This window comes from Gouania willdenowi, chromosome 10 (genome assembly GCF_900634775.1).
Source record: "Gouania willdenowi chromosome 10, fGouWil2.1, whole genome shotgun sequence".
NCBI lineage: Eukaryota > Metazoa > Chordata > Actinopteri > Blenniiformes > Gobiesocidae > Gouania > Gouania willdenowi.
The window spans coordinates 8,167,407-8,397,264 of NC_041053.1; the positions used below are offsets into that span (position 1 = coordinate 8,167,407).

The following is a 229,858-nucleotide window of genomic DNA, read 5'->3' on the forward strand; positions in this document are numbered from 1 at the left end:
AACATGCAAACACCACACAGAAGGATTGCAGCAAGAATATTTAACCATCAGGTCCAAAATCAAAATCATTATTACTGGCCATCAGAGAAAAAGGGCAGTAGTCCATCCAACATGACTCAACAGGACTTCTAATGCAAACCTAAAGATGTATATTCATAGTTCACATTGTATTCTGATGCAAATTAGTTTGATGCTGCCCAGTTTTGTTCTACTGGTTCAGTGAAGAAAAACCCAAAACAAAATGCTTTTGGTCTCAGTGCCCCATGTCCACACAAGGTAAAAAATAAATAAAACAAACTATTGTCACTGAGACAACTGTGAAACATGAAAAATAGTGTCTAAATTAGCCTAGAAATCTGTATTTCAGTTAGCTCTCATTCCTTTGTATAGGGTCTGAGTCTGATATTGTTCCAGGCTATAAATTAGCTAGGTTTTATTGCTATTTTTAAATTACTGAGTTGAATTGTCAAAAAGTTGTTTAAATGAAACTTCAAGGGGACTGAAGAATAAAAGGTTAATTTATAACGCAGGTTAAGCTTTTTCTTCTCATGATAAAAGTAGGTATTTTAGAGTTGTGTTGTAACTATAGTTATTATACATTTATTAGGCCACAACATTTATTGAAAAAGATTTTTTGAATTTAGAATTACTATGTATAATGCATTACACTATGAACAAATTATGAATAAAATAAATTATACCAATTAAAAAAAATAATAATAATTTTCATTCATCTAATTTGCAAATTTGTTCAACTCTACCAAGAAAAGCAAGGAACTTTTCATTAAAAACCTATTTAAAAAAAAAAAAAAAAAAAAAAAACCTGGGGTTTTGTAGTCATAGAACTACTTTCGCGGGGTTTTCAGTTGCTGTCAATCAAACTTGGTGTGACGTCACCAGCAGCGACCGAAAGTAAACTCAAACATGGAGTGGTTTGTGTCTAAGGTGAACTGTAAGTAATAGTCCTTTTCACTTGTCCTCGTCACAATATGTTTGAATAAATATGTGTGTAAACGCACGTTTTGTTTCACAATATTAAACGAGAAAACGAAGAGAGTCACAGCAGCTACTACGACTCTAAGCTAATCCTTGTTGCTAGGCTAAAGAAATGGTGATATGATTTATGCTAACTAGACACTTAGCTTATCCAAATACGATTTTTTTTTTTTTTCAAAATGCCAAGCCACGCTCAAATAAAATGCGTTTTTGTTTTGTTTTTGTTTTTTAAACTACTTTCAGCAGTCCCATGAACATTTCTTACTGTTTTATCTCCATGGCGGATTACAGCATTAGGTTTGAACCAGTGACTGTAAAACGGTTTGAACCAGTGAATATTCCTACACACATCCAATAATATATACACCTTTTGATGTTAATAAATGAAAATGAATTATATCTTGTGAAAATACAGTTTATACAAAAAAATTATAAACTGTTTAATTAGACCCACACATACTTATCAACATACATACATACATACATATCTCTGATTAGCATGCCTGAAAAGGGGTAGGTAGAAGTAAACTCAACTCAAATCCTACCCCTTTTCCAATATTTAATAGTTATTTATTATAATTGTCTTTCTGTATTAGAAATAGTATTATATATATAAACAAAAACAAAAAAACTCTTCCTCACCCTCCACGGGCGGTCTCTTTTTTTTCCTCCAAGCTTGGGTCCTCTACCAGAGGCCTGGGAGCTTGAGGGTTCTGCGCAGTATCTGTGCTGTTCCTAGAACTGCACTTTTCTGGACCGAGATGTCTGATGTATTTCCTTGGATCTGCTGGAGCCGCTCCTCCAGTTTGGGGGTCACTGCCCCGAGTGCCCCAATGACCACGGGCACCACTGATGCCTTCACCCTCCAGGTTTTCTCCAACTCTTCTCTGAGCCCCTGGTATTTCTCTAGTTTCTCGTGTTCCTTTTTCCAGATGTTGAAGTCGCTTGGTTTTGCTATGTCGACCACAACGGCTTTCCTCTGCTCTTTGTCCACCACCACAATGTCTGGTTGGTTCGCCATTACCATTCTGTCCGTCTGTATCTGGAAGTCCCACAGGATCTTGGCTCGGTCATTCTCTACCACCTTTGGAGGTGTTTCCCACTTTTACCTTGGGGTTTCCAGCCCATACTCTGCACAGATGTTCCTGTACACTATACCAGTCACTTGGTTATGGCGTTCCATGTAAGCTTTCCCTGCCAGCATCTTACACCGTGCAGTTATGTGCTGGATTGTCTCATTGGCCTCTTTGCACAGTCTACACCTGGGGTCTTGTCTGGTGTGATAGATCTGGGCCTCTATTGCTCTGGTGCTCAAGGCCTGCTCCTGTGCAGCCATGATGAGTGCCTCTGTGCTGTCCTTTAGTTCGGCTATATATATATATATATATATATATGTACATGTACAATATTCACACAATATACATGAATATTTGCACTTTCGTTTGTAATGGACGAGAAGGGAGTCGCAAAAATAAATAAATAAATCAAAGAAAAAATGTGTCTGGCATAATCTATGGTTGGCTGAATGTGTTAATAAAATTGATTAATATAAACTACATACTATATTGTTTAATATTACAAATAAACATATATCAATGGTAGTGGTACTGTGATGGTGAAATTACACACAGAAGAACAGAGTATACTGTATCACCTATTTCTAATCACTTGAATCTGACCATTATTTTGGCCTTTTATCATGTTTAGTTTTGTACATCATACCAGTGCAATATACCTAGAAAACCTTATGGAGCCTAAGCAGTGTAGCCAGGACCAAAACAACCTCCATTTATAGTTTAGTATACTCTGTAAACTTCATGGGATTTATTAATTGGTCGTTTCTTTAACTCCACGAGAACATTTTCAGTTTATCACTGATTTATGAAGTTATGATTTATGAAGTTCCGTAACGCCATAACTAACTTTCCATAACTACATAGCCACTTTTAATTAATTCATTTACAAATTTGAAGGAAGTGCACAAGATGGACAGGTCATTTTATTTGCACATAACCAGAGTGTGTTTCATGGACCTAACCATGCAGAAATAGCTGGGGGGTGCATTGTCAGGCAGACTGCGATTCAGCTTTGCTGTCAAAAGCAGCCCATTACAATTTTCTTTTGGTTTATCCCAGAATTAAAAAAAAAGAATAAATGAATAAATCATTTTTTCCTATATTTTGTGTGTGGAGGTATCATATATGGTTGAAATGTTTTGTCTATGATTTGTCACATTTCTCATTAAGGTCTTACTGCGAATCTGCTCCAGAGAAATGCGACAGATTATGAAGATGTGATAGAGAAACTGTTCTCTGAAGTCCCGAAACCTGAAGATGTCCCTAAAATACCAGATCCACAGGTAGCAAAATGTGTCATAGCAAGTTGAGTAATGGAGTTATTCTTCACCAGGATACACTTTAAAAGCCCTAATTTGATACTTTAACTACATTCTTCAACCCTCTTTTAAAAAGGAAGAGAACTGTGCTTTTGACTGCTTCACACAGTTCAGAAAAACATAGATGGCCACATATTAGTCCACCGCACATACAAATTAATTACCCAATCACAAACAAAGAAAAAAAGCAATTCTTTAGTACCATAGTATTAATGAGCCACAGGTTGAAAATCCCTGCTTTTCATGATTGTATTGTTGTTATGGCCGAGGAAATTTTTTTTTGCAGTTTTTGTACTTTGTCTTTCTTTTATCTTTGCTTTTATCTTTCTACTTTGATATAAAGTGTAGGCAACATCTAACTAAAAATTATGTCAGCGTGGTGAATTCATGTTGACCATGTTTTTTATCTTTCAGCTTGAAAAATGTGCTGTTCACTTGTGGAACTGGACTGCCACCAAGAGTGTGGATACCAGCATAAGTAACAAGGAGAAAGCTAAAGGTGCTAATTTTTACACTAAACAATAAAAAAACTACATTTGCTACATACAGTACAGTTGAGGTCAAAATTAAAAGCCCCCTTATGAAATGAGACAAAACTCTTGATTTCTCCATGGAAATGGCCATTGACAAGTGTTTGTCGTGTATTTGTTTCCAGAATAACACATACAAAATATTCACTAAGTTTGATTCAGATATTTTATTGATACAATGAGTTAAAACAAGAAAGGGCTAAAATGTGACATCCAAAATGATTAGCATCTTGGCCATTAATAGCCAATAGTGTACTCTTTCTGAACCACAACTGACACCAACCTCTTAGAGTAGTTCTTTACTAGGTTGGCACAGGTCTCCTGAGGGATTTTGGCCCATTCTTCCATCGCAAATTGTTCCATAAGGTGCAAATTGCGTGGTTTCCGGGCATGGACATTTACTTTGAGTACCCGCCATAGATTCTCAATTGGATTGAGGTCAGGGCTCTCTGTGTGCCACTCCAGGACCTTGGTTTTTGTATCCTTTTGATGTGTGCTTTGGATCATTGTCTTGTAGAAAGACCCAGCGACGACCTAAGGCTAGACTACGAGCAGGTTTGTGCATATTATTCCTCAAAATTTTAACAAAACTTTCTTTTTTCATGATTCCATGGACCCGATCAGGGCTCCCTTTGCCTGAGGCTGCAAAACAGCCCCACAGCATGATGCTCCCACCACCATGGTTGAAGGCCTCTCCTTTTTATTGCCTAATATAAGCACATCCATGTGCCCAAACACCTCCAATTTATTCTCATCAGACCAAAGCAAAGACTACCAAAACTCATCTTTACCATTCAAATGATCACGGGCAAACCTCCGTTTGGCTTTGATGGGCTGCTCTTTGAGTAATGGGGTTCTTCTGGAACGATGGCCCTGAAACCCACCACGATGGAGAGCCCTGACAAACATCAACTCCAGAAGAGGCCAGGTCAGCAACTATCTTCTCAGCAGATGTGCAGGGATTCTTGCTGACATCCCTGACTATTTTCCTCTCTAGAGTTCTTGAAATCTTGCGCTTATGACCTCTCCCTGGTCTGTTTCTTACAGAATTTGTCTTCTTCTACTTGGTAACAGTGTAACATACAGCAGTTGTAGACACTGTGAAATGCTTGGAAATGCAGTTTAGTCTTCTTTATCATGAGCCTCCACCATCTTCTTTCTGAGCTCAATACTGATTCCCTTTGTTTTTGGCAAAGTGAGTAAAAGTAGTCCCTCTCAAAAATGCTTTGAAGTGCCCTTTTATGACGATTGTATGTTCAGGTGTTGTTAGAAAGCCAATTGATTTGTGGTTTGTGATTAGTGTGTGTTTGGTTAATTAGGTGTGTTTTGAAATCAAGAATTCACATGGGAGCTAATATTTTTCACCACCCCATTTTTTCCTATGATTGATATAAAGCCAATTGATTTGTGGTGTGTGATTAGTGTGTGTTTGGTTAATTAGGTGTGTTTTGAAATCAAGAATTCACATGGGAGCTAATATTTTTGACCACCCCATTTTTTCCTATGATTGATATAAAGCAAGCCCAAAATTGTAATTTATAATATTATATATTATTCTACTAAATAGCAGTGGTGAATGTTTTATTGTATCAATTTTTATTAATGCTGCAATCATTGGGAAGAATTTTAGGAAAATGTTCCATAATTCCTGGGGGGCTAATAATTTTGGCCTTAACTGTATTCTATGAGGTGTTAATTTATATCGCTATCACACTGTAAATAGAATAAAGTTACAGTCAAAAGTTCTCTCCAAACATAGTGAGATCGGTGGCGTGCAGTCTGCTGTACTGCTGTGAGCCGGCTAATCCAGCAGAGGGTGTTATCCGCAAGCAGATTCTGGTGAGCAATACTCTCCGAGCTCATCATTGCTTAAAAGCATAAGGAATTGCATTTTTGAGGGTTTCTTATGCTGATAGATGGCCAGCAAAACTGGGAGAACTTGGATGGAGTCCAAAAATCCTCAGATGGCTCATCATTTCTTTCAGATTGCTGTCAAGGTGGAGAAAACAAAACAAAACTTTAAGACAGAGAAAAAGCATGAAGATGCCATTTTCAGCATAAACAGTATGTCTTTGTCATGAAATAACAATAGAGCCTGGAGACCCTTTACAACATGCTAACGTCCAGAGGTGATGGAGCAGCTGATGTCAATTCTGCCAAAGGGGATGTGGAAAAAGAGCTACTTCGAATTCTCTCATGCCAGGCAGAGTCGGTGAGCTGGTGCACAACGTGACATTCAACACTTTCAAAGTGAATCTTTGTTCGTGTGATATTTGGCAGCCTCGAAACTAAGTGCTAATGTGCAGTGTGAAGTGTGAGACATCTAAAATGTGAACTGAGAAATAATGGCAGGGGAAATCTCAAAAATACTTGAAAGAATTTTCTTTTTTGCAGGCCATGAGTCAAGGGAACCACCAAGAAGCTGTGGTCTGCATACAGCGTTGTAAAGACATGTTGTTCAGACTACCCAAAGATGTACTGAATCCCTGTTATCCCATCATTACCTGTTATTAAAACTGTAGAGAATAAAACTATTGATGTCGTCTCCTTCACAGACAGCTTACCTGTCCCTCTTGTGCTACAATTTTGGAGTAGAGACTTACAAGATGAAAATGTTTGAAGACAGTTCATTTTGGTTGAGGTATTTCAAATTGAAATTTTCAATTGTGAAAGAAAAGATTAACTGTGCCATGAGAAAATGTTTTTTTTGTCTAGCCAGAGCTATGAGATTGGTAAAATGAATGGGAGGTGCGGTCCTGGATCAGAAGCTTTGGTAAAGCCATGCAAAAGAAAAAAATATTCAGTCAAAAGCTCTTTTTAGTTTCAAATGACAATAATGTTTGAAATATTTTTAATTTCTCCTCCAAAAGGCAAGGTCCCTACGGCTCCTCGCTAATGTTTATTCAGAGTGGGACGTTGAGATGTTTCAAGACAAGGCTCTCAGTACTGTCAGTTTAGCCAATAAGGTGGGAGATCCATTCAACACAGGTCAGCGTTTGATGGAATCATTTGGTTCACTGGTTTTATATCATGTGTATGTTGTACAGGAATGTGCAAGTGCATCTGGACTGCTCCTCTATGTCAGAATTCTCCTGAGATGTGGGGCCTCAGACAGTCATATTAAAGCAGGTCAGTAAACTTAAGGCTCTGAGTGCATTCTTTATACATAACAGAAAGACAATAAAGTCCTCACAACAGCCAGGAAGTGTAAGAATCAGTGTTTTAACAAACTACAGAGTTTAAAACCTTAAAGAAGCTTTGAACATGGCGCTTTTTTTCCTCACATCTGATATGAAATTGAAAACATCTCTCTGAAAGGAAAGCAATCAGCACTTGCATTTTTTTTAGTTTTTTTGTTAACATCTTTTTATTGTTTCTTTTTCGATTATACATACAAACAAAAATATGAACATCAATTAAGTTTGAATTAAGAACTGAAACATCCACCTCTCCCACCCCTTAGCTTCAGCTGAGCTATTCTCTCAATGTTTTATAAACAATAACAGAAGTTCATACATGCTGTGAAAGGACAAATTATAGTAGGTATATTTGATATACAAAATAAATGTATGCATATGTACTCATGCATAAACACCTATACAATAGATACTTGCTTATATGTATGTATTCATACAAATTAAAAAAAAACCCTGAGTATCCAATGAAAAAAAAGAAGCTCTAATTTACAGTATCCTTAGCTTACATTATTCTATATAAGTTACAAAAGGTTGCCAGATGAAATAACATATCCGGGCACTGCCTCTTGTGGTGTATCATATTTTGTCATATTTTAAGAAAATGAACAATATAATCTACCATGATTTAAAAGTGCGGGGATGTTTGTCCTTCTATTTAAACAATATCAGTCGACGTGTCAAGAGATTGCCGAAAGCGACCATAGCACTTGCATTTTTAACTCCCTAATCCCCCCCCCCTCCAGATAATCAGTAATAAAATACTAACCACAATAGTGTTTAAATTTCTCAAAGAAAGACATAATCCAAGTCAGCCAGTCTGTTTGCTTTGAATAGTTGTTTAAAACATTGTTTAAACATTTTTTTAAGGCCTCAACAAGATGCTGGAGTTCAAAGTGTCTCTTGAAGAGAGTTTAAGCACAGTGAAACTTCTCATGTCTAAGGACAGGTAATCCTCCACACAGATCTGCTGTAGCTCACTTGGTAAAATCCATGTCACTGTTTGTCTTTATATGAGTGGATGAACATGCACAATCGTTCTTTTTTAGAGAAACCCTGGCATTTGAGCATCTGAAACACGTGTGTCAACACTTTGTGTCCTCCCCTGACCTGGGATCTGCTCTCGTCTTGCACATTGAGTTGCTTTTGCAAAGAGGCAAAGAGCTGTTGGGAAAACAGAAGATTGAAGATATTATTAGTGGTATTTCCTCTTCTGTCATTTTAACAATAGGAATATATTGAGGTGTTGAAACTGTTGTTACTGTATTGGTCTAATCCCATTCACACCTTCTCAGGACACCATACGGGTAAACCGCTGACTCAGCAGGTCATCACAAGCTTGCATGCTATGTTGTGGGATAAAGCATCCAAACACTTTGAGGTATTTATCAACACCATTGTTACACCTTCAATTACCACAGATTGTGTTGTTCATGTTTACAACAGAGAACTTGTTGTGGTTTGTTTATAGTGCTGTAGCTTCTTTATAACACATTAACATGATGAATAATCCTACAATATGAACTAAGATAAATTTGCTTTTGGTATGGTGTATTTAGTGTAGATCAGTGTTTTTCAAATAGGGGTACGCAATGGCACTACAGGGGGTACTTGAGACAGAGAGAGAGGAAAATTAGCAAATGAAAGCATTCGAAATATGGGGTTTTGTAATGTTTATTGTTCGTTAAAAATGATAGTCACACTACATATTACCAGCAACTCACAAAACAACAACAAAAACACAAAATAAGAGAAAATTATAATGAATAATAAAAAAAACAGACAAACAACAACAAAAAGACACCAACAACACACACACTAAGAGAGAAAAATACTTACCATTACCAGCAACACACAAAATGAAAGATAAATACACAAGATCACTACAAAATACACAAAAATAACAGAGAAACAAACAAAACGACATAAACGACGCCAAAAACACACACACACTGAGATAGAATAATTTAAATATTACCAACAAAACACAAACACACAAAATAAGAGAAAAATATGCTGAATAATCAAAAGAACAGACAAACAACAACAACAAATGACACAAAACGATGATAGAAATGATCTTGATTAGAACATGAACTGAAAATACAAGGATCAGACTTGGGCCCACACCAGGCGGGAGATGAATGATTAAAAACTGTAGTAATAAATCTATTCAGGAGGCACTAAATACTGTTTTAATCATACATTTAAAATGTGTTTTATCACTCTTTCATTCCATCATTATGCTCTAGAGTTGTTTTTTCACAGAATTCTGAGCAAAATGTAATAGTTGTTCATAAAGGGTGTACAGTGATTCAGAAATAAGAGAAAGGGGTTACTTGATCCCAGAAAAGTTTGAGAATGTAGATATATACCTTTACTTTCCTCAGTCTGCAATTGATGCATTTACTTTCAGGAGAAAAGATTCCAGGAGGCTCTGCAGTGGTACAACTATTCCCTGAGTTTCTTTAAGACTGGTCAGATGGAGCCAGTATTAGCCAAGCTGCAGCGTAACAGAGCTTCCTGTTTTCTGCACCTCAAACAACTGGAAAAGGCAAAAGAACTTTTGCAATATAAGCAAAATCAGTGAAGAAATGTTTATCCCAGATAGTTTATATGTGTCATGTTTACATTAAACTTTGAAATTGTAGTGCTTCTGTTACATGAGGCTGCATTGACTTTGAAACATTTTGATTCAGGCCAAAGAAGCAATAAAAGAAGCTGAGAGGTGCGAGGTAGACAGTATTTTCACTCAGTTCAGTGTCTACAAAATGGCAGTGCAGGAGAACAACGCCAAAAGAGGTACCTTGAGGATGAATCGTGTATGTAAATGGTACTGCTACTTTAAAGTCTGATGGTCTGCATGTTGTCTGTGTCTTTTATTCAGCGGTAGAGGCTGTCAATGAGATAGCACGTCTCTCCAAGAGTCCAGTTGGCTGTGAACACAATCTACTGGTGTCCCAGGCTGCTGCTTTCAATCTCCTCAGTCTAGCTGCTCAAATCGCCTTAGAGGTACAAGTACAAGTTACAGCAATCATAAAAGTTGAGAGTAACATTATACTGTGTACATTATGCGTTTCCATTACATATTTTTGCGAAATAAAAGGGATATTTCTAAATATTGACAAAGTATAATTGTGCTTTGAACGTGTTTCCATTGAACGTTTTGGGCAGAGGCCTTGTAAGTCCCTTGAAATCTCATCCCGCGAGACTTCACTGCAGACAGACGAACGCTCTAAACCTCCTTATAAAAGTCGTATTCCTTTGTTGTTTCTTGTCTAATGTGGCAGTAATAATCTTTAAGTATATTGCTTGGAAATGTCTGTTTCCTCTTTTGTTCATACGTAGAGAGCAGTGGTCATGTGACCATGTACGTCACGTTCTTTGACGTGTGTTTGCGTAAAAAGTGTTTCCATGGCGCTTTAGCGACACATTTCAATATCGAGATGCCTTAAATACCTCCTCATGATTATGTGAAAACCTTTTAGCGAAATATCTGAGTACTTTTTCGAAAGTCAGTTGTTTCCATTTTACGCATTTCAAGGGTAATGGAAACACAGCTTTTGTCATTATATCGATATAGCTCTGGTATTATAATTTAAATCAGCAGTACCTGCACTTTAGAAAGAAATTAAACAAATGGTGGATTTTATGAGGGATTGTGTCTTGTCACTACCCCTGTACTGATGTTTTTGGCTCTTATGTATAGAATGATACCGGATAAAAGCTTTACAATATCAATCCTCTTCTTTCTTCTCACCAGCTACAGGCCAAGAAAACAAACACATTAAGTCATGCAATTACTTTAGTAAACTTGGAAGCTTTCTGTATAGACTCAATGGCATTGTTAATTTTGTTGATTAAAGGTTTTTGTCATAGTTTTTGCTGACTATATGTTTTTCGCATAACAATAACTAAACTATGGCTAAGATAAAAAAATTACATCTGATATGAACGAAAATGTAATCAAAATATATTGTTGTTTTCATTGACTAAAAAACTAAACTACTGTATAATGTTCACATAGGACGAAATACAAATGCAACCAAGTTGGAAGGTGGGGCAAGCCTTATCACGGTACTCTCCTATATCAGGTTGATAACTGATGGCACATCACTGATGATGTGTCCAGAGGCATCAGTAGATGTATGTACACAGTTAACAGTTATCAGTGACAGCCAGGAAAGACTGGATGACAACCATGAATAGTGTGGTGACTACTGGAGAGTCAGTGACAGCTCGGAGAGACGGCAACCGGGGCAGAACGGGCTGGCAACCCAATCTGTATTCTCTGAGAGGAGGACTCCCAACATAGCTACGATGAACTTTATGGAAAAATACCCCCAGGGGTGCCCGAGAGAGGGGGAGGATGAGCATCCCATCCGGATAGATACAATGGCAACAGTCCTAAGCATTGGACAATCGATTACGAGCAAGCAGTGTACATGCGGAAAAATCTGCAAGAACATCCACGGCCTAAAGATCCACCGAGCAAGGATGAAGTGCTCATTGGGAGCAGAAGCAACACAACGCACAGGTTCTCAACCTGGTGAGACGCAGGAGGGGCCAGGCCCGGAGTCACCCCATAGTGCCCGGAACCTCCAAGTGTTTGAAGCTAATCCCTTGAGCATCAAGTCTGACAGGAGGTGGATCAAATGGCCGGCAGCTAGTATGTCCTCAGTATGGAAGCAGTTTGATGATGACGTAGACCAAATTCTGGAGGCAACGGTAAAGGGGGAGGCTGACAGGAAGCTACAAGGCTTGACAACAATCATTTCAGTCAGTATCGCAGCTGAGCGGTTCGGCGAGGAGGAGAAGTAAAGATCCGGAACAACTTACTCTAAAAATGAAAGAGCTGTGAGGATTCACAACATCAGAATCAGCTGGGAAAGCTTGTCCTAAAGGAGAGCTGGGATTATAGTGTTGAAAGCAGAGCTGAAGTCCACAAACAGGATCCTGGCATAGGAGCCTCGGGAGTCCAGGTGCTGGAGGATGAAGTGGAGAGCCAGGTTTACAGCATTGTCTACAGACCTGTTGGATCTATAGGCAAACTGCAGGGGGTCCAGGTGGGGGTCGGTGATGTCCTTGATGTGGGAGAGCATGAGGCGTTCAAAGGACTTCATGACCACAGATGTCAGAGCGACGGTCTTGGGGGGGGGGGGGGGGGGATAGAGGAGAGAGCCTCTGTAGGCAGCTGTGGTGAGACTGTAGCTTTGATGTGGGGAGTGAAGGTGTTGGAGTGAGGCTGGTCAGAGGTGTGAGGGGGGTTGGAGTCAGGTCTGTCCCATTGTCTTTCAAATCTACAATAGAAGTTATTCAGACTGTTGGACAGGCAGAGGTCATTAGCAGCAACAGAGGCTCTGGGCTTGTAGTTTGTAATTTGCCTGAGCCCTCTCCAAACATCAGGAAGGAGATGAAGGTACTGAAGTCCCAATACAAGGAGGCCGTAGACAAAGATCGCTTTGGCCTGGCCCAGCTAATGTGCATCCTACGGGAAAAGATCAGGGTGCTCCGCCAGGCTGAGTGGCATTGGAGGCGGCGCCGTGAGAGAGCCCGCAAGCGCGCAACCTTTATCTCCAACCCCTTTCACCAAGGATCTGTTGGGGCAGAAGCGCAGTGGTAAACTTGCGTCCTTGCAGGAAGAAATAGACCAACATCTGAAGCAGATGTACAGCAACCCTGCAAGGGAACAGGAGAATGTAACATCCTAATAGACCCCCCTGAACCTGAGGTGCAGTTTGACACATCTGAGCTGCAGCTAAAGGAAGTCAGGGAGGTTGTTCACAATGCAAGGGCAGGCTCGGCTCCAGGACCAAGTGGCACTTTATACAAAGTGTATAAGAACTGTCCCAAACTCCTGCTGCGTCTGTGGAAAGTCCTCCGAGTTTTCTGGAGAAGAGGGAGGATCCCAGATCAATGGAAAGTAGCTGAAGGAGTGTGGATCCCAAAGGAGGAAAACTCCACCCAACTTGACCAGTTCCGCATCACCAGTGTTGAGGCTAAAATCTTCTTCAGCACTGTTTCCAGACGGCTGAGTACCTACCTGGAACAGAACACCTACATCAATACATCTGTCCAGAAGGGCGGTCTCTCAGGAATGCCAGGCTGTCTGGAACACACTGGTGTGGTGACACAGCTGATTAGGGAGGTAAGAAAGAACAAAGGCAACCTGTCAGTGCTGTGGCTTGACTGGTATTGGTATTCTAAGGTGAATGGTATTATCACAGGTTTCACTATCTCTGTGACACTATTTTTCCTAGCCATGAACATGCTCACCAAGTCTGCTGAGCCAGAGTGCAGAAAACCCCTATCAAAATCCAGACAGCGGCAACCCCCCATCAGGGCGTTCATGGATGACCTCACAGTCATGACGGAATCAGTCTCAGGCTGCCGGTGGGTTCTGAAGGGACTCGAAAAGGTGATGGATTGGGCCCGGATGTGATTCAAACCAGCCAAGTCAGGGTCCATGGTGCTGAGAAAAGGGAAGGTAGAGGACAAGTTTCGTTTTAACATCACAGGCACAGCCATCCCAACCATCACAGAGAAGCCAGTCAAGAGCTTGGGCAAGGTTTTTGACAGCTCCCTGAGAGACACAACTTCTATCCAGTTGACCTGCACTGCATTGGACAAGTTAGGCCTCCCGGGAAAGTTCAAAGCCTGGGTATACCAGCACGGCATTCTACCCAGGATCCTGTGGCCCCTCCTTGTCTATGCAGTCCCCATCTCAACAGCGGAGAGCTTAGAGAGAAGGGTAAGCAGCCACTTCAGGAGAGGGCTTGGATTACCAAAGAGCCTGAGAAGCCTTGCATTTTATGGGCACACAAATAAACTGCAGCTCCCCTTCAAATCCTTGGAGGAGGAGTTTAAGGTTACAAGAGCCAGAGAAGTGGTTCAGTACAGGGACTCATGTGATCCGAAGGTGGCTAAAGCAGGGACCAAAGTGAGGACTGGAAGGAAATGGAGGGCAGAGATCGCAGTTCAAGAGGCAGAGGCAAGGCTGCATCAGAGGAGCCTGGTGGGAGTGGTCACACGAGGTAGAGCTGGGCTAGGCTCCTTTCCAACTCCCCGAACAAACACCAGCAGGAAGGAAGGGCGCCGCCTTGTCCAGGAGGAGGTGAGAGCTGCAGTGGAAGAATCAAGAATCATCAAGGCAGTGGGAATGAAGCAACAGGGAGCTTGGACAAGATGGGAGAACGCGGGCGAGAGGAAAGTGACTTGGGCTGAGCTGTGGAAAGCCGAACCTCACCGCATCAAATTCCTCATCCAGGCAGTGTATGACGTACTCCCAAGTCCATCAAACCTGCACACATGGGGCATAGCAGAGACATCAGCATGCCCACTGTGTTCCAAGCGAGGAACTCTGGAACACATTCTCAGCTGTTGCACCAGGGCACTTGGAGATGGGCGGTACCGCTGGAGGCATGACCAGGTTCTTAAGACCATTGCTGAAGTTATCAGCAAAGGACTTGTGTGTGCGAAGCGTGCCCAACCCTCCAAGGAAACCATCGCCTTTGTCAGAGCTGGGGAGCAGCCAACCTCTGCAGGAATCCTAACCTCTGCAAAAGACTGGCAGCTGTTGGTGGATCTTGAACATCAGCTGAAGTTTCCCGGCCACATTGCAGTTACCACCCTGCGACCAGACATTGTCCTTGTGTCTGAGGCCAGTGAGCAAATAATGCTACTGGAGCTGACCATCCGGTGGGAAGATCGCCTGGAAGAAGCCTTTGAGAGGAAGCTCTCCAAGTATGCGGGACTGGTCAGTAACTGCCAGCTGGCTGGTTGGAGAGCAAGGTGTAGGGGTTTTGCAGCCTGTTCCCTAACCAGAGCACTCAGCTGTTTTGGCATCGAGGGAGAGAGAAGGAGGAGAGCCATCCGCAGTACCACCGACGCGGCAGAAAAGACCTCAAGATGGCTGTGGCTCAAAAGAGGAGAGCCATGGAGTCATGGTAGCTAGCTAGCCATCTGGACATGAGCCGGGGCCTGATCAGCCATGGCTGGGTCACCTAGAGGAGGGTGTATTATGCTGAAAGACCCGAAACGCTCAATGAGACCAGGCACATAACTGATGATGTGTCCAGAGGCATCAAGTAGATGTATGTATACAGATAAATGGTAATTGAAGCTTTATAAAAATGCATAAACTCTAGCTTTATATTTTAGATGACTATATCTGCAACAGGTTTAGTCGACTTAAATCTTAATGGTTTTTAGTTGACTAAAACGAGACTATAACTGAAATAGTCCTGATGACTCAATTTTGACTAAAACTAAGTTTCATTTTAGTCAAAAAATTATGACTAAATCTAAATCAAAATTTGCTGTCAAAACTAACACTGCTTTAGGGGCTTTTCCTGTGACTCTGTAAGCAGTCAGAGTAACGGGAGACAACCCAAAGTAAACATCCACACTGAGCTTTAATTTCATTGTACACCATTACCCAATATGAAATACTTGTATTTACTACAGATTTGTGCCATTCCTAAGGAGTACGGGCACTTAGGCATACGCGTGGTGACGTAACGGTTAAGGATGCGGGCTTGTCAGCGGAGGGTCACTGGTCCAAATTCAATCTGGGTCATTACTGTGGGATGTTGAACAAGTCCCTTAAAGCTGCAGTTTGTAGAATCCTCCCTCCGCTCCGTTTTGAAACTGAAACCAATACTTAACCTTCCTTACCGGTGTTTTTGTGATTGCTCTTAGCAACTTTTTTCTCAATAGAGACTAGTGACAAATGTATGGACTTTATCTTGTGTGGAGAGTTTTCTGGTGTTTTAGAGACTCTGACATGAATTACTGAGTAGTGGCTGCTGCCGTCAGCTCCTCCCCTCCACAAGCTCTCACAGGTGGCAGTCACAGGGACGCAAAGCGCTCTATTCCTCCCGAACATGTTTGTGCCTTTATTCTGTTGCTTCTCCACTTCGGTCTGCCTTTTTCCTCTTGATTTGCCACATAACTGTTGTTGCTAACGCCGTGATGGAGACTTCTGCAGGAACATCCGTCATTGCACTTTTCTTATCCATGGTACGTAAACATGCACGACTTCAGTCGAGCAGTCAATAGAAACGCCCAAAACTGCTCATGAAGCACACGTGTTTGTGTGAAGATCTCTGATTAGCTGACATCCAGCGTCATGCTCCTGAATTTATAAACTTCATTTACAGCCAGGAGAAGGAGATGAGATTCACTGTCCACTCAGAACACTTTGGATGACAATATGTTCAAAGATGATTATGGATTTTTGATAAAATTATGCCAAAAAAAAACTTACATACTGCAGCTTTAACCCTAACTGCTTGTGTTTTACGTCGCTTTTGATAAAAGCTTCTGCTAAATGAAATTGTTATTGCAATTTAAAAATACAGGGAAATTATTACAGATATACTTACCATCAATGTGATTTATTTTGTTTTTAATAATTTTCAGGGGATAAAAGGCCTTGCTTGACAATGTAGATGAAACCAGCATTCACTTTGCATACTTTTGTTGCAATTTGTGTGTTTATCGTTTATCAACATAGTGCATATAGAATGCAGAGGTGGAAATGAGACACTTTCATTGGTTAAGTCAAAACCAACCTGCTGACGAAACATGACAAGTGATTTTTATTCACATTCTGCAAATGATATTATTCATCAGTGATGCAACTTACATTTACAAAAAAATCTGCTATATCAGTAATTATATTGTCCTAGATTATTGAAAGTAAGAGTGATCTAAATTAGGAGTGTGTTTTTCCATTACATAAGAATACTTGTTTTTCAACCTGTTATTCCAGATTTGATAGAAAACACAGATTTTGTTTTAGTTAGAGTGATCACTGTCTGGGGTTTCCATGTATACATTTCATACTTAAAAATGAACTACATTTATCTTTGACTATATTTGCTCCTTTGGAACAGAATGAACAGCAGGGAATTGCCATAAAGGCTTTGATGAGTTTGTGTGAAAACAACAATGAAGATCAGGTCCTGACTTCTTTGAGGTTTGTAGAACACACACTAAATACCAGTATTTAGTGGTCATGTGATTTTCACACTAAAAGTGATCCCGTTTACTTGTGTAGTCGTACTGACTATGTGATGAATCTTGTTTAACTCTCTGATCCACTAACCCAGGGGTCTGCAACCTTTACTCTGAAAGGAGCCATTTTGTCTAATCTCACCTGGATTAAAATCCTTCTGGAGCCGAAAAAATACCTTCTCAATGAAGAAAATATAGTGTTTAAAATTCTAAACACTTAAAATAGTATAGAATAATGTTGTGAGTTAATGGATTGAAAGGGTTACAAAAAATAACACATGATCATGTGATGTCACATCCTAATTGCTCATTTCTTGCAACATATCAAGCATGCATATTAAGCCGACATGTTGGCAATTTAATAAATGTTTCCCCAAACAAATAAAATTTCTATTTTCTTCCAGAATAGTGTTTTTGTTAGTTCAGTTATCTTAAAATTTATGGTTAGCCACAGGTGCAGGAAAGTTGTTGGTTGATGAAGTAGGAAGGTGGCAGAGTCATTGCACAATGTGATTTATTTTTTAGCTTAACAAATTGTTTTATCATAATTGTATTTGAAGTTAATGTCATCAATCATCTATACCCTCTGTAAGAAAAATAACAATTCATTATTTTTTATTCTTTTAAAGCTATAGGGAGCCATTGCAAAAGAGTCAAAGAGCCACATGAGGCTCCAGAGCCGCAGGTTGCAGACCCCTGCACTAACCCATATTCCATTTTCTTCACTCAAAGTGTGTCTAACTCAGTTAGTAGGTGGCTACAATTGCTCCATTCATATTTCTACAGGTGTTTGGTTCGGCTTTTGTACTCCACCATGGAAAACTCTTCTGAGGAGAAGCGGTGAGAAAAAGAGAAAAGTACTAAACATTTGTATTGTCACTTTTAATACAATTACAAGCTTTACATTTGCTGTAAACCTCATGTAGGGACATCACAGTAGAAGAGCTGCTGCCATATTTAAAAATGGGTATGTACGTATACTTACACACAGAGTGCTTAAATTCCTGTTTGAGCATTGCTTCTTAAATCTTTCTTTGTCTCTCTGTAGCCCTGCAGACTATTTCACGCCAATCTGTTTTGACTGTTGAGCAACGCACACATGCAGCTAACTGGTTTAGAAAAACTGGTACCAATGCTCTCCTCTTGTCACCCACTACTAACATCTAACAACTCTAAGTTGTATGTTTGACAAACGCATTCATGTTGCAGCTTGGAACTCTGCTTTGCTGTGCGAGCGCAGTCCTGGCATAATGAGGGAGTTCTTTGTACTGTCCTACCAGGTATGTGATAGTAGTTTTTACTGTTGTAGTAGTCGAGACCGGTCTTGGTCTCGAGACCAAATTTTAAAGGTCGGACTCGGAAGCACTTTGACTCGGTCTTGTCTCGGACTTGGGCTGCCCGGACTCGGGATTTTCCCTCAAGACCGTTTGAGACCAGCACTAATTCCTGCTATTTTTAAACTTTTTTATAATGTGGTAATAACACGGAGAAGAACGGGATAAAACAATCCTTTTTTCTTTCTTTAATCCACCCCGTATAATGACCGCAACCTTCCTTAATGTGACAGAGTGAGTGTGTGTGACACACTCACACACACAAGTAGGAGAGAGAGGCGGGAGCTAAACATGTCCGCTAACTTGTTGGTTGTGAAATTTGGTTTCACGAACCACAAAGAATACATTTGTAAAAGCACAGCAAATAAGAAACACTCTGCGGTGTGTAGGTGACCAGCCATGTTATTTTCTGGCAGAAATACTTTTAAACAATTGCTGTACATTCAGCTGACATTGAAATCTTGTTTTCAAATATGTAGAATAATTGTGAATTTATCAGTAGCAGTAGTAGTTTTAATATTTTAGTTCATTTTTTGCAGGCACCTTTTTTGTCCATCAAATGTATTTAAAAGAAACTAAAACTAAAGAGAGATGTTATTTAACTGTTGAACCTTGTCATAATTTTATTTTATTTTAAATTTATACATTTTTTTTCAATTTTTTTCAAGTCTTGGTCTTGTCTTGGTCTCGGTGCATTCTGGTCTCGGGCAAGTCTTGGTCTCGGATAGTGTGGTCTTGAACACAACACTAGTAGTATTACTGGATATCATTATCCTTTCAACACAGATGTGGATTAAACAGACAATACCGTTAAACTAATAGTTCCCTCACTCTTCTTCAAGTTGCCTTAATTGAATTGTTAGCTTGTGTGTTCCTGATCTGTTTTCAATGGTAGTGCAGTGGTGTGTCTAATAGCTTGAAAACATTGGGACTGTTTTTTTTCCAAGTTGTGAGGAGTTTGCATCTTTGATTCAAAAACAACTTCTTTCAACAGTCCAAAAAAAATGATAACTGTTGCCAGGGTCGATTATAATTGTAATCACGTAATTGATAATTGATTTTACAATTATGACACAATTCTAACAGTAATCCATCCATTTCCAGACCCACTTATTCCTGTTTGACAGGGTCGCGGGGGTCTGCCAGTGCCAATCTCCGGCTCTCATTGGACGCTGGGCATGGGTACACCCTGGACAGGGCAGACAACCACTTAACAGTAATCGCAATAGGCAAAATTTGTTGCTGTTGTAATCATGATTTAAGTTAAGATAATTGACTTTTTAATTGTAATTGGCATGAAAATTCCATAAAGTGTAATTTTTAAATAAATATATTATAAATAAGATGATAGTTTTACCATTTAAAAATCAGTTCAAATCAAGGGATATACTGACAGAAAAAAGGCTCAGACACACAAAAAAACATATTAATACCAATATTTTCATTGATTAGGAAGCCTAACTAGGTCAACAATAGATGAGAAACAAATTAAATGATGTTCATATTTTTTAGTGTGATTTACAGCTGATTTAAGACATGAGTCAAAACAGATGCATTATCATAAGAGATGCTAAAAGAAAACTAACACAAGTTAAGATTTATGGGGTTATTTATTGAATGATTTATTATACACAGTTTACACACTGGTCAGACCGAGGGAAAAGGGGCAGAAGCCTTAGCTTATGTTTGGCTCTACATGTGAAAAACTGATGTTTAAAAATTGCATTCTTGCATTGACTCCAATTGTTATTATGAGAGCAAAATTTAAAAATGCTGTAAAAAAAAAAAAAAAAAAATTAGTTTTTCATCATGGCCACCACTTAAACACTTCCGAGGGTTAAAGAACAGTGGATTGGAAAGGAGCTAGGAGGGGCTATTCGAACGCAGCCTCCAAATAGTCTCTCCTATCTCCTTTCCAATCCACTTTTCTATAACCTTTACAAATTTCTGAAAATTGACTACTAAAAGCACATTTATAACACTTTCCGCTGATATAATCTCAAAACTCTCAAGTTTTGAAAGTAAATCAAAGGAAAAGATGCTAGCGGCTACTGATCCCTTTTTCTTAAATGATAAAGTGTCTGTTTTTTGTCAATTATAATCTGATAATATGTTTTACATATCATAAGATATGAGTTTTAGATTATTTTTTAAAAGTTGTTCATGGCATATTATTGCACTGGTAACTTACATGATCTCCGTCCCTTGTCAGTCATTGTGAGTTTTCATAAGCACTCAGTGTGCGCGTCCCTTCAGATGTTGTCGCCGCAAGGAATTGTGGGTCAGCATTATATGATCTCCTTTGGCAAAGGATGCATCAGTGTTTCCTAGGCTAAAGGAGGTTATAAAGGAAGCATTGAGCCTCCTTTCCTTAGCATAAAGAGAATTGGAATGCTCGTTCTCATGGGGGTCAAGGAACAGTGGATAGCAAAGGAGATAGGAGGGACTATTCGGACGCACCAAATTGTGCACAATTTTATCATTGTTGGCGCATGGGAAGTATGATTTCCTCTGAAGAAGAAGAACCTGCAGAATAACAATATATTCCTGGCAGCTTAGGTTACCTGGCCCCTAATGATTAATGTCTAAATTAGCATCACTAACTGCATGTGTGAATGTGTTACTTGACTGGAAACCCGATATTGTGCTCAGTAATGTATTTGTGCTCAATAAGTTCATGTACAGGTAGTTTTGTTAACATTAGTACATTTGGAAAGGTGTAACCATCTTGAAAATTGCCCCTATTTTGACACCTTTTTTATTTTTGCAAAGCCAAAATGTATTTGTGGATAATTTGCATCTAGCTCTCCCAACTGTGCCCTCCTGATCGCACACTGTTAATGGGCCAGAAGACATGTCTGCTGATGGCTGTGGCTGCCTCTCTGGAGCTCTACAGGAGTTGTCCTTGCTCAGCCCAGGTGTGCCACACACTCCCATTCATTCCATCCATCCTATCCATCTATGTCGATCTCATCGTACACATTCATGGGAAATCAGATGTATTAAAACTGGTGTAGAGGGAAGTCGACAAACAGCTGATGTCAGAGATGTATTAAATCCAGTCCACTAGATGGCAGTAATGTTTATAGAATGTCTATTTTTGTTCAACAGACTGAGGAACTCACTATGGCTTTGGAGTACATTCAGATCTGCAGAGATATCTGGAAAACCCTCTCAGCATCAGGTACAGAGGTGTTGGAGTAACAACTAAGATTTCATGTGTATAAAGATAGATGTGGAAATATCAAGTATGCAAATTAATTTGATTCATTTCTATGAGGAGCATTTCTCCTAGTGTGTGACATGGAATAGTCTGTCAGTAACAATGTGTATTATATTCAAATTACAGCCCCTTCCTCAAAGTTACTCGTGAAATAAAAATCAGCGTTTATTGTTTTACTGTTATAGTTATCTGCTTTTAAGCATCCACTAGTGCAGGGGTCTGCAACCTGGGGCTCTGGAGTCTCTTGTGGCTCTTTGACGCTTTTGCAATGGCTCTCAATACCTTTAAAAAATATTGAAATAACAAAATTGTTCTTTTCTTACGGAGGCTATTATTGACACCAAATAATATCACTATATAGCAATTTTTTAACCTAAAAATAAATCACTGTGCAATGACTCAGCACATTCCGATTTCACCTCCTGCAACATCTACAGACCATCATCTTTCCTGCACCTGTGGTTAACCTTAAGTTTTAAATCACTGGTTACATAACTAAACCAACAAAAACACTATTCTGGAAGAAAATAAAGATTTTAATTGTGTGGGAACAGATTAATTTAATTGCCAACATGCAGGCTAAATATGAATACTTGATATGTGGCAAGAAATTAGCAATTAGTGTGTGTTGACACATGATCATGTGTTTTTTGTAGCCCTTCCTGGTGTAGTGCCTGGGGAGCAGTTAGGGTTAAGGGACTGGCTCAACATCTCATAGTTTTGCACCAATGACCCTCTGATTATAAGCCCCCTTCCCTAAACACCACTGCTAGTAGACCTAAATGCTGTGTTGGCAAAGATGAGGTTGGCAACACTGCCTGTCATTTTTTTCCTTCAAGAATAGTGTACAAGGTTGTTCGGTGTCACAGTATTACGCTATTTTTCACCCATCTCCATTTGTTCTAAGAACCCCAACAACATAGTATTTAAGGTTTATTTTTCCAAACTCGCCTGTTTATGGACTTTTAGCCTCTGAAAAGTCACTTTAATAACGCTTCCTTATCACAACAGCAGCGGAGTAAACTGTCAGCTGAGTCAGCTGTTTCAAACACTCACCTGAGCTGCTACGTCACTTTCTTGTCATCCTCACCACTTCTGATCACAGGACTGTTTTGTCCTACAACTACCTTGCATTGGGTCACAAACACATCAGATCATGTCAAAGGCAATACGAGGTGATACAACAACTAAAAATGGAACTGATTGTGAGCACTCATACTGTGCTTTGGATCTTTATATTGGATTAACTATATACTGAATGTAAAGATGTTATCTGTGGATAAAGGGACTAATGGTTAAGGGAACAGGCTTGTAATTATAGGCTCACTGGTTCTAATCAGTACCTCATATCAGTGTTTCCCAAACTTTTTGCAGTCGCGTACCCCTTCAGACCTTTAACCTGAAGGCATGTATCCCCTACTCTTGAACACTCAAAAAACATGATAATGTCATATACAATGTAGCTGGCCCTACAATGAAATGTGTCCCTGAAATGTATCCTGTTGAGGAATAATATATAATAAAAATAAAAATAATCTGTAAATACACAAGAAAATAACTTATTCGGAATTTGAACTTTTCAATTTATTAAATTTTTTATCCAACTGGCATTGAAACAATTTTCTCTTTTTAGAAAAGAAATCTCCATATGTTTTTTTATTTATTTAACATATAACAGTAATGCAAAATATCTATCATCATGAAATTGTAAAATGCAACTTTAGTGGGAGGGATTTGGTTGAGGGGACACAAACAACTTAGTTCCTACTGCACGGGAACCCTTGTAAATCAGTTGTATATTTATTATTTATTTATTTATTTATTAATTATTATTATTTAAAAGGTTACCGGTATCTCATTCAGATGTAGCCTACATAGATGTTGAAAACAGGAACTATGCACAATAATAAAATAATGTTTATAAACTTGTAAATATGCAGTAGGAACTACTCGCCGGTAAATAAAGCCCTATTAAACTCTGGAAACCAATAACCAGGAATAAATATTATCTCCCTGGTAAAGACAGTAGCTCTAACAACTGGTACAATGATAAACTTGGTGATATTACAGCCTGTGAATGCAGTATGGGGACGCATTTACTCCGCCTCTGAAATGTTTCGGAATGTTTCCGGGTTTTAGAATCTCCAAACTTTTGCGCATACAACACACTGTGGTCACGTATCTCCACCCGTACAAATATATATGAACCCCATAGCAATGTAGCTCTCATCATATTTGTACTTTTTTGCTGAATGAAGGGGGCGGGGCCATGGCAATGCTAGCTGGGCTATCCACAGACGATATGTTCACTGCACACTGTCAATATTTGTTCTTGCTATCGCTGTCAGGTGATGCTTATCTGTCGGTCGACTAGTTGAAGTAGTGACAGTGAACGTGGAAGGACAATTTACAGTATGTCTTTTAACCACTTGTTCATTTTCAATGGTTTGCCGCGCACGGTGAAATGAGCACCTGTCACTCACGGGTGTAAATCAATCAATTAGATTAACTTAAAGTCTGCGAGAGCAGGACGACTGGCAATGTAATGAATTAGCTCACCACTAAACAGCAGTCTTACAAAGGCATGGAGGCTCCTATCTGCTGATCTATTTATTAAAGATTAAGATTAAATTGGGGCTTTCGCCTTTAATTTAATCTTAATCTTTAATAAGTAATTTATATTCTAGTTTCCAATGTTGTGACGCTGTATTTAATTTTTTATCCACGTACCTCCTGTGACAATTTGCCTACCCCACTTTGGGAACCTATGCCTTATTTTAACGCTAACTGCTCCTCAGGGAGGGGTTAGATGCAGAGAACACATTTTGTGTATGTAGCTTTACATATATGACATATATGACAATAAAGTATATTAAACCACAGTGTTTGTTTTACCTGTGTGTTGAGAAGGTGGAGCTCACATGCTTTAGGGTAGGAGGAACCAGTATTGTCAGGAGGAGGAGTTTCCACCGTATGACGTTATCTTGGGGGGGGGAAATCCAACTCGCCCGTTTGGAGCAGAATTTTCACAAAATGTTGAATAACAAGGGAGGGAGGAAACAGAACTTTTTCAAATGTGACCCTCTAATTGAGGATAAAGGGATGTATATCACTGCAGAAAAGAAATCATAAAGTGATTTTTTCATAATACTACCCCTTTAAGTGAGTGTTTGTGTGCTTTTAATATTTATTTTTTTTCTATCCTCAGAGTCTCCCTCTGACCCCTCAGGAAGCTCCCTGATGGATCCTACAGAAAAAATCCTGCTGCTGTATGAATTTGAAGCCCGTATCAAACTGAACGACCCAATGGTGGAGACAGTCCTGGAATCTGTCCTGGAGCTGGAAAACCTTGAAGCTAAAGTGCTCGAGACCATGGCAGGTTAGTAAGATACAGTTTCTGCCAAAACAGGGAAATATAATGTATTCTCTTATCTCTTTCCCTTTGTGTAGCATTAGCTATGGAACCTCCAGCACACTTCCCTCTGTTGTGTAAGAAGGCCCTCAGGGCTGCTCTCTCTCTGCACAAGAAACAACCCCAGGCTGAGGTGGCTCAATGCAGGTACGTCCTTTTCAACAAGTGGAATATTCCACATCTGTCGAGGATGAAAACATCTGTGATCACGGTCTTCTTTCATTCTACAGCAGGTGCATCCACAGCTTGATCGACCTGTCCCTCCCCAGTGGTGTGACTGAGGTGGAGGCTCATGTGCTGGAGGAGGTGTGGGATTACTATGAGGAGGCCCTGTCAATCATCACAGCCGCAGTGAGTCACCTCCAATCAATGTGCAACATCCCTGGCTTCCTCCTATTTCCTCTAACTATGTAATTAAGCTGCTCTGCTCCATGCATGCCTGCTGCTCTGGGAGCCTCTTTTTTATCAATGGGCTTTCAGCTGCACTTCAATTAGCTGATGCTTCCATTCACCAGGCCTTCCTGCCAATTTGAATAGTAATACTCTACACAAGTCCTCACACTGCTGCTAGCTGAAGCTTTGAAAGAGACATGAAATTACTGAGACATTACGCTTCTTCACAGTCCATGAGGCATATTTTCCTTTTCATTTTCACTTATTACTCAAACATCTTTGGATCAAAGGGAGGAACAAGTGTTGTAAAATGGTCTGTTTCTTACACATCTGTGAACATTTACAGTTTACTTTCCATCTTTATTCTTCAAATGTGTCAAATAAATGAAACAGATGTTCTCTGTTAGATTCACTAATAAATTGACCTTGTTTGGGCAACTTTCTGACTTTGTCCACAGCTGGATGATTTCCCAGAGATGGAGACGCTGTGGCTGCTGACTCGTGCCTGGAACACAGGGATACTGCTGTACAGCCTGGCTCAGTACTCCGAGGCTGAAAAGTGGTGTGGGCTTGCCATGAGCTTTGTGCACCACCTCGGACCGCTGCAGGAAAGCTTTGAGACACAGGTAGAGGATGAAGTGAGCAGAACATTAATGTGGAATGATGCTTTCTCTGTAATAAACTGAAAAACGAGGGAAAATGCCCAGAATCTTTAGGGATCAAGAATAAAATCATCCATTACGAAGGAAAAAAATGTAACAGCATTAGTTGTGTGTGTTGCATTGCCTCGAACAAAAACATAGTAAAACATTCCCAAGCAACACTTTCTGAAATCGCAAAAAAATAATCTCAGTTGAAATGGAAAACTAACTTGTTTACTGTTTTAATTTTGTATTGTAGCCACATCAAACTGATTTTTAGACATCAACCCCATATTTCAACAAGCGCTCACCAAAATCCTCCATCTGCACAATAAATGTCTATATTTCCCTGGTCCAGAAGGTCCCACCAGATTTTCTGCAGAGAATGTTATTTTTTGGAGTCATGTGGTCACTAAGAGGTAATGGTGGGTTCTGAAGTATGATGCATTGCATTACCTTGTGGTTTTCTCCTTAACATCCATGTGATTTATTACAAGTAGTTTAGTCAAACCAGATCAATATCCTCCCATATTGTCCTCAGGAATGTATTAAGCTTATATCAGAAAAGCCATAGTCACTCTGTCAATTGAACCAAAAATGTTCTGATTGTTACAGTAGATCAAAGGTTTTCAACTTTGGGGTTGGTCGTGAGACACTGGGAGGGGGGCGCCACATGCCTTCAAGAAACTGAAGAATATTTAATTATGTTTTTAACAATTTGAGCCCATTTTTCTGCAATTACACCAAACGTGCCATATTTTAACCCATTTTCTTGTCATATTTTTGATTCTTTAAATGCATGTTTGCTACATGACTTCTATTTCTGCCATTTCTCCATCACAGTTCAATGTCTTTTCTGCACATTTTTCCCCACTTTAAAGACTTTTGGCACATATAAACTCTTTCCACCACTTGTCTCACTTGTTGACACATTATTGTCAGTTTTAAACTCTTCACAATATGTCATGCTTATTTTTTGCCAATTTAACCACATTCACTATTTGTCACCCTCATTATTTGCCTATTTAAACCAATTGTTCCCATGTTGACACTTTGAACCCTTTTTACCAATTTTTCTCTCAGTTTTTGGCCACTCAAATTTGCAACATTTAATCAATTTCTATGGTTTGTAAAACCCTATTTCACAACCTTTTCGGTCACTTTTAACCTATTTTATTTCTGATTAAAACAAGGATTTAGATCTTATAAATAACTATATACTCTGGCCCTAATAATAAACTTCCTGGATAACAGTGGATATTATTCAGATGAATAAATAAATGTGTTATCAGAGATTCATAGAACAATGGACCATCATTTTGCTGACTTTGTGGATGGACCCCAGAAAGCTCTCCCCCTTATACAGTAGATGGCTCTGTCTCCACATGACTGTTGTTCTTCAATGTTCATGTCTTTGTTCAACCATCTTCTGGTACAGTGGGGGCCCTTTATTTTGGGTGTCGCAGGCTGAAAAGGTTGAGAACCGCTGTGGTAGATTGATGTACTGGAAGTAATTCCACCATTGTGTACTTACTGAAAAAAGTACACATTTAAAAGCTTCCTTAAGTTGTCTCACTTTGTCATTGATCATCATACTTGGCAAGACCAATGTAGAAAACAAAACAAAATAGTCAATGAGACAGATTCATATTTTACTTGTAAACTCTGCACAATAATCACTGACTTAGCATTTACTTCACCTGACCTGAAGAGTTAAAGAACACAAAGTGATACTGGTGAATACTGTGTCCCTGCAGATGTCCAGTCTCTACACTGAAATCCTGGACCAGTTGGACAAAGCCAAGAGGAACCTCAACATGGAGGAGGAGGAATAGACAAACTGGGTCATGTCAGCTGATCTTCATGTTCTTGTTCTGAAAGTTCTGCTGCAGCTAACCACAAATTAAAATGTTAACTTCATAAAACACAAAGTTCTTGATTAAAAATAATTATTACAAATAGCCTCAGCCCTTTTCAAAAAGAATCAATACATCAAATTTATAACAGAGTCACATATTTTATTTTCAAACAAATAAACTCTCGTCAAGTCCCAAAATAAAACCCAAATAAAATGAGCAGGACCGTTTCCTCATGGCTAGGACAGGGAAGACCATGAGGCCAAGTGTCCTGATAGGCTGTACCACCTTCAGTGACAGGAAGAAAACTACTGTACAATCAAAGGGTTCATGTTTGCAAGCACTTACTGCACAGATGTGCTGGAACAGAAATCATTAGCCAAAATTCAAAACAAGAACCCTGCCCCCACCACCGTCCAACCCTAAAAATAAAAGCATTTACATTCCCCCCCCCCCCAAAAAAAAAAAAAAAAAACCCAAAGACCCTCAGCAGTGATACACACAGGTGCATTCAGGTTCCAATCTCATTACTACAACCTCACTGGAAAGAGTAAAATTAAATTAAGTTCTTTGGGCTTTGACATGGCTGACTGAGGTATGAATACCACACACATTTTAACAGTCAGCTGTGTTTCAACCTAAAACCAGAGGACCCATTATAAACCTTTAATTAATAATGCATTGATCAATGCTCCTTGTTCCTGTCATATCATGTAGGTTTCTGCCTGTGTCACTTTGTTACAATATACTTTTAAAATCTATACACCCAGACACTTTCCACAAGAAATCACATGTAGACAGTCCCTACTGGAGGGAAGTGAATTCCCAACTGACTAAAGTGTTTCAATAGGCATTTTGAAGAGAAATACCAACAATACAGCACATTTGTATGGAAATTATATTTCAAGAGTAGCTCAAACTTTACTTACCTGACATTTGTGGTCTATAAAACATGTTTGTCCCAGTTTGAGTCACACATGCATGAAGCACAGGTGAGGAGGATCTGCTGGGGGCCTATTTACATTGTACAGCTACCACACCCTTTGAAACAGTCTGCAAGCAGTATATAAATGGCTCTGTTCCCTTCGGTTATTCCCTGAACTCTGGTATAGACACAGGAAATGACAGCTGGTTTAGCAGTGGTGCCTTGCAGGTGGCCACACCTGTTCAGAAAATGCCTGCAGGTACAGGTACTCTATGAGTGGGAGAGAGTAACAGGACCCAGAGGTCTAGGATTACTCTTAAGTCTGGCTCTCAAAGTACAGCAAGAAAAAAACAAAAAACACAAGAGGTTGAAAACAGTGTTGCTTAATCCAGGGACCACAGCCATGCTTCTTCATCTTCCTTTTCACATCTGTCTTGTCCATTTTATGTTTTACCGGTAAGCTCTGGGCCTCAGGAAAACAGAGATACACATTACCACCCAGTTAATGCCATAAAAAGCCTCCAGTTAGAAACTGTAAACTTGGTCATATCTGCTGGATAAGATTCCTGAGCTCGTCTAGCTCACCTCACCACAGTGGTTCACGCTTAGCAAGGATTCATACGTGTACAAATACGCAAAGCATACAAGTTTAATCAAACCCGACTTTAGTGTTGCTTTTTTTTTTGGGGGGGGGGGGGGGGGGTAATTCAAAACAGGTTTAATCATGAGGACATCCAATACAATTATTGTCTTGTTCTACCCGTTTTAAGACCACAACAGTACCATGTGACCAATCAGAAGAGAATCCTCTGGGAAGGCAGAGAGTGTAATCGGGTGGTCTGCTGCTCAACAGAAGTCAGGGTTCTTCTATCCAATTTTCATGTGTAATTATAGGGGAAAACAAGACAGAGGAGCACAGGTGCCAACAGAGGCAATACTCATTTCTTTTTCCTAGTAGCACTCATTAAAGATCTCCTGATGAGGACACAAAGACAAAGACAGACAAGCAAGTCCTTGTCTGTTGAGTGTAGCCGTCCCTCAGACAACATCCAGTTACTAAACAGAATTAGATTTGATGTAAGGCAGTTTGGTGTTTTGCAGAGAGCCCAGTTACACTTCTCTACCTCCAACCTTTACAGAGTGGATAAAAACCTCAGGTGGGGGGGGGGGAATAACAACCCCCCCCAAAAAAACAGACATCAAAATTAAAATCTAAAAAGAAAATTACGTTGAACAGCCTTTCAAACAGATAATTGTTGTATTTAAAATGTGTCATACGTAGTAAAATCTTAGGATTTCATCATTTATCTGGTGTTCTCATATTAGACATGTGGAGACTCACAACCTAATTCCTCCACTCTTCACATAAGCAGCTGCAGCAGACAAAGCTGGCAAGTGATCACAAATCAAGCTAGTTAGTGATAAATAGATCACTAGTTAATAATAGGCTTTTTTACTCATTTCCTCAGTCACAATAAACAGGAGAGTTATGAAACAGTACCATCAGCAGGGCTCAATTTTATCCAGTCTCTCAGGGGAAGAAAGTAGTCTTGAGTCTCTAATGTGTGTCTTAAAATGTGATTTGACAAACATTTACAAAGCGTTCCAACTTGTTATAACTTCTTAATGACAACTTAACTCTTCTTTGCATTTCTGTCAGTCCCAGCTCACAAAAAGGATTTATTCCTCCTCTCGTTTTGTTTTGTTTGACCAATTCCTTCAGAATGGCATTTCCAGTCTTGAATGGATTTGTTGAGAAACTCATGCAGGGGTGTGCACAGTCACAGTAATGGTGATAAGACTTCTTTTTCATTAAGAGAGTAACATAATGATGACACTTAAACTTGATATGAAACATATCTGCAAAAAGGAGGTGAGGAGGGGGTTATTAGGCCATGGGCGGGGTCTCTGGGAGGAAGGGGTGGTCTGCGGGGGAAATAGAGGACGGAAAGGAGCTCAGAGCTTCTCTGAGGATGGGATCCATATGTAGGGCCCCGATTGCTCCTCTATGATTAGCTTGATTTTGTTGTAGATCTCCTCTAGTGAGTCACCCTGTACAATAGCTGCAGGAAACAGACACACATCACAAAGTTTGCAGGGTAAACCTTGTTCACCATAGGTTAAAATGAGGCTGACGGGTATATGTGTACAAATGACACAGGAAACACTAAGTCCTAAATATATACATATATGTAGAAAATAATTATGTTTAAAGTCACACTGTTGTAACAATAGAATGTGTTAAGTCTGTGATTAACTGGTGACCTGTTCAGGTGGACTTTGACTAGTGACCTTAGGTCATCACAACAGCAGGTTTTGGCCTAAAGCAGACTGTACTTGTTATTTGTTGCTGTGCTGTGATGAAGAGTTATGCTTACTTCCTATTTACAAAAATAATTAATCAAGTCCAAAATGTTTGCTGGTGTTAACCAGCAATCCAAATTATCATCCAGTGGGATGAACATGCCAACAGTGATTGGAAAATAGAAACATGTGCCCCGAGGAGAACAAATAAGATCATATTTTTGAATTAGATTTAAGAAATAAAAAAAATGATACTTAAGTCTGTGCTATAGCAGGTTTTGTCTGAAGCTGGGTTTCCATTACAGACTTTCGCAAAATAAAAGCGATATTTCTAAATGTCGACAAAATATAATTGTGCTTTGAACATTGTTTTGGGCACGAGCCTCATAACTCCCATTAAATCTCAATCAACCCCTTCACTGTAGAAAGACAAACACTCATAACCTCCTTATAACGCTCTGTATTATTTTGTTGTTTCACATCTAAGTAAACAATAATTTTAAAGTATAATGCTAAAAAATGTCCCGTCTCCACTTCTGCCGACAGCAGAGCCGTTTAGAGAGAGAAAAAGTAGCGACAACTCCATTCACTCCAATGGCTTGTTTTTTCTTTTTTTTTTTCCACAGCAATGGCGGCTCATGGAGCCTCACAATCCATCGGGAAATGAGCTGTTGACTATTGTAGCACAATGAAAATGGAACAGATTAGACAGTTTGTGGTGCACTTTTGAACGGTAAGATGTTTAAATAATCATACTGGATATTATTATTATTATTATTATCAGCGCATCTAAACTCATTAATGTGTGCATTAAAGCATGATAGTGGATTATCCCCCACTAAACTAGTAGATTAAGGCAGTGTTTTTCAACCTTTTTGAGCCAAGGTTCATCTTTTCATAGAAAAAAAATCCCAAAGCACATCAACAACCAAAAATGTAAAAAAAAACAAACAAGTTTTTTTATGTTTCATATTTCTACTTTCTAATAATAAAAAAAAGTGCAACTAACAATCTGCACAAGAGTTTTAATAGGAATAAAATTAACTTCAGCAACATAAACAATCTATTATATTTTATATTTATTTTGCCAGCAGAAGGATAGATGGATATACCAGTATTTAGTTTTTCAAATAAAAAATGTAATTAATGATATGCAGTGATTCTTATCAAACAGTCTTGAATAGAAATATAAAACATAACATTTAATATGATTAGAACTACAATTAAACTAGGTTCTGTTAAATATTGTTTTGTGTTATACAATGTATTTTTTCTACATTATATTATGTAGTTTTATATTATATAATTTATTATTAAACATATTTTTATCATTCAATGTTGTTCTTTGCTAAACATTAAGAGTGTTAGTTTTCATTGTAAATATGTATAGTGTTATGAAGGGCAGGGTTGTATACAAATTGTAAACAGAAACCTTTCATGGATCAATGGATTTAATGTTGGCCTTAACAACGTCAAAAAGCAGGTAAACTACCTGTTATCGAAGTTATGTTAGGAAAAAAAAACTTTATGGAACTACATAAATATATATTGTCTATACACATATATGAAGATGTACTGTATAAATATTGTACATCAATGCAGTTATTGACAACAAATTAACAAAAATCCCAGTTATATCAATGGATTTGAATTGCCCATCTATAACTTCCGGAACAAATTGAGTTTACATGAATCATGTGACGGTCAAGCATTTTGGACTTCTGTTGTCGCTACTGTGTCTCTATACGGCTCTGGTCCACAAGTAGCCCGCCATGCTTTCTCGGAGACCAGTGGTCATGTGACCAGGTACGTCACGTTCTGTGATGTGTCTTTGTGGGAAAAGTGTTTCCGTAGCGCTTTTGAAACATTTCAATATCGAAACGTCTGAAAAACCTTATGAATGCATCAAAACTATTTAGCGACATTTGAGTGTTGTTTCGAAATTCAGGTGTTTCCATTACCAATTTTTATTGCAGTAATTAGATTTTGCGCAAATCCAAGGGTAATGGAAACGCAGCTTCAGTCTCATATTTAACTTAACTTTACCATAATTATAGAATGGTTGACAAAATTGCTTATAATTTCCAAGGCCAAAAAACGTCTAATGATTTTGGCAACTGTGTACTGGCAGTGACACTCACCTGTGAAAAACTCTCCAAAGTCTTGCTCCAGTTTCACAGCCTTGTCAAAAACTTTATTGGCCTGCTCGTATGTCTGCCTCTTATTCATCTCCCTGCAAACAAACAGCAGTAGGAATTACAAACACTTGCCTGCTGTTATCCAGAGTCCACAGGGTGAAGATTCTTGCTTACATTAGGGCTTCGATGGATTTTGGTTTGATAAAGATGGCAATTGGGTAAAGTTGTGCTTGCTGCAGTCGTTTTATGGCGTTCCCAGACACATCCAGGATGCAGTGCTTTCCCTGTAGGACAGAAAAGCTTTGTTACACACTGTTCAGGATTGAACAGAATTGAATTGTTTGTTAAATGACTCGTACCCTCTCAGCCACAGTTCTGACAGACAGGATGCTCGTCCCGTACAGGTTCTCGTTAAACTGTCCAGCTTCGATAAACTTATTATCCTGAATGTCTTTCTCCATCTGCTCTCTTGAGGCCACAAAGTGGTAGTCCTGGCCGTCCATCTCATTTTCTCGCCTTGGACGAGTTGTATCTGCCGGGGGTATAAGAATGTAGGCAACCATTTGTCTTTGCTTGTTGTTAGGTGGTTCGTGCAAAGCCGTTGCCTCTGGTCTACTCACGTGGTACACACGAGCCAAACTTGTGAGGAAACTCTGAGATGAGGTCATCGTTGACTCTGTCTTTCATTGGGCCCAGAATGATCACAGGCCTTGTGTAGTGGACTGGATTGGAGATAAAAAAATTTCAAGCATGGGACAGCAAACAAAGTAAGGATGTTTACGTTTAAACAGTTCATTGTGTACACATCGACAGCCAGAGCAAGTCTATTTATTTTTATTTTGCTGGCTTTTCAGTGATGTAATAAAACTAACTGGAGAATGAGTTTTTAAATAAATGTGAGAGCAACATATTGTCAATATGCAATGAATATAAAGCATTATATAAAAACCACAAAAACTGTGCCACTAATGGTGCGTTTCCATTGGCTGTATTGACTCTACACGGCTTAGCACTCCTCGCTTTAAGGTCCTGATAATGTTTTTCTGGCGCATTTCCATTTAGCACCAACCTGACACGTGAAACTGCCAGACTCCACGGATCGCACTTTTTTGCTGCCATCCTCACAAGATCGCCAACAAAAATCAATGGCAGTCAAATGCTTCCTCTGTGTCTCTGTGTGTGAGTTAACGACTCTACGCTGTGATGATTCTCTGAACCAATCAGTGACTGCTTTGTGCCTACGTCACACTACGTCAAGGAGCCATAACTCAACTCTCATCCTACAGTCCAACTGGGTCCAAGTGGAACCTCATTAAAAAAAATAAGCCTTTGTGCTACCTTTGATGTTGGCAAATGTGCCAAAGACTTCAGCATGTCATTGTTCTTTGGGAAAGATGTAAATGATCTCAGGGCAGAGAAGATAACTCAGCTAATAGAGGGGATGACTGTGCATCAGAGTGGGCGTGAGAGCAAGTGATATAATGAGGGTGTTTTTGAAATCCAACATGATCGTATCTGTAGTTGACAAGGAAAATTGTTTGTTAGGAACATCCCAAATAAAAACTACAGTTTCCAAAAGCTTTAGTCTATAAGTCGTTTAAAAGTTAGCCTTTCAAACTCATTTGAGGTCAAATTACTTTATTTGTATATTTGAAAAAAAGAATGAAGATATCAACACAATACTGGGTCTAGACCATTTAGTGCAAAACTATTTTTTAAGTCTAGCTACAGTGTTACCATGGAGATGGGAAAGGAAAATACATTTCTCAGTTTTTACTTTAAAGGTGCATCCACATTTTCATTAATAAATATTTTCACAGCAGTAAAATAAATACTAGCTGGTATGCCTAAAGTCTGAGTAAAGGAAAAGTAAGATATAAATCCAAATGTTCTAATTCTGCCACTTTGATACCAAACATTTAGGTTGATTGTTTACCGAATATTATTTGTCCATTTATTACAGTACAAGGTTGGGCAGTGAATATTTCCCACTCTGAATTCAAATCAACCCAAAATTAATTGTAACTAGCGACAGGATAAACCTTCTCCTTTAGTTATATTGCCACCTGGTGGTTATAGGATAACGTGATGAGTATCTTCTTAGGAAAAAATAGGAATTTCTGAATAATGCTTTTTGCTTTGTTTTTTTTGTTTTTTTTAAATAATCTATCCAGAAATGTATTAGCACAAGTGATGCACTGATATAATGCTGGGCAGTATGAACAAAAATCTTATATCACACTATTTCTCAAAATTATAATGTCGTGCCACCAATTTCCACTGGATGTGTAACAGCAACAGAGCTGATATGTTTCCATCTAAGTCAATGGCCACATTTACATGGGAGCTTTAATTCCTCTTTAAAGCAGAATAAAAGTTAATTCCTCTTTAACCTAACCTTGTAAACACTTAATTTCTAATGCCAATTTAATTCCAAATTAAACTTAAATCCAAATTAGGTGGCTGGTTTATTCAGAAATAGATAATTCCTCTTTCTTGTAAACACTTAACTTGCTCAATTGCTCAATCCAAAATGGCGGCCCAGACTCCAGCCAAGACTATTTAATATGAGCCTTAAAAGACATGGATATAATAAAAAGAGTGGATGAGCGGAAGCATACTTTCACACAGACACACACGGCCTTATTAAACACACACGGACCTCGGTAAACGCGACAAACAGAACAGGCTTCACCGGACGGCCCGGAGTCGGAGTAAAGTGTCCCCGTACTGCATGTACAGGCTGTAATATCACCAAGTTTATCATTTTACCTGTTGTTAGAGCTACTATCTTTACCAGGGAGCAACTATTTATTCCTGGTGATTGTTTTCTAAAGTTTTACTGGGCTTTTTACTGGTGATTAGTTCCTATCTCTCTTCCGCTCTGCAGTCCAAACTGAAACCGTGTGTTGTTGCCGAGCTGCTGCTTCAAAACTACGATCAAAATAAAAGTGAAAACAGTTCTTGTGTGTGGTCTTCTGTGCTATAGCAGACAATAAAAGGTTTGTTGTGTTTGTCACGTTCTACCCTTATCTAATCAGAACCTTCCCAACCCTCAAACATAAAGCGGAATTGAATAAAGCTGAATAAACTGGTTTTCCATGTAAACCTAAATTTGAAATTACTATTTCCATGTAAACATGAAGCAGAACACTTTAATTCTGAAATAAAAAAACATCACGTAACCGTGGCCAATGTGTCAATTTCACCACGAGTACTTGCGGTCCGTAACAGCTGCGTAACTACTCCGTCATGCTGGACCTGCTTGCTCCTTTTCAGGGTGGTGGGGATCTGCTGGTGCTTATCTCCAGCTTTCATAGGGGGGGTACACCCTAGACAGGGCAGTAGTGGATCGTATTTCACATATAAACATTGACCTTATCCATGGTTGAATCACAATAATCTCCACAAATGTGGAAGATCTACAGGGCAGGACCGAGTCGATTTCCTCCTGCTCCCCTCGAAGGACACAATGAACTTGTCTGCACTACTGTTGTATGTTCAGCAAAAAAGAAAATCAAGCTTGATATGATTTGATAAATAGAGAACATTGTAAAAACTAGTGGTGGGCCTCAAAAAATGTAATTAATTAGAGACTATGTAATTAATGAATCTAGATTATTCATATAACAATATTTGACACGAGAAGTAACATTTTTCAATTTAAATAGATTTAGTATATGACTGAATCAATGAAAACAATAAATGAGCTTAAACAACAAAATTGCGTTTATGTTAGCACTCAGTGATAATGTGAAATATGAATAAAGATGACCATGATAGCATTCTTCACAAAGCACAAACTTAAAATTTAAGTAAACTATATTCATGTTTTTCCAGATATTCTGTAAATTTTCTAAAACAAATTTGTTTTGGTGTATGTAAATAAAAAATAGCACTTAGGACAAAACATTCCAGGAAAGTGGAAACTGAACCTTGCAAAACAGGTGGCATGAAATAAACAGACCAACTAATGAATTATGATTGAAATAGTCTTTTTACATATCAGTTCATAACTTAGGTCAGACGACGCTGTTTGTTGCACTGCTTCTAGCCCCGCCCACATCCACTACCATCGAGAGTGGTCGACTGTCCACGACAACATTTATCCACTGACTTTATTTGTCACTAATGGACATTTATTTTGGCTTTGAACTCTGTCATGTTGTCGGGTGTAGATGGGAGATGGTCGGAGCGTCGAGGTGGTAGCTGCTACATGTTTAGCCAATAGCTGATAATTACAGTGCATTCTTAAATAGGACTCCTTGACTTTTCTTTGACTAGAAGAGTAAACCCCTGCTACTCATTACTCAATATACCTCTCTAATCACTCTTCTCTCAATCCAACCTACTCACCACAGATTGTAGAGCCCACAGGTGCAAGTTTTTATAAAAGGGGTGGGGCTAACAGTGCTCATTTGTGATGCAAGAGTGTCCCCCAAAAATGTCACACGATCTTGTCCTCAGCCAATAGCAAAAATTAAATGTAATAGTGGGTTTCAACCCATAGAGGGCAGTCACTCTGACAAAGGGTAAATGGACTTGATTTATGTAGAGCTTTAACCCTACACTGAAGTAGTCTCAAAGCGCTTTACAATATCAGATCATTCACCCATTCACACACCAATGGGACTGAGCTGCCATGCAAGGCGCTAATCCACCACTGGGAGCAATTTAGGGTTCAGTGTATTGCCCAAGGTCACTTCAACACAGGGTGGTCGTCTCGTATAGACTGGGATCGAACTCCCTACCTCTCCATCAGAGTACCTCCACCTGAGCCATGGTCGCCTTTACAACAAAAATACTTAACAAAATATTCCTAATATGCCAAATAGAAATACTTTGATTCAAATGTTGAGAGGTGGACCAGGATCAATCAACAGCACTACTTCTTACCCAAATACATTTGTATTCAGCAGAAAAAAAGGGGTTTAGTTATTCTTTCATATTTGCTATAAGCTAACCCAACAGACACAGGTTTTTGTCACTCACTTTCCTGTCGAATGACGGGCTCATAGGAGAGTATTGTGTCCTCTTGTCCTTCTGTAAAAAAACAACATACATTATAAGACACATTGAAACTTGCTCAAAGTTTCTTAAATGTTTCCATAGCAGAAAAAAACAAGCAATAAAGTACAGATGTCACCAAACAAGTAGATTTCTAAACATTAACTACCAGTACATTATTAATCTATGAGGGCAGTGTAAACAGAAAAACCAAGAGAAATGACTCACTTGAACTACTTTCACTGTCACTTGTGTTGGATGTCAGGCATTCTGTGAAAGGAAAAGAAATAGAGGTTGAGATTTAGACCATGCTTATATTTTAAAAAGTCCTTAAAATATTTTTCATTTTACTGGCAAAAATCAATTAATCTGCCATCACAGCTTCAAGGAAGGTAGGAAAGAAAGCAGAAAATTTGAAGCCATGCTATCAAAATATTAGGGAAGTGGTTTGCGGTGCAAGCGATAGGAAATCAAGTGTTTCTCGTCACATCTTAAATATCTCTCAATTTTCAGTTAATTATTCTTTGTTTGTGTGTGTGTGTGTTGCGTGTGTATTTATTGAAAGTAAGCACTGAAAGGGCGCAAGGCAGGAAGCACACCCGGGACAGGGCACCATTTAATCACAGAAACTACCTCATATCAATAATGCTTGTTGTCCCCATGCAGCAAACTTTAGGGGTGTCCTGATCACAATTCGAATATCTGCTGATTCAATTCGATATTACCAATGTATAAACCTTAAATCTGTATTTACAGAAGGTTCAGAAACAATATATTACACTTCCCTCTAATATGACTTCTCTCTAAGATTAAATCAACAGTTAAATGCAGGAGCATCAACAGACCATTAGACATGACCTAACAGATCTATAGACTCTATAAAGGTGTGTATTTGTCATTGGAAGGGAGAGCTCCCTAAGGTTACAGGTTTGACGTTGAGTGTGGTGTTGTGGGTGAGTGTGGACTTCTGCTTTATAAATGAAATTACGCATGGAGAGCAGACTGGAAAGGCACACACCAGTAAAAGTGTCTGGCTGCATTTGTTTTCTGACAAGTCAAAACCAGCTGCATGTGAGGAAAAAATAAGTGCTTCACTTTGTTTTCCTGTCTGCATCAGCAATGACAAAGCTTTTCTCTATGAGCTAGGCAACATCTGTTTGACATAGTGCAACCACACACTTACTCAAACTCTTTGATCCATAAAAGTCATCGCTTAACCCTGGGAAGTCCTAGGTGTCCCCACAGGTGAGAGCAGAAACCAGAGAAGAAGAGCAGACAGGAAGAAGAATAGGTTAGTGAGAGCTTGGGCAGAGAGGAAGGGGAGAGCAGTGTAGTGCTGTCCATGGTTACAGTAAAGCACAACTTTTTAGTTACAGAAATCCACTACACTGGTATGTTGTTTGGTGTTCAGTCTAATAAGTCAGTAACAACTGGAAGACAAAAACTTGATATGAAGTGTGGCATCACGTTATTAGAAGGCCTGTGTAATGAAGACAAATATATGCATAGCAAGACACTCCTCTGGAGCCCACAGATAGAGGCAGACACACCAGTGAGAGTCCCACACACGCACACACAAGCTGGTGCCTTGTGTTGGGTCTCTCTCTGGGAGAGAAAGGGGTGACTGATCCCAGGAGGTGAGTGGAAGGATGAGAGCAGAAAAACAGAACGGAAGCATCAAGGGGGAAACGGAAGGAAAACTCTGCCCTGCACACAGCTGGTACTTACGTTCAGACTCCCCCAGCTCGTGAACAATATTCTCCTTGCTCTTGTAAAACGGGAACTTGCGTGAGAGGTTGAAGCTTTTTTTTGCGCTTTACTTTGACTGGCTGAGTTTGGTGTGGGTGGGGGCAATGAAGGGTGAAAACAAAAGCAGAATGGGTTTCAATGAAGGTACTCAACATCCATGCAAATAAAAACAAAATCAAATGACGTCTAAATAAAACATTGCACCTAAAAAAAAACATGACAATGAAAAGCAGGTAATGGGTGGAAATGAATGGAAACCAATGTGGCAGGAAAAGGTGACTGTTGACCAGCCAATCATGTCCCATGTTCGATATAAATGATCTGCTCAAATAATCAGATTAAACAAAAGAGAAATTTGAATTTCAAATTTATAGAATTTGAAAATATGAAAGATATTGACAGGATCAGCCTCTGACAAAGACTGACGTGCCATGAGAAAACCAGGAACAAGTCAGCATGAGAATCAGAGAAAGCTCTAAAGCCTTTTTTCTCTGAAGAAATAGTGATTTCTATTTTTCGCAAAATAAGGTAGTTGAAGTAATAAAGAAAGCATTAATATACCTGCTTTCTTTGGCTAACCTCTCACTTTTGTTACTGTTACTGCCAACAAACTGCAAATTGAAGTAAAACAGAAGACTGCTTAAGCATGCATCCTGATTGAGTCTGATGAACGCTGTTTCAGGTAGTGTATGGTTGTTTTAATCGCAGCAGCAGAGTAATACATAACTACACTCGCTGGAGTCACGCAATCACTTTCTTCTGGTGCCTCACTTCTTTGACCAAAGAAGTACTTCATTGACAATGGTAATACATTGTTTTTTCAGCTGACAAAGGCAATATGAGCGGAGTTCAGCTGCTAAAAATGAAAATGTGGTTCTAAATGAACACTGCGCTACGATTCAACACTACACTGAAAGTAAAGATATTAATTGTGGTTGTGAATTGCATTAAAATGGTTAAACCAGCTATGACAACCATTACTGGGCAGTTGGGTTAATGCAAAGTTATGCAAATACACTGTTTATTATTCCCCTTAAGGCTGGCATACACTGTGCAATTTTTGGCCCATTTAGAGCCGATTTTCGACTCGTGCGTCTATTTTTGGGATTGTGCGAGTCTCTGCTAGATCGTGTGTCGTGCATCGTGTAGTATACATGGGGTCACGAGACGCGATTAACACCCGACGACCAGCTCCCGATCAGCAATTGTATGGTCATAAAAATTTCAAACATGTTAGAAATCCAGTCGCTTCTCGTGAGGGTATATCACTGTTGAAGCAGTGCCACAGACCGGCTTACCTTAAACTTTCACATTGCGCATGCGCGAACACTGTAGGACCACTGTAAAATTGATGGACTATACTGCCCACGTCTGTCCAGCAAGCTCCTGGTCCATCACATCACCGTCTTTTCTTTTCTATAGCTGTTTTTGTGGAGATTTGAGAGCGTCTCTCCACTTCCGGGTTCTTCTTCTTCGTTTGTTTTAATGGCGACGCTTCAAAGTAGTTGTTCTCCTAATTTGTACATTGCATTTCCGGAAACAAGACCCGACATGTCGTGAATGAACGTACAGTGTGAGCAGTCATATCGTGTGTCGGTCCATATAGTGGAGAACATGCATCGTGAGCTGCGCACATTCGGGCTCTGCACATGAGTTGCACAGTTTGAGCTGGAGCTGAGTACAACGATTGAAAAAAATCGCACAGTGTATCCCAGCCTTTAACTGCTGCTCAAGAGTTAAGGAAAGATTCAGAATCTTTGGAGCCTGATTTCTCCGTTATGTAGTTTGGAGATTCACATGGCCATACATTCTTAAAGTTTTCTGTAATTTCCATGTGTGTGATGCCATTGGAAAGCTTAGAAATCGCAAAATCAAAATCTGTAAATACTTCAAAATGCGCCATGGCCAACTTGTTCCTATTGTTCTCATGGTGCGTTACAAATGTACAGAGTTCTCATCTCAATTAAGCTCCTGCTTAATCTTTGCAATAACGTGTGCCTTCTGTTCTTGGTTGGTGTGAGCAAATGCGGTAGTCTGCAAACTCTGCAAGGGGAGTAAGCCGTCTCCAAAGGAGTACAGCAGCAACAAAGGGGTAGGGAGCAGATACCCACTTCACTTACCCTGTTAGACTCAATCATGCCTGTTCTGGCATGAAACTTCACCGTTTTTAACCTGGCCCGCTCCTTTTTCTCCACTCTGAAAGAGAGGAAATAGTCCTTATGTTTAATCTCAACACAAATGGACAATCAGGACTAATATGATCTAGTATTAGCACACTGCAATTATTACAGAGGGTTACGCCACCTTTTCTTGCTTGGAATGACCCCAATCTGCTCACTCTCTCCATGAGGTGTGACGAGCCTTGCCTGCCACCACTCGTCATCAGAGGCATTAATGACATGAAGAATATCCCCATAAGAGAAGCTAAGGCCTTGGCTAGGCAGGCAACTGTCCCTCGTTCGGTCATAGTCAAACAAAGCTCTGTGAAACAGAAAAAAAAGCTCTGAATGCACATTTCAGCTGCATAATCAATATAAATCAAATCAAACATTCTATATAATTTTAACTGCATAGAATTTAATTAACTGTATTGTCTTCATTGAGAAGGTATTTTTTTTGGTGCTGGGAGGACTTCAATCCAGGTGAGATGAGGCAAAATGATTCCTTTTAGATAGGGCCAGGACAACGCATCGACGTAATAGATAACGTCAATGCAAAATGTGCGCGCCGATGCGTCGCCTGACCAAAACAAAGATGGTGGCGCCAGAGAATAACTAACGTAACGTGAAGACACGCACTCGTTTGTCAAAGGTATCTGTTCTCCGTAACTCTCGTCCTTTATCCCGGGTGTGACCAGACAGCAGCGCGTCGACACAAGGAGGAAACACCCGCCGTGACATCAGCAGCGCGCGCGATGAAAGAAAACATTTACATACCACTGTGATACCCTCGTAGTCAAAACAGCATACAGCTTATAATCGATCTGCTACGGACGCGGGTACGCACACAACTACCTTAAATTAAAAGGAAAGTTTATTTTAATGCTACCTTTGCATTATTTTGTACTTAGAATTCCAAAATAAAGTTGAAGTAAGAATATATGAGTTGAAGAGCAATAAACATATATTGCAATGTTAAGGAATTTATGTTTTTTTTTTTTCATTTTAGATATGTAAATCAACATGTATAAATTACTTTGTCAATTTAATGGGGAGATAATTGATAATAGAATCGAGTCGAATCGAATTGGAAAAATGAATCATTAGATTAATTGATGCATCGAAAAAATTATCGCTTGATTGAAAAAATTATCGTTTATCCCAGCCCTACTTGTAAAGGTTGCAGACCCCTGACCAGGGGAAGAAGGTTAGGAGACCCCACTATAAGAGCTGAACCCTCTGAATTGAATTCCATGGGGTGAAGCAATGCAAATGCTAAGTTCTTTATTCAACTGTTAATTCAAGTACAGCATTTCTGCAAAATAAAAAAAATCAGAATACATGAAACCTGTTGTTATGCTTTGCGGTTATTTAAAACATTTTTGTTACATCTTTTAAAATCATATAAAAGAAATAATCTGTAATTTCAGCCACTGCTAGAAAAGTTAATAGTGACACAAAAATATTTTGCAAATATCATATCTCGAGTCACTGTCAATCTTTACTTCAACTACAGCACGCCAGTTAAGTCAACTATTCATCAGCATGCATAGCTTAAAAAAAAAAAAATAGGGTGCGACCAAAGTTAGTCGCACCAGTGCCACCACTGGAAAAGTTAGTGTAGAGCCCTGTACATGGCACCCACTACATTTGACAAAAACTACATTTCTCTAAATAGGCATTAGGCAAGTGGCAAAATGTGTCCTCAGAAAAGAAATTATTGAATAATACACTAAAAAATGTAATACATAAAGCAGGGGTGGGCAACTCCGGTCCTCCAGGGGCCGGATTCCGGAGACATTTAGATGTGTCCCTGCTTCAACACACCCGGTTGAAACCAATGTGTTGTCAGCAAGCTCTGCAGAAGCATGATAACGAGCCATTCATTTAATTCAGTTGTGTTGGAGCAGGGACATATAAAAGTCTCAGGAATCTGGCCCTTGAGGACTAGAGTTGCCTACCCCTGACATAAAGAAACATTTCAGTAGTTTGTGACATGATACATTATTTGCATAGCATTTGTACCAATCTGTACTCTCTCAATGTACCATGAGATCCTAGGCATTTCATTTTTATGAAAATTATGAATGATATTTGATCCAAGTGATTTTCAACTCATAAGTTAGACTTCAGATTCAGTTTGAGTTACTCTAAATAAATGACAAACCACAACAATTTCCAATGCAATGATTCCTGGGTGGTAATTCATCCACTAGTGTGCTTAAAAAAAAAGGCCTCCAGGTAAAACAAGCATCTTTCCCTTTTTGTCAAACTCCTCCCAGCTTGAAGTTTACCAACTCAGCAAAGACAGCTGACAACGTTTAGCTTTAAGGTACGTCTACAGAAAACCCATGAGGAAGATAACAGATTTACTGATCAGAGACATGAGGATGCATGCGTTGCAGCTTTTATGCTGAGTGAACAGCCAATAGAAACCAAAGCTAAGACCAACAGGACGTGACATGAACTGTCACTGAACAGTGAGTGAGAAGAGAGAAAAGAGAAGGGAAAAAAGAGGGACAAGTTTTTGAAGTTTCTTGTGGTTTCAACATTTTTAAAAATGTAAACGATGGATCTTGAATGAATGGAAAAAGGATGGTTTAAACCACATAGGAGAGGATCATCTCATTAAAAAGTATGGTACACATTAAACATGTGATGAGACTGATTCTATAGTCATTTGCGTCCATTTAAAATCATAATTACGCATTTACTATGATATTCTGTTTCATTTCTTTTTAAAATACCACATTAAAGCCATAGAAAATGTGTAACATCAAAGTCTTTTTTGACTTTTTTTTCCCGTTCATAGATCTTTGTTGAGTGTTTAAAGCACCACCAAATTACATCTTTCAAAACAATGACGGGTTTAACTACTTTAATAGGGAAACAAGCCTGCTGCCTAGACCTGGTTGGGAACAAGTTTACGCCACAGATTGTTTCCATGGCAACTAAGGCATTTTCTTTTTGATGAAACGGCCATTTAGATTGCGGTTTACCTGAGCTGGACTCAGGTTAAACCCCCTGGCACCCCCTGCTTCATAGGTTTCAAAACTCCTCAACAGAAAAACAATTATTTAAAGTTTACAGTTTTACATTTTGACTGTTAATCAACAATCATTGATAAACTCTGATTAAGAAACATTTGCCATAATAAATTCCCTAATAAGATCACATCATCAGCAGCACACCCACAAGCTCTATGCCTCCACATTCCTGAGGCTGCAGGACAACATGGCAGCTCCCACATTACCTGGCCAACTCAACAGCTTTTCCTACATAACTGTGGGCTTAGTCATCCACAGGAGCCAGCTCGGCTGTATGCCTCAAGAATTTAGTCTATAACATGAGCATTAGGGACATTGCCAACCAACTATTTTCCTAGTTGACTACACTGATATTTCTTTATCAGCTAGTCTACAACACAGGGCTTTTCTAGAACAGTTCAATTTAAGCACAAAATAATCTACAAGGGTACAAATGGCGTTTAAAAAAATGTGTGCTTTTGATAACTACCTGAAGGTCTCTGATCAATGAGGTAAATAAAGTAAAAGCAAAGCAGGAATTTTTCACAGAGTAGGGGGATTGCGTGGCACGAGAACGAGTGCTGCTGGTGCGAGTGTTGTGGCGAATTAGAAATGTATAACTCTCTGAGGGTCAAATTTAGTGAAGTAAAGCTAAAGTTGTTTTTTTGTTTTGTTTTTGTTACTACATTACTTTAAAGCCAAAAGTTATTTGTTGAATTGGTGAAGGGTCATAATGAATGTCATTAGAGAGTTACTCATGCTTGGTATATGTCCTCCACTAATACATTCTAAGAGATTCTGTATATAAACAAGAAATAACATTTTATTCAAAAGACTGATTAGGACTGTAATGGACACACACATGAATGGAGACACGCACACAGACGGGGACACGCACACAGACGGGGACATGGACCCCAGACGTAAGCACTGGAGAAGACATGACTCGAACCTGTCCAACCTGAATGAAGCTGCTGTCTTTTTAACGTACATCAGGCCCATTTCAGCATGACGGTATACACATCCATGCGCACGCATGTAGAATTATCCGTTGCGTGTTATAAATATGACGTGCAGCTTCATGTGCCGCTACATGATATGTCTGATTGAAGCTCTATTTATATTGGACGTTAATTACCATTACCACGCGGAGAATGCATACAGGCAACATCGGGGGCAGCTAAGTGGCTTCAGGGGTCTTCGGGGTCCTTATTTGAAGATAGGAGCATCCAAGCAAATCGTCATTATTAAATAGGGGTGGGGTCAAAATTATCACAAGAATGGTGAGCAAAAATCCCACAATCACACTGGCGAACCTAGTGAATGACCTGCAGAGAGCTGGGACCAAAGTAACAAAGGCTACCATCAGTAACCAGAATTATTGCTCAGCTCAGACAAGGTTTTCCACTGATGCCACTTTTGACCGATCCAAGCACTTTTAAAAACCGATGGGAGCAGCTCAGCAGCAGTGTGGAAGCAAGGGCAGTCCCCTTGTTTCCACACTGGTGACCCCTGGTAAACAAAAACACCGACTACCTGGGTCTCCAGCGGGCGGAATTCGGACTTTGATGATGCACATATCTGAGCACTTTTGAAAACCGATGGAGAAACCGTATCAAAGAGACAGATTAGACCTCCTCAGCTTCAACAGTCTTTCTCCCAAGCTTTAACTTGTGATTGTTATGTTTTTACCTTTATTGCTGTAAGTTTCTATTTTTGATTTGTGTAGTTGTTTTAACAAATGGAATGTGTAATTAAGTTTTTGAAAAGCGCTTTAAACATTTAAATAAAATCTATTAATGAAATTTCCAAGTGTGAAAGAGACCGTATGAGTTCTCACTTTGAAAAGGTAAATTCACTAACCAGGTCCATGCTTATTTTTTATTAACCTATTATTTTTAATTCAATTTACAAATATGAAAGAAGTGCACAAGGTAGACAGGCCGATAAGTCAAATAGCACTAATCAGCTGAATGGTCACTGTTGAAAAGTTCGGAAAAACCTATATTTTCAGCTTGTGTACAGCATTAGCTTTAGCAGCTAACTCGGCACTTCTGCCTTAGTGACCGACACCATGTTTCCACAAAAAAAATCTTTCAAGAAATCAATGCTCTAATGGGAAAAACAATCAAAACCTCTGTCAGACTCTCTACCTACACCATCAGCCATGGCGTGTTCAGATCTTGCGCCTGAGGTCAAAGGTCAACTTTGACCTCAGGCGCAAGATCTGAACGAGAGCGAAATTTACAAGAGTGTGAAAACGCTTATTAAAACTGCAAGCAATAAACTTGGTGACACAAGGGACATACAGTAGGGCAAAAAAGTATTTAGTCATCCACTAATTGTGCAAGTAATCCCACTTAAAAATTTGAGAGGCCTGTAATTTTCATCATACAGTAGGTATACCGCAACTATGAGAGACAAAATGAGAAAAAAATCCAGAAAATCACATTGTAGGATTTTTTAATGAATTAATTGGCAAATCCCTCGGTAAAAAGTATTTGGTCACCTACAAACAAGCAAGATTTCTGGCTCTCACAGAGCTGTAACTTCTTCTTTAAGAGGCTCCTCTGTCCTCCACTCATTACCTGTATTAATGGCACCTGTTTGAACTTATCAGTTTAAAAGACACCTGTCCACAACCTCAAACAGTCACACTCCAAACTCCACTATGGCCCAGACCAAAGAGCTGTCAAAGGACACCAGAAACAAAATTGTAGACCTGCACCAGGCTGGGAAGACTGAATCTGCAATAGGTAAGCAGCTCTGTGTGAAGAAATCAACTGTGGGAGCAATTATTAGAAAATGGAAGACATACAAGACATGATCTCCCTTGATCTGGGGGCTCCACACAAGGTCTCAGCCTGTGGGGTCAAAATGATCACAAGAAAGGTGAGCAAAATTCCCAGAACCACACGGGGGGACCTAGTGAATGACCTGCAGAGAGCTGGGACCAAAGTAACAAATTCTACAATCAGTAACACACTACGCCGCCAGGGACTCAAATCCTGCAATGCCAGACGTGTCCTCCTGCTTAAGCCAGTACATGTCCAGGCCCGTCTGAAGTTTGCTAGAGAGCATTTGGATGATCCAGAAGAGGATTGGGCAAATGTCATATGGTCAGATGAAACCAAAATAGAACATCATGCTTTGGGGCTGTTTCTCTGCAAAGGGACCAGGACATCTGATTCATGTAAATGAAAGAATGAATGGGGCCATGTATCGTGAAATTTTGAGTGAAAACCTCCTTCCATCAGCAAGGGCATTAAAGATGAAACGTGGCTGGGTCTTTCAGCACGACAATGATCTCAAACACACCGCCTGGGCAACGAAGGAGTGGCTTTGTAAGAAGCATTTCAAGGTCCTGGAGTCTCTAGATCTCAAACCCATAGAAAATCTTTGGAGGGAGTTGAAAGTTTGTGTTCCCCAGCGACAGCCCCAAAACATCACTGCTCTAGAGGAGATCTGCATAGAGGAATGGGCCACAATACCAGCAACACTGTGTGAAGACTTACAGAAAAAGTTTGATTTCTATCAATGCCAACGAAGGGTACATTACAAAGTATTGAGATTAACTTTCGTTTGTTGACCAAATACATATTTTCCACTGTAATTTGCAAATAAATTAATAAACAAATACTTTGTGATTTTCTGGATTTTTTTTTCTTCTCATTTTGTCTCTCATAGTTGAGGTTTACCTACGATGAAAATGACAGGCCTCTGTCATCTTTTTAAGTGGGAGATTTTGCACAATTGGTGGCCCCACTGTAGGTGACACTAGGAACAACAATAATTTTTAGACAGGTAGAGGACTTTTAGTCAGGCTTGTTGCAGTGACTTTCAATATAATCACCAAGTTGAACGGGACTAGCTTCTAATCTACAGCATTATTATACACTGAGTAAAACTTACATGAAAACATTTTGCAATTCAGTTCTTGGTGTTTGGGACTGAAATCTTTGCTACAGAGTGGATATTATATGTACCAAGATATACAGTATTTTAACCTGTAAATGATAACGTAAGATACACTATTGTTACAATTGAACTAATGTCTTATTACTAAATGTTTATATTTATTCTGGTCAGGCCAATTTAAAATCAAACTGGGCCGATTATGGACACTAAACTAGAAGCAGTCTGGCATGCCTGTGCTACCCCATCACTAGAAAAGAAATGCTGAGAAGTACTTGGACTATACAGTTACATCAATCTATCCTTTGACTTTGACCCATGTCAGTCATTTATGACTTTAAGCATTCATGTGGGACAAAGGATGCCACCTGTTAAAATCCCCTAACCCGTCCTCCATTCCAGTTTGGCATCTTGCCAAAAGGGTCAACACAGGTCAGAACAATAAGCTCTGCTCTCATCTCACATTACAAAGATTAGGATCAATGTCAGGCCATCCCAAAACATAAAAAAATGTCTGTCCATCACAGTCCAGACACTGAGGAAAAGTTTGAAATACAATGATCCCAATAAATGTATTGTTTTCAGGTTTAACCTCAGAATACAAGTTGTTTTTATCACACTGTTAATGACTTAATAATTCTCACACAGACAAGTCCAAGTGTGTTATACAACAATGCAGCAGATTTTAAAATGTGATGTAGCGTGAGCGGTGAATGTGTGTAATTTACCTGACATAAAGGGAACGTTTCTCACTGGTGCGCAGGGAGCCTGATCCTGAGCTCATGCTGCTGTTCATCATCTGCTCTCTCAGGTCGTGGATCTTCGACTCAAAACGACTGTATTCTGTGTTGTTGGAGAAAGGAAAGAGTGCACATTGGAAAAAAAAAGCCTGCAAAGCATTTGAACTTCTTAGTTCAGCATTATTTTTGGAATGAAATAAGACAGAATTAGAAATTAAGTCATGCAACAAACATCACATTGATGTGTTTTCACCTTAGAACTTTTAACCGGCACACTTTGCTTTCAAACTTCCCCACATACGTCAGAAAACATTCAGGAAGTCACAGTTGGGAACATAATTTCTAATCAGTGCATCTGCTATGGCAACATCATTCCTGTGACAGGAAGGTAAAGTAAAGCATGGCCAGCATGTGCGAGCACAGCTCAACTACATTTAGTTTCCCCGGCAAGCTGCAGCATTGAAGCTACGTGAACCAGGGTTATTATAGTTGTAAAAAATGAAAACTTAAAGTAAAAAAACTTCTGTCAACTGAAATAACAAATAAAAAAAAAATAAAAAAAAAAAAAATCATAACTAGCTGAAGCTGTATTGAGTGTTTACAAAACTAACTAAAACAAACAACAAAATAATAGTCGGGTAACAATGAATCTATTAAAATTGATGATTAAAAACATTGGCAACTAATTCCATCATCTTTTTATTACGTCATCCGATTATGCGTCCCTGAAGGGGATGCAGAGCCATTTGCTTCACCTGCAGAGCTTTGTCAATAAAGTTTTTGCTTAAAAAAACAAAAACAAAAAACAGCTGTGCTGGTTGACGGCACGTATCTGTACGGATGTGACGTCACGTTCTGCCCGTGCCAGCTCATGTAATGACGACAACAAAAGTTGGGAGAAAGCGCCAGAGTATTTATTGGGATTTCTTTGAATAGGACTGAGTCATGTGTCATAGACTTGCACCCTGTGCAGGGTGTACCCCCGTCAACGACAGCTGAAGATAGGCCCCAGTCGATCCCGCCACCCTGAAAAGGAGCAAGCAGGTTGGAGGATGGATGGATATTTAGCATTTACAAAAAATGAAAACTAGCAAATCTGCTTTAAAAACTAACAACAATAAGTAACTAAAGCAAGAACTAAATAAGAACGCTGCCAGAAGGGCCTGGTGGTCGACAGTAGACACAGCAAGTGACTCAGAGTCCTATAGAATATCTCTGTCTGTGCAAAAGCCAAACAAAGTGTTTCTACACACTGAAACCAAAGGTGGATTGATCAATTTCTCATTTGCGGGATTCAAAAAGATTCATCATATTTTAAAACGATTTCATGTCAATTTTGCATCATCCGGAAGGCCAACTTGCAGAGCACAGATTGATGTAGTTGATCGTAGGAATATAAAACGATTAATCGATCTAATGGATTAATCTTTACACCCTTATTTGTTGATGACGTCATCGTATCTGCCTCTGCAAGATAACGGCTTCAAGCATAGAGACCACGAAGCTGGAGGAGCTGGTTAACAAAAACGGTGCCATGCCACTGATTTGGACTTGGGTTGGATTTAAAGTTTAGAGTTGGACAGTGAGCAGAAAAATGTGATTGAAAGCTAAGTCGTGTGACTGCCTGCAAGTAAAGGTAACATGAGCAGTTTGTTCTACAGTCTAAAAACAAAACTTTACATGAGGAGAGCCAGAGGATGCTTTCAGTCCGACCACAGAAAAGAAGAAACACATCTGCCCTACAACTCAACCACAGACCTCTATTGTGCAAGCTTTTTGAAGAGTACTCCCATTAAGAATAAGCATTGGACTGACATTACAACTAGAGGTGGGAACCTCTGGGTACCTTGCGATACAAAGCTCACGATAACGATTATCTCACGATATGATGATACTGCGATTATCAATATATTGGTCAGAAATCAATCTATGACATGACATAAAAAAAAAGATTAAGTGAAAAAATAAAATTTTTATTTTATATCTCTGAAAGACAAAAAATTGAAAAAGTGTCCTATGAACAGTGACACTATTTAGTGCAACATTTCTGTAAAAAAGTGTCGACATACCAATATAAACAAATAAGTATCTCCAATAGTGTTTTCCGTAAACAACAAATAGGGTCTTTTTTTTTTCTTACCAGTGACACCATTATAGTGCAATATTCCAGTAAACAATATATTGGTTCCTTCAACAAACAGTGACAACATTTCTGTGAAAACCATCCTACACATTTTAATGAAAAAGCAGAAAAGGTTTTGAAAAAAAAAAAATAAAAAAAATTGATAGCACGAGCATATCGATAATCGATCGTGTGAAAAAAAAATATTGTGATATATCACCATATCGTCACACTCCTAATTACAACAGCTATTACAATACACTTGTGCAAAGATGTGGTCCGTTTCCAATCAGTGGAACGCAGCAGGTTCATGGCATGATTAAACCCGATACGTAGTGAGCCACACGTACTTTAATGAGACAGAAATACCCAAACACTGTGGGCAACTCCGAAAGAGTTAGAGCATTTCTTAACCGTTTTCTAATGTTTTTTGCTTCTGAAAAAGACAAGACAATCTGCAGCAACACCCACTGGTAAAGCCAAAGATGATGGCCAAAAATACACCAAAGTGCACGTGCTGCCTCCAGGTGGACACACCCTGGAAGTGTCAGACTTGTGATGTGTCCCTCTGTATTGTAGTGATGCAATGAAAAATTAGCCACCTAAATACTAAGGACGCACCGATCAATCAATGACGATTTCCATGATTTTGGGAGATTGACGATCAGCCGATCTTTGCATATGAAACCGATCTTTTCTACATCCACAAAGGTATTAAAGTCAGCCACTGTCCAGTTATGCTGTGAGTTGACTGGCAGACCCGCCCACCAGCTCGTGTGTGATGCGCATGCCTCTATTAACACAGAACAACAACAACAGCTGGAGCAGCCGTTAGCTTAGCATGTCGGCAGTTTCACACAAAAAAAAGAGGGCAAAGGATCGCTGTTTGTACTTCCTGTAATGCAGAAATAAGCCTTGGTGGAGCTGCACACAAAACGCTAACTCATTTACCATTTAATAAACCACCACACCACTCAGTATGCAGCATTTGAAGCTCGTAATCAAGCTAATGCTAAAGCTACAGTTAGCGATATACAGAGCTAGGGGTCCGCTGAGAGCACTTATCAGTAAAAAGAGCAAAGCTACTACGTGGAAAATGATGGCATTCACAGCTTTGGATATGAATAAAAACCTTCCACTAATGTATAAGTGACTGTAATAAGTGTGAGAACAACTAACCTGTGCCATGTTCAATCATTGTCATTACCCTTTGACCTACAAAAATGTTACATATGATGCACTTTATTATTTATTTATTTAGCCTTTGTCCTGTCAGCTGTAATATTTTTACATTAAAATATCCACAGAGCTGATGCATTTGGACATTTTTTTAATTTATTTTTGCTCTACGTGGAAATTTAAAACTCAGGATACTTCATTAATAGTTCAAGATGTTTTGTTTGTTTGTCCTCTAGATTTTTTATTTTATCATATACCCCAAACCCTGTGATTTTCTCTCTTTGTAAAACTAAATACTGCTGTGCACTTAATTATCAAAGAGCTCCAAACAGGTCAGCAGTGTAACCTGTTGGACACGTTTATTTAGTTTTTAAAAAGTGAAAAATGAAAGACTAAAGAAACTGATATAATTTAGTATTCAAAACTTTTAATTTATATTTGAGATAACTACCTCATGTGTAGTTAAAACAACATGTTTGTATTGTTTCACAGGTATTGTTCAATGTTTTACAATAAAATAAGTTTGAAACATTCAAGGTGTATGATGTCAGTTGTGAAAAAAAATCGGGATCGGCCCAAAATCGGGATTGGTCGGTCAGGCTTTAAAAAAAAATAAATAAATTAAAAAAAAAAATCGGTGATCGGCCAAAATTGCAATCGGTGCACCCCTAGTAAATACTTTTATTCACCAAAACAATCCGACCGAGACAAGATATTGTGATGGCGCGAGCAAACACTGCGGCTAGTGTAACCTTGTCTGGAAACGGGCCAACGGGTCCGCAAAGCGATTGTAATTCAATACATCTGGGCACTAAAGCGTCTTCTAAGTTGATGTTGAAACAGACCAAAGAATGGAAACAATGAAAAGTACAGTGTGATTTATGTTTTTGTGTCATATCGATGCTGAAGCTACGCAGAGTCCTCTGTATCGACACACAGACCCCTACACTACAGCCTGGCGCAGTACTGCAGCAGCATAAATTTGTTAATGGTAGGTTGTGTCTTTTGGGGATCTAATTTCTTCCTGACTGATTTTATGACATTGATTATGAATTATCCTACATTTAAATTGTAATTTATTGAATAATGACTGAAATGTTTATGGCTAATATGTCTAACTTGAAGACAAGTAACGTGAAATTAACAGTAAATATGCAATGCGTTGACTCATAAATAGCACATCCATTGGAGATCTGGCCATGTTGTCGGGTCATTTTTCCATGAACCTTGAGGTGCTCTGTATGGACATGATTCCAAACCAACAAGATGTAACTTCCCTTCATATCGGCTCTTGGCCTTTGGCTCTAATCTGCTGAAATATTTGTACAACATTGAGTAAAACCTTTGTGTTGTCCGCGGTAAATAGCGGTTGTCAGGCAAATGTAAACCCGTCTTAAGATGGCTAATGTCCCGGATGATGATGTCACCACAAAAAGGTGTATAGAAGCCTAGGGAGGGAACAGGTTACTTATTTTGGTGTCATGACAACTCTAGTTATAAAGATCATTACTTGGATGGGATTAAAGCAGCACGCACAAGAAATGACACAAGCCTCAATGGATATGGAGAACCTGCTTGGAGACAAAGAAATGCACAGAGCAGGAAAACAAAGCATTGCTGATAGAGTCAGAAACAGACTTCACTGTGATAAAACAGAAAAACTGCTCTTCATTGAGATCTTCAATGCACTTTGTGTTTTCATGAGAGAACATATATTATTTGACTCTCTTTCAGCAGCCCAGTCAGTTATAGGCCTGTACATTATTATTTATTGTATGCATAAGAGGAGTCAAGTTAAACATTTTATTTTTTATTTCATAATGTGCGTTGTTGGAATGTCAATAATAAATACATATTTACATACATATACAAATATCAATTTATAAAATTGCAATACTTTGATTTTAGGAAGGTTAGTACACGACACACTAGTAATTGGCATAATTTCTTTAAGTGTTCATGTTTCATTTCGGTGCATTCCTAGTTAAAACCCTGAAAATCCACCCTAAAAATCCCATATCTATCTCTTAACACTTTTTGTGTTAAAATCAAGGTTCAAATTCTGTCAAACAAACCAAGGAAGGGCCCTGAAAAACAAACACTTGTGCTTTCAAAAAGATTCTGGTAAAGCAAATGGTATGAAAACAAGCACCCCCACCAACCCCAACTGCTTTCTGCATAGTATTCAAAGCAAACATAGTCCGCCTGAGGCACGGCGACAGATCTCCACCCTGGTATTGGCATAAAGGGTTAACAATACACCCAAGTGACGCTGCAAGGTGAGGCAATAAGACACCGCCCCAATGCCTGTAACTAAGAGCAACACAGAAGCACTTCAACAGGGACCGCACCAGCAAAGGCAGCAATTCAGACTAGTCTACTTGGCTTTCAGTCACAGGGGAGACAAGAAAAAGCAGCGCCACAAACTTCAGAAAAGGAGAGGAGGGACCCAGGGAAGACAACAACAAAAAAGAAGCGACAGGAGAAAAACCAATAAAACCAGCTTCACAACAACAGCCAACCTGAAAAGCTGCCAGAGTGCTCTGCATCAAAACATTTCAATAAAACTTAGAAAGTAATCCTTTGTAGGATTTTGTACATAATGCTGAAATCATATTCAAGGAACCATTCAAAACCGACTGCAAGGCTTTTTGCAATTTTTGGAAATAAGAGTTTATATAAACGCTATTCACAACAGTGTTTCTCAAACCAAGTGGTGTAAAGTATACTATGGGTGTAAATATACTATGGGAGGAGCAGACTGAGTATTCATAAAATAATCGAAGAGCAAATCTAAGTGAATTATAATCCAAATTAATCATTTTTGGGGAGATTGACATAACTCACTGCAGGTACACAAAACAAATGTTCTAAGTTAAACCTGTACAGAGTGAGTGAGTGAATACATTCCAAGCTTATCAGTGACCATTTGATGTACCTTATGTAATCGTTGTAAGAAACAATAAAACAAGAACATCCTTTACACACCCAGCTCGCAAGAAATGTGGTGAAACCAAAGCCTGGTGAACCTAACCTAAAACAACAATTATTTGCTAGGCCACCCAAGAAACAACTTGCTGAAGCTAGCATTGGCTACGTTAATGATTAGCATTTGATTAATGATTACAACCCCAGAAGGACAGAGCTGTGGGAAGCCTCAAGGTGAAGCACTGAAGCTGCAAAACAATGTTAATAGTTTATTTCATGAACCTAGAAAAAAAAAAAAAAATTTAAGACATACATTTTAATGTAACTTTTATATTACACCAACACTTAAAATGGTTATAGTCAAGGGGTAAAAAGTCACTGAAAATTAGTTGCATCATTACAAGTGCGCCAATACATCGATTATTAGATTATTCGTGATTTGTCACGTGTTGAACTTCAAATTCAAAAAACTTTTTGTCCCTAGGGGGCAAATCAAAGGCACACAGAGCAGTAAATGAATGACATTGCATGTTGTTATATTTATTTATTTTGTAATATGATTACTGTTTGATTTGGTGATTTGTCATAATAAAGATAATGGTGATACATATTTTTTGTTACTGACACATTTAAGTTGTTCAAAAGTATGAAAGAGCCACAAAGTGATTGATTAATCGGATCGTAGAACCCAGAATTGTAATCAAATCGAATTGTGAGGTTCCTTAGATATAACATCCACATGTATCGTTCAACAGCAAATGTAAAACAGAAACAGGCTACAATGCCCCAATTACAAAACAATATATTATTCATTTAGGAGTTGGACTTTGTAATTTGGATAAAAACAGACTATGCACACAATATTATTATCATTTCAAGTCTCTTCAGTTATGATCTACCCTACAAAAATTATTTATCAATCAGACCCTCACAGCGACATCTTTGCAGCACTGGAAACATCTATGATTATGATTGTGAAAGTAAGGCGATGAGTCCTTATATCTTTTTATGATTGACCCTCAGGAAGAAAAAACAGCTAATAGGAACTGGGACCATTCTGTAACTCTCACTGCCTTTGTGTGTCCTCATTAGTTGTGCTGCTTTGTCTTCTATTTAGGGGTGAAGGGGGTGGGTTTGCTTCTCTTTTGATCCAGTTATGCAACACACTAGACATGTAATGCGAGTGTAAATCAAGCTCTAGCAATAGATCGAGCAGTTAAAATTCACGACAGGTACCCTTATCCTAACTCATTGATACAGCTGCGCCTCAGTCTCTGTGTTTTAGAGAAGTTATTGAATATTTGAGGCTTGTGTTAAATAGGAAGAGACATAGACTAAGAAAAGTGCATGCTACAACCTAACGCCCCTTTACATTCTTGTCATAGTCCAACTTGAGAACACGGTCAGCATAGAAAGCCATCAATATCCTTTCCAGTGTTGTTGCAGCATTACTGCAGCATGCACAAGTACAGCTAAGACAGGCAATACAAAAAATTTTTTTTGGATCTGGTACAGACCTCACACATAAAATCAGGCATAGAGCAGTGTTGATTGTAGTGTGTGTAGTGTGCTGATAATCTCATGGTGTGCTATGTTGAGATTATTGGAGCATACAGAAGACACACAGAACCATTCTGTCCCATCACTGATCTTTCTCAAAGCAAAAATCTCACATGATCAAACGCTGCATTTCAAGCAACTCAGAACCTGGGATTTTCCAGGCTTGGGCTTCTGCTTGAAAAAGTGACATGGTTGAAACGCCACCTGAAGACAGAGGTCCTACTTGGTAAAGTCAGGAAAAACATCCAATATTATAGCGATCAGCAATGTTGCATTTTCTTATATCTATTTAGTTAAGATTGGGTTATAAAATCAATCATTACTTTTCCACAAATCAGATTCTAGATTGAATGCAGAACAAGTACCACAGTCGACTTACAAATGAGCATCAGTAGCTGGGTTTCCGTTACAGATTTTTGCAAAATAAAAGCAAAATTTCTAAATTGTTAAAATGTATAATTGCACTTTGAACGCGTTTCCATTGCACATTGTTTTTGGTAAGAGCCTCGTAACTCCGGTGAATTCTAATGCCGCGAGACTTTGCCGCAGAAAGACAGATGACCACAACCTCCTTAAAACAATTTGTATTCCTTTGTTGTTTCACATCTAAGTAAGTAATAATTTTAAAGTAAAATGCTAAAAAATGTCCCGGTCTCTTCTTCTGTTTACACAAATAACTTTAAAGTATAATACTTAGAAATGGTTGGATCTCCTCTTCTGTCTACACGTATTGCGTCATGTTTTCTCTGAGAACAGTGGCCATGTGACCAGGTACAACAAGTGTTTCCATGGTGCTTTTGCATTTCGATATCAAAACGTCTGAAATACCTCCTCATGAAAGTGTAAAAACTTTATTGATACGAGTGTTTTTTTTTATTCAGGTGTTTCCATTACCAGTTTTTATTGCGCTATTTAGATTTTGCGCATTGTTTATCATACAACAACTTCAAATCTTGATATGTTTTAAAGGACATTTAGGCTGTGTTCAAAATGGCACACTCCGTACTATACACTACAAATTCAATGAGTATATACTGTCTCCTATATAAGTAGTATATTAGGATAATGACCGATGATGATCGTTCCCACTACGGAGGTAACGATTAATCGTAAGGCAGTTAAAAATCGATTCATAGGTATCAAGGAAAATAGTACAGTATTTTCGAGTTTTTCAATCATTTGTCTACAGTCCCATTTTGTTAAAAAAAAAAAAAAAAAAAAAATCATGAGAGAATCGTATCGTGAACCCAGCATCGTGAATCGAATCGGGAGTTGAGTGAATTGTTACATCCCTTGCTCCCACTGAAGTATACAGTATAAGTTTCCCAAGATGCATTTCGACCCTACAAAAACCTGAAGCACACTGAAGCTAAATATCTCCGTTGATTCTCCACCTTTGAAAGTTCTGAAAAAGTTTTAAGCGAGAAAGTGACAAGTAGAATATCAACATGTGCTCATTTGATCCATAAAACTCATGTATACACATCTTATTTCGACATTTCGGAGATTTTCAGAGACCCGCCATTGTGCTACTGACAAAACTTCTGCTTAACTTCAAAACCAGAGTCCTATTTACAAAAGCAATAAAAAAACGAATGGAAGACAGGAAATGCTTTTGTTTTGAAAAGAGATGTTTGATTTTTAGCTTGAAGCCGTTGCCAGAATGATTTTACATTCCTTTCGAATTGCATCATGGGGCGGTTGAGTATGAAGAGTGTGCCCACCGTGCATATTTAAAAAAATGTCCCGATATAGTACACACCAGGGTATTTCTCGGGTACTCAGTCTTATCATACCATCTCATGTGAACGCACTACCTACTCATTTTAACGTCAGACTTAGTATGAGTAGTACGTTAGTATGCATTGATATTTCGAACAGCCTTAGATTCATTTTAGCGCATTCATTTTTGAAATCATGAGAACAGCAATTAAATTTTTCTGTCTTTCTTGTGGACAGATATGTCAATTAAGTAGAAAACAGTTCCTTAACCCCTTTCTTATTATCCTTGTTTTGCAGAGATATTGTTTTATATATATATTTATTTGAATTCATGTAAAAAATTAAATAGCTTTTTATTTTATTATTTCTGTTTTGAATGAAAATGATTTATTTTTTAAATATAAAATTATGACTTGTGACTTGATTGATAACAAATAGACCTATGACATGTTTTCCATAGACAAAGCACTTCACATTGTTGTGCACTATTCTTTCACTCCACACACAGAGGTGGTGGTAAGCTACTATTGTAGCCACAGCTGCCATGGGGCAGACTGACAGAGGCGAGGCTGTCATAGTGTGCTGACCACCACCACCAACACACAGTGGGTGAAATGTCTTGCTCAAAGACACAATGACAGATATCACTGGGGCGACTGTCCCCCCACTGTGACAGCTAGAAATCTCATTGGTGTCCCATCCAACTCCTAACCAGGCCCAGACCTGCTTAGCTTCTGAGATCGAGCAAGGCAGGCAGGTAAGATTTGTATTTCGGTACCACATCATAAAATAATCTTATAAAACACAAGATAATGGGTGTTACCCCCAATTTCCACTGGATGCGGCTCCGCTGCGTTACGTCACCGCCGCGTCACCGGAGCTGATAGGTCTCCAATTTATTCTATGTGTTAATTTCCACCGGGTCCGCTGTGGTGCGTGTCAGCTCCTTCCCAGATGCGGTAGTCCGGTGCCCTCCGCCAGATTTACGCAGGACTTCTATTTCTGACGGATACCGGAGCACGACGCATCAATCAGAACAGAGCAAATGAAGCTAAACAGGAAATTAAGCACATACTCCGCAATAAAATATCGGGTTACTTTTCAAAATAAAACACTTCAGATTATATTTCAAGTAACTACATCACCAAAACGACATAATGTGTAAAAACAAATTCACATCCACTATATTGATTCCTCTCATACTGTAACTACACTGTAAACTGCAGCAACTTTTATTTAGTTCATGTTTTACTGGTGCAGTTTTATCTCTTCTCTGTTGGCTGTAGCTAAAAAATATGGCTATGATAAATCCAGAGTGTCCAACCTTCTTATTCTCCTTCATTAGGAACACTGACCTGTTTATAGTTGCGTTTATAACACATACATTTAACTGCGTTAACGATTATATAGATATCGTGAGAACTGCTCTGTCTCGTGGCGTCACAGTCGTTCAAACGGAGAGCACCGCGGCACACTGAAAACCCAACCGGTGTAGGAATTACAGGACGGCGGACAGCGGTGAAATACCGGATCGGTGCCGTGGTGCAGCGAAGACGTATCCAGTGGAAACCCCGGGTTAACCTAACATTGTTCAGGAAGGGAAAATTTGGAACAAAAACAGTCCAATTATCTTTAGGCTTCAACAACGAATTGATAAAAATCCACTATTAAAAGTGTTGGCAACAAATTTCATTGTTGATTCATTGCATCGTGCTATTTTATGCCACTGACTGTGATGCAGAGCCGTTTGATTCACATGGTCTCCATAATAAGACAGTCTATGACAGGCATAATGCTCAGTAAAACACTGTGCGCGCACTGTAGAGATCCGGAGGTGTTGTCTACGAGTCAATAACGTAAACAGGGGATGCTCAAACACTGCTTATATGTTGTTTAAGACAGGACGGAACAGAAAAGTAACAAAACTCTGTCAATGCGCTCAGTAAAATCAGGAATAAGGCAGGTCTGACTGAACTCTGAAGTTACCATGGCCCTTAAAGGGACAGTCCTCAGAAGGCCATCATTACAGTGCGTGTGTGTGCGAATGCATGCTAGTAGTGGCAACTGTTTATATATTATGTATCTGATGAATTCACAATTGTCAGTAATAAATAAATAGTTGAATATAATTTAAAAAAAAAAAAAAAAAAAAAAAAAAAAAAAAACCTGTCCAGCATTGTCAGCTGAAGTTGGTTTAAAATGTGCACAAATGCACATCATTTGTTTTATCAATGTTGATAGTGTTCTCTACTGTTAATAAAGGTCCCTGTGTGACATTTGGCATGGGGCTTTAAGTGATTTAAGCATCATCTCAAGGCAAGGGCAAAATATATATATATCTCATGATATAGCTTGAAAATAGAGATATTTTAAAAAAGCCCTATCACCCAGCCCTAATTAGAACATGTGCTAACACACTCAAAACCAGTCATGTGGATTACCAACGTAATTGTGATGTTTATATCAAATAAAGGGAACCCATCTATGAGTGTGCGCACAAGTGTTAGTGTTTTAAGTTTAATCATCTTAAGCAGGTTTGAAATTGGCTTTATATATAAACTTAAATTGTAAACAATGGTGTGAATATTTTAAAGATAAAGCCTCAAGTTTTAATGTTTCGACCTGAGGTGAAAGTGAGGACTCAGGTCTGTAATGGAGTGAGGTTGGATTTATTGCATTTAGACAGGGGTTAAAGTAACTTATCACTTAATATCTACTCAAATATTTTTTCAAGGTATTTTTGCTTTACTCCAGTGATCCTCACCTTTAATCAAGGTCACACGCTGCCCTCAACAACACATTTTACAAAGCTCATGGAGAGAAAATATTTAGAGACTTTCAAGGAAGTAAAAACTGAAATGAACGCCAACAACAAACTGTCTCTCACTGCTGATATATGGACATGTGTAGCCAATGAAGCCTAGCTTAGGGTTACCTGCCAATACATTCACAGTGGGATGAATAAAGAGCCTGAAATTAAAAATGTGTTTTTTTTTTTTTCCCTTCATCTGATTCATTGATTAATTTTATGACCGATTAATCAAATATGAAAATAATCATTATTTGCAGCTCTAGCTTACCACATTGTTGCTAACTTTCTGACAACCATTAGCAAAGGTGTATGTTGTGCTGATGAATTATTCAGTCATCATAGCCAAAGGATGACCAATGGTCATAGTGTAATAGTAGTGTGTTGAGACAGATGCCAACATGGAGTCCACAGGTGAGGTCACTGTTTAGACAGGGCTAGAGCTGACACACACCTGTTTCACCACATCTCTGTCCCCACCTTGAGTTTTAGGTTACATAATAGCAGCAAAGCAACTGTTGCTTGGGTGCCATTAAAAATACAACACAACTACTTCTCAGCCTCCATGAAAATACTTAATTTCCAAGAAAGCAACACATCAAGTGATAAAAACCAAAATATAGCCAAGTAATGATAAAAGCTGAATATGTTCAGCATGTTTTGTTTTTTTTTATACTACAATTCAGGAAAGACTACTACTCTGTAATTTAAGTTGGTATGAAACTGCTAATTTTTTTATTTTTTCAAATCCCAGAGAATGTTAATTATAGCTTTTGAATTGCTCAGACTTAACGAGTGAGCGCCTTCATTTTAAACACTGCTGTGGTGAAACTACAGGTTAGCTACAACAAAACACCAGACAGTTCGAATTAAAACGTAAAGTCTAAAGTAACTCGTACAATAGACACCTGTTTTATCTCGTCTGTGATTCCCGACTATTCTCACCTCAGTAAAACCGTGTATGTGTAGCGTGGCTGTCCCGGAGCTTCTTCATCCAGCCATTAGGCAGCTAGTGCGGCTTCTGCTGGGTTGCTGCCGCCGTTGTATCCGAGCCCATCCCCCATCTCAGCACTCACCAAACTTTGTCCCTCTCCGTCACCCTCAACGCGTTTAAAACTTAACTCACAGCTATATGAAGCTTACATCCCGCTAAGAGCCACCCTCGGGCTCCCCAGCTCGGGTTGTGTGTCTAACTAAAGGCTGCCGCTGTCGGGGCTGTGAGCAGGGAAGGGACGGAGCCTGTGAGTCGGTTGGTTTACCCGCCTTGTTCGGCTTCACTCGGACAGCCTGTCTGAAAGGGGCCGCCCTCAACCTGAGCCCTGCTGGGGCTCGGCCTATCCTAAGCGCTGTCCTCTCCTCTCCGCTCCGCGTTCACAGTCCGGTCCGGGGCCCGCACCAGCTAAACCTGTATGCAACACCTGTAAAGGTGTTTCCTGCTACACCGCGTTGCGCTTCTGTGTCACAAAGACACGTAATTAAAGAAACAGCACGTCAGCACCTCGTTTATTATCACTGGAGCCATAGTCGATCCTACAGTTCCCATGATGCAACAGACCAGAACATGCTTTTCTTCTTGGCACAATGAGTAAAAACAAACTTAGGGTGACAAAAGAAACTATTTGCATATGCTTTTATTTTGTAATAAAAAAAATGGTCACATCAATTGCATTTCTTTTTTCTTCCTTTTGGATGAACTGTATTATTGCAAAGGCTGAACCAAATTTAATGTGGCCATCAGTAAAAAATAAAATAAAATAAAAAGCAACATTTTATGTTAACATCAAATTGATTTGAATAATTAAAAACTTGTTTTTCTTTTTGGCATGTTGAAGGAGAAAGCAAGAGAGGAAGGGATCGGGTAATATTGGCAATGCCATCAATCAGCATCGAGTTGCAAACGCATGGAAGACTTTTGAGCTTTTTAATTGGTTTATATTGCAAGTGTTTTTCCGTCAGCGGCAACAGACCAGAGGTCCATTTAAAACCAGGACAAATAAATGGTTTGGGGTAAATCGACAGGGACACAGGATGTAACTCTGAAAGCTGGGATTGTCCCGGGACGTCTGGTCACCCTACACAAACTATGTCTAGCAACATTCATGAATCCATTTTTTTTTTTTTTTTAAATTAACTGTGAACATGTTTAAATCTAACAAGAAAACACAGTCATCAACATCCCCCGCCAGATTGGTTGTCATAACTCACAACCTTTTCCTAAATGTCTTAAATCTAAGAACTTACACATGAGAAAATATTATCACATCAGAATATCAAATTACTAACTATCTTAAACGGTTTCTAAGAAAAGCTGTCCCTTTTGAAGATACCTTGAACAGAGTAAAAAAACAGAAAAAGAGCAATAACTCTGAAAACAATAATTGTGCGCTTCTCATTTTCAAACTCCATCAAGGTATTGTTACCCTGAAGCCAAACACCGAATTTGGTTATCATATCTTTAACAGTTTCTGAGAAAAGCTGTCCCCTTTAACTCGGACAGACGGACGGAGCTCAAACCTATATCTTCTTCCACACTTTTTGGCAGACCAGGGGTTCCCAAACTTTTTTGGGTCATGACCCCATTTTGATATCACAAATGTCCGGCGAACTCAAAGACATTTTTTTTTTCTAGAATTAGTTTTTGATCATGTTTAACTAAAATGTGTTACAAATACAGAGTAGCCATCTTTGTGCCTGCTTGAATATATAAATATTTCTATCATGTACAATGTCTTAGCAGCCTGTCTAACAGTAAAATCAGTAAACACACAAACTTTGAATAACTTTTAAACTATGGATACAAGAAAAGTTCTGTGCATTATACATAAGCAACAGTAAATTGAAATTCAATCCATGCACTTTCTGACACACTTGCTCCTTTTCCAACTGCCTTTTCAGGGTCACAGCTGTCATTGGGCACTAGGCAGGGGGCGCACCCTGGACAGGGCACCAGTCCATCGCTAGGCAACATTCACACAGAGAGAGAACCACTCACATTCCCTCCTACAAGCAATTCAGAGAGTCCAGTCAAACTTACAGTCATGTTTTTGGATGGTGGGAGAAAAACCGGAGTACCCACAGAACACCCACGCAAAAACTGGGATAACTTTCAAACTCCACACAGAAAAGACCCAGGTGCCCCCCTCCTTCTTGCTGTGAGGCTGATGTGCTAACCACTATGTCACCGTGCTGCCGCAATACTAAATTGACCACACACCAAAAAATAAAACAGTCAAACTAGAATGGAAAGGTTAACACAACTTTGCTTAGTTTAATGCTGAATTAGCTGTGCTTTTGTCTCTTACATGAGAATACTTGGCATCTCTGATATCACTCTGTGAATGCATAGGGAAATTGCATGATATAATTAAAGTAGTGCATTTGGTTGAATGTATTTTATCTTCTTTGTCACGTAAGTTAGATCCTATTAATTTTCCCAGATGATCCACAGCTTTGACTGATGAGTGGCAAGCAATAAATGTGGCTATCTTTAGCTTATTCATTTTACACTTACAATTAAATTCATTTAAATTGTCTTGTTTTGTTTTGAAGTAGTAAAACCCATGTCCGTAAGCATCATGGATAAGAAAGGCTCAGAGCTTTTTATTCTGCTTTTTGGTGCCTGCGTGCTATAATACATCTCCACGGTGCGCACATATCTCACAGAAATCAAATGAACAGAACATGTTTTTGTTTTTTGTTTTTTGTTGTCAAAGGTTAATACCATAAGAGATGCAATGTTTTTGCAAAAACTGTGCATGTTTTGTTCTTAAAAAAAAAGTGATATGTTTTAAGGATGCACGAAGATCGGCCGATCCTTGCATATGAAACCGATCTTTACCTCCGCAAAGGTCTTAAAGTCAGCCACTGTCCTCTCCTGCTGTGACAGACAGACAGACAGACTTGCCCACCAGATCATGTGTACATGTGTGTGCTGTGCATGCTTCTGCTACACAGAATAACAAGAACAGTCACCCGGAGTACGGTTAGCTTAGCATGTCAGCAGCATTACACAAAATCGAGAGAGCAAAAGATAACAATTTTTTATTCCTGTTGGTACACCTGCAAACAAAACATTACCTCATTCATCATTTAAGATACCACCACACCACTGAGTGTGCAGCATTTGAAGCTAGCAATCAAGCTAATGTTAAAGCTAAAGCGAGAGCCAGTGGTCCGCTGAGAGCCCTTATATGTGAAAAGAGCAAAGCGACGAAGAGGAAAATGATGGAGTTCACGGCTTTGAAAAAAAAAAACCCACTAATGTACGAGTGACTGTAATAGGAAAACAACTAACCTGTGCCATGTTCAGTCTGTCATTACCCGTTGACTTATGAAAATGTTACACATGATGTACTTTATTATTTCTGTAGAAAACGAGTCACCAACCTTTTTGAATCTGCCAGATACTTCAAAGGTACTGAATAATCCGTAGGGCTACCAGTTTGATTAACACTTCTTAAATAATACATTTTCACAGTTTCACTTTAATTAAAGGGTAAGATAATGAAGACAACTAACAGTAACTTAAAAAGGTAGGAAATGTTTTTTTTCCTTAATTAATGCAATTTGATCTATGCGTGCTATAGGTTTCACAGGTGTTGTTTAATGTTTTACAATAAAACAATACAGTTATATATATATATAAATATATAATGGAATCAGCCAAAATTGGTATCAGCAGGTCAGGCTTTTAAAACCCCTAATATGTCTGACTTTATTAGAAGGAAACACGTGTAAAAATGGAGGGCAGTGTTTCACTAAAGTGAGGGGGTAAATACAAGGGGAAAAGAGTTTGGGTCTGATGTTACTTTTATGTATACAAAGGTTCACCCAAAACAACAGGTGTTGTCAAAGGAATAAAACACAACCAGTGGTGTGCAGTCCACTAAATAATTTACTAATACATATATGATCTACATTCATTAATACTTATCTCATGCATGGCAGGGTTCCTCTGTAGCCTAGGGTTGAATATACATTTCCCACTCCAAAAACTGGAGTGAAAATCCTGAATGGAAGGTAAAGTCATATTTTGTCTTGTTCAGACAGGTTGGTTTTACCTTACTGATAAAGAATTGTTGACATAGTAATGCCTAATTGTGTGGACCCCAGGAAGAGTAGATATTACCATTTGGTAGTTTGACTAATGGAGATCCAATTAAATAAAAAAAAAGTAATTAAATAAAGTAGTGCAGTGCCTGTAGGAAGTATGTATAGCTATAGAAAAGTGGGAGGATAAGTAGCTTTTTCATGGTTGACCAAATGAGGTTGTGTTTGAAAGTGGGACGTCAAGGACATTTAGGTTTGTTGTGAAATGTGTAGAGTGATAACTATTGTGTTTTCATATACTTAAATGAATACATTGGGAAAAGCAACACAACAGCATGAAGTTTATGCCTGGAGAAACACTTCGAGATGCTGGGAGCTTTAATTCGTCTTTAATTACAAATAAAAGTTAAATTCTCTTTAAACTGACCTTGCAAACACTTGATTCTTAATGCAAATTTTATTCTGAATTAAACACACACGCACAGGCACACGCACGTGCACACACACACACGTCTCAGAAAGAGCGAGAACAGACGTGAGTAAACCTAGATAAGCTTATTCAAGGTGAATTAACTCTATAACCTGGAAGCAGAGTGATGGTTGTCAGTAGGGCTGAAACGAGTTGCTCGATTAACTCGATTACAAAAATTCCGATAATCAATAAATACATAAATTAACTGGACGATAAATGAAAATGAACAAGGAAGTTTTCCAGCCTTGATATATTGACATATGTATGTGTATTTGGCTGTGCGGTGCAGAGGTTAGCGCTAGCAACTGATATAAAACAGCAGATAACTCTAATAATTTCTCAGTGAACCTGCAGCGTAATTATTCTAAAATAGTCTACGACCGCCAGGCAATCTTAGATTTAGGTAAATCAAACAGTTATAGTCTGGTAGATGTGGCAACGGTCTTTAAATCCTTAAAAAGGTAAGGTATTAAATTTAATGTAGCCAAATTTAAGGTCTTAAAAGCTTTACATTTGAGAAAAAGGGCATTGAATTTGAGAAATTGTAGCATTAAATATTGTGGTACGTCTCAGTGCCTGTGCTCTGAAGTGTTGTGGATTTTAAACACTGTTTCTGATCATCACTATGACAATTCTAATAATGTCAGCAGCACAATATTTTGATATAGACAGAAATACTTTATTAATCCAGAGACAAAGTTATTTCCTCAGCTGCTAAAAACATCATTCCAGTGTCTGTCAAACACATACACACAGGTTTCTAGGTTACCATAGCAAATAGGCTCACCCCGGAAATTATATATTATTTGTAAGTAGTTAGTTGATTCAACTGTATTGTTATTTAATTGTTGGCACTGGCACTTATTAACACTACATGGTTAAATTGCAATAAATGGGTTAGTTTATGAGCCAAATTTAGCTTTTTTGAGAAATAAAAGCCAAATGCTTGATCGTTTAACAGCCATGTCATTTTCGTTATGCATTATTTGTTTTGGTTGCTTAAAAACGCAAACATTTTTTATCCGATTAATCGATCGATGAAGAGCTAGATTAATCGATTCCAAAAATAATCGATAGCTGCATCTCCAGTTGTCAGTCAGCAGGGATGACAGCCCCCTCTGTGTGTGCTTGTGGCGGGGAGGAGCTGACGGCAGCAACCACTGATCGGGATATATTATATTAGAGAGACGCTCCAGTGCCCACCATGGCATCACATGTGTATGTTCGCGACTGACACACCACTACTCCTTTGATTCCTCCGTGTGGCTGATACAAGTGTACACACACACACACACACACACACACACACACACACACACCGTGTACTGAGGCCAGGAGGTGGACTTTCCAGCGACTGGCTCTGGCGTGTGGTGTGCACATGGATAATATGTGCTGCGATTGAATTTTGAAGCACTTGACTGTGGTGCCTTTGGCGGACAATGGACAACTGCATTTATGAAGTCATTTTTCAACAGTATCATTGCCGTACAAACAAATCTGATGTTGCACACCTTTGAACCAAAAGGCAGCCATGTTGAAAGTTTGAGCTCTGTCTGTCCCTGAACCGCAGAGATATTTGAGCCACACACACGCACGCACGCACACACACAGACAGACAGACAGACAGACAGACAGATATTCCTTGCTCTATAGATAGATAAATAGATTGTTGCCTCACAATTACATGGGATCTCCCCTCTTTTCTTTGAGTAACATCTAACCTACCTTGTCATGACCTGTTGAAAAACAGGAAAATAGGTGCTCCAATATAACATGAATAATAAATGTCAAAGAGTAGTGTGGGAGGACATTGTGCCTTTGAACAGCCAAGAAGCAGTTTTAGGTTTCAGTCTGTTTTTACCACACAAGCAATATCACTAAATGAGAAACAAGAATGATACAAATGTATGTACTCTGAAAGAATTCTCCTTTTGTGGCTTTCCAATTTTGTCACTGTTATAGCGATCCACACCTATACTGATAATACAAAAATAAAGTGAGTGTAGGGTAAGTATTTATGAAGATGTCTTGGAAGTGTTTAATTTTTCAAGAAAGTTTTTGGAAATTAATGTGAATAATTTGTAGGTATCGTCCTTAAACTTCCTTAAAATCTGTAAATATGTTTTAGAAACAGAAAGATTCAATGAATGTTGGCAACTGCTTATTAATAGCTGCTACACCACATAATTAACCCCAGTGTTTTAAAACAGTAAGCCCCTCACCTTCTGGCCTGTATTGAGCAATAATGGTGACCGTTTGTCCAGCTCTTTTCAGAGCTGCCGCTGCCTGTTCATGCGTAGCATTTCTTAGGTTCACGCCATTCACCTGCAGGAAATCACAGAAATATTTGGTAAGAAAATGACTGCATTGCATTGCAAGACGGCTTTACAGACACCTGGTTTTATTTTACAGATAAGATTTTAACTGTCTGAGGGACACTCTTTGGTAAGCCATAGTTCTGTACATTATTGTATACATCAGTGTTTCTCAAATGACGGTACGTGTACCCCTACGGGAGAGAGAGAGAGAGAGAGAGTGGAAAAGTATCACCCCAGGCAAGATATGGCCAGAAATTATAAAAATGATATAGGGATGCACCGAATTGAAAATTTGAAGCCGAATAAAATATAAAGTTTTTCACTATTCTTTTTTATAGTGCATAAATAGCCCAGAATAAATTTTTAGACATGTTTTTTAAAGAAAGTAAATGTTTATTGAATATTATGACATTTTTAAAATATTCCAGTAGCCTTTGCTTTTCATAAAAAGCACAACAAAGTTTTTCATATATATTAGGCCTTCAAATAAACCAAAACATGAATTCCAAAAAAAATCTAAAGTGCAATAAAGCGGAGTTATTATGAAAAGAAATCACTTAATATTGGTTTTGCTACAGTGATATACATCTCTTTAGCCTCATTCAGAGGGACAAAGTTTAAAAAATTGTTTCCTCCCTCCCTTGTTATTTCACATTTTGTAAAAAGTCAGCTCCAAACGGGACAGTTGGATTTTGCCCACGTTGGCAGGTGACGTCACCTAACACGCCTCCTAGAATGTGAGCTCCTCCCTCTCCAACTATCTAACAGCTAAAACAACACTGCGTAGTAATATAGAATATATATTATACTTTATTGCCATATATGTAAATGCAAACTGCACTACTGGACACCCAAACTGCACTACTTTTTCTGCTGCTGATTGTGTTGGGAGTCACTGCTTGGAGCCACGGACCCATTGTTTACTCACATCAGCTGTTAGCACTCTGTGCTAATGCTACACCAGTCTATGCAGTGAGACCCGACACCGCTTGTGAACTGACAAGAAAACGGTGAGGATGTTTACGAATTTGTGGCTCACAGCGCTAACAACGGACTCAGTTGTGGAATTGGACGGCTCCCAACTTTTATGCGGTGACAGACGAAGGACAGCAGTAAGCAGAAAGGAGAGAGTCTGGCTGTGTTTGTGTGCGGAAAGGAGGAGCTGTTGCTGCTGCTGCTCCAGCTGCTCTGCTCCTGCAACAACGCGTGCACACTTTTCCGATTCAAAATCACTGCGCGTTGTTTGATTGCGTAATTGCGTCACACGCTACTATTTGGCCTTGCTTTTAACTCACTAAACCGAAGGCTGAATGTGACTTATTTTGCAATATTCGGCGGAATATATTCGGCCACCGAATATTCGGTGCATCCCTAAAACTATATAAATAAATCTATTCAGGAGCCACTAAATCAATGTTTTTCAAACTTGGAGTCAGGACCCCATGTGGGGTTGCCTGAAATTTCTGAAAAACAAAAATACATGAACTTCTTCCCCACCCTTTCCATTTCCTACCCTGACTCCCTCTTCCTTGTTCCCCTCCCCCTCACCTAGGTGTAACACTGCCCTATCTTTTCATATCCTCCCTATAATAAAATGTTTCTTGCCCTTCCTTAGCGAGGGCTGCTGATGGTCACAATTATGAAATCAAATAAATTCATTTATTTTATTGCAATAAAAAAACATGCATTGCTGTCTTATTGTAGTGTTGACCTTCGACAGCATGTGCAAGCAAAAGAAAAAAAAAATGGGGAAAAAAAAAAATACATTTTTGAAATGTATTAAATATTATTCTTTAAAAAATAAAATAAAAATAAAACAACAGACAAGTTGTTAATCTAGTTCAACTAAAATGCAGTAAAAAAAAAAATATTTAAAAATCTAAGCTCAAACATCAAAAACTAATTCAAGAAAAAAATGGCTTTGTGGTCGCCAAAAATTCTTGATATCAAAATGGGTTCACGATCCAAAAAAGATTGGGAACTAAATACTGTTTATTTAAACTTATTTACAAAATGAGATTCTTTAAAATGTGTGTTATCACTCGTTCATTCCATCATTATGCTCTATATATGTTTTTAAATAGTTTAGCCAAAAGGATTTGAGAACCACTGGTATACATCATACTAATGTAAGACCATTTCATTGTTAGATTTCAGATTTAATATCTGTAGTGCCAGGTTTAGAAACAATATATTGTATCACTGCAATCCTGGCTCCAAGTTGTTACAGATTTCTTAAGATTGTTTTTGCCAATTTATGGCTTATGGTCTTTCAGAAGTAATAATAACTGAAAATCCAAACTCTACAAAGAGATCAAATGCAAACTGTAAGATTGAATTACTGACCGAGAGTATCCGGTCACCCCTCCTCAGCTCGCCGCTCAGGTCAGCCGGTCCCCCAGCCAGGATGAAAGAAACAAAGATCCCCTCTCCGTCTTCGCCACCGACGATGTTGAAACCCAGACCAGTGGAGCCCTTGTGCAGCAACACCTTCCTTGGCTCCCTGTCATACAGAGCAACAACATTGTGAAGGGGAGGACAAGAATCACATAACGAGAAATGAAAAGAGATATAACCAAAACGCAACAGCCTTCGTTGTTAGATTTGTCAGGTTAGTATGATCTCAAAAGGTCATATTGTGTCCAATTTACTGAGCTACACCCACCGTTTTTATAAAAAGTCACAATGTATTGGTAAGTTACTACTGGATAAACAGCTTTTCTATCATTTCTTCTCATGACACAACATACCAGTTGAAAACATTGATTATACATGTAAGGAACAAGCACGGATACTAACGCTAATGAAGAGATTTGCTAATAACCACAAGGATATTGCTTAATGGCACAAGCAGCAAAATGATCAAAGTTCAAAACCCTATCGTCTGCTAGTACTTTCTGCAAACCTCACGGAAACGTGCACACGTGTACACATTTACCTACCCACTCACAACACCCAGCCGCCTCCTGCACAACAGAGCAGCTGAGCTGATGTAGCTTCAGCCGCAGTGACTCATCCTCCAATAGGATACTCACATTGCCTGAAATTTAATACACTAAAATGGCTAAACTACTGCTACTGATGGACAACCATGCCAGAGTAACACACATACATACACATTTGAACTTAACAAAGGGCAGGGCTTTCCACACCAATCAATACATATACATACATGCTCATCAGTCAATCGCTATTATCCTGACTGTGTCCATAAAGGCTGAATTCAAACTTGGTGTTTGACAATTTTCATATGACTTGAAGCCCAGGCAACATCCCAGGTTCATGACAGTGTTATGAGTTAATGGAAAATGTGTATACTGCAAAAGTAAATGAAAACTCCAGAATAGTTTTTCTTTTTAAATGGTCAAGCTACTTCTTTTAGCAACAAGTAAAGCTCAAAGTTTAATTGAAAAAAAAAAAAAAAATCCACACAAATGTGGTTTTAGGATTTGGAAGGTATAATGTTTCTTCATGGGTCAATAGATATGTCTGTACTAATAAGTCTTCTCTTGCATTCTTTGGGCTTGCCTAGCGTAGTGACCTAATCAACTATCAAACGGGTAAAGTCTGTAGCTAAATCTATCAACTTCCATAACGTTCCGGCTTAAAATAACTGCTTTCCACCTCAAGCTTATCTCCTCATTCAAACACAGCTCATTTAATCTCTATGGTTACCTGAGAATCCTTCTGAAAGAGCATTTCCTAACAGTAAATGCAGACTCATCACCAACATGGAAGATGAGATGTTGACTGAGAACATGCTGCATATGGCACATTGCACAACTCTGCAATGCTTCTTGAATGCTTTGCCCCAATCCTGCCAGCCACAGTTTAGAAACCACATCCCTCCCTATCGTATCCCTGTGTGCTGTGATGGGAACCAGGTCCTCTACATGTTGTGTCACTTCTGAAAGACAGTGGTGGCCTAGTGGTTAAAGAAGCAGGCTTGTAATCGGAGGATCACTGGTTTAAATCTCAGCTGGGCCTTCACTGTGGGATGTTGAGCAAGTCCCTTAACCCTAACTACTCCCTGGGCGCTACGCTGTAGCTTCCCACTGCTCCTCAGGGATGGGTTAAGTGCAGAGCACAAATAATCACTTGGGATTAATAAAGTATCTATCTGAACTTCAGAGTATCTGTATTAATCCAAACTGCATGATTTGATGCACTTGTCTCAGTAATACGATAGGGGATTCCGTCCCCTTTAGTAGTGGACAGCAACATTTCTAACTGTAAGCCTGGTGTTATGGAAACTATGCAGATAGATGTCCAGAATTCCCTTTCTTATTTGTCGTGCTGTAAACAAACTTCAGAGCTTGATGCTCTTTGGTTTTATGAAATATTACTTTACAATCTACCTACATCATGGACAGGCTATGCTGTAGGTATTCTTTCTGAAAAAAAGTAATACTAAGAACTTTGCCTGAGACATGAGGTCACTATTTTTTTTCTTTTGTTCATTCAAGTAGCTGTCTTTATTTATACCATTTATCCTGTGGACTGCCTGATCATTTTCCAGGAAAATGGGAGTAAATACCTACCTGTTTATATACAGAGACATAGTCCTCTTTCCCCAGCACAAGGCCTGCCTCCTCTCCTTTCTCCCTCTTTTCCTTTTCATCCATGCCAGGATGAAACTTCATATTCACCTGTTCACAACAATTGGCACGTTGGCCCGTGTCCTGACGCTCGCCCTAAGCCCGTCATCCTTCGTGACGTACTTCCATGGGCTCCGCGAAACCTGGAGGCTGAGTCGCGTGGGAAGGCTTGGCCCCCTTTCATAACTGCTAGCAGTTCTAGTTATTATTGTAATTGTACTTTTAAAACATCTGTTGCTGTTTATAATTGTATTTGACAATAAAATTTAGTAAAAACTGTCATTTTCAATTAAATTAAACGCAAACCTGTGGAATCTTGTTACAGTTCTATCACCGCTGTGTCATCAACTCACTAGAGACAATGTTCAAGCGTTCAAGGTTCGGTCTAAACGCACCTTAAAGGGGTAGTATTATAAAAAAATTCACTCTATAATGGTTTTGCTACAGTGATATACATCCCTTTAGCCTCATTCAGAGGGCCAAAGTTGAAAAAGTTCTGTTTCCTCACTCCCTTGTTATTCCACATTTTGTAAAAAGCCAGCTCTAAAGAGAGTGTGTGGATAGCAAAAGAAAATCACTATAGTAATAAAGCTGTTGTGTGGAATCAGTGTTCACAGACACCCGCTCATGTATATGCATGAAGGCCCCAAATCAGCCCGTTTCTAGAAGCGTCATTAGTGACTTTTCAGAGGGCTAAAACTCTGGAAAACAGGCAAGTTTGGGAAAATAAACCTCAAATATTATGTTTCTGGGGTTTTTGGAACAAATGGAGATGAGTGAAAAATAGCATGTGATGTCAAGCGACATGACTCAGGATGCAGGACAAAGTTGCTCAAAGTTGAAATTTCTTTAAGCGACAACTACCCCGCCCTTCACTGACAGTAGAGTCAGAGGCTGCAGCTGGCTCAGATTTAAAAATATACTAAAAAAAGTACAAGTACCTATGAAAGCAACTCAATTACAGTAATATGAATACTTGTAATCCATGACATTCACCTTTGCAGGTGGACAGATTTTAACATTGCAATTACCAGAAAGAATCAGACATTGCAGCATTCAGATGTCACCATCACACATCTCAGTACAGATCCACACAGCCTTCCAGCGGAACAAGGAGGACATCTTAAAAAGAGTAAGTTTACCTACAACCACAAAGATCAAAGATTTAAAATCATTAGACCAGTTCAGAGTATGTGAATGGAGCACTTCCGTGACTAATCAGTATGTCACATTTTGTCAGACACATCAACCTCCACAAGTATGCATTTAAAGTGCTTTATATTCTAAATGCAGCTTCCAAATCATTTATAAGTAGCAAAGAAGTATTCAGTCCTCACATTTGAAAGCTGGGACGTGACACCTGAGAGAGATAGGGTATTGCTTTGACACCAATTTAGTTCATTTTCCTGCTTTTTCCAATTTTTTTTTTTAGTTCAGAAAAGATTAAGACTAAATTAGAGCCAAAACAATGGTCTCATGACAAAATCTAAGGAACCGCAGAACATCAAGACAAGAACGTCAGCATAGCGAGGGTGCTTCTGATGTTCACTGTTGATTGTAAGGTGAACTGAATGCAGCTGCAAAAGTTTTGTATATCACTGGGTCACCTAAAGTGTATATGACACCAAAATTCATGTTTATGCCAATCTATCCATCCAGCCATCCATTTTTAAACTCGCTTTCTCCTTTTCAGGGTCCCAGGGGTCGGCTGGTAGCTATCTCCAACTGTCATCAAACACTAGGTGGGGGTACACCCTGGGCAGGCCACCAGTCCATTACAGGGCAACAGACACACAGACAACCACTGACAATCCTATTCACTACTGCGACTAATTTAGAGAATCCAATCAACCTGACAGGCCTGTTTTTGGATGGTGGGAGGAACCTAGAGTAACCAAGAAAACCCAGGACCTTCCTGTTGTAAGGCAGACGCTAACCACTACACCACCGTCTAGTCTTTAGTTTTAGTCACCGTCAGTGAGGTCTTTTATTATAAGACCTCACTGTCCTTCCATTGTCTACTTGCACAGATTTACTCGCATCTGAGCATGAAAGGTAACCATTGTAGAAACGTACTTTTCCAGAAATCAAACTCTAATGTGCCATAGCCTATGAGGTCATATCAAACAGACAAGAATTTGTTATGTAAATTGCTGAAGAATTAGTTAAAAAATGTATTTGTATATTTTGCTTAAGTGCTTGAATTAATATCCTACTTTTTTCTTCTATTAAAAAAAACAAAACATTTATGGTGTTTTTATTTTACTTTTCCTGACTGACAGATCGTATCTTCTCTCATCTGTTCCATCTCATCTAAATCTAATATTGTGTTTCTTTTTAGCGGCCTGCTTGTTCAGTGGTCATTACCGCAGGCTTTCAAATGTTGTGTTTATTGTGCATGCACATTAAACACTGAGGCGTCGTTTTAGTTTGAGTCAAGTATAAATAGAGACAGATTCAAAGACGCTAGTGATTATTGTACACACGTATCTAGAGTAGAAATGTCAAATGTAAAAGTGAAGGAAAGGCGAATTAAAGGGCGACACTGTGGGCAGAGGGTGATACAAGCTTAACTCATTCCCCACAACCAGGTTCTGCCACTTTTATAGGAACCAGCGTTAACTGCGAGATTTATCATGCTCCTTTCTGGTAAGCGCCAAGGGGGCTTTTTGGAGTCTACTGGAGCCAGATCCACATCTGATATAATCTGGATTGGAACAGCTAGTAGTGTAGTTCTACTTGTGTCATGACACAAACACACTAGGGACAATCATGTACACAGAAACTGTCATACGCAGGACATTATGCTTATCTGTATGTCTGCGCTTGAGCTTATGTGTATGTAAGCTCACAATGAGCAAACAGTCTGTGTAGATGCATGGTTGCTGATGAGAGGGTGAGGACCTGCATGCAGCCTGTGGATAAATCATGACAGCTACAGGGATGTCTACTGCTGCTCTGTTGACCTGTTCTTAATCAGCATTTTTGTCCTCACTGCATTATGATCACGGAAAATATCTGTAATTGTTTTTAACGTCAAAGGAGCAGCGGAAAATAAAATCAAAGACAGCAAACCAGGATTTTTGAGTAGGTCAGTAAGCAAGTCGCACTATTTTCTCTCTAATCTGTTAAAAAGACGAATTATTCATTTATTGACATCTGAACCTCAGTGTACAGGCAGGTTTAATTGCAGTGTGTTTAGACATATCAGGTTTTATTTAAAAGACTTCTAAATCTGGCCTAATCTGTTTTGGTAGCTCATTTGTTAGGCTTTGGGACTCCAAACTGGGAAAAGGTGAAGACCAAAAACCTTTTACCAGCGTCTTTATGCACCTTTGAAACATACTTGGTTACTGTTTTTGCTTGTCTGTGGAATGCACCAAACAATGTAAATGGCTGCTCAAATCAAATTAAATGAATGCAGTGGGATCGAATGTTTTATCCAGTTTTTAAATCTTTTTTTTTTCTTAGAAAAATAGTAGTTAAATATGCATTGTAAACATTGAATTATCTAGCCAGGTTAGATAAAGAGTTTGTTAAAAAAAAAATATGGTGCTGCCATCTAGTACTAGAAGAAGTGATTTTTATTGATATATTTATTTTTATTGTCATATATGTATTAAACACATGGAATTTGTTCTCTGCTTTTAACCCATCCTGAAGAGCAGTGGGCAGCCACAGTAAAGTGCTCAGGGAGCAGTTGGGCAAGGGTCTTGCTCAAAGTCCCAGCGTGATGTCCCACAATGGACTTAAACTGGCAACCCTCCAGTTACAAGCCACCTTCCTTAAACACTGAATGGTTGTTGATGAACTGGCGCCCTGTCCAGGATGTACCCCCGACCAGCACCCAATGAGAGACGGAGATTGGCACCGGCAGACCCCCGTGTCCCTGACAAACAGGAATAAGTGGGTCTGAAAATGAATGATGGATGGGCAGAGTATTGTGCTTAGAATTTCACAAACTGTTGATCAACTGAAATTTTGACAAACAACTATCTTCTTAAAAGGTATTTTGAGCTCGTTCTCCAGATGAATTACAAATTCCTTTAATTTGACTATCTTTTAGTCTTTTTTTATATTGTGCATTGCTTAATTTTAATTTATTTATGGTTTGAAGCATTAATATTAATGTATGTAATTGCTGTGAGGTAGAGGTTTGGAGTTGGACCCTGATGCAGGTGGAGACAGAAGATGGTAGGTTTCTAGATTTATTTTGGCCATGGTCATACACTGATAGGCAGTGCAAAACACAGGCAAAAGTATCAAAAATCAGCGTTGGTGTAGCAGAGGTCGTCAAGCATAGCCAAACAGTCAGGAACAAACAGGTAATAATCCTGGAGCAGGCACAAGGAAAAACAGAGCCCAAGAACAGCCTAGAAACTGAAAGAAAACTTCCAGAATGAACACATAAAGACACTGTGTGGTTACACGAGAAAGCTGACTGAAAGGAGTAAAGCAACAGCAGCATTCAGGAGGCCTGCAATGAGGCAGACTGAAGAGGAGATGAAGAATAGAGTTCCGGGAGCCTGTCGGACGAGGTGACATTGTACAGAGGCATGGACTAGGCAACATCGTGCAGAGATGGCAATGAGGAGACGTTGTGCTGAGGCAAGGAGACCTCGGGTAAGGCAGAAGAAGAGACCCCTGAAAGGGCAGACAAGGAGACGTTGTGCAGATTTCACAACGAGGAAGAACCAAACACAACCAGCGATTAGGCGGAAGTGTCAGGCAGAACCGGTAATGACATGGTGATGACGACAAAGAGCCAGGTAGAACCAGCGATGACGTAGAGTCATCTGGTAAAACTGGTAAAGAGGACACTGGCGGAGGCAAGAACACCTTCGTGCGGGGAGCTGGCACTGGGGAAGTCTGAAGCACTTTTGTGTGGGGGATCGGCGCTGGTAGAGTCTGGGGAACTTTAGTGAGGAGAGCCGGCACTGGCAGAGTCAAAAGGACGCTGACAGAAGCCGGCTGTGACAGCGGAACACTGACTGAAGCTGACGTGACATAAGGACAGATTAAGGATGTGACAAAGGGACACTGACTGAGGAAGACTGTGGCATAACGTTGGTTGACACGAGTGAGCTGGCCCGGGACCGGACCAGATACCAAGATGCACAAGAGGGCTAGACTGAGGACCTAGAGACACGAGTGAAGTAGATTGGAAACCAGGAGACACAAGTAAATAGGACAGGGAAACTGGAGATACAAATAGACTGAACTGGGAACCAGGATCCACAAGTAGACTGGGCTGAGGACCAGGAGTCATAGGACTTACAAAGTAGATGTCATGCATACAGGTTTCTTGCCTTGGCTAATTTGGAACCCCAGTCCCTGGTTAGACAACAGGTAAATTAGTTAAAATCTACAACCAATAAAAAACACAAATTTTGTATACAGTACAATGCATGATCACAAACTATTACGCTAGTGTTCACACACTTGCTTCACTCTCAGCCACTATAAACATCTCTCCAAACCAACGCTTCTCCTTCCGAGAATGGTGAATGAGGAACACCACTGGTTTTTATTTCCAACTCTCCTCTCAGGTACATTTATCTGACTGAGTCACAGGTTTGAATAATGAGGGAGTTTTATCCAGCTCAATGAGGTGGGTGCAATCCTGAGCCCAAACGTACCACACCTTCTGTCCAAACCTTGAATAATAACTCGACTCAACCTCTAGGTGTGCTGTGCGGCCTTTCTTGAAGGGGGTAAGAAAAGGGCTCAACTCATTGACAAGGTGTACTTAAAAAAGTCACCACTGAGGCTACATAAACTTTACAAATATAAAATCTACAGTTTACACATAGATCCCACAGTAGCGTTCAGCCATTAGTCTTTCTGTGTTACAGTAATGTAACACAGACAGGATCTGTGGCCAGAAGTTGTATCATTACTATATTATATTGTATATTTACCATATAATACCTTACATATGAAAATAGCTTGTCTCAATATTGTCGCTATGCTCCTAACAGATGGAGTCGAGCAGCTTGTGGCAGTGTGAGGTCCTTGTGGCTGCACTCCTGTGGTGTTTGTACGAGCAGGTATGACTATTTCAAACTGCAGCAGGCCAGATATTTGTGTCAAAGTGTCTTTGATGTGAGCAGATGACGTAAACTGATCTTTCATTGATTGGAAACCTTTAATGCATTGTTTAAACTTGAGCATATTTTGTAACGATGAACATGATAAACATTAAATACTGAAAAGACAACACAAAAATCCATTAAAATGTATTTTCCTTTCACTAGTAGGGCAATTCAACCAGGAGCTTATGCTCCTTTTTAGTGGTTTAGAAAAAGTTACCCATTTTTATGAAAAATATGAATTAATGTAGCAACAAATGAAAACAGAAAGCACCAACATGCACACATTAATACAGTCAGATGTCTTGTACGTGAGATGACCAAAACATGCAAACTGAAGGAAACCAAAGGAAGAAGTCACTATAACCCTGCAAATCCCTGCTCATCCCTCGTCATTCTTTCTTTCCATCTACTCCTGTTTTTTCAAATATGTGCACAGTTGCACATGACGCTGAGGCAGGTGTCCTTAAACATTTGGCCACACTCCTTTTTGCCTGAGGCCTGATTCAGACTCGTAGCTACAGAGAGGAGAGTTAGCTAAGCAAAGTATGATGGACTAGGTTAGTACCTGCCAGAGAAGGGGGGTGGAGCTTGGCACAAGGGAGCAGGGGAAGGACAGAAGCTTCTGTAGAGAGCCTGGGGCACCTTGCTGTCCCCAGGTTTGTGGATGACACTGTAAATAGGCTCAGCCCGGCTGTGGGGTACAGGAATCACAGTGAACTGGACAGGTGATGACAGAAATACAAGCACACATACAAGCGACAAATGCACATACAAGTCACGTAGAAAGCTTGTACAAAGACGTTATAGAAAAGCACAAACACACATGCACACATACATGCACAAAAAAGATACAGCCTTTTCCTAGAGTCACGGGTGAAGCTGACTCAAAACCGAGTCGTGGGACACTAGAATCAAGCAGTGAAGAATGCCACTTCTGATACAGTACTTGTATGAAAGGTCAAAGGCTAAAACATCATCATAACAACTGAAAGGAGGCCTCTCTTCTTAACACACAACCACCACAAACTGACCAGCTATGCTCCAGTATGCAATACCAATGCCTCGATGAGCTAATATCATCCACAAAAGCTTTAACCTAAGGCTAGCATCACCAAGACACAGTGATAGGTACCCTGAAACAGCAACCAGATGCAGACAACAGCAAATGTAACTATGAGACTAAACACAGTTTAGTCTCACTCATGTATGACTAAACTAGAGGAAAACAACAGTTTAAAATCAACAAAAAACGAGCAACATTTCAGTCATCGCTGTGTGCACAGATCCATACGGTATGTATATGTCATGAATAGGATCTTTTAGCGGACATCACAGACTTTCCAAAATGATCAGAATGCCACCATGTCTGAGGGCCCACCAAGCAGGATTAGGGCAAGATAACCACATTGAAAAGATGAGGGCAAAAATTGAGTGTGTAGGTTTTATGAAAAAACATACTTTTGGTTCATATTGAGTAGTTTACAGGCCATAAAGTAAACATTAGTACAGATAGCTTACTGTATATCCAAAGTAACTAAGCGGTTACGGACTTGCTCAACATCCCAAAGTGATGGCCCAAGTTGGATTAAAAGTAGTAACCCTCTGATTACAAGCCCACTTCTTGAACCACTACGCCACGACTGCCCCTTTTAGCGACTCATTGTTATTTTCTCAGGAAATGTACTTTTTTCATGTGCTGGTTTTCCTGTTTTGAGACACTTTTTGACACATTTACATATATATATATATGTGTGTGTGTGTGTGTGTGTGTGTGTGTGTGTGTGTGTGTGTGTGTGTGTGTGTGTGTGAAGTGTGTTATATTTCAACCTCTTGCCAACATATAATTTGGGCCTATCGTTAAAAACAAAAGGCATTTAATAATATTTTATTTAGACAAAAGACTTGAAAAAAATTTCAATTGTGAACCATCTTAGGCCAGTACGGTTATGAATGGTTTAGCAGGTGGTGGGACAATTTGCGTAAATCTATCATAGAGAAGACACATGTAAATGAATATATTGATAAATAAACAACACCGGATGATAATTGTTTTTGTATTAAGTTTATACATTTATAGCAACAGAGATTTAATGCTCTCCTCTTTCCCTGTTAGATGTATTGCTCTAATCCCTCAAATACTTCCAACCAAGTCCTGATTGCCCTGATGATGCTTTTGTTTTGTGTCGCCCCCCAACATAGCGGCTTTAGCAAACAATTCCATGACACCATGGTTAAAAGCCCTATTAGAAAGTCATTCATGGAGCAAGTGGTGAGGGGCTTACCTTGTGAAGTCTTCCTCCCCCAGCATGTGGCGGGGAACAGGTGAGTATCTGGACGGGGTGACCTGGGGAGGTGGATACACTGGCTTCGGCTCCATTGCACCCATGTAGTTGTGGCTGACGTGGTTGTCTACCATGGTGGGGAAAGCTGGAGGGAGGGCCAGGCCAGTAGGGGGAAAAAAGAATGATCACAACACAGGCAAAACATGGACACAATGAAAAAAAAACTGCACGGAATACCAGCACTGAGCTCCATTTCAATGTTATTGTATCAGTTCTATTCACATCACTACAGTGTAGTTCCACACTATTAAAACTCATGAATTATTTTGTGTGAATCAAAGCACATCAGACATGTAATCAGAATGGCAGGGTCCTGATACAAAATCTCATTTGTGAAGAATAGCATTACAGCAGTATGACTCACTGGTCCTTCCTTCATTTCCTGTAAAGCACGGATTATTTAGCTCTGAACTTTTCCCATAATCCTGTGCTCTTTGTGACTTCTATGAACCAGCTACTTTAGCAAACATCTAAAAAGATGATCATGTACTTTTACTTAAGTAGTTTGAACACTAACACTCTTACTTGTGATTGAGTACATTTTAAGCGTACTTAAGTATACATTTTCAGTACTCTTGTTAGCTCTGTCCACACAGCCTTTTCCAGTAGGCTGATAAAATGTAAAGCTTTGTAGGGACATGCTCAAAAAATTACATTTTTTTTCAAGGAATAAATAACAAAATAGTGTTGTGATGCTAAATGCTAATTTAACTAATGCTGTATATATCAACTATAATTTATAGTAAAATTGTAACCTAATCAAAGCATACTATATAGTCAAGGGGTAATTACTGCAGTAAATATACTTAAAATAACCTATTTTACCAACATGAAGAGTAAAAGAAAATATTATTAAAGGAGCATAGAGCAGGATCAAGAAATCAGACTCCATAGTGGTACGATGGCCATTACACTAGATTTCCACTGGATGCGTATCTGCTCAGAAACTGTTTCGCTCTGTAACTGCAGCGCAATCTGCAGTCCGGCAATACCCACCACCTCCGGTTTTGCTGCATATTTGTTGCAGTAAGGACTCAGAAGATCCCGCTAATTCACTCGTAATATGACATACAATTTTAAAAGTGCTCGGATCGAGCCATCAATGGAAAGGTCTCCTGTACTCGATTCACGGATAGACTCCAAAATGGGCCCGCTGGAGGTCCTGGAAGGTCTGCAATTTTCTCTGCCAGGGGTAACCTTGGTCAATGGATAGAATTCACCATTCACCTTAATTTCTTTTGAAAAAAGTCTGGATATTTTATTCTGTGTCGATGCACTACTTCCTTTCCCGCACTGGCTTATTTTTGTTAAATTGCTGTAGCACAGCTCCAGCGTCCGACAAATATAGGAGGGTTGCATATCTGCTGCAGAGGGTTCCAGCATGCTGCAGCAGTTACACAGCTGTGTTGGAGCAGATTCACATGCGGTGAAAATTGACACCTATACTTTAATGGAAACCTATCAGCTGCGTTGCGGTTTCAGATGCGGTGGAAATTGGGGGTAAGTGTAACTGCAGTCATCAGCCAAGCTGGCGTGGAGGCGTGCATGAACTCTTTAGAAGCGCAGCTGCACAGGGAGCCAGGGATGCACAGGGAGCCAGGGATGCACAGGGAGCCACATCCCGGCAAGGCAGTCTGGCTTGGCCCTTGGAGGGGGCCCTGGCTTTTAAAAAAAAAATAAATAAATAAATAAAAAAACTAAAGCCCGTGGCGCGGGCGACATCAACAATAGGTGATTTGGGGCGCCGTGGGGGGCTAGGTTGGGGTGCCTGGGGGCCGGCGGGGAGACTCCCGGCGGCCCCCTGGTGCCTTATGCGGCTTGGGGTGTGGTCGTCCTCCCTGGGCGGGCTGCTCCTGGTGCTGCGTCCGTTCCGGGTCCCTCTGGCCTGGGGTCGGGTCCCTGCTGGCTCTGGGCCCGGCGGCGGGTGCCCGCCGGCTGCCCGTTCGGCGTGGCTCTGGTCGTCTGCTGGGCGTGGGCTTCGGCTCCTCCGCTGGGGTCTCGGGCGGGGAGCTCTCTGGGCCCTCCCCTCGGGGGGTTGGGCGCGGGGGTGTGGGGGGTGTGGGGGGGGATGGGGTGGGGGGTCTGGGGGTTGGGGGTTGGATTGGTGGCGTGGTGCGCTGGGTCCTTGGCTCCTTGGGGCTTTCTCGGGTGTGTATGGGGGGGGCGATGGTTGCCTCTCGGTTTGGGATCTTGGGGGCGTTCGGGGGGCTGCTTGGCCGTGTGGTGGTCGCCGGGGGCCCCCGGATTGCCAGCTCTTGCTGCTGGCCTGGCTGCTTCCGGGGCCCAGGGGCGGCTCGTGGGTTTTGCAGTGGCGGTTCTTGGAAATACATTTGTCATGGATGCACTGGCCTTGGGCTGTGGGATAACACTCATACTGGGCTCAACCACAGACACGTTGTTCCCAAATACCTGTTTTATGGAATTTCCACTCACTTCTTCCTCTGCTCACAGCCACCACCATTATTCCTAAGCCGCACACTGGTCACCAAACTGGCTTGATAACTCAACAATAAGCACAATATACACAACCACAATTTCACATCGCATCACTTGAAATCTATCGACTACTCCCCACCCATTCCATTTCCTATCTTGTATTCCTCTTCCCTGTTAACTTCCCCACCCCTCTCCAACCCCTCACCTTGGTGTAACACTGCCCTCTCTTTTTTTACATCCTCCCTTTAATAAAGTATTTCTTACCCTTCCCTAGGGAGGGCTGGTGATGGTCACAATTATGCAATGAAATAAATAAATTTATTTAATTGCAATAACAAAATATGCATTGCTGTTAAAAGATTGCACTTCTTGTAGTGTTAACCTTCGACAGAATGTGCAGACAAGAGAAAAAAAAAAAAAAAAAAAAAGAAGCGCAGCTGATACTGTGACTAGAGGATGGATACCCGTACGAAGCCCAACGGTACTGGATGGACACATAATGTCCTTTGCGCACAGGGCTCTTTCTTTTCTGCTGCAGCAGCTGTAGAAGTGAGAGCAGGGTCAGCACTGCAGGCAGGAGCAATGGGCAGAGGAGGACAATTATGAAGCATCCACTGTTAAAACAATCCTTTTTCTGCACAAGAACATGGATTATCCTTATCTTTGATACATAGATTATATATATATATATACTGTATGCATGGGTCTCTTGCACGCACTGTGCCCCTGTTTGTGTTTGACATTTGCTTGCTTCCCCGTGCACTGATCTGATGTTGACATTAACAGTTGTTTGTTAATAAAAGTGGGCTTACCACTGAAACAAACGTAAATATGTTCTTTGTATGAGAAAAACAATGAGGTTTTAAAAAACTCTTAACACAGTCTGCCTGTCCATCTCAGCTGGACCATTTCAGCTCAATCTCATCCCCAAAAGTGTTTCTCACCAACAAAACACATGTGAAGCTCATTTAACCACAACACTAGCCAATAGTCTCACTTTGGAAAGTGACACAGTGTCACTCTGAGCACACTGAACTACGAAACACTAACAACAAAGAGCATTACATAAAATACATCTTGTTTTTGAAGTTTTAATGTTTTTTGCCAGGTAAATCAGTATTTTGTTATAAAATAAATTGTTTGCACTTTGATGGTTCTAAATGATTGTATATGCTATGCTGTACAACAAGACTGAATCAGTTATCAAGAACATTTGTGCTTTTGCACAAGTACTTTAGGACCTTACAAACAATATAAAGATTACGCTAAACAGAAAAATGCAAAATCTCAGAAATCAGAATGTGGTCTTCCTCTCCCTCTCCTGGCTGCTCTTCTCTCTCTACCAACCTCACCCATTGCTCTTTGATCCATACTTTGAGCCACTCCTTTGTTTCTAATGAGGCCAAACACAGATCACCTGAATCGGTTTTCAGCTGACAACTACACTCAGCTGTGTTTGGAATTGCAAAATTCTTTTATTTACTTTTTTTTAGCCAATATTTTGATATAACTTTCAATAGATTTTAAGGTGGCTGCAACAGACATTCTCCATGTTTCCCCCCATCATTCTGTTTATTTTGTATTTTGAACTGTTTTGAACAAAGTGTGTTACCATTTTAAAAATGTGCTGTAAAAGTATAGTGTTTAGCAGGTGGTAAACTGGTGATTGAGAAAAGAGTTCATATGATTTTTGGTGACTGTGGTCACTGAATGCATTTTGTGTGAAAGCAATGAAAAGTTTAGTTTAGTCCACATGGACTGAGAGTTTTACAGACTGTGTTTTACGCGTTTTGAACAATGCTTGTTAGCAATCAAAACAATTGTAAGTATCCTCCCATAGGGGATGTTGACCCCAAAAGTGCTGACAGTCGTATTTCAAATCCCAATCATCTAACTCTGATGTCAGGGTAAGGTGAAATCATCCATATGGGGCTTATTTAAACCAAGTTCCAAAATACATACAAAGGTAAATTCTAACACTAAATCACTGTTATATGGAAATTTGAGATACTGTGGCTCAGCAGTGGGCTTTCATGAGCAGGTGGGATGTGAGAAACCATCCACACTCAGTAGGAGGCAAAGAGCCGCGCTTGTTGTTGCTGTGTGTGTGTGAGTGTGCATGCTTGTGTGTGTGTGTTTAAACATTCACTGTGCTCACTATGTGGGTGTCTAGGTATCACAGTTTTAGAGCACAGTGATCCAAGATAAAAATCTGAAAACAGCTCAAGAAAAGACAGAACTTGATTCTCTAAACAGAATATGCTTATATGGACCCTGATTTATAAATCGTAATCTCAAAGCTGTGGTTTTTAAAGACTTTTGTAATCGTGGATGACTGCCAGAGCGGTCAGTCATTCGGGATCCTCATGTTCAGTGAATATGTTTCTGAAGAAACTCTGCCTCAGGTAAGGTATAGCCTTACTGGGTCACATGTGACTTTGTTAGTATAATACTTGCCTGTGAATGCACAAGATGGTGTCATTAACATTAATTTATGACACAGACGTATGGCATTACGTCACCATTATGCGATTCTGGGTTTGCTGTTGCGTAGGGTAACATACGTCAAGATTTACCCAGACATGTGCTCTTTTCACGGCTGGATTATAGGAACAGACTGGGTTTCTCAGGGCCCCTGAACGCAACACGTTAATTTAAATGATCGTAACTCTGCTCATATTTGCTCTATCGGAGAAATTCAACCAGTTTATGAAAGATAAGTAGTTGCTATTTACAGCCAGTGTTGGTCATCTGGTCTAGACCCATCACTTCCACAGACAACAGACAGAATAAAGCTCAGAGTCAACATGGGACCATGGGATGTACTTATTTATTGAAATGTATATTAAATTATTATTTAATGTTCTGTAATTTTATTTTCTATGTGATGTTTTTCATTGTTTCAATAATTTAGATACTTAAGGAAGGTTTATAAATGTTTCAAGAACAGATTGTTATAATGCATAATAAAGGTGATTTACCTGAGTTACCACTAATTTCAGATTGTTTTTAAGATACTTTAACAGGACAACAATGATGTGCAGGACTGCAGTAATGTTGGCTTCATACAATAATAATAATAATAATAACCACTGCACATGCCACCAGAGAAGCTTCCAGTGAATAGTTTACAAATTAAAAAAAATATTATATTTAGTTCTAAAAAATGTGTTTACAGCTAATTTTACTGACACATCATCCTGCATGTGCATTATATACACAGTATAAATGTGTAGATTTAGCCAACTGTTAGAGAAAGAATTTTATTAAATACAGAGCAAATGACATGCAAACAGAAAAACAAAGGTAGAAATAGTATATTTAAATTGTGAATTAGTGAATTTTCTTCTACAGAGACGTGATGATGAGGGGTTCGAGTAAAACCCAGAATTCCATTGTAATTTTGAGGGTATAAACAAGCATATAAACACATTACTGGTATATTAACGCATATAAACCAAAGAATATGGAAATGGGACATTTTACTGCTGCAAATGTATTTGAGAACAGGACAAATGTAAATTTCCGAGCAATTCATTATAGTTGTGCAGGACTCCCAGGAACTCCACATACTGAAAATTGGTATTGCCACAAGTGCACTAACATGACACCGCCTAAGAAGAGAACTAAAATTAGATTTAAAAAAAATAAAAATAGTTGCAACATTTTGCAGTCTTGTTCCAGTCTTGTTCTTGTTCCCCATCCTTGTACTCCCAATGTTTAAATGTTGTTTTGTTTTTAAGGTTCATGTTAAATTTTGCAAAAGGTTGCACTTTATTTTTGGCTTATTGATTTTTGTTTGGCAAAGTATTACCCTTTCATTTGTTTGGGCTTGTATTTGTGGTGTTCTGTTTTTGGTTACATTTGGATAAATAAATTAATACACTACACTTTGCTCCCCAAGACACTTTGTTTGTTGTGATTCTACAGAGTTTGTGAGTATGTGTCCCAAACACTGAAACACCATATATATATACCTACTGTATATAGACATATATATATATATATATATATATATATATGTATGTACTGTATATATACATTAGCAGCAGTACAATGTCCAATTTCCATTTTTTTCTGGGTTATCTAATAGCCAACCACGTGTCCTGTCAACAAAATACCAGTAATATGTTACACATTTGCAGCAGTAAAATGTCCCATTTCCATATTTTTTGGTTCATAGGGGTTAATATACCAGTAATATGTGTTTATATGTATATTTATATCCTAGGAAATAACCAGACCCGATGATGAGCTGCTACACTCCGTTACTGTCCCGCTGTCGGCTGAGCAAAAAGAAGTCCTGACGGTCACCGCGAAAGTTTATGTGCCGTAAAGCGTCGTGCTTTACGGGACCAACATCATCACGTTTTGCGTGCGGGTAGAGTCGAGTTGTGTGTGCGCATGCGCGGCCCACCGTGCCAGTCTGGCACGCTGTTTGACCCACCTCTTCCAGCAGGACCATCGGGCCGTTACCCCCCCCCTGCAGTGCAGTTCACACCTACGCAGGCCGGACAATGGTCCCCCATGGTTTCACACATGCACAGAGCTGGTTAGGAACGGCCCTGGTTGCCAGTGTTAGTACACCCTTAGAATATGTTCTATTTCATCCTTCCTGACCACCAGAGGTGGTGCTTCAAGCACAGGTTACCCTATACCAACAAGGTCATGAGGAGTACTACATGCACCCACCTATTGAGTAGAGCGGGGGTAATCAAAAGTGTGCCAAATTTTATGAAGTCAAGATGCCGGGGGGGGGGGGTAATAGTTCCTTCTGACATTTTATTAAACACAGAAGTTAGATGAAAATACACACTCTTGTAAAACAATTTTCATTGTCACAGTTTTTTTCAAATAGCAATGCAACCAAATATAAGCCAGTCAGGCAGCAACTTTAAAAAAACTATTCTGCCTTTCATTCATATTTGGAGAATCAGATGACATTTACCAAACTGCCTAGAATATGTTGAATTTCCATGAGTTTGATAAATTACTTTGTCTCATGAAAATAATAAACAGGAGTTATAAGTAATGCAAAGTGGTTTGTTATCATTAAAGTTTAAAACAAGTTAATTTTGTCGTTTTTCACAAGATCCTTCAGAATGCAATAATTTGCATCACATCTACAGGTACATAACATCAACAGGTATAAACTGTCCTTTTCACTGTTAATAGTGACAGATGTTACCATTAATTTCAGATTGATCAAGGAACAGATAACTTGTTGACACTGATGAGAAGGGTGATATTCAGATCAACAATAGATTTCAGCAAACAATCCAGGGACCTCATGTACAAAGACAAAAAATGGCGTGAAATAAGCGTACGTCTCAATCCAGAGACAGGCATTTGCATGCACCTATCCTTTGAACATCTGAATCAGTGTCGATGCAAGCTCACACGTGCCCCCTTCCTGTCCACACTGCATTTACATACGTAAGTCATATTAAAATGAGATTGCCCCCCGGGATTCCCCTCAGTGTGATGAGAAAAAGCTGCTTTCTGGGTCACTGCACCAGGCTACTCAAACTCAGTGTCTGAAGCTGCCATCGACATAATATCATTCTTGCAAAGAGCTGTCTGCATCGGAGGAAAATTGTCAATACTCCCAGTAATCGACCTAGCTTGGAGGGACAATAAGACAGACTCCATCTGTTTGAGCTCTGCTGTAAGCTGGTGCCAATGTTGGGCTGAGGTCAACTGCATCAGGGCCGATTGGCTGGGTTAGGGGCTAGTCTGGCAGTCTTTAATAGCCAGGGCATAAAGCTACAATTAATACTCCTGCAAATGCTCCAGGGCTGAGGCAAGAGGGGCACTAGTCATATCGCCTGAAATAAAAATACCTGCCTCCATCTTCATCACCTCCAGACTCAATTATTGCAATAGCCTTCTTTATGGACTCACCACCACTCACTCACTCACTCACACATACTACAATACATCCAGAACTCTGCTGCCTGTCTTCTCACACACCCCTATCCTCCAACATGTCCACTGCCTCCCCATGCAATAATGCATTCACTACAAGCTCCTCCTCCTCACCTACAAGTCCCTCCATGCCCTCACCAAGCTCCTCCATCAACACTGTCCCACCCGCCACCTTCCCTCTGCCTACGCCAACCTCCTCACAACGTTCACCGGCACGAAGCACCAAACCTTGGGAGACTGAGCCTTTGCTGTGGCAGCCAGCGCCCTCTGGGACTTACTCCCACAACCAATCAAGAATGCAGTCTCAGAACTTTAAAACACTCCTTAAAACACACCTTTTCAAACATGCTTTTCCTTCTCCTCTCTTTTTACTTGTTTATTTTTCTGTATTCTGTAAAGCGGCTTTGACTCCCCAAAAAAAGCTATGTAAAATTGATGTATTACTATTAATAAATATTATTACCATGACCATCCTGCAGAATCAGAGGGGTCAAGCAAGCAGAGTAGCAATGGCTAATATGCAGGGTGGCTAATAAACACTGACTGCCAATCTTCGACCAGCACTAACACAGGGAGAGGAGAGCGACAACGCTGCTGTCATCTATAAGAGCATACACAACAATCACAGTTTAGCACCAGATACCATAAACGGCTGGCATAAATTAGCTTTCTGACTAATTCTATTTATTTAGAATAGAATGACTTAGATGTATATATACAGTATATACAGTTAGGTCCATATGTATTTGGACACTGACATAAGTTTTGTTTTGTTACCTGTATATTGACACATATTCCAATTATGATGATATAATGGACATGGGCATTAAATGCAGACTCTCTGCTTTCATATGAGGGTATCAACATTCAAAGTGGATGAAGGGTTTAGGAGTTTCAGGTTCATGTGCTACCCTGTTTTAAAAGGGACTAAAAGTAATTGGACATTGCATGGGCAGTTGTGGGCAATTCCTTCGTTATGTCATTACCATTGAAACATATAAAAGGCCTGGAGTTAATTTGAGGTGTGGTGCTTGCATTTGTAAGATTTTTCTGCACAGACAATATGTGATCAAAGGAGCTCTCCATGCAGGTAACACAAGCCATCCTTAAAGGTAGGGTTGGCGATTTTCAAAAGCTAGCATGATTTTGAATGTAGCCACCCTGATGGCTTCGCCTTTACCGCCCTCCCCCCTACCCCCGTGGGCTGTCTCACTGACATGCTGCAGAAGTGGAGCTCAGCTCATCGCTTGTATTGTGTAGAAACTCTGTTGTCTCATGTCTCATTCAGCAGTAAGTAAACAATAAACTTTACCATTATATACGTTAAAAAATGTGACCAAAAACTCTGTTTTAACTCTGTCAGCGGTGACGCGCTTTCTTTGTGAACTCGTGCATGCGAGGGATCGAGAAGGAGCAGGGAGACTGGGAGACGTCATTGGTCGAAGTTATTACAGGTTTACAGATGCTACAGTTTTCAGAGCACAAAGGATCTTAATTTCTGTCAGGACATAGAGACAATTTCAACCAAAATTGCCTACCCTAGCTTTAAGCTGAGAAAACAGAAAAAAACAATCCTTGAAATTGCTACAATATCAGGGGTGGCCAAATCTAGAGTTTTGTACATTCTGAGACAGAAAGAAAGCACTGCTGAACTTAGCAACGCAAAAAGACCTGGGGAAACCAGAGAAACCTCTTCACACCAGCCAACCAAGTTAAAAACCCTCTCTAGGAGGTAGGCGTGTCACTGTCCAAGTCTCCCATAAAAAGAAGACCGCATAAGAATAAATACAGAGGGTTGACTGCACGGTGCAAGCCACTCATAAGCCTCAAGAATAGAAAGGCTCGATTGGACTTTGCTAAAAAAAAACATCTAAAAAAAAGCCAGCACAGTTATGGAACAACATTCTTTGGACAGATGAAACTAAGATCAACCAAGTATGGAAAAGGCGTGGTACAATACATGATCCAAAGCATACTATATCATGTGTAAAACATGGTGCTGGCAGTGTGGTGGCTGGGCAAGCATGGCTAGCGGCACTGGTTCACTGGTGTTTATTGATTATGTAACACAGGACAGAACCAGTCAGATGAATTCTAAGGTGTTCAAGAACAACGTGTCTGCTAAAATCCAGCCAAATTAAGCTAAAGTGATTTGACAGCGTTTCATTAAACAGATGAACAATGACCCAAAACATCAGCCAAAGCAACCCAGGACTTTATTAAAACAAAGAAGGGGAATATTCTTGAATGGCCAAGTTAGTCACCGGATCTCAACCCAATTGAGCATGGATTTCATCTGTTTAAGACTAAACTTCAGAAAGAAAGGGCCACAAACAAATAGCAACTGAAAGCTGTTGCAGTAAAGGCCTGGCAGAGCATTAAAAAAAGGAGGAAGACTTCAGGCAGTCACTGCCATCAAAGAGCTTTCAACCAAATATTAGAAAAGAACATTTTGTTTTCAGTTATTTAGTTTGTCCAATTACTTTTGAGCTCCTGAAAAAAATGGGATTGTGTTTAAAAATTGCTTTAGTTCCTCAGATTTTTATGCAATCTTTTTGTTCAACTCACTGAATTAAAGCTAAAAGTCTACACTTCACTGCATCCGAGTAGTTTGATTTCAAATTCATTTTGGTACTGTACGAAACCAAAATTAGAAAAGAAATTATATATATATATATATATACATATATGAAATAATATAGTTTTCTATATCGCCAAAATAGAAAACTTGATACATCTTGAATCTCGATATGTCGCCCAGCCCTGATTCCTAAATTATAAAACAGCCTAAATAAAAACATAAATGGGTATATGAAGCACATGTGTTTATTTAATATACTTACAGTTTATATACAAGTCAACACGTTGCATATTTACTGTTAATTTCACATTCTTTAACACTTTTTGAAAGCAGGAAGGTAAACTCTGTCACAGTTTACAACGTATTTACACGAGTTCTTTGTTGTCTTTTTGCCGGAATGTCTTCATTCATTCATCATCTCTCTTCTGAGTTGTTTCCCAGTTTCTGGGTTCCACTGTTGGCACTAATCTCGCGAGAACTGCCACCAAGCCAGGCCATTTCAGGTGGTAGTTCTCGCGAGGCTAGTGATGGCGTTCAGTTTAGTAAAGCATATTTTAATTATTATTACATTAAAATATGGGATATTTACGGGAAAAGATGGTGGGAAATAGGGGTAAAATATGGGAGTTTCACGGCCAAAATGGGATACTTGACAAGTATGTCTGAGAGAGATGTGTTTCTTGTAAAAAAAATATCAGATTTTTTTTCCTTTCTTATTTTTGACATCACTCTGCTCCTTTTCACTGGGTTATTTAGGCTATTCACATTCCAAGTTTCTATTCTGAAATTGCTGAAACCCATCATAATAGTTGACTTTTCATTCGACCTGTTCCTGCATCATTGACATATCGACTGTGACAGTAACAAACAATATTAACAAGAACCTTAACATGAACAATAAAAAACAATAACATGTTGACTTCCAACCTCAGGGACTTACACTGCCCTCCCATCTTCACAAACCTTCACCTTTGCCAGTGGAGAATCAGTCCTACCTCCAGTAGGGGCTCCCTCTATGCTACAAGCAAAGTCTCTTTTTCCTTGAGCTGAACAGTCACATTGTCTCTTCCTGGTCAGATTTTGTTATAGATGTCCTGGGCTCAATGGGAAAAGATATTAAGAAAAAAATAAAATAACAATAATAAAGATTAATTGTGGTGGGTTGGGGGTAGATTCCTTGTAAAAACATTCAAATTGTACCTTGTAACACCGTTAAATGTCCATATTTATTGTCTCTGAAAATCTCTGATTCTCTCGGACCCGTTCCGTGCAGTCTCCGTCTCTCCTGTTTCAGTGTCCACCGCGGGTGAGCCTCTGCTCCCAGCCGGCATTTTGGCTGGGTATTGTGTCTGGAAACGTATTTGTTTGTTCATGAGAATTGCCTTTATTTCTTTGTATTATGGGAGTTTTCTGTTCACCTCCCCTAACCCTCCCCTCACATGTGATCTTCTTTGCCCAGTATTTTGCATTGTATTTTGAAAGTTTACCAGGATTGAGAGTGCTTCGTTTTGTGGTTTAGGGCCGATTGACCGGTGTGCTCGTTCGATTTGCAGATCCGTGTCCTTATCGAGTGTCAGCTCCGTCTTTAAAAAGTTGTCGATAAAGATTAGCATTGAGGTCCCCTCGGTGCCTTCTTTAATGTTGTATATACGGATGTTGTTACGGCGTGACCTCCCTTCTAGGTCCGTAACTTTTAGCTTGTAAGAGTCTCTGTTGTTAAAGAGAGTAAAGCAGAGCCTCTTTTAGCTCAGTTTCTCATTTTCATCCAACCGCTGCTCTGTTTCGGTTAGCCTCGTACTGTGGTTACGGACATCTCCTGCGATACTCTGCAGCTTTTGATTGATCTCCGTCTTAAAACTGTTGAATTCCTGTTTAATATAATTTCCAAAGTTGTTCTTGAAGTCAGGCACCTGTTGTTTAAGTTCCGTTTTCAGTTCTTGTATGCTTTTGGCTAAGTTTTGGATAGCTTTACCGGAGGCCTCCAGCCTCCATTTCTTCCACGTTGGTTTTGTTAGCTTTCCTTTTCTCTTGTCGTGATCTTTGTTTTTCCCCAGAGCCTTCTTGCTTCGAACCCCACTCATTTTAGGTCATGTTGGCTTCGCGTAGAAGCAATTTTTGTGTTTTAGTGGGACTTTTTTCATGAAATTGACCAAAAGAGTTTTCTAAGCTGCCATCTTCAATCGCTCAACGGAAGTCCCTCCCACAGCATGTTTATTCTTATAAATTATGTTTGCGCTAGGAAATTACATGCCAAACTTTCAGACCCCATTTTGTACGTAAGCAAGCTTTATAGATGAGCCCACTGGTCATTCAGTATTTTCAGGTAGTCCGCACGACCGCACGGAGTCTGCTCCTCATACCTGGTGTCACACAAAACACTGCTCGCCCTGTATTTTTTACATCGACCTGCATTTCACCCGTCTGGTGAAACAGAACAGGAGAGATGAAGACGAGTTATGAGGAGAAACTGGTAGAGTATGTTTGGGACTTTACACCGGATTTGCACTGGATGCACAACTGCCCCGTTACTGCTCCGCTGCGTAACTGCAGCGCAGTCTGCAGTCCGTCAATCCCCCCCGCCTCCATCTATGATGCGTATCTATTGCAGCAAGGACTCAGGAGATCCTACTATTTCACACTTAATCAAGTGATATAGTGGGTTGGAGTCAACACAAAGAGAACCACAAAACCATTCAAACAGTTCAATATGTCATTTGAGAGGAGCAGAAATAAATCAACCCAGCCCTGCCTTGTAGATCTTCCACTTTTAAGAAGATTATTGTGCTTCAACCACAGGTAATGTCAATATTTATATGTGAAATACAATCCACTGCCACCCTGTCCAGGGTGCACCCCCGCCTAGTGCCTGAAGAAAGCTGGATATAGGCACCAGCAGACCTCCGCCACACTGAAAAGGAGCAAGCGGATCGAAAAATGGATGGAAATGTGATCTACTTTTTATTTCGCAAATAAACCGGATATTTTATCATGTGTCTGAGCACTTCTTCCTGTCCCGCACGGACTCATCTTTGTTAAATTTATGCGGCACTGCTCCGGCATCCGTCAAAAATAGAAGGGCTGCATATCTGTTGCAGAGGGCTCCAGCATGATGGAGCAGTTACGCCTGAGGTGGAAATTGGCACATTGACTTAAATGGAAATGCATAAACTCAGTTGTGGTTTCGCAGCAGATACAAAGCAGTTACACATACAGTGGAATTTGGAGGTTTGGCTGTAACACAGGTGTAAGAAGAGGTAGATACGTACTGCTGGAGTAGTCTGGAGGCGCATACATGTCATTCAGATGAACAGGTCCTGGTTTAGCAACCTTCAGGTAAACCATATCAGAGGTGTTCTTCAGTGCAGCCACAGCTTCCTCATGACGCACATCCTGCAGCACGATGTTGTTCACCTGAAAGTGATGATTCGCGGAAAAATTGTATTATCAACAGCTGAAAGCCCTCCATCTTTGACAACACTGTGCATCACGGCAGTCATCCCACAAGCCAACACAGACAGCAATGACTCACAGCCACAAGGTATTATGAGTTTTAGGCACATCGCGGTGCAGCAGCAGAGCGATATGTTGGTGTGTTAAGTAGTGCTAAAAAAGCAGCAGGTTTGACAAATGCTCTGATTTTCTGCAGATTTATTCTTCCTGGAAAAAAACTGCCACTCAAAAAGTACACATCCTTCTCAAATCTTAATAACTTTAGTTTAATCAACCCCAATAAAATTATTCTGCCAATAATTGAATAGAGAACAAGGAATGAAATAGGTACAAAATATAGTGAATTGTAATCAATAGAATGCAAAAATTGGTTAAGGGTGTTTGTTGGGACAAATGTATTCTGACTGACAACAAGTTTGGAAAAAATGTGTAAATAACAAATACTTGATCGACTTCAAAAGAATTCTGGCAGTTGATAAAATAATATGGAGCTAATTCAAACACCAATGGGACAAAGCTACAAGGAAGCCAGCTAACCATTGGGAGCAATTCAGGGTTCAGTGTATTGCCCAAGGACAATATTTTGAGCGCACAAAATATTTGAATGTGGCATATTTTGTTGTAAAAAGAGTGACTGCCTTCTCTGGGTTAAAACCAGCTATTACAATAAAATGTTGCTATTGGCTGAAAATAGTAGCTTGTGACGTTTTGGTATCTTCTCACGTCACTGTTAGCCCCCCCATAAAAACTAGCACCTGTGAACTGCAATTTGTAGTAAGTAGGTTGGATTAAAAAAATTGTGAATAGAGAGGTATAGTGAGTATTGAGTATGCAGTCAGCATAGCATATATTGTTCTTTGGAGATTATAAAGTATAGAATGTGTTTCCATAATTAAGGCATGTTTTTATTCCCTCCCTAGTGGCAAGGTCAGCCAAAACAAGAAGTTTAGTTACTCTTTAATTAGCAAGTGACAATTTATATAATTTATTTTACAATAATAAAACAAAACTAGAAAAAAATTGACGGCATGGATATGCTCTAAATGTTTCTGAAACTACCTGTAAACTATCCAGGCCCCTGGTTTTGTTGACATATCAGAATTGATTTGTCTGTTTCTACAGAATTTACTTGTCTGAATTGATTGTGGTTTGAACATGAGATGGGAGGTGAGTGAGAGTGAGGTGCATCCTCATACAGCTAGCAGGCGATCTCCAGTCTGCAGTCGTCCATCTTTTTGGGCAGCTCCTCCCTCTATGATCTTGGTAATGTAGATGCTGTTGTCTCCTGGGATATGCTGGTTTCCGATTCCTCCAGCGATACTGAATCCCAGTCCTGGCAGGGTAACACATACAGAAAGGTAATGGTATGTTTTAATTATGTGAGAAACCACAAACTGGACTAGCTGTTCAATTTGCGATCATCTGAAACACACGTATTATCATGAATCTCTGTACGTGTGTATGTCTAACCTTTAGGCCCTTTCAATAGGTTGACCTCCAGGATTGTCTCAGGTGGAGCCTGCCTCCGTCGAACCAGCAGCCGCACCACAGGCCCCGCCTCCTTCAGAGCCTCCACCGCCCGGCTGTGCACCACCTCAGACACGTCAACATCATTCACACGCAGCACACAATCGCTAACTCTGTGAAAAAAAGAAAATGCAAACTTTTTAGAGACCAAAATCATAAAGAAAAAGTGAATTCACTGCACATAGGAAGGAACAGCCATATGATCTGAAAACTACAAAACACTTTGCATCATAATTTTTGCATGATCCAGCTTTGGTTTTTCATAAAACTAGAACTTTGAGGAAGCAAGGGAATTTGTGTATCCTTCATTCTTTAGTTATTCTGTTTTAAAACCAAATCAAAATAACAAATAAACAGTGTGGTTAAAAAGAAAAAGACAGATAAGCAGCGTTTTTCTGTTTTGAAGTTAAATCTTCTGTTTGTGTGATATTTGGATATTTACGAGGAAACTATGGACGAGAGCTTCATGTTTTAATCTCACCACACTGAGTGACCCACAGACGGGAGCTGACTTTTACTCTTACTTTTAATCAGACTTTTTTCTCTGTGTTTGATAAAAATGATCATGTATCATGTTGTCCACCTCACATCGATGGCAAAGAGGTGTAATTTGTGTGTCGATGATGTTTCATTAAAGTGTTATTGATGCTGGAAGCCCGAATCTGTGAATATCTGCTAACTTTACCAAATAGTGCTACAGTACAAACAGTATCCAAATAAACTGATGACTCTGAGGCTGGTGTGAGGAACAATAGATATTAGAGCTTTTTTGACACATTAGACACTTTGGCAAAAACAATTACTGTACACAGCTTTTTTGAGAGCAGTAAAAAATATTTGTTTTGCATGTTATAATTGTCACGGGTAGCAGACAGGACCCAATTGCAGGACTCAGAGGCAGGATTGTGTTACAAAGTCTTTATTTTAACCACATATAGCACCGACTGACGTGAGGAACAGGGCGATCCTCAACCTGGGGTGTGCGGCCGACCTGGACTCCAGACTGACGAGTAGGACGGACCAGACGTGAAAGACTAACAGACCAACAAGGAAGATACACACAGACAGGATATATATAGGTGATGTGATTATAGCAGATTGACTACAGGTGTGGTGCTGACAGGAACGCCCAGAACATGTGACCCTCCCACTAGCTGAAGGTGATCCTCAGCCTAGTCCCTGACAATAATACCGCATGTTAAAATTCCTTTAATCACATATCATGTGCATGTTTTTTGTAACATACTTTTTCTTTATTTATTTATGTATTAATAACATTTCAATTCACCAGTTCATCAGTAATGTGACTTATGCGTTGCTCCTTTTTTTGTCAGGGAGTAAAAGTCTGTGGGTACCTCTGTGTAGTGACCTTAAAACATGAAGTTCTCGTTCATAGTTTTCTCGTAAATATCCAAATATCATGAAAACAGAAGAATGAATTTTAAAACAGAAAAACTGGTTTTTAATTTTTCTGTATTTCCATTTTGGTTTTAAGTCAGTAAAACAAAATAGCCACACTGTTAATTTGTTATTTTGATTTGGTTTTAAAAGGGGATAACCAAAGAACGAAGGGTACACAGATTGAATGCAGGCAGAACGACGCACTAACTCCCACACTGTCTGGTGGGACATGACAAAGGAGACGGTTAAAGATAGGATTAAAGAGGTTACATCTGTGTGACAAGCAAATGAGGAGGACATACCCCAGCCGTCCATCCATGGCTGCGGCTCCGCCAGGAATAATCTTGGTGATAAAGATCCCCGGATCATCAGGAATGTGGGGATTGTCTATCCCTCCAGCAATGCTAAATCCCAGGCCAGAGTTCCCCTAGACACAAGTTATCATTGGCAATTTCAATAAGGCACAATAAACAGCATGCACACATCTGCACTTAGATAAGAGTGATGGACACAGAGGGCTCAAGGTCACTTCAATATGGCTTTACCCTAAGTGCATTGGCATCATGTGATTGATGAAATCTGCTTCAGAGAATTTCTACAGGCATTTCAGATGTTAGTATTTGAACCGATGCTGACGTGTGACAGATGATAATGTCGTGTATTCTATTAAATTACAGTGCTATATTCAAAGACTTTGGCAAAAATTGGCATTACTACTAAAAATTTGTTCACAGAGAAGTGAATTTTGTGAATTAAGAATTTAAAGTGATAATTTCTATTGCAAGGATCCCCACTCTGTGTAGGACATGTTTGTCAACTCCTGCCAGATGTGTTTATGAGATGATGGAGGATCCATTTGGACTGAGTGAGTCTGGATGCATCTGACAGACTCAGCTAGAGACACATGGGCCGAAAAAACACCATAGATGAGAAATGACTTCATTTTAATTGGTTCTATTATCAATGAGCAACAGACACAACAATTTAGGATAGAGGGAGGCTGAGGCCTTTCCCCGTGCTGCTCTGGAGTATTCTAGGCATCACCAGCTAATGTTGCACACCCACAGGCCATTTAAAGCTGGGACATTCAAATGGTGGTCTGCGTGCTACATGCGGCCCAAATTCACCACAGCACTCCTGGGGTCTATCACTTGGTCTACCAAAAACACCTTTGATGACAGTAAAGAAAAGTTGCCAAAAATTTCATCAGAACTTAAATGCTATGCCTATGGACATACAATTCTGCAAGTTGTTAAAATCAGTATAAAATGTCTTCAAACTTTAAAGGATGAAGAAAAACTGGGGATTTTTCCCACCAAATTTGTTTATGTTTTGGGCATATTTTATTTTAATATGTGCTTGGCACAGATATGACCAAAATTGTTTTTAATACATTTTGCATCATTGTCAGAAATCTTTTAAATCTCAACATGTTTATACCTAAAGTTCCGTCACAACTGAAAATATAGTCAAAGAGCCCTGCTTTAGAGTGCTACTTTGCATCGCCTTTTCAAGCTGTCTGCATACATAAATGTCGCTTAGAGTAAAGGGTCTGCAAAGCTTTCACTGTAGATACAAAGGTGCATCTCTGTGTGGGTGGAATAATGAGAAGAGAAACCTATAGTTCTGCTACTACAGGCGAAGCAGCTGCTGACAAGTGCAGCGGTGCCTGCTGAACAAGTGAACAGGGAAGCACTTTACATCTCTGTCGTCTGCTGATGACATGTGCACTAATGGTTATGTAAACTGCAACACCTCAGTGATGCTTTCGTATTCACATGAGACTCTGCACACAGGGCATTCTTAATGCAGTGATGTAACAACTACAGATATTTATGCAAGTGAGTCTCATGCATTTCCAAAGATATAGATTTTTGTGGAGGTTATTCCGGCTCTCTGAGTCAAAACTGAGCTGTCTGCTACCACCTGGTGGAAGGAAATCAGTAATGCAAGGAAAAGCATCAAAACAAAGAGGAAAAACAGGTAATGGAAACCTTTATAACTCACCCTCTCTAGGATGATCTCTTCATATTTATACATCCCATCACTGCCGTTGACCTGTCAAAAAACAGTAGACATGAGTTCCATATGTCTATAAGAACATTCAATGGGCAAAAATGAATAAATGCTCAAGATGAACCCACATTGAGCAGATATACAAGCTGAGATATATCAAAGACAGGGCTAAAAAAAAATGCTACAATGACTATAAAGACTCCTCCTTCTGCTTTATTTGGTGTGTGTGACAACACATGAGAATCTGCAGAAAGCCCAATAAAAAGACAGGGTCAATAAGATAATGGATGTCGGGCCACATGGCACATAGCATGTCTCTAAGCAGGAAGAGGCTTTCTTCATCCACAGATCAACACACACACACACACAGGAAGTGTGAATGAGCGGGACATATAATTAGTGTACAGACAGTGAGAACAGTTACTTACATAAGGACCTGCATCTAGTGAGTCTGCGTTGACAATGATGGGGGGAGGGTTGGCCTGTGAATATGAAGAGATACACATTATCTCAGTGTGTGAGGCTGGAGACAAGCAGATGTAATGCGGTGCACACACACACATCAGTCGGTGAACAAATGCCTCACAAACTGTCAGTGAGTGTCCTTAGTGTTGGGAGGTTGGGGTTGAGATGGGTTGAATGTGTGGAAGGTGGAGTGAGGACTGACAATGAGGACTTGGGTAGTGTGACTATTGCTTATCAACCTGCATAACTCAACACCGTATGAATAAAATGTACAAGACCACATGTCACTGCTCTCATTTTCACGTACAACATGTAATAATAGAGGGCTAATAATACAGTAAGGTTTTATTTTAAAGTAAGTCTCACTGAGTTGCTCAAATCCACACAATAGTAGTGGGTCATCTTTATAACAGTGTAATTTGTATATATATATATATATATATATATATATATATATATATATATATATATATATATATATATATACACTACCAGTCAAAAGCTTTAGAATGCCCGAATTTTTCCAGTTATCTATTGCAATTCAAGTCGTACAAGTCCAGCTTGAAATGATATAAAGGTAAGTACTGAACACAGTAGCGGAACAAATCAGAGCTGGGCTGGGGGTGGGGCTAATTACTGGGGCCTTTAAACCAAAATAATAAAGCTCATGATAACATCATTTTACAACATACACATGCCCGCAACAGCAAGGTTGACAAGCTTCGACACCACGGAGAGCGACTATGTCATTATGAAGTCCATCAAATGAACATGAAGTATAACAAAACAAAAGAACAACAAAAACATTAGGATGGTCACTAACACAAATTCAAAGCACGGATAGCGACCACTTTAGTTTGACACCCACTTTAACCATTTCAACTCAGAGCCTGTATCAGTAGCTATAAAGTTTAGTAAAACTGGCACAGTGGCCCACATGTTCACAAACACTATTTCATAATGAAGTACTATAGACCTACTCACCACTATTTGAAGGTCATACAACGAGCCTTGCGCTCTACAAACTCGTCCACGATGCTCTGTATGTCCATTTCCTTTGCTCTCTCATTCTCTATGGACAACATGGCAAGTCCACTCAGTCTCTCCTGTCCCACTGTGCTCCTCAACTGGTTTTAAATAAGTTTTAACTTGGAGAATGAGTGGGACACATGACTGACATGCTCTCGCATACGCCGTGCAGAAACCATGTTGTTTACATATGTGACGCTTGAAAAATTGAAAAATGGCAATGAACGAACCGCTGGTAAGGCTCGTAAATAGTTTAGAAAGCTTGTAACCTGAGGATGCAGCCGCTTATTTAAGGAAACTCACTTTAAGTACAGGTGAACGATTGTGGGACCCAAAAACTTAGTGTATATACAAAAGAAAACCTAAAAGCATGAATTCTCTAGATGCTTATAACTGTTATGAACGGGCAAATAGGAGGGCTTCTGGATCCCGTTAACAAAGGTTTCCGTGTATTTCGTGTAATTCTGATCACTTTCAATGAATGAGTTTCCATCTCTACATTAAATCTCCTTCTCACTGTCCCACGTCTGGATCCAGACTGAGATAACGCTTCATCCGTTCCCATGCACCATCGCCTCAGCAGTCCTCCGGTTGTTTTACACCGAGCCTGCACGCGCATTCACCTAATTTAGTATGCATACATCACACGAAATGGGTCTATATAACCCCTGTATAAATCCACATGATAGGTGATGTTAAACGGACTGCTCATACTCTGGGCACAAGTCATGGAGGGCCCACCTTCTCCAGCTCCTCTGAGCCGTGGTAGGGGCAAGGCTCCCTTAAGTCCTCCCTCCTATCCGGGCCCGGGCCGGGGGCATGCCATGCATTTGGTTACCCAAAACTGATATATAATAATAATAATAATAATAATAATAATAATATAGAAATAATGTACATTTCAGAATTATACAAACTAGTACAGTGCCCGTTGGAAGTATGCATTCAAATAGTGAAAGGAGCTTAAGTAGAGTTGTCAATTATGGTCAAATGAGTATGTGTTTTGAAGATTGGATGTACAAAGAGGTGTACACACTCTGTTGCTCTGTAGTGTTATAAAGGGGTATATTTGTGGGTGCAAAATAAAATAGTGTGTGTGATTTCCTTGGTTTAATTCTATTGGACATGCGCATGATAAATGTGTTTTGTTTTTATACATTTTTCGTTTGGTGTATTTTTCTGTAATAGTCCATGTGTATTTTTGTATCTGTTGTCTTTTTGTGCATTTTTTCTGTAACTATAGTTTTTTGTTGCTACTGTAGTGTGATTCTAGAGTCATTTTGCGTATTTTTGTATCTTTTTTGGTGTAGTTTTGGGCATTTTTGTTGTCATTTTGTGTATAAATATTTATTTTTGTGTATTTTGAGTCATTTTCATATTTTTTGTTGTTTGGTGTATTTTTCTGTAATGTTTGTTTTTTGGAGTCATTTTGTGTGTTTTTGGAGCCTTTTTGTATATTTTTGCACATTTCTGTTGTTGTTTTGTGTACTTTTTGTGTAAATATTGTTTAGTTTGTTTGTTTATTTTACTCATTTAGTATTTTTATTATAAATATTTATTATAAATAAATGTGTGTGTGTGTGTGTGTGTGTGTATGTATGTATCAATTACAATTTTTAATTCTGCAGTTTTCTTACAGTTACCAAAAATCATTACTTTGTTTTCCTGTAATTTAAAGTGGCAGTATAATGCAAAAAATCACTTCATAATGATTTTGCTGCAGTCATATACATCCCGGCTTTAGCCTCATTCAGAGGGCCAAACTTCAAAAAGTTGTTTCCTCCCTCCCTTGTCATTACACATTTTGTAAAAAGTCAGCTTCAAACAGGCAAGTTGGATTTTTCTCACGTTATGACGTCATAACTTGGAAACTCCTCCTTCTGACAATCCTGGCTCCTCCTTCCCTATTAGCACGTGAACTTCTCCCTCTCAAACTACCTCACAGGTAAAACAAACACTGTGGTTTAATATTGAATATATATTATACTTTATTGTTACATATGTAAAGCTACATACACAAAATGTGTTCTCTGCATTTAACCCCTCCCTGATGAGCAAGAGAAAATCGCTTCGGTGACCATTGAGCTGCCTCAAAGCGAGTCATGCAGGAGCCTCGCAGGCAAAGTCAACGTGTAGACACGCCCACTCATGAATATGCATAAGCAGGCAGCAAACAGCCCTTTGGTCAGAAAGTCACTTTTTAGAGGGCTAAAGCTCTGGAAAACAGGCAAGTTTGGGAATATAAACCTCAAATGTTTTTGGGGTTTTTCGAACAAATGGAAATGGGTGAAAAATGGATGATATGAGACCTTTAAATAGCCATGTGTTTTACTGTAACGTGCAGTTTTTTGGCTGAAAACAATAACAAGAGTGTGTGGATAGCAAAAAAAAATCGCTACAGTGATCACCCACTCCAAGAGCGAGGCATGAAGTCTGCGTCTACAGACACGCCCACTCATGCATATGCATGAAGGCCCCAAAACAGCCTGTTTTTAGAAGCGTCATAAAAGTGACTTTTCAGAGGGCTAAAACTCTGGAAAACAGGTGAGTTTGGGAAAATAAACGTCAAATACTATGTTTTTGGGGTTCTTAGAAAAAATGGAGATGGGTGAAAAATAGAGTTACACTGGACCTTTAGGGCCTATACTACAAAGCTGGATAATTATATCCTGGATTTATCTCCATTAGTGGGCTTCACCTAACCAAACATTGTCCATCAGAGAGAAGCTGTCCTACAAATCTCTATATCAACTCAATAAGTCGATTGATTTCAGCCTGGCTATGTGCACGCTGTAGTGACAGAGGTGGAGATTGCAGCGTCAGACCAATCACAATCACGGATAAACTGTGGAGAGCAATTTACGTCACAATTGAGGAATAATTCTTTAAAAATATGAAGAATTTAAATCAATAATTCAGACCAAAAACAACGCTTTTGTTACAGTAAAAGCAGCAAGGAATGAGTGCAGAGATTGATGGGTATTAACAGTGGCTGTTGGCCAATAGAGGGCGCTAGGGCGCCGCCCCACCACTTACCATGTTTGTTTGAGTGAGACATAAAAATAATAAAAAATAACAAAATAAATGTATATCTGTATTTAGATAATCAGAATAAATATTATATAGGTAATAATGATGACGTGTGAAGTTGTTTCGTTCATCTGTGTCTGATTGGTGATGACGTGTTTCCTGTTGAGGGCGCAAAAATCTTTAACGTCCTCTCTCGTTCAAAGTTTTGCATTCACAGTAACGCCTCTTCAATACGAGTCAATGGAGTATCTCTGGGCGCAGTTTACCTGCGTCCAGACACTCTGCGGCTGTGCAGAGTTGAATGCAGCTGGGTCATTTACACAACACCCTCATCCCACCATGGGAGGGGCTGACGTCACAGTGGTCCGTCATAAAGTGGCTTTGACAGGTGAAGCCATGGGACGTTAAGGAGAAGCAAAATTAAGAAAGAAGAGATTATAAACAGAGAATAAATACATTGATAAGTGATATGTTTCACTTTCACCTTTCTATGGCTCTGATGTGTTCATACAGCTCAGCCTACATCACAAGGTGGACAATATTTGAATTTTATATTCTCTTACAGGACTGAGGCTTTCTGCTTCACCACAGAATACATGAAGGAATGAATGAATAAATTAATTTTTTGGTCTGAATGCACCCGATGAACGCAGGCTTTATCAGCTGAATAATGTAGGTCAGTTCATCAGATATAGATCTATATATTTCCTATAGGATGTCATTGAGTATATGAATGGACAAATATTATCTCCTATCAGTATCACATCAGATCCACACAGTGATGTGTTCACAATAATCCTCCTTTTGTCGGACAGGTTGTTTTCTAAGAGAACTGATTGGTCAGGAGGCGGGACTTTACTTGTTCAGATCTGATCCAGAACAAAACCTGGTCCCGACCAGGTTAGTCGTTCATCTTAAGTTACCATGATGATTTTGCCCCGTAAGAAGTTAGCCAGCTTTGTAGGACAGCACACTGATTAAAGTTAGTGCCATAACAGGAAAACCAGTTTCGTACTTCAGGCCCTTAAGGATAACTTGTTGCTGTGCACCCAAAGTTTGAACTTAACCAGTTATTTGTTCACAACATTAATTAGATCATTGTCATTATCATTATCATTTGAATAAAATATATTACTATCATCTGCAAATCGAATATACTTAAGGGTTTCTGATGTTTTGAATAGATTGTGTATATACAAGCTAAACAGTTTGGGGCCCAGCACTGACCCCAGGGGGACACGACACGCAACTTCAGAAAATGCAGACTTGAATTCACCCATCTTTACATATTGTTTTCTTCTGTACATAAAGCTTTTTATCCACTCTACTGGTAATCCCCTAACACCATACAATTCCAGTTTTTTTTTAACAGTACAGAGTGATTAATTGTGCTAATGGATTTTTTCAAGTCAATGAAGATGCCAGCTGTACACTTTTTATGGTCTGGGCATTTGTAATTCCCTCCACTGCCTTAGCTTTTAGTTCTAAATCCATACTGGCTGTTGTTGATAATGTCATGTTTGCATATGAAACTTTCTAGTCTTTTATTAAACAGTTTTTCAAGTATCTTGAAAAATTGAAGTAGGAGAGAAATTGGTCTAGGATTAGTATACAGATGTTTGTATCCACTTTTATATAATGGTATTACTTTGGTGATCTTGATTTGGCTTGGAAATGTATTTATGTATAAGAAAGAATAAAACAATATTGTTATAGGTTTTTATTTTTATTTTATGTTTCTCATTCAGTTCTTATTATTCTTAGTCATTATTTTTGCATTACAGCAGCAAACAATTAAACAATTGTATTAACTCTGCCAAAGAGGTTAAGTTTTTGCCGCCCTTTGTTTATTTATTTATTTTCTTTAGTTTGTTTATCTGTGAACAGCCTAACTCAAAAACTAATAAATGGATTTTTAAGAAATGTTCAGGAAATATCCAAAATGGAATAAGGAACAAGCAATTACATTTTTGAGGGAATCCAGATCAATATACTGATTCTGGATCTGTTTCAAATCAACAATTCCCTATGTTCAGCTCTTTGAGCTTCTTCTACAGAACCTCATCCTGGTGACTTTGTACATTAAAGTGTGAATGGTCATGGTTAACATGATCAGGATCACTGACCCAGATAACTGTGAACATTTGGCAAAGAGGATATTTGGCAGAGGCAGAGGTTTGAGCTCTCTGAGTGCTTTAATTGTGTAAGCTCATCCTCCATCAGAGGTAACATGTATGAGGAAATTAAAACATATTTATTCACAACACCTTTAAAAATGATACCAATCCTCAGAGAAAAATATAGTTTTAAATTCAACTTTGAACATGCTAACTTTCACATTATAGCTAATAAGCATAGTTTTGCAAGTCACTTTGGATTAAAGTGTCTGCTATAATTGAATGAATTGTAGCAGGAGTTCCCAATGAGTCCTCATTATTCGGATCCTTTAATTAAATTCCCATAACAAGCTGAACACCTCTTGTTTCATACCTCACACTCTTCAGAGTGATGAGGAGTTTTCTCAGCTCTGAAGTTGACCTGCTCCACCCTGTGATAACGACTCTGGAAATAATGTAGCTGCACCACCTCTATCCCCAGTCAGCCCAATCCTGCCTGGGCTGTAATCTGCACAAAGGCCAGCAAATGTCCCCGTTTGTGCTCAAGTATGTACAGTACTGTCGTTTTCTCACCTCTGCACTCATCTTTCTTAGTTCTCCAACTCACAGTCACAACAAACGACCAAAATTCAATTGAGCCTTTAATATATTATTTAACAGAGAAAAGGGTGTAATCAAATGTATAGAAAAAACTGTTGACTGCTTACTGTTGATATCATGAGGCGTAACCGAAGGTGATCAAAAAAGAGGACACTTGGGCCGAACCCGGCATACTCAAAAAGTACTCAATGTTTTCATGAATATACCGTGTAACGCCAAAATAATATCTAGTAGAATAATAAGTTGTTATTCTCCTTAATTTTTAAAAATACATTTCTCTCTTTATAACAAACAATAGACAAAGACTCCCAAGGCCATCACATTTAAAAGTGAGGAAAGTGTTTGTAGTGTGCTTTGCTTTCGCGCACGCGCACGCACACACACACACACACACACACACACACAGACCTTTCTTGCATCATAGTATAGATATGGCTTGCAATATAAAACACGTGAGTTCCTGATTTACCTCAGAAAACCAGAAGTATCAGAACTCAGGCCATCCATTTTCAGACCCACTTGTTCCTGTTTTTAGGGTCGTGGGGATTTGCCAGTCCATCACAGGGCAACATATACACAGACAACTACTAACACTCACATTCACTCCTATGAGCAATTCAGAGACTCCAATCAACCTAACAGTCATGATTTTTGGATTGTGAGAGGAAGCCCATGCAGCATGGGGAGAACATGCAAACCACACAAAAAGGACCCAAGTGTCCACCCCAGGGCTTGAACACAGGCCCTTCTTGCTGTGAGGCAGACGTGCTAACCACTAAGCCACCGTGTGCCTCTTTGCAAACTTAATCTTTATGACGCCTACAGTTTTCCAAATGTAAATTCGACTTTTTTAACATTTTTGAGCAACTTCTATTTTTAAATGGATGCTTTGCCATAAGCAACTTTTCATGTTTTTGAAACCAGAAACCTTTTATAACTTTCTTTACAACCAGTAACCTTTTCCAGCAACCTTTCTAACCTACGTGTGGTCAAGAGTCTCACTTATAACAATCACCACCGCCTGATGTTGCTTGCTTACAGCTTAAAGACAGTATTACGTCAATTGCCACACTCACACTCACACCACACATCATATATTTCATTCATATAACAAGTATATAATTGTGTACATTATGTGAATATAATGTGTTAACACCAGTTAACCAGTAGTAGTAGTATTTTTGCAGTGGTGGGCCATGCATTTCACACCTGAGCCTTCAGCAAGGTCCTACACCAGTCAACCCCAATTAGTGACCCACTGGAGCCGTCTGGTCTGCACCGACCCTGACACTACTTCATTACGTGGAAAAAAGTGTAAATGATCGATTGTGTTTGTCTTCCTCAAAGCTGTCAACTGCTTCCTTGTGTGACATGTTAAAAACAGCTGATAAGACTGGAACCGTGTCAGTTCTCTGTCCTCGGACGACATTCTTCATCAGCGGCACAAGGACTTATCCATTCAGGCACGGCCCAATCCTAGCTCTGAATGTGAAGTTTTTGCATGTCAGAAACAGGCAGCCGAAGTCGAGTCCATCCTGTAACCCATGTGAACTAGAGGCCAACTTCCTGCCATGGTTTTATTGTGACGAGCCGCGCTACACCTTTAAAGTCCCTGGCTCCTCCCCCTTCACTCTTGTTTGCGCCACTGAATGCTGTGATGGCTGCTCTCACTGTGGAGTCTGCATGGTCGGCTTACTGATTGAAAATCACCACTGAAACAAAACCTTCATAAGAAATACTTGGATGAACATCTTCTCCTATAACCTAGACATCTCTCCACTCACCAATGAGTCGTTTCACATTGTACTTCAATGTGTTTCACTAAGTATTTTGCTGATTTGTGGTGTACCAGACTCCATTGAAATTCCTGCAAAATTAAGCCAACATTAGCTGCGGAACACACATGGTCAGTCTGACCATTTGCACTTTTATTCAAGTAATCCTCTTATTTTCTAATTTATAGTCAAAGCCGAATTGTTAAATGAATAGTATTATAGTAAGATAATACTTCGCTTTTTGTAGTTTTGATTGATTTTGACCATTTCTGTTACTTTTTGAAAGAAATGCCCATCCGGCTATGTGGTCTTGAATAGGCTTTGACCTACTAAATGAAATGATCTGTTGTGCTACAACAATGATTTATTTGAAGAATCTATTTAAAACATGCATGTTTAATGTATATGCTATGACTTAGCTTTACAGCTAATGATGTTGATTTAAAAGTGCACTTTATTCCCTTTGATCTCTGAATATATAGAATGAAGCTTCAATTTGATTTACCTTGATATGGATTTTTCTGCTATGATTTATAGCATTTATTTATAACTGTTTATTTATTTAACAATGACAAATTGTTTAAATGTGCTAAGGTGAATTTATTTTCTGTTTTAAAATGTACTTAAGTTAATTCCTGTTTGACTGATTGTTGATGGCCTTGTTTTATAGGTCAGGTTTTTATGTTAGTCCTGGATCACCTACCACTCTCGACCACTAGATGGCGAGCCACCACCCAACCACAGCTGCATCGCGGTAGGAATATTTGATCTTTTTGTTTCCTCGGACACTCAGACCTAATACGTGGGTTATACCCTGGGGACCTTTTCTGTTTTGTATTTTTTTCCCCCAATGTGAAAGAACTTTGCGAAACCCTTTGCTTTCCAACTTAGCGAAATCAAACAACCTGAACTGAACTCACCAAAGGAAATGAACCTTGAACTGAACTTTGACTACAAGTTTTGAGAGAAGAAAATATTGTCTTTGTTTTGTAATAGTATTTTGTTTGTTTGTTTATTGCCTATACCTGATTATTCATAACAACTAAATAATATATATCAATATAAATTGACTCAAAATAGCTTTACTATATATAATATCTTTAATATACATATACTAAAATGAAATCCTTGTGTCTGTGTCCAATTATTCACACACCTTGGCTCTACAGCCGAACCAATTTCTGTTGACCTTTTTCGCAGTCAGTTCCTGAGCCCTAGTGTGTTATTTATTTGTTACAATCCTATGACATATACTGTACATTCATAGCCACACAAAAAGTTAGTCCTTTGCTGCCAATTATATTTTCTCCAAGAATAAAGTGTTTGTTGTCAAATGGTAAAACTGATGCATCTATAAATATTCTGCTATAGCCTAAATGTTACATTAAATAAAATGTTAACATGAAGCCTTAAAGTTGTTTCTGCAAATTAATGTTCATTAATTATTCCATACATATCTCAATGTTTAGTGTTTACTTTATGTAAGTCAACCAAATACATTGTGCTCGTTTTCTTTTTTCTTATTCAAGGTGCTTTGTTAAAGTAGGAAATTATTTGGTTTTTTAAAACACATTTTAAAGTTTAAAATATATCATGGGAGCTATCTGATTTAATATGACCACACAAACATTTGTTTTAAACAATTGCTTCTTATACTATTTGTTTTCTATCAACCTCAGATCATGAGGGGGGTCTTGATGAAGAAGAGTAGGACATGCAGCAGCAGCAGGGCAGCACAGCATTCCATCACCACCTCCTCACCACCCCATGACACCACATCACCAGAACAGAAGATACTCAAATAATAGCAAATCAAATAATATCAGATGATCCTGCGCTGTGGCCAAAAGCTATCGATGACGATGCTCGGTGTCAAATTGTGAGAAAAGAATCACTACAAATAAAAGACATGGACTTCCCCAAACTTCAGAAAATCCACTTCGGGTTCAATTCCTTGTTTTTTTGCTTAGTTGCATTTTTATCATAATTAAAATTTTCCACAATTCAGGTGTGTTTGTTTTTCTGGCATTTACTGTATATATTGTGTGTAAAGTTTGCATTTAGTTTAGATAGCTTTGTTATTTCTTTTATATGTTAATTATTTAATGAAGTATTTCTTTACTGATCCTTTGTCCTGGACTTCATTCATCATCATTCTTGGGCCGGGAGGCCACATAATCCTTCTTGCCTAGGGCCCCCAGGGGGTCTAGAAACGCCCCTGCACACACAGCACACATGTTTTTTTGTTTTTGTTTTTAGAAAAGGCTTACAACTGTGTCCCACGAGGCATCCTGTAGGGGATGCTCCAGAAGTGTGGGGTGGATGGCCTTTTATTCATTTGGTTTATGTATATGATCCGTGGTTCGTTCATTTGGACATACATTCATCTTGCTTTATAAATGAGACCACCATTATATAATAATATGATTCTCAGAGACCTGCATCTCCTGTAGAGGCCTTATGAAAACAAAAGAGGAACAGGCTTCATGTGCCGTTAGGCCTCAAAGAGCTAAGTGAGCTCTTTGGTGCTCCTTTAAACATTTGCCATAGCTCCAACACTAACAGCATGCACAAGAAAAATGACCCCTTGTCTTTTTAAGCATTTTCACACATTTATGACCAACTGTTTAGTTTGTTTCCATAGCCTTTTTCTGTTTCAAACAGTTTTAGTTTTGGCCTTTCTCCATTGCTTTATATTATTTTTGGGTTCATGACTTGGAAATGTCTTGTGCACAGAACTTTCATTTCATTACATCGTGAACTATAAATAACACACCTAATGTAACTGTAATCATATATAATATTGCACAACTCTGTTGATTCGATTAATAAGAGAATAGTCAAAGTGGTCAAGGCTTAAAGTTTCACCTTGTATATTACTTATATCACTATATTAAATATCCATCCATCCATTTAAAGTGCCTATCTCCTGTTCCCAGTGGGCTAGGTGCAGGATATCAAATATCAAATACTCCAAAAGTTCCAATGCTTATTATATGAGCCTATAAAGCCATTCTCATCATCATGTGTCAAGTCCCTCAGCCTTTTCATTGGTAGAACTAAAGGAAGAACAGACGGACTCAATGACAGATATTTGTGTATTGACGCGTTCTCGTTCATGCTGACATGGAAGCTCAGGCACTAGAGATCCTACTACAGTAAAATATGACAGTCAATTCTCCCAGTCAGTTAAATGACAGTCAGTCCTACATGAAGCTGTTATGTGATCTCATGCTAAACACATTGGTGTCATATTCATTCTTAGCCATGCTTGGTTACTGTTTCTGTGCAGAGTATGGGAGAAGCAACCAGCATTAATGCTCAGATCCTCTAGCTCTTATTGGCTTCCTGTAGGCCACACTGCAGTCCAATCAATATCTACTGAATCACCATGCACCCAACATCTTTTTCACAATGTACCTCCATGTGTCAGAGTAAAAAGGGGTGTAAGGAGCAAGGTGAGGGAAGGAGTAACAAATGGATCTGAGAAAGATGAATACAGGACAGCGTGGGGTTTTCGCTGGCTGAAGCAGTTCAAACTCATTGTCAAGAATAACACAGGTAAATGAGTTAAGATAAAGAAAAACACTTAGCAATAAAGGTCAAGAGCCTATTTTTGTCTGCTTAATTCAGGATTTCAGTGAGGAAATTATTTGGTTCACTCATAAAAGGAACTTGATTTGATGGCGTTTTAAGTGAGAAGACCCCCTCCACTTTCTTCCAAAACTCCCTCGACACACATAAATATCCTTGAGTTCATAATTAATGGCACATCACAGCTGTCAGCAGCTCCTTCCCCTTATTTATGTAATGTTAAAAAAGCAAACTCTGGATTCTTTCTCTGCCCCAGTGAGTGCTAACTGGGCTAGCCTTCACAAAAACAGCAACAGAAGGGAATGTCTTTAGCAATAAACAGTCAAAACAGTGCTGCAGCGTTTTAAGAACCTAACATCCACTGATGCGGTCTGTGCGTTTACTACTCAGACCATGTCCATCAGAACGATGACGCAGTAGAATAATTAAGGGGTTGCCACACATCCTTACTCAAGTGTTCACTGGAAACCATGTATTTGTTGTTAACATGCACACATGTTTTGAGCGTTGTACAGTTCTTTAAAGAGAGTCATCAACAGATGACGTGCACAGGCAGCCATGAAAAACCTCGACATCTACAATTCTTGCCTCCCCTCCTCTATGGTGGTATGTCTGGGCCATTGAACAAGCCCTTAGCTGACTGAATTGATGAATTTAATACCAGGGCACTCCACACAATCTAGGTCATATAATGGCTAAGTCTCCAATATATGCAGCCTCCTGGATCCTGCCTAGCAACATAGCAAAATCTTTGTTTGTTTGGCAGCATAAAACTTATACAACCACCTCTTTTTTTAATTTCCAAAAAAATAATTTAGCAGTTATTTACTAAGACAGAACAATACACCATGCGTTACATAAATTGTTACATACAATATACACAAATGCGTACTTATGGCAATTATAATTTCATTCATTTGGGAAGGCTCTGGCCAGCACTGTGTGATGCAACGGGGCTCATGCTGGGACTGGGAGGAGGATGGGGATATCCCCTTCATTTGCCTTTTGTTGGAAAGTTTTTCATTACTTTTTTCCCCCAGGGCTGCCCCAGACCTTGAGCTGCTGAAACCCCATATGAAGTGCAGCTTCCAGGCCTCATTGGAGGAAGCCTGCTCTCCAAGGTCAGGCTGAACCAGAACCAGGTTACACACTCACTATCAATGCTTGTTCTTGGTAGCTGTTGTTGCTTAGATAAACTGATAAAATTTGGAAGAAATAACTAAAATAAGATTAATTAAACTAACTAATTAGTTAATCAATCATTTAAAACAATGTTTTAAAGAAGAACAACATTGAAAATCAGAAAAAAGTCAAATAGAGTAAATGAGTATTATAAGCAAGCAATGCTTACCATAAATACAGGTTTAACAAATGTGGCACCATTTAAAAGGGAAATAATGAGGCTTTCCAATAAGGTTTGTTGTAATAATTGACCAAACACATTTTCTTTTAGCTTTTTTGTTAACTCTACACACTGTACATAAGCATTTATTTCACACTAGTAGCTGATAGCTAACAGAAGAAGGGCCTCAGTCACCAAGTAACAGCTTTATTTAAAGTTCCCTCACGTTCTGCAGTATGGGGAAACCTGCACCGGGTGTGCATCATTGATCTTCCTCACGTTCCCAGCCCCACTCCCACATTGGAGGTCACTGCAGCACATTAGCTCACAAGTTCTGAATAGTTGCTATCCTTTGATGCTAAACTGAATGAACTGTACCTCTGTAGGGTTTTGACTCCTCTGTTGAGCGTCAGTTACTATTTACAAACACAAATAATACTCGACACAGTGCTGCCATTTTGATTGTTTCACTTTTGCTTCACTGCAACAGAATATTAGTTTTCAGCTGCTGATGGGTGCTTTTTCTTTAGTACATTAATCTGTAATCTCATAAAGTACCTATAAAAACGTGCAGAAGCGTCACTACGTGTGGTGATAGACGTTGTAGGGCACCTTCTAACCCCACACAATCAGGATTGCATCCGTCAAACACACAATTTAACATGCACAAACAATCCATTTAGCGTGTTTGCCTCTGATGAATATGTGATGTGGGGTGTTAAATATTGTGAGGATGAAATGCAAAATACATTAATGTAGCATGCACAACCAAAGTTATCTGATAGCGGTGCCTGCTTTTGCACATTCCACTGGCAGGTGGTAACTGACACAACTTTATGCACAGTGATGACTGCAGTGGATGTTGCAAGGTGAAGACGCAGGGGAAACAAATGGTAGTGAAAAGAACGGAAGTTACTTATTTGAATATGAATCAACATGTTTTGTATAAAAAACAACTGACTAAGAATAATCAAAGTAAAACTATAGTCTTTATCAGGACATCTCAACCTGGGGGTCACGACCCCATTTGGGGTCTTGAGACACTGGGAAGGGGTCACCAGATGCCTTCAAGAAACAAATAATATTTTTAGAAAAAATCTAGCCAATTCTTTTCTTATTTTTAGCCTTTTTCTGCAACTACACCAAACTTGCCATATTATGCTCCTTTTAATGCATTTTTGCTACATAACTCCCATTTCTGCCACTTCTCCATCAAATTCTAATGTATTTTTTGACATTTATTTTTTTTTCCAATTTTGAGACATTTTCAGCACTAAACCCTTTACACCACTTTGACCAATTAATGCACATATGTTGACCCATTATTGTCACTTTTAACCTCTTTTCACCATATTTCATGCTTATTTAACCACATTCAAGATTTGTTATGCCCACTTTCCTTATTCTTTTCTGCCACTTTAAAGCTACCATTGACACTTTGAACTTACCACTTTTTCTGTTTGTTTTTGGTCACTCTAACTTGCAACTTTTAACCAATTTCTGTGGTTTTGAAAACCCAATTTCACAACCATTTCCGGTCCCTTCAAACAAGGAATTACATCCTTTAAGATGAAGGGCCCCCTAATAGATGGTCCTGTCTCCACATGACTGTTCTTTTATGTCTGTGTTCAACCACCTTCAGGTAGAATGGGGGTCCCCGGTCTCCGGCAGCTTTATTTTGGGGGTCGTGGGCTGAAAATGTTGAAAACCACAGTGTAAATTGTGAGTGAGGTATAACGACAAATTAAATAGTCTGTGTGGCACTATTGCTCCCACACTCGGTAGGCTACTGGAGCTTTCCTTTCTTTTAGGCTGTGCTGTGCACCTGCAGGGACGAAAGCCCGAAGGAGGAGAAGAGTGCACCTCAGCTCCTCATTTGCCCTGCTCTCCCTCTCCATGTTCCAGCAGCAAAGATGATGTTCTGGGGTTTGGACCAATGTCAATCACTGTTGCCAGAGCATTGATGGCAAACTTAAACCCAGACACAGCACTGAGCTGCTTGATATGCGCAGAGATGGCCTGATGTGGTGCCTTAGTGCACGCGACACAGCGTATTGGACACAGCTCTGACCTCCTGCCCTATCACCAGTAGCCCATCTTCAAGTGCTGCAGACAGCTTTATTTGCTGTTGCAGCAACTCAATATCACTGTCATCAATAGGACAGACTGTGAATGTGAAGAATGTGAGTGACAGTAAATTTGGAAAAAATAACACTGCATATTTAAGTCCATTTAAGCAACAGCGCTTTCATTTACATATATTTTAAAATGCAGTGCATTCACTAAAACAGTGGTCCAAGGACGTGCCTTAGCTTGGGGTCTGTGAAACAATAACAAAAAACATTGGACCATTACAAAAGTACAAATAAAAGTAAAATTTAATAACAACAATGGTTTACATTTATATTGCGCTTTTTTTCAAGGAGTCTCAGAGCACATACAGAAACCATTATTCATTCACACCAGTGGTAGTAAGCAACAATGTAGCAACAGCTGCCCTGTGGCATACTGACAGAAGCGTGGCTGCCATTTTGCGCCTACGGCCTCTCTGACCACCACCAACATTCATGCACAATTCATACCCAATATAGGTGTCAATATGGGAACCAATGCAGCAATAACACTTACATACTCTATATGTATATTATGGATGGACATGAAGCACTGCTGTATCACTGTGAATTGTGATGGCTTCTCAATCAGTGGCGCCGCCAGCCGGAATCCTGTACGCACCGTGCGTGCAATTATTTTGAAGGTGTGGACAATTTTATTTATTTATTTTTTTTAACGTTTTGCTGGGCTGTTCACATCTGTCTTTCTCTACTCTGTTATCATCTTCTGCTGTTTACAGCAATGATTTTTTTTTTTTCGACACATATGTCAACTTATAGGGGCTATTCTAAGGGTATGCATACTAAATTAGGTGCATGTGTGGTACACTCAAAAGATGTAACCACATTTGATATTATTTTATAACTTATTGTTTTGACGCCACTTATTATTATTATTATTATTATTATTATATAAATGATTGTGTACTTAGCAAATGTAGTCCTGTGGAAATAACATTGTAGAGATACAGAACCTTTGGCGCTATGAGATTGCAGCTCCCCAGTTGCATTAGTGCGGACTCACTTCCTGTTTCCGCTCATACGCAATCTAGGAAAAGACAGTGTGCAGCGTGGTTTCTACTCTTACACTCTACATGTGCTTTACAGTGTTTTGCAGACATTCTTTTTGTCAACGTGGTCACTGTGCCAGCCGGGGCCCGTAACAAACTGTGGGGGCTCGTCCGGGATCTCTCTTCTTCAGTCTTCGAGGGGCAGATCCAGTGATATTAGAACCACAAGACCTCCGTGACCAAGGCGTTGCTTTAGCCAAGTCAGCCAGTGGGTGTCCACAGAGGGAGATCAAGGTCAGAAGGATCTTCGCCTCATTAGGGAGCTGCACTGCTGCAATGGGAAGACAACGCAGGCTGGCCACTGCAGAGCTACATCGCTCCTACACGCTCATGCTCAAAGATGAACTGTCCCTCCCCGAACGTCAGTGCTTCCTCCGATCCCACCTTGGAGAGAAAGAAACAACTGAGATGTTCCAGGAGTTAATGTGTGCCAGACAAAGAGAACAAGAGTCACCTCAACCGTTTTTATATCGTATGATTGGACTCAAACAGAAGTTAAACTAGTCAAACCAATCAAAACAGGCCAACACAGATATTTCCTATGATCCAAAGACCATAGAGGAAGTGTTCCTACACACAATATACCAAGGCCTGGTAGTTAAGTATGCAAAAATGAGGCAGAGACTGAGACCCCTAACTTTGAACAAGAATGTCACGGATGAAGAGATCCTCAGGGAAGTCACCAAAATAATCAGTGACGAGAATGAGCACCAACAAAGATTAGGTCAGATGCATCGACAAAAGACAGTACAAGCTCAAAGTGCTGTAATCGAAACTGATGAAAAGAAAGCTAAAGAACACCAAACCTCTCAAACAATCAAACAACTCACTGCCCAAGTAGAGATGTTGACAAATAAGATGGCCAGTTTAATGGAACTCAAAGCAGCAAATCCTTACCACTTCTCCCCAACTCTATCAATCCAAGTTCCTTCTCATACTCGTCCACATCCTCCTCCCCCACTGCCACCTTTCAGTAACGTCCCCCAGCCCTCAGCCAACTAACCTGCAACCCCCTTCAAGAGAACAGCCATTTGCCCAAAGTGCACTGAACAAAACGCACAGGACTGTAGTCATTGCTTTGTATGTGGTGAGGTAGGACACAGAGCGGTCGGGTGCTTAAAGCGGACCAAGTTTCAGGGAAACTGGGATCGGCCTCTGTCGAGGGACAGCCAGAGCCCCAGTCCCAGCCAGTAAAGCCCGACCCTGCCAACCCAGTCATACATTGCAGTAAACAGACTAGGAAACAAGCCAAACGCAACAGGAATAAATCATATGCATCCTCCTGTCCAAGCACCGTGAGCCGCAAAGCTCCCTTAGCTGGTGGGAAAAGTCTCTTGAAATGTTTGGTTAATGGTTATCCCGTGACAGTATTATTTGACTCTTGTTCAAAAGTGAGCATAGTAGACAGACAGTGGGCCAAGACACACATTCCCAAATACCCAGTGAGACCACTGCAGGAGCTTTTGATTGATGGACTAGAAGTGTATGCAGTTAATGGCCATGCCATTCCTTATGACGGGTGGGTTGAACTCACAGTCACTCTCACCAGTCATGAAGACCCAAATCTTAGTGTACAGGCCCCCTTCCTTGTAAGTAAGCTGTCACTTCCCCAGCCACTAGTTGCAGCTAATGTGTTAGGAGCAATTATTCAAAACCAAGAGACAGATGAAGCTGCTAATGCCATATTGCTTAGTCTCCTACGCAGGGCTTTTGGTATGGATGAGGAGCAAGTCGTAGCCATGGTTAACTTTATCCAAGTGCCACAAAGCTATGACTGTGACCCAGCCACATAAAGAGTTGTGAAGGAGAATGTAAATATTCCAGCCGGTAAAGCACTTTGGTGCAGTGTACCCCAGAACTTTGATATTGCTGATGCCCTTGTACTTAATGAACCTGCAGAAGACAATGGTGCTTTAAGACACTTGAGTGTTGGACAAGGACTCTTAGAGATCAATAATGCTGCAAGACCTTTTGTGAAGATCCCCATTTCCAACCACTCAAAACATGAAATAATTCTTCCAAATAGAACAACCCTAGGCACCATCCAGCATGTTGTTAAAGTGACAGAGCCAGGCTCAAAACTCAAACCATGCCAGTCACAGTAACAGCCATGGAGGTGAACCAAGCCACCTCTCCTAACGTCCCCTCTACTGAGCCTTGGTTACCACCAGTCGACCTTAGTCACCTGAGTCCAAACCAGCAACAAGCAGTAGAAAAAATACTGAAAGAAGAGTGTGAGGCGTTCACCAGTAACAGTGGCAACATAGGCTGCATCCAATCGCTACAGATGGAAATCAGACTCAAAAATGACACACCAGTCCAAAGGGCCTATGCCGCCATTCCAAAGCCTCTTTACCATGAAGTGAAAGAGTATATCCAAGAACTATTGGTTAAGGGGTGGATTATAAAATCGCAGTCGCCCTATGCAGCTCCTGTCATCTGTGTGAGAAAGAAGGATGGAACCCTACGTTTGTGTATCAATTATTGCCTTCTTAATAACAAAACTGTGTCAGACTGTCACCCGCTTCCCCGAATCCAGGACCTCGCAGACCCGCTTGGGGGCTACAGCTGGTTTTCTATCCTGGATCAGGGGAAGGCATACCACCAGGGTTTCATCGCAGAAGGATCAAGGTACCTGACCACATCATCACGCCATGGGGTCTCTACGAGTGGTAAGAATATCCTTCGGGCTGTCGAATGCGCCCGCAGCCTTTCAACGGAGCATGGAGGAGATGCTCAACACACTCCGTGATGAGTGCTGCATCCCATGCCTTGACGACGTGCTATGCTTCTCCAGGTTGTTTGATGAACATGTCCAAGTGCTGTGCAAAGTGTTAAAAGCTTTACAACATCATGTGAAACTGAAGCCAGAGAAGTGCGCGTTCTTCCGCAAGTAGGTCCAATATGTGGGGGGCATGGTATCTGCAGATGGTGTGAAAGTGGATCCAAAAGACATTGAAGCAGTACAAGCACTCAAACACAAAAGGCCACAAACAGTTGGAGAGGTCCAACTGTTCAGGTTGGGATTCCTGAGCTATTACCGGACCTATGTGCAGGACTTGTCAAGTATTGCCAAACCCCTGTACGACCTACTGCAAATCAAATCTGACACACTGCAATCTAAACCAACCAGAGGCCGAGCAAAGTACCCCCAACAATCATCTTGAGCTCCAGTACAATGGAGACACCAAAAGATACTTGAACTGTTGACTGACATGTTGACCCAACCACCAGTGTTAGCGTATCCAGACTTCACCCGCCCATTCATACTCCACATGGACGCATCCCAGAAAGGCCTCGGAGCAGTTTTGTATCAAAAACAGGATGACAAAATGCAAGTTATTAGGTACGAGTCTCGTACGCTAACCCCAGCCGAACAAAACTACCACCAGCACAGCGGAAAACTTGAGTTTCTAGCCCTCAAGTGGGCAGTTTGTGACACGTTTAAGGACCACCACTTCTATGCCCCACATTTCACAATTTTTACAGACAATAACCCCCTAACGTATGTCCTCAGCACAGCAAAACGTAATGCATCGTTGGGTGAGCCAATTAGCAGATTCCCACTTTGATATAAAGTACCGTCCAGAAAAGGCAACATTGGCGCAGATGTACTCTCTTGCTGTTTGAGTACATTTTAGTTGTGGTGGGCCACTTCACCAGGTTCACACAAGCCTACCCCACCAGGAACAAAGCCACCAAAACAGCAGCAGATCGGCTCTTCAATGACTTCATTCCAAAGTTTGATACCCCGCTAAACTCCACCATGATCAAGGCCGGGAATTTGAGAATTAACTTTTTAAATCTCTAAGGCACCTTGCAGTTGTGGGTCACTCTAGAACATCTCCCTATCACTCACAAGGCAACTCCGCTGAAAGACTGAACCGCACATTGTTACAAATGCTTCATACACTAGAAGAGTAAGAAAAGCAAAACTGGAAAGACAATTTGCCCTAAGTCATCCACACTTACAATGTTACAAAGCATGAGGCCACAGGATTTTCCCCATACTACCTGATGTATGGTATCGTCTCCCAGTAGATCTTTTCTTTGGCCTTATGACAGAAGATGGAGCTGACACGCCACAAGGATATGTCAAAAAGTGGGCAGGAAAAATGACAGAGGCTTACAGGATAGCAAATGCAATCAGCAAACAGTCAAGCTCCAAAGGTAAAACAAACTATGACAAGAAATGCAAAGGAGTAACCCTACAGCCTGGAGACAGGGTACTCATACGTAATCTCAGGGAAAAGGGTGAACGTGGCAAATTGAGATCCTACTGGGAACCAACTGTCTACATGGTGAGAGACCAGGTTGGAGACAATCCAGTCTACAGAGTAAGTCAAGAGACTGGCAGTCGCCCCATCCGCTCTCTGCACAGAAACCTAATATTACAAGTGAATGACCTACCAATAGAATTGGTCCAAAGTCCTGCCACAAAGACTCAAAAGAGAAACGAAAAGTCCACGGAAAGACCACAGACTCCTGAACAAACACTAAGCCCCGAGGCAAGTGACTCTGAAGATGATGTGCCTTGCTACTGGTTTCGTACGCCCAGAAATCCACAAGTTGAGAGCCAGCAACCAGATCAACAAGCTCACAACAGAGAACCAGATATGGACCAACCGGAACCGGACAACAACCAGGAAGAACTCCAGCTGCCTCATCAGTTTCATGAAAATGTAAACACCATTTGGGTTCAAAAGGGTACAGGGCAGGGTACACTGTACATAGACATCATACACATAGATGCCTCATCGACAGTTGCTGCTGCTTGGAGCTGATGTGACTACATGGCACCATCTACGTGCTGATATAGTGTATTATGTCAAAGGAGGATTGAACTAATAAAGATTTTATAAATCACAGATTTGTCCAAATATATTATTACAAGTTGTTGTTACCAACATCAGACTTGTCGTACAGACAAACAAGTAAAACAAGAAGAACCCGGTGATGATAACTAACACAAAAGATTATTATATTAATGAGTTACACAGACTGTTTCACTAGTAAACTGTGCAATACATGAGATAGCAACACGGGAGAGGTTAATTTTATGAATAGATCCTTGAAAAATTTAGGTTTTTCAGGTCTTCATTTAGATATCCTGATGTCTTGTATTAGTGAGAACAAAAAGGGGAGGATCGTGGATTCATAAACAGTTTTGAACTAAATATGTTTATTTAATCACAAACCCATTAATTAACAGATTATGTATTACTAAATTACCGCATTTACCATTTTTTAAATCAACCTATCTATGTATGGTAAATTATAATATTAAACATTACATAGATAGATAACAATAATAATCAGATGCATATTATGTAGCATTAAAAGCATCTGATTATTACCCTTGGATGATTTACCCTTTTATTTCTTTGATAAATTAAAAATGGCTTTTTTTCACACAAAAATGTATTGGAAAAAACAGCTTAATGTCAAAACAAAAACAGTCAAATAAACAAAAATATTTCAGTCTCTAACATCTCTGTATGCTGATATTTTTCTCCACTCATCTTTACAATACTGCTCAGGTCAGGTCATGCAGGCATCGGGCATGAAGAGCCCTTTTCAAGCTCAGCCTCAGTTCGGGCTCGCTCACATCAGCTCCATGAACAATTTATATTCAAAACTGTGTATTATGTAGGAAGCCAATGGTTCTGTTCCACTGTACACATCTGTCTCCTTTGTATTAAAGCATGACGCTCTGCAGGATTATTTCCTCAAAACTTCAGCACATCACACTCTGTCACGCTTTAGAGCTACAGGTACAGTATGGATGACGATGATGATGTTGACTGATCCACTAATCATTTCTAAATGCAGAAATGTAAGAAGTTAATAAAATCAGGCTTTCCACACAAACAAATGTTAATCTGTCGTTAGTATGAGGGGGAACAAAAAGAGACATTTTAACTGTGGTTCGGACAGAAGAATGCCGTTGATCTCCACTCTGCAGTAATCTGATCATCAATCTGACGAAATCAGCCTGTTTCATTGTTTTTCAACGAAGAGTTTCAAATTAAAAGTGCACTTTATAATTTTCACGAATTACAAGGACATTTACAAGTGTTGGGAAAACTCCATGTTCTGTGATTCCTAAACAGCCCCAAAAATGACATCATGGCATAGTCCGCCTTCAGACCACCTTCATTCACAGACTTAAGCCTGGTTTATGCTTGACGAACGCAGGATGTTGTGAGTTGTGCGTGCAAAAGATGACGTTTTATACCTCAATCACTTTAGACACACCCACACGACTCAGGGGATCCTCATTTGATTTATTTATTAAAGCAATAAACGGGTAAATCATCCAAGGGGTTGAATACTTATGATAGACACTGTATTTAGTAGGAAGATATTTATCAGATATCAGACATATGGCAGTTAAAAACCCCTGAACCAACAAAATGTAACTCCTCCTTCACACTAACGGTTAGTGCACATTACATATAGGAGCTGCCTATTAAATACTGTACATCCGATATGTTAAAATGCAATATTTATTTTACACTACAAACTGCTCACTTCACCTGTGAAAGGTAATTCCACGTAACCTGTTTCTTTCATCGAGGTACATAACTGCAGCATATTTTTCAATGTTCTGTCAAAAAAGCAAGTACATTTTGCATTCAAGCATTCTGTGTGATAGCAATGTATAAGTATTAAAAATCAAACCATTGGAAATTCAATCATCATAAATACAGTGAATAACTGTTGAGAGCCTCTCAACTTGATTTACAAGTACCCCTGCCTCTGCTCGGACAACACAAGATGGTGCTGCTTGGTCACATCTCTCCAGGCTGCTACGAGGTGGCTATGCAGAGGCGTCGCAACAGGGTAGGCAACACAGGTGATTGCCTAGGGCCCCGAGCTGAAGGGGGCCCCCGAGGGATGGCTGACAGTCAATTTCAATGACAAAATAATGAAACTGCTTTGAGACACTGCAGCGACAGCACATCAAAAATCTCCTCCACGGGGCCCTTTCTGAGTAGTTACTGGCTAGTTGCTAGTAGGGGGACGGAAGATATCAGTGACACAACTTGAAACCCCCCGGACACATTACAGTGTTACGTCGGGAACCTCCCCAATGGGGCCCCACTACTACCGGTCCCTGCATCAACGTGCTGATGCTATCAAACACACACAGATTAAATGAAGCGGACATATCCATCAGGGCTCATGAAAAGAAGAATAAAACAAGAAGAGGATGAAAAGAAATAACGTGATAGTGGTAAGTAAGAATTTGTAAGATATGTGTGTTAAATTATAAAAAAGTTTGTCCCAGTTAGTCCCAGTCACTTTGTCCCAAACTCCCAGTCATCCACCCAGCACCAGAAAAGTTTGCTGCAGTTTGGTGCCTGGCTGTGCCCGGGGGTGGGGGGTGTCGCCGTGCTCCGCGGGGCCGGCGCGGTCTGGGGGGTGCCGTGGGGGGGGGGGGTCTCCGGCTGTGCTGTTCCGGGGCCCGCAGTGCCACTTGCCCGTCTGCGCCATCTACCCTCTCGCGTGGCCCGCCACGCGGACGGGCCCGGCTCACACTGGACAGGCCTCCTACATGTTCACTTCACCCCACTCCCAGCTGGTCTGGCTCACTCACTAAATGCACCACACACCAATACCCAACCCTTGGGGGGCTGGATGGTGGGGCTGGGGGTGGAGGGGGCCGCCACCTGTGTTACTATGTAGTGGCGTGGGGGCGGCCCTCCCACCTCTAGTTGCCCTACTAATCCCTCCAATTTTAATCGCATCTCAACATGTCACCCCCCGGAGGGTGTATCATCATTTACACCCTCCGGCCTATTACACCACATACACATAAATCCACAGAGGCTGGAGGGGGAGCACCGCTCCCCTCCATCCCCCTTCTTTTAATTACACCCCATACATTCACCAAACACACACATTCACACAGGGGATCGGGAAGTGCCTCTCCATTCCCCACCATAACAGGGTGGTGGGTTGGTACACATATTTGGGCCTCTCCGGTGGGGGCCTGGCCCCTCTGTTGGTGGCTGGGCCACTGCATAGAGTAAAAGCACATCAAGATGGTGCGGTCGGGCGTGGCGGTGGGTCTCGGGGGGGCTTTGCCGGGGTCTCTCCTTGCGGGGTCTTTCCGGGCTGTGTCGGCCGGGTGGGGCGCGGGGGTGCCTCTCCCCCTTGGGTGTGGCTTGGTGCTTGCTTTGTCTCCTGGTGGCCTTGGGGGCGGGCCCCGCGGTGTGCGGGCCCGGGGCGGCCTGCCTCGCCGGTTTGGGGTTTGGGGGGTGGGTGTGCTGGGGGGGTGCTGGTGTCCTCACCGGGGTTGGGGCAGGGTTGTTTGGCGCCTCGGGATGATGCTGTTTACTGGGGGGGCGGCGTTAGCTGTTCCGATGGTTGAGGTTGCTTTCGGCCGCCTGGTGGGTATGTCCTGCCATCTGCGGACTGGTGGGTGGGTCCGGGGCATCTTTGGCTGGGGGCTGCTGTCCCGCGCTGGATGTGTGCCGTTGGGGTGCCTCCGTCCCCGCGGTGGGGGTCGCCGGTTGCTCGCGGGCCGGCGGGGGGCGCTGCCCCGTGGCTTCCGCTGTCCGGGGGGCGGCGGGCCCTGGGCTGCTGGCCTTGTGCCGTCTGGGGCTGTGCGGTCCTGCTGGGCTGTGGCCGGGACCTGGGCTGGGGTGGGGGGCGCGTCCCGGGGGGCTTGGCCCGGGGGCTTGCCCTTGGGGGGTCCTGGTCCCTGGGGGTGCTCCTGGGGCCCGGGGTGCTTGGCCGGCTGGCCGGGCCGGTCCTGGCGGGGGTCTTCTGGGGCGGGTGGCGCGTGCCGCGCCCTTGCATACCTTCTGGTGCGGCCCCTGCTTGGGCAGTCCCCCGTGAGGCAGATTGTCGGGGTTAGATTAGGGGGCCACATCCCGGCGGGGCGTTCTGGCTTGGCCTCTGGAGGGGGCCCTGGCTTTAAAGAACTGAAGCTCGTGGCGCGGGCAGCATCAGCATCTGGGGCGCCCGGGGGGGCTAGGTTGGGGTGCCTGGGGACTGGCGGGGGGACTCCCAGCGGCCCCCTGGTGCCTTATGCGGCTTGGGGTGTGGTCGTTCGCCCTGGGCGGGCTGCTCCTGGTGCTGCATCCATTCCGGGTCCTCCTGGCCTGGGGTCGGGTCCTTGCTGGCTCTGGGCTCACCGGCGGGTGCCCGCCGGCTGCCCGTTCGGCGTGGCTCTGGTCGTCTGCTGGGCGTGGGCTTTGGCTCCTCCGCTGGGGTCTCGGGCGGGGGGCTCTCTGGGCCCTCCCCTCGGGGGGCTGGGCGCGGGGGTGTGGGTGGTGGTGGGGGGGTGGGGGGCTGGGGGGCCTGGGGGTTGGGGGTTGGAGTCGGTGGCGTGGTGCGCTGGGTCCTTGGCTCTTTGGGGGCTTTTCGGGTGTGTATGGGGGGGGCAATGGCAGCCTCTCGGCTTGGGACCTTGGGGGCGTTCGGGGGGCTGCTTGGCCGTGGGGTGGTCGCCGGGGGCCCCTAGATCTCTCGCTCTTTCTGCTGGCCCGACTGCTTCTTCGGGCCCGGGGGCGGCTCATGGGTTTTGCAGTAGCGGCTCTTGGAATTACATTTGTCATGGACGCACTGGCCTCGGGCTGTGGGATAACACTCATACTGGGCTCAACCATAGACACGTTGTTCCCAAATACCTGTTTTATGTAACTTCCACTCACTTCCTCCTCTGCTCACAGCCACCACCATTATTCCTAAGCCGCACACTGGTCACCAGACTGGCTTGATAACACAACAATAAGCACAATATACACAACCACAATTTCACATCACATCACTTGAAACTTATTGATTATTCCCCACCCATTCGTTTTCCTATCTTGTATCCCTCCTCCCTGTTAACTCCCCCCCCCACCCCCCTCACCCTGGTGTAACACTGCCCTCTCTCTTTTACATCCTCCCTTTAATAAAGTATTTACCCTTCCCTAGGGAGGGCTGGTGATGGTCACAATTATGCAATGAAATAAATTCATTTATTTAATTGCAATAATAAAATATGCATTGCTGTTAAAAGATTGCACTTCTTGTAGTGTTAACCTTCAACAGCATGTGCAAACAAGGTGAAAAAAAAAAAAAAAAAAAAAAAAAACAAAAAAAAAAGAAAAGTTTGCTGCAGATTTAAGTCTGTGTAAATTGAATTCAGCCATTTTCTTCTGAACACATTCATAAAGTGTGTTTATATGTATTTATTATTCATTCAAATTTGACAGTGTGGTTAACAGCAAACTTCTGTAGTATGATAAACTTAGAACACAAAGTTATTCTTACTTCACACCAATTTTAACAACTTTATTTTAAGAAGTAGTCCAGCTTTGCTCACACATCATCAGTCTTGTTGCCAATGGCTGTGTACATACTGTACATTCATAGTTGCACAATAAGTTAGTCCTTTGCTGCCAATGATACTTTCTCCCATTTGTTGTCAAATGGTAAAACTGATACATCCATAAATATTCTGCTATAGCCTAAATGTGACATTAAATAAAGTGTTAACATGAAGCATTAAAGTTGTTTCTGCAAATTAATGTTCATTAATTATTCCATACATATCTCAATGTCAGTGACGTGCCGTGACCACTCGGGTTGGGTAGGCACGTTGCAAATCGAGACCACCAATGACAATTTCATATGTTTCAGAATCAGAATCAGAAACAACTTTATTGACCAAGTAATGTATGTTATACACACGAGGAATTTGACTTGGTGAACTTTCTGCTGGAAAGTGTTAATTCAATTCAAATCCATTTTATTTGTATAAAGCAATTTACAACAAAGTCATCTCAATGCGCTTATCAAAATATAAAATTCATAATAAGAAAGACAAAACCCAACAAGATCCACATGAACAAGCATTTAACCATCTAACAAAATCAACATCATAAACACCATTAAAAAAACATAAACAATTATTTTATATAGCCTTCATACTCTCCCAACAAGATATATCTCATGACACGGCAGCACATTCTGTTGTTTGTGTTGGAAACACAGAAATACGGAGAAAACGACAACAACAACAACTCAGAACAGCCTCAGTGAGGCGCATCCACAAAGTCAATCCTTCCTTTTGTAAATGGTAAATGGTAAATGGACTTGATTTTATATAGTGCTTTATCACCACACTGAAGCAGTCTCCAAGTGCTTTACATATCAGCTCATTCACCCAATCACTCTCACATTCACACACCAGTGGGACTGCCATGCAAGGCGCTAGTCGACCACTGGGAGCAACTTAGGGTTCAGTGTCTTGCCCAAGGACACTTCGACACATAGTCAGGTACTGGGATCGAACCCCCAACCTCTCGATCAGAAGACGACCCACTACCACTTGAGCCATGGTCACCCTACCATTCACTGTGAAAAGTATGAAACATCTTCTGACCTTACCTTTGCTGAAGCTCTGGTACTGTAACTCAGGTGTTGGTCTCCCATCTTTTAAAAGCTGTCATTTTTCCTCAAAAAAAAGTTTCTCGATCATCTCTGGCGCTGTCATCCTGACTGTAGTGTGATCCCGCCCACTAGCTAGAGAACGTAGCAGCAGCGGTCACATGGCATCTATTCACTAATGTACTGTGAAGTTACGTATAGCATTTAGCATAGCGTGGTTACGTCCAAAGGCAGCTCTCTACGCTGCCTGTGGACGTAAATGGTCATCTTGGGGACCTGACTGCGCATGCGCAAACACGTAAAAACACGCAATGGGAACGGAGGCAGAGGAGCAACGTGCCTTTGGGAGGGGGCGTGGTCTCCCTCTGTCTTACATCGGAGTGAAAAAAAAAAAAAAGACTGCAGCTGTTCCAGGAAATAGCGCTGTTTCGTAATTTGGGCTCTGAAATGCATAAAATGCATACACTTTCAAACTTATAGGTACTGTAGGCTATTGGAAATGGAAAAATAAATAATTTATAATTATATTATAATCAAAACAAATAATCAAAATATCAATTCACCCTTGGGTAGGCACTGCCTACCTTGCCTACCCTGACGGCACGTCACTGCTCAATGTTTAGTGTTTGTGTAGCGTGCACATTTCTTTACTTTACTTTATGCAAGCCAACCAAATACATTGTGTTCTTTTCTTTTTTCTTCCTCGAGGTGCTTTGTTGAAGTTTTTTAGACTATCACCACCACAACAACACCAACATCAGCAGCAGCAGCAACAGCAGACCTCTCTACATGAAAGTAGGAAATTATTTAGTTTAACTTTTTAAAACACATTTTAAAGTTTAAAATATATCACGGGAGCTATCTGATTAAATATGACCACACAAACATTTGTTTTAAACAATTGCTTCTTATACTATTTTCTTTCTAGCAACTATCAACCTCAGATCATGAGGGGGGTCTTGATGAAGAAGAGTAGGACATGATGGCACCTTCATGCAGCAGCAGCAGGGCAGCACAGCATTCCATCACCACCTCCTCACCACCCCCATGACACCACATCACCAGAACAGAAGGTACTCAAATAATAGCAAATCAAATAATATCAGATGATCCTGCGCTGTGGCCAAAAGCTATCGATGACAATGCTCGGTGTCAAATTGTGAGAAAAGAATCACTACAAATAACAGACATGGACTTCCCCAAACTTCAGAAAATCCACCTTGGGAGATTCATCAAAGTAAATTACAAAATGACAATGAGAAATGGTTAGAAAATCCAATGAGAAATGGTTAGTGTACTCTTACTTTCCACTTCAATTCCTTGTTTTTTTGCTTGGTTGCATTTTTATCATACTTAAATTTTTGCACATTTCAGTTGTTTGTTTTTCTGGCATTCACTGTAAATATTGTACGTAAAGTTTGCATTTAGTTTAGATAGCTATGTTATTTATTTTATATGTTAATTATTTAATAAAGTATTTCTTTACTGAGCCGTCGTCCTGGACTTCATTCATTATTCCCCATAATCCTTCTTGCCTTGGGCCCCCAGGGGGTCTAGAAATGCCCCTGTGCCTATGTATATGATGTCTATGCTTGACATTGATAACATAGCTTCTGGCTATGTGGCTAGTGGTACAGTACAATTTTAGGTTTTCACATAATAATTGTAGCGCAATGTTGGGCAGTACCAGTATTACTAATTTATCTATACATTTCTCAGTAGCGTGGTCGTAGCATAGTTTTTTTATTATAATAATAATAATAATAATAATAATACCTATGGCTTAGATTTATATAATACTTTTTTCAAGGAGATTCAAAGTGCATACAGAAATCTATATTCAATCACACCGGTCACTCACATCAGTCATACCAGTGGTGGCAAGCTACAATGTCCAGCTGCCCTGGGGCATACTGACAGAAGCATGGCTGCCATTTCATGCCTACAGCCCCTCTGACCACCACCAACATTTGTGCACAATTCATACTCATTCATACAAGGCAATGTGGGTAAAGTGCCTTGCCCAAGGACAATAACAATGACTTGGATAGAATCAGCAATCAGAAATGTTTTATTGGCCCAAATACAGTTTTTAGGACAGTACAAGGAATTTGACTTGGTAGTCGATGCGTGAAACAAAAAACAAAACAAAGAAACAAGCCAGCAACAACAATAATAATAGTAATGATAAATACAGTATAAAGGATGAGGGATAAATAATGGATAGATAGAGAATAAAGGACAAATATGACAAACATATATATATACAGTGCAGCAGGTAATGTCTTCATGGAGGGGGTGATTGGGTGGGGTGGGGGTTCAGTTGGTGACTGGGGCTGTGTTCATGTGGATGGTGGCAGAGGGAAATAAGCTGTTTTTGTGTCTGGAGGTTCTGGTCCTGATGGACCGAAATCGCCTTCCAGAATCGTCTTACGTGCATGCCTCAGAATCCTGGAGGCGTACAGGTCCTGGAGGGAGGGCAGATTGCAGCCAATTATCTTCTCTGCAGAGTGGATGATACGCTGCAGTCTGGCCTTGTCCTTGGCCATAGCTGCATCGTACCAGATGGTGATGGAGGAGCAGAGGATGGACTACAATCTGCACTCTCTCCAGGATAGTGGGATTCAAACCCCCAACCCTTCGGTTATTGAACGAAGGGTTGGGTTGAAGCTACTTTTGTGGCCAAATAGCGCAGTAGTGTCCACAGAAGCTACATTTTCTGCGGCATTTATAAACCTTAAAGGTGCAGTCTGCAACTCTTATAAAACTAACTTTTTGTCATATTTGCTAAAGCTGTCACTATGTAAGGACAGTTTTACATCAAACTAGTAGATTGTGTGAAAAAAACAGGCTCATTGAGTCCTCCCTGCTGCTCCTGCAGCCTTTGGCAGATTATCAGAATGCACCGCGACCGTGCAAAAAGAACAGAGCCAGGATTGTGTTTGATGGGCTGTCTGGCAGCTGTTAGTCACAGTCCCCGCCCCTTTCCCAGAGCTAGAGCCCCATCTTTTTTTACAGTGTATGGTCTGGAGGAGTGAAAGATAGAATTAGCAACTTCTCTGCTAGAATGTTAATTACTGCTGCTTGATTTACATTATGTTTGATTTGTAATTGTTAAACTAGAACTCTGTGGTGCATGTGTTGTTCATGTGCGCGCAGCAGCCTCCATGTGGGCTGCTGTAAGTGACAATGTGTTGTTGCTGCTGCTGAGGTGTGCACACAGAGAGAGAAGTGCTGCAGTAATATGCTTTTAACAGAGCATGCTATATTACTGTGATGTTGCTGTCGGCCTAACGTTAGCTTGTTAGCTCCTCTGAAGGAGGGACTTTGTAAAGTTTGGAGGCAGGGCAAGAGAGCAGCGGGGAGACAGGGGGAGAGAAGGATCTGAGAGTTGCAGACTGTGCTATTAAACCTTAATTTGTCCTATGTAACCTCACATACAGATCCTCCTGCTGATGCACGCCCTAAACTGCAGCCAGAATGGAAAGTGCGAAGCTGGAGACCATTGCAGAGGAGCATACAGAGGCTGAGATGAGTTCACCTTGTAAAACTCCATGGACATATACTTCAACAAGTTAATTAAGCAATATCACATGAGAGAGCAGTGACGTGCAGTCAGGGTAAGCAAGGTCGGCAGTGCCTACCCAAGGGTGAATTGATATTTTGATTATTTGTTTTAATTATAATATATATATATATATATATATATATATATATATATATATATATATATATATATAAAATTATTTATTTTTCAATTTCCGATAGCCTACAGTACCTATAAGTTTGAAAATGTCAGCATTTTGTGCTTTTCATATCCCAAATCGCTTAACATCGCTATTTCCTAACCACTGTAAGGGAGGAGGAGGTCACACCCCTTCTCAAAAGCACATTGCTGCTCTGCCTCTGTTCCCATAGCTTGTTTTTATGTGTTTGCGCATGCGCAGTCAGTTCCCCAAGATGAAAACCATTTAAGTAAAAAGGCAGCTCTCTACTCTGCCTTTGGACGTAACCGCGCTATGCTAAATGCTATATGTTTTTTTTTAGGAAAAACCACAGCTTTTAAAAGATGGGAGACCAACACCTGAGTTACCAGACCTTCAGCAAAGGTAAGGTCAGAAAATTGTTTGTATTTTCTCCAGTGAATGGAACGATTGGCTTTGTGGATGCACCGCACTGAGGCTGTTCTGAGTTGTTGTTGTTGGTATTTTCTCCATGTTTCTGTTTCCAACACAAACAACGGATGTGCTGCTGTGTCACAAGATATATCTTGTATGGAGGCTTTATTAATCAATTGTTTATTTAATGGTGTTTTACGACATTGATTTTGTTACTGTAGATGGCTAAATGCTTGTTCATGTGGATGTTATTGGTTTTTTCTTTCTTATTATGAATTTTATATTTTGATAAGCGCATTGAGATGACTTTGTTTTAAATTCGCAATACAAATAAAGTTTTAATTTAATTTAATTGAATTAACACTTGCCAGCAGAAACATATTCAATTGTCATTGGTGTTGACATTGGTGGTCTCGATTTGGAACGCCCTGCCTACCCAACCCTAGTGCTCACGGCACTAGGGTTGGGTAGGCAAAAGAGTTCTTTTGTGCTAAAATATCAGCACCGGTGCATGTGATTATCGACCCAGTCACACCAGTGCTGATATTTCAGGGCGAGAGCATGATATGCTATGGTATTGCTTTTTTAGAACAGTTTTACAAGTTAATAGAATGCCTGTACATCGGAGTGATAATGTCTATAAAAAGTCCCAGTGCTGTTGTTACTCTATATCAGTACTCATGTAATGTCTCTTGTCCAATCGAATCTTGCTCGGTCTTCACTGTTGTATAATGTCACTTATCAAGATTCGACAGAACAGTTACAGATTCTGATGTGTAACTGTTAGGAAGCTCCTATAATCGTCCATGATGCCCAAAGGTAATGTAAGGACACACATTCAGGTATTTCCTGAAATTGTCACGACAATCACCAGTTAAGCTCGTCATTACTAGTATCGTGAATCGAATCATATCGGGAGTTGAGTGAATCGTTACATCCCTACTAGATAGCAATGACGCAAAATGAAGTTTGTCACAATGTTAAAAGAATAACTTTGATGTAGTTAAGTTACTTTGGTCATTTTATTGTAGCTTAGTTTGCTATATTTCTCCAGTGGCTAGCTTCAGTGTAGTGAAGGTTCTTTTAATGAGCCTTTTCAAACTCTGGAACTGCGCATGCGTGAGCTGGGGGGGGTCATAGGTCGAGAGAGATATAAAAGTCAACAAGCTCAACTTTTGTCCAGAGATCTTTAGTATTTTAATAGTGTTTATATAATTATTATTACACATATTCGGACGTGAGGAGGGACCAGGGTTTTCAGCTGATGCCACTTTTGGCCGATCCGAGCACTTTTGAAAACCGATGGGAGCAGCTCAGCAGCAGTATGGAAACAAGGCAGTCCCCTTGCTTCCACACAGGTGACCCCTGGTGCTCGAAATTTGGACTTTACCCAGGAATGATACACATATCTGAGCACTTCTGTAAAACCGATGGGAGAAGCCGTATCAAAGCAGTGCTTCTACACTCCCAAGCTTTTAACTTATGATTGTGTTCTCTGTATTCACCTGTATTGTTGTTAGTTTCTTTTTTTTGATTTGTGTAATTGTTTTAACAACTGTAAAGTGTCTTTGAGGTTTTGAAAAGCGCTTATAAATAAAATGTCTTAATAATAATGGTTTGGATTTATATAGTGCTTTTTTCAAGGAGATTCAAAGTGCATTACAGAAGTTACAGAAACCATTTTTCATTCACACCAATCAGTCACATCAGTCATACCAGTGGTGGGTATTATTGATGGGTCAAGCAAGATTAATAATAATAATAATAATAATAATAATAATAATACTATTGTAGCATTTATTAATCGTAGAGAAATTCTTCTCTGCATTTTACCCATTATCCCACTTTGAAAATGTAAATTTACAAGGTACACCATTCACTAACCAGGTCCATGATTATTTTTGTTAAGCAATTATTTCAATTCAATTTACAAATTAAAGAAAGTGCACAAGATGGTCAGGCTGATAAGAGAAACAGCACTGATCAGCCAGTGTTTGAAAATTTTCAGCTTGTGAGCAGCAATAGCTTTAGCATCTGACTCAGCATTACTGCCTTAGAAACCGATACCACGTTTTCCCAAAAACTCTTTCAAGTAAAAAACATTCCAATGGTAAAAATAATATAAAGCTCTGTCAGACTCTCTGCCTACACTGACAGACATGGCAATTTTTTTCCCTCTTGACCTTTGACCTCATGTGTGAGAACTGAACTCGAGCGAGATTTCCGAGAGTGTGAAAAAGCTAATAGAATAGCTTGTAGCTTAGCTCACTACATTTTTTAAGTACCGGTATCTTGTCCAATACTGTGTATGTGCTGTTATATGTACCTTTGACAATAGTAAGTGCTAAATTAGTATTTTCCAGATGTTTCTTGTTACTAGCCTAAGCTAAGCCTTATTAAGCTGTAAATGAAAACAAGTGCATATCTTAAAATTCTGTGGATCTTACATTTGACGGTTCTGATCACTTTCAGCAAGGATCTGGTTTTGTAAGCTTTGAAGAACATAAGCTCTACCTAAACCCTGAACTTAAAACAAAAATCCAGAAAAACAGAAATCCAGCCTTCACAGTTTAGGTTTGGTTTCCACTCAGGAGTGCCCACACACTGATCTCCACTAACTACCAATGCATGCGTTCTGAGAAATAATTAAAATAAACAAGACAACAGGTGATGCAAGACACGTCGCTACTTTCCCTCTCCAATAGTTAGGAATACAAGACAATGTGATCTACTGTACATGTTGATGTGTTTGGTGCCAAAAAGGAGAGGGAAAAAAGTAGGCATTGCTTTGAATGTCCGTAACACTTCGGGTATTGCAAAAATCAATCAATCTCCTGTCAAGAGTCCAAATTTGTCATTCACCACGGCCCACCTTAGGACACAATGTCCTCTAAAAGATTAGTCTCAACTATGTTCAGAGCAGATATCTCACTGGACTGCAGATATGACTCTGATCTTTAAACACTCTGACCATCAAAGCTCTCGCTCATTTATTAAATCCTGTAGATCAGTTGGCTGTCAAAGCAAATGATTCTTTTGACTGATTAAAAATGGACAAAACTCAAGACAAATAATGTCGGTTTCTCAAGTGCATATAAATTGTAGTAGCACAACTAACAATGTTTGGCTAAATTTGGCCTGGATAGATGTTATTGAGATAATACTGTTTGTCATCTTTGACTATTTAATATAGGGAATAATAAATTAGATGAGGGGAGGATTTTAGAGGGCAACATTACACCAGATGTGTTTTGTAACATAACTTCAATCAACTAAGTGGTGTCATAGACCTTTTTTGAAAAGTAAGAACATTTTACAAATTGATCTTTTCAGCTAATATTTGTGAACACGCTCACCGATTATGTAATTTTGTTGTTCTAGAAATCATAAGGGGCACGCTAAATATTGAGTGATCATGATTAAGAATTCTCGCACATCTTTTAAGATTGCCTACTACACAGTGATTCTTCATTTCTGAGTGCTTCAATTGAAGTTGCGTCACTGCTGACTGTCAGGCTGCCCCTCTCCTGCCCTCCCTTATTCCCGCCTAGTGAACATATGTAGGGCCAGGATTTGGCTGATTACATAATTGGAAATTTTAATGGTCATGTTGATCCACAATGGATTAATTCCACGATGGCTTCTTAGGCAGGCTGAACAGGATCTACAGGCTCTCAGTAAGCAGTGGTACACTGTGGACAATGAGGCTCTGGGCGAGGAGAGCTCTTTATATTACACAAGTGGCACTATTGACACAGCAGAGAACCACATAACCACCACACATTTTGTATTGTATATCTTGATACTGCACCAGCAGATTTCTGTTCGGAAATAACAGATTGTGTATTCCTGCTGCTGTTGCGTCAGTGTAGTAATCGAAAGATCTCCTGCAAAACCAGGAGGCTTTGTTTCCCTGTGTATCGACGTTGCAGTCTGCTGTGATTAGCTAGCTGAGCAGCAAAGCTACAGTGGAGCTCAGACTGAGCCTGCACCATGGCAACACACAGGGCTGTGTGTGAGCACACTCTCCTCCTCATCCTCCTTATCTCTTCCTCTTTTCATTTTCTTTACTGGATCATCCTTCTCTTTACGCCACACCTCTCACTCCTACTCATCGTGCATTAATTTCTCATCCCTTTCTGTTTTCTCTTCCTTCTCTTCTCCAAATCTCCCTTTAATGCATCATCGCAGCACAGGCTCACGTTCGGGGGAGGGCTCTGCGTCACTGCTTTCCTCGACACTCCGAGCACCATGTTGGAGATTATATTTAAGGGAATACAGCAATCAGTGTGATGTCTTTCTTTTAAATGTTCATATACAAATAATTATGATTAGCACTTTCATTTTAGAGGTCATATCATTGTCTGGATTTAGTTTAAATAATGACAACAATAAATGTGTTGAATGAGTGAGTGTGAAAACTGTTCCTGTTACTGTAATAATTAGCAGCCAGATTTATACTTGATGATACAGTTATTAGACTCACATGCTTTCTAACAGCACACAGATAAATTAACTCAGGATTCAGACTTATCTGTGCCATTTTAGGGTTATGACAGAGACTCATGATAAAGCAAGGGTTAGACTGCTGAAAATGTAAACAACATGTTATCAATATGAATTGCATGCTGTAATTAATTTTGTTAGATAATTAAACAAACCCATTAGTCTATGTGTGGTTATCAATAAAATAACCATACATAACTGGCCAAAAGTAAATGTTTTAAATCATTACACACCTTTAATTAAAATTGAGCAGATAAGCTAAACTATCCCTTTTATTGTCATGTTTTACATTTACAGCTGACAGGTTCGATTAAATCCAATAGAACATAAGAAAAACCAAGATGTAGCACACGACACAAAACAAATATATAAAAAAAACAAACCTTATTTTAATGGAATGGCCTTTCCTGGAACATTGGGTCCTAAAAGTCAAGCCGTGCGTGAGAAAAAGAAAAAGATCCTGTTGATGAGAGTCCATCTTATCTCCACACATTCAGGCTTGCCATAAGCTAACCTTAAATAAAGGGATGTCCTATTACTTTTATCAGAATAAGTACAAGTACTCAAATTTGTATACTCAGTGTCACGATACAATTATGGCAACTATTTATAACTGTCAAACATCTTTCCTGAACGATCTTAGCAATCTGTGAGCTTTTCATTAGTTTCCTTTGAGTGAATGAGTTCTTTGATGCTGCTGATTTCAAGGCAACGTCTCTTCTCTGTGACAGATTTTGTGAATCCAAAATTTAATGATTATCTGTCACTTACTCAATGGGCAACTTTTTTGTCTACAATTACCTGTGGTAAACTGGAGTAAAGTGTGGATAAAAAGCTCTACTTTTCATAGCATCTGCATTTGCTAAAGCCTCTCTATCAAGTGTACGCCGAAAAATTCTCCTGATTCTCTTTGACTGCATATAGGTGAGAATCTTACATTTTTTCCCATCAGCATGACTAAAGTGCCCACCTTGTGTCACCCCATCAGGAATATTGCCCCATGTTCCAACAGTAGTGTGCCACCTGGTGCATTTACTTCTGCAAGACAAGACTTACACTAAGCTTATGGGTCACGATACAAAAATGGGTCTCAGACCTTTTTAAGAGGGTCATAACCTTAGACTGTAAAAAGAACGAATGGGACAAACTCACAGGGAAGTGAAGCTTTTATTTTTAGAGCTCCCCCTGCTGACTGGCTGCAGTATAAGTCATAAACCCGCCTCCTCAATGATAACGGATGGAATGTGGGTCAAACTGTAAAGTTTGTTTTAAAAAGTTATTTGAGTTTGAAAAACGGGATTTGACGTCCTATATGACGATGATTGACAGCCTCAGATCTAGCATCGCTCTCTTTTTGTCAATGGCATAAGCAGTTATGTCGTGAAAGAAAGTCGAGACGCCATTAAACTTTCGTCTTTTTTGAGCTACTAGTACTAGTAATAACCTCTATGATCTGATCATCTGAACAAGACATTGATACTTAAGTTCTTGGCGTAGCTGGGCTGCGTTACTGATCAGGGCAGTATGCTAAATCGACGGGGCGTGTTACCAGGGCTCCTCTCGCTGGACCCTACTGTGCAGACTCTGGCTCCAAATGAAGTCAAATTTGCAAGATGGAAGCACCCCTAAGCGCTGTATATTGGCTTCAAGAGTGGGAACAGCTACAGTGCACGCCCACTCATCATAACTATTTGCCTTGGATAAAAAGAGAAAGGATTGTGTGCTTTTATTTTGAAGGTGATTTGGAAAAAAGGAAACCATCAGTAGTCACCTTTTAAATACATTTGGTTGCATTTTTTTTTTAAAAAACAAGTACATTTTTCAATGTTACCTACTAACTATGAAATAAGAAGAACCAATGATAATTTGTATTCATTTATTTTTTTCAAACCCATCTTTTCCTTCTTTATTAATGTTTGGACAAAAGGTTTGGCCTATTAAGAGTTCGGTAAATGTAATTTTAATGACTGAAAGGCTACTAATCAAGACTAAAATGGAATATTTTTTCAGCATGGCTTTACCATTACAGTAAACTGTTTTTCTAAATTTGCCCCATTGTTTTTTTTTCTTTTTTAATTGAAGTATTTAAACATTTTCCTAGATTTAGTATATTACTTACTATTAAAATCTGACACAAGGTCAAAAATGTGAATTGCATGTTCCAGTGTTTGCATCGTGGCTTCCCTCTGCAGGGCAGCTAAGATCTCAAATAAAGGTCGCAAAATCTCTTGCGTGCTTAAGTACTTTCTGTGCACTCTTTTCTTGCACCTTATCAAATTTAACGTACGACACCTGTCTTGCGTTTTGAAACCATCGAGCTTAAATATTTCCTCTTTTGTTCACATGCACACAATCGTATTTTCGTATTGATTCTCAACCCTTACTTTAGGATCTTCTTCTTAAATAGACTACTTCTGCATGTCATTCAATTGTTATTTAAGATTATGCCCCTCTAATTTTAGATACACATTTCTTGACCAACTCCATTTTCTTCAACCAGCAGACTTAATCCACTGTTGTTGTCTGAAGAGTCTTTAAAACATCTTCGATATATGATTTCATTTTTTTTAAATAAAAACCCCTATTTTCGCAAAACAAATGACCTCTTATTCAGCATATTTTGTTAAAATCTACACAGCAAAATTACAAAATCTTACAACAAACATTGTGGATATAGACCGATTTAATTCTGCCAACCAAACCCAAAATGTAGCTGAAGCGTAGACTTGACTTGAAGGCGGAACTTGACTTTTTTAACAACAGCACACACTCAACGCCTTTTACTACATTCCTGCAGTAACTGTTATGAATATGGCAATAAATCAAGCAGATTAATAGCCCATCAGTTAAAAAGACAAGCTATTTATCGATTGATTCCCCAAATTAGAGATTCATCTGGCTCACCCACATCTGACCCAGCTGTTATTAATATAACTTTTAAATCCATTAGCTCCTCTCTGTTTTAATCCAAATCTCTGTCTGAGATATCAGCAGTTGTTTTATTCTTTGAAAATCTTAATTTCCCTACTATGAACTTTGTGTTGAGTTTTATAAAAGATATGTGGATAAGTTACCCCTCTCCTCATCTCAATGTATAATAAGTCTCTTGAACATGGTTCACTACCTGCAACTTTGACCCAGGCCTCCATAACCATCTGTTATAGAAAGGCAAAGACCCTGCATTATGTGCCTCCTACAGGCCTCTGTCGCTTTATGCAGATGACCTGCTCCTTTATGTATTGGACTGACAGAATAGCATAGCGTCTTTTTTGGATCTACTCAATAGGTTGGGTTTCCTCTGTGCTATCACGTAAACAATCCAACATTCCTTTTAAATTTAGTGTGTCTGAGTTTAGGTATTTGGGTATTAATGTTACCTGCACTCTGCCCTCTTATTTTGCTGCTAATTTCTCCCACTTGTTGACGCAGGACAAGGCTGATTTACAGAGATGGAACTCTTTGCCTTTGTCATAAACAGTGTTGGAGAGTAACGGATTACATGTAATGGCGTTATGTAATCAGATTACAAAATATGACTAACTGTAATCCGTTACATTTACAGTTTAAATGGTTTGTAATTGGATTACAGGTACATTGTTAAAATCAATGGATTACACAAAGTTACTACTCAGTTACAAGGGTTTATTCACTCCCAACATGGCAACGCGATGCTTTTCCCAGAAGCCCCAATGTAAATATGAAAAACCTATTTGCGTCGGTCATGAGCCAGAACCGGTAAAAAAGCATTTATTGTGTGGTCTCTGCAGCACAGAGCACGTATGGATGCTGTGAGATGATGGCTCTCAATAAAAACTTCCTCAGTCTGTACATACTTTCCACTGAAGAGAGACAAAGTTTGACAAATTTTGTGGATATTTCAACCAGGCAACTGTCAGCACACAGCTGATCACAGTTTGCATGCTAATGTTAGCTTCTCTAAAGGCTCAAACATACTCGGGCGGACGCCATGCACAACAGACTCAGCGCAGACTGTCCGCTTTCGACAGAGCTTACATACTTGGGCGCACCGCCACTGTAGTTTCCATTAAAATCCTACTCGTCCCATGATTCTTAGCGCTTCTCTGTAGTCCTTGCACTCCTGGGACGTGTTTTAAAGGGATCACTAACTACTGTCGGAGCTCGTCTGCCAGTCTCTCCTCTAAGGTCTCTCCTCTGTTTCACCAGGAGGGGGAAATACAGCTCGGTGTTACATTTAATGCAGGTTGATACAATGCCGAGCAGTGTTTTGTGTAACACCAACTATGCGGAGAAGTCCGCGTGGTAGTAAAATCTGAGCTTTGCCTTTAAATGGTCCACCCGAGTATGTTTGAGCTTTACTATGTTGGGTAAAGATGTTATGATGTCAGAGCAGAGAATAATTTAACTATGGAGGAGATAACTCAGCTACCTAAAGAGATGGAGATGTGTGTGTGTGTTGTGTGTCCGCCCTCGTGTGTGCGTGGGTGAAAAGGTGTGTTTAATTGCAGGTGTTTTTAACGTAATGTTTTACTACCTGCTATTGATTCCATAGCTGCTCCGTTTGTGTAATGACGTAATCAAAGCTTTATTTTGTATTGAGTAAAATATCACACACTTCTCTTATTCTACATTTCACTGTTTAATTAAAATGTGTGAACAGTAATTCTGATAACTGATTTATTAATTGTTTTTTTCTAGAGTTGCCATTTTAAGGCAGTTGTTGATCACATCGATTATTGATCAATATTATTGCTTCTGCCAGTTGGACTGTTTATTGTCAAAATATTTGTATACCTTAAACTAACAAAATGCTTGAAAAACGGCACACAATGATTCCAGAGCTCATTGGTTTGTTTTCTGTGTGATTTTCTTCCTTTGATTCATCCTGAAGAGATATTTTGATGTTCAACAGAGTTTAGCTGCTCATCTCTCACAGTGTGAACATCTCACTAGTATTTAAACTAATAACTGGTTATACAGAGGATGTTTTCAGGTAAATATTAAATACATACAATATTTTTAAAGACAATGTTTTTACCTTTCGTGTTTAAATTGAACTGTTCTAGAAAAACCTTGTGTAATAGACTAGTCACTAGTCGATAAAGAAACATCAGTGTAGTCGACAAGGATAATAGTCAGATAGCAACGTCCCTAATCTCTATCTGCTTATTAATGTGCAGTTACAGATAGTCTACTGTCTACAGTTAGCGCTAGGCAGGGATGGATCTACCGGGGTGGCATAGGATGACAGATGCCACACCAAAACAACAGTTCTGGTCTCTCTCCCCCCTCCCTCCCTCCGTGACTGACGTTCCACTGCCTTCATACATCAGTGAGTGTGTGTGCACGTGCAGGTTTTGCTCGTTTGAGTGTGTTGTGTGCGCTGCAGTTTGTGTGTTCACAGATTGAGTAGATTTGAGTGTGTGTGAGGCAATGTGCACTGACCTGAGTGTGTGCAATGGGTGCTGAATGTGCACACGTTTGGGGAGCATATGTATACATATTAAGCATCATAATCTGTGTACCCTTCGTTCTTTGGTTATTCCATTTTAAAACCAAATCAAAATAACAAATAAAAGGTGTGGTTATTTTTGTTTTACACAAATTCATCATATGCTCCTTAAAATAAGTTTTTATACTCAGTTATATAACAGTGTGGCATCATTAACATGTCAATGTTAAAATAATAATAGTAATAACAACATGCCATTGATACTTTTTCCCCATCTGCTTACAGTTTGTTACAGTGAAAACAACTGATTTAAAGCCATATTTTTGTAAAATTAAAAACATATTGCACTGTAGTAATTTAAATAAAACTAATAGACATTTATTTTATCACTCACACAATTCTAAGTCTTACCTTTTGTTATATGTTACAGAATGGTTCTTCAATGTGATGAATGTGATAATTATCCTGTTTATTTTCATGGACAGAAGCTGTTTTTCTGTGTGGATGTTAGTTTCCCCTCCAGTAAATATTAACAGTGTCCAGCTATTGGCTAGTCCAGGGGTCTGCAACCTGCGGCTCTGGAGCCTCATGTGGCTTTTTGACTCTTTTTGTGATGGCTCCCTATAGTTTTCAAAAATATTTTAAATTAAAGAATTGTTATTTCTTACAGTGGGTATTGATGATTAAGGACATTAACTTCAAATATAATTATGATAAAACCATTTGTTAACCTAAAAATAAATCATATTGTGCAATAAGTGCCACCTTCCTACTTCACCTCCTGCAACATCTACAGGTCATCAACTTTTCTTGCACCTGTGGCTAACCGTAAGTTTTAAATCCATGGTAATAAAACTAAACTAACAAAAAGGCTATTCTAGAAGAAAGTAGAGATTTTATGTGTGTGAAAAGTTTTATTTACAGTAACTGCCAACATGTCGGCTTTATATGCATGCTTAATATGTTGCAATAAATTAGCAATTAACATGTGTTGACCGACATGATCATGTGTTATCTAATTCAAGTTGTTTTTGTAGCCCTTCAAATACATTAACTCAAAAAAAATGTTGTTCGTGTAACATTATTTGATATTTGATATAGAACTTTACACACTATTGTTTTATTTGAGAAGGTATTTTTTCGGCTCCAGAAGGACTAATTCAGGTGAGATTAGACAAAATGGCTCCTTTAAAAGTAAAGGTTGCAGACTGCTGAGCTATAGGATGTTCATGTCCATTCACTTCTGTGCATCTATAAATCAATGTCTGTCAAAGAAAACATGGTGAAGATACTTTGTGAATATCACAGAAATGAAGAGGATATAATCACTGTGCTTGTTAAGACGCACTGATATGTGTCCATGTTTACAGAGAAGTTGATAATATTAGCACTGAAATGACTATTTTCTGCATTCTTTTTGTTTTTAATGATTTAAAGTTAATTTGCACAAACATTAACAATATTTTGGTGAAGCAATATTTTGTGTCAGGCTTTCCTTAAAGACTTAAACATAACACAAGGACATGTGACTAGTTGTGGTCAGTGTGTGTTAAGAAGAGTCACTGTTGCAGTGGCTCTAATTAACTGTAAATATTGCACAGGCTCATTTTAACCACGCCATAAAACTGCATTCAGACTTCTTATACTGTGCTGTACACACTTGGCTGTCATTCAATTGAAATTGATTGACAATGTTTTGTAATTCCTGTGAAATGGATTCAGTGGAGTAGATCAATTCTGAATTTCTTCAGTCACAGTTATCTTGATGGATCGTGGATTAATTTTCTTGCAATATATTGATTATCGCGATAATATCGTTATCACGGGCAAAAAAAATATCACGATATGTTGCATCACGAGATACCTGACGATACCCGGCCCTATAACTCAGTATGCTTTATGTACGTCTGCTATATGTTGCCACCTCTAAAAAATTCCTGCTCTCCTCTTGCCACCCCATTGAATTTTTTCTAGATCCGCCGCCTAGCGCTAGGCTACTGTCTATTTCCTTACATACAAAGTCCTTCATGATGTGGTAACATGGTTTGTTAAATAGATCATGTAGATTTCACACATTACATTTAAAACAGATGATTAAGGCCGCAACAACAAATCAATAAAAATCAACTATTGAAAGCGATGGCAAAAAATTTCATCATCAATTCTTCGCGTTGTGTGATGTATGTCACTGACCGTAATGCAGAGCTGTTTGCTTCACCTGCAGAGATTTGTGTGCGTGCAGGAGTGTTTGCGTGTGTGCACGCAATGTTTGTGTGCGCACTTACGTGAGAGACACTTTTTTTAGTTTAATCAGCTTAAGCAGGGTTTAAATGTGCCTTTTAGATAAACTGTTTAAAAAAAAAATCTGATTAATCGATTAATTTATTGACCGATTAATCAATTATGAAAATAATCATTAGTTGCAGCTCAACAGATGATTATTCTGAGTATGTGTTATTACTATAAAGTGTAATATCACCAGCAGCATCTATAGAGGATGCATTTACAATAGTTCTCTTTATTTTTTTCATTGACAGTAAGTAATGGTAGTGGTGAAGTAATCCAAGTAATCAGATTACAGTACTTAGATATAGTAATGTAAGGGATTACGTTACAAATTAGATTTTTGGGCATGTAATCTGTAATCTGTAAATGATTACATTTTAAAAGTAACCTTCCAAACACTGGTCATTAATGAGTAGAACTAATGTAGTAAAAATGTCTGTGCTGCCCAAATGTGACGTGTCATGAGAAAACCAGGAACAAGTCGGAAAGGGGGCATTCATAGTTATTTACAGATTCTAAAAGTGGGAATTCTAAGCTTGCCAATGGTGTCACACACAAATAAATGAAATAATATTTGAAGAAGTTATGGGGTTTGAATGTTGTCACAAGTACACAAGAGAGGAAACCCCCCAGCAATGTTTGTGAATAGCTGTTTTAACCATTTTAATGTGATTTATTCACAGTTAATATCTTGATGTTCAGTCTTAAGGTGAAATGAAGCCCAGCACAAACTTTCACAGTTTCATTTTTAGAAGCCGCTTGTGTCGCCTTCATCAAATGAGCTGACGTGTTCTCCACTTGTTTGACTCAATGTAATGCAGCGGTAGGATAAAAAACAATGGAATTCTGTCTTAAATGAATTATTTCTGTTTTAAAAAGCTGACTGTTATGATTTACTCTGCTGCAATAAACACACACTTCCCGAATCAGTGTTTGTCAAACTCATAATTAGAAGAGATGCGTAAGTAGCCATGTGTTTTACTTCAACGGACAGTTTATTGGTGGAAAACAACAGCAAGAGTGTGTGGTTACCCAAAAACAGTCACTATGTTAATCAGCTGTGGGATTCCACACCCACAAAGTTGCTCCCAGTGGATTGTAAATAAGGTATTCAGTTGTTCAAAACAGAAGTACTTCAACTTTTGTATTTAAATAAATGTCCACCACTTTTGTTTATTGGTAATACATCAAACCCATTTGATGTTACTAGTATGACCAGTAGATTACTAATACAGGTCATTTTTAATATGATGATATGAACAAGAGTTTGGCTTTAGTCTATTGTGAGGAAGGCTGTTTTTTATAATCAAATAACACACTGGAAGGCAAACAAAAAGTATTAAATCAAGAAGTAAATCAATAAAATCTATTGCAGCTCTTTTATATCACATTAACTGTATTATGAAATGTATGATATTAAGCTGGGACTGCTAGCATTGTGAAGGTTTTTCTTTCACTCAGATATGTGCTCTCATGCTTAGACAAACTCAGAGATTAGAAGGAGTCAATTAGCAGAGAAAAAACCCATGTGTTTTTAGGTCTGTTTACAAAAAAAGAGACTATTGGTTTGGTTAATAATAGCTGACAACTCAGTGGGGGAACACAGGAAGTCCAAGAGAGGCAAACATATGCTGCTTCAAGTACCACGTCTACAGTGTGGACATAGAAAGGGGTATGGGGGAATGAATTTTCTGAGACAGGGTTAAATCAAGCGTTTTTTTGGCTTTAAGTCAGGTTGAATGGCACTAAGTATCCAAGGGTCCCAGACACTGTCAGCATATGAATTGCTTACTAAAAATGAACCAGATATTTAGCCAAATTAGAGAATGACTAGACCAAAAGAAAGAAAAATGTGATTTGCAGTAGAACAATAGAACACAACAGCTTTTACAAGAATGACATCCAAACACAAGTTCACAATGACACACACACTACAATGTTCTCACTGCGAATTAAACACTAATATGCTTCACACACAACCATACAACTTAAACACCCTCAACTCACAGACCACATAATTGTACAGTGTACAAGGGAAAATAGATTGAAAGGTAAGAACTGTATGGGGTTGAACACCAAAACTGGGACAGAAACATAGCAGCGTGAGGGTGGCACACATTAGAAAGTAAAAACCTTCAGATGAATACGTACAGCTTAATCTAAAGACCTGTATAACTGCATTCATTGTACCATATTTTAGCTTATATTTAGCCAGATATAGGCAATTAAGGATTTGCATGTCATATTTAGATTTAGTCCTTTTTGTAACTCACTAGATCACTAAATGCAATAACAATGGACAGGTATGCAATTTTACTGCATCTTCTGCAAGCAGCCTAAAATATTTCCATTCAATCAATACCATGAATTATTAAAAAAAGAGAAATAAAAGAGGAGTAGTGAAGGACTGGAGGATTACAGAAATGAAAAAAATTGAAAAACAACACACACACAAATGCATAAAAAATATGAGGTCAGACCAAATAGCTGAAGGGCTGCTTGGATAACGCATTACACTACAGCTACAAATGGTAAAAAAGCACAGCAACACAGATTCACACTTATATACAGGCAAATACTAAGTATGACTTTTTACACAAAAATGTACAAAATGCTGTCTTTTAAGTTTAGTTTAGTTTAGTAAAACATCTGAAGCAGTCATACATTTAAAATAAACCAGTAAAAGCGTTTCTGGGTGAGCTGCTGTGTTAACCATATACTGATACATACAACTGCTGTATAGAGACACACATTATACAGTTATAATTAAATAAATCATTTGAAAAGTACCACTATGCTCAAATGTCAACTTGTACAAATGTCCTTCAAATATTATCTTGATTTTATATCAAGACAACTCTCAACTTTGGAAACACACACACACACACACACGCACACGCACACGCACACGCACACACACACAATTCCTTTATTTATAACAAACCAAAGCATTTTAAAACAGACAAGTGTAAGATGTGATTTAAAAAAAAAAAAAAATCTCTTGCCTTCGTAAAATTGATTGCCTGCATTTAGTAAAACAACACGGAAACAAAGCAAACAGATTGCAGACTTGTTTTGTTTATCATGAAACCTATTTTGCTAACACATAGGGTGATAATGTCCAGTAAGGGTTTATTGGTGGGAAGTTAAGAACCTTTCATTATTTGCACCATAAGTCATGACCGTTCTTTTTGCAGAGCCTGATCTAATGCCACCAATATTATAGATGTGTTTTGGGTAAATCTGGTGTGAAACATGCACAAAACCAATTAGCCAAACCAACATAATTCCTTTAAAGTGTATATTGATGTAAGAACACACATTTAGTATGTCCAACTTCACGGTAAGTTTTGCAGTGTAATGTTGCCTTTTGGATGTTGCTGTTATTGGAGAATGAACACATATGGGTTGTAAGACAACCGTAACGATCACTAGGTCTCCTTCACTGCAGCGCTGATAGCATATGTTGTTGTCATACAATGGCCTATTTAATTAAATTACGAAACCATATGGTAAACAACAACATTTCTTGTTTATTTTAGAGTTGTTGACCATAGATTTGGAGGCTCTGTTCCCACAGCCACCATCACCGGTCCCATCCTGCAGCTCATCTGCCTCGGCTTCCTCTCAGGACAAATCATTCAAACTATGCAAACATCAACATGAACAATGTTTTCTTTCAGCCAATCCGGAACCCTAAATATACACCATTTACTTGAAGTTACTCGATAAATATCTAAAAATATTTTCAATGCTTCTTTTACAGGAAATAAGGAAGATGCTAACACAGATTTCAATGGAATGGTCAGAGGCACGGTTCATAGAACAGAACCTGCAGTACAACCTCTGATCATCAAACCAATTTTAATATCTCACAAAGCCAACCTAAGTCAATAAAATAATGATTTAATTTATTAAGGGTGAAAAAAAATCTAAACCCATCTGACCCGATGTGAAAAATTAATTGCTGTATCGGAGGTTTTAAAACAGTAAACTTTGTCTTTAATAATAATAATAATAATACATTGTATTTGTAATGCACTGTACATTTGATACCAAACTTCAAAGTTCTACAGGATTAAAATATTACAACACAACATATATTAGAAGAGAGGATTAAAAAAGCCAACTGTTAAAATAAGTTTCAGTAAAAAGGTGATATTTAAGTTTTTTCTTAAATATCACCCTGAGGTGGTCTGGGAGGGCGTTCCACAGGCTGGGGGCAGCGGCTTCAAAGGCCCTGTCGCCCATTGTTTTGAGCCGTGTCCTGGGCGTGACCAGACGGTGACGTTGGCCTGACCAGGTCCTGGTTGACATGTGTGGTGTGAGCAGTTCTGTGAGGTAAGTGGGGGCTGCACCGTGCAGACAGTGATGGGTGTGCAGGAGGATATTATATTCTATGCAGGACTGAATGGGGAGCCAGTGCAGTGTATAGAGGATGGGGGTGATGTGCTCGTGTTTCTGCACCCTCATTAGGACCCTGGTATGCACTGTTCTGCACATACTGGAGCTTTTGGAGGCTCCTGTCAGGGATTCCGATGAGGAGGGCGTTACAGTTGTCCAGCCTGGAGGAGACAAAGGCGTGGATGTGCTTTGGAAGGGAGAGGGAGGGGCGCAGTTTGGAAATATTACGGAGGTGAAAAAATGAAGTTTTGCAAATGGAGGTGACATGATTGTCAAAGGAAAAGTGGGGGTAAAATGTAACCCCCAGGTTTGTGACAGAGGGAGAGAGGAGGGGAATGGTGTGTCCAGAAAATAAAACAGAGGTGATTGGGGAGGAGCAGAAAACGGCTTGTTTTACAGCAAAGCAGCGTCTGTGTGTTTCAAATATTGTCTGATTTCAATGTGTGTGTTTTTAAATCTCCTCAATGGGTCAAATAATTAAAATACCTGCAGCTGCATTTGGACCACATTTCAGACACCCCAGCACACCAGCCTTATAACATAGGTTAGAAACTAAGACAGATTATTAAAAAGACAGTTGTCTATGCCTCGCATGCCACCAGCTTTTCCTCCTTCCAAATCCAACAGCACAATGGAATGGTACCTTTGTTATAAAAACCACACTGTCATAGAAGTTGACATTGTCAAACATAATAGTTAGAGATCGTATCGGTTTGAGAAAAAGTGGTATCGGTGCACCAATAATAATAATAGGAAAATTCATGGAATCAAATTAAATGAAAAACTTCTGAAAAATCCTGCCAACCTAAATTTTCCTTTTAATTGATCAATTGTCTTCATTATGTTGTCCAATAACCAAAGGCTTGGGGGTTCGAATCCCGCTCTATCCAAGTCATGGTCGTTGTGTCCTTGGGCAAGGCACTTTACCCACATTGCCTCATATGAATGGGTATGAATTGTGCATGAATGTTGGTGGTGGTCAGAGGGGTCGTAGGCGCGAAATGGCAGCCACGCTTCTGTACCACCACTGGTATGACTGATGTGAGTGACTGGTGTGAATGAATAATGGTTTCAGTAAATTCTGTAACGCGCCACGAGTATTCTTGAAAAAATCTTAACCCTAACCATTATCATTATTATTTTTTGAAAACTCCTCACCTTTATACTGTTACACTTATTGAGGCCATTATCTTTGGAAATGTCATCAAACACTTCTCACAGAACAATAAAAATTTAAAGCTAAGAATGAATGAGAGCTTTTTTATCTGTTTCACAGCAAGTAGGTCTTAGAGCTTCTTAAAAACTGCAAAAATTAAATTCTATTAAAAGACAGATATGACAAAACTATTTCACTGCGAGTTCAAGCTAAACAATGATTCGATCAAGTAAATGAGTATCTGCAGATTAACTGATAAGTTTATTAACTTTAGTGCTGCAGTTGTAGTATAATACTGGCTGCTCCTGGGTTTTGTGCACTATACAGTAACAAGTTACAAAAATATCTGATATGATAGTTGAACAAAAGCAATGAACAGACAAGCACTGTTGAAAGCCCCCACACACCCCCGCATAAGCGAAGAGGAGGCAGAAAGCTTTGGGACCTGCTCTTCGCTGATATTGATTGGACACACACATATTACATGGAAGCATGTGGGTGATGGAACTGGTGTGATTCGCTGTGGATGATCACACATTTTATCTCTAAAATGCTTCTGAGATACACCCAGTGTTTTAATGTCTGTATTTAATCTGTGGCTGCTAATAAACAACTACACAGTCACGCTGCCATTAAGAGAGTATGTACATCTTTTGGTTGCTTCTCTGAGAGGATCCAAGTGTTCATCACTAATTCATCACTGTTCTAACCCACACAGCCACGTTTCTAGGCCAGTTTCCGTCATCAGCAAAACCTGCTTAATTAAACAAAGCAGACAAGCCAACAACACAGACAGCAGCCTCCTCCCTTCTTCTCCCAGAAAGACAGGAGAACCAGAGACGAGGAAAGACTAGTACCAGCAGGAGGCTGACAATGACTGTATAGATCCCAGATGCATGACAGTCTTGGCTTACAGTAGGACATGTACACACCTCTATAAAAACGATAGCTCCATGCTCTTACACATACTGTATACCCCTAATTAAACCTAAATATACATCGCAAAGCTGGGATTGAGCCTGCAACCACACAAAACCTCTGTTAAAACAATAATACAAAAACAAAGAAAAGGGGAAAAAAAAACAGATTTTATGGGAAAAATAGTAGGTGGTGAAAATCAGCACAGTCTACTTCTACGCCTGAACTGCCTCTCCTCACGCACTCGTTCCCTTCCCCCTTGCTCTGCAAATGCAAAACAACTTCTGTCAGAGTGTGCATAAATATTGCAGAGCACCTTGTCTTGTAGTGCATTTCTCACAACTTCTCCCTTCACCCAGAAATTCTCAGGAGTAAGGACCATTTTGTTGGAGGAGTATGTAAGTAGTCTGTGTGCGTGTGTGTGCGTTAAGCATGTGGAAATTAATCGATATGAATCGGTATATAGATACAAACGTGCGCAATGCGAGTATATTAATTTGTTCAGTGTGCATCGGTACAATTTACAGGTGAAATTGGGATGCATTGTTCACTGCGTGCCTGCATTGGTAAAATCCATGGTTGCATCGATTTTTTGCATCCATCCATCCATCATCCATCTATTTTCTGACCCACTTCTTCCTGTTTTCAGGGTCGCACGGCGATTTTTTTGTGTTGTATTTCATTCTATCCTTTTTTTCCGAGGCACATTGAATGCACCTTCACTGCTTCGTGTTTTGTTTTGAACACGGTTTGAAACCAAAGCACGTTGGTATTGCAAAAAACTTATAAAAACACAGAGGTCAGTGGGAGCAGTAGTGTTGTGTTCAAGACCACACTATCCGAGACCAAGACTTGCCCGAGACCAGAATGCACCGAGACCAAGACAAGACCAAGACTTTCGGGAGCCGAGACCGAGTCAAGACCAAGACCGAGACAAGCCGAGACCAAGACCAAGACCAAAAACATTTTTTTTTCAAGTAAAAAAATATATAAATAAATAAAATTATGACAAGGTTCAACAGTTAAATAACATTCTCTCTTTAATTTTAGTTTATTTTAAATACATTTGACGGACAAAAAAGGTGCCTGCAAAAAATTAACTAAAATATTAAAACTACTACTGCTACTGATAAATTCACAATTATTCTACATATTTGAAAACAAGATTTTTATGTCAGCTGAATGTACAGCAAGTGTTTAAAAGTATTTCTGTCAAGAAATAATGATTCTTGATTCTGATTCTTTGAGTTGTGCAGGTCAACAGGTCACAGAGTTCACAAGATATTTTTTTAGTTTGAAAAAGCCTTTACACAGGCCATTTTTATTAATTCACTTAGTTGATATAGTTTAATTTGGTTGCTGTAATATAACTAGGATATTCAATTAACAAAGGTTTCCAACTGTAACTGTAAAAGTGAAACGTTCTGAAATAAAACTACAAACAAGTTGTCAGCAGTGTAAAAAACATAGAGCTACAGGTAGATGTGAAACTAAATAAAACAAACTCAAAACCTGGAAAAGTCATGTGACAAATCAATCAATAGTTCTTGTTGAGAATTATTATTATTCTGGATACAGTGGAAACAGAAACTATAAAAAAATAATTATATTGTGAACCTGTTTATATTGTGGGGAACATATTATATACATACATGTACTTTGAGTCTAAAGACACAAAAAAAACACCACTTTAAAAAGAAAATAGACTAATATAAGACCTCTTTACAGTTATTTAAGTCATTCTGGGCTAGTGCAACTCTGCGGCGATGACGCGCTGGTGACGACATAAACCAAGATGGTGGCGGCCCGGACTACAGCCGACATTATGTAATAAAGCCTTAAAAAGACGGATATAATGAAAAGAGTGGATGGACAGATGCATAAACATGCTGACTTTCACACGGACACACACGGACTTATTAAACACACACGGACTTATTAAACACACACAGACTTATTAAACACACACGGACTTATTAAACACACACGGACCTCTGTAAACACGGTAAACAGAACAGACTTCACCGCCCGGCTGGCACTAGGACCCAGAAGCAGAGTAAGTGCATCCCCTATCCAGCCTTCACAGGCTGTAATATCATCAGTTTATCATTTTACCAGTTGTTAGAGCTACTGTCTTTACCAGGGAGATAATATTTATTACTGGTGATTGTTTTCTGGAGTTTTACTGGGATTTTTACCGGTGATTAGTTCATATCTTCCTTCTGCTCCGCGGTCCAAACTGACACCGTAGCCACACACGTATTAGTGTGTCACACACACGTCACTCAGTCACATTAAGAAAGGTTGTGGTCATTATACGGGGTGGATTAAAGAATGAATAAAGGATTGTTTTATCCCGTTCTTCTCCGTGTTATTATCACATTATAAAAAAGTTTAAAAATAGCAGGAATTAGTGCTGGTCTCGAACGGTCTTGACGGAAAATCCCGAGTCCGAGACAAGACCGAGTCAAAATGCTTCAGAGACCGGTCTTGACCACCACAACACTAGGGAGCAGTAGTAGCAGCTATCGATGCGATTTATAACGCACCTAAAAACTTCAAATCAGGCATAGAAAGATGGTAAACTTGACCAGATGCAGGTGATTTGTAAAGAATGCTGTGATGCTAAACCTTACACAAACTGATGTGCTCACTAGTAGTGCTGACGCTCCCCCCGCACATGCCCCTACCCCAAGTTAGATTGGAATCAGAGCTCCAGCAAAACAGGTGAGAAAAGTACCTCTAATAACTTTAGTCCAAGGCGGCACTCTGGCAGCTCCCTCTACCTGTGATACAGTAAAGATATAACTGACATCAGATCTGTTCTCAAAAGTGTATTTTATTTTATTCTTTGTTTGTCTAATGAACATCAGTGAGGGTCTGTTTACAGCAGCTGACTGTCAAGTAATAGTTTTCATCTTTCTTTGCACAAGCAGTTGTGAAAGACCTAATAGTGAAAGGTTATTATTATTATTATTATATTATATGCAAATGATACACAGCTTTATTGTCAATGAAATCAGATGAAACTCATCAGTTATTAAAACTCCAGAGCTGTCTTAAAGTCATCACATCCTGGATGAGCTGTAACTTTCTCATTAACTCATTCAGTGCCAGCCATTTTCAAATTTTCTACCCCGCTCAGTGCCAGCCGTTTTTGAGCATTTTGACTGATTTTAAAGACCCACACAATATTTTCTACTATGATTATCTGAAATCTGTCACCAGATTGAAGCCTCTACTGTCATGAAAAAAAACAAAACCATTTGTTTCTGGCTCATTCCGTTCTTTTGTAATCAGCCATTGAATAGGGCAAGTTTTACACAAATCTTCAGTTTCAGAGCAAAAAGCTGAGAAAACAGCCTTTTTGTAAAAAAAAAAAAAAACCCTGTCAGTGACTTTAAAGCTATTTTTTTTTTTGCTGTAGTGACAACTCTAACATCTGAACATTGTTTCCTTATATAAAACATTAAAAAAAAAAAAAAACACTGAGACCGGGCTTTTGATGGCAAAATTATTATTTTTCTGTCTGTCAGAGTAGAATGGATTTCTTACTGTATTTTGGCGTTCCTCCAACTTTAACTCCCGTCAGTCTGCACACAGACGTAACTTCCTCTTCCTCCTGACACGCAGCAATGACCCGTTTAGCCCGGTTAGTTGATGGTTTTATCTCACGATCACATTATCAATAATCTACTCAGGTCCACACATGTTCTGTGTTAGAATGTGGAGCTGTGAGCTGCTGGATACGTCACAATATCACTTTGTAGCGCCATATTCTCACTCGTTCCTCCTTCTCCCACCCAGCTAACAGTAGCATCAGTGGCTAATCTCTCATCTAAAGGGGCACCGCTGCCATCGTCAGGGCACAGTTGGTCACTACAACACCCCACAGCTTAGATATTGATGAGGGACCTCCGCCAGCGTGTTTTCTAGTAATCCCCGTGAAAAAACGCAAATGACGAGTTTCTCGTCAATGGTGCTGAGCGTTCGGATTTGAAATGATGAGATATCTCTTCGGGGGCACTGAGTGAGTTAACTAGGATAAAACTGAAGTGATTTTATTTGGTCCAAAACACCTCAGAGAAATTATCAGAGCAAATAGTTGCATTTGTTACATCTAGATTAGATTATTGTTTCTCTCTACTCTCAGGATGTCTCAGTAACTCATTAAAACGTCTCCAGTTAATTCAGAATGCTGGAGCCAGATTATTAACAGGTACAACAAACAGGAGAGAGCATATTTCTTCAGTATTGGATTCTCTTCATTGGCTTCCTGTAAAATCTAGAATAAAGTTTAAAAAAGCTAAAAAGCTCCACGTGATCAAGTTCCTGTCTATGTTAGAGACCAGTTAGTGCCCTATCATCCAGGCAGATCACTCCGCTCTCAGTTTGTTGGTTTCTGGAAGTTCCTAAAGTGTCCAGAAGTAGAACAGGAGGCAGAGCATTCAGCTACCAAGCTCCTCGCCTTTGGAACTAGCTCCCAGTCTTAGTACGGGAGGCTGCTACTCTCTCCACCTTTAAGGTTAAATTCAAAATTTTTTTGCTAAAGCGTATAACGTATAATAGCAATAACCTAAAACGGACATGGTTTCTTTTGTAATGGTCATAATCACTGACCATTACACGTAATGGTCAACACCTCAGGCAATTACATGTGACCGTTAAACTCAAAACCTACTTATTTGCTAAAGCATATACCGTATAATAATGTTAACTTAAAGCGGACAGTGTCTCATCTGTAATAATTGCTTAAATGATTACGTGCGCCCAGTACAAGACAAAGTCTCGTCTGTAGTGGTAGCATTTCAGACCATGGCAGATGCCGCAAGTCGTTTGATGTTAACCTAACCACTAAAAACGCAGCCCAAAACCATGCGGGCAGACCTGCTAATAGTGTATCATGTTTTTTCTGCAGTCCATGCCTTCTCCTCACCCTTCCCTCTCTTATCTGTTTTAGGTGTCTTGATGCTGGAGCTGGCAGTTCCTGCTCAATGGTTCGTGGCTCAACTAGTCTGGGACACTCTGATGATCTATCCTTCTATCCTATCCTGTTCGTCCTTCTGTTCACTAACCCAACCAGTCGAAGCGGATGGCTGCCACCTCTGAACCTGGTTCTGCTTCCTATAAAAAAGAGGGAGTTTTTTCTTCCCACTGTCGCTAAATGCTTGTTCACGTGGATCTTGTTGGGTTCCTTCTTTTTTACAATGGACTTGATATTTTGATAATTTACTCTAAGCGCACTGAGATGACTTTGTTGTAATTTGCACTATATAAATAAAGTTGAATTTAATTGAATTATTATTATTATTCATATTATAAATGCTAATGCTACTCTATTAGCCCAATACCTGGTGAACAGTTCATATACGTTTCTGTGGCAGACAGGAATATGGACATTGGACTATTGAAACTATCACTTTAAGCCACTCATTAAGAGTGATGTTGTCTCACTGTTTACTGTTTAAGATGTGACAGTGTGATAAACAGGTTCCAAATGTGAGGAACCACTTCCTGTTCCTTTTTTTTTTAATCAAGCCATATTATAGGTTTTAATATTTTAAATCATGATGACCATGCATTTAAAACTCAAAAAGTCCTGATTTACTAAAGTCACCGGGAACCCATGTCATACTTCCTTTTTTTTCTTAATACATTTTACCAGTTTTGTTATTAAATTAATAAAATCATTGATGAAATGACTGAAAAGTAACTACTAGGACATACAACAAGCTAGCTTATTTCAGAATCTGTTACCGTTAGCATACCAATAAACCTGCTAATTAAAAGCAATTTCTTGAATGTGAAAATCTGACATATGTGAATAGATACTGTATACAGTGCATATTCTAAAAGCTTTGTAAATCAATGGTGAGCATTGCTGCCTTTTTTGTGGTAACAATAACATCGGTTTACCATGCAACCTGGTCTTGCCCCTGCTAACTTATTCCTTAGAACCCTTCCCTTCTCTTTTCTTCTTATCTCAATTCATTGTTTAGGCGGACAATCCTGCCATTCAGCTTGAATTAACAATTTGAATGTAATTCATTTTTCTTTCATTGTCAACCTTTATTATTAATTAAGTTGGACTAGATGCCCCTATAATGGAATAATAAAGGGACTTTTCAAAATTCAAATTGACAATTAGTATCAAAATTAAGATGCCCTAATAGTAGGGCAGTTATCAAGCAATGTGTGTTAAACAACAACAACAACAATTGTGGATATAGCTCAGCTGTCAGTCCATGAGCTATGGAGAAAACAGATTTAAAAGCACAATCACTGCTTGAATGTTTGTGTTTTTTTTTTTATCAGTAAAAGTCCTGATTGAGGTGAACGTGGGAGCACACAACAGGAGGCCTTATAGAGCATGGCCCTCTGATGACATGATTGTAGTTTTCATTGAACACTTGGAAAATTGTGGTTTTTTTAAGTTGCTGGAATGATTTAGGTGAAACTACACAAATCTAAACTGAAACATCTAACATGGAAACTGATAGTACAAATATAGCTTATTTCTGACAACTACATAGATGACTGTCAAGCACTACTCATCTTCAAAAACCCACTAATTCCAATCACAAATGTGGTGCAGAATAGCCAATCCCACAATCCCAGATGATATAGAGAAGGGGAAAAGGGGCACAGTTAAGTTTGGGGCCAACACAAATTAGAAAACTAAGTAGCTTTGGAAAATCTATGCACACCTAAAGAAAACCAGGGTTTGCCCTAACATCACCTTGCTATGAGATAGCAGTGCTAATGAATGTATCACTGAATGGTGCAGTAATTAAAATCGCCCCCAAAAGGATTTTGTGCCAGTTTTAGGCACATACTGTAAAAGGAAAATTATAAATAAAAAGCGATTATTAGTGATTGAGAAGGAAAAACATTGGCAAGCTGTCAGTCACATGGTCAGTGCAAGAGGAAATATTCTCAATCTCAAGGATGTTTCTGATCTACCAACACAGCCCATTCTGGCTTATCTGCCCACGTCAGTCATTTTCAATTATGAGAAGATTTACAGACAAAACGGTTAAAACAAATTGGTAAAATTGTGTCATGCTACACTATTTTGAAGCATTGTGTGCCACATTTTTAGACCTGTTGTTGGGAAGAAAACAATGTTTTTTACTGTGCAGGCTCTAATCAGGAAATAATATCAGATCCTAGAGCAGGGCGATATTAGTTTAATTAGTTTAGTTTAAGAGTTTATTTGACTGGGACAATGTACAAAATACATTAATCTCACGAAGAGATGCTTTGTACCAAATTCAGCTCATGCTAATTTCCATCTGCAGTCCCCGGGCAGGTGCACACAGTATTAAAACATTACATTACAAGTAACTGTCAGTAGCACTAACAAACATGCAATATTAGCGGAACAGTAAATGGTAAAAAATGGTAAATGGACTAGATTTATATAGCGCCTTATAACCGCACTGAAGCAGTCCCAAAGCGCTTTACATATCAGCTCATTCACCCAATCACTCTCACATTCACACACCAATGGGACAAGACTGCCATGCAAGGCGCTAGTCGACCACTGGGAGCAACTTAGGGTTCAGTGTCTTGCCCAAGGTCACTTCGACACATAGTCAGGTACTGGGATCGAACCCCCAACCTCTCGATCAGAAGACAACCCTCTACCACCTGAGCCACGGTCGCCCAGTAATCATTTAAAATCAGATGGTTCATTTTCAAGAAACATCACAGCCTAAAATCTATACAACATAGTAAAAAGCATTTGCTACAATGATACATTTGTAAAATGTAAGTATGCTGATGCTGACACAGCTGGTTTTGACAGTTTCCTTGCAACTAATGTTAAATTATGATCAGAAAGACCTGTTATAAAATTATAAACTTTACCGATATGGTCAGCTTTGTTTGTAAAGACTAATAATCTATACCATAATTCAAGGATGGTCTCTGTGTGTGTGTGTGTGTGGAGCAAATATCTCCCCGACGCGGTGCGAGTTCGACCTGAAACTCGGTCAACGAGTTCCAAATACCCCGAGTGTGTGTATCTGTTATTTTGGAGTAATTTGGTCATTTCAAAATGTTTATTTTAATTTTATTTCACTTCTGGACGGCCCTGAAATGAAACCTATTCAACTTTTGACCTCGGTGTGTGAGGGGGCGCTAGCGCATCATCTATATCTTTTTCACTACACAGCTCCTCACGTGAGCAAGAGTCACGTGTGCGGCCACTCCTTCTCCACCATGCTATCGTTAGCTTCTCAAACACGGGAGCTCTCTGAATAGATCATTTGAAACCGTCAGCCACTGGTGAGTCTTTTGCGGAAACGTTTCCCATTGTTTAAACCATATAACTGATGCTCAATAACGCGCTGTTTCGCTATAGTCAGTATTGAACTCAACCCGTTCAATACTCCATCTGGAAAACTGCAGATTCTCGGTGGTGCAGTGCATGGAATCTAAGCTCTGACCACTCGGTTTGAAGGTAAACAATGATTTTTGTTTTTTTTAAAAAGACAGCCGAATTGTAGATAATACTTTAATTTACTTACTCACTCATGTAGTTTGGAGCTTTATGTTCTGTTTTGCGCAGTTTTGTTGTTTTTCTGATTGGCGTTAGAATGGCTATGGAGTTTGGTTATCAGCGTCTCAAACATTTCACGGAACAAACACACGGTATTTATTTATTTATAATAAAAATATACTAAATGAGTAAAGTAAAACACAAAAAAATGCACAAAAAGACAACTGAAAGAATAAAAAATACACAACTCCAAAAAATATACATTACAGAAAAATACAATGCGGGTGCACGAAGGAGATGTCATGTTCTGTTGGTTGGTTTAGTTATTCTGTCTTTGTTGATTTGGTTTGTGCTTAACTCTTGTCTGTGTTTCAGGGATTCCTGTTTTTGGCTCCACCTCTCAGTGATGTCTGTGTGCTTGGTTGGTGATTGATTAGCTCCCTCATGTTTTCACCCAGGTGTGGTCCATTCCTAATCAGGCCTCCTCCACTATTTAACTGAGTGCTTGGTCACAGTGTGGTTGCTGGTTCGTTGATGTTGTCAGGTTCGTTGTCTCCCTCTTCACGTTCAGCTGTGTCTGGTCTTGCTCCCTGTTCCTGCTCCCTCCTGTTTTTGGATTTAAGTTTTGTTTTAAGAGGAATAAACATGGACTGGTTCCAAGAACGATATGCCTCTATCCTGCCTCCATCTCTCCTTGCATTTGGGTCCACACCCACACCGGACCGTGACAGGAGATGGATGTAGACACACACACATTAATAATACAAAATATGCTAAATGTGTAAAATAAAACAAAAAACTACACATTTATACAAAAAGTACACACAATTACAACAGAAATGCATAAAAATACACAAAATTAAATATTTAAACAAAAAAATACACAAAATTAAATATTTATACAAAAAAATACACAAAATTAAATATTTATACAAAAAATACATAAAATGACATAAGAATCACACTACAATGGCAACAAAAAAACTATAATTATTCAAAAACACAACAGAAAAATACACAATGACTCCAAAAAACATACATTACAGAAAAATACACCAAACAAAAAAATATAAAAGTGAGTTAAAAAAAACAACACATTTATCATGTTCATGTCAAATAGAATTAAACCAGGGAAATCGCACACAATGTTTTATTTTGCACATAAACCCTTTATAACACCATACTCATTTGGCCATAATTAACTCTACTGAAGCTACCACATGAATGCATACTTCCGACGGGCACTGTACTAGTAATAATAATAATGATAATGCATCAATTTTATATAGCACTTTTTTGGACACTCAGAGTCGCCTTACAGAATTAAGGGATTATTCTTTCACTCCACACTTAGTGGTGGTAAGCTACTGTTGTCGCCACAGCTGCCCTGGGGCAAACTGACGGAAGCGAGGCTGCCAAAGTGCGCCATCAGCCCCTCCGACCACCACCATCACTCACTCACACACTACATTCATACTAGGCAATGTGGGTAAAGTGCCTTGCCCAAGGACACAATGACAGATACCACTGGGGTGACTGCCACCCCACTAGGTCTATGAGTGTTTGAGAGGTCTTAGTAATCCGAGTTGCTTTTTCAATCATTTGTGTAAAATTATGTTTTTGAGTAATCTTCTTTAGTTTTTTTCGACCATGTTTATCAAACCAATTTATATTCAAATCCCCCATGAGAAGTATTTTTTTCGCATCACATTTTTTAAGGATGTCAGTAAAGTGATCAAAAAATACATTATTTGATGTCGGAGGCTAATACAAAACAAGAATAGCAAATTACATTTACGGAGACAGTGTAATATTTTATCCCCACACATTCCAAAGCATCTCCCACTGATTCCAATTGTAAACACTGAAATCTGTCCTATACATAGATCATTACTCCGCCCCCTTTGCCATGTCCACGGTCTCGCCTGTAAATGTTGTAGCCTGGAATATGAACAGCACCATTTGAGGTGGTGGGTTTTAGCAAAGTCTCAGACGGACACAAGAAGTCAAGGTTGGATAATGTCGGCAACTGTTCAAGTTGTTCAGTCTTTGATACAGCGCTTCTTATATTTAGGTGTCCCCCAAATACATCTTTAGGTTTAACCTTTGGGTTCCAGAGTACTTTGGCTTGGTTAACTGTCTGAAATAGTCTGTATCGCTGCTGTTTGATGACAGCGTTTGGGTGACACGGCATTAATGGATGAATGGATATATTAAATTCAATATATAGAGCTTTAAATTTTGGAATTATAAATAATCACAATATTGCCTATATATATATATTTATTTATTTATAGCTTATTTTGTATCAAAATACCTGTTATTGGAGTCGCTGCTTTCTCTACTTCTCAGAACAGCATGAAAGACAAAGTTAGATGGATTTTTGAGTGCGTTCTTACCCAGACCTTCTCCATAACCAGCCACACTATGGAACTCACTCACACATGCTGTCCCTTAGAGGAGAAAAAGTCTAAAGTTGTACATATTGTGCAGCTGTTTGTTAATAATTGTGCCTGTGTGGCATTTTGTATTAGCAATTTTAACCCTGAATTGTCTTTCTGGTAATTTGAATTAAAATTATTGAGATTTATATTGTATATCGGCATTTTGAGAAAATATATCAAGACATGAGTTTTGGACCATATCGCCCAGCCCTATTAGATCCTGCTTTGGTATCAGGTTCTTCTGGCTCCTTTTGGAGCTCCGTTTAAAAATAACCAAAAAAATAATTTAGCCTTACATTTTTCTGTGCAAGCTTATTTCACGTTCATATATGAATATGTTGATTCATTTGTATTATGTTCACAAACAGATTTCCCCCAACAGCTATAAGACAATGTCACATTCAACAATGCTTTTTTTCCACAGACAAACCTCTTGATCTGATGAGTATTCCAGGTTTTAGTTGGATCCTTTTTAAGATCACAGTGGGAGATGCACTCAAGACATCAGAGCACAGAGTAAATGTAAATCCCATCTGCTTCTCTGAGCTGTTCTTACAGGAAAGGCTAATCAAATCCAACTGCACAAAATCTCATCAGACAAATGTACAAACCAATGACACTGACAAATCAATGCAACTGTAAAAGACAGAAACACATGGACACACACAAGCATTAAAACTTTTGACTGAGGCTGGAAGCCTTTCATACTGTGATCTCCAAAGAGAGTTTTTAACATGAAACAGACAGGATGTCTGTACATTCATTTAAAAACAACATCCACCACAGAAACCTAAACGTATGGTGCTGCATTTTGGTCAAAAGGTTACTGATGATTATCAATAAAAAATTATCAATTTAATATTTAAAGCTAGTCATAACTACACAGTTGGACGACACACAAAGGCAGATTGGAGCCTGCAGGGGGAATTAGAGCTGGCTGACTAATGCTCCCAGTAGACCGAGGTCACCACTTTCCATAGATTCAAACTCACCAGCTTTGGTTTTAAAGAAAGCGTGTAAGATCCAAGGTGAAATCATCCATAATTAACCTGGCAAATGGCTTACGGAAGCAGCACAACACAGGGAAAATGATCATGGCATTATTAAAACTAACACTTTCCTCACATGTACATGAAACGTTGAAGGCAACTGGCATTCATTTGAAAATGTCAATGATCCAGTGATAAAAAGCGAGCTTGGATCAACTTGAAAGGCTGTCTAAGGTTATTGTTGTTAAATATAACAGTGGCCATACCTGCCTGTCATTGCCCTATCTCGTCAGAGAGGCCAGGCCTGGTTAGTACTTGGATGAGAGACCACTGAGAATACCAGGTTCCATAGTGGGGTGGCAGTTGCTCTAGTGGTATCTGTCCTTCACCCACATTGCCTAGTATGAATGTGGTGTGTTGGTGGTGGTCAGAGGTGCCGATGGCACAGTATGGCAGCCTCGCCCAGGGCTGTGGCTACAATAGTAGCTTACCACCACTGTATGTGAAGTGAAATGCAATGTAAAGTGCTTTGAGTATCTATGAAGGATGCTATATATTTTAAATCCAATGCAGTTTTATTATTATTATTATTATTATTATTATCAATTATCATTATTATATACAAAAACACAAATAACCCTAAAAGCTTTATGATAAGATACACGTGTGTGTGTGTGTGTGATCGCTGACTGGCTCCCTGGCTGTGTGTATGTAGGAGGGGGAAGGGTAGCGTTCACATTTTCCCAACAAGGGTGAGCCACACTGCCTGAGAAGACAACGAAAGGAAGGAGGGCGGAGGTGATGGACAGTGTTGCATTAACTGCTCGGACCCTGTCAGAGGAAGGAGGGGATGTATTGTGTCCACTCAACACGCCTGTTTTCAGGAGATGGAGGGACAGATGCTTGTACACAGTGTCAACGCCTCTCCTGCTTCTGTCTTTGACAGCACTACCAACTGCCTGCTCTTACATAACCCCCTCCCCCTCTTCAGAGCTGCTGCCTGTCTTTATTGGCTATTATTTATAAGATTTGCATTTTTAAATCCTGACCTCTCAATTTCTGACTGGAAAGGTTGTACTTCTGCGCTTCATTTTAGACCCTGTTTTACTACATAATGTCTCTGAGTTTCACAGTGCTCTTGTATTTGCATGATACAGCAAAGGAGCAAATATCCTACAAATGGTATTGCAGAAGACATGTTTAAGAAGTTATTTTTCAAATCATAATCTAAGGATCAATTCCAAGACAGATCAAAGGGTGTATTCAATCAGACATATCCTTGAAAGGTTAATAGTCTATAAATATTTATACATGCACAGAAATAAGCAATGAACATAGGGTGTTAGAAATATAGAATAAAATCTCCATGTAAGCAATAACGACTTACATAATCACATCTGCAGTGTGCCTTTAAATGTGTAAAACATGAGAAACGACTGATGTATCCAGCTTCAGCGACAAAGACATTGCTTATGGTAACCCTTTGCAGGATGGAAGAATCTGCTAATATCAGACAGGATGCTCTCTGCTTCTCTGCCTCAAACATTTCAGCCTCCATTTTCTTCTCACCTCCCTCACTCCTCCTCTTATTCCAAAAAACAGTCATACACAAATACGGCAAATAAAGACAATGCAGAGGCTCAATTAACCAAGTGATACAAGATTTCATAAACACGTAATCATGAACAGACAAGACGCATTCCTTGATTCTTATGTCCAGCTAACCTTCCCCCACCCAGGCTCAGCTTCATGTTCACGTATGTGCACCTTGCTTAATTAAAGACTGCTATTTTGAAGCATTTCAAACCTTTTCTGTACTAGACAAATACATGTAAGGAAATGAGGCTCTGAAAACAAAATGGAGAGCACGTGAGGAGGGTGATTCATTCATACACTGCGACATGTTGGAGAGGGAGCATTAATACACTGCTGGTTTTCTCTTTTTCTATTTGAGATTCTGTTCAGTCAAAAAAAAAAAAAAAAAACTAGTGTTAGGAATGTATTTTATCATCTCCAGTGATACTATTGACACAATTCCACAATTAGCAGCACATTAAAACAACCTCAGAATCAAGTTTGTCACTAATATCCGAGCTGTGATTTTAGATTTTAGCGTGCATCTCATTGTTGCTTCACTGAATGAAAATGCCAGTGGCCTGTGGCAGCTAAATCAGCACAAGCCTTTGATGACTTACCCTGGGTGTGTTAAACCTACAAGCATTAGTCATTTGAATCTGATCCAATCATGAAGATCATCCACATGTGAGTGAAGCGATTTGAGATCAACAATCTGCTTTTAATAGAGACAGCAGTCAACAAATGAGGATCAGAGGGATTGTAATGAAAGCTAAGTATAAAATGTCTTCCATACACTGGCAGTTACAGTTGATCCTTGTTCTTTTGTTTTCTACTACAGCACCAACTGATTGGATCCCTGTGCTGTGTCAGGCCTCACAGGCCTGAGCCGTATGACAGAGAGAGAATCATAGATTACCTGGTCGTACCACTCCCGGTTGGTGCAGGTGCACTCAGGCCACCATCCTCCTTGACCACTGGAGTTGTTGCCATTTACTTTGGGACCTCCTTTGGACTGGCCCTTTGGGTTTGGACCCCCAGGACCCCCTCCCGACATACCCTTGCCTTTACTTCTCCCCAAAGTGCCTCCTCCTCCTCCTATGTTTCCACCTCCTCCTGATGCTGGAGGGGGTAAGGTCTGGCCTCCTCCATACCCAGGCGGGTATCCATAGGGCTCTGCCTGCCATTCTCCTCCATATGACGGGGCATCCATCCTACGCAGAGCAGCCATACGGGTCACCTCATAACATTCTGGGCACTTGCAACAGTGGTGATGTTTGTGCATGCTGGCTGTGCTGGCTGAGCTCACACAGAGATGTGTGGCGTGGCACTCTGCTGCCTCCTCAGATCTCACAGAGAGCTAATGCTGATGGAAAAAGCGCTAATCACAGGAACTTGTGCAGATCTTGCCTTTTTTTGTTGAATCCAGCCACCATTGGCTTTATTCCACTCCAAGCGGAGAAAAAAGAGGATGTGAGGGATGGGAAGCAGCAACAGGAAAACAAAAACACAAAATTAAGCATGAAGTCTTTGTCCTCTTCACATCAAAGATCGAAGAAAATCACACAAAATATTGTATGTCACCAAAGAATCAGAGACCAGCCCTGATGAGAGAAATTTCCTCTTGCTTCTTTTGGTTCACAGTGATACGCATATAAATTTATATGTATAATATTTTGTCTATATATTATATATATTTACACACACAAATACATATAAAAATATTAATGTAAACAGCCAAGCACAAATACAGATATGTACAAGGATAATTATATATATAAATATCTATATGCGTGTGTACAAATATATAGATATATAAACAATGTGTATAAATAAATTATATCCGGATATGAGAATCTTCCTCTTCAAATTGATAGTATCTTCCTGTTCAGTCCAAACCACTTGTTTTGTCCTCCTGCGTAGAAAACTGAAGTCTTGTTCTCGTTGTCTCTTTTCTCAGCCAGCAGAGAGGAGCCGAGCACTGGATTGCCTTTCAGCCAGCTTGCCCTAGATGTGGATTATACAGAGGGATGCAAGCAAGCAAGCAAGCAAGCGAGCGAGAGACAGTGGGCGAGAGAGAGAGCGAGAGAGAGAGAGAGAGAGACAGTGGGCGAGAGAGAGAGAGAGAGAGAGAGAGAGAGAGACAGTGGGCGAGAGAGAGAGAGAGAGAGAGAGAGAGAAAAAGAGAGGTAAAAATGGGAGGGGAACAGCGATACGTAGCAGCATCCCTTGGGCACCTCAGCCCTAACAGCCAGAGCCAATCATCTTGCAGCACTGCCATGAGCGGCACTACCATCAGGACAGAGTGCTTCACTTGCTGCTCTTAAAGGGGCCAAAACCTAAACCTCACTGCCTTCTACCTTATGCAAATAGAATGACGAGCATAATAAATGTGTATTAGTCAATTGAATTTCTATTATAACAAATGTAAATTACATAGTTGAAGTCAAGCTATTCTTCCAATACATTTAAACAATTAGGAAGAATTAAGTCAAAATACGAGCAATGTATTTGTAACTTTTTACTGCTGTTTATATGTACAAAGCCTTGTGAAAGTGTGCAATAAAAAAATTATTCATAAAAATTAAATAAATAAAATAAGAATTCGCAAATTGTGAGTTTAATCCATGTTTTACATCAGAGCAATACAGCAAAAATCCAATTTCCAATTTCTTGTACCTGTGACCGATTGCTCCTCACCTCCTTGAGCTCTTGCATTTAACAACCTTCTTGCAGTAGTAATTGTCAACCTCAGGCTCGGTTTCACAGCACACATGTGCCAATTGCCTCACATGTGGAAGCGGATGGAGCAGATTAAAATTCATTTTCTCGTAGGTATTGGTACACCTGCCCTTCCAAAAAGGGTGGCTTTGGATCACACAGGATTACTTTACATCATTTTGTATCCCTCTTTTTGTTTTAGTTTGGGCAAAATGCCAGTGTTGTCAAAAAATCTTATTGTTTGATATTGTTAAGGGGCAGGATTGGGTCAAAACAAAAAACAACTCCTAAAGCAGCTTGTAATGCCTTGGTTAAGGAACCATTGGGAAAGTACTTTCTGCTCACAATGCTGACATCAAGACATTTGTATGAAAGCAACAAGATTACATGCTTGGGCTTTTGAGTGGGTGGAGAATGAGATTGAGAACATATAAAGGGGAAAGAGTGAGGGAGACACTATGGCTTTCCTGTAAACGAGGCACTCGTATTTGTAGGGAGACAAACAGTGTAGGCCGATTTACATACTTTTTAATCTGATCACAGATATGAAATATTCTGAAACTGAAGGCTTTCTTTACCTTAGTGTTTGGAGAACTGAACTGTGTCGTCTTTAAAGCCCTACATGTATGTATTATTAATTAAATGTGATGAGGGACGGAGCTGGGTGTGACTGCACGGAGAGAAAGTGTTGCAGAGCACATACATGAATCTGTGTCTGTAAATATGGATGTGTACATCAGCACAGGCTTTAAGGTGAGAGAATACTGCATTGTGTTGCAGTCCTATCACACAAGCAGGCAAAGCTCTACCTTATTAGATGCAATTGTCACTCAGTAGCTGATTAGGGCATTCTGACGCAAATATAGATTTTACATGTGTGAGGGAAAAGGAGTGCTTTAAAATGGTGCAAAACCTTTAAATGTCTTACATTTCTATGTAGGATACAGCCACTAACCCAGCTGGAGCCAATCAGAGTAGAGAGGCGGAGCTTTGAAGTAGAGGCCCGAAATACCAATTTAAGCATATTGATCAGAGCACACATGACCAAGCGGAAGTTACAATCACCCCTCCCCAAGCCTCTTCTACGATTATTACTTTATTTGCAAAAAGATAACTCTACATTTAGTGTCAACATTTAACTACAAATGCAGACATGGCAACAAAAAAAGCAAAATTGCCAATCGGTGTAGTATGCAGGATTGCAGTACAGGAAAGGTAAATCTACTAAAACTGTCGCACAAAACAAGGCTCACTGGAGAAAGATTCATAGAAAGATTTCTTCCACTAAATGAATACAGATAAATGCATACGTTCCTGCATTTAAGAATTCATGTGTTAGATTACCCCAGGTAATAAAAACAAAACTAAAAAATAGAAAAAATAAATAAATAAATTCTCTTCATTAAAGAGAAAGAGAGGGAGAAATTAAGGGTGGCATATAGGGTAGTAAGGATGTACTAATTAAAAGAGAGGTGTTCTGAAAAACAGCAAAATGCTTTCAGGGTTGAGTTAGAGTTCGCAGCTTTAGATAGGAGCCATACAGTATAGCTCCTCTTTTGAGGATTTAATTTCATTTTGAGACTGTGCAGAAACAAGATGTGGGTCTAAACACTGCTAATGATCATTCTGAAAAATACGTCATTGAAATGTACATAGTATTAAAAACTAAGTCATCACCATAGGACTCCATTGGAGTCACATTAAACACCTGTTTAATATTTGTTGACATCGATGTTTTAGCTTGATAAGGCCATTTATGATATGATCAAAGTTTAAATTTGAACAAATGAAAAAAAAAAAAAAACATTATTATTTATATTTACTATATATTTTAGTACATCTACATTTGTGTAATTGTATTATTTGTGACTCAACAGGGTTTTTTTTACTCATAAAAATGAGGTAAACAGATTTTTGGTCTTTATCTTTTGACTTATTTGAGCTATCCCACTAAGACATTCTATGCTCATTCAAGGATATCCTTGCTTTTCAAATGGTATCTTATATGTTTGGGTGAGGGGAGCTGCGTTTGCATGCTGAGACAAAATGCAGACGGCAACCAAACGCAAATGCCAGAAAAAGAGAAAAGGTTAAGTCAAGTATTAAGATATAGTGCCTGTTGTCCTCTGGTGCGGCTGGGTGCTGCCCTCATCTCCCGGTGTTTTTAGGGGTGGTCTCCACGGTGGCTTAGCCCGTGGGGCGGCTTGCAGCATCCACCCGATGTCTTAGGTGGCCTGGGGTATGGCCGCCGATGCTGTATCTGGCCCGGTCTGGGCCTGGTGTCCGGCCTCTGCTATGGGCCTCCCCCACTGGTGCTGCTGGCCTGGCTGGTCTTGAGGTTCCGCGGCGGTGCCTGGGTCCACAATAGTGGCTCTTGAATGCACATCGGTTGTGGATACACTGGCATGCTTTAGGCTTTGGGTCAAGCTTGTATTGTATTGATCCCAACTATCAGTCCTAGGTGTAAGCACCCATCCTCTCCTTCTGTTCACACACAGCCACCATCATTATACCTAAATGGGTGTTGTTTCACCCTTTTTAATCTCTCCACATTTGTCACTAGACTGGTTCAATAGATTACACTCCACAACACATTATACGCAATAGTAGAATCGCATTTCAAAAAAAGCTTAATGTCCTTCTATGGTCCCTTCCGAACTTCTTCTTCCCTGTTCCTTTCCCCCTCACCAGGCTGTAACACTGCCCTCTCATTTAACATCTTTCCTCTTACCCGTCCTTAGGGAGGGCTGGTGTTGGTCAAAATTAAGCAATAAAATAAATGTATTTGTTTCATCACAATAATAAAACATGCATAAATGTGGCAAAATATTGTACTGTATGTAGTGTTGCTAGCGTGTGCAGACAAGGTAATAAATAAAATTAAAAAAACAAGTGTCAACTGTAATGGACATGAGGATAATTAAATGGGGTTAATTAACTTGCTTGCTACTTCTTTGTTTAAATTCAAATTTCTGCCCCAAAACACATTTATTTAACTCACTGAATTAATTTTCTGTAAGGCAATAATTGTAATAAATACATAGTTTTTTATAACTATATTTCATTCAACCTCTTTAATTCTAACACTATATAACACTACTTTTTGCTTTAAAATAGTTACACTCTGTGCTGTCACTAGCAGTCATATAGTAAAATGGATATGTAATACACATCCACAAACAACACTTGAGTATCATGATATCTCGGTGATGTCATTGTGTGCACTCCTTCTTAATTATGTGTTAAAACAAGCTGCATGAAAAATATTGACTGACTAGTGATGAATGAGGACTGTGACCTCTGAACTATGGAGGCAAAGTGAAACCTTTGTTACAAGATAAGGGATGAAATCAGCCTGTGTATTCTGCACCCCACCTCACAGGTCCTCACAACACTGTCAGCTCAGCATTGGTCGGCACAGCCCTTATTACATAAACCTCCCTGGAGACCCTGTTACAAACACACACACAATGAGCATTACAACCCCCAACCACAGCACACACTGTGTATTGAGCTTTTCAGTCATTTCGGTATTTCAGTGAGAGACTATATAGCTGATGATCCATCACCTGACCGGATGCAGCACCATAAAAGGACAGCCGGTAGTGAGGCAGCCTTGAAGTGGCAAGAGCTTATCATCACACAGTCAGCTCCTCTACTGTAGCCTTAGGATGAAATGAAGACTCTCTCTGGCACATTGCAGCCACTTGTTTATTCATAAATAGCAGATACTGGGAGGTACAAAACCGACTGCCTTTTATGCATCATGGTGAAGCAAGCAATAAGAAACTTGCATTTTGGGGCAAAAAAGAGTAAAGACACCTAGCAGAACTCTCAGTATAAGTTAAAGAAATAAAACATTGAGTAAAAGCCGACACAGATCTGTCAGTGAAAATCAGACGCAAAAAGAAAAAGCAACAGAAGTCCTAACCAAGCTACCCAGCTTGGTTAGCTTGGTTAGGACTTCTATTAATAGGCTTCAGTGGTTAAAAACAGCTGCTCCATCACACACACAAACACAGCACATCCAGATGATAGAACAGTGAGAGAGTCATACACATGACTAGAAATTCAGTGAGAAAGAATGAGATTGCATCAGCTTAAGAACAATGGTGGTTTGTGAAAAGGGGGTGCAAACAAGGCTGAAACCTGATAGGGAGGTGCGAGCAGTTTACAAATATGATGAAGGTGCTGTAAGCCTGCAACAGATGCCATAAGAGAGCAGAAACTAAAATGAGGTGCCCTGTGTGTGGGCAAAACTGCGACGACGAGAAGGAGCATTACTGAAGCATGGTGATGAACAGAAGGGAAAGTAAAAATAGAAAGAAATAGTGAGTGCCTGAGAAAACAAGAAGCACGTATGCACCCATAGGTGCATGGGAATGCAAAATAAATAGTGTAATTATCCATTCACATTGCTGCTTAGTGCAGTGCTTCTGAAACTATTGTGTTTGCTGATTGTGCATCATCACGAATGTGCTCCACAAAACATGTCTGTGTAGGTGTAGAGGGCGAACAGACAAAAGCAAACACACACATTGAAAGAGAGGTGGGAAAGACAGGATTAAAAATGAGAGAAAAAGGGTAGAGATAGAGGGAGTGAAAACCGTAGCAGTCTTTAGGGATGCAGGCAGGGGAGGAATGTGGTTTCCATGGCAACCTGAGGAAGGCTGAGCTCTGGGTGTCCGTTCCAGCTCTGCACTGCACCGGCCTTCGCCTATCAGCTGCCATGCACTCATTCTCTCTCTCTCTCTTTCCCTCTGCCTCCTCACTTTATCTTTTCCTCTACACCCCCTTCTACTTCTTTCACTCCATTTACCTCCTCAACTTCCTCCCTTATCTGATAGAGGATGACGCAAACACACATCCAACTTCATAGTATTCGCACCAGAGTCAACCTGTGCCATCACTGTATTTTTAAGCAGGCATTATCGTTCTGACACAAGGAAATCCACAGCCTGCATCACCCCTCTTCTACCCACTCAACATCCCCTGATCGTCATGCCTCCATTCACCTCCATTCACTCAGCCCCACCCTCTGCCATACTTCTGGGATGCCTGTGGCCATCATGCTGCCATGAGCCACTAGCTGTGTTGTAATGTGGAGCGCTTGTGAACACAAGGGCCTTTAACAACACAGAGGAAACATAGCAGCCTAACCACTAATCTCTGTCTGTGAAGACAATGACTTTGAGCTTGTTGCTCCCACATGCAGACAACTGAGCACAACTTCTAAACAAGCAAATGACATTAATAATCTCGAAGCTTTAAAAACTTTTACAATCAAAAAGTTTCAAAACATAGCTAAAGAACCAGCAACACACTTCAAGGAAATAAATAGCACAATGACTTGTATTTGGTTCTTTAGTTCACTAACTTTTACAGTATTGTTTTAATATGAATTATTAATAATGGCCCAGTAGACTTTTGTGTCACTTTGCTTACCTCTGGCATGTCCACCTGCGAAAAAGACACCAGACCAGACACTCGCTCCACTTTGTGAAGGCTCCTCCTGCTGGTGACCCGAACCCGTGAGACACTTTCGTCCTCCTGATCATGAAGAGAATATACTATTTTTAGCCAAGACTTACAAAAACTATGAATGATTCAAAAACATTATTAATGAAATTAAAGAAGGGGACAATAAAATAATTGATATAAGAAAGGCTTTAATGTCCACACTGAACATATAAAAGAGTTAAAAAAAAAAAAAAAAGGGTCCAGGAGACTGTACGAATGTTGAGTGTTCAGTGAGAGAACTGTACAATATTTTCATACCATGTACAACATAAATACTCAAAATTGTTCAGAATGTTGGACGTTCCTACTATAGCCAGGCTTGGGGAGTAACAAATTACAAGAAACGGCATGTAAAGTTATGTAAACTTGATAAAAAAAATTTTTTACTGTAATCTGTTACAGTATATTAAAAACGTAATCAGATAACAGGTATTTTGTATGAAAACAGTGATTACTTAGGAGGATTACATTTTAAAAGCAAATAGAATATGCACACGCACGCATTGTGACACGTCACGACAACAGATAGGTTCCCAATTACAATTTGCCAGTGCGCCGCGACCCTTCGACGTCATGGGCGTGTCATTTTGACAAAACTACACAAATCCCATTCACTCCCCTCTCTGAAAAAAGCGAAATAAAGAAGAGAATTAAGGATTTACACTATTAAAACAAGATAAGTGTCCAACGCAATAAGTCACTTTTCCGCTTGTGTTGCATTGAGTTTGTGTGTCATTTTTGTGTTTGTTTTCCGTGTTGTGTTACAATAGAATAGCATGCTTAGGCATTGGAACCATTGGTTCTACACGAGTGAATTATACGATAAAATGTGAAAATGTTGTCTATATTCATCACAGTTCTTCGTGGTCCAACTTACTGCTTACATATTATAATCAGTGCTACACACAGAGCTACACTGTGTATGTTGCTAATGATAAACAGTTACAGTATGATAACTAGTTTATTACACACATAGTGAGAGGAAATTTTGTGTCCAGACATGTAATTATACATTTATAGTTAAACTAGTCTTTGCATACATACTATTTACAGTTAAAAAGCTTTGTTCAGAAAATTCCTGTAAAAATTCCTGGAAACCATTGATCTACAATCGTGCAGCTTGTCTTTGGGGTTTACTCTCAAAGTTATACATGATGTACAAATGTTTGAGAGGAACTAAATGAGTGCCTTTATTCTTTTTTTTTTCAGATGTCATTGATCCACTGAAGCAGAGGTTGAATGCTGTAGCTTCCAGTGGGAGAAGTGCTGTAAAATTGTGAGACTCCCTGTTTCAAAACCTTTGGACTTTTACCAGTGTCTAGTGAATGCTCCAACTATGGAGCCCTTTGTGACTTTTTTCTACATAAAGACTGGTGACAAATGTAGGGACTTTATCTTCTATTATTGGAGAGTTTTGTGATGTTTTAGAGACTCTGACATGAAAGGTTGTATCACTCTCTAGTTATTGTCTTCTAAATCAACGGTGGATGCTGCTTTATCCCCTCCCCCCCACACCGCTCATACAGGCAGCAGTGATCCCAGCTGAGGGTCAGACCCACTCCATTCTGCATCCAGATAGTAAATGAATTGTGTCTGTCCGTTCCCCCTGAGTCCGTTTGTCTTTTATTCTGTTTCTTCTCCACGTGGGTCTTCCATTTTCCTCTACTTTTGCAGTCTAACCATTGTGTCTAATGCTGTGATGGAGACTTCTCCTGATGGAACATCCACCAGTGATCTTTACTACAGTGGACGTGAACACATATTGACTTTAGTCAGGCAGCCAATAGTAACACCCCAAAACAGCTCATGGAGCACTCTGTTTGAAAAAAGATATCTGATTGGCTGAAAATTTGTGTCACGCTCCCGGATTGATAAAGCTCATATACAGGGCCAAGAGAAGGAGTAAAAGTGCAGTGTCTGTTCAAAACACTTTGTATTACAATATGCTCAAAGGTGATAATGGATTTTTGACCAAATGACTCCAAAAAAAGCTTTAAGAATTTAAAATTGCAATGGCTAGTTCAGGTTACTGTGGTCCTGGAGCATCCTACACTGACGCATACAAAATCTGGAGCAAATTTAGAGTTCTCTAGAAGAGCATTTGGGCAGAGGAATTTGTTTATTGTGTCCTTTTCCTATCCAAAGTATTTTGGGTTTAGTAGTGGCGGGTCAGAATCAGGATTTTGACATAGAACTGTCTAAAAATGGGCCCTCTTCACATTTTCCATCAAAGCTTCCCTCGTTGGTGGAAGAGCATGCAAGTCTGGGAAAGAAGAAATACCCTTCCTATTCTTTTTACCCATACAAGTAGCCTTGTACAGAACAAGCTCATAGGCAAACAGCTCTTTCACACCAACATCTCTGGCTAATAATGCAATGACCCTTTAGGTCAGAAACCTTGGATTCATCAATCTTCACAGATTTTAGAATCTTTTTTAGCTTCTTATAGCTGGTACTGTAAAATCCTTTTGGCCAGGGTCAAAGTCTTTTAACATTTCTTCTCCAATCACGATGGCATTTTAATAATATACAAATCTTTAAGATAGCTTTGAAAAGATGCTAGCACATACTAATTGTGAGTGCTTGCCTAATCCTATTAAATCTTGGTCAAACTTTGAACATACACCATTATAGTGATGCTTTAGTACTTTTACTGACATTAGGTGCCCTCAAAACAGTGCATAGTCATGGTTTGATGTCTTTCTTAAGCAAAAGAACTTTGAATAAAGGCATGTTAAACATGTGCTTACAACAATAGTGACTGTACAGTGTCATCTGGAGTGTTTTCAGTAACTAGGCCCAAGACTAATTTCTTAGACATGAGGGGCAAAACAAAAGTGACAGCCATCATTCTTTCATGACCATCCCGCATGAAAATTTGAGGGGGAAGGGTTAATTTGCAATAGTATACTCCTAAAATGATTCTGACAATATCTTCAATATCAATTATTGCAGAAGATAAGCATATTTCAAGTTTGTTCCGCATACTTAGTTGAAAAAACAGGGGAATCTGAAGTGTTTTAGATTTTGGCTGTATCTAATAGAAAGAGGTTAATATCATGAGTTTCCCAACAGATACCAATTGTCACCCCACTGATTCATGATAAGCATGCCCGAGGTTACCAGAAAAAAGTGAGGAAAAAAACGTTATCCGATAAAACCATGTTCACTGAGGGGTTTGGCTCCTGGACTATGAATGAAGTGCTTCAAGTAGAGAAAATAAGACATGAGGGCATTAAGATTTAATGCAATTTTTCTGAGAGCAGACATCTTTTCCATGGAAATACATTCTATGAGGAGATTTCGTCATTGGTTTATGTTTAAGGATTTTTTATCTTTCCAATTCACTAATATTGTTTTTTTTTTTGCTATGGTGAGTGCCGCAAGGATGGATTGCGATTGGTTTTTTTTTTTTTTTTTTGAACACTTTATTTAAAGATTTTTCAGTTTTATAGAAACAAACATTTAAAGAATCAGGGCTTGTTCAAACTTATTTTACAGAGATTTACACCACAATGCCAACCAGCGGCACATGAGCCCTAAGCTTGCGAAAATATACCCATAAAAATAGATTACACACACACAAAAACAAAAAGAAAAAGAAAAAACAAAAACAAAAAGAGAAAAAAAAAAATAATAATAATAATAATAATAATAATAATAAAAATACATATGTCTATACAATACGCTGCACAACCCAACTCCTCAATGATTGAATTTTGCTTTACACATCCCACTCAAGTAAAAGGCAAACCTTCAACATAAGCAATGAAGGGCGACCATGTCCTATGATATTTATTTATTGACCCACGTAAGCTGTACCTTAAATATTCCATTTGCAGACACATCATCAACTCTCGTACCCACTGAATAAAGGAAGGAGGTTGTACGTCCTTCCACTTTGTCAAAATGAGTCTGCGGGCCAAAAGTGATGAAAAGGCAATGGCACTGGTCTGGTACGCAGGCAATCCATGTCCACTTGGGACAACACCAAACAATGCGGTAATCGGATTGGGATCAATCTTTCTGCCACACACATGTGAGAAGGCATCAAATATAGAACCCCAAAACCCACCCAATGCCACACAGGACCAAAACATATGGCTCATGGTGGCGGGCGACTGTTTGCATCTTGGGCACGCATCATCAGAGGTACCGTATATTCTAGCAAGCCTGGCCTTAGTGAAATAAGAACGGTGAAGAACCTTAAACTGTATCAAACAGTGTCGTATGCAGATGGACGTTGAATGTATGAGCCCGATACTTAAATCCCAGGTATCATCAGATATTTTCATGTTTAGGTCCTGTTCCCAGGAAATCTTCACCTCAGCCAAAGAAGTAGGGTCTATGTGATGCAACGCATTGTATATTTTGGAAATCTGTCCTCTGGAAATAGATTGTAACTGCAAGCAGTCTTCAAGGGGGCAAGCATGTGATTTGTTTGGATACGTGGAGAAATGCTTTGATGCAAAGCTACGGGCCTGTAAATATCTGAAAAAGTGAGATCTGGGAATATCAAAATTTTTTGCTAAGTCTTCAAATGACATAAATGAGCCATTAATAAACAGGTCCCTGAAAAACACAATCCCTTTTGTTTGTCAAATTTTGAAACCCGACTCATTTAAGGCTGGTAAAAAAGAAGGGTTAGAAGTAATAGGAGTATAAGTAAGGATCTGTTTGAAGGAAAAGTGGCGACGACATTGAAACCAGATACTGGGAGAGCTTTTAACCAATGGATTCGTGGATTTTATTTTCCCCTCTAATGGCAATGAGGAACACATTAGAGCTATGGGTGTGGTTGGAGGACTAGAACCCAGTTCCATAACAGACCAAAGTGGGCCGCCGCCCTCTTTAAATGTACATAGCCAGGTGGAAAGTTTTACAATATTAGCTGACCAGTAGTAATACATAAAATTTGGTAGGGCAAGGCCACCTTCAGCTCTAGAACACTGTAATCTGGATTTCCGAATCCTTGGGCATTTCTGATTCCATATAAATGAAGTCACAATACTATCAATTTTTTTAAAAAATGTTTTGGGAAGAAATAAAGGCAGCATCTGAAAAAGATACATGAATTTAGGCAAAACGACCATCTTAACAGTATTAATACGCCCGGCAAGAGAGATGGGTAAAGCTGACCAGCGCAACAGATCCGCTTTGGTTCTATCAAGAAGCGGGGTGAAGTTATATTTAAAAAGACTGTTATAGGAATTGGAAATTTGTACCCCCAGATATGTAAATGATTTTTCCTCAATTTTGAATGGAATATTTATATAATCCAGGTCTTTAGCTAGCTGGTTTATGGGAAAGAGTGTACTTTTTCCCAGATTCAACTTGTACCCTGACAAGCGGCCATACGAGGCAAGCAGTTCCAACATTCTCGGGATAGATTCCGCCGGGTCCGATATGTACAAAAGCAAGTCGTCCGCATAAAGAGATAATTTGTGAATAGCTCCTCCTCGACTAATCCCCCTAACACCTTCATCCGAACGCAGTGCCACAGCCAAAGGCTCGATTGCAATATCGAAAAGCAAGGGGCTCAAGGGGCAGCCCTGGCGGGTACCTCTATATAGTGGGAAATAGTCTGAAACAATATTGTTAGTCCGAACTGAGGAGAGTGGCACTGAATATAAAATCTTAATCCATGATATGAATTTTGGCCCAAAACCAAACTTGCTCATGACCGATAACAAATATGGCCACTCCACACAGTCAAAAGCCTTTTCGGCATCGAGAGAGACAATCACTTCAGGCTGATCTGTGGAGTGGTCAGAATACAAAACATTGAATAAGCGTCGAGTGTTAAAATAGGACTGTCGATTTGCAACAAAGCCAGTTTGATCTTCGTGAATGATTGTGGGAGCGATACTTTCAAGGCGGAGTGCAAAAATTTTTGTAAGAATTTTATAGTCCACATTTAGTAGACTGATTGGCCGATAAGATTCACATTTTTGAGGGTCTTTATCTTTTTTTAGTAACACAGAGATTGTGGCTTGGGACAAGGTTTGCGGCAACTTATTATTTGTATGCATTTCTAAAAACATATCACAAAGTAGGGGTGCCAACTTATTTGCAAATGCCTTGAAAAAATCACACGAAAACCCATCTGGACCTGGCGCTTTGCCGCTCTGCAGAGACCCAATCGCCTTTAAAATTTCAGCTATGCATATACGTCTCTCAAGTGACTCCTGTTGATTTGTCGCAATTGTAGGAATATCTAATCTACCTAGAAATAAATCTATATCGTTTGTAGTACCTGCAGTCTGACTGGTGTAGAGTTTTTGGTAAAATGTCTTAAAAACTGTATTAATCTCTTTAGGGTCAGTTGTTGTTCGACTAGAGTCTACTCTGATTTCAGGTATTGAGTTATCTGAGACCGACTGACGCAGCTGATGCGAGAGAAGTCTATTGGCTCTTTCTCCGTGTTCATATAGCTTTTGTCTTGTTCTGAGCAAAAGTTTGTCAGTCTGTTTAATTGAAAGAGTTTCAAATTCAGATTGCAGCAATAGTTTTTGTTTGTACAGATCCGGAGATGGATTACTAGCATATTGTGAGTCCAGGTTTGCTATAAGCTCAGTCAGTTCCCTAAGTCGATTAAAACGTTTTTTATTTTTCTGGGCTGCAAAGGAGATAATTTGGCCGCGCAGGTATGCCTTAAGAGATTCCCATAGTATGGATTTTGAGATGTCTGGGGTATCATTAAGGTCCAGAAAAAAATCTATTTGATTCGTTAAGTATTTACAAAATTCTTCATCAGACAATAAAGTTGAATCAAATCTCCAGACCCGCTGCACGGCACAAGAATTCGGAAATGTAATATCCAGTTGAACCGGTGCATGATCAGAAATAACAATGGTATGATATTTACATTTGGTAACTTTAGGAATAAGAAAATTATCCAATAGGAAATAATCAATCCTAGAGTACGAGTGGTGTACTGGGGAGAAGAACGAATAATATTTTGCGACGGGCTCGGTTGCACGCAGCGGGTCAGAGATACCGTAATTTTGGAGAAAGGAATTGATAACTAAGGCTGATTTGGAAATCTCTGCAGATTTGCGCGCCTTCGATCTATCCAGACTTGTATCAAGTACAAGATTAAAATCCCCTCCCATTATCAAATAGGAAGTATTGAAATCAGGCAATAGGCCAATGATTTTCTTAAAAAATTGCGGATTATCCCAGTTAGGGGCATAAACATTTAATAATGTGACAGGGGTATTGTGTAATTTACCTGTAATCATGACAAAACGACCATTGACATCATGTGTTACAAACAATGTTGTTAAACAAACAAAAGGGAGATTCCTCTTAATAAGTATAGCGACCCCTCTGGCCTTGGAATCAAAGCCCGAATGGTACACTTGTGAAAACCAGTTACACGACAGTTTATTACCCTGTGTGGGGCGCAGGTGTGTCTCCTGTAAAAAGACAATGTCCGGTTTAAAGGTCTGAAGATGAGCAAAAATCCTTTTACGTTTGACCAGATTATTAAGTCCCTTCACATTCCATGTAATAAATGTTGTAGAACAGGGCCCAGCTGTTTGCAATGGATTAGAGGAGGTGGCCATGTTCACACTGAGTATGGGCAGTCATGGTGGGTGTGGAGCAACATCTGTATGGAGCAAGTGAGTGCAGCAAAGTAAACAAAGAAAGAAGGAGTTAAAAAAAAAAAAAAAAAAAAAAAACACACACAATGTAAGAAATCCAACCCCCACAGGCTGTCTCCTCCACGCAGGAGGAGACAGCCTCAGCCCACCCCCCAAAGAGCCTAAATGTAACATGTAACTCGTTCTAATACTAACATTCCCCTCAGCAGGGAACAAAAGGTTTCTAAAAATACTTAACTGACAAAATACGGTATGACATCAAACACTGCCATCCAACTTACTCCTCTACAATATGCGGGTTAAGAGAGAACAATTATATTAACAATCACATTATGAACCAATGAGTTCCCCATCATTATATTATATTCAGCCCTCATCCTGTCTGCCATTCTGCACCAAATGCTTCATGGTGTAGTCCTTAGCAGCCACTGGATCGGTAAAGAACTTTTCCCCCAAAGGCGAGGAGATCCTCAGTTTTGCGGGATACAGCATACCATATCTAACGTCCTGGCAGCCGCGGAGCAACTCCTTCACATCCTTGAACGCCCCTCTCCTCCTCACTACTGTAGGCGGCAGGTCCGGAAAGATGAGGATCTTGTCATTATTGTAGAGCAGGGGCCCGTTCCTCGCCGCTTTGCGTAGAACCTCCAGTTTTTCTTGATTGTAATGAAACTTAACAATGAGCGGCCTGGGTCTCTGTCCTCTCACCGGGGCTGGTTGTAGACTGCGATGCGCCACGTCCAGTGTGGGGGCCGCATCCAAGCTCAAAAGTTCCTGAAGTAGCTTAGCCACACAAGCAACAGGTCGTGTCCCGGCCTCAAACTGTTCTCTTACCCCAAGTATTCGTATATTGCAGCGGCGTTGTCTTCCCTCCAGGTCCTCAGTTTTATTCACAAGGGCTGATACAGTCTCTTTCAAACTGTGAACCTCTTCCTCCAAAACCACCACTCTTATCGGAGTATGTGTTTGTAGCTTCTTCCAAGCTAGTTAGCCGGGCCTGGTGGTCGGAGAAGCTAGTGGCTAGCGGGTCTATTTTTGCACATAATTCCGTCCGGACACCATACAGTTGCTCTTTGAAATGACTGCGGAGGGAGTCAATGGTCTCGTAGAGCGTTTGGCACTTGGATTCTACTTTTGCCTCCAACGTACTAATCTTTTCCACAACAGTTTTTTCCAAGTTAGCTATCGCAGCCATTAGCTTAGCCGTATCCGGGGATGTAGCAGCAGCCTCGGCTGCTTTAGCGAGTTCCGCCTTTTTGGAGCTTTTAGATCCAGACATTGCGAAAATGATATTTCACACGGCACTGGTATTTGCAGTAGGGTTTCAGATGACGGCAGGTAGCGCTTAAATGTCAGATAGTAACATATATTTATAAAAAATCGGTGAAACCCTGCAGGGCAACAATGCTACACGTCCTCACATGTCGCTGCTCACGAGCGCCCCCCTGGATTGCGATTGGTTTGCTGGAAGATCAAGCATAGTCAGGTCTATTATCAGACATAGATTTGAGATATGAAATCCTGCAGTCCAAAATGGAGGACAGTTTTTCAGTGATTAGAAACCAAAACTGTTGAACTGGGGAACAAAGCCATACGGCATGTAAATATGAATCAGCTGTTCCCTGGGTGCACTGAGAGGAGATGTCTTTTGGGGAGAAGCCCATTTTATGCATTTTCTGTAGGGTAATGTGGGATCTGTGGAGGACCTTGTATAGAATTAGCTGAAGATGTGTTTTTAGTCATCTTAAAAGTTATGCAACAAAAATCTGTCTTGAAATCGGTGTTCATGTTGATTGAGCGTTCAGCTTCCCATTTAGCGATTGGTAAGTGATTCGAGGTCAAGAGAGCTCTGCATATTTTTGAGAGTTTTTTTTTTCATATATATAGCCAGTTCTGGAGGTTGCAAGGTGATTAGATCTATTGGTGTATTTTTCTTGATTGTCTCTGTTACTTGTAAGTATCCATCCATCCATCCATCTTCTCCCGCTTAGCCGTTTCCGGGTTGCGGGGGCAGCATCCTCAGTAGGGAGGCCCAGACTTCCCTCTCCCCGGCCACTTCCTCCAGCTCTTCCGGGGGGACCCCGAGACGTTCCCAGGCCAGCCGAGAGACATAGTCTCTCCAGCGTGTCCTGGGTCTTCCCCGGGGCCTCCTTCTGGAGGGACGTGCCCTGAACGCCTCCCTAGGATGCCCCCTGAACGCCTCCCTAGTGAGGCGTTCAGGGGGCATCCTAATTAGGTACCCGAGCCACCTCATCTGGCTCTTCTCGATGCGGAGGAGCAGTGACTCTACTTTGAGCCCCTCCCGAATGACTGAGCTTCTCACCCTATCTCTAAGGGAGAGCCCAGCCACCCTACGGAGGAAACTCATTTCGGCCGCTTGTACCCGTGATCTTGTTCTTTCGGTCATGACCCAAAGTTCATGACCATAGGTGAGGGTTGGAACGTAGACCGACCTGTAAATCGAGAGCTTTGCTTTTTGGCTCAGCTCCCTTTTCTCAATGACGGACTGGTGCAGACTCTGCATCACTGCAGACGCCGCACCAATCCGCCTGTCGATCTCTCGCTCCATCCTTCCCTCGCTCGTGAACAAGACCCCGAGGTACTTGAACTCCTCCACCTGGGGCAGGACCTCATCTCCAACCCGGAGAAGGCACTCCACCTTTTTCCGGTCGAGAACCATGGACTCGGATTTGGAGGTGCTGATTCTCATTCCGGCCTCTTTACACTCAGCTGCGAACCGATCCAGTGAGAGTTGAAGGTCACGGTATGTTGGAGCCAACAGGACCACATCATCTGCAAAAAACAGTGATGCAATACTGAGGCCCCCTGAACCGGACCCCCTCAACGCCCTGACTGCGCCTAGAAATTCTGTCCAGAAAAGTTATGAACAGAATCGGTGACAAAGGGCAGCCCTGGCGGAGTCCAACCCTCACCGGAAACGATTTCGACTTACTGCCGGCAATGCGGACCAGACTCTGACTCCGGTCATACAGGGAACGAACAGCTCCTATCAGGAGGTTCGATTCCCCATACTCCCGGAGGACCCCCCACAGGAATCCCCGAGGGACACGGTCAAATGCCTTTTCCAGGTCCACAAAACACATGTGGACTGGTTGGGCAAATTCCCATGACCCCTCAAGGACCCTGCTGAGGGTATAGAGCTGGTCCACAGTTCCACGACCAGGACGAAAACCACATTGCTCCTCCTGAATCCGAGGTTCAACTATCCGGCGGACCCTCCCTCCAGTACCCCTGAATAGACCTTACCGGGGAGGCTGAGGAGTGTGATCCCTCTATAATTGGAACACACCCTCCGGTCCCCCTTCTTAAAAAGGGGGACCACCACCCCGGTCTGCCAATCCGGAGACACTGCCCCCGATGTCCACGCGATGTTGCAGAGTCGTGTCAGCCATGACAGCCCCACAACATCCAGGGCCTTGAGGAACTCCGGGCGGATCTCATCCACCCCCGGAGCCCTGCCACCGAGGAGCTTTTTAACCACCTCGGCAACTTCAGCCCCAGAGATAGGAGATCCCACTCTCGGGTCCCTGGGCCCTGCTTCCTGATTGGAAGGCGTGTCGGTGGGATTGAGGAGGTCTTCGAAGTATTCCCCCCACCGATCCACAACGTCTCGAGTCGAGGTCAGCACTTGTAAGTACTGAAAAAAAATGACTTTTATTTATATTGAATGTTTGGGTTAGATTGTTATATGTCCTGAGCTTATCATTTTTGAAGAGGTCTTGGAGATGAATAATTCCGCTCTCTTCCCATGTTTTTAGATAGAGCAGTGTTTTTCTGTTTCTAAAGTCAGTGTTGTGCCAGATTGGAGACAGCATGCTAGTTTTTAATTGAACATTTGTAATGTCCAGGGCTTTCCACCACGCAGTCAGGGTGGAGGCAATCAGTGGGTTTTTAAAGCAGTTATGACGTTTGAGGGTCACAGTGATAATAGGGAGATCAGAGAGTTTAATACAGTATGTATGCAGTCCAGCTGTTCTATTTCTAGCCAGGTGTTGTGGTATTCTTTTGGTTTTAGCCATTCTGTTGAATATAATACTTGGTTTGCTCAGTAAATATGCATGAAGTTAGGGGCTTCTAAACCACCCTCGCTTTTATTTTTTTTGGAGGGTTGAAAGGCTTATTTTGGGTTTTTTATTCCTAGCATAAAATTTTGTAATTGCAGAATCTAATCTTTTGAACCATTGTGTTGGTGGTTTCAGTGGGATCATAGAGAACAAATAGTTTATTTTAGGTAAGATTTTCATTTTAACTGAGGCTATTCTGCTAAGGAGTGAGATCGGGAGATTGTTCCATCTCCGCAGATGATGTGACTTTATCCAACAATGGATCTAGGTTCAGTTTAATTAATTCATTTAAGTTTGGTGATATATTTAAGCCTAGATATTGAATTGTATTTGTGGGGGAGGGGTATTGTGGGTTTTCAACAAATATTGCAAAGGTGAGAGTGGGCAGCCTTGTCTGGTTCCCTTCTGCAGTGTGAAGCTTTGGGATGTTATTAGGTTCCGATGTCCCAGAATGGGACAGAGGAACCTATTGTTTTCGCTTTTATTTCCTATTATTATACCCCGCCCGCCTTTGATCGCTAATTCGACCCCCTAAAAATGCCCGAAAACTCACCGAAATTTGCACGCACCTCAGGCCTGGCGAAAAAATTGATAATTTGGTGGCGTGAAAAAAAATGGACAGAAAACGCACGCGTAGCGTGCGTTTTAGCCGCCAAAACAAACGATGGAACCACACGACCGCCAGGTCTGACCGATTTGCACGAAAATCGCCACATGTAGTCTTCGCCCCAGAATGAGCAAAACGTTACATTGTGACCCCGCCCAAAACCAAACAGGAAGTCAGCCATCTTGGGTCAAAGGTAAAAAATGGCGTTTCGCCCTCGAAACGTATCTGCGCTAACTAGTCTGAGGGGATTCATCCGATTCGCTTAAAACTTGGCAACACCACATAGGACCCATTGAAGATGAAAAGTTATCGAAAGAATTTTTGTATCTGTCACGGTTTGGTCGTGGCGCCGCCACAAAAATGCAATGCTAATTTTCGTTAGCACGCAAAAAATTCCAAATCTCCATAACTCTGACACACAAACTTCGATCAGCTTCAAATTTCACACAAAGGACATGTGCCCAAGCTTGGTCATGACTGCTTTGAAACATTTCCCATCATGCCTTGTGTTTTTGACCGGTGTCATTTAAGGTCATGTACACGGTTAGCATTTACAGCACGCCGTTCTAGGAAAAAGCTTATAACTCTAGAATGCAAAGTTCAAACTGCTTCATATTTGATACACATGATGACCGTACAGCCATAAACAAAACTCGAGAACCATTTTACCCATAATGCCTTGCGTTCTCAGAGGGCGCCGCTTCTGTGGTCGTCCTACACGAGCAGCTGTAGCGGACAGACGATATGTCGTGTTGACTTCAAAACACTGTAGGATGAACCTACACAGAGGGTAGCAAATTGCTATGGAAGAAAAAACAGGCTGTGATCAGTGGGAGGGGCCTATAATGACACGGGAGAATCCTTCGCCATCAGCACGCTATAATAGGAAAATGCTTATAACGCTTCAATGCAAAGTTCAAACTGCTTCATATTTGATACACACGATGATTGTCCATCCATAAACAACACTCGATGACCAAATTACCCATCATGGCCAGTGGGAGGGGCCTATAATGACACACAAAAATCCCTCGCCATAACTACGCCGTTATACAAAAACGCTTATAACTCGAGAGTGCAAAGTTCAAACTGCTTCATATTTGATACACACGATCACTGTCCAGAGCTAAACAACAAACGATAACCAATTTACCCACAATGCCTTGCGTTCTCAGAGGGCGCCGCTTTTGTGGTCGTCCAACACGAGCAGCTGTAGCGGACAGACGACATGTCGTGTTGACTTCAAAACACTGTAGGATGAATCTTATTAGATGGAAGCACATTGCTATGGCAAATAGAGCAGGCTGTGAAAAGTGGGAGGGGCCTATCATGACACAGGAAAATCCTTTGCCATAACTTATACGAAAACGCTTACAACTCCAGGCCAATTCCCAAATCCCCAACAGTGGTATACGTGACCGTGGGTTACCGCCCCCGGCCGCTTCATCGGAACCTATGACGCCGCTTGCGGCTTTAATTTTGTTTGTGGTTACTCACCAGGGGTTTCCACTGGATACGTCTCCGCTGCGCCACGGCACCGATCCGGTATTTCACCGCTGTCTGCCGTCCGGTAATTCATACCGGTTGCGTTTGGAGTGTGCCGCGGTGCGCTCCGGTTGAACGACTGTGACGTCACGAGACAGATCAGTTCTCACGATATTTTTATAATTGCGCGAGAACACAGTTAAATGTATGTGTTATAAATGCAACAATAAACAGACAAACAGGTCAGTGTTCCTAATGAAGGGGAACAAGAAGGTTGGACTCTCTGGATTTGTCATAGACACATTTTTTAGCAACAGCCAACAGAGAAGAGCTAAAACTGCACCAGTAAAACATGAACTAAATCAAAGTTGCTGCAGTTTACAGTGTAGTTACAGTATGAAAGGAATAAATATAGTGGCTGTGAATTTGTTTTTACACATTATGACGTTTTGGTAATGTATTTACTTGAAATATAATCTGAAGTGTTTTATTTTAAAAAGTAACCCGATATTACATGCTTAATTTCCTGTTTAGCTTCATTTGCTCTGTGCTGATTGATGCGTCGTGCTCCGGTGTCCGCCAGAAACAGAAGCCCTGCGTATATCTGGCGGAGGGCACCGCACTACCGCAACTGGGAAGGAGCGGACACGCACCGCAGCGGACCCGGTGGAAATTATCACATAGACTAAAATGGAAACCTATCAGCTCCGGTGACGCGGCGGTGACGTTCCGCAGCGGAGCCGCATCCAGTGGAAATTGGGGGTGAGGCCTTAGGTTTAGTGTACAGGGTGGAGATCCATTGTATGAATGATTGTCCAAAGCCAAATTTGCCAAGGACAGCAAGGAAGAATGACCAGTTGACTCTATCAAATGATTATTGTTTTCTTTTTAGAGTTCTGTGCCATGTTGATCAAATTAAACAGTCTTCTCACATTGTCTGTGGAGTGTCTATTTTTAATAAATCCTGTCTGGTTTTGGTATATAATTGTCTGTACTAGTTTCTCTAACCTGGAAGTGAGTGCTTTGGAAATAATTTTTATGTCCGTGTTAATAAGTGAGATGGGACGATAGCTTGAGGGTAACATTGGGTTTTTGTCTGGCTTAAGTAATAATTTAATGTTTGCTGTATTTATGTGGCCTCCTACGTAACCTTTATTTTTAATCTCTGTCACTACTCTAAAAAAAGCAGAGCCAGCATTGACCAGAAATGTTTTAGGAATTCAGCAGGGAACCCATCTGGACCTGGTGCTTTGCCTGTTGACATGCTATCCAAAGCATTTTGTAGTTCTTGTAAGGTTAATGGTGAGTCTAAGGTTGTTTTCTGATCTATGGTGAGCTGTGGTAGGTTTAAGTTTGATGAGTATAGGTTTTGATAACATACGTGAAAAACCTTATTGATGTCCTGAGGTAAGGTGAATTATCAGATATTGCCGCTATAAAAGCATTTTTTTATTGTGTTTAAGCTGATTTGCTAAGTATTTGCCTGATTTATTATTGTAGTCAAAGTTTTTATACCGTAATTGCTGCAAAATCAGTTTTTTAGATAAAATGATGTTCAGATTAGGTTTTGTATTTTTGAGTTTTTTCCATAAAAGTTCAGACGGGTTAGCTGCAAATTCTTCCGTAAGTTTCTTAATTTCTTCTTCAATTGTTTTTCCTGCTATCTGTTCCTGTTTTTTCTTGTAAGAAGAGTATGATATCATCTTCCCTCTGATGACAGCCTTACCGGTTTCCCAGAGTAAGGACGGTGACACTTCCAGGGAGTCGTTTGTTAATAGAAAGTCCTCCCATTCTTTTCTTATAATTTTTCCAAATTCACTGTCATTAAGTAATGAAGTGTTAAAGTGCCATAGGGAGGATAATTTCTGATTAGAGTCACACTTCAGGGTGAGGGATATTGGTGCATGACCGCTAATGATAATAGGATGTATTTTAGAGGAAATCTTATGTGCGATAGAATCATTTGAGAGAAAGAAGTCCATTCGGGAGAAGGATTTATGCACAGGGGAGAAGGTGTATTTTTTTTTAGTTGGGTTGTTCAGTCTCCATACGTCTCCTATTCCAAGATCTTCCATGTAATTCATTAATACTTTAGCAGATCGAGACGGTTTTGTATTTGGGCACTTACGGGATCTGTCTAATGATGTGTTGAGTGCCAGATTGAAGTCACCTCCGATAATTAAAGATGAGTCTGCAGATAGGTTTGATAACTCTGAAAAAACTCTGTGGAAGAAATCAGGGTCGTCATTATTCGGGCATGCAGGTTTAGAATTGTGAAACATTTATTATAGATTACCACTTTGATAATAATATATTTACCCTCTGGGTCTATGGTGGAGTTGATTATGTTAAAGAGCAACCTTTTGTTGAAAAGAACCGAGACTCCTCTTTGCCTGGAATTGAAACACAAATTATATATCTTGTTAAAATTTGAGTCTGTCAGAGATTTTTCTCCTGATTTAAGTAAGTGAGTTTCTTGAAAGAAAACCCCGTCTGCATTTAATCTTGATATATAATAAAATATCTTAATCTTTTAAGCCTGCGAGCGAATGCCACGCACATTCCAAGATTTTATTGTAAACTGAGACATGGAAAGGAGTGGGGTTTAGTCCATACAAATGTGAGCATAACCGTGAGCATTTGCGCACATCTTAGATGCAACAAAAAACTTGACAACCCAGGCCCTTACCCTGTGATGGTATCGTCACAGGGTTAGGGGCTGGGTTGTAAAGTTTAGTGAAAAGCACAAACATACAACAACAACAACCAGTACCAAAAGAATAAGACAAGCAAGGGGTAAATATATGAAGTGTAGGAAGGGGGGGTGTTGAGTGGATGTGAAAGAAAAAAAAGGGTTAGGGGTTTGAGAAGAAAGAGTTGACATGGGGGAAAGTGGCCTGTGAGACTGTACGTGCCTATACGTGTTTACTAACAACTGTGCAAGCACATATACATATACACACACACAGCCACTTACATATACATACACATATCCATGATTTTATTTTATTTCTCTTTTGAATTATTTCACTTATTTTATATATATATATATACACACCATCAGATCTTCTGCTTCCAACCACCTTACTGTCCCCTCCACCCATTTCAACACCATAGGGAGCATCCATCCATCCATTTCCCAAACTGCTTGCTTACTATTGTTCAGGGTCGTGGGGGTCTGCTGGTGCAGGGCTGGGGAACACCCTTGACAGGGTGCCAGTCCATTGCAGCCATGGAGAGCAGAGCAGCTAAAAACCCTACCATCTGAACTCAGAAATATGGACTCACTTCCATTCCAATCCAGACACAAAACCCATCAAATCAAGACTACTTTCTCCCTTTTACGGTGTCCTTGGGAAAGACGCCAATAAATAAAATGCATTTTTTATAATATAACTAATCTGAAAAGTTGATGTTTATTCAACAAATTAATAGAGGACTTTGTTCGTAATAGAATAGAGGAAATCGCCAAAGATGGTGTATAGCAGAAGGGTTTGTTCTTGCCACTAGCTACACATCCATTCACAAACACATGTGTGACAAATACAAAATCAAAAAACCTGTAAATATTTCAATTGTCAAGGGCTGTTAAAAATATATATATATTTCTATTGTAATCAAATCATTGACGGTATTTTTTGCAGATCCTCTTCTCCTGCATCTCTGCACCAACAAAGACAATTTGCAGACTAATTTAGTTTCCCTCCCATCCTCCACACAGGTGACAGCATGGACAGAGTACTGATGAGCACTTTATTTGGTATCCATAAAATGATCTATGACTGTACCTTCCTCTGGCTTTCTTAAACTTTCCAATTTGACAGATTTGTCCCTCCATCAGCTCCTCTTTTTCCTGTATTGAGTCGTATCCTACCAGCAGCTGGCATTCAGAGACTGGAAGATGGAGGGCTGTACATTAGTGCCCGTATTCACAAAGCATCCTAAGGCTAAAAGTAGCTCTTAATTATGTCATTCTAAGAAAAGTCTTAGAATTCCTTGAATTCTAAGATTTTTCGTAGGCTTTTCCTTTGGTAAGACAAAAGTAAACAAAGCAGCAGCGGCCTTAAGAGAGCTCCTAAGGTGAAAAACTATTAACAAGCTCAAGAGTGTCTTAAAGGGGCAGTATTGTGAAAAAATAACTTCATAATAGTGATATACATCCCTTTAGCCTCATTCAGAGGGCCAAAGTTGAAAAAGTCTTTTCCTCCCTCCCTTGTTATTCCACATTTTCTAAAAAGTCAGCTCCAAACGGGTGAGTTTGTTTTTTTCCCCAATAACACGTCATAAGGTGGAAACTCCTCCTCCTGAAAATCCAGGCTCCTCCTACCCCATAAGAATTTGAGCTCCTCCCTCTCAAACTACTCACTGGTAAAACAAACTGTAGTTTAATAATGAATATCCATTACACTTTATTGTCATATACTGTATGTAAAGATGCATACACAAGATGTGTTCTCTGCATTTAACCTCTCCCTGTGGAGCAGTTAGTGTTAATATAAAGGACTGATCAACATCCCACAGTGATGGACCAGGGAGATTAGAACGAGTTAGCCTCCGATTACAAGCCTGCTCCCTTAACCACTACTCCCTTTATCAGAGATGGCAAGTAACGAAGTACAAATACTTCATTACTTACTTTTTTTTTCAGGTACTTTGTACTTTTATAAGTATTAATTTCTCTGTCGACTTTTTGCTTTTACTCAATTGCATTTTCAACATAAATATCGGTACTTCCTACTCCTTACATTTCCCAAAAAGGTTTGTTACTTTATATATATATAGCCTATAAGCCAATATTTTAAATTTTTTGGCGCCGCGACACCAATGCGCATCAACTGTTTTGACCCAGCGGCTCACTCAGCCAGGATCAGACAAAAGCTGAAGGTAAGGGGAGGGGGAGGGCTTACACGGACATACAAGTAATGATGATTGGCTAAAGGTAGAGTGAAATTCCATGGTAAGCCAATCAGTGACAGAGTTTAGGTAAGTGGGCATTGCTACTAAGCTTGTGCTGATAGTGAGAGGACAAGAAGCAACAATGTGGAGCCTGGAGCAGTCTATGGATATAAAACTGGTTTTAACAGCATGGAAGTACAATCACTACTTCAACCTGCTTGCTGTAAAAATAAAAATACATGTCGTGTCCTCAAGTTATTCTAATCTAATGAAACATCTCTCAGCAGTGCACACCGCTACAAAGCGAGTGGGTAAAACAAACAACGCTATTAGGGCTGCTATTAGTAGCAAGCCAAGTGACATCAGAGAAGAACATGAAGCACTCATGAGCGCTGAAAATATTAAAATGAGCACCACATCCGAGTGTTAGTGCTCATTTGAGTAGCTAATATTTTACAGTGCAGACATTATTGCTGTTCATGTACTTGTTCTTAGGTATGCAAACATTGCCTGGGGAAATGATTTTAAGTAGGTGCTGCTGCTGTTAAAATGATGAGAAAAGGTAACCAGTACTGTTAACAGCAGTAATGTTATAGTGAAACTTGCGGATTTAAAAAAAAAAATTTTTTTTCATTTTACCAAGTCAGATGTTATTATTATTTAATTGCCAATTTTGTATTAATCTTATTTTATCAGAAGAAATAGTGTGAGCGCTAACAATCAGTTCCATTTTTAGTAGCCGTTATATCGCCTTGTATCGCCTTTGACATGATATGACGTGTTAGTGACCCAATGCGACACAGTGGTAGGACAAAACATTGGACTATCGTCTTAAATGGGCTATTCCTGTTGTTATAGGAGGTGTGGATGACAAGAAAGCGACGGAGCAGCTCTGGTGAGTGTTTGAAACAGCGGACTCAGATGACAGTTTACTCCGCTGCTGATGTGATAAACACACCCTCAAGCAGCATTTGTCGAACTCACAATTACAACAATCGCTTAAATAGCCATGTGTTTTACTGTAATGTGAAGATTTTTTTTAGCTGAAAACAACGAGTGTGGATAGCAAAAGAAAATCGCTATAGTGATCACCCTCTCCAAGAGCGAGGCATGAAGTCAGCGTCTACACTAATGCATATGCATGAAGGACCCAAAACAGCCTGTTTTTAGAAGTGTCATGAAAGTGACTTTTCAGAGGGCTAAAACTGTGCCTATATTCAAAAAGCTTCTCAGAGTTATCTCAGAGAGCTCCTAACTTAGCCTAAAAATTAATTTGATGTCATGATGATGAAACTCAGCAAAATTAAATTAAATTGTACACAGCTTAAAAATGTGTGAACCTCATTCACAATCCGATTATCATATTGATTTATACTTTTAGCCTTACAATATTTTGTAAATACGGGCACAGGAATTTACTGCACTGAATTAGAAACTAAACAGAGTGGATCGCTGAACGCATGCTAGCTTGCTTCAGAAGGCAGACTGAAGTTGAAGGCATGTTTATAATTTATGGTTTAGGCTGGGACAAACTCTGAACACATGGCTCTGTAAGTTATGTTTGTCTGATCTCATGACTCCCAGTCAGTGGATACAATTTCATAGACATTTTAATATTGTTTTCAGATACAGTAGCAGAAAAGAGGCTTAACTTTGATGAAATTGTATTCCTGTTTAAGTGGGATTGTACTGCTCCTAGTGTACAAACACTTGTTTAATCGGATATATTCTGAACACAAGGAATCAAAAGATAGACCAATAATAATCTTCCCTTGATTTTATTCTTAAAGTTGTTCACCTTCAACTTCTTTTTCAAAATAAATGCAATTTAGATACATTCGTTTACATGAAAAATATATTTAGTAAATTTAATAAAATTTTTGTCTTAACCAGGATACAGTTTTTGGGTAGGCAGCACTGCAGCAGCCCCTATTGACAGACAACTCCTGTCTAGCTCTTATGAACACACAGGAGCTTCATTTGACTGGATTACAGTTTTTATTTACAAAAAAATCTATATTCATAAACAGCCCCTTCTATTCTAGTTATTTGTATTGCCTTGCATGTTTGTGTATCTTTACAAACATTACAAGCGTGTTCACAAAATGTTGATAGCAGTGTAGTTGTTCTTTTTATTTCTGGTATTCATTCATTATTTTTTGTACCTTCGTACATATCATTATTATTTAGTGCCATATCTTACTCTTGCTGCCCAATCTATTTTGTTTGTAAACTAAGAATTTACAAGAGTGTTCACAGCATGGTGATGTAAGTGACAGGGTCATTAGCACCGAGGGGTCAGAGCTACAGGTGACGTGAAAAGGCAGGTCCAATCGAATGTTGCTTGAATAGAAGCTAACGCTAGGTAGAAGGCTGCCATGATATAGTTTAGCACAGCTCGTGCAATATTGAGCATCTACTCATTATTTATTTATTTATTAATTTTTTTTAATTTCAGATCTTAGTGAATGTGCCCCTTAGTTCTCTATAGGTTTGCCTCAATGACATAATAAATTAGTTACAAAACAAATATCACAATATATCAAGCCTGGTAATCTGATTAATAGTAATTTAAATTTTGATTAACGTGTCACTAAGCTTGTTCTTTTCTGATTTTATCATCTCAGATATATAGCGAGCATAAGATTGATTTTAAATTATAGAAATGCAAAAACTGTTGTCACAACCAAAAATGGAATGGGCAGAAGCAGTAACTGCTTATCGGAGCCCATCCCCAAACAGAATTATATAAAAAACTATAGAAACAAATCAATAATGTTTCGATAGCTGCGAAGCATTTTTTTTAAAGAATTTTGGAACATAGACAGTGACCTCATTAACTTAAAGTGATCCTCAAGATCATTCCAAACTTCAACACCACAAACAGAAATATATCTTCTTTTAACTTGTGTCCTAAATTGTAATTTGATGGGGCCCGAGGCTTTGGAATAACCTGCCTGAGCAAAAAAAGACTTTCTGTGTCTTTGAAATACTTTACGTCCTTTCTTAAAAAGCAACTCTACCGGAAAGAAGGGGTAGGAAAAAAAGAATAGATTCACGATTTTTTCCTCTTTAGAATCAATAATCATGACTTTATACCTGCTTCTGGAAAATCGCTAGTGGGCAGTTCAGCTTCTCACTACACAATCTGTCAAGTCAATCTGTTACAACCCCCAATAGAAAGTAGAAGATTACCCTGCATCAGCCCAAGGTACATCAGCTGCAGCAGCTTCAGACCAAAACATCCCACAAGAACTCCCAGAAGAGTTCTTCTAAAGAACAAAGTGAGCTGTGTGGCACTGACTAGCACCGCTAAATGTGGTTTTAACTGAGGCTTTACTTCTGTGGTGTATTAACAGCAGCATCTCAGAGGACTTGGGGTAAGGCAGACAAGGCATTGGTGATTGCTGATTCAGTGTGCCTTTGATAAAGAGATGTCTGGTGCTGCTGTGGATTTGAACTATTATTTATTATTATCCTTTATTGTCATATACATACATAAAATGTGTTCTCTGCATTTGACCCATCCCTAAGGAGCAGTGGGCAGCCATGGTGCGGCGTTCAGGGTTGGGGGACTTGCTCAGGATCCCACAGTGCTGGCCCAGGTGAGACTTGAACCGGGACAAGCCCAGCCCCCTTAATCACTAGGCCACCACTCCCACTGTGAGATGATCTGAGATGCTGCTGGAAACAAACTGCTGACCATCACACTCACACAGTTTTAGTTCAGTCATGCTGAAGTTTAATATAAATCAATATAAATGGATAGTATTGTGATCAAAATCGAATTGGGACAAAAGCATATTGTCCCAGCCCAACCAGAAAGCATTTTACATTTTTGTTATCATTTTATAGGTAGGTGTTTATTATTGGCTTATTTTATTTTAATTGCTGTTTCTTTTATTGTCTTATTTAAATCTTGTATTTTGGTTGGTAGAGCTTAGTCAGCTCTGTATCAACCCTAGAAAATGGCTAGAATGTAAAAACAATGAACACAACAGCTTTTACATTGCTAATAACAATAAAAACACCAACCATATTTCCTCCAATGTATATTGTAAAGCTGGAAAATTACCTCCCACGCATCCTGCCTGCTGTCCTCTTTCAGAGCAGTTTGCTTGGCGTCTAACTGTAAGGTTACCTCGTAACACTCTTGAATATCTGTGAGAGAGAGGAAAAAAATGAAGCCATTACTATGAAGGTAAATATGTTGCAAAATTTGAGAGCTTGTAGAAAGTGACGTGAAGTTGTAAAATGTGATTTGAGAGCTTGTAGAATGTGATGTGAGCTTGTGTATAAAAATCCACACACGTGAAATGAATTTAATGTCACAAATGATGGGAAAAAAAATATAGACTGATATTTACACATAAAGGTACAGCTGTAAACTTGTAATCCAACATTTATTCACGTTTTTTAATTACTTGCGTGAATGATCGTTTACAACCACAACTCTCCGGTTACAACTTCTCGAATCTGCCGCAACAGATGCACAAACTACTTTTCTCGTGTGAACCTGCCCCTGAGGAGCGGTGGTGTGGCGTATGATTAGCAGGGAGAGAGAATCAGTGGAGAAATGTGGGTCAGGGAAGGACTGTCTTGATTAATCACAAGGGTAGCGCATTGTGATTAATCACAGCAGCTTTTTATCTAGCAGGGGAGCAGCTGGAAAACTCTGCAAAGGAGGAGAAGGCTGAAGCTTACAGAGCTAACTGAAGCTGGACTGTTTAGTGGGGCAATAAAGCTACGAAACTCAATCTATGTATCTGTGTCCACAACTCTTACCTGGTTAGCAGTATTGCTACAAGTGGGCCTTGCTCAAGGGCCCACAGAGATGACTATTGGCAAGGTTTGAGCGACCTTCTTGTGAAAGATCTACTTCCGTGATCATTCACAATAATTAACTGAGATATGATAATTAATAATTTCATCACATATTTTAGGAGCTGGCACTGACAGAAAGCACTTGGGTAAAAACGAATCTGTCTTATTTGGTGCAGATATTAATATAGTTTATTGCTCCTATTAGCTTTATGCTCATATTAAAAATATTTTCAGATGTTGGTGCAAACACTATATTTCCAGAAGATTACTAGATTATCCACATACCTACAATAAATGGCATCTAATGCAAATCAGAGGGCGTTTTGTTTATTATCAATTGTGTCATCCTTCTGTGAGACACTTCCCATCTCTTGCACTGAAACAAAGATAATCATTGTCGCATAAATGGGCTGCCTACTACTTTTAGAAGTGGATGGGTATTTAATAGAAATGCATCAATACTGGTATTGGGCCAATACTGCGCTAATATACTCGTACTCGTAATTGGTAAAGTTCACCGATATGGAGAATTGATACCCATTGCTTTGAATGGTAGCCTGTTGATTCTGTTGTAATTTTGGGGATTGGCCAGGAGAACCTATTTTCACAGAAAACTTTCCTTTTTTTTAAATGTTAGTATTATAGTAATTTTTAGAATTTTTTTTTAAAAATTCTAATATCAATATGAAAGGAGCAAACCAATACTTCATACTTTAAAAAAAATGATTAGCGATGTACTGAAATGAAAATTCTTAGCTAAAACCAAAAATGAGAAAACCAAGGCTGAAAACCGTAATAAATTGTTATGCAAATTCTTAGTCCCTTTGTATTTATGGCTTTGACTGTGTTGTAACCTCACTAAAATTAACATTGCATTTGCATAAATGTATATTCATCCTTCAAAGAATAAATCAATTCAAAATATGAAAAAATTTATTTAATACTGACATTCCAACAATGAACAATATAAAATAAAACAAATTCAATGATTAACTTGTCCCCACTCATATAATAATGTATGGGCCTAAAACTGACTGAGCTGCTGGAAGAGAGTCAAATTAAATATGTTCTCTCATTAAAACTCATTGTGCATCGTGGTCTGTGCATCTCTGTGTGCTTTGATTGCAGCGTGCAGCATTTCTTGTGTGCACTAATTTAATCCCATCCAAGTAATGATCGTTATAACGCGAAACAAGTACCGTTGTGATGTATTAAAGTGTGAAATGACTGACTGACACCAGATTTATGCTGCTGATGCTAGCTGTCTTTACAACATCGTGTTTCGGTCGGCTTTTCTCGGTGAGAAAAATGTTTCGGTGCATCACTATAATCGATAGTTTTGCACCTAGAAAGGGTGCATGGTGCTGTGCCGCAGGAAAGTGGTTAAAGTTAGTAAGACTGTATTTTCGTCCAAACGATTAGTCCAATAATGGAAGAACTACAAGAAGGTGTGACAAGAAGCACAGAAAAAGTAGTAACAAGCGTTTTAGTCTCTTGCCTCATGTTCTGCGGCCACCTTAGTGATAGCTATTTGATGAGAATGCACTGGGACTATTTTGCTGATGCCAAATGTGGGCCTGGTTTATGCAGTGTTGACATAAAGAGGTTACTGGAGAGTCCATCAACTTCCCAGAGTTCAATCTGAGGATGTGAGAGCAAGACACATTGGGGAAGAACAGCTTTGGATAGTTATTCCTTTAAAAACCCATACTTTTTCCTTACAAAAGAGATAATGTGTGTGTGTGTCCGGGCGAGCGTGCGTGTGTGAGAAAGACAGCCTATTTGCACAAGATACCGTACTGTGAGAACAAAGAGCATGTGACTCATTGCTGTGTCTGAACGTGGAGGAGTAAGGCCAAGTGTAGGCAGATGGGTTCACTGACCAGCTCACCGAGAAGCAGACACTTACACAACTCTTACATATATGCAGACACACATACATACACTGTAGGTTATTACTTGATATACAGTATGTAGCACATTCCAGTAAAACATTGTATAAAGATAGAAAATCAGGTGTCTAAATGAAGAGATGTTATGACAAACTCTTCAGGGAACATTGGTACAAACTATAGGCCTCCAATATTAAACTTTGTTTCTCTGCCTACAGTAAACATCACATAGAATGTTTCAGGTCAACAGATGCTTAGACCAACAACCCATCCCTCACTATTGTTCCAAGATATGTTTCGCTTCAGAATTGAGGTTTTAGAGAAGGTCACCAGTGTCCCAAAAGGGCCTTGTAAGACTTCTCAGACTGATAACTGTTATGTCCTTGTCCTCTTTTGTAATCGGCAAGTGCCATAGCTCCGTAATTGTTGTCAAGCCAGCACAACTAGACCATCAAGTCTGCTAAACTTTAACTGATAGGTTTGTTGCTGCTTTTAACATACACCAATGTACACACACGTAATCATGTAAAACTATGAGGGGGACACTTTCATCAGGTTCAGATGGGTTGGAGCAGGGAGCCATCTAAAACAGCAATGTCACCTCAAGATCTGCAGGCTAAATGTGGCCCACATTGACATTCAATTTGGCCGGAGGAAAGTTTTGCTCCATTAAAACTACAGAGAAAAGGCCTGGTGAATTCCCACACTGCTAATTTTCAGATATGAATACCTTATAAAAGAATGGAAACATATTGACAAATGGATATATTTTTGATTAAGAGTGAACAGCTGACTCGCCTTATACAAACCGCCTTCATAATCCAATCAAGTTCCCTGTTGGAGAGAATGTCCACAACAGTGAATAGTCCTTTGATTCCCAACCATACACCAGAAATAATGATGTTATCACTGGGATGAATATACTGTAAAGCCAGAGCTAAACATGAGTGGTGGCTATGGAGAATGGTGGGGAGCCCAATGGAGAAGCCAGTGGTTGCCTACATGCAGTCCAAGGAATTAGACCTTGACCAAAACAACAGAAAGACATCAGCTAACCCTAACCAGTAGGAATTCCAATGACGAATAAGGGCTTCACTAAACCCTATGAGGCAGAGCAGAGGATTCTAGGAATGCTGCTTCAAAGGCCACTGCCCATCGCACACGTAGGCTCGGAGGTGGCAGCGAGGACCTGGCTTCGGCAATTGCGCCTCCATCACCGAGCATCACCGCCAGTGAGGAGCTCTGCTGGCTGGGAAGAGAGACCCACATAAATTGACACCTGTGTGGGAACATCCACTCAGTAAATATTAAAAAAACATTTTTATGTGTGTGTAATCTACACAAGAAACTGTCAACAATGCAAGGGAAGGCTGTATAATAACTTAAGGCAGTCCAACCTGTGACGTCACCAGTGTTGGGAACATTACTTTAAAAAAGTAATTAGTTATAGTTACTCAATACTTGTTCAAAAAAGTAACTGCGTTAGTAACTAAATTACTCTACTATAATAAAAGTAACTCATTACTAAGGAAAGTAACTATTTGCGTTACCATTAAAAAAAAAAAAAAAAGTTGCCCTATGTCAAATAATTCACATTTTTTAGATACGTGTGTCGTGAGGTGCTTCATTAATTTTGAGTTGCTTACAACGGATGTCAACAAAGTCTTCTCTCCTGGATATAATGAACACTTCACATACACATTCTTGCCTTTGACCACAATTAATTTAAAGTAGTGTTTGTATCGTCACCTTAAAAATGTCAACTTTTCATCAGACTGTTCCACGCTCCCCATCTCTGCTGCTTCATCAAATCTGTAGTGGTTGTATGTGTCGCGGGTGCTGGCACGTCGCCTTAGCCAATCATAATTGCTCACCTTGTTTTTAACCCGCCTCCTCTTGCTGGCACATGTGTCAAAACACTGGCTCTGATTGGCTACCATGAAACATGACGCAGCCTAAGCCAATCATAATCACTCACCTTGTTTTTAACCCACCTCCAGTCCTCACAACAGTCGAGTCAGAAGCCAGGGATGCTTTCGGATAACATTTTATTTAATCAATGCATGTAACGCACCGCATTTAACATTCAGTAACGATAACGGCGTTGTAACAGCGTAAAAAGTAATTAGTTAGATTACCCCGTTACTGAAAAACAAACGCTGTTACCTAACGCCGTTACTTTAAACCCCGGTATTCCAAACACTAGACGTCACATTGCAATTCTTCCAAAATGGTGGAATAGTTTAGTTCACACACGTTAAGTGCAAAGGTAAATTACGGATATTTTCATAGAAATAAAATAGACCTTAATGAACTGCACATGCATTTGTTTGTGCATTACTCTTTCCCCATTAAGAAATGTTTAAATATAATTATTCTGTCAATATATTTTCAAGTGTAAAATTTCTTCAAAAAAAATCAGGAGCCAATTTTAAAAAAGACTGTATGTGGCTCTGAACTCTAATGTATTTTATAACCATGGGTTGGAACTTTAACAAGCTAATTGTGATGAAATTTAAGAGATATATATTTTATGTTTTATTTTTCAATGCTAGTCTCTTTTAAGTGAGTACATTAAAAATCTGTTTTGATAGAAATAAATTGTCATTAAATATAAACACAAATAAAATGTTATTTGGTAACTGTAAAACTAATACTAAGGTTTAAATACAAATAGATGGGGTTAACATTGAAAGAGTTGATGACAATACATTTCTTGGTATTTTAATAGATGAAGAAATTAATTGGAAATCACACATACAACATATGCAAGTCAAACTGTCTCGGAGCATTTCAGTACTATTCAAAGCAAAGCAGGTTCTGGATCATCACTCACTCCACATTCTGTACTGTTCACTGGTTTTCCCATATTTAAGGTACTGTGCAGAGGTTTGGGGCCTCACATATACAAGAGTTCACTAGATTCACTTTTCACACAAAAAAGAGCTATAAGGATAATTCACAACGTTGGATATAGGGATCACACACATTATTCATTCAGTCAAAACTATTCAAGTTAACAGATTTTATAGACAGCACAAATAATATACAAAGCAAAAAACAATATTCTACCTTGAAACATTCAGACATTGTTCTATGACCAAGAACTGGGAAACCATTTGAGGGGTAAACTTAACTTCAAAACACTTAGTGTGCAGACAACCACAAAAAGCGTTTGTGTGTCAATAAGTGGAGTGAAGCTGTGGAATAGTCTGAGTATGGAACTTAAGCAATGTCCAGACATAAAACGGCTCAAAAAGGGTTATAAAAATATGATTTTCACAAGGTACAGGGATAAAGAAGGGCTTTGAAAATCACCAGGTGTTTACAGGGATTATTGCTTACATATTTATGTTTTTTTAAAAAATGTTGTTTTATTGTTTTTTTTTTGTCTTTTTCTTTTTCTCTAAAAACAATGAGTGTAAATGTTTGTATATAGTTGTTTAAGGGTATATGGGTATTAATTGTTTCTTGTATATACTGTATGTATGTAGGAATAAGGTACAGCCGTATTGTAAAATGTATATTTTATATAAAAACATGCATTTGTTCAAAACTTAGATTAAATGAAAATGTATGAATTGAAGGAGAGGGAGTGGGATCAAATAAGTTTATACTTCTTTTCAGACATTATAATTTCAATGAAGGTTATTTGAAAGCTTGTTTTGCATTGCTTGTCCATACTAAGTTTTTTGCATTTGCTTTTTTCTCTCTTTTTTATTTTTATTTTTACATGTTCGAAAGAAAAAAAAAACTAATCAAAACTAAGCGCTACATGCTGGTTTCCAACAGACACACACTTTGTTCCCATTACCCCAAGGCCATCAAATCAGCCAAAAACCTCTGCACCAGCCTCCCCCTTGTACGCTTCCCCTCCCAGAGACCAAAGGAGACTTCCAAAAATATTTGAGCACACACACACACTCTTGTTTGTGTTACTTTTAGATTATAATAACACCAGATGGAAAACAAAAGCCCAGTTGTGTGCAAATTCTGCAAAAGAAATTATGCCAAACACTAATTCTACCTATTGCCTTTAAAAGATTGTGCGATACATTTTGTACTGCTGTTCAGGGTCCGACCCAACAGTGAAAATCAAATTTTTTTTCTCAAAGAAACAACATATTTAACTTTGTTTTAGTGGTAAGCACCGATTTTATTAACAAACAACTGTTAATGTGAACATCAAATCAGCGCACGGGTAACAAGAGAAATTGAAACACAAACAGTTTTGTAATGCACGTAAGAGACCGATCAGATCTATTTACATAATTCATGTATCAAAGAAAAGCAGTGACGTGCAGTCAGGGTAGGCAAGGAAGGCAGTGCCAATCCAAGGGTGAATTGATATATTGATTATTTGTTTTAATTATAACATAATTATAAATTATTTATTTTTCCTGATAGCCTACACTACCAATAAGTTTGAAAGTGTCAGCATTTCATGCTTTTCATAACCCAAATGACTAAACAGCGCTATACACCTTTTTGCTTGACTTAGCAACGCGCACCGCCATTTTAAAAGTGGTAATCATCTAATTTGCCTGACAACCACTATTTACCACTGATCTTGCAGTCTGGCTGATTTTTATTGTATAATGCCAAAATCCTATGTAGTATTTGTCTGTCATGACCACGCCTGGCTGAAGGAAAACAAATCCTTTTACAGAATACAGACAGAAAAAGACCAGAAACGAAAAATTATGGATCCAAGCACTGAGGTGAACAAACGTAGATGGAACTCCATGGAGCCCAAAATCAAAGTGGTCGTATGTTTGCAGTAGACATTTTGTTAATGGTAGGTGTATTTTGGGGATCTAATTTCTTTCTGACTGATTTTATGACATTGATTATGAATTATCCTACAATTAAATTGTAATTTATTCAGTAATGATAGAAATGTTTATGGCTATAATGTCTAACTTGAAGACAAGCAATGTGAAATTAACAGTAAATATGCAATGTGTTGACTCGTATATTAAATTAACAATGTGTTTCATATACCCATTTATGGTTTAATTTAGGCTGTATTATTATTATTATTATATCATTAGCGGAGCGAGCCTAGCATAGCCACATTGCTTAACGAGCCAATTATCATGATGACACAGGCCTATATAGACACAAAAACACATAAATAAGCCTACCTTAAAGAAAATAGTCCTAATTATTGTTTTTTGTTGCCATTGGAGTGTGATTCAGAAGTCATTTTGTGTATTTTTTGTGTAAATATTTAGTTTTTGCATTTTTTGTATAAATATTTAGTTTTGTGTATTTTGAGCCATTTTCCTATTTTTGTTGTATTTTTCTGTAATGTATGTTTTTTGAAGTCATCGTTATGTGTATTTTTTATCTTTCAGTTGTCTTTTTGCGCATTTTTTGTATAATTATTGTTTTTTGTTGCCATTGTTAGTGTGATTCTGGAGTCTTTATTTTTTTGGTATAGTTTCGTGCATTTCTGTTGTCATTTTAGTGTATTTTTTATATTAGTATTTAGAGTCATTTTCATGTTTTTGTTGTCGTTTGGTATATTTTTCTGTAATATATGTTTTTTGGAGTCATTTTGTGTGTTTTTGGAGCCTTTGTGTATATTTTTCTGCATTTCTGTTGTCGTTTTGTGTACTTCCTGTATAAATATTGTTTAGTTTTATGTCATTTGTGCATTTTTTGTATAATTATTTTTTGTTGCCTTAAGTAGTGTGATTCTGGAGTCATTTTGTATCATTTTAGTGTAATTTTTTGCATTTCTGTTGTCTTTTGAGTAATTTTTGCATAAATATTTAGTTTTGTGTATTTTGAGTCATTTTCATATTTTTTGTTGTCGTTTAGTGTGTGTGTACCTGCCTAACTTTCACTAAACTTATCTATTTTCAGTAGTTAGATGTAGTGGCAGGTGTGTCGTGAGTGAAGCGACAGTAATCATCAGGCGGGCTTCACTATGTAGCACCGTTTACTGATCTGACTCAACACTGCAGTCACTACCACCCAATGGACGGGTGTCGTGACACAGACTGTAACAGGACTGAATGGTGGTCCGTCACACACACACACACACACACACACCTTGCTTTTTAGTTAGACTAGTACAGTGCCCGTCGGAAGTATGCATTCATGTGGGAGCATAGGGGGTATATTTGCGGGTCCAATTTTCCTGGTTAAATTCTATGGGACATGTGCATGACTTCATCATCACTTTTTTTTTTTTGGTGTATTTTCCTGTAACATATGTTTTTTGGAGTCATGTGTATTTATGTATCTTTCTGTTGCTTTTTGTGCATTTTTTGTATAATTATTGTTTTGTTGCCATTGTAGTGTGATTCAGGAGTTATTTTGTGTATTTTTTGTGTAAATATTTAGTTTTATGTATTTTTAGTATAAATATTTAGTTTTATGTATTTTTAGTATAAATATTTAGTTTTGTGTATTTTGAGCCATTTTCATATTTTTGTTGTATTTTTCTGTAATGTATGTTTTTTAAGTCATCATTATGTGTTTTTTTTTATCTTACTGTTGTCTTTTTGTACAATTATTGTTTTTTGTTGCCATTGTAGTGTGATTCTGGAGTAATTTTGTGTATTTTAGTTTTTTTTGTGTAGTTTTGTGCATTTTAGTGTATTTAGTTTAGTGTATTTTGAGTCATTATCTTATTTGTTGTCGTTTGGTGTATTTTTCTGTAATATATGTTTTTTCTCTCACACGCGCTGCAGAGAAATTTGTAGCTTTCAACACAGCAGCCATTGCCGTCAATCACTTCCGGGTGAGGTCCGTCCAGTCGAAATACGTACGGTCAAACTAGCATTTTGAAACGACATCATCACCAAATAAGGAACAGTAAAAAAATATTTTTCCTCAAAAGAGAAGTCCACAGGAGCGAGATCAGGGCCAAACTCAGCTGGCACGCACCGGAAGAGAGCGGTGCAGTGAAATAGATAAAGTGCCTGTCGGAAGTATGCATTCATGTGGGAGCTTAAGTAGAGTTAATTATGACCAAATGAGTATGTGTTTGAAGATTGGATGTACAAAAAGGTGTGCATATTCTGTGCTCTGTAGTGTTATTATGGGGTTTATTTGCGGGTGCAAAATAAAACAGTGTGTGCGATTTCCCTGGTTTAATTCTATGGGACATGAACATGATAAATGCGTTAGTTGCTTTTTTTTACTCACTTTTATATTTTTTTTGTTTGGTGTATTTTTCTGTAATGTATGTTTTTTGGAGTCAATATGTGTATTTGTGTATCTTTCTGTTGTCATTTTGTGTATTTTTAGTATAAATATTTAGTTTGTGTATTTGAGTCATTTTCATATTTTTGTTGTATTTTTCTGTAATGTATGTTTTTTGGAGTCGTGGGTATTTTTTATTCTTTCAGTTGTCTTTTTGTGCATTTGTTGTGTTTTATTTTACTCATTTAGTATATTTAACTTAAATAAATAAATACCGTGTGTGTTTGAGACGCTGATAACCAAACTCCATAGTGATTGTAGCGCCAATCAGAAAAACAACCAAACTGCGCAAAACAAAACGTAAAGCTCCAAACTACATGAGTGAGTAAGTAAATTAAAGTATTATCTACAATTTGGCTGCCTTTTGTATTTTTCTGTAATATATGTTTTTTGAAGTCATTTTGTGTGTTTTTGGAATCTTTTGTATATTTTTGTGCATTTCTGTTGTCATTTTGTGTACTTCCTGTATAAATATTGTTTAGTTTTTTGTGTCGACTGTGCATTTTTTTGTATAATTATTGTTTTTTGTTGCATTTGTAGTGTGATTCTAGACTCATTTTGTATCTTTTTTTAGTGTAGTTTTTTGCATTTTTGTTGTGCTTTGTGTATTTTTTGTTTAAATATTTAGTTTTGTGTATTTTGAGTCATTTTCATATTTTTGTTGTTTGGTGTGTGTTGTGGGGGGGAATCCATTCTAAATTCATGCGCACCAGTCCATCCACGTGTACCTGCCTAACTTTCAATAAACTTCTCTATTGTCAGTAGTTAGATGTAGTGGTAGGTGTGTCGTGAGAGAAGCTGCAGTAATCAGGTGACCTTCACTATGTAACATGTAAACACTTAGGTCTGACTCAGAGTGTACCACTAGAGTCAATACCACCCTATGGACGGGTGTCGTGACAGACTGTAACCGGACTAAATGGTGGTCCGTTATTCACTCAACACTCACATACCTGCACGCATGTCACGTAGACGGTGATCGATAGTGAAGCCCACCTGATCGATGTGTGTGTGTGTGTGTGTGAGACTCTACCTGAGACTCTAATCTCCTCCGTTGGTTCTCACACACACATGCACAAAATGTGCAGCTTTCAACACAGCAGCCATTGCTCAATAACTTCCGGGTGAGCTCTGTCCGGTCTAAATAGTGAAAGGTCAAACTAACATGAAAATAAACGTTTTGAAACATTATCACCAAATAAGGAACAGTAAAAAGAATGTTTCCTCAAACATTTTGAGTTAGGAACCAGCTCATAGCTCATAATTAAGATGCAATAGGCATAGACTGCCGGGGGGGGGGGGTCTGGCATGCTCGGTTGGAGAGAGGTTGGAGAGGGCGTAGAGAGGTCATTTAGGCTAGAGAGGGACCGGAGAGGGTCCCATTCCTCTCTCAAACACTCCCTCTATGTCTGCTTCTTCCCTTGTGTGTTTGCTCCTGTACTCCTTCTGGCTTTTGTCTTGCAGGTCCGTGGGATCCTCAGTGTGGAGTTACAGAGTCTCAGCGGCTCTGTCTCCACCCTCTCCTCTGCACACACCCAACACAGCATAACGTGGATGGCTGTTCATCATAGGAATGGGATCCACACAAGGTTCCTGCTGCTTAACAGAAGGTTTTCCTTGCCGCCATGATGAATTCATGTTGGGTGTGGGATACATATGTATGTGTATATACGTATATATGCATATGTGTGTATCCATAAAATGAAGAGTCCATCCTTAAGACTGCTCTACTGTAAAGTGCCTTGAGATACCATTGGTTATGATTTGGCGCTATACAAATAAAGATTGATTGATTGATTGATGATGGGATCTCACTACCACTCTACGGACTGTAACCGGACTAAATGGTGGTCCGTTATACAACTTCCGGAAGTGAGCTGTGCAGTGAAATGGATACAGATGGTGCGCTAGCGCCCCCTCACACCCTGAGGTCAAAAACTGAATAGGTTTCATTTGCCGTGCCGTCCAGAAGTGAAATAAAATTAAAATAAACATTTGGAAATGACCAAATTACTCCAAAATAACAGATGCACACACTTGGGGTATTTGGAAGCCATTGACCGAGTTTCAAGTCGAACTCGCACCGCATCGAGGAGCTATTCGCTCCACACACAAGCACGCACACACAGACCTTATAGATAGATGTAAACAAAGGCTAAACTGAAGCTTTACCATTTAAATACACTAGTACAGTGCCCGTCGGAAGTATGCATTCATGTGGGAGCATAAGGGGTATAATTGCGTATTTTTGTATCTTTCTGTTGTGTTTTTGTGCATTTTTTGTATAATAATAGTTTTTTGTTGCCATTTCAGTGTGATTCTGGAATCTTTTTGTGTATTTTTGTATCTTTATTAGTGTAGTTTTGTGCATTTCTGTTGTTATTTTGTGTTTTTTTTGTATAAATATTTAGTTTTGTGTATTTTGAGCCATTTTCATATATTTGTTATATTTTTCTGTAAATGTATGTTTTTTTTAAGTAGAGTACAGTGCCCGTCGGAAGTATGCATTCATGTGGGAGCATAAGGAGTATATTTGCGGGTGCAATTTTCCTGGTTTAATGTCATCATTGTGTTTTTTAATCTTTCAGTTGTCTTTTTGTGCATTTTTTGTATAATTATTGTTTTTTGTTGCCATTGTAGTGTGATTCTGGAGTCATTTGGTGTAAATACTGTTTATTTTTTGTTTTGTTTTACTCATTTAGTTTATTTTTATTATAAATACTGTGTGTGTGTGTGTCTCTCCATCCATCTCCTCCGTGTGTTATCTCGCGCGCGTCTTACACATAATCCGTCGCAGGTTGTTAAGAGAGACACAGAAGTACCACGAAAAATAAACGTTTTGCAACACCAACTCTCTAAACGGCTCTGTGTGAGTTCAGTATTTTCATCCCGGTGTAGTGCACGAACGTGCATCAGCCGTGTGTGTGTGTGTTTACATTGTAGCTGCTAGCATCTTTCTTAGCACATAGAATAATATAAGAAAAACTCAGACGCCACTGCCTCCTGTGCCATGCTATTGTTAGTGTCTCAAACACGGGAGCTCTCTGAATAGATGATTTGAAACCGCCAGCCACTGGTGAGTCTTCTGAAGACACGTTTCCCATTGTTTAAATCATATAACTGTTGTTCAATAACGCGCTGTTTCACTAGAGTCGATATTGACCTCAACCTGTTCAATTCTCCATCTGGAAAACTGCAGATTCTCTGTGGTGCCGTGCATGGAAGCTAAGCTCTGACCACTCGGTTCGAAAGTAAAAAACTATTTTTGTTTTTTAAAAAAAGACAGTCGAATTGTGCATAACACTTTAATTTACTGACTCACTCATGTAGTTTGGAGCTTTACGTTTTGTTTTGCACAGTTTGGTTGTTTTTCTGATTGGCGCTACAATGTCTATGGAGTTTGGTTATCAGCATCTCAAACACATACGTATTTATTTATTTAAATATACTAAAACAGAAAGATACACAAATACACATATTGACTCCAAAAAACATACATTACAAAAAAATATAAAAGTGAGTTAAAAAACAACAACAACAAACACATTTATCATGTTCATATCCCATAGAATTAAACCGGGGAAATCGCACACGCTGTTTTATTTTAATATTTATCATTCTATTATAGTTACTGGATTCTCATTATAACATGGTCTCATTCATGAGATGTCATAACAGTGACTGTGCCATGTTTTCTGATAGTAGAGATGCTCCCTCCAAAGTAGGGTGGATTCCATCTCTTCCTATCAGGTTCGGTTTTCCCCAGAAGGATCTCCAATTATCACACACACTACAGTCGAGTTCTGAACGCATCTTATACAAACCCTGCGGAAACGAACAGAGCAAGCCGCGAAAACAAACCAATGCGGGCATTTAGGAATCGAAAAAAACAATCGAAATGCAAACATCTTCGTAACGGTTCTGGAACCGGACGTTAGGAACCGGTTCCTATTTGGAACAGGTTCCTATTTCGAACGGTTCTCAGTGCCCAACGCTAATGATGATGCAAGAATAAATTGTGGATAACTTACAAAATATTGCATTACATGTAGTGTTAACCTTTGACCCTGTTTTACCAGGAGGGTGAGCAACCAACAATTCACCAAAGAAACACACTAGCAAAAATGTAGGTCACAATTTAAAGGCCAGGCCAACAAAACACATCTTTGTTAGTTACAGTAATAAAACACCACTACAGCTTTTAGGGTGCTGTGGGGTTTAATGTGTGCATCCCATCCCTTCGGCCTCTCACTGCATGTTTGTTATGTTAAAACAAAAGGATGGATGCTGTGGGGGGCGAAATTATTAGTTCATATATTTTAATCCTTAAGCCTTGGGTAACATTCCATTGTGTGATTTTCATGTCTTCAACTTTGCTGGGTCAAACTGCCTTGTCAAAAGCCACCACCTTATCTCCCCAAAACAATAAACGCACAAGGACGCATAGGCACTCTGTGTGCGCACTCACATGCTCACACAGTCACATGTCACACACACACGCCATACACATTCATTCACACACACAAACACAAACGCACACTCCTCCGTCTCTATGACAACCGACAGATAACAGAACTGGTTGTTTAGACCCAAAAGAACAAACTGTCTTTCCTTTTCACCCTCTGTCCTCACCTCCTCCCTCTGCCTCTATCTCAATCTCCTGGGGGGAGGAGGGAGAGGGACTGAGGGGAATATACGTATTGGATCAGAACTGTGTCTCACTCAATCATCGGACCTCCGGCCGGGACGGTCACTTCTTTTGTTCCATCTTGTACTTTTTTTCTTAGTTTAGAATAAACTTTTTTTATATAAAATCATCAATGCTTCTCCTGGACTCCATCATTCAACCAGAGCAACAAATCATGTCTCCAAATGAGGTCAACCGTAAATTCAGCCGTAACAATGCACAGCAGAGGCCAACTTTGTTTGTGACTGTGCAACCATGTAGACATTTAATCAAGTTACTGAACCTTCCCATGACATCAGAGCACACCGGAGTAACCGGGGGAAACCCATGCAGCACAGGGAGAACATGCAAACTCCACACAGAAAGGACGCAAGTGTCAACCCAAAGGATCTTGTTTTGTGTGCCTCTCCATTCTTCCTCCAGACTCTGGGACCTTGGTTTCCAAATAGTAATCAGAACAGAGGACTTTGGACCACTAAGCAACAGACCAGTTATTTTTGTCTTTAGCCCATGTTCAGGATCCGTCTTTGTGTGACGGCTCGTAATGCAGTAACTCCAACCTCAGTCCACTCCTTGTGAAGCTCCCCCACACTTTTGAATGGCCTTTCCCTGACAATCCCCTCCAGGCTGTGGTCACCCCTACTGCTTGTGCATCTTTTTCTTAAAACCTTTTCCTTTCCACTTAACTTTCCATTAAAGTGCTTTGATACAACACTTTGAGAACATCCAACTTCTTTAGCAATTAATAATAATATTAACAATAATGAATTAACTTTTGCACGATATTCAATTTTTTGTCTTTCTCCTGTATGTGCCTTATATGTAGTGGATCAAATATGTGGATAGGAATCATCCAAGCAAATGTAAATCATGCTAGTAAATGTGAAAAGGAACCTTGAAAATTAGACTGAGGTTCACCCATGATTTCTAACACATGGTTGGGTTGTGTGACCTTTAAACTTAAAAAAAGAAAGAAAAGCAATTAATAGTTGATTCATTTTCTGACCCTTTTCAGGTTCGTAGGGGTCTGCTGACGGCTATCCCCAGCTGTTATTGGGTGTTGGGCGGGTGTAAATTAACCTCACATAAAATACAACAATAAAGTTTCCTTCAAGGGTAAAACAGCTTTATTACATTTTTTGTTGTTGCTGCCTGAGTCATGACAGCAACAACAGATCTGGTGCAAAGAAGTAGCAGTGGGTCAGCAGAAGCAATAGCAGACCCATGGGCGAACATCATTATAGTGTGGTAATTAGTCGGTCCACTGAAGCATTAGTCAAGCTGAAGTGATGTGTGTTATCTGCTTTGAAAGGAAAAAAGGACATTCATGCTGGCCTTCAGCTTTTTTTCAAACACAAAACCTGTCAGGACAGTGGAGCTAGTTATATCTAGTAATGATAACCTTTCTGATCATTGCAGTATAATAAGTACGCTCATATGGAGGTTCATTTAGAATCATTAATATCAGTGTGCTCATTATTGGTAGCAAACCTAAATAAAGTTTCATGCTGATCTTAATTCAAAGACCAACCCACACTATAGGAGGTTGTTTTTGTCAAGTCAAGGAAAAACAGAAAAGACCAGTGTAAAGCCTAGAACAGCTCTGTCTATAAATAAACTCAGGTTTGTGTGGCTTTATTGGGATTTCATGACAAACTGACAAAGAACATACAGCTAAGCTTTGTGGCAGTGGACTAAAAGGCTTCATTCACAAGAGCTAATTGGATAAATATAAGAGTTTTTTAACGTCCCATGAAATGTATTTCAACAAGTGCTATGACTCCATCGCATTAATTGCGATTCATTAATTACAGAAAAATAACGCACTAAAAAAAATACAACATAACACAGAACCTTCTCATTGCACGAGTTCCTGGTACACCCATAATACTGATGTACAGACAACCAAAGAAATCTGGCGTTTTATTGGCAATAATTTTAGTTTATACTAACACCTTGTTCAAAACAAAAGCCCAGTTGTGTGTAAATTGTGCAAGAAAGAGTTAACCGATCACCAGAGCTATTACTTCAATGTTGACTGTTAAATACAATAAGGTGATTAGAATCTGGTAGGCCTACCTTTGTTGATATTGAAATGCTGTGAACATTCCTACTAGGGCTGGGCGAAATCATATAAATGGGCATATGAAGCACATTTGTTTATTCAATATGCTTAGAGTTAATAGACAACTCAACACGTATTTTACTGTTTCAAGTTGCTTGTCTTTAAGTTAGACATTTACCTTTTATTTTCATTACATATTTTCTTTTAATTTCTCATGCTCACTCATGTAGTTCTCTGGCATTCACTAATGACTTATTAGACACATTTGTTACAGACTTTACATCCTTTAACACTTTTTGGAAGGCACTTGTGCTTGGCTGATTTTTCGTGGTAACTTACATCGTTCCCTCTCCAGTGGGAGACATTAAAATCTCAGATACAAATCTTACAGAACATGTAACTGTGACCCATCCTGCTGCTTTTTATTATGGAAAACTCTATCCCATTTTCCAATGTATTTATTTATTTTTTATTTTTTTTGCCGAAATGTTCTCACATCCATCCATCTCTCTTAGTTTTAGCTTTAGTTGTTTCCGGGTTTGGTCTCGCTGTCTGCACCACCAGGCGTTCCCACATAGATGCCCCAATACTAGTCAACTCCGAGGACGGAAACTCCACCACAGCCAGCTGTGATCCACCAGCCGGACGTTCTCGGCAAGTATAACAGGCGCACACTCACTCCTAACACTCTCTTCCCACAAACTACACTCATTATGTGCGATTGAATAACAAGGAATATTAGATTCTTTAATGCTATCACACACTTTATTCCAGGTGCTACAGTTCACACTATCTTAAACAAACTTAATCAAATGTTACCCACGCTGCCAGCAACTGTCACTAAAATAGTGTTACATATAGGGATGAACAATACCACTTGATGTGAATCGATACAGACCGTGAACGAGTTTAACCTTCTCTTTAATGTTCTAAAGGCAAGTGGGAAATCAATATTAATTTCTGGCCCTCTTCCTACATTAAATAGGGGTATAGAATGATTTAGTCGCCTATAACAGCAGCACAACTTCTTACAATCCTGCTGCAAGCGCCATAATTTCACATTTATTGATAACTTTGACCTCTTCTGGAAACGTGCTGATCTATTCCAAAAAGACGGTGCCCACCCTAATTTACATGGAGCACAAATTCTAAAATTAAATATAGTCTGTGATTCACAACTCCACAAGCACATGACTAGCTGAGAATAAACCGGCAGTTACAACAAAATCTTTCATAGATACTGTAAGTCCCTTACTCAAAACATAAAGCAATTATACCCCATAAACATTGTGCTGAGCAGTACAGAACAACATGCAATACAAATTAAAGCCCACAAAAGAGGAGTTAACCATAAAAATCTCATTAAAATTAAAACTACAATCAGAACACAAAACAATGAACAAACCATTAAATGTGGACTATTAAATATCAGATCACTTTCGTCTAAATCCCTCTTAGTGAGTGATCTTATAACTGACCATCAATTCAGTGTATTATGCCTCACAGAGACTTGGCTCAAAAATGAAGATTTTATTGCTCAATGAAGCCAGCCCTCCCAATTATGGTAATCACCATATTCCCCGTTAGAGTGGTCAGGAAGAGTGGCAGCAGTTTTTCACTCAAACTTATCAGTTGCCACAAAAACCGAACTTAACCAAAATTCATTCGAAAGCCTCTCACTTGAAATATGTAATCCCAAAAACAAGATAAAAAAACCCACTTTACTGGTTATAGTTTACCGTCCTCCTGGTCCATATTCAGAGTTTCTCTCTGAATTCTCTGACTTTCTCACTGATCTGGTGCTGAGCACTGACAAAGCTATGATAGTAGGTGACTTTAACATTCATGTTGATGATAAAAACAACAGCCTAAATGAATTGTTTACCTCACTATTAGATTCAATCGGCTTTACACAAAATGTAAACAAACCAACTCATTATCTTAATCATGCCCTGGACCTTGTTCTAACATATGGTTTAGTTATTGACCACCTGACAATATATCCATCCATCCATCCATCTTCATACCCGCTTATTCCCGTTTAACAGGGTCGCGGGGGTCTGCCGGTGCCAATCTCCGGCTCTCATAGGGCGCTGGGCGGGGGTACACCCTGGACAGGGCGCCAGTCCATCACAGGACAATATATCCTCAAAATCCTATTCTTTCAGATCACTTCCTGTTATCCTTTGAATTCAAAATATCAGCTTGCTTAAATGCTGAGAGAAGGGTACACTATAGTAGATCACTGTTGGAAAAAGCTGTAGCTAGATTTAAATATTTAGTTCCATCATTGCTTACCTTACTTGGAGATGGGCGGTACCGCTGAAGGCATGACCAGGTTCTTAAGACCATCGCTGAAGTTATCAGCGAAGGACTTGTGTACGCGAAGCGTGCTCGACCCTCCAAGGAAACCATCGCCTTTGTCAGAGCTGGGGAGCAGCCAACCCCGGCCAGAAGTACCTCTGCAGGAATCCTAACCTCTGCAAAAGACTGGCAGCTGTTGGTGGATCTTCAGCATCAGCTGAAGTTTCTCGGCCACATTGCAGTCACCACCCTGCGACCTGACATTGTCCTTGTGTCTGAGGCCAGTAAGCAAATAGTGCTGCTGGAGCTGACCATCCCGTGGAAAGATCGCCTGCAAGAAGCCTTTGAGAGGAAGCTCTCCAAATATGCGGGACTGGTCAGTGACTGCAAGCTGGCTGGTTGGAGAGCAAGGTGTTTCCCAGTGGAGGTTGGATGTAGGGGTTTTGCAGCCCGTTCCCTAACCAGAACACTCAGCTGTTTGGGCATCGAGGGAGAGAGAAGGAGGAGAGCCATTAACAGTACCACCGAGGCGGCAGAGAGGGCCTCAAGATGGCTGTGAATCAAGAGAGGAGAGCCATGGAGTCATGGTAGCTAGTTAGCCATCTGGACACGAGCCGGGGCCTGATCAGCCACGGCTGGGTCACCTGGAGGAGGGCGTATTATGTTGAAAGACATGAAACGCCCGATGAGACCAGGCACATAACTGATGATGTGTCCAGAGGCATCAGCAGATGTATGTACACACCTATGATCCATATGATATTGCAACAGAGAGTAGTTATCAATGTCTAATGATAGAGAAAATAGATGATCTTGTCAACAGTGCAATGTTGTCACTGCACACAGCTCTGGATGTTGTTGCCCCGCTTAAAAAGAAGACGATATGTCATAAAAAGGTCGCTCCCTGGTATAATTCTGAATTGCATCTTTTAAAACAGGCATCGTGGAAATTGGAAAGGAAGTGGCTCTCTTCAAACATGGTAGAAGTTCATATAGCCTGGAGAAAGAGTTTGTTAACTTATAAAAAAGCTCTTCGCAAAGCTAGAACTTCCTATTACTCAACTCTAATAGAGGAAAAAAAAAATAATCCTCGGTGTCTATATTCAACACTGTAGCCAGGCTCATCAAAAGCCACAGCTCTGTTGAACCCTCTATTCCTGTTAACCTGAGCAGTGATGACTTCATCAACTTCTTAACAATTAGAAACAAAGCTAATGTCCCCCCTGCAGGAGTGCTCAATAATTTCTCAAACAAAACAGCTCCTGAGGTATCCCCAACATGCAGATTTTATTTACATAGTTTCACTCCACTTGGTCTATCTGAACTGACCTCAATAGTTAGTGCTTCTAAACCAACAACCTGTCTTTTAGATCCAATTCCAACTCTACTATTCAAAGACGTTCTTCCACTAATTAGCACTAATATGGTGAACTGGATTAACACATCTCTAGCAACAGGTTATGTACCGCAGGCCTTTAAAACCGTGGTAATCAAACCTCTACTTAAAAAACTTACCCTCAATCCAAGTGACTTGTCCAATTATAGGCCAATATCCTATCTCCCTTTTGTTTCCAAAATTCTTGAAAAAGTCATTGCACGTCAACTATGTGATCACCTACAAGGAACAATTTATACTAGAGCTTTCAGTCTGGCTGTAGAGCCCATCACAGCACAGAGACTGCCTTCTCCTCGTAGCCTTCGACAGAGGGTTGGTCTCAGTTCTGGTGCTCTTTGATCTCAGTGCAGCCTTCGATACAGTGGATCATCATCTACTGCTGCAGAGACTGGAAAGTGTTTTTGGGATTAAAGAAACAGTGCTGGGTTGGTTTAAATCCTACCTATCAGACAGAACCCACTTTGTTCATGTTAATAATCTCTCCTCAGCGCACGCCAGAGTTAATCATGGAGTTCCACAAGGTTCAGTTTTGGGACCAATACTCTTTACACTACATATGCTTCCACTAGGTAACATTATCAGAGAACATGATATATATTTCCATTGATATGCAGATGATACACAGCTTTATCTCACAATGAAATCTAATGAAACTCGTCAGTTATTAAAACTTCAGAGCTGTCTTAAAGACATCACTTCCTGGATGAGCTGTAACTTTCTCTTTCTTAACCAGGATAAAACCAAAGTGATTTTATTTGGTCCAAAACACCTCAGAGAGAAATTATCATAGCAAATAGTGTCTCTGGATGGCATTACTGTCACCCAGCACCACAGTAAAAAACTTAATCGTTATCTTTGATATTGACTTATCTTTTAACTCTCATATTAAACAAATCACAAGGACAGCCTTCTTCCACCTCCGTAATATTTCTAAAATCAGGAATATATTGGCCTAGTGTCATGCTGAAAAATTAATCCATGCATTTCTTACAACTAGATTTGATTATTGTAACTCCCTACTTTCAGGATGTCCTAGTAACTCACTAAAAAGTCTCCAGAATTGAATGATCTCATTACAAAAGAGTGGGCATCCTTCCTAGAAATAAATTATTCCCCAGAGTCATCTCCATCCATTCAATGGGAATCTGGTAAAGCAGTACTTCGGGGCATAATCATTTCATTTTCTGTACACAAAGAAAAGAAAGAACAAGGAGAAGAAAAAAAATTGTAATGAAAAATCAAAGATTTAGAGGACATCTACCTATAAAAGCAAGGGAGGTCTGTGTGTGTGTGTGTGTGTGTGTGTGTGTGTGTGTGTGTGTGTGTGTGTGTGTGTGTGTGTATGTGTGGAGCAAATATCTCCCCGAAACTCGGTCAACGGGCTCCTAATACTCCAAGTGTGTGTATCTGTTATTTTGGAGTAATTTGGTCATTTCAAAATGTTTATTTTAATTTCATTTCACTTCTGGACGGCCCAAAAATGAAACCTATTCAGCTTTTGACCTCAGGGTGTGAGGGGGCGCTATGACACCATCTGTTGAGAGACGATTTCCGGCATCCGTCTTGATAACAATTGAGACGACTTCCGGTATCCATTTTGAAGGCGAAACAGATGAACTGTGAATCAACTGCTATTCATCTATCGGCTAGAGACGACTACTATTCTAATGTCGGCATCGGCAGTTAAGAAAGCTAAGCTAAAGCTTATCACATGGTGCTCGAGGTTATACACGTAGTTGATGCATTGACTGCTGCAGCCAAAGATGGAGCGATGAATGATGTGATTACATATTAGTCTTTCTTATTATTGTTTTATCTTATAGTTACCGGTATTCATTACATTATTTTAGGGTTAGGGTTAGGTTATTTTGTTATTGCTGTTATTACTATTACTATTATTATTATAGCATTACTATTATTACTACTTTCACTATTATTATCTCCATCTAATCATACTACTACTGTATTATTTAATTGAGTTTATTATTAATAGTTTTTAGCATATTATATTATTTTGTTATTGCAGTTATTACTATTAATATCATTATAACATTACTTTTATTACTATTACTACTTCCACTATTAATACTATATCCATATTATTATCATTGTATTATTAGCATTGCTATATTACCTTCATATTTGTTATCATTGTATTATTAGCATTGCAAAATTATCATCACATTTATTATCATTGTATTATTAGCATTGCTATATTATCAGCATATCTACTGTCATTGTATTAGCATTGCGAAATTATCATATTAACTTATTATTTACTGGTATTCATTACAGTATTTTAGGGTTAGGGTTAGGTTATTTTGTTATTGCTTATTATTATTACTATTATTGTTATTATAGCCATTACTATTATTACTACTTTCACTATTATTATCTCCATCTAATCATACTACTACTGTATTATTTAATTTAGTGTGTGATAGACTTTTTTAAAGAGGAGATTCATGGTGATTTCACACACACACTCAGTATCACCTCACTGTTTGAGTGTCCTACATGCGTACACTGCAATGCCTATGTATGGAAAGAGGAGAGGAAAGGATTCAGTTGCGTGTCTGGAAAAATAGACCTCACATACAATCCCACTAATCCTAAACCTGGCTCAATCCCACCACAGCCACCAAATGCTATCAAGGACCTTTTCATGAATCAAAACTTTGTTAAACAAGCTAAACAATACAACAATGCATTGGCAATGGCAAGCATTGGCATAAAAGAGATCGCAAGTCCTGGTTTCAACCCAGGCATACGAATATAAGGAAAAGTTTTTCATTTCATGGTCAAATGCCCAACTTTGCTCAGATCTATGCTTGGCTGGGTGATATGTATGGCTGGTTCTCTCGGTGCGGCGGAGATCAAGCGCGGTCATGGCAGGTGGACGAGCTGCCCTTCATTTTACACTCCCAACACAACAGTGCAACACATTTATTAAAATGTATTTTAATGCTGTAGTTTGTCAATGCGTGTTAATTTGATGTGACATGCTGATATCTCCTAGTTCACATGTGGTTATGGTAGCTGAATAGATAAGGAGGTACGCTGGAAAGCCTAAGGTCTCTGGATTGAGCCCTCCATGGACCACCTTTCAAATTTTGTCCTTTTGGGGATGTCTAGAAAGTTGTAAAAATGTTCATTCTGCACCCGCCAGAGACGTCGTCTCAACTTCAGGCCACCATGTCATTTCAATGTTGGTCTGCTCAGCAGAGGTATTCCAGACATCCCAAAAAAGACGAAATAAAAAGTCATGGTGGCTTTGCAAAAATCTAGAAAAGCATGGATATACCTTATCTAAATTTAAGTTTGTGCTTTGTAAATAATGGAATCATGATATTTTTTTTATTCATATTGCACATTATGGTAGCACTGTGATGAAAATAATCAACATAATTTTGTTGTTTAAACTAATTTATTGTTTTCATTGATTCAGTCATATACCAAAATCTATTAAAATGTACGATTGTTGCATCTCGTGTCAAATACTGTTGGGCAATTAATTGAGATTAATCAAGATTTATTAACTACAAAGTCTCTAATTAATCATTACTTTATAAATCTAGTCACACAACAACACAAATCAAACTATCAAAAAATCAAATAGGGAAAGGTTGAGTGTTTTATTGATCATCCTTTAAAAGGAAGGATATGAGAACAGCAACTTTTTCATGGATATTAATCTAGAGTCAATTAGGCAAAAGAAAGATGAATCCTCTTTAAAAGTGTATAGTTTTGCCTTACCAAGAAGAGCTTGGAACAGCTGGCTGCCCAATATAGCAGAAACTTTGTCCACGTTGGTCTTCAAGGCCTGCTCCTCTGGACTGGTCAGGTTGGCCTGGTACTGACTGAGTATTCCCACTGCTCTCTCTGTGTCTGCCTCACAACACAAATACAAAACTCAGACCAATAACAGCACAATGTGGGTGTAACCTAATAATGAGTGTGGGGTGTATTCATGAATACATTGGCTTTTTTTTAGTTAATGCTCAGTAGGATTTGAGTAAATGGCAAAAAATACTATCATGAAAAGATGACAAGAAGAGTTGATTCTTTCAAGGGATGCATTAAAACCAATGCCATTATTTAATTCAAATCATTTTTTTTCTGTGAAAACCCAGTAGATTTAAATTGTCAAATAAAAATCTGAAAAATAAGTAGCAGATACACAAAATCATGCATCATCAAAAGGCAGAGGTGGCAAAGGTATTCGTCTTTAGTACTCAAGTAAAAGTATAGATACTTGAATAAAAAATAACTCTGGTAAAAGTAAAAGTATTGAAGTTGCTCTCTTACTTGAGTAAAAGTAAAAAAGTACATGCTACTAAATTTACTTAAGTCAAAAAGTAAAAAGTAAAACAGATGTTGCTTTAATAATAAATAGACAATTCTTTTAAACCAGCAAATTTCCATGACTTTTTATATGGAATTTGCTTTTATATTCATATTTTTTAGGAACTTGTAGAAAACTGGTATATGGAAACAAGTTAAATCTGTTACCTTTGAACACTTGGAGAATGTAGCACTCAAAATAAATAAAATGTGTCAAGAAAAAAAAGGACAAATGCTCAATAAAACACAAGCAGAACTTGTAGAAAACCGGTACATAAAAAAAAATATATATATATATATATATATATATATGTTACCCTTTATCAATACCTGAAGAATTTACCACTCATTATACAATTTGTTAATAAAATGTTTCAAGCTTCTCCTCCAGCTTTGGGGTTGTTGGTTTGTGTCTTTTTAAATTGTGGCGTAGGGTCAAGTTTCGATTTGATTTTTGATTATTTTTCTTTAAATGCACTTAAAAATGACTGCAGACATCAGATATATTGTCAAAAGTGCATCTTTATTGCTGTGATTGTCCTCAAGAGTTAAAATGCATAGAATAATTCCAAAATAAAAAGTAAATGAGGCTCTCTCATTCAACAATTTCAAGCTTTAACCCAGATTTAGCAAAAATGCAACAGCAACTTCACAGTAGCTTAAATTTTCTGATTAAGAAATCAGATATCACATATTCTATAACATATAACATTACAATTAAAAAAATAATAAACTCTTCCCTTAGCATCTCAGCATAGTGTGAATAAAAAATTGAACATGCCTGCGGCACACACATAGCCTGTTCAAAGGGTAAACACATGTAAACAAAGAGGGGGCTGGCTCACATCGGAACGCAAAAAAGTCTGAAAAACTGTGATGGGAAAAAAACAAAATAAAAATAATATATATATTAAACTGAAATTTGCAAATTAAAAATCGTTTTTATCTATAAATTAGATTAATCGATTAAATCGATTTTTTGCCCAGCGCTATCAAGACGTCATCTCAAAGTTATCGAATTTCTTAAAAATAACAAGCTAATTTTTTAAATGTAAGGAGTAGAAAGTACAAATATTTGTTTAAAAAAGTAATGAGTAAAAGTAAAAAGTTGACAAAAAAATAAATACAATACTCAAGTAAAGTACAGATACCAAAAACCAACTTAAACAGTAACAGATCATTTGTACTTGTTACTTGTCAGCTTTGCCAAAAGGTGTGCTTAAGTCAACCCTATTGGAAAACACAAAGCTATTGTCTATTTTATCCTGTAGAGCAGATGATTTCAGGTGTTTTTGCTCTCTGTGTCAGCATTGGGACTGTGCAGCTGGTTGTTGAACCCAGTGGGAGGAGAGATGATTCATTTCTTAAAATAAGTCGACAACTTTCTCAGTTAGTGTTAAACATTTAGATTCATGAGGAAAGAATCCCAGAGAGCAACCACTGCAAGGCAAATCATGGAATTTGCCAAAATAGTATATTATTGTTTTAATCCTTGTGCACTTCTTTAAATTTACATACAATAAAATGTATTCCATTATTTTTTTTTCACTTTCACTGCATCAGATTTTTTTCAACTACTTCAGACCTAATGTTTCTATGAATTTTTTATTATGAAAATATCTCCTTTTTCAGCAGGAAAAACGCTAAATATGCAGTATTTCCAAAAATGAGGGCCAAAGTTATGAAAATATTACAGCCTTGACTGTGTCAATAATTGATAGCAGAATTGAATTTAATCCATTATTATTTTTAGCATAGGACAGTTTTAAAGTAGAGGCTTAGATCTATTACTGTAGGTGATTTACACTTTATAGTACTGATATATACTACTCAAGTAGAATTACTGTTACTTGTTTTAATTTAAATTGTACTCAAGTACAATTACAAGTAAATCATAGGTAAAATACTCAAGTATATGTAAAAAGTAACTAAATTAAATAGTACCCCCCCCCATGTTTATATTTGGTAATAAATCTTGCCACGGTTTCCTTGTATACAGTAAACATCTCATGTATAAACTTAAAAAGAAAGAAGCCAAATCTTACGCAATTAATTTATTTTTCACAAAGGCATCTAATAAGAGGTTTGTCAAAATGTACAATTATTTATTTTAAATAAAATTACACCAATTAATTAAATTAAAATTAAATTAAAAGTGTCAGGCTCTAAGTATAGATAGATTTTATTAACTCAGAAAAAACTTCCATTCAGTGCTGTTTTTGTTTTAATCTGGATAGTCGGCTATGATGTGATGCATTGATTGTTGTCTGGTTATTTCATTTTTTGTAGTTTTACAATGTCGGTTGATCATTTTAAAACAAAAAATAATAATTTACTCAGTAACGGTTGGGTGTAGAAATGTAATTAATTACTTTACTTCTATTAAAAAGTACTTAAGTACAAGTAAAACTACTGATTTAGAAATATACTCAAAAAAGTACACGTACCTATAAAAGCAACTCAATTACAGTAACATGTGTATTTGTAAACCATTACTTTCACCTCTGTGAAAAATATGTGGCTACAATGGAAGTCAATGGGGAAAATTCAGTCAGGAGGTTACTGAATGTCAGTATGATAAATATCTACTTTTCTGGAAACTTCCAATACACAGGACTTTGCATTGAGCAAATACAATTGTAACTAGAACTGCAAGCAGTTATGAAAGGGGAACAAGCCTTCCCATGCGACTCGGCCCCCAGGTTTCGCGGAGCCCATAGAAGTACGTCACAAAGGATGATGGCTTGGGGCAAGCGTCAGGACACAGGCATTTGCAGTAAGCATTTGCAGTAAGCAGGTGAATATGAAGTTTTGGAAGATGTGATTTAAAATGTGAAAGTTGTAGGCCAAAATGCATTTGCACCCATTATAGCGCCACCTAGTGGTGCACTTTCTGGTATGGGTGTGTGTGCTCTGCTTTATATATCCTGTAAATTTCACAGCCCTCAAGGGATTCTTTTGACAATGAAAAATAAAAGGAAAATAGCACAGTATTTTCTAGTTTTTTCCCCCCAAAAATATATAGGAATATTTTTCAATTATAATTTGTCTGCAGTCTCATTTTGTAAAATAAATCCTGAGAGAATCGTATCGTGAACCCAGTATCGTGAATCGAATCATATCGGGAGTTGAGTGAATCGCTACATTCCTACCCTCAACACAATACTTCAGCTGAAATAAATGTTTGTTTATTTATGTTATGTTGTAATAAACCACACCCACTTTGACCAATCGCGTTTAACTTCAAGATATGGCATCAAGAGCAACCCAAGGTCATACCCACCAAGTTTGGTAAAATACGGTCTTGCCATTTAGGAGATATAAATATTCCATTATTACAGCGCCCCCTAGTGACCTATATTATTCAAATTTGGCGCGTACCCCCGACAGTCACATGCCAACCAAGGATCTCAGATTTGGTGTTGTTAGCATTTATTTTGACCGAGATATGCACCAGTTCGCGTTTTTAAAGCTAGCTAGAAAACTTTACTCGTTAATAATTTGCGCATATTTTGCTCAAGAAAAACTTATTCGCTGAACTTTTTAAATGTGCGACATACGGTGTAGGAGTTATAGGCCAAAACGTGTTCATCTTGGTTATAGCGCCACCTGCTAGCGGACATATTTGAGTTTTTTCGTCCAAGGTACGCGAGGGTCTGGACCCACCTACCTAAGGGCATCGCCCTACCTCGCACAGTTTATTCTGCAGCACTACTTTTACCGGGGGAAACATAGTAATAAAAATCCTTACGATTACAAAAGGGTTCCTAGCACCGCTGGTCCAGGGAACCGCGTATGCTTACATACGCGGGCTTGCCCCCCTAAAAACAATAATGGCAAAATTTCATACAACTGGCCTTTAAAATGACTGGAATAATGAGAGCAAAACAAATAAAAATACCCAAAATGTCACTTTTGGTCACAAAGATGCTCTGAGGGTTAAAGCGAAATAGATGATGATATCTATCACTGTGTTAAACTAAAGTTTGAGTTACAGTTGGATGACATAGAAGAGTCATTACTTTAACGGTACTTACCATATTTGTGCACCATGATACAGTCTTGAAAAGTCTTAGAAGCTTGCGGTTTCAAAACAACGATGTTATTGTTAAAAACGTAAGAGTGAAGCTTCTTGAGTGTTTAAATCCAGCCCCGGAGAGGAGACGGTCCCAGTGTGAGTGAAGTGAGGCAGCAGCGGCCATCGGTGGCATCCACAGTCCCAGTCCCAGTCACCCAGGCTGAGGTTTGGCTGCTACCACAACATTCTGCTCTGCTTACTTTCTGTCAACTTTACACTAGTTTAGGAAAAAACGGCCCAGAGCGAGACACGGCCCTCCTACTTTCCCCTCCCCTCTGGGCCCCTGTGCGGTAAAAGGCAGCCTTATGTTTGGATACACTGACAATACATTACTACTATTATTATATGTTCCAAATGCACTGAGAAAGACTGTAAAAAGCAGCATTTATTGATCTTTCAGCAAAGCGACACGTTGCAGATACATAGACAAAGGTACCATAGATTTGAATGTGTCTCCCCCATGCGGTTAAATGACGAAGGTGCACGTAGGTGTTCACAGCTTTTCTCAGTCGCTTTTCTCACATCACTATTAACATTTGCACAGCAGCTAGTGCATTTCTCAAAACAGTTAGTGCAAACTGCAAATCCTATTGGATAACGCGCAAAAGCACGTCACTTGCTAAAAATGGATAGTCCATTCCTCAAAAGCATGTATTCATGTCAATGAATATGCCAGTGTCATCAAAATGAGAAGTATTGACACCATTATTTATGAACAAAATAGCCAAATGGCTTTGACATGTTTTCATTGTGACAGTTTATTCTCACAGTGTTTTCCAATGCAGAGAGAGAGAGAGAGAGAGAGAGAGAGAGAAACAACTTTTCCTGTCTAAAGTAATGCATTTTGGAAAACATATTGTACAGTATGTTCTGTGAATACATATACAAAAATGCTAGTGTACTGGATGAAACTACACAGAGTAAAACATTTTACAGTGCTGAACATTAGAGTATACATAGAAGACATGTTTTACCTTCACATACATCTTGAGGATCAACTTCACTCTTTCACTGCTCTGTTCAAATGGCACTTTGTACAATTGTTTCATGCACATTGCATTTCTCTTGAGCACTGTGTCATTTGTTGCAATTGACACAGATTCAATATTGCCAAATACATTGTTATCCTCTATGACAGCACTTTGAATTTATTTGAACTTTATTACATTGTTTGCAATCACCATAGAACAAATGCTTCCTCTTGCTGCAAAGTAAAAAGGGGCCCTCTTCCACCTCTGTGAGGATGTTTTTCAATCATATGTGGTGCAGAGTAAAATGACAGTAATGTACAGTAAGCATAAGCTATTATGAGATGTTGGCTTACTGTCCAATACTATACATACCTGTTATCGCTAGGAAATGTTTGAATGATTGAATTCACAGTGGTTCTTCCAACATTTGGTTGCACCCTCCGATCAGCCTCGGCCATTGTGAGGCCATGAATGACAACGTGATCCACAACTGAAGCCTTAATTTCATTAGGAATCTGCTTATGTATTTGGCCTCTTTGCCCTCTTCACCTGTTTTGTTCCTTCCCCTTCCCCTCCCTCCCCACATCCTCACCCCTCTTCACAATGCTGACCTTTCATTTCTGTGTCACACAATTGTAGAAATGGTACACACTATGTCCTGCTCGGTTCATAATTGCTTGCCAAGTGAGGGTTAATGGGATTCATCCCTGAGTAACTGTGAACAAGTGGCTTGTCATTGGTTACAACTAATACTTCACACACCAGCTCGTGTGTGAAAGCTGAAATTTATCCAAGAGCAATTGTTAAATTTAGAAGATATGTCAGGGCAAAAAAATGAAGAAAGGTTAAAAATTGGCTTGACAGAGTTTGATAACTAGTTCATCAATTTTGTTAGCGTTATTGTTTTCTGAGGCATGGTCAGTCCAGAGAGGCAGAGGAAACCAAGAACACAGTGCGAGGGTAAGAACGTCCAACTGTAGGGGAAAAACACTTGTTGTCGATCCAGGAGTTACTGGCATGAAAACCGAGCCCAGTTCACAAGTTGTATCATAGAACAAAAGTAGAACGCAACAAAAGTAATGTACCAGCACTGACCTAAAGCAAAGCCTCCCCATTTATACCCAGCAGTTAATTAGTTGCAGCTGGAGACCAATCAGCAGGAGAAGGATGCTGGGAGGGAGGCCAAGATCTCCTGCCTGCCCTCCAAAATAAAACCCCATTGTGGCAAGAAAGGCAGCAGAAACGCGTTTTGCTATAATTTCAAGAAAAAAGTACGTAAATAAAAAAATTAAAAAATACTGCTAAAAGTAAAAGTATTGAAGTTGCTCCCTGACTTGAGTAAAAGTAAATATACAGGTATATATATACTACTAAATGTACTTAAGAATGAAATCAGCAAATTCCATTTTTTATTCATTTATTTTTAGATTGAAAATTGGTGCATGGAAACAAGTTAAATCTATTACCCTTTATGAACACCTGGAGAATTTAGAACTCTTAATAAATAAAATGTGTCAAGAAAAAAAAAACAAAAAAAACAAGAGCAAATGCTCAATAAAACCCAGAATAGCTTTGAGTTTCAACATTTTAACAACTTGTAGAACACTGGTACATGGAAATACATTAAATCTGTTACACTTTATGCACGCCTGGAGAATTCAGCACTCATTATACATACAATTTGTAAATACAATTTGTTAAGAAAATAAATGCAGCTTTGAGTTTAACATTTTTAAAAACTTGAAAATGTTAACCATAAAACTATAGGGACTTAACTTACAGAAAAAAGCTCAAACTACCAA

The 229,858-nt window shown here is 39.5% G+C and overlaps 2 protein-coding genes across 3 annotated transcripts; one reads left to right on the plus strand and one right to left on the minus strand.

Annotated features, from left to right (window-relative positions):
• Window positions 1-892: 892 nt before the first annotated feature.
• tex11 (testis expressed 11) lies at window positions 893-28,029 on the plus strand. Of its 2 annotated transcripts, none has more exons than XM_028459717.1 (29): window positions 893-952; window positions 3,243-3,355; window positions 3,806-3,890; window positions 5,681-5,760; window positions 5,838-5,918; window positions 6,014-6,133; window positions 6,316-6,396; window positions 6,477-6,562; window positions 6,637-6,694; window positions 6,792-6,887; window positions 6,969-7,050; window positions 7,986-8,064; window positions 8,165-8,316; window positions 8,411-8,496; window positions 9,532-9,669; window positions 9,815-9,917; window positions 10,003-10,127; window positions 17,015-17,097; window positions 17,922-17,975; window positions 18,062-18,102; window positions 18,184-18,261; window positions 18,345-18,415; window positions 21,274-21,387; window positions 21,581-21,653; window positions 24,901-25,071; window positions 25,143-25,251; window positions 25,335-25,455; window positions 25,956-26,123; window positions 27,896-28,029. In XM_028459717.1, exons 1-29 carry the CDS (start codon window positions 925-927, stop codon window positions 27,971-27,973), a joined length of 2,754 nt encoding a protein of 917 aa, XP_028315518.1. In that variant the 5' UTR covers window positions 893-924; the 3' UTR covers window positions 27,974-28,029. The 2 variants fall into 2 exon arrangements, with proteins under 2 accessions (XP_028315518.1, XP_028315519.1); XM_028459718.1 differs by having other exon boundaries at window positions 5,907-5,918.
• A 1,525-nt stretch (window positions 28,030-29,554) lies between these two features.
• On the minus strand, window positions 29,555-227,309 carry dlg3 (discs, large homolog 3 (Drosophila)). The gene is given in 25 exon segments (XM_028458760.1): window positions 29,555-30,982; window positions 33,365-33,456; window positions 33,536-33,645; window positions 33,721-33,893; window positions 33,982-34,083; window positions 38,354-38,404; window positions 38,597-38,638; window positions 40,097-40,178; window positions 40,180-40,197; window positions 42,238-42,313; window positions 42,422-42,598; window positions 49,946-50,060; window positions 70,021-70,123; window positions 72,463-72,619; window positions 83,092-83,254; window positions 97,363-97,507; window positions 98,743-98,879; window positions 99,017-99,186; window positions 100,777-100,901; window positions 102,482-102,532; window positions 102,919-102,972; window positions 175,517-175,621; window positions 198,350-198,435; window positions 222,420-222,551; window positions 227,045-227,309. Coding segments are annotated over 25 exon segments (2,589 nt in total). The 5' UTR covers window positions 227,061-227,309; the 3' UTR covers window positions 29,555-30,875.
• Window positions 227,310-229,858: the final 2,549 nt, after the last annotated feature.

What these genes read in the sequence shown, in the direction of transcription:
- tex11 (XM_028459717.1), top strand. Translation starts at nt 925, where the DNA reads ATGGAGTGGTTTGTGTCTAAGGTGAACT. An exon ending in GACAGTTCATTTTGGTTGAG is followed by an intron (nt 6,563 to 6,636) that starts GTATTTCAAATT and finishes TTTTTTGTCTAG; the next exon opens with CCAGAGCTATGAGATTGGTA. An exon ending in TAACTGGTTTAGAAAAACTG is followed by an intron (nt 18,262 to 18,344) that starts GTACCAATGCTC and finishes TTCATGTTGCAG; the next exon opens with CTTGGAACTCTGCTTTGCTG.